The 288,358-nt window shown below is 42.6% G+C and overlaps 1 protein-coding gene, 2 long non-coding RNA genes and 1 pseudogene across 3 annotated transcripts; 3 read left to right on the top strand and 1 right to left on the bottom strand.

Moving 5' to 3' along the window:
- Positions 1-66,291: 66,291 nt before the first annotated feature.
- LOC132654539 (uncharacterized) lies at positions 66,292-73,236 on the bottom strand. The gene is made up of 3 exons (XR_009592166.1): positions 73,098-73,236; positions 71,495-71,759; positions 66,292-67,143 (listed from the first exon to the last, which is right to left on the bottom strand). It is a non-coding gene; the product is annotated as an uncharacterized LOC132654539 (long non-coding RNA).
- A 5,315-nt stretch (positions 73,237-78,551) lies between these two features.
- Positions 78,552-78,901, top strand: LOC132654880 (small ribosomal subunit protein eS27-like; annotated as a pseudogene).
- A 7,334-nt stretch (positions 78,902-86,235) lies between these two features.
- Positions 86,236-249,590, top strand: Zswim6 (zinc finger SWIM-type containing 6). The gene is made up of 14 exons (XM_021632755.2): positions 86,236-87,059; positions 187,646-188,002; positions 201,519-201,667; positions 204,452-204,602; positions 226,050-226,229; positions 230,135-230,311; positions 230,582-230,728; positions 233,918-234,064; positions 235,495-235,755; positions 240,307-240,442; positions 243,157-243,314; positions 243,931-244,094; positions 245,627-245,708; positions 246,934-249,590. The coding sequence occupies exons 1-14, from the start codon at positions 86,267-86,269 to the stop codon at positions 247,794-247,796; spliced, it is 3,765 nt and encodes a 1,254-aa protein (XP_021488430.2). The 5' UTR covers positions 86,236-86,266; the 3' UTR covers positions 247,797-249,590.
- Positions 212,658-219,425, top strand: LOC132654717 (uncharacterized). Its single transcript, XR_009592408.1, has 2 exons — positions 212,658-218,740; positions 219,257-219,425. It is a non-coding gene; the product is annotated as an uncharacterized LOC132654717 (long non-coding RNA).
- Positions 249,591-288,358: the final 38,768 nt, after the last annotated feature.

Below are 288,358 nucleotides of genomic sequence, written 5' to 3'. Positions count from 1 at the left end.
AGGAATGGATTTGTCCAGCCATCTTTGACCAACTATTCCTGGCCCAGTGGGTAACATCCCATGCCCCTCTTTGCAGAAAAACTCTGGACTCTGCACCACTCAGTTCCTGTCTGACTTGGCTTTGTCCCGCTGTTGTCTTGCAGCAAATGTACACATTAGATGACAGGTGATCATTCTCGGCTTTATTTTCAGCAGTTGGCCCCCAGATTCTCAGAAACGCCTTTCATAGTCTGACCCGGCTCCTGAGATCCTCCCAACACTGTTCTCCTCCATGAGCCTCTTTCCCTCGCACATGTGGCCTGCTTTGGGGTTGGGGGTCTACAGATGACGTGACCTCCGAGACAACAGCACAATGAAGTAAAAGCCTAGTCTGAGAGGGGAAGCAGGTGTCTGTGCTGAAAGTCCTCACTGCTGCTAGGTTTCCTGGCTGTGTGCATGGCCCTAGTGGCATGGTATGCCGGACCTGAAAAGCTCAGGACAGCAGGACTGGATAGAAGGCACTTGCTACAGAGACATAAGAGACCAGGAGCTATGGACTAAATGCTTTTATCCCTCTTATCAAATTCATGCCCTGATTCCCCCATGTGTTAGCATTCGGAAGTGGGTTCTTTGGGAGAGAATTAGCATTAGGGGAGGTCATGAGCGTGGGACTTCCTGTGGGATTAGGGCTCTTCTAAGAAGAGGAAGAGTCTGTCTCTATCTTCCTTTGTGCATTCACCAAGGAAATGCCATTAGAAGGCATAGCAGGGAGTCAGCCATCTGCAAACCAAATACAATCTTTCCATAGATACCATTTCTACCAACCGTGACCTTGCCCATCCCAACCTCAAGACCTGTGAGAAAATGTCTCTTGTGGTACTTTGTGAGGGCAGCTGAAGCTGACCGAGACACTGAGGGAGGGCCAGAGAGGGCTCATCAAGTAAATGTGCTTGACACACAAGTCTGGTGAGCTGAGCTCAGCCTCTGGAACCCATAGGAAAGGGGGTAGGGGCGGACTGACTGCAGTTGCCTTCTGACTCCCACATGCATGCTAAGATTATTGTCCACAAACATACATGCACAGAAACACGTCTCTACACAGGTAATAAACACTAGGGGAAATGATCCTGTCAAAAGCATGAGAGAAAAGATTACACAAAAGAGAAAGGAAGAAAAGAAGAAAGAAAGAAAGAAAGAAAGAAAGAAAGAAAGAAAGAAAGAAAGAAAGAAAGAAAGAAAGATGCTTGAGATTCATAATGCTTCCTGCTCCATCCCTTGTCCCCAACACCACTTCTTGCTATAACCTTGAAGAGCTGTCACTCATTTCAGCACATCGTTGGATCTGCTATCCATTGCTCAGCTTCAGAATGCTTGCCTAAGCCCCCGGTGCTGACAGCCTTATTTTGTCCTGCCCCTTTGCTGGTGTTCCAGCAGGGCCCGGGGCCCACGACACCCCATCAATGTTTGCTGGCTGGCTAGAAGCGCACTCCATAGAGCGGTGGTTTTCAAAGATGTTATCAGGACCCCTTGTGCCAGTGTGTGCCTCTTCAAGTTCAGGTCTTTAATTCTACCATGTACTTAATAAACTGGAATTTCTGGGAATAGGACAGCATCATCTGTATTGAGGCGGTAAAAGGGCAACTGTAAGTTATTTGGCATTTTGACATTTCTTCCATAGGGAGATGAGCCGGTTTCTCCCCCTTGAAACTGACTTACGGCTTCTCTGATCAATAGAGTGGCTCATGCCTGTTCCAGGCCGCACTTTGGCCTAGAAGTCCTGATCCACCAGACCAATGTGAAGAGACCATGAATGGAGACAGCAGATGCTGAGTCAGCTCCTCGGCTGCCCTTCCAACCTGCCAGGCACAGGGCGCAGCTCCCTCAGGACCAACTAGTGGATGAGAGGGTAGAAGAACCACTCAGCAGAACTGTGCCAGAATTCCCAAGCCACAAAATTAAGAACTGCCACTAAAACACTGTTATTTTGGGGTCATTTGTTAGCCACAATAATACGAAGCTACTGCCATTTTTAAAAATTAATTAATTTTCTCATTTTTATTTTATATGTATAGGTCTTTCACCTGTGTGTATGTATGTGGACCACATGGGTGCCTGGTTCCTGCAGAGGCCAGAACAGGGGTTGGAGACTTTGGAACTGGAGTGACAGATGGTTGTCAGCCTCCATGTGGGTGCTGGGAATCGAACCTGGGAGCTCTAGAAGAGCAGACAGAACTCTTAACCACAGAGTCATTCCTCCAGCCCCTCCACAGATTTCTCCAGATTGTGCCTACGTTACTGTAACAAGAGTCAGTGCTGAAAGGGATCTGACATTTAATGAGTAAACTTTTAGATTAAAGGACAGAAAATATAATTTATGTTGTACAGTGTTGTCTACACATCCCAGAGGAAGGAAAATATGGTAAAACAAAATCTCATCATTTACGTTATTGGTTCTGATTTTATTGGACAGCCGTCTGGTTCTGTTCATAACACAAACAAGAGAGGGCCTCCAGCTTCCCTGAACTCCTCTAGACAATCCAATTGCCACAGACAGTGTTAATAAACACTGTCACCCTAGTGGAATAAAATTCAGCTTTGGATTTAAAATGAGCGAGTCCTGACAGCATTTGGTTTGGACCTGTTTCCATAGTCTATGCTTCCAGAGCCAAAACTAAGATGATTTTTTTTTTTCTGGTTCATCTCTTGGGAGTATATTTTAAGACTAAGCTTGTGGGTTTCTTTCAGGTTTCATAATGAAACCTTTAGGCTTGTCAATCACATGACTGACCCCCTGCTTTTGCCATCACTTTGGATTAAAACCCCAGGACCCTACAAACCCCCTCAGGGATTAGGGATTTTGTTTGGTTTGGTTTGGTTTCTCAACAAAGCAGTTTGAACAAATCTGTAAAATTTTTACAGACTCAGCAGAGATCTGTGTGAAAGTAAGCGTCTTCTTTGGCTGAGTCGGCTCGGCTTCGGTGGGTTTGGATGGGCCCAGGGCTTAAAAATGGAACTCAAAGCATGAGACCATGCGAGCCAGAAGGATTTTCCAAAATGAGTTTAACTAAACTGAAACTGCTGGGATTTGTGGCCGCTCTGTACAGACAAGTAAATACACCCCTTCCAAGCCAACCTCTGACTTGCCATCAGACAGCCATCTGCTGTCTCCTGACCAGGCTGGGCTGGGCTGCCTTTTAAAGCACAGCTCCAGCCTCGCAGGATGCCCATGAGGGGTAGAGGAGTGTTTCCCAAAATGTCGTAATCCCAATCTGGCAAGGAATCCATCTCACCGCTTATTTTAATATTGCTCATCAGGTTAACAGTGTCGGTGGTATTCACTAAGGGATAACTCAAAGACAGGCATCTGCTTCCTGTACGACAGAAGTCCTCGATGGCCGGCCAGTCCATGGCAGCCTGGAGTCAGTATCTCTTGAGGCTCTGGGGGCAGATGCGAGTTCCCAGGCAGCCCCTTCAGCATCAGGAGTTCTGGGTGGAAGCCCAGGAATCTTTATTTTTAATGAGTTTCTCAGACGATAGTATACATCCAAGTTTAGGAAACACTTTGGTGTTTAAAAATGTGACACTTCTACTTTTGGAGGAGCTGGAAAACGGGAGCTGACTGGGTCTCTCCTGCTGTTTGGAGTCACTGAAAAGTCGGGCAGGATGATTCTTGGACCACAGAGGTCAGGCAGCTCAGGGCGGTGACCCTGAGATCAGATGAGCTGAACCCACAGGCTTCGATGGCACCCCTGGGGTTTCCAGGCTGCAGTAGAGAGAAGGGACCTTTGGTAAGCTCCGCGATCTAGGAGATAAAGCTAGGAGGAGAGAAGGTTCCAGGGGACCAAGATTAGATGAAAATCACAGGGCAGGTGCCAACAGGGAGATCGGGCCACAACTCAACTCAAGCGCGGCAAAATCAGTTTGTAGAGACAGATCGTAAGAAAGTGTTGTTACTCTATTAAGTATCACAGACAAGAACTTCCCGGCTAGGGAACTCATAACTGATTCTCCTTCCAGGGGGGTGTTAGGCAACTCTGCAGAAGGTGAGAGACGATGGAGGCTCTACTGCAAACTGAGCAAATAGAAGAGTGGGATTCCCACACACGCCCCTTTGTCTTGAGAGAAACAGGCACCAGCATCTTGCAATATGCAGTAAGGACCATGGTACATTTCTGTGGAGTCTTCCTGTCTCTGAGAACCAGAAAGAGGACCGACAAGGTGAGAGTAGGTGTAGGGAGACGTTTTTCCTTACATGGTTATTGTTTGTTTGTGATTACTGGGGAATGATCTTAGCCCTTGAACTTGGTGAGCCTCCCAAGTATCTGGAATTACAGTTCCAATTTCTTTATGCATTTTTACTCTTAAAAGTCTTACAATGTTCGTGCATTTGCTTTTTTAATAAAAAAGCTAGTTAAAATATAATATTAAAATAAATGAATCACCTTAAGGGTTGCTTTAAATATTTAATCAAATTTTATTTGATTTTCACAAACTTATAGCACTATAGGGAGAGGTCTACAATGGGGAGCAATTGCTATAATCTACACTTGTGCAAGACCTTATTGTGCGTGTCACAATTTAGCTTTATCTTTTACCTGTCCGGCACAGAACACGACACAAAAGCAACAGTGAATTGCACTGTTATTGCGATACAACTTGCTTGAAACATAAGGTATTCGAATATGAATTTCATTTTTTTATTGGGGGAGTGTCTGGCGTGGTCGCCCACAATGCTCCATCAATTATAGGCCTACATATACATCCCTGAAGTCACTGAAGTTTACAAAATTATTCTGGTGGGACCTTCCAATGGCCAAATTGTAAGATAAAAGCTAAGCACCTCCTAAGGATGTCTCCATCAACAGCGGCCTACATACACACACAACAGTGGTCCTATAAGATTATAAAGAAGCCAACAAGGACCTATCACCTAAGTGATGCCACAGCAGCTTTAATGTTGTAGCACAGGGCATCACTCATTGAACTACACATCAAGGCAGGGCCTTTATGGCAACGCTGGCCTAAAGAAACCTACCTGCTGGTTGTTCTACTATTACATTACACAGGAAATTATATACAATGCATGCTACTTACTAACAATAAACAACTCTTCCTGCATAAGTCTTTGCTGTACTATGCTTTTATTATTATTATATTATTATTATTATTATTATTATTTATTCTAGGGTGTGTTCCTTCTTTTTAGAAAAATAAATAAATAAAGAAGCTTACAGTTAAAGCAGCCTGCTGGGTTACATGGTGGCAGCCTCAAACATTTGAGAACGTCTTTGTCTCCTGTGCTCGATTTAACATCGTGTGGATGGCTCATCACATCTCTAAGAGCGACATATCCCTGTGCATAGATCACTCAGCCTGGGTGTGGACAGGGTGTTTCACCTAGGTTTGTCTTAGTACACAATGTTCGCACAAGAACAAAGTGAGCTGGCGATGTGTTTCTCAGGAAATCCCCAGGGTTCGTCGCAGCGTGACTGTTTTGAAGGTGCTCATCTTCCCTATCTGTAGGTAGACCAAGAAAAACTCAAGAGAAGCGTATGCGTGGGACAGCCGCGCCCCTACTGTAAGAAGCAATGAGACAAAGTTCAGACCGGAAAGGATTCTGGACCACGCTTGCCTTTGGTCTTTTTGGTGTTGGGGTTTAGGGGGAGTGAGTTCTCTGATTTATCTAGAATATTGCTGGTGCAGACAACAGCCTTCCTTAAAGGAAGAAGAGATCCCCAAAGAATAGATTTAACCCAGGAACTGAAGTCAAAGAGTATGTACGTGTCTGGGTGCCTAAAGAACCAAGGGCCAATTTCTACACTTCCAAGCTGCTGCAAGCCATTACGATTTCTCTGCTGCCACATTCCCATCTGTGCTGATTTCTTTTGTTAACTTGACACAAACCAGAGTCACCTAGGAAGATAGAACTTCAGTGGAAGCATTATCTCTATTAGATCGGCCCATAGGCATGTGTGTGGGGCCCTTTCTTGATTAATGATTGCTGTGGAGGACCCATTACGCCCCTGGGCAGGGGATCCTGGGTTGGATAAGAAAGCAAGCTGAACAAACTAGCAAGCAGTGCTCATCCTCCACCCTCCATCTCTGCTTCAGGTCCTGCCTCCAGTTTTCTGCCTTGTGTGTCCCTCAAGTGATGAGCTGTAAGCCAAAAGCCAAATAAACCTTTTCCTTCCCAAGTTGTGTTTGGCCATAGTCTTACTACAGAAATAGAGAGCTGACCAGGACCCCACTCCTAGACAAAAATGGCCAGTTCCTTGTCTCCTAAGTTCGCTTTCAAAAAGAGGAGAAAAATAAAGAGATGCTTGTATTCCATCACTACACACATGGTAAAAACACAAGAAACTAACTGCCTATGCACATCCCCACATCAGTGGATAGGTAGATGAAAACAGACTTCTTGACACATAGGCCTTTCTATTGTTCTAACATTGCACCACATAAATGCAGCCACCTATCCCTAGAATGCTATTTAAAATATTTCTCAGGGAATATCTCATTCCAGTCACATCTTTACATAACAAAACAGGCCAGGGTTGAACGGATGGAAACAGAGTGGCAGAAAGTGAGTCAAAGCCGGAGGAAGCTGCACTCCAAACCACACCTGGCTCCTCTAGTCAGCAACTGAGATGAAAAGAGATGTCTATAAACTGCCTGATTTGAGTTCCTTCCCACGCCATTTTCCACGGCTCATGTCAGGCGAACACATGGATTCTTAGAACATTTCAGTGAATAAGGGCACAGTTAGGCCCTTTGTAGATTTTGCTTTGGGAAATATTTGGGCCCCCCACCTGTGTTCATGTTAAGAAAACGGAAGCAGAGGCTGCAGTGGCTGCTCTTGCAGGGAACCTGAGTTTAGTTCTCAGCACCCACATGGAAGTTCAGAAACCATCTGTAACTCTACTTTCAAGGCATCTGACGCCCTCTTCCGACCTCTGCAGGCAGGCACCAGGCTCATGCACAGCACATAGACATAAATGCAGGCGAATACTTAGACATGTAAGATACACCTTTTAAAAGAAAGCAAACAGAGTGAATCTGAGGATCCTTTCTTTAAAAGAAAACAGTGTGTGTGTGTGTGTGTGTGTGTGTGTGTGTGCGTGTGGGTGGACAGAGGAGGGGACAAGGTGAAAAAGGGTTGGATCTTTTCCAGTGTAAATATTACAGGTTTCATTGTTTTTAATCAGCTTTTTTTGGTGAAATATTGCTGACTGTATTTAGAAGTTGATAGCATAATTCAGGTTCCTCTGGGCAGTGTGGATTTTCTTGGTTGAAATGCCTCCTCCCCACCCCAGAATAGTAGAAAGACTGGATAATTTAATATTGGACATTCCCTTTTGGGGAATAATTTTAGCATGACCATATGTCTTCTCATTTTGTCCTTCTATCGTCTCTCAGGAGTGTCTAGGCATTGACAGTGCAGAAGCAAAACAAACACAAAGAGACACACTTGAGGTGTGTGTGTGTGTGTGTGTGTGTGTGTGTGTGTGTTTAAAATCACTCTGGTGATTCCTCAGTCACTGGGCCATGGTAATTATCCAGGAAGGTGTTTGAAGATATGCTCCATTGAAAGAGTGATAACAACCTTCAGAAATGGCTTAATCCCCAGGAACTAAAACCAGTCTGATGGTGCCTGCACACGATGGAAACAAATAGTCACTGAAATGAGAGCCACAGAAGAGCGCCCGAGGGGTGCTTGCCAGCAGTTGGCAGTGTCAGGAGAGCTGGGGTCCAGGCAGCACCCTGCCCCAAGGCACTCATGGAGAGTTGATGTCTTTCTCTGGCTTGCATGGCACACTGGCCCGCATCCCAAGAGCCCTTGGCTCCTGGGAGCCTGGAAATCAGAGTCGGTTGTTGTATTTGTTTGCTCTTCCAGTTCTTTACCTTTTCCCTGCACCGAGGAGTTACGCAGCTGACTTTATTTACATCAGGCAGCTGTGGAGGTTAAAGTTAACTCCAATGGAGAGCCTTGTAATTTACTTGAGAAGTGCGGTGACTCTTTAAGCACACTCACTTCCTAAGTATTCGGCAAAACACATGATTCAGGGAGCCTCTTGTCTCCGAAAGCTGATTAAATTATATACATTATCAAGACATTTATCTCAGAGCTACTAAGAAAAAGCATGCCACCCCCCCCCCATACACACACTCTCTGACATCCTCTCCAGTCAAGAGGGCCTGAGGAGCGGCACCAGTGACACCCCCGTGACCTGGAGGCTGGTTCAGAAAAGGTCGTGATGCTGCTTCTGGGTTCTCCTGGAGATGAAGCCTGAAGGGGGAGGAAGTTAGGACTGGTCCACAGCCAGCTAAGCTGCCAGCCACTACAACTCTACCTACGGGCAGCCGGTAGAGCCCAGCATGGAGGGACCCACGGCCCGTTTGAGGCGATAGTGGCAGCCTTCACCCCCAACCCCCAACACCTGGATGGAGAACCACGTGACCACGCAGCATAATTACTGAATTCTTGCCCATAAAAGCATTTTATTTTTAAACATCAAAATATTTGCTTTTGGTTTGCTCCATTAATCTTTGGGATCATATGCTCTACAGCATCAACGAGGCAAGATCTTTCTCTTCTCTGACCTTCGGGTGGGTCCAGCTGTTGACTTTCGCTTTGAGGCCTTGAGGCTGCGGTGGTTTTTACCCATCTCTCCTTAGAGTTCAGTCTTTTCATAGTCCACATGTGGGCCTCAGACACACACAGAAAGACCTCCGCATGCACAGCCACATCTTCCAGACCATCGCCTGCCTGTTTTACTTTCTAGATCACTTGACTTGACTCTTGCTATTGAGTTGAGAAAACTTGAGCTCAGAGGTAGAATGGTTCCTGCCCGAGGTCACAGGGCTAAGCTGAAGTAAACCCAGTTCTTCTGAGGCCAGGTTTCACCGTCCGGTTCCCCCACTCACTTACTTAAATTTTCCCCTGATCTCTGACTTAGGACGCGAGAAGATACTAGCAGAAAACCCCTGGGTGCAGCACCTCTTTTGGGCCTCTAGGGGTGCCCAGAACACACCTACTAGCTGCCTCCCTCACTTAAGGGGTGGGGAGGAGGGAGAGCCAGAGGACCCCGCCTACTCCCTGTCTCCTTCCCGCAAGGCTCGCATTCTGAAGCATGCTAATTATGGTCAGAGTACGGGCGGGGCGGGGATTCCTGAACGTGCTGGGAAAATGCCAGGCTCTCCTCTCACGATTCGGTGGTGGACACCTCTCAGCAAAAAGAAAAAAAAAAAAAAAAAAGAAGTATTTTAAAATGACATATTGTGTTTTTTGGAACAGGGCTGCTTCTCAGAAAAGAGGATTGATTGGAACAAGGAGGAGAGAGTCTCTGTTAGGACTAAGGCTGGCTAAACGTTGGGAGAGTGTGTCTGTGTGCTTTATCTGCCACTCAATGGCCTAGGCAGGCTGTCATTAATCCATTCTCCACCGCCCACTGCCCCACAGTTGCCCCAATTTTTTTTTTTTTCTAAGCCCTACAGCATTGTCATTTCATGTGTCTGGCAAGGGAATTAGAGCCAAAGAATAGGAAGACCACCTCCCCCACCGCTTGGTAACACTGTATTTCCATCGCCTTCAGCTATCTTGCCAACAATCAAGTAAGGCTCCCTCCTCCGTCACCACCTACTCTCACTCTCCTACCCTGAAGAGGAGAGGATAATTGTGAGTCTTTACGAGAGGTTTGGTTCGATCTGTACTGTTGGTTCTGCAGATACGCTGGGTGTGTGTGTGTGTGTGTGACTACTCATGTCCTGTGCCATATGCCACTCTGCTGGCTGGCATGCGGTGAGAAGCCTGAAAAGCAAAGACGAGGAATGGATATGCCTCCTGCTTTTGAAGCACAGACTTTGATAATAATAATCACAGGGCAAGAATTTTAGAGGAAAAAAAAATCACATAATTACAGCTGTGCTAATCCTGCCTGGGTTTCCTTGTGCTGTGCACAATTTGCCTCTCAAAAAAAAAAAAGCGCTAGCAGCAGATTAAATGGAACTGCTCAGACTCAGAAAGCTGTGCCCGACAGGACAGAGGCCTGAATGTATTGGACGCATTCTGGAAAGGTCTGCTGCAAGGTGAATTTTTGCAAATCTAGCTATATTTTAAATAATGTTAAGGTGCTTTTGACTTAAACTGCTCCCATTTTGTAAAGCAAATAATAATTTTATAATGTAAACAGTTACTCCCTTATTTGTTGTGCAAGTTTGGGATTCTGTGACTACATCTTTTTTTTACAATAACAAAATATCTCTGTAGTTAAGAGTAGGAAAATAATAATGTAAAGTTATAAAATATAAGCTAAAAAATGTAGGAATTTAGATCCTTTTTAAAGGGAACCTTTCTCTGAGATGGGTGGGGCTTTGTGCCAATCCCACAGTTAAACTGTATAACATCATAGGTTAAGTACACAGGAGGCAATCTTCTCTGAGACAGTCTAACATCATGTAGCAGATACTGAATTTGATTGTGTAAAGAAATAGATGCATGCTTATATATGTATGCATAGCCTTTTTGTTTGTTTGTTTGTTTCAAGACAGGGTTTCTCTTTGTAGTCTTGGCTGTCACTTTGTAGACCAGACTAGCCTTGAACTCACAGAGATCTGCCTGCTTCTGCCTCCCAGAGTGCTGGGATTACGGGCCAGCATGCATAGCCTTTTTGTTTGTTTGTTTGGTTTTTTTTTTTTTTTGTTTTGTTTTTAGACTAACGAAAACACAAGGAACACAAGACACTATGAACAGGAAAGTCATTCAAATACAGATTAGCTGCTGTCGTGAAATATTATACCGTTAGGACGGACAGCGCAGCAACTGAAGAATTATACTGAGATGCCAGTGTGTACCTGCCGCAAAGGCGGCAGTTGGAAAGCTGGACCGGTTCTGATTTGTGAATGTGGACTCGGAAACAAGCTCACTGCTAGTATGACTGGCAGCTACAAAACACCGTCCCTGTGGCTTTTGCTGGGCGCTGTTGATAGGTTGGGTGCCGCTGGCCAATCTTCACGTTCCCAGGAGACTGATTCGCTTTCCTCAGCACAGTATGAACCTGAATCGTTTACTTACAAAAGACACCAGTGGTTTTTATGGACTTAAATTAAAAAAAAAAAAGTGTGTCGTTTAGTAAATAGATATTAAGGTTTTGTTTTCCTCAGATTTCTTTCTTTTTTTTTTCTCCTAGAAATATCACTCACTGGATTGTATTGCTACTTTGCTGCTTCTGCTGGTGCCTGGGAAAATCCTAGTGCTGACCGGGCATTCTTTCCATCATTGGCCTGTAGTCTCCACCCCGCTCAGCAGTGTTTGTTAAAGGGTGACTGCAAGAATTACTTGTCGACTCAAATGGAGATGAACCGTTGTTTACGCAGGGGAGTGAGAAGGAGAGAGGGAAGGAGAATAAGTGCAGATGCCCAAGGGTGAGTGGAAGCGAGGGGATGGCTCAGTAGTTAATGGTCCTGTCTGCTCAATTCCCGGCAACCACACGGTGACCCACAACCATCTATTCTGGGATCTGATGCTCTCTTCTGGCCTGCAGGTGTACATGCAGATAGAGCACTGCTATACGTAAAAATAAATAAATAAATCTTTAGAAGATAAACAAAAAGAAGCAATGCTAAAGACTCATTTGGCTACCAACTTTACAGTTTTCCCATCTAAAGCACAGAATTCTGGGGGCAAGAACACTTAGCAGTAGTCTCATCATCCCATTTCAGTGCTGTTGAGGTGGGGGTCTATTTCCTTCCAGGTTTGTTTGCTTTCAAGTTAGTACCCTTTTAAATATGAAATACAGCAAACACAGGAAACAATACAACAAATGATATAATAGGACTCCTAATTGCTTCAATGTAGCAAATGACATACCCTGGTGTGTCCCTCCTTAATTCTGACTAAGGTACCAAAAGTTGATTTTAAATGTGTCATTGAGTTTATAGGAATATATAAAAGATCAGAAGCAAAAAATACGAAGAGAGGAATTTTGAGAGGTAAAAGTGTTGTGACTGGTTTTCTTCATGGAGGCATGGGTACACCCTGTTGACAATGATCTCATCTTCACTCCAGTATATATATACAAAAATGGACAAGAAGCCATGCCCAAATCTCCACCAAGGTGAAGAAGATTAAGAGGAAGAGTAACAGGTAAGGCTAGGACCTCAAAAGGCAATAACATCAGGGTAAAGAAAACCTTAGCTACATCCCTACCCACAGATAGAGATAATGTAGACACTCATTTATCTTGACTACAGTGCTGAGGTAGAAGTTGGGGAGATTTTTCTCCCAAAAATTTTATAACCACAAACCTACACAGCAGCTTTTGACCCAAAATTTATAAGTCTCTGTGAAGACCAAAAACCCTCAAGCTAAAAGAAAAAAAAAATGAGTTGGTTTCAAGTTATAGTTGCTACAACAAATGTGGTCATCTCTTGAGAAAACCACTTCAATCATGCCTAAAATTTTCCCTAAATCAGCAGGGTGTGGTGGGCCACACCATTAGTATCCCAGCTTTTGGGGGGCAGAGGTAGGCAGATCTCTGAGAGTTTGATGCAGCCTGGTCATAATAGTGAATTCCAAGACAGCCAGCGTTATGTAGAGACTCTGTCTTGAAAAGAAAGAAAATGTTTTGTTTTGTTTTATAAAATCATCAAAAATTACGACTTGATCATGAAGCCTTTCAGAGCACACAAGCAGCCAGGACACCAATGGGGATAGCCAGGAGACAAAACAAAAGAAGAAAGCCCCCAAATGACATAAGATACTGTCAGTCACACACATCACAAGGACATCTGATTGACAATAAAGCATCGATGGAGAAGATTAAAATTATCCAAAGAAAAAAGACTAAAAGCAATGATCATTCAAATCTGAAAGATAAGGAGAATACCTGAAACTTTTAAATAATGTCATAATTAAAACAAGAACCCAAACGGGTCGGCTAAATAGATTGAGCAGAGAAACAAACCAAAACAAAACAAGGTAGAAGAAATTTATTCATAAGACTTGTAAGGACAGAAAGCCAAGGTTCTTAGAGGTTATAAGATCTTTTATAGAATTAAGGATTTTTAGAGAAAAGTGTCCAACTTCAAAAACAGTCAGGAATGGTTTCTTTTTAAATTGAGGAGTAGGCTGGGGGAAGGGGGGTTATTTGGAAAGTTTGCTTACTATGTAAGCTTGAGGACTTGAGCATGGCTCCCTGGCTCTGGGTAGAGCCAAGCATGGCAGCACCCATGTAGATCCCCAGTGTGGGTACATTGTGAATGGAGGCTGGAGACAGGCAGGGCCCTAGCACTCCCTGGCCAGTCAGCCTAGCCCAGACACGAGCTCCAGGTTCAGACATCCTCTCTCAAAAAATAAGACGGAAGGTAGCTGACATCACATCTACCGTGACTTCCACATGTAAAGCATACACTCCTGTGCAGTGATAACAAAAACTAATGCAAGAGTGACTGGATGAGTTAAGCAAAAAGCTGAGAATTATTTTTAAGCCTGTCTAGCAGAGTGACTGCTTGTCCTTTGCTGTATGATTGTAGTGCTAACGTCCTTTCAACTTTCACACACTTTCAGAGCTTAATGCACGCATGTAGCTGAGGCCTAGAAGGAGGAATTGCCAAGGACCTCACCCTGAATCCCTGAGTTTGCTACGGCTTTTTTTTATGGTTCTGTATAATTAGTTGCATTTAGCAAAAGGGAATAACAGTGTCTTCTGGGTCTGCGCATCATACATTTTAAAACGTGCAAATACGCCCATTCAGAGCGTTTTGAAAAGCGTTTTCCAGTATCAGATCTTATAAAAATAAGATCTTATAAAAATCTAATGGAGGCTTCTCTTTTTCTCTCTCTTGGAAGAACAGAGCCAGGTCCCATGGCATCTGGTCGGTCTGAGATGTTTCAGGGATTTATGAATCACAAGCTTGTCACTGCATGGTCATCCCAATCAAAAGCCGCCTGTACTCTTCCCAGACACTGAGGTCGAGCAAACAGGTCACATGTCACATTGTCACTTCTACGCTCACCTTCTCTTTCTAGAACCCCACTTCATGAAAATTCGGAGCTAGAGTCTCACGCCATTCTGCAGCACATGATCCATACTCACAGCAAAAGCCTTCCTTTTTAAAACTTGGCTTGAAGAGCGAGGAGGAAGAGAGAGAGGATGGGCTCGGCTTAAGAACCAGAACAAGACAGGGGGCCACCACAAGTTCACCAGCCTGAGAGACTGCCTTGAGGCCCGCCTCGAGGTCCTCAGAAAAGCAAGGTCATGGGCCTTGTCCACTGGAGTTCCCGATAATAAGCGGAAAAATATGCAAACCAGTGAGTTCACATAGCAGTTCAGACATTCTTGGGGCATTACTGAGAATTATTTTGAAAGCATACAATCAGATTATTGAGGGGCTGGTCTGTGAGCCAGCCATGGCAAAGGCTCTGGGAAAATGGGAGTCTTTCCTAAACCTTGTGGTGGCCAGGGTTATGGGGAGATGCTTGACTCTCCGAAATGGGGCATCTGTGTGTCCTCTGGCCCACTGTGTGGGCAGCTCAGGCTTTCCTGCTTGCCTGTGCGACCACTGCCACTGAGGCTACAATCTCCCAAGGTCACACACTCTGGATCCTGGAAACAGACGGCTGCTTTTCAGGGCCTAGTGCTAAGACCCAGCAAAGGCAAAGCAGCTGTCCTAAAAGGTGTGGGAGAAACAGAGCCTGAGAGACGCCAGGTGGCACCATGGGAGAATATAAGGTTTTAGGAAAAAAAAATAAAATAAAATAACATTCTAAGAGCTACATAAATAAAAGTTAATACTATTTCTATATAATAGCATGGCTTAGTGGCTCCACGAACTGCAAGCACTGAGCCATGGCTAAGCTGTTCCTTAAAAATAGAACCAATCCTACCATCTTTTCTCAGGGCTCCCAATCCATAATTCAGCCTTGTGGAAAGGCAACTAGACTGCCGTGTGGCGGGCAAATAGAGCCAGGCGTTTCTTTCTTAACCTTGGTTGTTTCCAGATAAGAAGCGAGAGAAAAGCAAATATCGCCCAACTAATATGCATCGCTCTCCGAGTTTGCGTGGTAGCCTCCCGAACGGAATGCACTAGGTAGTGGTATCCTGTCTTCTGGAAAGGAAATAGTGGTTCAAAGGGGTGGCCACGGGGGCTGCTGACGAGTTCCCCCGTGACTCCTGTGACTAGTGGCCTCCAGAGGCTGCGGGAAGTCGTTCCCTGGGATCTCATTCTGAACTCAGAAGCAGCCAGTTGCTGCGGCCACCCTGGGTGCTGCTGTCCTTTCCCTGGTTCTGCTGCCAGTGTTTTCTGAGAGCTTCGGTGTGCCCGGGGAACGGGGTGTTTGGTTTCCCTCTCACCTGCCGTACCCTCTCGTTCACAGCTGGACAGAGCAGCAATTGCCCCAGGATCAGGGTGATTGCAACCTGGCAGAGGTGAGCACGCCTCAGCACTTTCCATGTAGATGCTATCTGACCCACCTTCCCGGTGGCCCTGCAGGCATGTGGTCTGGCCTCTGTCCATCTAGAAGAAAAAGGCACTGAGTTGTCCTGTGCACCCTAGGACTAGGTAAGGCCTTGGGTGTTTCAACTGTTTTGCCAGGATGGTTTTGGTCCATTAAAAGGAATTGACCGGAGTTCGGGAGGCACGTGCTGGCTATTGCCGAATGCTGGGTGCAAATATCAGATGTTCCTGATTGTTATGAAAAGATATTCTCCATGGAGACATCGAGTGATATGTAACTGTCTTTTGGGAGGTCTGTCACAAACAGTGTTAGCGCTCATTTTGTAGAAAACTGGGGCTCCTAGAGATGAAACAGCTTGCTGCAGATACAGTGGCATCAAATGGCAGCCAACATTTTGTCCCCAGGTCTTGGTGGCTCTGGGGCAGCTTGGGAGGTGCCAGCACCCCGCTCAGTCCTCACAGGCTGAAGGGACAGCGTGAAGGTTTGAGCAACACGGTTGGCCCTGGATCAGCATGCGGAGCTCCTTCAGCTCCCGGAGGCATGGGCTGAGGCAGAAGAGTGACAGAGGAAAGGCAGCATCGGTTATAGGAGAGCTTGTCCAGGCCCGGGCAGCTCGTCCAGGCCCCAGGCAGCCCTTCTGCTAACAGGGAGGTCAGTCCAAACTCTGAGACGTTTTCAGTGTCCCCAGTGTGGCAAAACATCAGGCCAGGGTGCAGAGGGACTCACAAAACTGAGCACGGTAGGCACCCCTGTAATTCTAGCAAAGAAGACAGGGGATCAGAAGTTCAAGGTCAGCCTCTGCTTTATGGGGAGGGGGGATTGGGAAAAGTCTTAAAAAATAAAAGATAAAAGGAAGGAAGGAGTGGGAAAACATATGTAAGGACAGGGAAGCAGGGGGCTGGGACAGAGCCCCAGCTGCCAAAACTCGCCGTCAGCCGAGGCTGTTCTGGAAAGGCCTGGTACCAGGCAGAATTTGTGATTTGTGAAGGGATGCTACATGCCAATACAGAGCACCTACATTTTAACCTTTGTCCTACAAGTTTTAGAAGAACAAAAACCCCCAGTGACCATCTCAGTAGAACAAAGAAGTGCAAGCATAATCAAAGCAATCATTTGAAAAATGATTAATATGCCTTTATTGTAGTTAGATTTGCTCTGGGGTAATGCAAAGACTGGATGATAATAACATTTCTGTAAATTGGTTGTAAGGGGAGGGTTAAGCTGTTGTCTCAGGTTAATTATGATCTAGTCCCATAATTTCACAGCTGGTAAATCAACCTGCAATGGCATTTATCTGAGTACTTCCTTTAGTCCAGGTCTTGGGTCTGGGAACTTGTGGTCCCAAGCAGAGCTGCTCCATAGCAGACGTGGTCATAGGAACTGTCCAAATCCAATACTTACTCCAGCCTCCTGAAAGGGAAAAGTGGATTGGAATTAGCATCAGCCTTACTAATAAGCACCCGGGAAATAATCAGCCACTGTCCCTGAGGCTACATTTCTCATGCAATGTCCTTGTTCTGGGCATGTGACTAATTGCCAAGCCCTGATAAAGCAGTGTGTGTTCAACGTAAATTATACAGTGGATGCCAGGCTGACGCTCCAGCCTGATAGTGCTGGAACAGGTATTTCCAGCTTCGCAAGGTCAAACCTAGAGCTTAACGATGCTTGTGCCAGTCTATAGCTGAGCCTCTGTTTAAACTGCAGGAGCCTGTCTCCCCCAGAGTACCATAAAACTACAAACTGCAAGTTATTGTCTGCTTATTCCCATTGCTTTTAGGTAAGTGAATCAATAAACGCTTCAGAGACTCACCCTGGCCCTGTCTTGTCATTTTCCAAAGGACAGAATCTTCCTCAGCAGCTCATCTGATCATTCTCATAGGCAAGTTCTCCTTTAAATGCAGCCAGTTTGTTCTATTTTCTTTTCTCTTAGGTGTTCAGAAGTAGTGAAGATATCTTCATGGTATCCTCGTGGTAAAACCTCCCAAGAATTTGAGAATCTAGTTCATGGCCTGGCAAGATGGCTCAACAGATAAAGGTCCTGAGCGCCAAGCCTCGTCACCTTTGTTCAGTCTACAGAACCTACACGCTGGAAGAAAAGAGCCAGGGATCTCACAGATTGTCCTCTGACCTCCAACTGCATATTGTGGCAATGTGGCTCCTCCTGAAACACACACACACACACACACACACGTGCATACATGCATGCGTGCATATACACAGGCATGCACACACAGGGACATACTGCAAAGTAATACAATATAATAAAAAAAAATTTAGACCCCAAGTTCATTCATAAGGTTTTCTCTGTCGTAAGATAAATTCTTTTTTTTTTTAAACCTTTATTGCCACTCAATTTTTTTCTGATAGAAGATACTTGGCTTCCCTCTGCTTCTTTTTCATTATTAATTAATTAATTGATTGATTTTTTTTTTGCATTTATTTTATTTCACATGTATGAGTGTTCTGCATATATACTGTCTTGGATCAGATGGTTGTGAACCTCCGTGTGGGTGTTGGGAATTGAACCCAGGTCCTCTGGGAGGTTAATAAGCACTCTTAACCACTGAACCAACTCTACAGGCCCCTCCTCATCCTTGTTGGGGGTGGTGGGTGTAATATTACATGCAACCAGGGATTGTCTGTCATGCTCAAAGTCCGCAGGCAGGTGGCTTCTGTCCCAGTGCACGATCAAGATTCCTCTGCAGCCTTTGGTAGAGACAGCCCATTTGCGCTGCAATAGCTCCTGACGCCCCATGCAACATCATAACCAGTTTCCTCTCGTGAGTCTCTCTGTAGTACGAGAAAAGCCTTTTGCCAAAGCTCTAGTACCTTACTGGCTGGGAATGGGCCATGAGCCAGGAAAGTAATTGCCAAGGTTGGCTAGACCTATCACCCATTCTGTCCTCATGCCAGAGTGTTAAGGGAAGTAATCCTAGGCACATGCTCCAAATAAAATGAGGACTCCGCATAAAGTGAGGAGGAACAGCGCTGGCTCGTTAGGCGGGCAGTCAGCAGTGTTTGCCCTAACTGAGCCGATAAACACCGGGTCGTTCTTAGCATGGTCCAAAGTATTAGCAAAATAGATACCGACTGACAGCCCACAAAGTGGCAAGGGGTGTGAGGACTAGTATGCCCATGGGGAGGGGAACAAGCCACGTTCCTTGACCTGTGGAGCTAGCCATCGTGCTTGCGAGAAGGCCCATTCAATGTCAAAGTCGTACAGTGAGTGATAAGAGTAGGCATGGCAGTGTGCTCTGCAAACACAAAGACCGAACCCTTGGCTCAACAGAAGGACTATGACGCCTAGGGAGAGGCCAAGCGGACAGGCAATAAATCCCAGGAGGGAGTTAGGTTAAGAAAACAAGGCTTGGGAGGAGCTATGGAGCATGCTTCTTGTGGTTTTCCAACCGTTGCGTGGTGTCCTGTGTTTTACTATTATAGCTTGTAGGAAGCTAATGAAATAGAAAGTCCTTTTTAAGCCTTGAGGGTTAGTGTGAGCTTCAAGGGTCACTTCCCATGAGTTCATTTGTTCATGTTTTGTGTCTGGATAAAATCCATTTTATGATCAGTGAATTCCGCATTTGAACAAGGGAGGCCACTCATGGAGAAGAATGTCTGCAGGAGGGAAATGAATGCAGCTCTGACCGTCATGATGTCATCGGCTCTGGAAGGGGCTTGTTTTTAAGTACTGGGAGAAAACACCAGTGATTTAAGGCAGAGGAAGAATCAGTGAGGGTTGAGTGAAGGTCTTCAAAGATGCAGTTTTTATTAGTTGTCCTTTTGGTGTGCCCAAGACAGTATATCGAGAGCTGCTTATGCGGACTGGCTGTTTAAGTGAGAAGGATTTTCTTGTGTATTTGCTGTCTCTTCCTCAGAAGAGACCCAGAAAATGAGCTGTCTGCTCTCCTACCTCTTTCTGATTTCAATTTTTCACCCAATTTACAGGTGTCTCCCCTTTTCCACGAGGGATCCTCAGTGGATACTGGAAGCTGCCGGTAGTACCAAACCCCACATCTGCTGCGGGCCTCTTTGCTATGGTAGGATTTTGTTTATAAACTGGGCCCAGTAAGAGATCAGTAGTAGTTTGCTGCAGTCCTTGACAACTTGAGCATATGAGTTCTTCCTTATTCCGAGTGTTTATCGTTTCACTTAAAGGGCACACTTCATGGCTTCTCCTTGGCCTACCTACACCACCAGCATCAACTTCGGAGGCAACCATTAAGTAAAACAAGAGTCACTTGGACGAAAGGCTTCACTATGGCAACAGTGACCCTGATAACAGAGAGGACTACCATCTAAAATAACCCCCAAAGGCTGTGCTGAGGGCTCGGTCTCAGTCCAGCAGCGTTCAGAGGTGAGGCCTGCTGGGAAGCGACTGGATAATGAGGACTCTGACCTTATTTACAGATGTGTAGCTCAGTGAGCTTAGAGGTGATGGAAGCGGGCAGAAGGAGCCTACTTGGGGAATAAGCATTGTCAATAGTGTATTTTGTTCCTAGCCCCTCTGTTCCTCTCTCCCTCCTGATTCTTTAAAATCTCAAGCCATAGTACATAAAGCCAAGGGCAGGGCCAAGCACGTGTTTTCTGTGTGCATATGGATGGAGGTACACACAAGGAGCTGTGTCTTCTAGAACTCCCTCAGAAGCCATTCTAGTCGTTACGATGCTTAGCTTTGGGGGAAAGGATCACGGGTCGGATATGGAAGACTCGCTTTGATTGTTAACATCTCTTCGCAGTTGGAGTACATGTTTTAAAACATGGTTTTTAAAAGCATAGGTTACTTCTTTGTGATTTGGTGGGAAAAACAATTACGTGCAATATCAGAGAAGGCGGCTTTGGTACAGAGTACGTCAATGACTTGGAAAAGTGGGGTGTGGGGATGGATGGGGATCCTCTGTCACCAAGGCTGAGGATCTGGGTCCAATCTCTGGGATCCATACTGCTAGATGAGGGACTTCTGAAAGTTGTCCTCTGACATTCAGAGTATACTGTGCCATGCACCCCCACACACAAATAAACAAACAAACAAACAATAAATAAATAAATAAATAAAGACTTTTAAAAATGTTTTTAAAGCCTGGAAGAAATTTTAGCTGACCTAACAATGTGGCCATCTTCCAGACAGACATGAGGGGTTAAAACTGTGGTAACTTTAACTTTCTCTGCATTATTTAGCTTTGTGCAATGGTAGTAAATGACCAAAAAGAAAGAAAACAATTTTTTTTTCAAACTGGAAAGAAAAGTGGCAGGAAAAAAAAATGACCATCCAGTTCTATTCCCATTTGCATGAATCCTTCCATCTAGCGTATGCAAGAAAGAGGGCTTGGCTCCTTCTCTCATCTTGTTCCTGTAAGCTTCCTCTCACCTCATTCCCTTTTAAGTCCCACCTGCACGGAAGCCTTTGTAGCCACAGGTGAGACTGAGAAATCTCACCTTGGATCCAATTTATCTACCCTAGCCTTACCCAACTAGAATAACTGGAAATAAAAACCCAAAACAGGATGTTCAAACAAGACTCTCAAAACTAGCCTAACCTGTAAATGAAATCATATTTTACTACACCTGGGATCTGTGCGAAGAGCTGGAAGCCAGCTAAACAAGGACCTATGCCCTCTCCTCCCAGAGACCACTTGTGGAGTTTCCCTACTCTTTGATCCTTTTTTGTTTTTCTCATCTGCTCCTCATGTCTGTTGCCCTCACTGGGGAGGCTGCAAGCTGTGGGGGCAGGAGTGCTATGGAAATGAAGGATGATTAATCAATCTGTAAGCCCTGGAGGGTAAGGCTTGTATCATGGGTTTGTTATGAATATTGCCTAGAAAATTAGGAGAACCCCAGATGTTCATTAACCCTAATATGCTCTGATATTATTTGGGAAATACTATGACAGCCCAACCCAGCGATTGCTCTTTTCACCGCAGGATTTCAAAGATCACTTAAAGATCACTTTAAGTCTTACATGTGACTGTAAGATAATGGGTGCGAATTACATTGGGCAACTAATGTCATCTATGTTGCCTACTTCCAGCACCTCCCCCAGCTTCCTTCAATAATAAGGAAAAGGGGTTGTGTCCCAGTGGGGGAGTGTTTGCCTAGCATGCATGAGGCCTGAGGTCCAATCCCCAACCCCACAAAAAGGGAAGGAGGGTAAATTTTTGTGACAGGTGAGAGACAGCATTTACATGAGAAAATGTTTCCCAGCTCAAGGGCTTCCCAGTGCCAAATGAGATCGTTGGCAAGAAAGAAAAAATCTCAGTTTAAAGTACAAACCACATTTCTGCTTGGTTCAGGGAAACTGGAGGACATTTGTGCCTGGGTGTGTAAAGGAAGTAGAAAAAGCAGAAGCTGTGAAAGGCCAGGCTGCTATATCCTATGAGCAGTTCTCCTTGGCCATTTGTTTGAATGTCATCATAGGCTATCCCACCCAAACCCAGACCCACAGACCAGAGAAGGTGTCCTCAGTACACTGAAAAAAGTTTTAAGGTAGGCTGCTGCTGTTACTAGCTGACAGTGTGTTAAGTTCTAAGTCCCATACCTCAGAGAGGGTTTTATTTGAAAATAAGGCCTTTACAGATGACATAAACAAGTTAAAATGAGGTGTTTAGGGTAGGTCCTAATTCCATCTGCCTGGTGAGTTTACGAGAGAGGAACTGAGACATAGAGGCAGACACAGGGAGGAGGCCTTGTGGAGATGGGACCTAGATCAGAGCTTGTCCAAGCCAGGAGGGCCTGAGGCAAGCAGGAGCTGGAAAGGTTGGAAACAGGTCTTTCGGCAGCCTTTGGAGTGCAGCTTGGCAGACCTCCCCTGTGGATCAAGCTCTTGTTCTATGAAGTAAGCAGGCACCCAGTTTGTGACACTTTGTTATGAGTGCTCAAGGAAGTTGAGGCACTGAAATCTAGCAATGGCCAGAAAATAGAGAGTAAATCTCTGCTTATTCTAGTGTGTGGCCTTTGCATGTCAAAATAATAGAAGTTCGTGGCTTCTTGGTTATGACAAAGATTTCGTTTGTTTGTCTTCTTTCCTCCTCCTCCTCCTCCTCCTTCTCCTCCTCCTCCTCCTCCTCTTCTTTTTCTTCTTCTGTTTTCTTTTCTTTCTTTTTCCCCCCTGAGAACACAGGGCCTGTAGGTAGTTGCCCTCCTATAGAAAGTTGAGCACCTACTAAATCCTTCAGTCTGTAACAAGGCAGAAGCCAGGCGGGAGCCCTGACAGGTTAGACACTAGGTTGTGCCAGAGCTAAAATAAACACAGTGGCCTGTGTGTCCAGGACTCCAGAGTTCTAACCAGCTGGTGACAAAGTCAGTGGCAGGGTCTTCAACTGGGCTGGAGAGTCCTGCGCCCGAGGGGTGGGGGTTGGGGGCGGCGGACAGGACAACAGGCTGAGGTGGGAATCAAAGGCTACACCAACAGAACTGGTAGAAGCCAAGCCAGCCCCCACTTAGCCATGATATTTGTTGTTGCTGCTCCCATCCCCCGCTAGGAAACAGAAAAGAATCTGTAGGAAGGCCAAGCATCGCTGGTGATCATGATCCCAGCTGAGAGGCCAGAAGGTGGCCTGGAAGCCCCGTGCCAGGAAGGGCTTCCTGCTGTCTGCAGGGGTGGGGAGGTGAGGGGTGCACAGCTCTCACAACCCCGACCTTGCTTTGTGCTGAATGAGACAAAGGCCTGGGGCCTGGGCTTTTGTTGTCATTCTTTCCACAGGGCCTGAGACCCAGCTCTGCTCCTTTTTGTCTAAAGTGGGGCCGGCCAGGCAGAAGAAGGGGAGGGGAACTGACCTCATGCATGGACCTCGAAAACTGTTGCAAACTTGATTCCCCTTGTTTTAAGCTCCTCCTTCCGTGTATCTTCCTTTGTCAACGAGGGTGCGTGAGAAGAGCACCCATTTATTGTCATTTTGAAGAATTTGAACAGCTAAGGTGTTTTCCCTGAGGCTCAGTTTCAAAAATCAACAAATGGGGGACACCCGGCCTGAAAAGGGAGAAGGGGGGTCAGCTGTGCCATCGGTCGCCAGCAGCACGCCAAAGTGGCAGGAAAGTGCCCCTCGGTCCCCATGCCACCCCCCCCACACACACACAATGCCTCAGAAGCTGTCCAACCCATAACCCACCCCACGCTACCCACACCCCCCAACCTGGGAGGACCAGGCAGAAAGGCCTCAGTGTTTGGTATCTCACTGTGACAGAAAGGCTTGTTCACCCCACCGGCTTTTAGAAGCTTAGAATGGTGCCTCACCCCATTTCACATTGTTAACTCTCACGGATTTTTTTCCCCCTCTCTGGGACAATCGGAGTGGCAGCGAGGTGGGTCTGAAGAGCCAGAACCAGAGGTAGTTACAAACGTATTTGGTCTAGGTAAGAGGCAAGCCCGTGAGCAGCGGGAAGTTTCTTGGGAGGTTCCGGGCACCCTTCCACTCTGCATAGTAATGGGGTGATTCGGGGTCAAGAGGAAACAGCAGGTTACACTGTCCTCCAGGCCGAGTGGAGCTGGGAGGAGGCTGATCAGAGAGGCTCCGGGCTTTAAGACTGCCCGAGATGTCTGGCAATGCTGACAGGGTGACTTCTAAAGAACAGGGTCGCCAAGCCCTTGCTGTGATGTCCTCCTTCCTTCCCCTGTGTGGCGCTACCTTGTTTGCTGGGATGGGAGCGGTTCTTGGCTCCAGGCTCAGGAACAGGGAAGACATTGGCGTAAGTGAGTGCCCTTTCAGGCCCCCTGTTACCGCTTCCATCCTTTCAGCCTGATCTCTCTACTGCAGTGTTTCTTCAGCAGGCTCAGGGAGAGGATGTTTGGTCAAAGGGCATCAAGATGGGAACAGGAGAAGAGGAAATGAGGGGCCAAAGATAAAGAAATCAGAGCGAAGGAGAAGGGAATAAATAGAAACAGAGCCGATGAATAACACCAGGTATGTAGCAGACAGGGAGAGGCATGAAAAAGGAGCGAGACAGAGAGGTTGTCTTACAGAAAGGAACAATTCAAAAATAGGAAAATGTGAGAAACCCCAAAACAAACAAACTCAGGCCTGTACAGGAGAGCAAAGAAGCCACTGGAAGTAAGAAACAGACTGCTAAACAGGAAGGAGTCTGAATGAGAAATGCCTGCAAGGAAAGGAGGAACAGAGGGCCCTTTGTGGCCAGTTTGTAGATTAGAGAGAAATGGCAGAACAGAGAGGAGCCAAGAGTGTTTATTCTTTGCACTTGAACAACAAATTCATTATTTTTGATCACGGGAGAACCGACTCTGAGAGTACCAAGTCTTTTGGACTATCAGCCTGTCTCTCCCTTCTTTCCATCCCTTGGGACTTTTTAAAGCATAAGGAAACCCACAACCAGGAACACCAAATCTCCATCTCCATTGTTTTCATAGAATGTTTATTTTGTAGAAGGCCTTCCACTCTTACAGTTCAGGCTGGGTTACCTGTCCCTGCCAGTAAATAAACTCAGGCTTCGTATTCTCCGTATTCTCTGTATTCTCCGGTGATACCTCTTTGAGGTGTTTATCGCTCGCTTGAAAATATGGATTAAAAAGGGAAAGAATTATCTGTATGACTCACACTTCAGAAGTCTTTCTTACCATTAATAAGTTAAAGGTTGCCTTGTAAGTTTAAATAATTTAACAAATGGAGTAATAAAAAAATGTAAGCAAAGCATATACGGGCAAATTCCACACATACCCAGGAGAAGTAGAGATTAGTTATCTTATTACTGCAAATTGCTGTTACTAAACATTATGATAAATTACCCCAAAAGATGGCTCTTTGCCCCTTCCTGTAATTTCAAGTTGTTAATATTATTCACACATGGCTATGTCTCTCCTTATATGCCTCTCTTGCCCTGTCTCTCTAATGAGGAAATAAAAGGGGAGAATGCAGCAGATAAATGTACCAGCCGTGGCTGAAGCAAATGAAAAAAGATATCAGAAACAAATAACATTATCAGCTTTTACCTCCATAATAAGCTCTTATTTATTTAGACCCTATTAATTTGGAATTTATAATAACTTGATTGGGATCTGGGCAGAAATTTTCCTTCATTTAGCAAACGCTGTGTGGCTGAGGAGCACAGAAGAATAATGTAAATGAGATTATAAGGGGAATGCTTGAAATACATCTTGGAGCACTTCAGGCAACCCCTTATATATGAATAATTAATATAAGAATACATATTATTCCTATCCAGTAATTATCTGGTAATTCAGCAGGAATTTGTTAGGTTGCCCTGCAGAGTAAGGGAGGGTAGGCCTGCCAGGAAAGAGCTCTATGACCATCGGCAAGGCACTTAACTTTATCAGCCCTTATTTTTCTTACCTGTGAAAATAGATTGATAATACCAATTCTGCTTAGTTTGAGGGCTTGTAACAAGCACAAAATGAAAGAGTGGGTGGGAAGCCATTTTGAAATCTCCACCTAAGGAACTAGGGGAAAAAAATCTACATATTATGAGTCTAAATTCCATACCTCCAAGCCAAGTATGGTGGTAATGCATATAACTCTAACACTTGGGAGACTGGAGCGAGATGATCTGGGCCAAAACCAACACCCTGTTTCAAGAGCAATGACACAGAACCGAAATTTTGTGTTTTCTAGTAATTCAACATGACCTTTCTTCCATACAATTTCAGTGAAAGAAAATCGCCTCACAAATTTGTGTGTGTGTGTGTGTGTGTGTGTGTGTGTGTGTGAACAGAACCTTAAAGTCATTGTTTGTGGTGCAGGATCATAGAATATATTTAGGATGGTACAACTGAAAAAAGTTATTGTGCACAGACAAAAGCGTTCAATGCTGGAGCCTCATAGTTTGGTTCAAATGCATGAGCCTCCACATAGATTGTTAATGATCCCTGGGGCCATTTCTGTATAATAGTAAAATTGTGAATTTCAAAAGATTTGTTTCAAATATGAAGACTAAAAGAGAAAATGTGCATCGCACGATGCCTAGCACACGATGGGCTCTCTGGTCGAGGCTGGGGCGTGTAGAGCGGTCGCAGACAGGATGGGCATCTCAAACTGTGGATTCTCAGCAAGAGGAGACACACGGCATATGCATTAAAGAACTATCAAGGCTTCTCGCTTCAAGTCTATGTCTCCTATTACGATTTGGCTCTCAAAATATTAAACCAAATAGAGAGCGCAGATATTTTACACACACCAACCTATGCTGCTCTGGGAGAAATACATGTTGCAAAGAATTGTAATGACATTCTATCGGTTCATGGGCATCTTCTGCCTTTCACGTTCCAGTGTTCATCAGAAGGAGCTTAATTGTTATGCATGTGCTGAGCATGCAGAAGAGGACTTAAGAGGAACTATGACTTGCTACCAGATCTTCAAGGGTCTTCATGGGCTAGAGAGAGTGCTGTGGGTATGTGGGAAACCATACCCATAGGACTTGCCTTCATCACACAGCACACCCGTTAAAAAGTGGGCTCGGCAGAATGGTTCTGTAATCTCAACACTGGGGAGACAGAGACAGGGGCATTCCCAGGATCTGCTGCCTGCCTAGCCAAATTGGTGAGGTTCAGGTTCAGTAAGAGACATCGAATCGGAACATAAGGGGGAGAGCAACGGAGGAAGAAGCCAGACACAACCTGTCACGGCTACATGCATACCACCCCCAACACACACACGTAATTCTTGTTTGTGCTTCGCTCAGGTGCAAAATATGTGTCAGACTCTTTCAGGAAGGAAGGAAGGCAGAAAGGAGGGGGAAGAAAGAAAGGAAGAGGATGAAAGGAAGGAAGAGGAAGGAAGGAAGGAAGAGGAAGAAAGAAAGAAAGAGGGAGGAAGGAAGGAAGGAATAAGAAGAAAGAAAGAAAGAGGGAGGAAGGAAGGAAGGAATAAGAAGAAAGAAAGAAAGAAAGAAAGAAAGAGAAAGAAAGAAAGAAAGAAAGAAAGAAAGAAAGAAAGAAAGAAAGAAAGAACGAGGGAGAAAGGAAGGAAGGAAGAGGAAGGGAGGAAGGGAGGAAGGGAGGAAGGGAGGAAGGAAGGAAGGAAGGGAGGAAGGGAGGAATGGCAAGCAGTTGAGGGCCAGTGAGATAGTTCTGTGAGCAAAGCTCTTTCTGTGTGAGCCTGATGCCTGGACTCTGATCCCTGAAGCCCAAGTAAAGGTAGAAGGAGAGATCTAACTCCACAAAGTTGTCCTCTGACCTCCATGCATGCATGTGCCCCTCACACACTTTACACATGTTCTCATGCATGTGCACACACACACACACACACACACATACACTGTGCACGCACACTTTGTACACTTACATATACGCACGGTGTGTACACGTTTGTACACAAATATTGTTATGGACACATTGGACGTACATGCATTGTACACGCACACCGTGCACACACATGAGCATACACACTTCGCACACACTGTGTACATGCGCATTGTACACACATAAGCACACACATTGTGCGCACACAAAGGGGCAATTGAACTTTCTATAATAAAGAGGAAAAAAAATTAGGCTTCCGAGTGAGGCGTGCTGGAGGTGCCAACACACACAGAAGCCGTTACAAAAGTGTCGTTCTGCTTGGGAGCACCGCAGGGCCAAGGACCTCAGAGCACTCTGAGGCCAAGGACTCCTCAGAGTGTGGGAAGCAGTGTGAGTGACGTGGGTCCTGGCATTATTATCCCCTGACCCTATAATGTTTTATTACTTTTATTTACATGTGTGGAAGCACGGATAAGACACATATAAATTAGGTACTAACATGAAGTCGTACATCTGGGAAATCACGGAGGGGGGGCAGGGGGAGCGGAGGAGAGATTAGAATCCAGGCCATTTAGCCTCTTTCATAGCGTATCCTCACAAGACTCTTCAACAGCCTCCATCTTAGGTTGCGTTTTCCTTACTTCGAAGATGAGCACCGAGACTCAGAAAGATCAAGTAATTTGGCTGTGGCACTCAGTTCGAAAGCAGCAGAGCCAGGTTCCCTGATGGAGACTGTCTCCAAACAAGGTAAATATCTTTTCCCCTTTTCTTCTAAAGACATGACCTTGGTAGGATCACATGGCAGCAAAGCCCAAAAGTACAAGGGGCATAAACAGGGACAGCTGGGAGAGGAGAGGGGAACCGTGGAACAAGTTACCTGCTAGAGGACTGTCTGTGACCTTTGACCCAGGCCAGCCAGAAACAGCATTTTCTCCCTGGAGTCACCTTCTTTAGTTGCCATAATTGTGAGGACCATTCCCACAGAAGTTTAATGTACATTGTAATTTCTCAAAGTTATGATATGAATTCTCTCTAGCCTGGATATTGCATTCTTTTTTTTCTTCCCCTTTTCATTTCTGACTGGTCACAACCCCCGAAAGAGTGAATCGAACAGCAGCAGCACAGCAGCAGGGCTATCACCACCAGCTACTGCTGCTGCTGTTACTGCAACACACACACACACACACACACACACACACACACACACACAGGCAAGAACTTTCAAGAAGCATATTCCTTCACACACGAATATTATGGACCATGACTCTTGGGTGGTGGGTAATGTAGTTGTACCTTTCATTTATGCTTGAATGGGTAAGTCTGTTTTTTTTTCTCTGTGTTTTGCTATTTATAAATTATTATGATTCATTCTTTCTGTATTCCAAGTATAACATATATATGTGTGTGTGTGTGTATTATGTATACATACACATATGGTACTTTCAATAGTCATTAACTTGAGGCCATTTCAATTAGCTACTTTGTTAGGAAGTAAAAACCGTGGCTGGCCGGGTCAGTTCTGTTGTCTGTGAAAGAAGCTCTCAGGCTCCACTCTCTCCTGACATAGCTGCTGTAAAGACTACAGTGACATAGGAACTTGGGACTGTGGCGCGTGTTGGGTTAAGACCACCCGGGCCCCTTTCCTGAACATTCACACCGCTTCTAGAATATTCCCATCTACTCCTTTAGCTGACCTTAGCTTTGGTGCCTGCACATGAGTCCAGACTCCCGCGCTAACTGACCAGACACCAACCATGTATTTTATGTGTCCCCGGGTACCTCAACCTCAGCGTGCCCAAAGCCTGCCAGTCCCCCACACTCTCTTTCAGTGGATAGCTTCATTGTCCACCAAGCTCACCAAGCCAGACCTGGGATTCATCCTCTCATCTTCTCCTTGCCTTGCTTTCATATAGCTGACCTGCTTGACATTTGAATCTACCTCCTCAGCTGCTCTCCTACTTCCAGCCACCATTTTCTCTGTCACTTCTCCAGCCCTGAGCCCTGGGCTTCCAGCCTTTCTCCTCAGCCAGTTCTCCCCACTTCTCCAATCCAGTTGTCAGGATAAATTCCAGATACCACAATGTGCTCATGAAATCTCACATGCCCTGTCTCAAGATACAGGCCTTAGTGTTTACATTTTTAACACCATATTTTCTTTCTTTCCCTCTGTCCTCGCTGTCTGCAAGTGTCACTTCTGCGTGGCTTCTACCCATCATTCAAGTCACAACTTAATCTCACTTTCTTCTGTACCTCAGGCGTGATCAACGCCTGCTCCACATACCCCGCCTGCCGCTAGATGTTCTCCTCACAGCCTGGAGAACCTGACTTTTATCTCCACAGCCATTGCCCTGTAATGAACAGCATCACCACCTTTGTGGGATCATTCCGGGAAAGCTTTTGCTAAGGTGACTCCAAAGAAGGACTGCAATCCCAGCTGTCTTGTTAGAGCACCCCTTGTGTATTTGATACATTTTAAATTTTAAAGAATGTTGCAATGGTAAGTGCCTGTATCTTCTTTATTGTTATTTATTTATCTTCTTTTGGGGACAGACTGGCCTTGAACTCTCAAGTTGTAGCTCAAGTGATACTCCAAGTAGCTAAGATTGTAGATGCTATCCAGCTAATGGAGACCTGGGATTTTTGTGCTAGAGATGGAACTCAGAGTCTTACACATGCTAAGAACTGAGTGACACTGTGATCCTTGTGTCTCTAAAACTCTGTGTGTGTGTCTTTACTCATGAATGTGTGTAAGAAAATAGTTTTGTCGAATTGAACTTTGTGACCCGGTAGTTTGAACTGGTAATGTGTTCTTTTTCATTCTTTCCTTTAATCAATTAATTAGCTGATTACATGCACCATGTACATGTCTGGCACCTGGAGAGGTGAGGAGAAGGTGTTGGCTCCCCTGGAACTGGACAGTTCCAGACAGTTATGACTGTGGGTGCTAGGACTTAAACCCCAGACCTCTGGAAGAATCATCAGTGGTCTTAAGTGCTGAGCCGTCTCCAGCCCTTCTTCTTTTCCTTAATTTTTACTGCTTGTAAGTTTGTTATGTAGTATTTATGTACATGGTCCTGTGGGTGTGTACGCATTCACGTGCAGATGCTTACGTGTGTGCACGCATTTGGAGTCCCACGAAGTCGGGTGTCTTCCTCAATTGTTCTCCACATTATTTATTATTATTATCTCTTACTGCAGCTGGAGCTTACAGATTCAACTGGCTCATGAGCTCCAGAGATCCATTTGCCTTCACCTCCCCAGAACTGGGAGTGGAGTGAGAATTTCGGTTTCTTTAATAACCCAGTTATACCGCTGGGTGAAGTGGCACATGCCTATGATCCCAGCCTGTAATCCACTTGGGGAAGCAGAGGCAGGCGGATCTCTGTGGGTTTGGAGCCAGCCTGGTCTACAAAGCGAGTCCAGGACAGCCAAAGGTACACAGAGAAACCCTTTCTCGAAAACCAAAACCAAAACCAAAAACCCAATTCTATTATGTGGATATGTTTTTGTTTTACTCCCAGGTGTGGGATTTGGGGCTGCTTCAGATTGTCCACAGCTGCTTCTCAGCACGTGACTATGATTGGCCTCATGTTCTCGTGCAGGGATGTGGTTTTGCCAGCTGTAGATAGTTTCTTCGAGTGGGTGATGTTTGGAATTCTGGGAACTTTCAGAGAGAATTCATGCCAGAGCTCCACGGAACCCAACACCCAAATCAGCAGGAAGTAGGCTGACCTTCAGTCCCGGTCCCTTCTCTATTCTTTCTCCTTCCTCCTCAAGATCCATTTTCCTATAGTGGTTATTTTAAAGCCAACTCTGCATCTCACACTTTCTCTTTGGAAATGCTTGCAGAATGTTTGTAGGTGGATTTTAGGAGCAGCCCAGGTCCTTTAGAAGACCTCCAAGGCTGTGCACGCTCCTGGTCCTACTTTCCCCAGCCCCATCCTGCCCTGCCTCCCATCCTTGCCTCCAGACTCACTGACCTTTCAATTCTTCAGACTTGGGAGCTTCCCTCCAGCCCAGGCCTTTGCACAAGCCGCTTCCTCTGCCCGGAACACGCCAACTCATCCTTCCTGTCTGGACTACAGCCTCACCACTTCCTCCGGGAGTCTGTGCCCAGCTACCCTAACTAGGCCAAACCTCTCTGGGGCACCAAGTACCTCATGGCAGGACTCAGGGTTAAGATCCTACATACACTTGTGAGCGACTAGTTTACTGTCCCTCACTGCCACAATGAAATGGATACCCATGAAGGCAGAGCCCTTGTCTGTTTGGGATACACACTCCCCAGCCTTCACAGCCCAGCCCAGTGCCCAGTATATAACACAGTAGGTACTCAGTACACAGTAGGTACTCAGTTAATAGCATTGCAACAGGAGGTTGACAATCCAAGGCAGTGTCCTCGCTATTTTCAGGCTACACTCCTGTGAAGCTTGAAGACACAGGAACCATCTGGGTGCATAGGTCCTGTTTGCCTGGCCCACTTTCTAGTGCCTTCCATTTATTATGGTATTTCATTCCAAGGTGGATGTTTTGTTTTTTTTTTCAGGAAAAAAAAATTTATTATGGCCGTGTCATGTAGCTCTGCCTCTGGGTTGGAGACCACCTTGAATCAGAGCAACTATGCCCATCTCCATGAGGCCGACACCAAATCAAGCCTATTAACAGTCTCTCCTAGAAAGAAGGGAGGCCCACAAAGCTCCTCGGCTCACGGGGGTTCTGAACACCTTCTGTGGGGAAACAACACCTCTCTACTATGGCAGCCGGCAAACAGCACAGGGAAGACCACAGCGGTCCAGTTTTTCTTATGCGGCCAGTGTCACAGGGAGACTTCTTTAGGGGTGTAACTGCTGGTGTGTTGCCCACGGATTTCCAGGTCCTGTGGCTGCCTCAGAATCACCCATGCTCTTGTAAATAACCCCACAGAAACTCACTGCTCCCCCAGGCTTGACGTGGGCATAATGTTTCCTTTGCTTGTCAATGACCTTTCTGTTCGTTATTTTAAATTATCCCAGAAAAAAAAGCCACAGAGTAGATGGCATTATAGAATAATTTTTGGATGTGGGTTCTGGCTTTTGTTTGCTGGTTTCATGATCCCAAGAGAGGACAAGATGACAGGGATAAAGTTACAAGGGAAAAACTTCTACCCAGTCAAATCCAAAAGGGATTCCTTGGCCATCGGATCAGCTTGTTTCCTGGTAGTTCTGCTTCAAATTGAAGAAAGTTCACATGAGGAGCTGCAGCACAAGTACCAGGCAAAGGACAGAAGAAACGTGGGGACACAGCCACCCCAGGCCCATTCTTCTCAGCTTTCGGGAGAAAGCACTCAAAGTGAAAGTAGGTAAATGAAGGAAACTTTCTTTTAAAGAAAATCTCCTAGTATGTGTGAACACACCAGAGGAACCGGCAAAGAAGGAACGTCAGTTCAAAGGACTGCTGCCACCTTAACCAACTCCATTCTTTCATGAAGAAGGCCACTGGGGGCTGGTGAACCTGAGGTTTTGTGGAGGTCACCAAGGAGGGAGCTGGGGACAAGGAACAGCTCTATTAAGTGACAGTCCCTCTGAGCTGCTCCCCACCTTTTAGGCCCTCACTTCATCTTTACATATCTGTGGGAAGTAGATTTCACTACCCCCATTTTCAAGATAAAGACATGAACACTCAGAAAGGCCTGGCACAAAGAGGGAAAAATTGTTCAGTGGAAACCTGCTGCAGCTGACACGGCCAGGTAGCTTGGCCCAGCCAGGTCTTGTACAAGCTGACATTGTACCGGAGAGCACTTATCTGCAGAGCGGCCATGTGCCCTGGCTTGCCACAGTCCGATTTGGTTTATACCTATTGCCCCAGTGTCATTATTATCAGACACCTCATTTCTCTCTCAAAAGCATTCCAACTGAGATAATGAGTTTATTGTATGGCTGTTTGACTGTCATAAAACGGGGGTATTACTATTACCAAGGTCACTGACATGGGGTCACGAGAAATGAGTGAGGCTTTGCACATAAAATTCATGACATCCGGCATGCAGTCAGCATTCAAGGCGAGTTGGATGTTGCTGCTAGAGTCGAAAAGCGCCTGAGCAGGGGGCAGCAAGGAGTGAGCCGTGCCATCTCACTTGACAGTCCACCATTGTCTCTGGGAATGATGCCCCCGGACTTGTGCCCTGCCAGCCTTTGTGCCTTCAGACTGAGCCAGTGTGGGAGCAGCAGCCACTTTAGATTAAAGCCATATGGGGTCACTAGGCCGAGGCTCCCACCTCTGCACCAATCAAATCTACCACCTGCTCCTCCTGTCACACAGCTCAGAAGGAATCTTTTTTTTCTCTCTGACTGGAAGGTCTAGAGCCCAGATTGCTTTAAAGGGGGGGGGAGGAGGGAGAAAAGTCAAACCCACAGAATCCTTCAGAGGACCAGCAGGGCCCTGCCCTGGGCCCAGGCTAATTAAGTGAGTGACTTAAGGGAGCTGCCTCGTCTTCAAGATTAAGAGGTGGGTGTGAATATTTTCCTCTGGCCCTGGTAAATGTTCTTGATGACAGTCATAAAAATGCTAAGCTCTGCTGCCTCTTACTGGAATGAAGGCTGTCGAAAACTCCCCATTCCCTAAAGAAGCTAATTGTTGACGCTCGCACACCCAAACAGGTGTGCTTCAGATTGCCTTCTCTAATGCTTTTTCACTGGGAAGATAAATTTAAACGTTGCTTTGAGCTAATCAGTGATTGCTTCTGTGTTCATCCAAATTTATATCTTTCATTCTGTGCGCTAGAGGACACCCTGCCGTCAAAGTCCATAGATTTAGATGAGATTTTTTTTTTTTTAATTCTTTGTCCTCTTCTATGAATTCAGTACTTTGTCTGTAATTTATGTAAGGTGTCGGGGAGACGACTCAGTGAGTAAACTGCCTAGTGTGCCGAGCCTGAGAACCTGAGTTCAGATCCCTCATATACCTGCAAGCACACAAGTGGATATGAAACACAAATGTGTACTTCTCTTATTATTGAAAGTGCTTAGTTAAAACCCCTGTGAGAATGACTGGACTGAGGAATCTCTAGATGCTCTGTAGAGTCAGGCATGGTACGTCATAAACAACAAGTGCTCTGTATTTGTCAACAAGGTAAATTAATAACCCAACCTCGATCACAGACAAAATAGTTTTGTTTGTCTCTAGGCATTTGGGTTCAGGGACCCCTCAAATATCTGGATTTTTCTGTGTCGGTATCTGTTTTTACTTTGTTCTTTCTGCCTAGGATTTCCTCTATTTCGTCTTTTTCTTTGGCAATCTCAACGTTTGCTCAAGTTTCTCATCAAATGCCATTTTTCCCATATAACCCAACTTGTTATGTCTAAAAAGATATGGAATTTCTCTGAAAGGAGCTAGTAAACACTGCATCCGGTTTTCTAAGTCTTCCCTTGTTCTGGCTCTCATTCACCTGATAGTGGTCGTTTTTACTATGACTAGTCGCCTAGTTACAAACTCACCAGGAGTTTTGAAAATGATTTTTCAAACAAGTTGGGTATGCTCAATTTATGAGTATGGATGAGTAATGCGGGTTTTTAATTTAATACTTCAAAACATGGGGTTTCAGAAACTACAAGCTGTCCTCTTGGACTCTCATCTATGAATGGAGAATCATCAGTGAAATCAGCGATAAGCCTGTTAGGGTCTTGTCTGAGGTCGTGTGCCTGGAGAAGAGCATATCGTGTATGCTGTGACAGACATTGACTCATAATGTAGCACTTGCCAGTTCATCCTAGAGTGGGAAGTATCCTGGTTGACAATGGTTAACTATCTCTTCACCCTTCCCACCTCCTCCCTTTCAGTCCCCATTTCTAAGCATCGGAGTTGTGGTTCAATGGCTTCTGTGTGGATAATATGAAAATGGGGTGCCCAGCCAATCTTGATGAGCAAACTGTGTCTGTAAATCATTATGCCTAAGCAAAGCCCCAAACTCTGCTGCTGTTCAATGTACAGCTTCATATGGTGGGGGGGGGGGAATATCATCAAACAGCTGGCATTTTATACTGCACATTGTCAAGCAGTGAAAAATTGTCATCCTTAGAAATGACTGACAGTTTCTGTGCCTCATTTCTGCTGCAGTGAGCTGGGTAAAATGGGGAAAAATCATCTTCAGTCTTCTTATGCATTCCTTGCTGAAAACATGTGACAGGACTATACGTTTTCACGGGAAATTGATGGGGGAGCAGGTGCTTCACAAGTTCTGGAAGTCTTTGAAAAGAGTCCCAATTAACAGAATGTGGCTAACACCTCAAAAATAAAGTCAACGAACATTGCAGTGGGAAAGAATGCTGCTTGGAGCACTGGGCGGTTGGCTGATTGCCTGGGGAGAGAGGTGGCAACAGCTTGCCAGCTGGCTGAGCACACACCTAAAAAGGATGCGGTCAGCTTACACCTTGGCAAACTATGATTCTGATGGAAATCGTAGAGGTCAGCAGACAGGCGCTCTCCCTGGTAAGGCATGTAAGCTCAGGTCACTGCTTTTATATGAAGAATGTGTCTACATGGCCAGGAGTGTTAGGGCTAAGTCAGTACTCTGCTCCAGAGTCCATGACTGAAGCTGATAGGCATATTCTGGAATGGAGGCACCCGATGTAATTAAAGATGGCACGTCATGCCATCTAAAGCCAATGAAGACAGTCCTGCCACTGAGGCAAACCAATTGGCTCACCGACAGACACACTTCTGCCCATGATGATAACTCAACAACCATGTTTTTAAGGCTGGGCTCCAGTTACTGCTGCCCTGTCTGCTGCTGCTTACTAGTTGTCAGCCTTGAATGGCTGTTGTCTCGTAGGTCTGAGCAGTATCCTTGCAATGGCTGCTTAGTGCTTTTCTTCTCTCATTCATCTATCTATCTAGCCACAAAAATACTGCAAATAAGTTAAATAACAGTGGAAGAAATACGACATACAGAAACATCTTTTCCATCCCTAGAATCAAAAATGTTAATGGCAGCCGTTGCATCTTTCAGACAAGAAACACAAAACTATCCTCGATAGTTATTTGATGCCTTCATACACTTCCCATGGCAATGAAGAAAACAATACCATCTTTCCTGGGGCAAAGTGTGTGTGTGTGTGTGTGTGTGTGTGTGTGTGTGTGTGTAAATATATACCTGCAGAAACTCATCTCAGGGGAACTCTCAGTTTATAAAGAGGATTCTTGAGCAAAATGAACAGACTAACCATTAAAAACAATATAACGTTCACCAAATGAAAGAAAATATATCTATACTATTATGCAGTCCTTAAATTAGTTAACATATGGTCATAGTTTTTAAATGTATGTATATAGGTAAATACATGCTCACACTTACACATATAAATGGTTTCATCTGAGTTGTGCCTTTTCAAAGTTGTTATCATTTGAAAAGATTGAGGTTAGCTTTCTGGTAATAAAAATGAAGGCTTTGTTCAAACATGCTTAAAAGCACAAATTTAAGGACATTGATATAAAGAATAGAAGAATAGACTTGAGTATTTAGAATGGATGTTTTACTAAAGCTTGCATATTTGACATATGAGCATATTTGATAATGAGTTCATTGATTTTGCTTTGCCCGAAATCAGCCTGGGTTAGGCCTGGTTTAGGCCTTTAGACTTAAACATTAGTGAGTTTGAAATATCACTTTACATATTTTTATCCACTAACAAGGAGGTTGGATTAGGTGAAACGCATCAGGAGTTCTTCACCTAGAGTACATTATAAGCCTATCTAGGCAACAAATGATTTATATCTTAATTCAATACTGGGAGCTCATTATTAGTCTAGAGTACAATTTCCAGAATATGGAAGAGGAGAAATTGATGAAGGATATGAAAAGAGTAGTTGAGGGTAAAAACTATAAAGAATTTTTAAAGTTCTCAATGTTATAAAAATCAGTTGGTGTAGAATAGTTTAAAATTGCAAAAGTTAAATATAGTAAATCAAATTAGCATTAATATTTTGTGAATATGTGCTTGTGAAAAGAGGAACTAAATGACTAGCTAACTGCCTTTTTAATAAGACTATTGGTAATAGAATCAATTATGGTTCATTATTAACCATATTAACAGAAAATTAGGCTTTCCTAGCTATTCCAAATATGCAGCATTTTAATAGAACAAGGTCCCTTGTCAACCTATGTATAATGTAAAGCCTTATAAACCAGTTCCTTTGCATGAACTAAACTAGATTAGATGATCAATTAATGGTTAAAATGTTATTATGTCTCTTTTTAATATTTCTTGTCAAAAACTTAAATATTCTTGATTCAACTTGTGCTTCTATGTGTGTAATATAATTTGGCCGTAATTGGTTTCATTTCGATTTTCTTTACATTTGGGGTTCTTATTATCTTTTCTCTCATCCACGGGGAATGCCAAGTACCAATTTTTGCTGTTTAGCAAGTCAGCAAGGAGCCTCCTACTGAGTGCTTTAATTATGGTTAATTGAATATTGTAAATGGTTTTCGGGGCCGCCATCTTGGCAGTCCACACAGCAGCCTTCTCTGCAGAGGTTGAAGCAGGAAGAATCCCTTCTGCTCCTTCCCACAGAGTTACCTAGACAATTGTCAAGAGCGGTGAACGCCCGTACAAACCAGCCTCTTTTTGTCCACAGACGTTCCACCACATGCTTGCTTTGCATGGTGTTTAGAACGTGGCAACTATTCAGTGGGTGTTGGACAATACCTGTCCTTTAAAGGATTCGGGCCGGAGGAGCCTATCCAGTTTTTGTCAGATGCTCACCCCCATCCCGGCAGGGCGCATCATCCAGCACAGCCTTGTCTGCTTCTCTTTGATAGAGCTTTCTCACTGTTGTGGATCAGAACCCGTGTTCCGAGGGCTTTTTTTTTTTTTTCTTCTGCTACATCAACAAAAGAAACAAATATCCATATAAAATCAAGAGCCTCAGAAGATCTAAGGATATCAGAAATGGTACCAGGAAAGCAGAAAAATCGCTGAGCCAGCCTTCCTGTGGGCTTTGTGCCTTGCCATGCACCATAAACAAGAAATGAGGAATTTATGATTTTAGTTATATAAAATGTTGCCTTCTTAATGATTGTTTCCTGCTCCAGTCAAATAAGTCTTGATTATCATTATGAACTCAAGATCAAAAGGAGCCTTGGAAAATAATCTAGTTTCTCCTTATCTGTTAAGGCTGTCCACAGGACGAAACATCAAGAAGAGACCCCGTCCCTGTTGAGGGACAGGCTTCCACAGGTGTGCCTTGTGACCTATCCTACTGTAAACGGAATTTTCTTCAGGGACTTTTCTATTCTGTGATGCTGCTTGCTATTAAATTTGGGGGTCTTAGATTAAAAGAAACAAATTCAAGGCTCACTCTCTTAGTTTCCACCCACTGCTACAACAAACTATATACCTTAGGCGAAGTAATTTATAACCAAGAGAGAATTATGGCAACCAGTTCTCAAGTACAGAGAAACAGTATCTGGTAAGGCATCCTTCTCTCCTTCAAAGAGGATGTTTTCTTGAACACCCTCTCAGGGCACAAGAGGCAAACGGGATCTTGGAGCATCCTCCATAATAGTACTAATAACATTGGTGAGAACTCTGCTCTTGTGACCAAAGCACCCCCTAAAGAAGCTACTTTGTGATGCTATCACATCTGGGAACATACATATCTGCGAGATACAAGTAGACCATAGCACTTACCTTTAGTGATCTTCCAAGGCTGGATGGTAATATACTAAATATGCAAATTTGCTCCTGTCTCTTTTTCCTTCCCATTCTTTTTTTTAACTTTGTTTGCCAGTACTTTACCAACTATTTGATCATCATATATTGAATATAGACAAGTACATCTCTTCAAATCTTTTGTAATAAGGTTTGCATCAGAGTGAATTAGTGATTATAAAAAAAATTGTTAAAAATGAAACAAACAAAAAGAACATGATCTTAAGCCATAGTCTGAATGTACCTTTGCTGGTTGTCATTGTTTAACAGAGACAGGAAGCAGAGCATATCAACACCCCAGCCCTTTCTGATGAGAAGTGCCTTAACCATATGACTTTACCTCCTACCTCACATTTGTTTTTATGAATTAGACCAGGGGTGGACAACTGACCAAGGATCAGCCATTACATTAACCAGACCATAGTCCCTGTTGTAACTTAACCCAAAAAGGTGAAGTGAACCAATCAGAATTTAAACTTCAATGATAATCTGCTGAGGGTATGTACCAGGAAGGCTGGGAGATCTGAAATAGAGATTCTTTATTAATGGGGATTTGAGAAGTCACCGTGCCGTGTGCAACCTGATTATGAGCGAGCAGCCATTTGGAAGCCAAGGAAATAGTTAAGAGAGAGAAGAGGAAGAGCCAGCTGAAAGAGCAGCCACACTCGGAGCTGCCTCTGGTCCTGTGTGCCTGCCTCTGCCTCCCCCAACTCACACAGATGCTCCGGGAACATCTTCCTGTTTTCCACAGTGACCTAACAAAGACTGTTTGCAACCAATATGGCCAACAGGTGCCAAAGCCTCTTCATTTTGTTCTGTTCTCGCTTACCTGTGACGTTTTTATTTGGCCACTTGGGAATTTCTTTTTCTCCAATAAGATTTAAATTGCTTTCATCTTATAGAAATATATTCTGGAGTAGAAGTCTAGTAGAAATCAAGAAGAAAGTAGAAAGAGGTAATTACTGCTCTTCACTTGTGTCTGATTCAGCAGTTCTCAACCTGTGGGTCACAACCCTTTTTGGGGAGGGTCACGTATCAGATATCCTGCATGTCAGATATTTACATTATGATTCACAAAAGTAGAAAAATTACAGTTATAAAATAGCAACAAAATAATTTTATGGTTGGAGGTCACCGAAAATGAGGAACTGTATTAAAGGGTCACAGGATTAGGAAGGTTGAGAACCACTATAGTATATATTTTAATTCCCAAGGCCAGAGTGTAGCTTACTATTGGAACACTTGCCTAGCAGAGATGTCTGATACCCATTCAACACACACACACACACACACACACACACACACACACACGCACACAGAGTCTAGTTTTATATCAATTTAATACAAGCTAGACTTGATTTGTTTGGGAACAGGGAACCTCAACTGAGAAAGTGCTCCCACCAGATTGACTTTGGGGCACGCGTGTGGGCATTTTCTTGATTGACGGTTGCGGACGGAGGGCCCAACTCTCTGAGAGTGGTACCTCCTAAGCTGGCGGTCCTGGGTGCTTTTAGAAAGCAGGCTGAGCAAGCCGTGCATGCGGAACAAACCGGTAAGGAGCACTCCTTCATGGCCTCTGCATCAGTTCCTGCCTTGACTTTCCTCAGTGATGGAGTGTTGGCTAGAAGTGTGAGATGAGGCAATCCCCTTTCTCCCCAAGTTGCTTTATGTCATGGCATTGTATCACAGCAGTAGTAAGCACTCTTGAATACACATACCCCTAAGTATCTATGGAAAGAGAGTCTATAATTCCCTTCAAGAGCTTTTTAAACATCCCCACAGAGACTCATCTCTGATGAAACCCCTGGTAATTGCACATACTGTATTCCCCTCTTCTACTTCTCCAGGTAGAATATCTAACTTTTGATGTCTCCCTGAGACATTCCTCCGGGTCTACTGAAATAGAAGCCTGGGGTAAGCGACTTCCTTCTGTGGGCCTCAGCTTGTTATGCTGGATAATGATGTGTTTGTCTGAGGAAGGAGGAGATTTCAAATGTTTATAAGCGGGAGGAGGCCCATTTTCTTGCTACAGCCTTAACTAGAGGTAGGTGAAGAGCGAAGAGAAAAGACTCAAAACATTCGGGCATCACACTTTCTACAAGGAAAAACACAGGTCCTGCCACAGTAGTGTTTCTTAGGTCAGCTCTCCTCCTCCATTTATCAGAGCTGTCTTTAGATTTAAACATACGCAAGTAGTTAAATGCCCAGAGACAGGTGCCAGTCCTGCGTGTTCATTACAGTTGTGTCTTTTGGAGGTCTAGAATGCCGGCTACAGAAAGCCCGGGACTTTTAAGAAGTCGTGTATTTTTCAATGTCTGGTTTCTTCTGTGGTCATCTTAATTGCAAAATTGACTACACAGCAAATCAAATCAACTGTGCATAATCCAATTCCGCCATCAACTGAAAATATCAAGAGTTTCCCCTCTGAATACAGGCGGCTGCCGGTGTGCCAAGAAACATAATTCTGAGTCACGGTCTGCTACACATGGGCTGCGGGTAATTCCCAGTCGTGGTGGCTGGATTCGCCACATTGTGTTTCATGGCGGGGTCAGCTTATTCTTAATGTTGTAAGTAGTTAACACCTACTGTATACAGGAGCCAGCTGTTGCCATCTCCATCCCTTTCCACCTCTCACCTAAGCTGCTTCGTGGTGTCCGCATCTAAAAGCAGCGTGCGTGTGGCACCACTGTGGGTCCCACCATGCCTTCATTCTGCCGAGGTGGAATAGTCTCTCCTTTTCCGTGTGCCTTTCAAAATCCAGCGTTAATGTCCCCTCTCTTCTGAATTCTTCTCTACTCTTCCCAGCCCTCCTTGGTGTTCAGTTCTGGATTTTTAGACCTTATCCATACAGAGCAGCTTACCTCTTTATTACTCTACAAATATTTTTCTTTAGCTGCGGGCCTGCGCCTGCGAGAGCCTATGTGCACCACGCCCCTGCATGTGTCCGTGGAGGCCAGAGGGCATCAGATTCCTTAGAGTGGGGGGGGGGGTTAATAGGTGGTTGTCACCTGATGTGGGTATGTGGGTGCTGGGAGTCAAACCAGGCTCCTCTGTCAGAGCAGCAAGCACTGGACCACTGAGCCACCTCTCCGGCGCTTACCTCTTCATTGTTAAGGTAAGCTTTCCTACCCTGCAGTCAGCCTCCCTGCCAGTCAGATCGCATGCTTTGGGATGGAACTGGAATCATGGCTTTTTACCACGACTTTACATTTTACACATTTTGCACAAGCACATCTGTTTACACATGCACGTGCAGAGCGGGGATCTATTTCAGTTCTGTTTTCTTAGCGTGTAGAAAATCGGGAGAAGACACGATCACCGCTTCTACTGTATAAAATGCTAGAGAGAGCAGAAACTTTTCAGTCATTCTAGAGAAAGAGTCCTCATTTCCCCAGGAGCTGTATGGCAGGAAGGCAGCCCGAGGCCGGGGGGGGGGGGGGGGGGGGAAGGGTCCCCTGAGAGGGGGGAAGGGCAGCCTGAGGGGGAGGGCCGCCTTCCTTAACTTGTTCTGCAAGATGCTCCAACAGGGCTACATCCATATACAAGGATCTGAGCCTGTGCCAAAGCGAGACCCACATGATCATTACCCCTCAGCCGGTGGACGGCCCACCTCAGAATTAGCTGTTGGTAGCAAGATGGTGTCACTAACCCTGCCCTCCTACCTAAGGGGAGGAAAAGTGGATCATGAGCAGAAAGGAGTCTGTAAAGATCTGAGTCGCTGATGTCACTAGATGAGTCTTCTTTTCAAGCTCTGCATAATCTGAATGTGACCGACGCAGAATTACTTGCACGGCTGCCGTTGAGTGGCTCCACGGATTTTGACAATTAAGATTTCCGAGGTATTTGCTCACAACCAAGGAGGCCAGAGCGTATAAGGCGAGCCCTATTAAGACTGGCTAATTTCCCTGAAGCCCCAGGACTGCAAATTAGGTTGCTGCCACCAGGGCTTTCGCTTGACTCAACGGTTCTCCAAGTGCTCTCTCTGCTCAGGCAAAAACGTTTAGCACACAATGCTGTCAATACCTTCAAATGAGATAATGAGTGTGAACAGGCTTGGTAAGTGTCCCCCTCGCTGCAGGGAGCCGAAGGCTGATAGGGCTGATACAGACAATTTCAGTTTGATCCAGCCTCAAGGACACCAGGGGAGAGAATTACCCAAGACCTTAGCTTGTCCTGTAGGGTGTGTGTGTGTGTGAGTGTGTGTGTGTGTGTGTGTGTGCCCGTGAATGGGCCCAAGCCCAAGTTTTTACACACGCTAGATAAGCCCCATACAACTGAGGTGTATCCCCAGATGGTTTTCCTCCGGGCAGCAGGAGACTTCTTGCATAGAGAAAGAGCAGCCAGCCTCGAAAATCGCCTAACCCACAAGTGGGATGAACAGAGCAGAGCGAAGGAGGAAGGCCGGGTAAGGAGCCCCATCCTGGAAGGAGCAGAGCTAAATGACAAAGCTGTAGGCTCAGGCCTCCTGAGGGGCATCAGAGACACAGGCTAGAGAAACGCGGCTCTTACCGGCTGAGCCACTGCTGTCGGATCTGGTGGAGCAATCCTTTGAAGGCCTTCGGCATCAGTAGCCCTGAGGCACGTCTCCGGTTCAGACAGCACAGTTCAGAACAGCTTGCCTGCCTCCACACGCCTAGAGCACACACAGAGGAAGAACTAAAGAAATGAAGTCAGAAGCCTAGGATTAATGTTTCCGACGCAGAGGCACAGGAGCCGGCTCCTGAGAGCCACATAGTAATGTCAGGTTGGACCATATGTTGCTGGGAGGCACCACAGAACAGGCAAACAAGATGGGGCTGGTGAGAAGAGCCGGTGGGTAAACACACTTGCTGTCAAGGCTGAGGACCCGAGTTCAATTCCTGCCACCCCCATGGTGGAGAGGAAAACCAGTTCCTGACACTTGTTCTCCGACTTACACACGCACACAATTAAAATAAGATTAAAAATCAGTGTTGTTGGGTTTTCTCTTCCTGGAAAGGCACCATTGCCTACCAACCACCTCAGCCCTGTGAGTTTTTTTGAGTTATCCAACTCTCAGCTGATAGCGAAGGTGAGAGTGAAGTGACCTCATGGGAACTCTCTGTGAATTATAAAGGTTCTTCAGGTGGTGGTTCTTAGGAGTTGAAGTGAAAATGTTAAGTGTTAAGTTTCGATGTCTATTAAAATTAAACCATGCAGTGGCCACCCTTAAAGGCAAGCATTAAGGACAAGACTTCAGAAAGCACCCACGAAGGAAGCTCTGTGTTTACGCAAGCCAAATTTCTTACTGGACCGTCTCTAACCCCCAAACCTTTCTTCACAGTGAAGTGAGTTCATTGTCACCTGGGCTAAAACGTCGAGAGAGAGAGAGAGAGAGAGAGAGAGAGAGAGAGAGAGAGAGAGCTGGCTTACTCCAGCTAGTTTAACCCGGAGTAGCGTCTTACCCCAGCACATCAGATGTTGGAACACGGGGGCAAAGGGTGGTCACCTGTCCAGAGCTCCAGCACCCTGCCTGAGCCGGGCTTTTATTCGGTCCTGTGTCATTCTCACCGCAGGCCCAGTTTAGAAGACGAATGACGTTTATTTGACTCAGGTCTGTGCTCTTTGCTCAGTTGTCTTGTGCTGGGAGCCATAACCCCAGGGTATCCCATGATGCTGCCTCCTCTCCAGATCCTGGGAGACCCAACCCCTTCCCAGGCATGTCACAGAATATCGCCATCAGCTTCAGACCTCACCCCCTTACACCACTCCATCCAGTGGGACAGAAAAATTCTCACCAGCATCTCCAACATAGCTTCTGCACTCTGGGAGTCGCCATCTCTCACGGCTCCCATTCATGTCACATGGTCATTTCACTTGGGGAAATGCATTAGGTGATGGACTTAGCAATATGTGCCCCAATAGAGGGTGGGAGACACTTCTACACAAATTGCACATGGAGAATGAGGATGGGATAAATGTCCCATGGAAAAGCTAGTACCTACTGGCACTGGAAGAGATGGGCAGATAATGGGTGGTAACAAAACAGTTTACCATATGGCACAACAACAAAAGTGCTGGAGTGGAAACTGGTCCACCTGGCCATGAGCTCCTCCACTAACTGGTGTTTGAAGGGTAGACCGTCCCTTGCATAGTTTCTGCCTCAGTATCCTTTTAGGGAGAGTGGAAAATTGGGATTTCAGGATTTTAGTGTCCGTTTCGCTCTGAATGTTGGGTGTATGAACATATCCTCTCTGTCTTCAGGGCTAACAATTCCACCCTCCCCACCCCCAGGTTTTCTCTCCAAGTGAAAGACAACTTACCGTGGCTTTGTTTCTAACGTTGAAAACCTTCCAACATCAGCAAGGGTTTGAAATATTCCACTGCTCCTATTATGTCATATTCTTTAACTAGCCAACTTTCCCCACAGTTTACAACTTCTGTCAGACCCCGGGAAGATTTGCTTTTAGATTTTTCCCTATGAACAAAACAAGTCATAAAACTAGATTTATATTATGGTTTCCTTACAGTTGCATTTCATCCCAAGTTTCTTAAATCAAGGAATTGACTAACATAATGGCCGAATGAATAAAACACGGCAGCAATGAATGACTGCCTTTAGCAAACCGAGAGGAGCCTTATTATTTAAATATTCCTGGGCATATTAACTGGAGCAAAAGGCTCGGAATCAAAAATGAGAGAAATAGGCGGCCAAGCAAAAAAAAAAATGCCACCAAGCTGTAAATAAAATATGAAACTGGCTCAGAAAGGAAGCCTTACTGTGAAGTCAAACACTGATGTATGGTCCATAATTGTGGGGTGTTTGTAAAAGGTGACATGACACCTGTCAATTATCCACAGCAGCCAGGAGATGTAGATTACATGAATAATTCAGTAACCCAGTGCCCTTTGTTGCTAAGCTGTCTAAGCCCAGATCCATAAAGTAACTACTGATATGAAAGAGAAAAGGATGTTTCAGTTGCAAGGACCTTATGTTTGTTACATGCAGGGATGTTTTCAAGGCAGTTTCTTCATACAGCCGAGTTCCAGTTTTGTACTAGTGGTTGAATAATTAACAGATGAGCCGTTCTCATGTGTGACAAAAGCAGGGACTCTAAAAACTTTATATACACTACGAGAAATCTGCAGGATCATAAATATATTATTATGTATCTCAACCGTCTTACCTTCCCAAATAGCATGTGCTCTTTTAAAAAAGAATATTTTAGGGCTGGCTGTGATGGTATGTGCCTGACATCCCGTCACTCAAGAGACAGAGGCAAAAGGATCAAGAGTTCAAGGTCACCTGGGCTGATGGTGAACCTGCTTCAAAACACAAACAAAAATAATCGTTAGCAGTGTAAAATTATGGGGTATAAGTGATATCAATACCTGGGCATAATAGGTAATGACCACATAAAATACTCGAAAAGGGCCAAGTCTGGGTTTTTATTTTAGATTCATGGAATTGAAGGATATTACATTTGGAAGGTCACTTAGTGGTGGTTTGCAGAAGCCAGTGAAAAAAGGCTAACAGCATAGCTCAATGCAGAGCATTAGCTTGCTTGGCTTATGCAGTCCCATCCCTAGAAGCACAAGGAAAGACAAAACCAGACACAAAGTATCTTTTCTAGAAGGCAGCAGAATCCTGTAAGAAAACCTTCACCGGACATCCAAGCAAGGGGGCGGGGGGGGGGGGGCGGGGGGAAGGAAGCTGTCTTCATTAATTTTAGGGGTAGTGGTTACAGTTATAACTAGAGCCAACCCATTTAGTAATCCCCGCTCTGTAACATACTCTTCACCTTTCCCAAGCGTCTTCATGATGCACCCATTTTAAAGATGAGGCAAAACGGGGCTCCTGAGAGATGAAGTGACTAGCTGAAGCCTCAGAACCAGGCAGTGTTGAAGCTGGAGCTGGAAGGCAGCCTCAGACTCTCACCCAAAACATGTACGCATGCACAACTGTTAGGACATCCTGACTGCTGAGCCACACGAGCATCTAGGACTTAGAGAAATACCAGTTCTCTAGCTCTTGGGACCTGACAGAGAGAGCTAGAGGAATGGAGATCGCTGATTATTTCATGTGTGACTGGAACCAAAAGCCTCTTCTCTTTCCGTCTCCTCCGCAGCCATGTTAGGCACCTGTTAGGCCAGGGTCAGAGGTCATAGTTCAGGCAGAAGGTGAGGCCTTGGAATGCGTAGGAGACCAGGCAGGGAGTCGCAGGGAGCTAGATGGGACGTGTCCTCTAAGCCCTCTGCTTCCCTGGGCTACTGTGAGAGAAGCCTTGCTGGAGACAGCCGCAGAGGTGGCAGATCCGAGTGCGAGTGCGTGCCCAGCTGACACCCTGGGGACAATTTTCCTGCCTCCACAAAGGTTGTTGGTTCTCTGTAGCTTCCTTCCAGCAGAGAAAGGGAGCAAAAACCTGGCTCCATCTCAGAACTTAAACACAGAAAAGAATGCTTCATTGCTCTGTGCAGCCACCCCATTTTCCAGAGGCCCGTGACTTCCTTTCTCAGTGGAGGATTATTTCGAGGAGAGCTCTGACCCTCTTTAGGATGAGCTTTTATCCACTGCAGAGTGTTGGCACAGCTTTCTCTGACACTTGCCACCTTCCTCTAAGCTGGTAGTTTACAGCAGTTTGGTTTTCAGGCGGCTAACCTATGAGGATGCACAGTGGAAAGGAGACTGCCCTCACTGCAGATTGCAGGGCAACTAAACCTTGAGATTCCTGGGTCGATGTCTTTGCTATCAGTTATCCCGTGTGGAATGGACATATTGTGAATTCTGCATAGAGATAACATTGTGTTTTGGGGTTTATTGCAAAGAGAAAAGATCTAAAGCTCTCTGTTTTGGTTCTGGCGGTCTCAACTAAAGGAAAGCAAGAGCGGGCATCTTGAAGTTAGGGCTGCTTTGAGACCATTTCTCTCAGTCCATATGTCACACGATCCCTTTGACTGCAAAGCTGGGAGTTTCTTCCAACAAATGGAGGTAGTTATTAAATGAGCCAATGATGGTCTAAACTAATTAATGCCATTCTAATAATGCTTAAATGTCTCTCAAGAGAAACCTGGAAAGCTCTTTCATAGAAAGAAACTGGAGGAGCGTGAGCTTCAAATGGGAGTCTTGGTAACTGGATTTACCTTCCTGAACCACAGGTTCATTGATTGGGATTTGAGTTTCACAATGAGCAAAACAGGATCTGTCTATGGGAGGAAGCCCATGACTAGGCAGTCTCCTTGCCTGCCTAGCACAGCCCTTGTCCAGTTGGGTTACAGCCTGGAGTTCCAAGAAAACTGTGATGGAACAAAGTTGGCTTAAGCATGAGGTCCTTAAGCATGTGCATATGATGTAAGAGCTGGAGGTGAAGCGAATGCTTAGGCAGGGGAGGAGAAATGCCCCAAGCACGATGAATGGTTAGGCTGCTGCTTAGGACCATCACGCTGAGACAATAAAAACAAAACACTCAGTTAATGTGCTGGGTGGTTTTATGCCAATTTGATACAAGCTAACGTCATCTGAGAGGAGGGAACATCAATTAGGAAAATGCCCCCAGAATATTGGTCTGTAGGCAGGCCTGTAGGGCATTTTCTTAATTAGTGATTGATGAGGGAGGGCCAAGCCCATTGTGGGTGGGGCCAATCCTGGCCTAGTGGTCCTGGGTTCTATAAGGAAGCAGGCTGAGCAAGCCACGAGGAGCAAGACAGTAAGCAGCACCCATCCATGCCTTTGCATTAGCTCCTGCCTCCAGGTTTCGGCCCTGCTCGAGTTCCTGTCCTGACTTGCTTCAGTGAGGAACAGTAATACGGAAGTGTAAGCCAAATAAACCCTTTCCTCCCCAGCTTGATTTTTGGCCATGGTGTGTAATCACAGCAATGGAAACCCTGACTAAGACAATTAACTTTCAATTTCAGGTAAAAGGCAAAGAATTTGTTTAACCATACCTACATGCTGTGTGATAGTTGGCGTTTGGTGACAGTAAGAAAGCATTAAAGTTTTTACAGCATCTCTGTGCATGCTTGCAGTGACCTTTTGATCCTGTGAGACTCTCAACAAAGTCTTGGTACCGACCCACACATGCTAGCATGTTAGTTTCCTGATGCATGTCACAGCTGCTCATGTCAGGCCTGACTGGGTTCCTCTTCTGCCTCCAGTGCTGGGTGAGGTGGTGCCTGTGGCTCCTGTGGGAGGCTGGCCAGAAGCTGACATGAAGGGGCTTCAGGAAGAGTGGGGTCTGTGGCTGAGATCATTACTTTAGATCTGAGGTGTCTCAGCTTGAAGCTCTGCTACTTACTAGAGCAGGTTATCCAAAGGCTCCAGGTCTTAGTTGACTAATTAAAAAAAAAAAAAAAAAAAAATGGAGACAACAAAATTTACTCGATACTTAGGATGTCTTTTTAGAATAATTCCTGGGACAGCCAAAATACCTGCTGTAGATGAGAACCCACGGGAGCCTGGCAGACTCGTGTGCCTTACACACCGGCAACCGCACTGCCAGATTTTGATCAGTGCTTAAAATACATACGTTCTCCCCATTGACAAGGCTAGGCGTGGTCATCACCTCGTTTGTTCGGTTGCTCTTCTGCACTGATAAGAATCATGTTCTCTTTTAACCATGTTCTTTCAGACGATCAGGAGGAAAAGGTCTTCCACTCCAAACGTGTGGTTCCTCCTCAGGAGCAGCTGGGTTGCCTGACCTTCTGACCCCCCCTTTTCAGCCAGCCATGTCTGCCACCTAGTCCCCATGGTCCACACAGCTGGACGTTGTTGTTAGACGTCAGAGTCCTCCTGTGTGCATTCACAATGTAGCGAAACCAACTTCTACTTGTTAAGGGGAGGCTGGGAAGTCCACTATAGCTCCATGTCTTACTGGGCCCACGACAGACTTCATGTGTGTGTGGTATGTGTGTGTGTGTGTGTGTGTGTGTGTGTGTGTGTGTGTTTAATGGAGAAGGAGGCCTGAGAAAGCAAATGTGCCTAAGGCCGATCAAAGCCTTAATGTGGCCCCGATTTTGAAAGAATGAGTAAATAAATGGGTAAATACATAATGATTTTTTAAAAAGTGCTTTTCCGATGACAAAGTGCCGTGAAAAATGTGGCTCATTATTGAAAGCTGACAACTTTATTGCTGTTGTACAGTTCTCCAACTCTGTAGGACATTATAGTCTGAAGGGCTTACGTTATTTTTACAAATGGAAATCTATATATTTTTGGCCATGTTCATATTTGTTCTTCTTTTGAAATAGAACCTTCCAGTGGCTTTACCTGTAAAACTATGTTTGTGTGGCTGGGAAGGGTGCAACAAAAACACAGAACATAAGAGCTTCACAAAATCGAAAAAGTATACCATTATCACATGAACATAAACCTGTCGTATGAAAAGCTGGGTTCCCATAGAAGCTGTACCAAAGCGATCATTGTGGATTTTTTGGCTTAACTTTCACATCTTATCATTGACACCCTGCAACCTGGACTTTCTGGAAATGACCTCACACTGACCCAATGCTCTCCAGCACTGCCTCCTCGGGTTAACAAACAAATTCAGTTTCTCTCTTGGAAGGTCCTGATGCTGGGGACACTCTGGCTCTGAACACTTTCTGGGGTTCATGACCATGTTCTGATACAGCTCTCACTTGAAGAATGTTCCAGGAGCATCCTTCCCTCACTTCTTGAAAGAGCCCAAGCAAACACATAAACAGTCTTCGTAGTCTGAATTCCTTAGCTGAATTCCTTTAAGAAGGTCTTGATTTTTTTCCTTTTCTTTCCCATGTATGTTTTCTATTAACCAGGCCAGATTCGTTTTACAATAGTGAGATGCAGAGCTTGTAGAGCCCTGAGCTTCTGCTCCAGCCTATGTATTGACTCTCTTAGTTGGTTTCTATGACTGCGATAAAAAAACATGACCAAAAGCAACTGGAGAGGAAAGGGTTTATTTCCACATCACAACCTATCATCAAAGGAAATCAGTGCAGGAACTGAAGGCAGGAACTTTGGGGTAGGACGTGAAGCAGAGGCCATGGAGGAACACTGCATACTGGCTTGCTTTCCATGGTTTGCTCAACCTCCTTCTTTGTAGACCCCAGGGCTACCTGCCCGCGGACAGAACCACAGTGGGCTAGATCCTTCCACAGCAATAATTAATCAAGACAATATCACCACAGACTTGCCTGCAGGCCAGTCTTACCAAGGCACTTTCTCAATTAAGATTCTCCTTAAACTAAATACGACGTGATTTGTAAAGATTGCATACGACTATCAGGGAAGCCATAATTGTTCTTCTTATAAAATCAAGACAAAAAACTGTAATGGAGAAACCTGCCACGAGGGTCCATCCTGTTTGGTTTCATCCATTGCACATGTGAATTAGGCCTCTCCGTGGCTTGGCTTTCACCTGTACAGAAGGCAGAGAAGAATGCTTGTGCGCAGACTCGTGGCAGGATACCAGAAACAGCCAAAGAGCAGAGAGCAAGAGAAAGAAGCTTTCCCGCAGCAGGGACTGCCAACTCGTGTGTGCACCCTGGCCAGCGCAGTTCTAAGCAGAAAGATGGATGGTGATGGACACCCATTGGAGAACAGTCCTATGTGCTGGGCGCTTCACTGGGTGAGTAGATGTGTATTAACCGCTTTAGTCTTATGATACCCCAATAGGGAGGACTCATTTTATTACTCTCATTTGTAAGCAAAATTAGCCAGGCAGGGAGGAGCTCAGTGTTGTGGCCTAAATCACCCACAAACAGCATATATAAACGGAACCCCAAAACCCAGGGCTTTGGTGCCTAACATAGTGTGCTTAACAATGCTAAGAGGTAAGGACTCTCTATGTGCCTGCTTAACTTGCAGAGAACATTAGACTCAGATGGGACTAAAGAGTGTTCTCAGGACTCTTGAGTTGGTAAACATCAGAGCAGAGAACTTTCTCCCAGCATTTGGCTCCTGAACCAACACATTAACTCATTTCAGCACTTGGGCCTCCATGTTCTCTGGGTGCCTCCAGCCTGTCTTCTGATATAATTGTGAGAGGCTTGGGGCCTGGAGAGAGAGAGAGATGAAAAGAGAGAGAAAGAGATCAGTGGACAAAGAAGTTTCTGTGAAAATGAGGATCTGAGTTTGTGTTCCCAGCGACGTGTAGAATGCCAGGTTTTGTCTCTGAGCATCTGCAACCTCGGTTGTGGTTCCTTCCTAGGGGAGGAAGAGATAGGAGAACTGCCAGAGCTTACTGGACAGCCAGTTTAGCTGAAATCTCCAGGTTCATTGAAGAAACCCTGGCTCAAATAACAACAACAACAACAACAATAATGTAAGAGCATTCATGAAGAGGAAAGCAACTGAAGAAGACATGCTGTTACTGACCTCTGGACTAGAGTGTATGCCTGAACACACATCCCTGCAAGCATGTGTGTACCCCATAAATATGTTCATGTGTATACACCCATACATACATGGGGGACTGGGGAAAGAGAAAAGGGAAGGAGGGAGGGAGGGTCAGGGAGTGAGAGAGAGGGAGGGATGGATGTGGAGCAGAGAAGTGGCATCTGAAATGAAGGAAAGGTTCCAAGCCTGTGATCTGTGGAGTCGATGGATACAGCTTTCCAAGATACAGGAGAGAAGACAATCAGAAATTAGGTAAGGCAAAGAAACTGAGCACAGGCAGGGGAGGGGGTGCTGAAAGGAGAAAGAAGAGCAAAGGAAGCTGTTCCAGGAAGCCCCAGCTTCTGGAAGGCCAGTGAAGGGTGGTGGGTGACGAACAGCTCATGGCATGCCCAGGTCCGCCTGCTGTTGGCACAGATGATCACAGGCAGGCCCTTTCTCCACTCGGGTGACACAACACACATGTGAGGATTGTAAGACAGGGCCCCGAGGGCTATGTTCACAATGAAAACATTGTTCAAGCCCTTTACACATGACTCAGGGTGCATTGTATGTCTGACTGAAAGAAAAAAAAAGATGAGCTTCATCTACAAGTACTGACCTGTTGGCCAAGTTGAAAGTGGTGCACGGTTACATAAGAACTACAAATACCTGGGGAGCAAGCACCTTGTACGGGGCAGGCTGAACTCCTGGAGGCAAAGTGCCAGCGTCTCCGTTGCCAGCCGAGAATGGCTGTGGTTGGACTGGGTGTTTGGTTTTGTTTTTACTCTAGATTTTTGGCAGTGAGTCTTGAATGCCAAGTGGGGCCCCTGAACCCTGCCTGACACTGGCCTGTGTTCTATAACGTTATTCCTGTTTTTCTCTGTTTGAAAAAGTCTGGATAACAAATCCGGGGGAAAGGAAAGAGTAATTAAAATGTGTTCTGTTTGAAACACTGGAGTGCTAAGCCTGCAGAGCAATCAATGTGCAAAACAAACAAACAAACAAAGCAAAACAAACAAACAAAGCAAAACAAACAAGGAAAAACCCCAAACCCCGATCTAAATATAGGTTCAAGTCTTGGCTCCATCATGCTTTAGCTGTGGGTTCCCTGATAATTGCTCAATGTTCCTGAGCCTTAAATTTTGTTTCATCTGTAAAATGGGCGCAACAACATTACACACCCCAAAGAGTTCATGTGACAACATGTGAGCCATTTACAAGAAATAGCTTGGCTTCACACCCAGGGCTCGGAGCCTAGCAGGTGTTAGCAAGTATTTCCCTTATGCTGAGGGCAATGGCCTCCCCAGTTGCCTCCAGGAATGCTTAGATGGAAATGAACGTCAGCAAGCTAGCTCTTTGAACAGCACCCATTCCCCGCTGTGCACAGTGTGATGCGTGAAAACAACACTGGACATGGTTGGAAGAGCTCGGGGAAGGTTAAACCCCATTCACTGGGCCTTCCTTTCTAGCCCCATACTCCCTTCATTCCGCTTTCTGCCGGAAACAGAAAGGCTGAGACCCTGCCTCAGTGGGTGGTGGGAGTAAGTCCTATTTCCTGAGGCTGGAGATCTTACCGCTGACCCAGAGAGGAAAAGAAAGTTTGTGACACTCTCCTGTTATCTCCCACTTAGGAGGCTGAGGAGGAAGGTCAAGAGTTCAAAGCCAGCTTAGGTTACATGGCAAGGCTCAGCCTCAAAAGAAGAAAATACGAAGATGAGAAAAGGAAAAGAAAATAAAGAAATGACGGAATATACACACCTACGCAGAGACCGTATCCCAGATACGCTAGAGAAAAATGGGGCAAACTCCTCTATTGGTTTGACCTGAGTACTATGAGCATATTTTTAATATTAAAAATAATTAAAATTTAAAAATAGTGTTAAAATTGTAGACAGTCTGGAGGAAAACATAACTGATTCAATTCTAACTTAAAAGTATTACTATTAGCATTTTAACTTATAGTTTCCTGTTTTATTTTTGGTATGTGCACATCAAGTAAAAAATATGTATGTGTTTTTACAAAATACAACCAAACATGCATGCTGTCTTACAACTTCCCTCTCTCGACAATCTCTTGTTTATATTTTTCCACATCATTAAAGTTTCCTCCATAATCTACAGCTTGATTTTAATGACTGCTTGTTTTTTCTACACTATACAGAGCCAAACTTCTATTGTTGAACATTTTGGCTGATCCTGGTCCCCCTATTGTAAGTATTGACAGGCTTTTGGAGAATAATGAAAGGCTCAAATGTTTGGCTTGCTCTCTCTCTTTGGGTAGAGTCCGCTGTTGAGTCTTTTCTTCCTCTTTGTATCCTTTAGCTTTTGGGTGGAGGCCCAGAGATCTCCACAAGGGGTAGTGTGTGTTTAAGAAACTCAGCTAAAGAAACAAACTGATCGCAAAGAGCTCTGAGCTCGCAGTGCTGGGAAAATGCTGAACGTTGTAACATTGTAATTGGCCTAAAGCTGCTCCCGTGAGCGATGCCATCTCCCTTGGCCTCCAGAGTCCTGGGGGGGCCGGGGAGGAGGGTTGTAACTTTTCGCATCCAGCTGATGACAGATAACTATTCAGCACTTTGACAGTTAGGTGCAAGCCTCAGTATATTTCCTCAAGCCTTTTCAAGCGCTCTTTGCATAGGCTCACCGGGTCATCCTTGCAGATGAAAAGCCAAGCAGGATGACGCCAGGATTCGTCTAAAAAACGATGGCCTCTTGGACGAGACTGAAGCGTCCTCCCGAGCCAGGCTGTGGGTCAGTGTTGACTCAGGAAGGAATGCCACTGATGAGCCACGGGCATGCCAGAGAATTGCGCAGTACATGCCAGCGAGTAACCTCATACGATAATCAAGCACGAGCCAATCTGTGGCCGCTTTGCGTAACAGCGTATTTAGATTTGGGGCTTAGCTTTCAGGGCTTGAGTTTCACGTTTTGCCCGAGCATACTCCCAGCCTCCTGGGGCCTCTCCTGGGTGCCCTGTCTCTGCTTGCAAACTGGGAGAGCAGATCTTCTAAGAGCCAGGGCTTGGCTCTCCCCCACAGGTAACACAGAGCTCGGCCAGGGTTCAGCTGTCTCTCCTTGTTTGGCTGAACCTCTTTCCGGCCTGTGCTCTCCACACATCCTGATTCTTGCTGATGGGTCAGCAATGTAGCCTGTTGTGATTCTTAACACACAGCCTTGGCGTTTTTCGTGACCTTGGATGTACCTTAACAATGAGATTTGTTGACTGGCAGCTGCTAATATAACAAATTCTGTGTAGTCACGGCTCTGAATTAACTGGAAAAGCAGCACTGAAGTAACAAGTATGTGGGCTGCTGAGTTTCTGAAAGGACAAAGAAGAGGCTTACAATATTAATGCCCCTAACTCCTCTACCCGGCCTTTCCTCTGCAGATATCATCAAGCCCTGGCTCTGTAGATTTATTGAGGCTCTTCAGATTGGTGGTACCAGCTGCTTTCCTGTGAATAATGGCTGCAGAATGACTGCCAAGGTCTGGGTTCTCTTTGAGTTTGAGGTCAAAGACCAGGGTGGTTCCACTCACCTCATCTGCAATGTCTCCAAGGTTATGGGTGTTTGTGTGCTCAAGATGACAATAAACACGGGTATTCAAAGAGCATTAACTGTCGTGACAATGGCAAGCTAATGACTACTGAAGAGTCTTCCAGTGAAATTTGCTTTCAGACCCTAAAACAAAAGAAAGTGTTCCCTTATGGTAGGACCCAATGATGAACAAGGACTCTGCTCTTCCACGGGGGGAAAAAGGGTTGAAAACACAGAGATAGAGATAGATAGAGAGAGAGAGAGAGAGAGAGAGAGAGAGAAGGAGGGAGAGGGAGAGTGCTGACACAGACCGTTTTCAGCTTTTGGAACCTTAAAGCCCATCACGAGTGACACATCTCCTCCTCCAATAAGGTCACGCCTCCTAATCCTTCCCAAACAGTTCCACCAATTGGGACCAGGCATTCAAATACACGGGTCTAGGGGGGCCATTCACATTCACACCACCACAGGCGAGCATGCAGCTTGGTGCCTAACATTTGCATTGAGCATCCATTCCCTGGCACTACGGGGTGAGGAAAAAAATCTTTAACTCAACATCCCAGAGAAAGAAGCTGAAATTTCAGGCCAGCGAGATGTCTCCGTGGGTAAAGATGGTTGCTGCCAAGTTCATGACCCAAGTTGTGTCCTCAGGGCTCACGTGGTCAAAGAAGAGAATCAACTCCTGCAAGTTTTCCCTCTGACTTCCGCACATAGGCCATGGTGACTACACACACATACTAATTTAATTAAATACTATAAAAATACTTTAAAGCAGATGAAAAAATTGTGCATTAATGGTCAGATGTCACAGATGTTTTTTAAGTTTTCCACAGCACATGTGGAAAAAGAATTAATGTCTCTCGTCACCATCTGTTAAAGGTCACCACTAGCTCAAGGGGAGTTTGGGAGCCCAGTGTGGAGTAATCCCAGCACTCAGGAAGACAGAGGCAGGCTGATTCCTGTGGGTTCGAGACCAGCCTGGTCTACAAAGCAAGTCCAGGACAGCCAAAGTAACAGCCTGTCTGAAAAAAAAAAAAAAAAAAAAGCAAAAACAAAAAAGAAGAGCTTAGGGTCAAGATTTGAAAACCTTATAGAATGTGCTAAGAAAAATAAAACTCCTCCCCTTCTTAGAAATAAAAAGAGCCCCTCAATCACTAAGTACAGATAAATCTGGGCTGGTGAGATCCTTACCATGGCTCTAATGTTAGCCAGGGATGAGGGGAGAAAGTCTCCAACCTAAGGGGCTATCAGTTCTTACTGGGCCACTGGATAGAGGTGAAAGCCTAAACTGTCTTTGAGGTGACAATTCTTTCAAAGTAAAATATGAACTACTTGTAGCTTGTAAGTACAAGGGTAAAGTACATGTCTTCTCAGCATTTCATTGGTAGTTTTAATCTTCCAGGAACCTCAACAAGTTCATTCTATAGCACCTGTGTACAAAGACATAAACTGTGGCCTCTGGTGATAATAAGGAAAACAGAAATGTGGGAAGCTCTCTGCATAGCTCATTTTGGAGATCAGTCACCTCAACACTTCCAAATTATAGTTTGGGATGGTCTAAGAGGTTGGGGTGAATAGGGGAAAGGGATGATGGGAGGTGAATTTAATTATCTAATTGTCAATTATCCCTCTCTTGAATTGGCTGCCTTCTGTCTGAGTGACGACGAGGATCCCTGTGCTTCCATATTTCATCTGTGTAGTGGGGAGAGTAAGAACGTTAACCCCGGGAAAGCCGAGGCTAGTAATAAGGCCTGGTTATGTGTGTAGGGCACTGTTCGGCACACTGTCAGTGCTCTCTTAATGAAACACCCCCCCTTCTTTATTAATGTGCGTGGATGCTTTGCCTGCATGCATGTTTGTGCACCACATTCATCGGTGCCCATCAGGTGGTGAGGTGCCATGTGGGTGCTGGGAATTGAACCCAGGTCCCCTGGAAGAACAACTAATGCTCTTAACCGCTGAGCCATCTCTCCAGTCCTCACAACCCTTCTTAATTATAGAATTGGCATAGAGAGGCATTCTTCACAAGGTTCTGGTGTGAATGGAACTAACTGCAAATCCTCACTCTGCTTTTCCATTGATTACTCCTTCCTCCCAGGCTCACTATCTTCCTCCTAGGCTCACTATCTCCCTCTATCTCCCCTAAGCCACAGATAATTTATCATATCAGTCCCTGAGGCATTTGTGTTTAAACAAGGATCAAAGCTGTGGGCCAAAGTGTCACTTTTTTGAAATGTCCATAGGTAGGGGTAGAAGGGTGTTTCCTAGACCCTTTAAATCACCCCACCCCCATATATGATTGCTTCCTCCAAATATCAATGACACAGTCAGGCAGACAGTCACTTGCACTGTCACAAGCTGAGGTCCTGTCATCGCAAATATTGCAATCTAAAAGAGAAAACTTCGATTTAGAGTGATAGGGAAAGAAATAATGAACACCCAACAATAAGAGTTGAGCAATTCCCCTGCCCCAAGGTACTAAGGAATGTGACCTGATCTTTGTCTTCATAGTTTAATGGTGGTGGTAGAACACACATCAGATGGCGATAAGAAATGTGTGTGAAAGGAAGACAGAAGACAACCTGAGAACAGGGATCTTGCTCAAGCACTTAAAAGCCTTGGTTTTGAAAGAGCTAGTCGGCTACTGCCTGGAGGTTTGGGTAAGCACATGGGAAAGCAACAGGGACCAGCCCTCTCTGCCTGGATGATGACCCCAAGGCTGAAGCAAAGAGGGAAATAGGAGCCTGAGGATCAATAACTTGTTACTAACATCCATTTGACATCATCCTTACATTTTCATCGAACTTTTCCCTTCCACATTAGATACCTCAATTCATGGGTGGTCTGTCATGCCACTTCCTAAGTCCTCCCTACTTTACTCTTGGTGGAGGGCCGGGCTACTGGATCTTATTTCTAAAGGAGAGGATGAGATTAAAACCAGAAAGGCCTTGTGATAGACTTTAAGAGTTGCTCTATCTATCTCTGTGCACATCTCTGTTTGCCCTTCTGTTTCCATCTCTCTCTGTCTCTCTCTCTCCCCTGTGTCTCAAAGTAGTAGTACGCTTTCCCCAGGCTGGTTTTTCTAGCTTGGAGCTTGTTTATTGGCGGTGGTAATGATGATGATGACTGATGATGATGATGATGATCAAGAAGAAAAAGAAAATGATGATGATGCCGGTGTATGTGTAGACATGGGTGCAACACACATTCAAATGGAAGTCTTTTCATAAGTCAGTGTAGTTGTGCAAACGCAGCCCATTGATGTCAACAAATAGAGACCAGATGTAAATAACTGACTCAAATATAACCTGGAATAACTTGCCTGCATTAAAGCAAACTCTCCTCACCACCCCATTACATCATAGGAATTCCTTCCATTTGGAAATAAGCAGCAGGGAAGCGGTGGGCATGGTACCACTGTTAAGATGATTTAAGCAGTCTTAAATGACAGCAGTCGTAGGATCGCTCGGACTACACAAATATTGCCTTGGAAACAACTGGAGTAATTTCATAGTACTGTGAAATTAGATGTGAGTCCCTAACAATCATTAGGTACCTCCAATCTCAGGAACGGGCACAACGGGTAAAAAATCAATTACAGCAGAAAACGACTGCACATGAAAGCCAATGCGTCTGTGACTCATAGCTGGGTGCTCCCAAGGGAACGTGGTTCTTTACAACTTGTTGACTTGGGTGTCAATAAAACTGGTGATGTTCTAGGATGCTCCCTGGGGCACTGGGTGTTAACTCTTAGGCACAGACACGCAGGCAGTTGTTGAGTGAGGTGTGTGCAGAACACTAGAAGGTAGCAGGTTGCTACTCTCTGTAGAATATGAAGTTACAGTTGAGTCAAAGAAAACAAATAATGTGAATTAGCTCACAGGAAGTCTTAATAGGTCTTAATACCTTCCAAGTGTCTTCCTTGGCTGTCATTTCCCAGAATGCTATTGCCTTGTGAAGGGCTAACCACGAGGCTAAAAGAGTCTTCAGTTGTGTAGTGGGACAGATTTTCTACTGTTAAAAGAATCCATGGTTTTATTTTATTTTATTTTTTCGAGACAGTGTTTCTCTATGTAGTCTTGGCTGTCCTGAGCTCACTTTGTAGACCAAGCTGGCCTCGAACTCACAGAGATCCACTTGTCTCTGCCTCCCTGAGTGCTGTGATTACAGGTGTGTAAAAACTCCCTTCTCCATTTACTTTTGCATATTCAGGACTGTGAGTCTTGTGAATCTTCAGAGGCAGCTGAGAAGAAGAAGAAAATAGGACCCAATGATTATAATGCTTGTCTAGCATTTATGTGGCTCTACGTTCAATACCCAACAAAACAAATGAAAAGAAAAAAAAATTATAATGGAAAAAAAAAGAGCTAGCCCTGAATTAAAAATAAATAAATAAATAAAAGCTAGGAAGGACAGAATTCTAGAGAAGAATTTGAGGAAAATATTATGGATTACTCTCTGGAGCATAAATAGAAGACAGCATGTTCCTAGAAGGTACTCTGCCAACAGCGGTGGAATGTGTGTGAAGCTCCCTCCATGAGCTTCTCCAGGGCCTCCTTGTTATTAACAGGAAGTTCTTCCTAAAGCCAACCTCAATTCCTTCTCCAGCACTGCTGGCTCGTTCCCGGACTTCCTGCTCTGAAATGAAACAGGCGAGAATCTAATACCTCTTTATTAAGTTTGGACCTATTAAGTTTAACCTCAATCTTCTGTGTAACCCCAATTTTCTAATCTTTCTAATCTAATCTTTTCTATTCTTAAAAAAAAATTAAAAGGAAAATTTACAAAGGTCTCTAGGTGTCAATCTGGAGTCACAAACTTTTAGAAATAACTTACACATTAGTATATGGATGGAGACATGCGGAGATAAACACTTGCAGTGTATTGCTTCAGATGGAAGTCCCTGTGTCCTGGCTGTGTGGTAAGCTTTTCTCTTTTCTCAGGAGTCTGGAAGGAGGTGATAGCTCCTGCGACGGGCTAATAAGAAGCTCCTTTGTACTGATTAAACGTCCATATTCTTGCTGAAATGGCCGACAAGAGCGGGATAAAGCCATAAGGAAGCTTGTAGCAATTTTAGAAACCTACCTCTACCACCGAACTCTATTTGTGTGCTTGGAGCTATTATTAGCAAAACAATGACTGGAAAATGTACCTGGGAGAAAATTAAAAAGAAATAGCCTTTTTTTTTTTTTAAGAGAAAAATTCCTTTTTTTTTTTTTTAAAGATTTTTTTTTTTTAAAATATGTACACAGTGTTCAGCCTGCAGGCCAGAAGAGGGAACCAGATCTCATTATAGGTGGTTATGAGCTACCATGTGGTTGCTGGGAATTGAACTCAGGACCTCTGAAAGGTCAGCCAGTGCTCTTAACCTCTGAGCCATCTCTCCAGCCTGAAAAATTCCTTTTGGAAACTTTTTGTTTCAAGACTCTCCTCATGGGGAGAAGCAGAAAGCTCCATGGTAGCAAGATGCTCCATCCCCTGGGTACCTGGGGAAACAAAGTCAACGGAGAGAGTGAGCCCCATGGACCTGCCTGTTGGCTTCTGTGTAAGTGACAACGGCTGTATTAGTCAGGGTTTTCTAAAGAAACAGAACTTACAGAATTCGTTCATTCTAACACACACATACACACACACACACACACACACACACATACACACATGTATTTACATATTGACTTCCCGGATGTAGTCTGGGTTGTCAACAATGGCTGTCTTGCAATGGAAAGACCGAGAACCTGTCGGTAGCTTGGTCCCTGAGGCTAGATGTCTCAGCAGTCCTAATCTGGTGCCGGAGACCCAGGGAATTCCTGAAGTCCAGGTTGGAATTTGAAGAAGTAGGTTCTAATGCCGGTGAAGGAATGCCTCAACTACAGGACAGACGGACTTGCCAGTGAGAGTGTGGGGAAGCAGGCAAAAAGAGAAAGCTTCCTTATTTCATACCCTGTATGTGGGCTGTCCTTAGAAGGTGTGCCTGGATTTAGGGTGGGTCTCCCGCTTCAACTGTCAGATGAAGAAAACCTATCCTGGACATGACTAGCAGCTTGAGTTTTAGCTCATTCCAGATGCTGTCAGCCTGACAGCCAAGATGAGTTATTACAATGGCCAAGGCAGACCACAAGCTTAGGACCCTCTGCGGGGGACAAGGGCATTTAGCAAATCAGCAGATCCCTAAGTCACCCACTAACACTGGTGTATAAGTAGGTGCCTAGGGAGCTGAATCTGTACCCAAGAGGAAGGGGTGCTTCAAGAAAAGTGTTCTCCTGCCTGAACTTCCAAGACTCTGTGACTGCACCTGGTTCCTTCTTGTCATCCTTCCCTTTACCTGGACTTTTTTTACAATTCAGTTTTCAGCTAGGCCTTATGGTATAGGCCTAAAATCCCAAGTGCTTGGAAGACAGAATGAGCAGGTAGCAAGTTCAAGTACCGCTTAGGCTGTGGAGTGAGTTCAGGATGAGCCTGTGCAACTTGACAAGAGCATGTCTCAAAATAAAGTTTGTTTGTTTGTTTTAAGAAGCAAAGAACATACATAGCTCAGTGGTAGAGCACTTACTAAGTCTGTATGAGGTCTTGGGTTCAATCCCTAGGGCTGGGCACATAAAAAGTCGTCTCCTTTGCCCATCAAAATCTAGTTTTTCAAAGGCCTTAGCTCAGTGCATGTTGAGCTCATATCAGAGACTAGCAGAAAGAACAGCTGGGCATGGCGGCATATGCCTGTAACCCCATTACTCTAGAGGCAGAGGCAGAGAGACTGCCACAAGTTTGAGGCCCAAGTGGTCTGTCTACACAGCAAGTTCCAGGCCAGCAGGGTTACATAGTCTCACAAAAACACAAGTACACCAAACAAAACAACAAAAACATCAAGCGACAGAAAGGATTCTGGCTATGTTGGCCACTATAGTAGCTACATGTCACGTGTGGTCCCTGAACATTTGAAACTTAGCAGGCTGAAGTCTGAAATACACACCGACCTTCAAAAACTTACAATAAAAAAAAAGAAACATGTCATTAATCATCTTTTTTTCATTTTCACTACATGAAACAAAAATATTTTAGATAGATTGGGCTAAATAAAATAACTTTATTATAATTTACGCTATAACATGAATAAACTTTGAAACATTGTGCAAAGTGAAGGAAAACAGACACAGAAGGCCATGCCTAGTATCACTCTATTTTTATGAAGTGGCCAATGGGCAAATTCACAGAGACTGAAGGCAGATTAGTGATAGAGGGGGTTTGGGAAGAAAGGAGTAAGTACCAGTTTTACAGATTATTTTATTCATACTCTCTCTCTCCTTTTGAGACAATGCGTTGTTTACCCTGTGCTGTTCTCCAGCCCAGCATATTTGTTGCATATATCTGTGATAAACTAAATTATACATTTTAATTGGTGAATTATATGGTACGGGACTTCTTTTTCCCTAAATGTGGGTGCAAAACAGTGATTTTGCCTGTTAAAAAATATGTCCATTAGAAAAATTTAAATCATGTAAGTGTCTGACATCGTGTGTCTACCAGACCTGGTTGGCTAAACAGGACCAAAGATGGAGAAGCTTGGGAAAACACAGCCAAGGATGGCTAAAGTCAAGACCAGGCCAGAGGAACAGCTGGAAATGTTTGCCTTCTGTGTTGATCAACAAGGGATGGAGGGCTGAGGATTTTGAGCATAAGTGACCAACTGTCAGCAAGAATACTGATTACAGACAGGAATTTATGCCTCTGAGCAAATAAGGGGGTTCTGTCTTCAGCCATCCTCTGGGAGAATTCTTACTAGTCCAACTAATGCAAGGTTGGGGAGTGTGGTCTGCCTTCCACAGGTGGCTGCCTCAGGGCCTCAGGGCCTAGCACAGGCCTCTGGAGCTGAGAGGATCCATATCTTGATCCACCTATGGCATGTGCATACCTGTAAACCAGCCTTGGTGAGCTGCTCCCCATAAACCAGGAAGCTTGTCCTTGTCCTGGGGGATGGAAACTTCCTCAAGAATTACTGGCCACAGGAGCTTGTCCGGCCTACTTACAAAGTGCTATAACAAAACCATAGCATTAGTCAGAGCCTTGAGCAAGACAGAAGCCTTGGGTTCCCCTTTTGACATCGTCTCTACTCTTTTAAAATTTTTATTTTATTCATTTTTCATTGTGGTCTTGATCTGTAGCCCAGGCTGGCCTGGAACTGGCCATATTGGTCTAGAACTTGCAACCCTCCTCTTGCCTCAGCTTCCAAGGTTCTTTGATTACAGATGTGAACCACTACACCTGTCTCCTTCTTGTCATCTTTCTCTTCACATTTCTTTCCAATTCAGTTCTCAGCCAGGCCTTACAACACAGGCCTGAAGTCTCAAGTACCAGGAAGGCTGAGGGAGAATGATAGCAAGTTCAAGTCCTGCTTAGGCTACAGAATGGGACAAGCTTATGCAACCTGGTAAGACCTTGTCTCAAAATAAAGTTATTTTTTAAAAAAGGAGCCAGGAACATAGCTCAGTGGTAAAGCACTTACTTAGTGTATCTGGCGCCTTGGGTTCAATCCCCAGGGTGGGAAAAATAAAAATAAAAAGTTGTCCCCTCGGCCTACCAAAACCCAGTCTTTCAAAGCATATGTCAGTGGATGCTGAATGAGGAAGCTATATTTAGGGTCCCTCAAAGAAAGACCAATGGCTTGTCTCTGGAGGTCAGAGGGGCCAATAGATTGGAGCCTAGGCTAAGAGAATTAGTCACATGAGCTGTGAGCACTTGCCTAGGACGAGGAGGGGGTCAACATCCTACAAGGGAGAAGAGACAGTCAAACACAGTGTGCTTGCCAGTCATGGCTCACATCTCAGAAACACACAGTGAGCATTTGACATTTTACCCCCACTGTAGTGCTTTCCCCGGGGTGTTTTCCCAGTGTAGTAAAACATTCATTTTTCTCTTGACTGACCATGTACTAGATTCCAGCAGACAGAGTAGGTGGCAGGAACCCAGAAAATGAATTCATGAACTGGAGGGTATTGTTTTGCCCTGGTGCAGAATCAGAAGAAAGGTACCTGTGATCAGGCCAGGCAAGGGGACATGGATGAGACCTTTGGTAGGAGCCCTGAAGGGCAGGGGCCACAGGGACTCATCTCTTTGTCTCTACCTTGGGAATATTTGGTGTATGAATAGATAGTCTAGATAGCTGTGGTATCTAGTAGACATTTTGTTAACATTTATGTGTCCAATGATTTAGTGATTTGAGTGGTAGCTGATGAAGAGGATCTTGACAGATTTCATTTTCATAATAGAGAAATAAATTTGGGTAGGGTGAACCCCCAAATAGGGTAATAGTACCTTGTATACTGGGTTTTGTTAACACACACACACACACACACACACACGCACACACACACCCATCTTGTATAGTAAACAATACTTAGATAGCTATGCTGCGTAAGGAGTAAGGGTGGAAGAGAGAAAAGCTTCAGTCATTGAACCACTCTCTCAATTGTTCTTATAAAAAGCAAACCACTTTGGGATAGACAGGTGATTCCATGACGATGTCATCATGGCCCTCTGAATAAATACTGCACTCTCCAGCTCTCCTAATGATACCACATGGGGCAGTTTGCATATGGTCAGTAGGTTGACCTCTCTCCATTCTGACCTTCTGAGTCAGGCACCTCAAGATGATGAAAAGCTCACTCAAAAGCTTCTTGGATGTTACAACTTGAAGACCCAACTCCTTCCTGCATCCACACTGTTCTCTGAAGGCTGAAACCAGAACACCACGTAAGAAGGAGAGAAGAGAATTGAACTCTTCCCAAGTCATTCTTTCCCTCTGCTGTAGTTTGGATCTAGAATCTCCAAGGCCCGTATAGTAAAGGCTTAACCTTAACCTACACCTGTTATTGGCAGGTGATGGACATGTCAAGAGGTAGGGGTTAGTGACTAGCCTGATCTTTGGAGCACAGACCTTGGAAGGAAATCATTGGGGCCACAGCCTTTTGGCTTCTGCTTTTTGTTCTATTGTGGTCATGAAGTGAGCATATTCTGCCAGGTGCCACCACCACCATGAGCTGCCTTGTCACAAGCCCAGAGGCAGGGTGACAAAACCATGACTGAAACCTTGACAATCATGAGCCAAGACAAATCATTTCACTCTATAATTTTATTATCTCAGGCACTTGTTACAATAACTGAAAGCTAACACACCCATTTAAGGCAAGCCTTCTGTGTGGTTTGAAAACCAAAATGGCAGCCTCCTGTCTGAGTCTGAGTCTCTTTTCCTTTGCCAAACACTATTGATGGGACTCTTAATTGCTCAGAAGTAAGGAACTTCAATATTAACTCCAGCTTTACAATATCAGCTATCCAAAAAGCCTACAAGATCAAAGAATTGCTCTGTGCAGCAAGACGTTGAATGTGATTGAAATTCATTGATTGTGGGCAGTGGAGGGGCTGGAGTGTGGTATAGACAGAGAAGCAGTTATCTCTAGAGAAGAACCTCGCTGAATGAATGAACTGCCCTTTTGTGTTTGGCAGTTAGCAATCCATATTTTTAAGGCATTTAAAAAATCTGGATGGAGAAAGAAAGAGTTTCTACTTCCATATAATTCTAAAATAAAGTTGACAGGGCTCATCTGGACAATTAGAGGGCAGGGAAGCTCAAAGAAAGCAAAGATGTGCTATTTTCAGATCTAAGTGAGATCGCTGAAATGTCTGTGTAGTTCTTTTACGTGGCTGGCTGTGTGGCACACCAGCAAATGAGGTGGACATGATGCCAGCAGCATGAGCTAAAAAGCATGGCTCTCTGGAGAAAATAGCCTCTGATGATGTCATGGCTTGCGGGGGGATGGCCAGGTGCAGCTGGGTGGGAACCCTTGGCATCAGGGTCCCTGTAGCGTGTCCAAGTCCTCAGTATCCTCAAGTGGTTATTCAAGTCATTCTTGCTCATGCCATCAGGACTCTGACTCAGGCCTCTGACCAGCTGAAAGGAAATGATGTGGCGAACATATCCACAGTCTAGTTAAATGCTGGAAGCAGAAAAGAAAATCTATTTAAAACATATCATTCTTACAACAACTGTGTAAGATTTTAAAAGCATGTTTAGCATTCCAAGTATTTTCCCTTCTGAGTCTTTAGAGATTGGCTCTTTGAGTGACATTTTGTTTATGTAACATTTAATCAAAGGAGATTTGGACCCTGCAAGCTTCAGAACAACAGACTCAGTAGCACTGACTCTTCGCGTTTAGTCTGAAGAGAAAAACTTCAGCCATACGGGGAGGCTGGTGTCTGTAATGTGTTCTGATCAGCTGGCCTAACTTTACAGGACTAATAAAAGGGGAGAATTTTCCTGTGCTTCAGTCTTTTATGAATTATAAATAACCATTCACTTTGGAAGATAGCACATCATAAAAATGTTTTCCACAAATATGCACAGATCCATTTTAAGACCCAAGGAAAAAAGATGTTCAGAAGTCTCAGATGTACTCAGTTTTGATTTCATGGGGAAACATGTTCTTTTACCATATGGAGGCTTTTAAGGGGGCCTTCAGCTGGGCTCAATAATAACACCCCAGTGGCTAAATAAGGGATTTCTTTCCTTCTAACATTATTTCTCTGTTATTAAAGGTGGAAAAACCTTCCACAAATAGCATACTATTAGAGTGCTTTAGGGGGTACCTTGGGAGCCAAGGTTATGTGTCTGCTCCAGAAATACTGTCTGTAATTATCATTCCTCAGTGGCTCTGAGGATGCAGTCTTGAGGTTTTCATTAATTTCTTGGTTCTGCAAAGTCTGGGGTGAGTGCCTGCTCTTGATATTCAACATTCTGCAGTAGGAGTTTTGTGTTGCTGTTTTTTAAGGTCACAGGTCCTTTCCTCTGTCTTCCCTCTTTTCATAGTAACCATTTCTGGATGCTTTTGTCCACGCAGATAAAAAGACCAGGTTTGAAAGAAAAGAAGTCAGATAGGAGAGTCTTCCCATCCCAGCCTTTGTCTTCTCTATAATCTGCTAACAATATAGCATTAGGAAACGGAGCATTCAGCCCTAACAAATGACTGGAGAGGGTCCGCGGGTCACAAAAGCACATTGATTTCCCTTCCAAGCACTTCATTGTGAGGGTCTTTTAAAATGCACCCACCTGAAAGAATTTTACAGTGAACGACGGTATGACTACCGTCTCTTGGAGTTGCTACCATTAAAACTTTCCTGTTCTTCGGGCCGGAGAGAGGGCTCAGTGATTAAAAGCATCAGCTGTTCTTCCAGAGGACCCAGGTTCAATTCCCAGCTTCCACATAATGCCTCACCACAGTCAGTAACTCCAGTTCTAGGGTGTTCTGATGCCCTCTTCTAGCTTCTGGGGGCACCTGGGATGCACAGACAATATCCATACCTATACAGAAGCGCGCGCGCGCGCGCACACACACACACACACACACACACACACGGATCTTCTTCATTAGATTACCTTACGTTTCTGTTTACTTAAAAGTAAATTGTGGACTGGAGATGTACTTCAGTGGCGTAATACTTGCCTAGGATGCATGAGTCCTTACACGTATTTTAAAAAATGTAGAGCTGAGTGTGATGTGATAGAGAATTTGGCAAGTGTGTATAATGGCCTGGGTTCAATCCCCAACACTGAGAAGAAAAAAAAAAGTCATGAGCATCAGTCCACCTCAGTCTCTGCCTCAAACATTGGTTCAACATTTATGCTTTACCTTTGATGTGAAATGCTGAAATGTGGGAGTTACAACTTGGGAAAATATTCACCTGTGTATTAAACCCTTATTAAGATACAGAATATTGCTGGGCGGGCTAGCCTGGTCTACAGAGTGAGTTCCAGGACAGCCAAGGCTACACAGAGAAACCCTGTCTCGAAAACCCAAACAACAGCAATAAAAAAAGAAACTGAGCATTTTCATCACCCCAAAGGGCTTTCACACACCCCTCTCCCGTCAGCGGATATCACTGTTCATTGTCTTGTGATTTGCTCACAACTGTCGTGTGTAAGAGCAGCTCCCTCGTTTGTGCTGCTGAGGACCACTCCACTGCAAGACTGTTCTCCAACCAGTCTAGCTGTATTCTCTTGACAGGTGCCTAAGAGTTCTCCAGTTCTGTTGGTTAGGACTAAAGCTGCCAATCTTTTGGTAGCCATGGAGAATACCTACTGTGTTATTGCTGGATCACAGCTGGCATATGCTTCATTTTGATAGAAACTTAACATTTTTCTAAGGTGAATATACTACTTTACATTCCTAATAATGATATACTAGAGTTCCAAATGCTTTTTTTTTTTTAAATTATCATTGCGTAGTATCATTAGTGGTTTTGCTTTGTTTTTATGTGGGGTTTTATTTTTTTTTGGCTTTGTTTTGTTGGTTTTTTGTTTGTTTGTTTGTTTTTGTTTTCCCAGACATGGTTCCTCTGTGTAGCCTTGACTGCCTTGGACTTGCTTTGTAGACCAGGCTAACCTTGAACTCACAGAGATCTGCCTGCCTCTGTGTCCTGTGATTAAAGGTGTGCACCACTGTGCCTGGCTCATTCTCTTTTTTAACATGTAGGTTAAAGTTGGCTTTTCTGGCTTTGTGAACTTTACCAGAAAAGTCTTCTGGCCAGCTTTCATGGATCTCCTTTGTGAGGTATCTGTTTAAATCTTTTGTTTATTCAAAACTTTTTGTCTTTATTATTAAGTCAGAGGGATTTTTATTTCTTTGTTTTGAGATGGGTTCTTACTAGTGCATGAACAAGTCATGCCTTGAACCTGCAGTGTTCTTCCTGCCTTGGCCTCCTAAGGCAGGGATTACATACTCATGCTACCATGCCCGACACTAGAATCTCTCTACTGATCCTGGACATCGGTCTTCTGTCCAGGTTGTCCTATAATTTTTTTCTCCCATTCCATGGCATATCTATTCATTTTTAAGTGATCCCCTTTGCTGATTGGTTTCAGTATATATTTTTAAAAGATATCTGATGTATCTAATTTTTCTTTAGTGGTTATTGTTGTCAGTAACCCAATCAGAGCACTTGGATTTTATTACATGTTATCTCTACAATCTGCAGGTTCCAGAAAATTTAAAGGTGTACTAGGTCTGTTGTAATAAGTGTTTTGCCTAAAGAAACATCTCAGGAGTATCTTGGAGAATAAAGCCAGCTAGATGTCCCTTTTGCTCTGTTTTCTGATTTCTAAGCCTTCTGTCTGATGGCTGCAAAGAGTCAACACTGACAAGCAATGTTGTCATATACTCAAACCACGAAGCTTATGGACATACTGAAATAAATTCAAAGAGAATAAGGGTGATGGGATGGGATTGAACATGGGAATAGTCTCCTATGAGAAAATCAGGACTTAGAGCAATGGAGGCTAGTTGCAGGGATGTAACAATTCTTTTGGCCCGTTCTTAGATTGCATACCAAAACCTTTCCCAAGATTTTGCTGCTCTGTTTGTCCATGAAGTTGATCTCTCCCTGCTTTGTTTGGACTAGAGGGACACCCAATACAGACATGATATTTTGAAAACTAAATCACATCTCTTTACCCAGTGTCCTTGTAGCCTGACCTACTTTCTCTCCAGTGCTCTCGGGGCGGGGGGCAGAGGGGAGTGCAAGCTGATTGTGGACTTTTCACTATTCACACTCACTGGAATAGCTTTCTCTATCATTCTGTCTTTTCTTAGCCACCTCCCTGTGCTTCTTCAGCTGTGGGTTAACCTGGGCCATTGACTCCCGCCTTTCTGTACTTTTTAACCCTGAAAGGTCTCCTTGATTATTAGAAGCTGTTGGCTCAGGAAAGGAAAGGATTGACATTTATATGGATAAATTTTACTGTTTGGTTGCAGGCTGAAATTTGCTATCAAGTTTTTGTAGATTTCTATAGGTCAATGAATGATTTTCATTGGAAATTATTTTAAGGTAGGAAATGTGAAGAAAGAACCAATTCTAAAAGCCCTGGGCAGTTCTAACTCTAAGGAATCCTATGCAGTGACTCTGCATGCCAGGAAAGGACGTGAGGTGACAGTGACTTTAATAGCCTGCCTTCTAGGTTTAGCTGTTTCTAGTGTGGATGAGAGGTGAGTGCTAATTTTTGTAGATCTATTCCAGAAGGTAAATGGTAGGGCCAGGATGGTTCTGTGTTAGAAATGTCACACAGGAGCCCGGCATGGTGGTGCACATTCTTAACCCCCTCACTTGGAAAGTGGAGGCAGGAGAATCTAAAATTCAAAGTCATCCCTGGCTAAATCAAGGCCAATCTGGGCTCTGTTAGATCATGTCCGAAAATAATTAAACCAAAGTAGAATAAAACAAAAATAAATATCAGACAAGATGTCATCCATGCCTTTTGAAATAAAGATAATGGTTCTAAGTAATTAATAGACAAACCTGAGCGAAGTAATCACAGAAGGAGGATGACTGGATCAGGTCACATGGCCACAGAACAAATGACGCGTGCTGTTCAAGGATATGCTCTTCACTCCCTAAGTCGCGGCCTGTTTTAGTTCCTTTTCTATTGCTGTGATCAAATACCAAGTTGGAGGCAACCAAAGTCGAGTTTGTTTGGGCTTACAGTTCTAGAAGGGTAAGAGTCCTTCGCTATCACAGCGGGAGAGTGTGGGAGTACGCAGACATGACAGCCAAAGGTCCACATCTCAAATTTCAAGGAACAAGTAGAGAGAGAGAACTGAGAATGGCAAACGGCTTCTGAAACCTCAAAGGCCCCCAGCTGACATCCTCTTCCAGCAAAGCCACACCTCCCGATCCTACCCAAACTGGACCACAAACTGGGGGACCAAGTCTTTGAATGCCTGAGACCATGGAAAGACTATCGTTTAAACCACCACAGGGCTAATGGCACAATACCTGCACTTGACATCACACCCAAACAGAGAATAACTCGATACCCTGTTTCGTCCCCTTCAGAGTAGTACTTCCTGTTATTGACAATGCCTCCATTACGGACGGCCCTGGAGGATCCCAGGAGGACGTGTGCCAGCTACAACAGGGCATCGAGTGGGTACCACAGCTCTGTTAGCTGTTTACCTCTTCAGGCAGTTCCGGTGCTGGCCCCCACCCCCAAACACACACAGAGTCATGTTCTGCCTATGGATAAACTTTCTACAGCAGAAGGGGAGTGGGCCACTGCCTAGCCCTGGAACCTTTTATTTTTTATTTTTCCCCATATTTTTGAATTATTCCTAAATGTATCTGAAGCAATACTGCAGAACTCTGCAAAATCCTTTCTGCCTGCAGCTAAGCTCAAGCCTGTGAGCCTGGCTGTGGGGTCTGCTGGGAGAAGCAGAGCCTGGGCTGGCTAGGGTAGTGAATAATAGTGTGAGAAACAACAGAAAACACATTCTGGCACATGCTCCCCACCCCATTACTCTCTCCTTCCCTCCTTCCCAGTGCTGTTCTTGAGTGGTGATGGCTCCAACATTCTAAGGCACAGGTGACAGCCAAGTGAGAGGCTTGCCAAGGAAGACTTAGACTTACTATGACTGAATAAAAACTGGCAATAAAAAAAAAATAAATAAAAACGCTCCAGCCCAGCCGTGCATAGCAGTGGCACACACCTGTAATCCCAGCACTCAGGGAGGCAGAGACAGGTGGATCTCTGTGAGTTTGAGGCCAGCCTGGTCTACAAAGCAAGTCCAGGACAGCCAAGGCTACACAGAGAAACCCTGTCTTAAAAGAAAAAAAAAAAAAAAAAAAGCTCTGGCTTGGTGACCATGCTGATAATTGATAATAGAATGAGAAAGCTTGATGTACTTTAGCTCTGTTCTGACACAGCACCTGAGTTCAGCGGGACTATCTGTTAAGAGACATAAGCTTTGGGAAGGAAGGCTCAAGCCGTGGCCATGGTCAAGGGCTCTCTTAATGATCCTTCTTACTTGTACCCCATCTATCTGAATCTTCCACTATCTAAAATCAGGCCAGGTCTAAATTTCCTTTCAAGCTGATTATTGTCTCTCATTAATTTCATAATTACCACGAAGGTCTCAACACGCCGTCAGGGGCACAATGGTTCTTTTGGTGGTGGCCCTTGTCGCTGTTCTTAAGTGAATGAATTCATAAGGCTTGTGGGCTCTTTCAGCTTGGCTTTGTAGTGCAAGGTCCGTGAATGTTCGGTTGACAATACAAGTGTGCCTCTCTCATTTCCTGTTTTTAAGCGCTGAGCTTAATTTATTTGAAAGGGTGGAATATTTCAAATTACAACTCAGCAGTTTTACTAAGGAAGGCTGTAAAACACAATGAGCAAGGAGTTTTACTTCCTCCTTACCAAAGGTACTCCCCTCTTTTGAAATCTTGATAGCCTCCAATCAGTGGGAATGACTTTAACTCATACTGGAACGTTTTGAGAAGCTGCTAGGCTGTGGCTGGAGCTGTGGAGGGCTGCACACTATAATTCCAGACGCCTTATTAGTACACGGACTTTGTCTGGCTCTGCTGATATTGTTCTATCTTGTTAAGCTCCCCCTCCCCCCAGGCACAGCTTTCGGATTGGCTAAGGTATACAGTTGCTTGACCAATCAACTGAAACCTTTCTCCTGCCACCCTAGCAACACCTGACAATGGTCATTGACAAATGTTTAAGAGGAAACCCCTGACAAAGCCAAACAGCTCTTGAAAGTGGGCCCTGCCAAGGGCAAACAAGGTTACCCTTACCTACAGGACACTTGGTGTGGCCGGGGGAGTCAGTGGTTTGCGTCAGATTGCTCCCAGCTTAACCAAACCTCCACACCCACGAGGGTGTTTTCAGTGGTTGGAGATTCTGATGCCCTGGTTATGTCCTGTCCCTGATGCTGATTTGCTTTGAAGGGCAAGGAAAGAGGTAGTTTTCATGAGGGTTGAAGGACACCTGGCTGTATCCTCAATGGCACCTTTACCAGCCTTCTAGCTACTCCATAGCTCTTGTTCCACAGCTTCACTTCGAACCCTTGACGGTGTGCAGCTGACTGGTGGCCTCCCCTGCAGGCCTGTTGGTGCAACTCCTGTCAGGGTGCTATGGAGCTCAGTGGCTTACCCCGCTCCGTGAGGCTTGAGGACTGAGGGACCTGAAGGCAGACCCAGCAGATGCTGGGTGGAGTGTTGAAATGAGACTCCGAAAGGGAACCTGCCAGAGACACGCGCAGATGGTTCACAGGCAAACACGTGTTCCCTCAGGAGACATGGCAGCTGTGTCTACATGACACCAGAGTCCCCTTAAGTGGTCACTCCAGTCAGTCTAGCCACTTTGAAAACGTATTCAAATCCTGGTTGGAAAAATCCATTGTTCATCCACTAGTTGCTAATGAAGCGGAGAATGCCTAAACCATCCAGTGCATAATCTAAGCCAGTTTTGTATGATTACCCATATTACCCATTTGTACCGCAACACAGATAGACCTGAGAGATCAAATGCAGACATCTTTACCTCGGAGACCTAAAGGGCACACACAGCCACTTAGAGAGACAAAAGTAGACAAGAAGAGAGCTGGGTGTGTATGTTTGTAGTGTTGGGGCAGGGAAGCCTTTCGGGAGCACCAGAGAGTTGAAGAGTGTGAGATCCAAGGTGGCATTAGTTTTTGTTGTCATCTCTTCCTGTCAGCACCACCCTCCAGGGCCCGCCCTGATGCTAGTTTTCCATAGAGGGTTGGCACTATGTCAACTTAAGGAATCCCTGGGGAGTAGAAACTGATAATGACTTCCAGTCTAAGGCCTTCAAGGGATATTGATATTTTTCAATGGGGATTTACAGAAGCTAAAAGAATCAAATCTCTGGTGGGTGGATTGTAAATTAGGGAATGCCTTTAGTCGGGAGAACTTGGCTCTGTTCAAATATACTTCAGGTAGAGGTCTCTTATGGGTATTCTTTTAGAAAAATATTCATTTATTTATCTTATGTCTATGTGTAGCTGAGGGTATACTACAGACATACAAGAGTCCACAGAGGTGAGAAAAGGATATTGGACCCCGTGGAATAGAAATATAGGTAGTTGTGGGATGCCATGTGGGTGCTGGGAACTGAACCTGGGTCTTCTACAAAAGCAGTTAAAGTGCTTCTTAACTGCTGAGCCATCCCCTTTTGAAGTTATTCTTCAGGCTAGAATTATAGGCAAGAAAAAGTATTTGATTTGCAACGAAGAATAATTTATTAGGTGGGCATTGCACAGAGGGATCTCTTTACATATAGAGGGAGGGGCCGGCAGGCTAAATTTCCATGCAGAAACTAACTAATAGCTAGATTTAGAATCTTCAGTACCTGTTTCAGAGAACGTTTGAACTTCCCGGTAATATAAGATGAAGACCTTTTTACTATTGTATATTATAACACGGGAAAACAACAACAAGACCCAACAGCTTATATTGCCACCTGCATGCAATAAGGCATATCTTACAAGGCCAGAGAGAAACTATGTCATTACACAAATATGTAGAAATGTGGCTATTAGCTTTTTTTTGGGGGGGGGGGCATCTTTTCTATTTGTTCAAGTTTACAATAGATTCAAGAAAGGATTTAACACCAGGTGTTATTTTTTATTTTTGCCCTGGAGGTGGAGATATTTCATCTACCTGTAAAATAGAACCAGAAAAAAATTAACTTGAATGTGTGTAGACTCTTTCTTTTACAGCCCAGTTTCCCAAGATAACAAAAGGGACTCACGAAGGGCCGCGAAAGTGCCGAGAGGAAAAGGGAAAGGTTTCCCTCGGCACTTACAGTCCATGGGCATGGCAGCTACTTGAATACCACTTGTGGGTCAAACCGAGAGCCAGCATCTGAGAGGGTAAGATGATCTTGAGAGAACAGTTTCTTAAAGGCATGGTGGCACACGCCTTTAATCCCAGTACTCAGGAGGCAGATTCAGGCGGATCTCTGTGAGTTCAAGGCCAGCCTGGTCTGCAAAGTGAGTTGCCAGACAGCCAAGGCTATGCAGAGAAACTCCGTCTCAAAAAAATAAAAAAACAAAAAAAGGAGAACGGTTTGGAGATAGAGGGTTCCTGGTCAGAGCAATGCACAGCACATAGTAGGCACAGAAATATCTTTTGACAAGGCAGCATTGCCTCTGAATCACTCTCTTGAAATCAAAGGTGGCAAAATCTAGAACCCTGATAGAGCAGATAAATCCCCTCTCCCATACTCAAAACTTGTTTCCTATTTCTATGGTAACAAAAAGACTTAAAATTGCCCAAACTTGAGAGACAGTTCAGACGAAAGCCAGGGGGAAAAATTAACAAAAGACAAATGCTACAAGCAGCATGTATGACAGTGTGGTAAAGTTTTTGACATTTGTTTGGGGAGATTGTCTTCTTATTTCTCTGCTTGGAATGATGTGATGATTTCCAGAATGTAGCAGTAACAGCTTCGCACCACTCTGCTCAATGTTCACGGAGTAGATTTATTCTTTCCCTGAAAGGAGAAGAAAAGAGCGACCCATGAGCCTTGGCAGCGAGCGAGTGTCTGTAAGCCCTTGGAAATTGCTCTCCTGGCACACACCTTCATGTTAACTGCAGGGAGAGGAGGTTAGCTTCGCTGAAGTGCCTTTGCCTTCTCCCTTCTTCGGGGTTAGCAAATATTTATTGAGCACCTACTATTTTCCCACATAATCTGCCCTATATACAAAGTAATTGAAAAATGGTAACGCTGATAAAGACCTCGTACACGTAACTACTGGAGCGTGTAATAGGCAGAACTGACCTAGAAAGTGGCAAGGCTTTCCTACGGAAGTGTGAGAAGCTGAGCCTAGCAGAACTGCCATGGCTTCCGGGGGCCCGTGGAAGGAGAATGTCCAGGCAGTGGGAACACTTGGGCAAAGGGCCCCCTGGAGGAAATGAGTTGTTGGAGGAACTGAAAGCAGGTCTGGGCAGCCTGCTTTGGCAGAGGCCCAGGCTGTGAAGGGAATGAACTTGGGGCAAGGCTAGTTGGAGAGGTGGGTGGGGCTAGGTCATTCCTGCAGCACAGACAGGGGTCATGCAGAGTGGGATGCTTAGGGATTTGGTCTCCAGCCCTTGACACACTCTGGGAAGCTAAGGCTGTCACAGGAATGCACGGTGAACTCTGCTTGTGTGCAATCTAGCAACAGCAGCTTCTGGAACACCTGAAACCTGTCAGAACATTGCTATAGATTCCAGAAGAGAGCCATCAAATTCTAGCATGAGAGTCTCATGAAATACATTAAACTAAACTATGTTCGATGCATATTATTTTATGTGTGACAACTCAGTAGGTACCTCGGATTCATCATGACTTTTATACATTAACTGCTCAGGAGCCGTGGTTTGGCCATTTAATAACATTCATTCTATCTGGGAACCAGCTGGGATCCAGGAAGTCTTCAAGAAGTCAAAATACATGAGAGCAAGGGAACTTGAATTCTACTAGGTAGGCCTGGTGCTTTCTAAGGCCATAACAGAGTGGGAGCAATGATTCAGGAAGAAAAGGATTGTGATGAGGAGGTATAGGGCACATAATGAAAATGAATAGCGAACAGCACTTCTGTAAAGGCAGAGTGAAAAACCAAGACTAGAAAAAAAAAAAGGACATAAATTTGGGGGTTAGAGAAATGGCTCAGAGGTAGAGCATTTGCTACTTTTGCAATGTACCCAGGCTCAGGTCCTAGCATCCACATTTATGGTCTATAAGTAAAGTTCTAGGGGATCCAAAGGTCTTCCAGCCTCCTGGGACATGAAGCATGCCTGTGATGCATAAACATATAGGCAGGCAAAAACTAGACTACTGTGTAACAGTTTCCTCCAATATTGAAACATTCCATTCTGCAGGGATGCTCTTCATGGTCAAACTAGCTTCAGGAAATCCCTGAAACTGAGCAGATGCAGTAGGCCCCTCCCCACTAGAGTAAAGTATGAAAGCTGAGAATTCTAAGCTTCAAAGAAGACGAAAGCCAAGGTAAGCTGCAAAGTCGATTCTGAGACCAGACCGTCTTGTCTGGAAGAAGTGGAAACCAGCTGAGCTGCCTGGAAGAGGTTTAGACTGAGTCACTAGGAAAAGACACTCTTCAACATGTTGAGCTTCCTGTAGGCCAAGCAGTATGTTTCAGGTTGAGCTGTCACCTGTGCTGGAGTGGGAGTTTGGTGATATAGCTATTTTCGAGTCATTTCCGCTCGTGTAAGTAACCCTTCACCCACATTTAGGTCAGTAACCCCAATAAAACCTGTTAGTTCACCAAGTTGGACTTTGGTGGTGTCTGTACTTTGATCTGTCATGGCCTCCCTATTTGGAATGAATAGATGTGTGTGTTGTGTCTCCTCAGGAATAAAATTGTCACACAACACCCTCATAAACAAAATAAAAAAAATTAGGGAGAGATGGAGAATTGATACAAAAATACCTTAATAGAGCTTAAATAGTCTTACTGTGTTTATAAGTCCTTATAATGGACTGGTGAGGTCAAGAAAGTGTGTCATTGTTTAGAACTGTCACCTTTCTGCTTGAAGGTGACAACCTTCCTATAAGAACGTGCCTCTCACAAAGGATCTCCTTTATCCCTCTCCGGAAGAGAAGAGGAAACACAAGAAAAAGCACTGAGCCCCAATTCCTGCTTTACGGATGGGAAATGCCCAGGGTGCTGTAAAATCGCTGTGGTCTTTAGCCAGGTGCTAATGGTAGTCTTGTGTGTTGGCTGCTCCACTGTTCTCTGTCAGCCCACAGCGAGGAAGCAAGGCTGACAGAAGGATGCTCCTTCAGGAGGAAGCAACACTGAAAGATGCGCGAAAGCCATCCCAATAAACACATTTTTTGTTTTGGAGGGGGGAGAAAGAAAGAAAAAAGAGATGTCTAGTCTGTGTAGTTGAACATCCTAAGAGTTTCAGTACTAAAGCAGATCTTGTGTTCCAGGAAGTTGTCTGCTCAGGACAGCTCTCTTGAAGCTTTTGTATATTGTGTAGTCTAGAGGTGCGAGTGAGGACCGATTCAACTTTACACGTCACCCGATTCTGTGTTTGAACAGTTACTGGAAGGGACACTTTTCATGTCTGAATCTTCATGATGCTATTTCTGACAGGAATTGACTCCCCAAATACCAAAAAACACGATGGTAGATAACACGCCCTTAGTAAATCCATTTTAAAGTTTGGTATAGGCATTTTAAAATGATTTTTTATGTCTGTCTTAAATGGAAATACTCTTTTACATAGTCATAAAGTACCCCCAAGAGATACCTGATCCTCTAAATTCTACATCCTTATATCGTATTGATAGGAACAAAAACTAACGGAATATTATTTGATCATTTTGGAAAATGTGTTATGTGCTTGCAAGATGACTTTTGGTTATATTATTATTATTAATTTTGAGACAGGGTCTCACTATGTAGCTCTGGCTGGCTTCAAACTCACTGTGTAGACCAGGCTGGCTTTGAACTCGCAGAGATGCACCTCTGCCTTCTGATTTCTGGGATTAAAGGTGTACACCAATATTTCCTACACTTTTTGTTTTTCTTTCTGAGCCACGGTCTCATGCTGGCCTGGGACTTGCTATGTAGACAGGCCGGTCTTGAACTCACAAACATCCTCTTTCCTCTCCCTCAATGCTGAGATTAGAGGTATGCGCCACTACTCCTGGCACTAGATGATTTTGGAATGAGCAGTTGTTTTTGTTTGTTTGTTTGTTTTGTTTTCTTTTAACTGATTTTTTGTTATTTTTTTATTTGAGACAGGGTTTCTCTGTGTAGGCTTGGCTGTCCTGGACTCACTTTGTAGACCAGGCTGGCCCTGAACTCACAGAGACCCACCTGCCTCTGCCTCCCCGAGTGCTGGGATCACAGGTGTGCGCCACCTCACCCAGCGTTTTAGCTATCATTTTAACCAGCATTTTCATTATCATTTTTTTCTGGTTTTGGGCGTCTTGCCTGCATCTATGTGTCCCACCTGCTTACAGGGCCCTTGGAGGTCAGATCTTCATCTGGTCTTCTGGATGAAGACCAGTCATAGATGGTTGTGAACCACCAAGTGGGTTCTGGGAATTGAACCCAGGCGCCCTGGAACAGCAGCCAGTCAGCACTCCTAACTGCTGGGCCATCCCTCCAGCCACATGAAATATTATTTTTTACAAACATGTCCATCATACATGTGGGAGGTTTTGGCTCCATACTGCAATACTTAAAATGTCCTAAATATGCCTTGTATCCTACCACATATTAGAGATGAAAAAGAGTATATTGACAGAAATTGGGGTCACTAATTCCTTAAGCTGTCATTCTTTTGTGGTGCCTTTACAATCTTTAAAAGTGGGTGCTTTGTTTTTTCTGGTTGACCCGGGCAAACACTGAAGTAAATACTTTTATCCATTTACAAAGTGTTAAAACTAACGATGATCTTAAAACACTTAAGGAAAAGTACATTTTAAAAGGCAAAAGAGCCTGGTGTGGTGGTGTAGGCCTTTAATTCCAGCACTCGGGAGGTAGAGGTAAGAGGATCTCTGTGAGTTCGAGGCCAGCTTGGTCTACAGAGTGGGTTCCAGGACAGCCAGGGCTCTGTTACACAGAGAAACCAACCCTGCCTTGAAAAACTGGTAATAAATAAATAAATAAACAAACAAACAAACAAATAAATAAATAAGGCAAAAGAAGATTGAAGGCTGCAACTGTATACAACATTTCTGTTTTGGTTACCATTAGGCTTTAAGGCCCCTGGAAGGTCTCACAAACATTTCAGTTCTGAGACGTTTCTCCACAGAAGAGCTTCTCCCTTGCACTTTGAATTGGAAGAGTAGGACAGTAACAGCCTGGCACACGTTCACAAGACTTGGATTGCACACACACCGTGTTCACACCAAGGTTCCAACTTAACCATCAACGCGCGTAGATTACCCGCTAAGGAAGGCAAATTGCAGCCCCTCCGGAGAGCCGACAGAGTTAACCGTCAAAATTTCAAAAAAATATGAAACTTGTACGGGAACTGCTGGCTTGAGTCTTTGGAATATGTTGGGCTGAGATGTCCTGGTTTTCAGAATTCCGGAAACCAAAGTTTCCCATTGTAAAAGAACACTTCTTTAGTACAGAAAGTGCTTGCTCGGTAATTGGACGCCGTTCTCACGACAGATTTCAGGAGGATCCACCTTGAGGGATGAAATGGCATGGGTGAGTGAGTGGCAAGGGAATGTGACATGTTTCCAGACTTTTCCTGTCCTGAGGAATTCATGGCATGGACTAAAACGGTCAGTTCTAAGCCTCACCCCAGCTTTGCAGAGAACGAAATTCTGGAGGAGTGCTGAGAGAAGTCTGTACTCCTAAGTGGTGCTTGGGGTGGTTCTTAGGAACGGGCACCTTTGAGACATGCTGAACAAGGCAAGGAGTTCTGGCGTTTGAACTCAAATTTGATTCTTTGTTTGACTGGATCAAACAATTTTTGGCAACCTTCTTTCTACCTCAGTTTTCTTATTTGATTCTTACGTAAAGTTGCTGGGGCATGAACTGAGGTATCTGTAAAAGTCCCAGCACTGTGTCTGTGAGCACTCTCAAAAAACATATTAAGACACTAGTGGCTAGGTTCTTCAGAATTTAAGAAAGAAGAAAGAATTTTCAAAATTTCCCTTCTTCAAAGTGGAGCAATCGTCCTAGACTGGCTGGTGTAGACTGGCTGGCTCTTTGTCACTCTGTGCCCACTTCTTCTCTTGCCCAAGAGTTTATTCGCTAGAAATGACTGGTCAGGAAGACTCTTTTGGCATGTGTCCCTGTTCCAGGCATGTTTTATTGATGAAGTGTCATCTCTAAGACCCCATTTTTCATCCCTTTTATCCACACAACATGGAGTTATGTCATTCCTTTGGAGGGGAGATTAATGCTTGGTTCAGAGGTAACTGCTATTTGAGGCTTTTATTCCCTTCTAAACAATTGAGTTATATTCCATGGAACATATTGACTTTCATTATAATATGAAAAAAAAATCCCACTATGAAAAGTTGCATGGAAATGAGCATAGCTTTGTGTCTGTCTTCAAATGACTCAAAGTTCCTTAGATCTAATCCAATTTCCATGTCTTGGAATCTTCCTACTAATGGCAAATTATTGTCTTCATTAGCTGAGATGACTAGTAATAATGATGAGGCAATGTGGTTTTCTTTTCCTGCAGTCCTAAGTACTGGGACTGTGTGAAGTTCTTACTGCCAAAGGATAACCTTCGAAACCCATGTGGGGAGCTTGTCATGTGTTAACTTTGGATTCTCCCTGTCCAAAGGTATGCACCTTAGGGGTTGCAGCAAAATTAGTTCTTTAAGAATTTGATAAACTGATATTGAAATAAATCCAAAGATTTCAGCTCTTTGAGGAAAATGCATCCTGGATAGCCCAAGCTGGCCTTGCATGCCTCATCCTCCTGCCTCTGCTTCCTGGAGATTACAGGCTTTTTTTTTTTTTTCTTCCCAGAAGTGAGAGGAGCCTTTCTAGCTCTCAGGCTGGGACTCCACTTCCTTTCTTAAGAGTCCCGTGTCTTCCTGTGTGCCTGCTATCCATCCAGCCACACTTCCATGGGCCAGGTGCTGGTTATGGTGCCCGGGAATGGCTGGGGGGTTTCTTCCTTCCTTGAGCTCACCAGTTTAGCTCCTGAGAGGACTACTTATTAAGTCAACTGGGGAGCCTAGCTCCTGACCTCACTGGCGGACGTGAGGTTCTGCGCTGCGTGATGTGGTGAGTCACTGCATAAGGGAAGGCGTAGCCTTTCAGCACTCTGGTTCCCTACCATTGCCTAATGGTAGACACTGGACATGGCTCTAACCCTAAGTTGGTCCCTGGGGTAGAGGCCTGGGAGGAAAGGGAAATTCTAAGTAATTTTTGTAATGCTTTATGCAAATAGCAGGAACGTAACTATCATAAATCCTCAAAACAGAGAAGCTGCACGAAGACCAGCTGAAGATGGCATACCATCACTGGGTTCATGGGTGTCGCCTACTGTGGGGCGGCGCCTCGGTGCAGCAGGGGAAGGGGCTTTCAGAGGCTCTGGGGAAGGAGACATAATCCCAACCCCTCAGAGGACTTCTGCCCTGTCAAGAAAGAGAAGACAGCAAGTAGCTCAAAACAGCGGGATGCTTGGCAGGATGGTCTAAGTGACAGATTCGGAGTAGTAAGGTGCTCAGAGGGAGGTCACACACCAAGGTGGGTTTTTTTCCAGAGGAAGTGGCGGTTAAGCGAGTCCTTGAAGGAAGGGTAGGAATTTAACAAATTCCAAGAAAAGGGAGAGATTTCAGGCCTCAGGAATGTCTTCAGCAAATGTTGGGGGTAGGCAAGTCCTGTTGGGACATAACAGCATTCTTGTTGGGGAACTGGGAAAAATTTTTTTCTTTTGGGTTTTAGTAGAAGACAAGGTTGGAAAGTCGGATTTGGTCAAGACAGATGAGAGTTTGGACTTTTCCCCGGTAGGCAGCACAGAGCCATTTAAAGGGACTTGAGCAGGAGGGTGATATCAGCAGAAGTGTACTTTGGGAAGCAAGGCAGCTGGGCGGAGGAGGACTTGTAGGAGGAAAGGCTCCACAGACATGCCAGCCAGCAACGAGGCTCTCGTACAGTGAAGAGGAAGAAAAAGCTGAGTGTGAGCAGCAAGAAGGGCTGGGACAGCCAAATCTGCAAGAATAACTGGGGGTGTCGCATCAAAGAGGCTGCTGAAGAGGACTTACAGCCTGGGGACTCTGGATAGGTTGCTGCTGGGAGAAAGAAAAAAAAAGTCAGAGGAAGGAGGACCTGGACTCCGGGGAAAGGCAGTCCTTTGAGGCGTTCTGGCGGTGAGTACAGTGAGCTGGACACACGGAGAGATGACCCATTTTCGGGGTTGAATGAAGGGGTGCAATCAAAGGATGACCATAATGGGCTATAGGATGGAGTGGTAGGTTAAAGTTTGGAGGAAGAGAAATAAAAAATACGAGGTTAGAGGAAGATGACTAGAAGACACAGAAGGGACAAGGTGCCAGAGAAACCCCAAAATGAGGGGAACCGTTTCAAAGTCAGAGGGGACAGAGAGTGTCTGGGACCCCGGGGAGATCACATTGGGTTAGACTGGGCCAGTGGACCTGAGCTTTTCTTTGAATTAGAAAATGAAGGTGAATTGCCCCAGGACTAGGGGTACAGTCCAGCCCTAGAACGTCAGGCTGGAGGGCCTGCTTTCCACTCCCAGCAAAAAGTAGACACAAAGCGACTGGAGCCCTCTTGGGAAGGTCCATGCCTTAGGTCCAGTCTCTTTAGTTTATCGTAATTTCAAATTCTTTAAATGCGAGCCCTCCAAAGGTATGGATTTTCCTGTAATGGAAGTTAATCCCTTCCATTAACACCACATCTGACCCTGAGTGAGTCATTTGTTCTGTCTGAGGATACTAGTTTTGTCATCTTTAACTTTCCAGTTCAGAGATCTGTGCACACGCGTGAAACATGCTGGGCGGTCTATACTCCACAAGCCTTGTCATGACTTTTTTTGAGGACAAATCGGCATAGAGCTCATCCTACTTTTCTGCTCCAATAGCCTAAGTTTTCAAGTCGCCTAAAAAATAATTGTAAAAAGATCTAGATATTAACCAACCGAAGAAAAGAGACTTCCTCTTCCACTTGCCCATAAATGTCTTCCAGTTTTCTGCCCAGCCGAGGAGGTGCCTAGAAAAACACTCGGTGGATATACAAAAACATGTCACCAAAATTTTCCTAACAAGCAGCTATGGAAAGTCTGCCTGCGTCCCGTCTCCAGGGACTTCTAGCCTGGGGCTCCTGATGCCCGACACGGACCTCGTCCAATGTCTCAGGCGGCCTCGGCTTTGAGTGGGCAATTTTCTTTACGACGACGACGCGCGCAGTAGCTTTAAATTCAGTCCAGGCAGGGCGGCAGCGGGGAGAAGCCAAAACGCGAAAGTGTCAGAGGAGCTCGGGCTTATCTCCAACAATAGGACAGTATCTCTAACCCTGTTTACAGTGGAAACAGAAGGTGGAGCAAGAAGTCGGGGTGTCTAACGCGGTCGTCCAGCCTGCGGCTCGGCCGAGCTCTAACCAAGCTCCGCAGAGTGCGAACAACAATGTCCGCAGAGTTCCCGGTTCAGACGGGGACTCGCTCCTCCGCCTCCGCGGGCGCCCCGCGGGCCTGCAGCGGGAGGTAGCGCCGGCCGGGCGCCGCCGGTGCTGCGGGGAGCGCGCGTCCCGAGCGCCGAGGACTCCGGGTCCCGGCCCCGCCGCACGCTCCGGAGCGCCCGCGGCCGCTGTCCGCCACCGGGCGGCCGCGAGCGAGCGACCACCGCCGCCACAACGGCCTCGCGAGCGAGAGTTTGCGCGACCCGCCGCCCGCGTGTGCGCCCCAACCGGAGCGGCCCGACCCCCGGGTCCGCCCCGGGTGGCCGAGGACGGCGGCTGGGGCTCGGGGGTGCACCCGGGGCGGGGCGGCCGGCCCGGGACCCGCGGGGGGCAGCGCCCCAGCGCCCCGCGGCTCCTCGCGGGGGACGGCCGCGCCCCTTCCCCGGCCGGGTCGGCGGAAAGTGAAGTGGAGAAGCCGGCGGCTGGGCTCCCCCCACTGCCCCGGCGCCGCCGCAGCCTCGGCCGCGGGCGGGGGAAGTTGGCCCCGCCGGCCTGGGAGGAGAGCGGGCGGCCTGGGCCGCGCCTCCCCCGCCTTCCTCCGGGCCGCGTCCCCGGGGCTTCACGCAGCATTTCTTTGTTTTGAAAGCGCCTCCTCCGCCCAGAGGCTTTTCCCCGCGGGGCCGGCTGGCGGGGGGGTGGGGCACCGAGCAGCCGGTCCGCCTTCCATTTAGCGCGGACCCCTCCTCCCCTCCCCTCCCCGCCCCGCGGCGACCCACGAGGCGCGTCCCCACTCCGCGGACATCAAAAGGCGGCGGGGCGCTGGAGGGCTAAGTTGAGTAGACGCGGGGCGGGGGGGGGCGCAGAGACCCCCCCCCACCCTCCGCCTGGCCGGCGGCCCGCCCCCTCCCCCCCCGCGGGAACCCCGCCTGAGCCCCGCCCCCTCCCCCCGTCCCCCCCCCCCCCCCCCGCGTCACAGCAGCCTGACATTCTCACAGCCCACCCGGCACCCAACCCGAGCGCCCCGCCGCCCCCGTGGCCACGGAGCGCTCTATTTATGTTTCAGCCCAGTGATTTGCATAGGCCCCGCCCCATCCCCTCGGCTCTCCCTATCGGTGCTCCTCCTCGGCGCCGTCGTCACGGCCTAGGCCACACCTCCCGTGCCCCTACAAGGAGCGGCGGGCCCTAGATGGCAGCGTGGCGTCGCCACGGCGTGTGCGTGTCGCGCTTCCTTGTGCCGTTTATAGGGTCCCGGCACTTCCGCTGTCGGGTTAGAAGCGGCGCGGTCATGGCGGAGCGCGGACAGCAGCCTCCTCCCGCGAAACGGCTCTGCTGCCGGCCGGGCGGCGGCGGCGGCGGCGGCGGCGGTGGCGGGGGCAGCAGCGGCGGCGGCGGCGGCGGCGGCGCGGGTGGCGGCTACAGTTCTGCCTGCCGGCCCGGCCCGCGGGCGGGCGGTGCGGCGGCGGCGGCGTGCGGGGGCGGCGCGGCGCTGGGGCTGCTGCCGCCGGGCAAGACCCAGAGCCCCGAGTCTCTGCTGGACATCGCGGCGCGCAGGGTGGCGGAGAAGTGGCCGTTCCAGCGCGTGGAGGAGCGCTTCGAGCGCATCCCGGAGCCGGTGCAGCGCCGCATCGTCTACTGGTCCTTTCCCCGCAGTGAGCGGGAGATCTGCATGTACTCGTCCTTCAACACCGGCGGCGGCTCCGCGGGCGGCCCCGGCGACGACAGCGGCGGCCCCGGCGGCACGGGCGGCGGCGCGGGTGGCGGCGGCGGCGGCGGCGGCGGCGGCTCCTCATCCTCGCCGGCTGCCACCTCAGCCGCCGCCGCCGCCGCCGCTGCCGCCGCCGCCGCCGCCGCCGCGGGCACCGGGACCCCGTCGGTGGGGGCGGCCGGCGCTGCGGACGGTGGCGATGAGACGCGGCTGCCCTTCCGCCGGGGCATCGCGCTGCTGGAGGGTGGCTGCGTAGACAACGTCCTGCAAGTCGGTGAGTCACGGGGGCCGCCGCGGGCCGTCGGTCCTTGTCTCTGTCCTCCCGTCCCTCGGGGGGTGGGGGGGGCAGGGAAGGGTCCCCTCGCTACTTCCCTTCCCCCCCGCACCCGGGCCACCCCGGGCCCGGCGCGCGGTGCAGCGGGCGACTCGGACGGTGCCCGGAGCGGAGCGCCCATTTCCTCCCGCCGGTCCCCGCCCCCGTCTCCCCGGACGGGCCAGCGCGAGTGGGAAATGAATCAGCAGGACGCGCCCCTCGGTGGCGGGGCGGTGGGTGTCGGCGTCCCCGCCGGCCGTCCCGTGGGCTGAGCGCCGGCGTGCGGGGCGGGCGGGCGTGGACAAAGGCGCGGGCGGCCGCGGGGCTCGGGCTGGGGCGTGCGGCGCGGGGGAGGGGGCGCGGGCCGCAGACAATGCCGGCCGGGGCGCTCGCTCGCTCGCTCTCCTGCTCGCTCTCTCGCTCGGCGCTGCCCGGCTCGCGTCCTTTCTTCTCGGCGCCGCTCCGCGCCCCGCGGTCCGAGAAGGACGGTGCCGGGAGGGGGGGGGGAGCGCGTCCCCACCGCGCCGCCCCGCTCGGGGCTCCGACGGCCGCGGGGTCCCGCGGACCCCGGCTCCCCGAGGTGTCTGAGGCGAGCCCCGCGCCGCCCGCGCCCGGCTCTCCGAGCACCCCCGCCGGCGAGTGGCGGCGGGCCGGGCCGCTGAGGGGCGCCGCGCGCCCGCGCTCCTCACCCCGGGAGGGCATCCTTCCCGTCGCCCGGCGCCGGCCTGCGCCTGGGGTCGGGGCGCGGCGGGGAGGGAGAGCCGGGCAGCCCCGTCCGACGCCGAGCCCCGCGCCCGGCGGCTGCGTCCCGGGGCCCCCTCGCCGCTGCCCGCCCCGCACCGCCCGGCACTTTGTTCTCCTCTCGGGCTTATTTGTGCCCCTTTCAATTTTCTGTCACCCCCCGAAAAGGGGAAAGCAAACAAAAGAGCCTCTTTATTTCTTTTCAGGGCTTGTAAAGTAGAAGATATTTGACAAAGGCGAGAGAAGGACTTGTGATTTAAAGCCGCACAGCCCTCCTTTCTCTGACAGACCAGGAGAGTTTTCTCAGATCCCTCTGCCTCCACAGCGCTTTTCTTTCTCTTCTGTCTAGATATCTTTTCCAGTCATAGATATGGGAATGGTTGAGCTGGACCGGAGGGAACAATGCTGCCGAACAGCCTCCCTGTCCCCATATTTTTTCCTCCCGAGTGATGAAGGCATATTTTATAACCCCCTCCCACCTCGGTCGAGTTGCAATTGTAGGGATGAACCCCGACTCAAATGAATGGGAATAGATAGATTTGAAAGACTGACTGACTCTCTCTCTCTCTCTCTCTCCCCATCTCTCTCATTTTTAACTTGCTCTCTCCTCTCTGTAGTCCGATCTTTTTGTCCTTTTCTCAGGGAGTGGAGTGGGGCTCTGGATAGTGGCCCCGACACAGAAGATTTGTTTTAATCCTGTTTAGTTAATTTGAATTCTAATGTAATCTGAAAACGTGATTTTCTGCATGGTCATTTATTTCCAAAGACAGCCGTCAGTGGTGCTCAGCACCCTTTCCTTCTGTCTGAGAGGGGGGTTGGTTTTTGAGGCTATCCATCTCCCCCTCCTTCTTCCCTTTAACATCTAATTAACATTCTTTCAAGTTACATCTTTTTCCCCCCTTCTCCTCTCTGCTTGCCGGTGTGAAACCGACTGAAGCACATCTACGGTTTCTGAGTATAACTAACTGGAGTCTGAATTTTTATGGCTTGGCTGGCAACATTGCGTCGTGGCCCCCTCCCCGCCCCTTCCCCTTGCTGGGTTTGACTCTGCTTGCGAGCAATGTGGAATGACAGGAGAGCACATAGGGAGGGTTCTTGGCTGATTGCATTTAGGCCAGGAATTCACTGTGAAAATAAAGCCAAGGGGCGATAAATAAAAGATGCAATCTTCTCCAGGAGACAGACACACAGCGTGGGCTTTGCCGGCTTTCATCAGTGGAAGAGGCCAGGGTGAACAGTTAGTTGTAAAAGAAAATAATAACTTTTTTAATGGTCCCGAAAGGGGAAGGCGGCCAGGCCACTTGAATACAATTGGCTTCGGTCAATGTGAAGTGGCGTGCCTCTCCAGTTCAGTTTGAAGACTTGACCACCACTGCTTTGAAAATGCTCACATACGTACTGAACAAACGCTGTACAAACTGCGGGAAACGGTTTTTTTCTTCTTCTCTGAGTACTGCCCCGTTTCTGTAACGTCCAAGTTGTCTTACTTGTGCCACTCAGCCTTCCGAGATGGAGCTGCTAAATAAATGCACTGTGAGAAAGAAAACTTAGAATCAGGTTTTGTCCACCCTTGATGAGGAGTGGGGAAGCCAGCTAGATTAAGTATCTAATTTAGGGTCAAGTGGTGGGTTGGAGTCAGTATGCTTTAAGAAGCTTGTAATTGTGATTTGCTGTAGAATCACTCCCCCCCCCCCAAAAAAAAAATCAAAGCCAAATCTGAGATGGAAAAGAACAACTCAAGTTTGTACAGGAAATGTTCATGAATGCTAGTCACAATAGGGAAACTAGTTGTTGGACTTTATCTTACATTTGTTAGTGTTGAAGCTTGTCCAAAGATTGAGGAGTAGAGAATTGGGTTTGTTAGAAACGACGCTTGCTGGGCAGATTTTCAACAAAACACGAAGCCTTTTGGTACTGGCAAATGATATTTAATTATTAGATATGTTATATTTAATAATTGGTCATCTGGTTATAGGAAAGTTTTATGGAAATCTATTTACTTATTGGTATTAAGTTAGGATGCTTTTTTGCTAAGAAGGCTGTCTGTTGGTATATAGTCCTGATCTCAGTTAAGCAATTACTTCACAGTTTCCCCCAGGTTTTTGTCTGAACCTCTTGTATATGATCTAAAAGCAAAGGCAAAGACAGATTAATTGGGAAAAAAAATTTAAAAAAATATTCCGATGGGTTAAAAACATCATAAACTAAGCAAAATCTCCAACTGGAACAAATATTTATGGCATGTTTGACCAAAGGTAGGCTGGAAATTCCTAAGGAAATTCAGTAGGGAATGTTGGCATCGTAGTTCAGAAGCAAAGAGACCAAGTGGTTACCAAGCACCCTATCTTTTTTCTTACACAGAGAAACTCAAGTACACATGAGGCACTGTTCTTCTTCAGCTACGTTGCTGAAGTCAGAAGGAGAAGGAGAGAGTGATGAGTGCCCAAAGCTGGCTAGGATGGCGGGGGAGGGTCCTGCCGAGCCCCCGGCTTGGTGCAGCCCTCTGTCCACTTCTGGGAGGGCATCTTACAGATGCCATGATACAGGTGCATGGGAGTGGTGTGCATGGGAGCGCCCACTGCGTGGAGTCTGCAGCAGTGAGAAGCTGGACTCACTCCTAATTTCTGCCAGCCAGATAGGATTTGGTCAGGAAGTGCTGAGTGGAATACTATGCAACTATGAAAAAAAAATCAAGCAGTTGATGTATTTTAACAAAGAAAGGTGATGGCACATGGCTTTAATCTCCATACTTAAGGCAGGGGGATCTCTAAGTTCAAGCGTACCCTGTTCTACATAGTGAGTTCCAAGCCAGCCAGGGCTACACATTGAGATCATGTTTCAAACAAACAAAACAGAAACAAATAACTCCCTCCACATAGGATGCTTCACTTGTTTAAAACAACAAAAGTGTAAAAAGTACAGCAAGGCCATGTAAGTAGCAGCAAACTGGAGAAGTGAGTTAAGTGAACTGGCAAGGTTTTAGAGGATTTATTTCTCTCAAAAACAACTGCATATATTTTCAGAATTAAAGATGATTAAAGTTTACCTTTGAGTTATAATGTGTTTTCATGTGTGTGTGAAAATGATGTTCTTTGTGAAGGAGTGGGATGTGTTTTTTGTTTTTTTTGTTTGTTTGTTTTTTTTTTTTTTTAGTTTATTTTGTTTGAAATTATTTAGAAGACGTGTTTAAGCACAGCCAGAATCTTTTATGTGAGGAGGAAGGCATTAAGTTTTAATAGCAGTTGCCATTTCTTTCTTTGGTAGTTGCTTTTGAGAGAGAAAAATACTGCTTGAATTTTATTAACACATAAATTCATATATTCTTTTTTTTTCTTTTTTGTTTGGGGTTGGAAGTCAAGGCAGTAAAGTACAAGGAGATTATATATTGGAATTAAAATGAATAAAATTTTTAGTTAGATAATTTATTGGCCTTTACTATAGAGTATTATTATTTTCTTTATTGACCAAACATGACTATATAAAGATGAGACTCTAAATTTTCTCTCAGAGTTGAGTGTAGTTTAGACTGGCTAGAGTATGTTTTATTGCACCCACTTTAAAGGGTAAAATAAGAGGGAACAGTTTTGTATATAGGACTGTATTCTAATTTATCATTGCTTTTCAGGGGGATTAAACGCAAGGACCTGTGAGGCAGATGCTCCGCCACTGAGCCACACTCCCAGCCCAGTGTCTGCCTTTTGACAAATGAAAACGTTACATGTAGAAAAGGAGAAGCTTTGGAAGCATTTGCATGTTTGTGTGTGTGACTTGAGAAGTTTGTTTGCAGCTTTTCAGTACCTGGTAGGGGAGGGGTGCTTGGCGCTCAGTGGCTCTTCATTCCCTGACAGTTGGTATTGGCCTAAAGAAGAAATCCGCTGTCCAGTGCCTACAGCACTATTTTATTTTGTATCCAGACATTGATCCAGCAAAAAGGCTCAGGCGGTCACTGAGCTCTGCCAGTAAACTGCCTGCTGAACAAGCATGAGGATGTGAATTTGGACCTGAGTACCCCTATAGAAAGTGTCCACTTATAACCCCGCGCTCAAGAGGGCAGAGGCAGGTGGATCTCTGGAGCTCGCTCACTGGACAGCCAGCCGAGCTATGTTGCTGAGCTCCAGGTTCAGTAATAGACCTTATTAAAAAAAAAAGAAAAAGATATGGAGAGTGGTTGAGACACACACTCACTGTTGAACGCTGGCCACCATCCACAGGTGCACTCACATGCACACACATTCACACCAAGAGTATACACACCACATGGGTGTGTACATGTGCACACACAGATACTTCATCAATAATGGAAGATGGAATTGCAGGCTTGTGGTAAGCCATCATTTCAATTTTTGCTTCAGCCTTGCAGTTTGGTTTGTTTTCTATGTTAGGGGTGAACTAAGCGTCTCTTTGGTGCTAGGTAAGTGTTCAACCATAGAGCCACATCTGCAGCCCGGGTCTTGTATTTCTTTGCTGGATAGTTGTGTTATGAGTACACGCTTGGACTGCAGAGGCTGGCTCCTTTTTCCCTTTTGTGTTAAATTTAATTTCTTTGGAAAATGCTAGGCTTCGATGCTGTTCTTTTGGAAACATCACGATGCCTGTGAGCCATGACCTTTAATGGAAGAGGATTACTGCAATTAATCAAACATTGGAGGTTCTTACTTTCTTAAGTATGTCCTTGTTGATTTTTAAGATGCTCATTTTGTCGTTGCTAGTCACTTCTGTCTTTCTCCTAGCTTTTCATGTTTCATAAGGAAAAATGCAGGGCCAGCATCTCTCTTGTACTCACACTCATGTTTAGCATTTAGCTAAGAATGTGTGATTTCTGCTAGTAATATGTTCAGGGAATAGGAGAGGATGGCTTTTAAGAAATCAATCTCTTTTAAAAGTTACATGTTTGGCTCTTTACTATTTCTGTTTTTGTGTTAGACTGTACATTTTCATCAGTGAATCAAAATGAATTTGGTATCTCAAAGAAGCCTGCTTACACGTACATGTGATAAACAAACTCACTTGTGTTAGGGACTCTGATACGGGAGTATTAAACTCCAGCTGCTACTGACTCACACTGTTATATTGAGGACATAGAACCTAGAAGAGGAAGTAAAATTATTAGGAAATGTGATTGTCTTAGAAATAAAGGAAATGGCACCCCAGTCTGCTGTCTGTCTGCCTTTCTTTCTTCCTTTCTTTCTTTCTTTCTTTCTTTCTTTCTTTCTTTCTTTCTTTCTTTCTTTCTTTCTCTCTTTCTCTTTCTTTCTCTTTCTCTCTCTCTCTCTCTCTCTCTCAGGGCACAAAATCATTTTCCATTACCTTTTAAATTACCATTGTATAATTAAAAAAGATTTTGCTCAGTAAAAAGCCTAATTTATATCTCCCTTGCTTCATTCATTTTTGACTGTACATGTGTGCAAATTACTATATATTTGAAAACATGAGTTCCTCCGACATTTGAAGCAAACAGGATGATTTTGTCTCCTGAGAAATTAATATCAAATGATAATTTGGAGAAAATGTTATATTATCTTGATTTATTAAGCACTTCTATTTCTCTGTCTAGCTAGATTCTCAAAAAAAAAAGTTGGTTCGAATTTTTTTTTTAAACCGCCTAGGTATGTCTTACTCAATGTCCTATGTACTGGTGAGAATGTGTTTGTATACATGTTTTCATTTTTTAAAAAATAGGATTCTTTCTTTCTCTCTCTCTTTTTCCCCACATAAGAAAGAGCTACAGTAACCTTTGGAGAGAAAGCAGTGTGAAGTCTGATATCATTTTAAATTTTGAACTAATAGAAACGTGGACTTTTTAACAAATAGTAGATGGCTGGCAGATGTTTTCTGTCTGAAATGCTTGCCTTTCCTTTGCTCCTTCCTTCCTTTTGACAGCATCACACATAGTGGCCTTGATCTCAAGATTGTCCTGCCCTTCTATTACAGGTGTGTAGTCCCATGCGTGGCCTGTTTCTGTGGAACTACTAAGTGAGCCAGAAGATCAGACAGGCTCTAGCATTGCCACCTCAAGAATAATCCAGTGATTTGTGCTGTGTACAGATACATTCCTCCATACCAAAAGCTATTTTTAGGAAGAAAACACATTACAGTGTAGTCTACCATTGTGGAGGCTTTTAGAAATAGGTAGATGCCATTAATTTCAACTTCTTGATTTTCATTTTACTTAGTGTGTGTGTGTGTGTGTGTGTTTGAGAGTCTTCTGTAGCCCAGGCTGGACAGGAACTCACAATGTATGTAGTCTGGGATGGCCTGGAGTTCTCAGCTTTCTACCCCAACCTTTCAGATGGGATTATCCTTTTGAACCGCCCTGCCCCACTTTCCTCAGTTTTCTGATAAAATGAGGAGGCCCAGATGCTTTGAGAAACTGTCCAGATCGAGTCATAAGTTGCGGATAAAAAACACTGTCTGGTTTCTACAGCTTGTGCTGTAGAAGGCTAGTGAGCTGCCTTCTCATCAGTAAAGGGTACATTCAAAGCCCTTCAGGATATGCCCATACATACCTTTTTTTTTTTTTTTTTTTTTTTTTTGTAGTGGTGTTGAGCTTTAAAAAAATTTTTCCTATGGTTTGGGGCAGTTCTTTGTTGAACCAGTTTGCTAGGATTCCTGATAAGTTCTATTGTAACATTGGTAACAGTAGTAAAAGCTGAATTTATGAAGCCATTAGCCATGCACTAGATATTCTCCTTATTCTTTGTTTGGTTAAGACAGGATTTTTCTGTGTAGCTCTGGCTGTCTTGAAACTTGCTCTGTAGACCAGGCAGGTCTCTAACTCAAAGATCTGCCTGCATCTGCTTCCCTAGTGCTGGGATTAAAGGTGTGCACCACCCCCTCGCTTTCCTTACTCATTTTTTACTTCTTTACAACAAAGATAAGTAGGCACTATCACTCTTACTTTAAGATGAGCAACTGAATGTGTAAGAGAAAAAGGAGCAGTGGATTTTCTGAGGCTGCACAGACCATGATGGGCAGGACCAGAGACAGCCTGGCCAGTGCTCTGAGCCTGAGCGGTCCTGCGTGTAATAGTGTATTGTCTCTTGATTCTAGATTACCCTCAAGCTTACAGTCACTTGCTGCTTTTTCGAGTGGCCTTTATGGGGAGAGCTGAAGGTCACTGCTAACTGTAACTTGGATTCTAATGTCTGTTGTAGCCAAGTCACTCCTCCTTCCCCCAAACCCTGCCTACCACCAAACTATGCCTACGGCGAAACCGGTCTTTTACGGTTGCTTTCTACTGGATTTCAGCTTTGGAGGATGGTTGTGTTGGGTGGCTGATCACCTTCCAGGAGAAGCTGAACTTCTGAAAGGAGTAACGTGAAGACGGAGTCGCTGAGTGCGCTCAGTACACGCACACTCCTCGCGGCGCTTCTTAGTGTGGGATAGCAGCCGACTTTGGGTGAGCTGATTTCATAGTTTCGTCTGTGCAGCTGTTATGCCCAGATGTTAATTGGTAGGCCACAGCAGAACTTTTCAGTACTTTTAAACTCTTAAAACCCAATAAGTCGATCAGATAAATTGGAAGCTCATTAAGTGAATTAATGTGCTTTAAAACTCAGGTGACTAGCTGCCTGGTCTTGCCTTATTTAACAGTCTACTTACTTGAAGTATTTTCATTGTTAATTAATATCAGGCCTTTACTGTCAGTAGATACTGTACAGGAAATATTCCTAAGAAGATAGTATAAAAATGAACCCTTGAGTGGGTTTTAAATTCCTTTTTTAAAAGGTTTATTTATTTATTTATTTATTTTATATGTGTGCATGTTTGCGTGCATATATGGGCATCTCATGAATGCAGAAGTCTTCAGAGGCCAGAAGAAAACAGAGAATTCCCTGGAATTGGAGTTACAGGTGGGTGTGAGCTGCAATCTGGATGCTGGGAACTAAATCCAGGTCCTCTGTAAGCGCTTGTTTTCAGTTTTATTTAATTTTTATGTAGTAAGTGATTTGCTTGTATGTTATGTATGTGTACCACATGTATGTAATTCCCACAGAAGCCGTAAGAGGGCATTTGATCTGCTGCAGTGGGGTTCCAGGCAGCTGCAGGCCACAGTGTGGCTGCTCCTAACCACTGGGCTAGCTCTCATCCCTGCAGTAAGCACTCTTGACTGCTAATCTATCTTGTTAGCCTCTTGTGTTTTTGATTCTTTACATCAGTACAGTTTAGACTTCTCCTCGTGTCTTTATATGTGAACAACAGGTGTTTTATTCATAATTTAGGTACAAAAGACATTGGACAGATTGAAGGCTGCACTACTTTCAGGGACCTTTGTACTCATTTCGTTAACTAGCTTCTCTCTTCCTACTTATTCATTTTTGTTTGTTTGTTTGTTTGTTTTTGTTGTTTTGAAGACATGGCTTCTCTGTTGGCTGTTCCCAAACTCACTTTGTAGACCAGGCTGGCCTCGAACTCATAGAGATTCACTTTGGCTGCACCTCCCATGTACTTGGATTAAAGGTGTGCTTCACCACACTAGGCTTATTAACTGGTCTTTAAAAAGAAATGCTCATGTCTTTCTAAATACCTGTTGTAAAGTAAATCCTGATAGTAGAAACTTGTTTGACTGTTTTATACAAGCAAACTTTTCAAGTTTCTTAGCTCTGTTCCTGAGGATTGTTTTTTAAAATAACATCCTTCAAGTTCATTTATATTTCGGATATATATTACAGTTCTTTCCTCTTTCCGTTCCTAAATATATCAGTTGTGTAACTTTATTCTTGACGAAACTTCAACCCAGCAACCCAGGCAGTCTTACTGAGATGTGGCATGTGCCTTGTTTGGACCGTGGCGAAGCTGGACCCTGGACTGACCAACAGAGGCTTTGGCATAGTGGAGCTGCAACTGAGGCCCAGGGCATGCAGCCTCTGTGCCTGGCTTGCCTCGAAGTTTGTTTCCTTCCTTTCCCCTTCCCCCTTCTGTCCACATCCCCTCCCCTCTGCTGTCCTCCTCTTTTCCTCTCTTGGGATGTCTTGTGTGAGGTAGTTTGGGAGGCTACCGCAAAGGAAAGCCGGGAGGAGAGGTTAGGTGTGCCTATGCAGTTTCTTTTCAGCCCCTGCCAGTGTCCCCCCACTAACTACCTCTCATGATTTAGGGAAATAAGCAGAGCTCAGAAGGACCTGTGTGTTTCAGCTGCTGCTTAGCTGGTGTTTTTAGCCTGGCCCTGCAGCAGGCTGGCACTAGGCCATGATGGCATAGGGCCAGTACTTTGTGGGACTGGTGGCCAATGTCGGAAACCTAATTTTTTTATCAGTCTAACTAAGTTTGAGATATACTCTGTTCTACAATGCTGTGTTTGCTTGTACTTTCAAAAAAATACAATGTGATACTTTTTTTAAAAAAAAAAGTTTAAAAATAGTTATCATAAATAAATTTTGAGACGTGTGCTATAGAGATTATTTTAGAGAGAAGATTTAAAAACTCTTATCAGGTCAGACATATATTTATCACAGTAATTTCGGCTTTGTGGTGGCACCAAGAGGTGCAAAGTTTACATGGTTCATTAATATGCCTCAGCATTTTTAAAATTGCTACTGTTGTTGAAGTTGTGGTGTCTGGGTTGAATTATATAATTATAGGTGTCATCAGACCAAAAAAAAAAAAAAAAGAAAAAAGAAAAAGAAAAAACCCCCAGCACTTCTTTAAGCTGTTCCCTCTGCTTGGCACATGTGTGGGTTTACGTTTATTCTTTAGGGAGCAGCAAGGTTTGGCCTGGAGGATGGAGACAGGGGTCTAGATTCCACCCACTCTTTGGCTGGTATCATGAAGCTCATACTTGTAAACTGAGCCTTAAACTTTAGGATGCACCTGGGATTTGAGGACCCTCGTGACCAACTGTGGCACTGAGAATGGAAATGAGGGCTTCTTTTTGAGTGATTGTTGGGAAGAAGCAAAGAGTGTCACAGTGTGAAATAGAAGGGACTTCTGTACGGAGGACAATACTTAGGGTTTTTGCAGTGGAGTATAGATACTTGAGCATGCTAGGGCTGGGCTTTAGATGGCACCATGGCTGCCATAGAAACAGTGGTGGTTGGGCCCATGTTCTCTAGAACATGGTACAGTGTAAGGCTAATGCCAGTGCACTGACCTGACATGCCTTCCTAGGACAGTACAAAGTAAAGATATAAAATCAAATTGATTTCTTCTTTGTCTTAAGGTAGTTAAGTAAATTCACTTTTTATGAAAAGAAGAAAGTTGAAGCTGAATGACTTAGTGAAAAGTGGATGTTTCAGAGATGATATTACGTTTTTATAGTTTGGTTTTGTTTCCTTTCTGGGGTAGTCTTGCTCTGTTGCTCAGGCTGGCCTTGAAGTCATGGCCTCATGCCTTTGCCCCCTCAGTGTTGATGGTGTAGGCATGCGCTGCCACATTCAGCCCTGCATTCTCAGACAGTAAAGCAGAGATGCTGTAAGAAAATGAGAATTATCTTTCAGCCAGGGTCTGTCAGAGAAACGCCGAATGGCCCGGAATTGGCTACCACCCTGCTTCTTTTCCCCAAGTATTGGGTTTGTAGGTGAGCACCACTATGCCTGGCATTTTGGAAAAGAGCAAGGTGGGCACTTTGGTGGTTTTGATCTGAGTATTTTCTTTCCTTTATGACGAGGGCAAACATTTGGTCACATTAGAATGTCTTGGGGAGGGAAGAGCAAGTGCACTAATGTATGCCACAGCATACAGTGTTCTCATGTCGCATCTCTCTGCAACTAGAGGCTGTGTTGGTTCTGCAGATGGAAGGTTATCTTGAGTGTAGCCTGGAGAGTGACCAGCTGACATCAAGGGGTGTCTGCAGAGGTGTGTTCATGAAGTTTAATGTGATTTACAGAAAATTACAGCCTATTGAATGGTAGTTGGTAAGTGACAATTCTTTGTATTCTTAACTTAATTCAGATTTATTAGCTGAGTCATGTGGTGTGAGCCCAGCCTTGAGAAGCTTGATTAAAACAGGCCTGGTAGAGGTTAGACCAGAGGGCCTTAGACTCCTTGTGGCTGAGTGTTTGAATGATGTTCTTCCTTGGAACTTGTCAGAGCAGTTCCTTTGCAATTTCCATGGATCTCTCTTAGCAATGTATTCAAAACGCATTTTGTTTAAGCTATTTCACAAATAACAGGGAACTCCAAAAACCTGGATAATATTATAGTTTGTTTTTAGTAAGGATGCTACAGTGGGAGGAAAAAAAAACCAACCTGTTCATCTAACAATAAAAAATTTCAAGTGGACTTAAAAGCTATTTTACAGATTTTAGTTTCACTCAGTGTTTTCATGTTCTTTATAAAGTACTTTCATCTTTCTTTTCAGTGATGGAGATTGACCCCAGAGCCCTGAGATACAAAGTTAGGCTAGCTCTCTACCATTGGCTTCTTCATGCTCTTTACTATAACAATTTTATTTTCAGTCTTTTAGGTATTTTTTTAGGAAGTTAGTGGCAGAGCTAGTAGTGACTGAGTGTCTTCAAAGTGCTAATTAGGTCTGGGTTTGTGTTATAACTTACTGCTTAGCAGTGGCTTATCTTTTATTTCGACGTCATGAAACTTGAGTAGTGTTATGCCTGTCTAAGATCTATTTTAAAGTTTTCGTTTCGTCTCAAATTCCTTATTTTATATGTATGTTTTGGATGCATATGTCTGTACCACATGTGTACCTGCTGCCAGAGAGCATTGCATCCCCCTGGGGCTTCGGTCACAGATGGTTGTGAGTTGCCATTTGGTGCTGGAAATCGAACCCAGGTCTTCTGGAGGAGAAGCCCAGTGCTTTTAACCGCTGAGCCATTCCTCCAGCCTCCCTCCCTGCCTCCCTCCCTCCCTCCCCCAAAACTTAATTTTTTGGCACAAGCATATGGTTTGTATTTTCTACCCCCATGGTGTGTGCGTCTTCCTCCCTCCTCTCTCTCTGGTTGTGTGTGTGTGTGTATGTGTGTATGTGTGTCTCTCCTGGGGCTAGGTGATAGTGATGAGTAAGGTCGAGAAGCACAAAACATCCAAGTGAACCTGGCTGGGCATAGCGGGCCCTTCCCAGCTTCCACACATTTATACTTTATTGGGCTGCCTTTTAATGTTGTGTACAACCTTATTTTTAGAGCTGGGGATGATGGCGTATACCTCTAATCTCAGCCTTCGGGAGACCAAGGCAGGCAGACTTTGGTGAGTTCTGTCTGGGCCGCCCTGGCCTTACAGAGTGAGAGTCTGTCTGAAACAATGATAGACAGACAGAATCCAGGAATCTGAAAGTAATTTTAGATTTAGTAATTTTTAGCCCCTTTAGATACCCAAGGCAGGGCATCTTCTAACTCAGACTGTGTGTGAGTAAAAGCTTGACATGAAGTGGTCTACCTTACGATGTGACAGTCTACATTTTGCTAATTTAGCAATATCTGCCGCTGCATTTCTACAGGCTAATTGCCCTTTAATCCATTACAGTTGTGAAACAATTTATTTCAACTTTCCCTTTTAACAATTGAGATTTGAGTTTTGAACCCAACTCCATTAAGCGATATTAAACACATCTAAAACATGAAATGTCTTGTATTTTTGAAAATTTTTAAAAATGTGCTTCACTATGTAGTTCAGGCTGACCTCAAACCCAGTACTCTTGCCTCAGTCTTCCCAGTGCTGGGATTGCAGGTGTGCCCCTCCACTGCTGTGTGCAGCACTCATTTTTGCTGGAAAGTTCACCTTTGTACTGACTTTTTAGACATTCTAGTCGTGCACAGTCTGGGAGGTTATGTAGGTACAGTGGATTTTGTATGTAGGTACTGAGACTGAAAAGTAATCTCTGTCCAGTGAAGGTAAGTGGCCTTGTAAGATTTTTCAGTTATTGAAGAGCTCAACCAAACTTGAAAACTCAGCCATGGAATTCATTTTTAATGTGAAAGCTGCAGAAAATGAATGGCAGTCTTGAGAGAAATCAGTATGCCTAATCTTATCTAAGATTGCAGATTTCTGTGCATCTTTGATGAGGGGAGCATCAGTTAGCTAATCAAATGGACTGAAAGGCAGAGTGCTAACAAATGTAAAAATATTCCACCACATGTGGTTCTGAGGTCGTTTGAGTTTGCCTTTGTACAAAATTCTTTTTAAGAATGAAGATGAATCTGGTCGTTTTGGGGGAAAAAACACACTGGTAAAATTTAAATCCAGGACATCAACTATTGATAGTATCATCAGTGTGTGAATAGTAGACATCAAAATGTCATCTAAATGAATGATCAATGATATACCAGTCCTATGGTATGTGTGACACCTTCCTCTTAAGTTTTTATTTCTATTTAGTTTCCTGAGTTTGTGACTTCGTCTTTGAAAGTCTTTTCTGTAAGAATATTAGTACTGGACAGAAGGTTGGGTTTTAGTACTGGACTGTTGTATAAAGTGTCATTTTTCTTGTAGTTGGAGAGGCCTTTTCTTTTAGCACTGACTCAAAAGCTGGTCTGAAAGCAGTTCATTTATTGGATGGTTACAATGTTGAGTAGGAAACCCTGGGGCATTTTCCTTCAGAACAGTAGGTTGCCCAGGGAAATTCTTGGCATATATACCTTTGTGGAATTACGAGAGCCCTCACCGCTTTACTTGATATTTCACTTTAAAAAAGACTGTACCCAAGTAGCAGGAGAACTGAGTTTTAGAAGAGCCACAATGTGCAACCGAGTTCTCCTCATCCCTCAAAGAAATCCCAAACAAAGTTGGAAAACTAAACTTGGTCTTTTGATAACTCCTTCTCAGTGATTACTTGAAAAAGCATACACTACTTCAAAGCATCCATTAGATAGTGTATGTTTTGAAGATATGTTGCCTAGTTTAACAGGAATAGTTTGTTAAACTTACCTGTAATGTACTGATGACTTTCCCTTGAGGGATTTTTAAGACTTAGTTTTGCAGTAAAAGAGGATTCACCAAAGGAGCCTCTTGAACCAGAATCTAGGTACTCCCAAGGCCTGGCTCATGTCAGGGTTGGTTATCTAGAAAAGGAGTGGTCACCAGTTCCATTTTCCCAGCCTGTCTGGGTTGTGCTCTTTTCCTGGACTGCTTTTGCTCTGCCAGAAATTTGTTTTTGTTTTGTTTTTTAATGTCCTTGCCTTGGGAAGCTATGGTGATCAAACCTGGGCTCCTACCTCCACATTCTTTTCTAGCTGTATAAGGTTAATGCATTTTCCCCTTGTGTGATCTGTTAATGGTTTTTCTGAACTACTTTATACCACAAAGCTCTTTAAAACTTGATGCTCTCTCTCTATTTGTGATTATTCATGATTATGTAAGAGCAGACCTTATATATTCATGAGTGCTAGTCAGTAAAAATCTTTGAACAGGTGGAGATCAGCTCTTAGATTCTGTATGTATCATAGCCAGTAGGATGCTGTGTGTACCCACTTCTTTTTGTGGCCTCCCTTTGCTCATAGGACCCAACTCATTCACAGCTGTGCAGGTTGCCGCGTGGCCCACCCCGATCCTCATTTGCCTCTTGCATAAATGCTTTCCTCGTCCTTTAGTGTGTCCAAGATGCTCTGCCACCTAGGATGTCCATCTTTGCATAGTCGTGCCTCGTTTGAATTTGGCAAAACAAAACAACAGAACAAAATTCTTTCCTTTGCAACCTTAATCCCTTTTTTGTTTGTTTGTTTTGTTTGTTTGTTTGGTTCCTCCCCTCCCATTTTCCCTGTTAGATTGTAAGGTCCATGAGTGAAAAAAATGTGTATATCTATGTTTGTATGCATTTCTAGTCCTGTCTCCTAGGACAGCTGCACTTAGTTAGAATTCAATAAAAATTTGTTGATTCAGTGAAAGAAGCTTTGTTTTGCCCTAAAACTATTTTTCTGAGTCTCCAGAAGGAGGCACTGCCTCATCTGTCCTTAGCCCACACCTGTCACATGAAGAACATGACAGTTGAAAAGTGTTTCCTTATTTTATGTTTGTAGTCTCTTGGAGCTACTCCCAGATTCCCCAGAAGGTGTATTTGCATCCCCTGTTGTTAGACTTTCCTAGAATATGAGAGCTTCGAGATCTTTGCATATAGTTAGTACCTTATCAAGCTTAGGTGCATTGAATGAGGATTTGCGTTATAAGGGCTGAGAAATTGGCACATTTGGAAAAATCGAATAGTCCTAAGTGTCCAGGCTTACAAGGAATGGGAGGTACATGGCTGGATCTTTCATTTGCTCAAGCAGCAGAGGTCACTTTCTCGTTCCTCCAGTTCTGATGAATGGATACTCTTGGTCAGAGGTAGCGCTGGCTTGGGATAGTGGCCTGTGCAGGGGCCGGTGTGGGCCACTTCCAGTCTGTGTGGAGTGGCGTTCTTACCTGTACTTAGGCTTTTCCTTTTCAGTCTCTCTCCTCCGACTCCCAATCATTTTAATCTTTTCCCCTCACTAATCAAGCAGAAAAGTAGCAGGCTAGAAGGATGGATGTAAGAAATACTAGCCAAGCATCTGCTGTATAAAGTTCTTTCTGGCCTATTAGAAGTAGTCTTGGAAAAACAATCTTTTTGTAGTGTTTTATCGGTGGTCAGGATTGGGTCAGCTTTTATTTGAAGTTTATATAAATCTATCCACCTTTGGAATGCCAGGTCTGTTTCCAGCATGGTTGCTGTGTTCGTACCCACTTGAGAAGAAGGCACTTTATTCTGCGGTTGAGATCCCCAGTATCTTAGGCAACAGCCCCCGGCCAGTCTGTGGTGGAGCTGCACTCCCAGGAGTCCGAAGTGTCAGGTGGAATCCTCTCCAGCATTATTCTCTAATGCTTATCGTCTTACAGGTGCTTGAATAGTGTCTCCTGACTTCTGAATTTGCTGTGACAGCCATCTTTACACAAAGTAGTGATTAAACAACCCATCCATGATGTAGTACCTTCTTACTCTTTGGAGTTTAGCTGAAGAGATCTTCTGTTCTTTGTTAGGCTTAACAAAAAATACTTTCAGTTACAGTGCTGACATTATGAATTTGGCTTGAAAAAGTCCCATTTCTTTGAGCAGAGCTTCGTTTTCAGGAGGAGATGTGGCAGCGTGTCTGGAGGAGATGCTTCAAGAAGCTCAGTGTACCAAGCCTTGGTGCTCACAGCTGTGTTACAGGAAAGCTGCTCTGGGTGCTGTAGGCTGTGAGCAGTTCTCGCTGAGTGATGTGCAGTGCTCTGGTCACTCTCTTGTTGTCAGATTACAGCCTAAAGGTGGACCAAACTCACACCGTCTCAGGATTTCTCTCTCCCTTGTTTTTTAGCAAACATCTTTGTGGTCAGAAGAGAAAAGATTAGTTGGGTCTTTCTGGGTAGCATCCAGGGTCTCAGCTTCTGTGTTTTTACCCTATCTTCTCAAATTGATCCAACTTTTTGCTGCATAGCTGGGTTTATTTGCAGCTTTCGGTGTGGTCTAGTTACAAGTTAAAAGCTTAGGGAGTCTATATAACTTGTCATAATTTTAGCACTTTTTACTGTTTTTGATGATCTGATTTACACAAGCACCATATAAAATTCCACCTGTGCTGTACAGTTGCTGGAACATTGAGTGAGCTCTGCTTTTTATGACCAAGTTGTGGGATGAGTAATTACTCTCTAGAGTGAATGGCTCAAAATGAAATAACTGTGTGCTTAAGGTGTGATGTGGCAGCAGATCATTTAGACCTCAGAGGCATGTAATTATCTCCTACCCTGACACATACACACGAGCACATTTATGCTTATGGCAAGAGTTTCATTTGCAGAAGAAAGCCCGCTTTCTGTTAAGTGAAAGAACAGCCTATTATTTTTGAGGGATTCAGGAATTGTTTTGTTTACAGGCACCGTCTCACTCACCCTCCATTTCTTTAGGGCATAATTTGAACTATACATCAGTGGATTGTGTAGTAAAGAGGTATACGCTGGATTGTAGATATTAAGGGTAGTTTAGGGGTTTGCCCAAAGCACCACGCCTCTCATTTTCTCAGCTGCTTCTTACACTAACTTTGATCTATGCTCCTCCATTCTTAGACTCTGTTTTGATCATCAGTTATGTTTATTAAAGGTAACACCTGTTTTTTTTTTTTTTTTTTTTTTTTTTTACTGTAAGTAAAATACTTTGTTAGGCTAATTAGATTTGAAGTTTTATATATTGTCTGGTCTCATGGATCATGAAGTAGTAAAGATGCTAGTACTTTAAATTGATTTGTCCTTTCTCCTTTTAATTCAGTATTAAAGTACTACTTGAATCACATGAAAATGTGATTTTTTTAAATGAAAATTTCTCCTAGCTTCTCGGCTGTGTTTACTGTGCTGTTATTGAGTGGTATAACTTACTCAGGTGGCTACCTTCCCTTCCAAAGGACCGGATCCTTGTCTTGGAGATTGAGGTTGGTAGTTAGGACCTAGTTACAGTTAACTCCTTGTTCACAAGCCCAGGGGATGAGAATTCCTTACCCAGGGAGCCACAGAAACCTGTAGTGGCTGCTGACTCCTCCCCTGGGCTAGTGGAGCAGAGATGGGACTTGGCCTTGGGACTTTGGTGTGAAATAGCAGTGATGGTAGCTTGCTTGTTTACAGCGTGATCCTCCTGAGAGGAGTTAAAGAAATACAGTGTTAGGCTACAGAGGTCAAAATGTTACCCGAGTTTAATTTTTTAAGCAGTCTAGAAGCATTAAGACTTCAAATTCTTAAAATTATAGTTCACAAATATTTATGGAAAAAGTACTAAGTTGCTACACCATTGTGCCGGTTATCAAAGCCTTCAAGAAAGAGACAAGAATTTCTGTGGTATCTATAGCCACTATTGAGCATTGGCATGTGTAGTCACTGGCCTGTGCCACTATGAAGAGTGGCATGTGGCAGGCTAGAATTCAGATAGTACGCATATGTACTAGATTTTCAAGACAGCGGAAAATTAAATATATTATGACTAATTAATTGAAACAATATTTTGTATTAAATATATTATTTCACATTTTAAACTTTAAAATAATATTGCTAACAGAAAAAGTTACACATGTGGCTCATATCTTTACTTAAATAGACTTTTTGATCTGATAATAAGCACTTTATTTGTTAGCAATTTAATACCTTATAATGATTCCTTAAACTTGGATCCAAGATGTTGAGTCTTCATTTATTTTCCTTTCAGGTTGAGAAAATGTTTTCTATCTTAAATTTCTAAGACAGATGAACTATATGAAGGGTGGTCACTATTGGCCAAGTGCTTGCTGGTAATCTGGGCTTAAATATTACTTTTTATTTTCATAAAACATTCAATGAGTCGGTTGAGATTTTTATTTCTAGGCAGAATATATAGTAAGTGCTAAAGTAATATTTAAAGCTCATTCCTTTAACATATACTGGGATTTATGGTAATTAAAGGAGGCTGCCTTTCCATCCTGCCTACCTCCCTCTCTTTCTTCCTCCTCTCTTCACCTCCTCCTGTTCTTTGTCTTTGCTTGAAGACAGATAAGTGGATTTCCCCCGAATTTAAAAGTGTGTTTGGCGTCTGGTTAGACACAGCAGTGAGGGAGGGGCAGACCAGCAGATGGTTCCTCCTTATAGTAGTTTTCATTGTGGTCCCCAGACGAACAGGTCCATCACTGCCTGGGAGTTGGTTAGAGATGTGAGTAGACTGCCACATAATTACTGACAAGCCAGGATCTAGCACCTCTGGATCCTAATGTCTTCCAGGGAATTTGAATATTAACATCACCTTTGGCTCCATACATACTGTTCAGAGTCCACACAGAGAAAGAGAAGGCCAAATAAAATGATGAGCCACCTAAAGATTCACAGTTGGGTGATATCGTGTCCAAGAGGTAGGACTGTGACCCAGGAGCCTGAGGAATAAATAGTGTGCGCCTTGGTAGACTTGGTGTAGACACTTGGTAGACTTGGTAGATCAGCAGTCTTCAGATACAGGGTCGCAGAGACCAGGATCTGTGCGTACAAAGATTTGGAAGTGACACATCTAGTCATTGCACTTTAAAATGAAATGGTATTTTAATTTAAATATTTAGGAGGTATTTTTAATATAATAAATCTTGTATATAATAGTCTTAATGGAGAACACACGTTTATGAAAACCAAAATGTCTTTTTGAAATGATTTTACTGCAGCCAGGTACATTTTTTCAGGGACTTGTGACTATAGAAGATGTCTCATGTTTTGACGGACCTTCCTTTCTCTGTTGGGAACCTATTTTGACTCCTGCCAGTTGAGGGGTTACCAAGCTGCCTCTGGTTGTTAGTGACATCCTATGGCAGATTCAGGAAACACTGTCATTCCTCCTTCGACAGCTTTCTTTCACTTCCTAGCTTAAGCAGCTTGAATAACATGAACTATTAATAGTTATACTTTACAAGTGATCAAAGGTACTTTTAAAATTCATTTTACTATAGTAATCTCCAAAGATGTGTTAGTGGGGCCCAGTCACAGATGGCTCCGGGCCTACCTTTAGTCCTTAGCTTCTGTGCCTGTGGGTACCACTTGAAACAGGAATCAAAGGTCTTTTTCCTCCTCAACCTCCAGTTTCCTGTTACTGTTCTTATGGACAAAACTAAACTAAAAGATAGATCACAGAGGAGTTTGGAATATGTAGTTAAGAGAATTTCAGCTCAACTGCCATTTTGTTTTTGTATATGTGGAAACAGGCGTGGGGAGAGGCGATGGTGCTCTGAATTCAGGCAGTTGTTTTGGGACAGAGTTGGAATGTGAATTCAGGCAGTGTGACTGCAGTGTTCACCCTCAGCTCCTCCTTAGATTACGCTTCTGTATCTCATGACAGGTTTTTCTCCCTATTGCTAAGCACTTCAAATGAGTGGCTATTTCTAGTGATTTTTGCCTATTTAACACTTACTTTTGATTTCTCTGGAACGACTCTGTAGGTCATCATTGACTATGTAGCCAGTACATGGGACTGTTTTAGCTTCTGTTTCTCTTTAGTCCTCCCCTGGCTTTAATGCCCAGGCCTGTTCAGGCCTTCCAGCCTTGACCACAGTAGTGCTGCACGTGGCTATGTTTCCTTCCTCTTATGGAAGTTCTTGCCTTTCTTCCTGTCTCCCTTTCTTTAAAGCTTTGCTGTCTCTTGGATTGAGTTGAAATTTAGTAAAAGATCCTTTTAATGTTCTTTTTTTTATATTAAATAAAGACTAATAAAAAACAGCAAGCATACATTCTTGTGGTGTTTTCCTGACATATAGGTGAGGAGTCAGCAGGTTTTCCTTGGACAAGGGGGAAGAGAGGACAGGAACTTGAAGAGGACTCACTCCCTTTCCAGCGCTCAGCACCCTCCAGCTCTGTGTTGAGTGCTTTAAATGTGACAGTGCTCTGGGTGCCACCGTGCTGGTTGCTCAGACTTTAGCAAGAAGAACTTAACTGCGTGATGAGGTTCCACTCTACAATTGGCCACATCTACTGGCTTGGGCCTACTGGATAGCAATGGGAAGGCTCCTGTGGTGGTGCATAGTGCTTATGGCATGTTCTAGAAGGCTTGTTTATTTCAGTTTATTTACTTTACCGACGAAGGGTGCCCCCTCCCTCATCTCCTCACAGTCCCCCTTTTCCCTCCTTTCCTCTTCCCCTCTTCCTTTTCCCATAGAAAAAAGAAGCCCCGTATCTCACGTAATCAGGTCACCCACCCCACAGTAGAGAGTCAGCCCCTGACACTATCATTGGTGCTCTGCTATGCTTGCAGACAGGAACCCAACTTGACTGTCTGGGAGGCTCCAGCCAGCAGATCAGCACAGATGCTGGGACTTGTAACCAAACATGGGGCAGAGCCCCAGGGGTCCTGTGGAAGTGCTGAGGGGAGAGGTGGAAGGACAGGAACCTCAAGAGAAGACCAAAAGAGACAACTAGCCCAGTCCCATGCGGTTTTACAGAGTCTGAGACATCAACTAAAGAGCAGGCGTGGTCTGGACTTAGGTCCCCTGTACACATGTATCTGATGGGCTGCTTATTCTTCATGTGGGTCTCCTGATGAGTTAGGCTGGAGTGGGCTGGTTCTAACCTGGACTCTGTTGCCTGCTTTTGGATCATTTCCCCCTGGCAGTGCTGCCTTGCCTGGCCTCTGAGGATATGCTGAGTCCTGATGTGACTAGAAGGCTTGTTTTTGTTTTGTTTTTTAATTTTTATTTTTTCTTTCTATTTTTTATTTTAATTTTTTTAATTTTATTTTAATTTTTATTTTAATTAATTGCACTTTATTCACTTTGTATCCCCCCCCCGTGGCCTTCTCCCTCCTCCTCTCCCAATCCCATCCTCCCTTCCCCTTCTCCACACATGCTCCCCCCCAAGTCCACTGATAGGGGAGGTCCTTGTTCCCATTACTATGGAACCCACTTGGACACTGAACTGCCGTGGTTTTAAAAGCCCCAGTTCATGTTCAGTTTGCCACATGGCTTTGGGCTTGTGCAGGAATGCATGGTGGTGCAGACTCACTTAAAGTCAGATTAAACAGACAAAACGAAAGCAAGCTGGAAAAGACTGGGTCCTACAATCCCTGGAGCATAGATGCTGCCCCAAGCGTTTGTCAGTGGGGTCACCTTCTAACTGTTCTCCAGCTACCAGGTAGGCCAGCCCTCGGAAGCAAGCTTTAACGTGGGGATCTGCAGGACACTTACTGAAGCAGCAGCCTCCCCGTGATGATCTTCCTCCTGCTTCAAGGCTGCTGATCTTGTATTTAAGTCTGCTCAGGCCTAGCCATCATTTCAGGCCATTTTTAGACAGTCTTCCTTCAAAGCGAGAATCTACATCATAACACAGTACATACATGCATGTTGCTATTAATAGGAAAAGCCTTATAAGAAAAAAACTTACTCCTTAACACGTGCCACGCTTGCTTACGTTCTTCATAATACTTGCTGAGTTCCATTAGAAAATGCTTTCTGTGACCAACACCATTGATTTTTGACCTCTGAGTGAATCATGACTGAATCACTGTTGGTAAGACACTGTTCTTAAGCCAGTGTAGTAGTTTTACAGATTCCTTAGGTTATGGGGAGCTGCCTGTGCACTTTTTCAGAGACTGTAAATATTTGAGGCAAACAAATAATTACAGTGTAAAAGAAGGAATGGAACAGTTCTTTGTCCTGCATCAGGAAGCCAAACATTCCTGGGTTGTATTCTTGTCTTCCAGGTCACTGTTAATCTAGGCCTTCTACAAATTATGTTTTTACCTTTTTTCTGTGTGAGGAAGAGCTGACTGTATTTTTAAATTTTCTGAAAGTACAAAAGCATATATAAATAGAATAGTCAAATGGAGTTACTAATAACTTTAAAAGATAATACAGTGAGATTAATATTCTCAGGTGCAAAATATATCCATTTTCCATATATTTTTTTCTTCTGAATGCTGAATTTTTAGATGAGCAAGTTTATTCTAGTGAGGCTTGAGGAAATCTTGTTTTAACATGCTGTAGAAATTTATAACTGACCCAAATGACCTAATGGTTAATTGACTTGTAGTGGTTGGAGAGAAAACCAAGATAGCAGGATGGGCCTAAAAATGCTCAGTGTGGGCCAGGCATGATGCTTTCGCACTGGTATAACCCTAGTAATTTCCAGCCTGAGGCACATGATCATGAGTTTGAGGCCAGCCTGAAATCCATAGCTCTTGCTGTATCCACCCAGACAAAAGGAAAAGCAGGGGAAACAAGTCCACTAATAATGAGTGGTCTAAGACACTCTTGAAGGAAGCTAAACTATGCTTAAATATTATTAAAAGGACAAAGAGTTTTGCCATTAACTCTAGAGGTTAGGACCTTGGTATAGCCTGTACAGCGTAGTTTCTACTTTATGTCAAAGATTTATATTCTGAAAATAATGTGACCCCTTTAGATTAGAAGGTAATGTAATGATCAAAATTACATTTGGTGTTTTATGTATGTTCACTCTTGAGTATTAATTTGTATCAGTTGGGAATCATGAAATTTGTGCTCTGTGGGTCAAATCTGGCTTGCCACCTGTTTTTGTATAGCCTGAAAACTAAGAATGGTTCTTAACTTTAAACTGTGTTGCAACATTCCCTGCTCGTTGGTTTGCTTAACAGGCTGCTTAACAAAATACTGAGTATATTATGAGCAATAGAAGTCTGTCCCTCCAGTTTGGAGGTCAGGAAGGGCCTCCTTGGAAGGGTCAGGGTCTGTGTGCCTCCAGGTCTGGAGCCTGGTGAGGGGCGATTTTAGCAGATGGTACCTCCTTGTGAACTTATATGGTTGTGGATGTGGTGAGGGGTCTTTCTTGTGTTTTATTGATAAAGGACATGAGTCCCACTGTGCAGTTGTACTATGGAAGCCCTCAGTCTCCTGACACCATCACATTGGTGATGAGCTTTAACATGAATTTGGGGTCACATAGCATTCGTACTGCAGCACTTTATAAATTAGCTGTGGCTGCTTCCATGCCAGCGTAATTGAGTAGTTGTCAGAGGCTCCACTGCCCGTAAAACCTTAATTACTTACTTCTGGGCCCCATACAGAAAAGCCTGCTAACCCTTGGCATATACCATTTGTATTTCATCATCATCAGCGATCTTGATTATGTATTAAAGTAGGAATGTAAAATGTTGTGGTCACAAAGCTAGATAATAAAAATAATTTGAAAGTTAAAAACATGAAATTTGCTTTTCTCTTGTGTAGTTTGTAGACTATATATGTATATATATCATCTTGGATGACAAGTGGGTAACTTGCCAACTTTTCAAAAATGGTTAGGATTGATATGGTTTCTATACTGAGTAAACACTCTAAAGATTGTCCAGATTTTACGGTTTTTCATCTGTTTCTCTGTGGTCTTCATTTCTCTCTCTGTGTTGTGTGCTCTTACTGTAATCCAGTCAGTGAATCCCTGTCTTCATGGTAAGCAGTGTGATCATGTTCACTTCTAGCAATTAGTGGTTTTCAGTACTGAAGTTTGTCTAATGGGCTCATCCCTAAAAGGTTGGAGTTGGTTCCCTTTGCTGATTTGCCAAAAAAGAACATGCAGTTAGCACAGGGTGAACGACCTATAAAAGTGTTCTATCAGATCTCCACATTTGTCCAGAAGTACAGCTGTTGTGTCTCGGATGAGGACATCTGCCAATATCCTAGTTCCCTTTCTGTACAGTAAGCACCCCAACCCTCACACCTGCCTTGTGCGAGGTGTCACCTTTAGCCAGTTCTGGCTCCGTGAATCAGGGAGGCCTGCTTTTGTTCTGTCGGTTGTTGAGATCTAGTGCTGTCAGTCCACAGTCGCCTTCTCACCCTTCCTCTGTCTATCTGGTTTGAAAAAACGCCAGAGTCGTGCTACGCTAGTGAGTTCCAGCAAGACCAGGTTATCTGTAGGATTTTTTTCATATCTTTCTATCTAGATCTTCTGTATTCTTAAAATCCTATAAAGAATCCATGTAAGCAGAGAACTTTGAAAAGTAAAGATTAAACATGATAGTCACATTGAAGGTTTTTTTTTTTTTTTTTTTTGTTACTGAAGAGTGCTCAGAATCCTCTGAGAACCTGGTATGCTCTTTGTCAGAAAGTCCAGCTGTGTGCATTTCAAGTTTATAGCATATTTGAAAGCTCAGTAAGGAGAAGGGGGACCAGTGGCTGAGTAGGGCTTGATTAAGTGACAGCGTGAGAGTGGAAAACATTAAACAGTGTGTGTGTGTGGGGGGGGGGAAGACCTAGGAACTCATTGAGAGCAGTTTGAGGACACTTGGTAGAGGGCCAAAGCCCCAAATCTGTCACTGTCCCTGAGGAGTCGCTGCTGCTGCTGACTGTGATCACTGAACTCTGTGGAAATCACTCAGTTGCTGCTTTCTAAGCATTGTGTTTGCTCCTCACAGCCATTCCATGATGATATGGACACTGTGCTCATATTTATTTATTTATTTATTTATCTATCTATCTATCTATTTATTTATTTATTTATTTATTTATTTATTAAGTGTTTTGTGGCCCTGTTGAGGGCTTCACCGGGGCTTGAAACATATTCTACCAAAGAGCGGCTCCCCCTTCCTTTGAAGCAGGGACACGTTAGGGTAACCAGTTTGACCTTAACTGAGAGTGCTTCAGCCTCTTAGAGCAGCTGGGATGACAGGCATGTGCACAGTGTTTGACACAGAATGCTTATGTGTCCTTTTTGGTATTGTTGAGAAAAGTAAGATTATTTTCCCAAAGTCGATCATTCAGCTGTGGAGTTAGGTTTGATTCCTGATCAATTCTAGAGTACATACTTTTTCTGGTACCTCTGATCCCTTCAAAAGAACAGATGGAGAACAGAGGCTGTGGAGTGTAGTGGATGGACATTCTGGTGTCAGATCCCAGTGCCGTTTCTGATTGGCTGACAGATGTCTAGTGCTCTTGTCCCCACAGATAAGAGGTAAAGTTGTTTGTACCAAGGCCACCAGACTGTTGTGAGGAGTCAGTGAGATTTTGTGTGTAAATAGCCTCATGCCCAGCAGCACATAGGAAGAACTCCGTTCTGTTTTTATATAAAATATAATGCCGAGTCACTCATAACAGACATACCAGCAATTTTCCATATTCTAAGAAAATACTTTTGTATGAGTTGCAGGGATTGAAATTCAGGTGATCAGGTTTGCATAGCAAGCACCTCTACCTACTAAGACATCTAGCCAGCCTGGAATTTTCAACCTTAAAATGTAATGTCATTAGATAAAGAATCATTGTTAATTTTAACCTAAGTGTCTGTGCTACTCACGTGAGAGCTCTTAAGGGCAGACAACATGGCATCTTCACTCACATACACTTGAAGAGGTATACAGTGGAAGAAGCTAATGTCTTGTTAGTCACAATAATCACCAACTGCCACTCAAGTAAGCACACATACAGGCTTGTACAAATTCAAAGATACCTTTGTACGATAGTCAAAATAGTTCTGAGAGCTATTAATTAGATTTCAAACTTGCACTCAAGTCACCTAAACTCAAGTCCCTGAACATTTCAGTCAGATCGAGCCAGTGAGTATACCAATATGATATACTTATTTATTGTAAAGGTTTTATCAATATTTAGTTGTATACAATAGAGGTTAACACGGTGCTCGCTTACCGGAACATATAAAGGGTGTATTTGACTTTGAACCTAGTGTTCCAACTAGCTAATTCTGCAACAGTAACTTGACTTTCACTTACCAGTGCTTAAAGATAATTTTGATTGAACTAAATCCCATGAAAGATAAGTTCTCTCAGAGAATGAAGTGCTTAGCTCACCAAGATCCAGCATTTGTTATTAAGGTTACTGGTGTTTGTGTTTTAGAACAAGAGGCAGAAGCACACAGTCTAAACCCAACCCAATGAGGTGCGATTGCATCACTAAAACCTGTGTGTGCTGACTTCATAGTATGAAAGGCATCACAGGTGAAATACTGCTCAATGAATAAAATACATGGAGACTTTCGCTGTAGCTTTTAATCCTACTTCACATACACAGACGCATATGCACACATCACCTCACATGTAACAAGCCTTTTTATGTGTAACATTACCATCACAAAAGTAGTGCTGAGTAAGCTTAAGTGAATTACCGAAGTTCATACAGCCACCTAATGCCAGGGCAGAAACTACACTGGAAGTGAAAACACTGATTTGCTTACCCTCCTCCCATGCCAGACCTCCAACAAGGAGCTGACCACCTTGCACCTCAGTCAGGAGACATGGTCAAACGAGCCTCATCTGATGACATCCCAGGCTGGGGCCTCTCTGGCTAGCAGTAAGAGCAGTTTCAGCCACTGAAACACAAGGCAAGGTGATTGTCCACAGGACTCCTGCTAAGCCAAAATCTTTTGAAAAAGAATTTACTTACAAGTGGAGGGGCAAACATCATAAAAGAGAACCACAGGAGAGAACGGAGTATGCACATTGTCCTCTCTCTCTCTCTCTCTCTCTCTCTCTCTCTCTCTCTCTATCTCTCTCACACACAGCATGGCTGGTGCCTGTACCCAAAATAATGGTAAATACAATAAAAGTCAAATTTCTTGGGTATAGATTGTCAGACACTTCTCCCCTCAGAAAGGACTGGAGAGTGGAGGCTATAGATAAATAGGAAAAGGATACCCCAACTTAAAACTTGAATGGATTTCTAGTTCTATTCAAAAGGAAATGAATTTTGAGGTAAATTCTAAGGCCCCCGCTTCCAATCACGGAAATATGTTTCCCAAGTAATGATGGTGAAGCCTGACTGTGTGGAATGGGAGATGTCCCTTGTTAGTTAGCACCAGTACTTTGATTTTTGTGGAAGGTTTCAAAGGACATGCAATTTTCTGTTCTTCTTTATGGCCTGAACATAACTGATCTAGTCTGTTTTTGTATTTTAAGCTTGTGAACTCTTATTTTGAAAATTGTATTAAACTAATAAAACTAAAGAAATCACCTTCAAAGACATTTGCAAGCTAGTAGGAAAAAAGTCATCTTCTATCATTGTTATCTGACCATAGTCACTACTGTACCATTTTTTTTTCTGGTTGTATTTTTCTGTGTGTTACAGGGTTTTATTATCTGTACCTGTTATATTTAGCTGTTGGTTTAGAACCAGATTAAGAACATTTTTCCTTAGGTTATACTTGCTATAGTTATTTTAATGACTAACAAACTGTGGCTTTATCGTAGCTTATTTGAATGTTGTATTGCTTTGCACATTTAGCTGTCTTTCAAGTTTTCTCTTTAATGCCAGTGGCGGTGTTCATCTCAGTAGGTACCTCCCTTCACTGTGCCCATCTTGTGATGTTTGCTCTTAGGTTTCTAGAGTGGGAAATGGGGCTAAAGGCATGTTAGAAATTTTTATGGTACTCTGTATGCATTGCCAAATTACCTACTAGTTTCTGAGCTTACTAGTACACTGTTTTGTTTCATATTTTTTTGCCACATTAATAGCAAAAGTAAGTTGTTATTTTACCTTGAAAATTTAGGGGTATTCAGGAAGCTAGACATTTGTACATTTTACACATTTTCTGTTTCATGGATTTGTTCCTACCCTACTTCCCACTGGTTGTTAAAGGTTTGTAGGGGCCCACAACAGTACTGAGAGTCACAGCTGTACTGAGCAAGAGCTGCTCAGACATGGGTGGCCTGAGTCCTCACCTCTGCTCTGCTTCTGGGGGCAAGACTGTGCGTTGATCTGCAGGTGCTGTCGCCTTGCCGGATTTTAGGACATTGGGAAGATTTTACTTTGAGTGGTTCAGGAATCCCCATCCCTTATATCCAGATTTATATAGACTTCCCTGCCTATCTTGGATTTTATTTTTGTTTTAGTTTTTTGAGGTTCATAAATAGCCACAAAGACTGGCCTGAACTGATCTTTCTGCCTCAGTCTCCAAAGTACTGAGGTAACAGTTATGAGCCCCCCTCCCCCCTCAACTGGCTCCTAGAGTTTATCACTTGGTTCTGTATTTCTTTTAGTTTATAAAACTCTCTTCTCTTTACACTACTTAGATGTTTCATTTGTATTTTAAACTCTTAGAATTGATCATGGTCCCAGCCTTCTGTGTTTATTACGAAGGTATACAAACATTCCTCAGAAATGAAAATTCCACATTTGAGTTTTAAAGTTGATATTTGAAGCTCAACCAGAAGTTTAGAAGCTTGTTGCATGATGGTGTCTAAGTAATTTGTGGACACCTTTACCAGTACCTTTTATTTTAAAAGAAAACAAACAGTTCAGAATTAGAAATATTAGCTAGTACTTAGCATGATGATTGTTAACTCTTGGGTAATTATTAGCAGTTGTGTCTGTTTAGCAAAGTTGTGCAGATGTTTATCTCTTTTAGATGAGTTTTCTATAGGAATCTGTATATCAGGGTCACGTGGTGTAGAGTGTCGGGGGAGCAATTAGGAGGGCAGTCTGTTCAGCCTTTTGCCTCAAGACAAGACCATTAGGTGTGCTGTGTATGATCCTCAAGGGCTGTAAATAACCAAGCCATTCGTGGAGTCATCACTTTTTTATTTCGAGGTATGTCTGAAACCTTTACTTCATAGACAGATCACAGGAAGCTTACACACTGGAAGCACACATTATTCTCTGATTATGTTGAGAAAAGTGTATTTCAGAATTTACAGGCTAGTGAATGAACACTGGCCACATGAACTTTAAATTCCATACACTATTTTGATGTGAGTGCCCTAAAAATTCCCTCGTGGGTTAAACCTGAGCAGATCTTCTAAATGAATTCCCCTGTGTCTGCTGAAGAGGTAGTTTTCTTAGTTTATGAAGTCACTGAAGGATGGTTGCGCTTTCTTACCACTACCGTAAGACCATCCTTAGAACCAAACAGTGTCCCTTTTGCTTTCAGTATTCTAGGGCATTGTTGAAAGAATGATTATTTTTATCTTTCTGTTGTTGTGCATAAATAACATAAATTTTTAAATGACAAAAATCTCTTAGATTAGTCAGTCTTATTTTGGGCTGGGGCTCAAGAGTAGAACATATGCTTAACACATGCGGTCCAAACCCCAGTATTGACAGTTTAAAAAAAAAGTCCTTGTTTGACCCCAAGTCTTTCTATTCCATTATTTTTTCTCAATATTCAGTTTTTATTTTTGTATTTAAGTTACTGAATTATCACATTCACCTCATACCTTCCACTGTGTGTTCCTCTACTCTGCTGAGCCTAGATATAGCCCACTGTTGCTGAAAGTAGTGTGACCTCAGTTATCTTTTCTTTTTCTCATTCATCTTTCTGTGAGAAGCTGACAGGGCTCAGCATAGACCACTGTATTACATGACCACTCTAGTAACACAGTCTTTCCTTGGTTTTTATACACCCAGGCTCTTCTGGTTTTCATCTTACTGCCTGGCAACACCAGCCTTCTCAGTAAGGCTCCCACTTGGATATACTTTCCTGGGCCCATTTCAATTCTCATCTACTCTCAAGAAATCATGTGCCAGATTCAAATGTTTACTTTCCTCAGCAACAGACTCTCAGAGCCCAACACTGTTCACTGTGGATCTTTACTTATATAGCACATTTCTGATCCATCCTTAACTGTTTCTTCCAGATCTGTCTTTCCCTGCTTGCTCCCCAGTTCTGTAAATGCCACCACTATCCACTGAGCTATTCAAGCCATAAACTTATCATTACCTTACCTTTTCTAATTTCCCCATCCCCAATATCTTTTTGGTGAATTCTTTCTTTGATATCAGGCTTGCTGCCATCCGAGTTCAATGCTGATAGCGGATTCATTGTAGAGTCTTTTATTGCTCTGTCCTTGCTGTTCTGTAGTTAATTGTCCTCTCTGCTGGACCAAGTCTTCTTAAAAGCATTTATGATTATTACATCCTTTCTCTGTCTAAGATCATTTACTGATTTTTTTTACCATTTCTGACACCAAACTCTATAATTCTCACTGCTGCCTACAGGCCTTTCACAAGCTGGCCTTGCCTGCTTTAATTTTATTTCATGTTGCCCTGTTCCCTGTAACAGGTGCTGTGTTTCTATTCTGAAATTAAGATTATTTTAGTATTAAAATACTATAATATAGAAGAAATCATTGTTTTGATGTTGTTTGATGCAAAGAAATCTCATGACCAGAAAGCAAGTTGAGAAGGAAAGGGTTTATCATCCAAGGAAGTCAGGGCGGGAACTCAAACAGGACAGGAACATGGAGGCAGGAGATGATGCAGAGGCCATAGAAGAGTGTTGCTTACCGGCTTGCTCCAAATGGCTTTCTCGCCTTGCTTTCTTATAAACCCAGAACCACCAACCCAAGGATGTCACCATCCACAATGAACTGGGCCCTTCTCCATTGATTACTAATTGAGAAAATGCATTACAGCTGGTTCTTAAGGAGGCAGTGTCTCAATTGAGGGACCTTTCTCTCTGATGACTCAAGCTTGTGGTCAGGTTGACATAAAACAAGCCAGTATATTGCTGAAATTCCCCTGTCCTTTTTTTAAGGAAGGATAAGTTTATTTTGGCTTAACTAAAAATCATGTATTTTACTTTTTAACATTATAATTACATAATTTCCCCCTTTCCTTTTCTTCCTTTCCTCCGGTCACAGTTGTTTATATCTTTCCCTGATGTCTTTCAAATTCATTATCCTTTTCATTAATTGTTGTTATGTACATATATGTATCTCTCTATATGTATATATTCCTAAATATATCAATACAACCTACTCAGTCTGTATGCTATTTGTATGTGTATTTTCAGGGCTGACTTTTTGGTATTAGAAAACCAATGAGTGTGTTTGCTCTTCCCTGGGGAAGGCAATTTCTCAGGCTCTTAACATTTTTTAGTTGCCTGTAATTCTTTGTGTGGGCCTCTTTCATTTCAGCATGTCTATTATTGATGTCCTTGTTCAGCTCTTGTTTAGGCAGTCATTGATAATACTTTATGGGTGTGGTTTCGGACATTCCTAGGAGACATAGTGTCACAGCAAACTCCTTGATCCTCTGGCCCTTACCGTCTTTCTGCCCCCTCTTCAGCAGAGGTAAGCCTGAGCCTTAGGTGTGGGTGTTGTATTGTTATATCTGTCAGAACTGGGCTTAACAGGCTGGCATTTCGATTGTTTATGGTTTTCTGTAATGGTCTTCTTGTGTTGGAAAGAGAAGCTTCCTTGACGAGGAGTGAGGACTAGCTCCACTTACCTGTGCATATAAGGACAAATAATGAGAAGATAGTTTGAGCTTGTTCTGGTTTAGTAAAGTGGTGGTTGTAGATTCTCCTTCAAGATCCATGACTTCGCTAGCGCTGAGTAGTTGGCTAGGTTTCCATACCAGGCATGATTTCCTTCTTGTTGAGCAGGCTTTAAGTCTAATTAGAGAGCTGTTCATTACTGCCGAAGCATGTGAGCCACTGCAATACCTTTAGGGTTAACGTGTCATACTAGTCATCGTGGTTCATAGACGTCATCGCTATCTAAGACTGTTGGTTGGTTGCTTCCCTCCTTGCATGACATCTCTGGTACCTTAAGAACTCGTCCTCAGGAAGGAAGCTTTCCTCTTAGTTCTAGCTCAGGGGCCTTTGCGTCCCTTTTCTAGAGTGTACCTGGTCTTTACTAATAGGGCCTTACCTGCTATCTCTGGGGCAGCCAAGGGCAGTAACAATAGCCTGTAATGTTGGGCCATCCCTTGGACAGTTTTGACCAGCAACTAAAAGAGGGCTTCTCGTACCTGGTGTCGGGGTTTGGTTATATGCCCTTTGGCTTTTGGAGGGAGCATTGTCAGTCCAGATGAAAAAACTGTTGAAATATTCCTCTTTATAAAAATGACTATTCTTCAGGCAAGCTCAGTGGCAGAGTGCTTGCCTAGCAATGCAAGGCTTGTCTCCAGCCACTGACAAAATGCTTAAAAATTATTAAATTTTTATGTTTTCACACATATGTGGTTAGCTGAGTTCATATACATTCAAATATGACTATTCTTGTGAAAGTATTGATATGGAAATATAAATGCAAAATACTATTTCTTTTTTTTCTTTTTACTCCATCATTTTTTGTTTGCTTCCATTTTTCATGACAATTAAGGATGCTATGATGCATCCTGGTTAAGTGTAGCAACCACCCCACATCAGAGAAAATCATCACAGAAAACCACAACTGGACACACAGCAGAGATCAACAGATCGTGGGGAGCCCAGCTGCAGCGGATGCATCTGCACCAGAGCTTCTGCATCCATGTCACAGCAGACATGGGGTAGGAGGAAGGAAAACTGCACGGTTCAGGAGAGCAGGAGGTCTTTTAGAAGTGGCTGTGTTAAACAAGATCGGAACAATGGCAATGCCAGTGTACATGTTAACACGGAGAGGGGTTTATGTTGCAGGATCCCCATACTTAAAGAACTACAGGAAACTAATTTCTGCTAGAAAGAATATTGGCTTCTCCCAGGGATGAGCTCTCTTATCTGTTTTTCAGTGCAGAGTGGTCAGTTTTAAAACCACATACACACAAACAACAAAAATGGGCTCAGTAGGTGGTATTTATATGTTTGCAAATACATACATATATGTACGTGTATTTAACAATAATAACCAAAGAAGAAGAAGAGGAAGAGGAGGAGGAGGAGGAAGAGGAGGAGAAGAAGAAGAGGAGAAGATACCAGCTTAAGTAGAAGGAACATGCAAGAGGTAGGAAGGAGAGTACTTGGAAAGAAAGGGAGGGGGAATATAATGAAATTCTATTTCAGGAAAAAAATTACTTTCCTTACTAAAAAAATATGCTAAACATTTAATAATTCTGTATAAGAATATTGGAATAAAGAGGACGTGATTTTTCCAATGTGCAGTGTCTTTAGAATGTAAAATTAGGTAGCAGTCTATAAAGCAAACCACAACAATGGAACTGATTTGTAGAAGACTGGATTGTTCAGGACATACTTAGATCATCTATGTTGGCCTTTATGGTGCGTAGCTACTACCATGGCAAGAAGGCAGTTTACAGTAGTTTCCTATTTCTGTTTTATCTGTGGCTAAACTCAGATTTTGCCAGCACTTTTGACATTTGTACATATTTCATTTAGCTTTTGCAGTGTAGAAAATGAGTTAATGCCAAATGCTACTATTACCTTTGAGGACCACCATCATCTTGTAACTGGAGACATTAAGATGCAACAGGAGTACTTTAGTTAAGGCATGAATCATTCATTACATTTGTCATTTGACCAACAAAATTGTCAGGTATTAATTAGGGTTGTTTCTTAAAGGTAATATCACCCTAACATTGCAAATTGGAAGTAGCCCCAATAAAAAAAATGCTGTTAGGTGTTTGACAAATTGATACCAAATTCATACAGAAAAGCACATATAATAGGAACTTCATGAAAAAAGAGAAATGGTCTAGCTTTACAAGATGGCAGCCAGTATGCCGCAATAATGCACTTGGGGGGACCATAATGCATATGGAATGAACCTGTAAGACTGGAAGGCGTGTGGAAGCCCAGAAGAGGAACAGCATCTGGGCTGTCTGGTAAATAAGGCGTTAGGGTGGCTAGGTAGACATGTGGAGAAAAAAATCATACCTTATGATGATGGATTTTAAATGAGTCAGACATGAAGGAGCTCTAAAACAGTGAATTATCTTCTGTAATATAGAAGGAGGTTTTCCCTTTCTTTATGTAATATCTTGAAGCAGTAGAAAAGATTTACAAATTACACAGTGAAAATAAACATTCCCGAGTATTAAAACTGTCACAAGCAAAGTCTAAAGACAAATTGAAAAAAAATGTACAAGTTTTTGGAGATTATGGCCAGATTTATTTAACTTATGAGCAGTTGTGAGCCACAATAAAAATAATTTTTAAAAATTAACAAAATAGAAGTTAACAGTGTATTTTCAATTTATTCAACTGCAATTTCCAGGCTAGACCTTGTGAAGGGAATTCTATTCTGAGAGCTGTATTTTGGATTTCTGCAGTATGCTTTATTGCCTGTCTAAACAGCTGCCCAGAAGTGTACTGTTACCTTAAAATTGTAGCTGTTTACCCACGGCTAAGCAATCCGTTGCCTTTTACAGCTTCTTTTTCCAAAGGGTCTTTTGGCTAGTTTGAGTTGATAACTGTATGAAGACAAAGAATTTAAGACCACTAAAAAGTAAAGTTGTTTTCACAGCACACAGCTCTTTCAGGGACTGTTTTATTCCCATTGTTTCTTGTGAGGGAGCCTTTGGGGAGGAACTTGCTCTTTATGCAGTCTCCAGTGAGAAGCAGAACAAAGCAGAACGAACCTTCTGGTACGGCACCTTCCCGAGAAAGCCAACACAGTCCTCTGCAGTGCTGTCTGCCCTGGCTGTACACTGTGAAAATACGCTCATCTGCACTGATATTGTTAGCATGCCCTCGTCCCCAGGGCAGGTTCATTATTTCTTCTTCAGAAGAAACTTAAGAGTGTGAGAACATTTGGAAAAGGACTGTTAGCAATGCAAATGCCAGGTTGCCTCTGATAGACAGTAAACAAAACTTTATGCTTGTGAGCATGACAAATGCAAGAGGAGAAAAAGCCTTTGCCTATTCTGCATGACTCTCAGTAGCCCCGGAACTATTGTTCTGTGTTTATTACTCTATCACACTAAATCTTCTACCCCTGATGGTTATTCTAACTATTAGCATGTGTAAATTGGCTTTCTCACTGGATTTTAATCTGTTTTCTGAAAATAGCTGTAATTTAACATTTACTATTATTATTTCTACAATATCATGACAAAGCTTGAGTGTGTTATACTAGAGTGAACAGCCAGAGTCCCATCTTTGTGTCAGGTCATTGTAGATGGAGGAAATACTGAACCAGGTAGGAATGGCACATAGTAGGTACTAAAGAAGTATTTGTTAAGCCTGGAGAGGTGATTCGACTGCTAAGAACGTTTGGGGCTTTTGCAGAGGACCGGGATAAAGGACCCAGCACCTGTGTTCGACTGGTCACAACTGTGACTCTAGCTTCATGGATTTTATGTTTCTGGGACCCATGGGTACCCATATGTATATGAATGCCTGTACCCAGATACACAGATTAAAGTAAAGCTTAAAAGACTTATCTGTGTGTTAAAAAATGCTGACTAGAGCAGGGAGACTATGCTTTTGAACAGTGACCACTAAGTCTTCAGGGGTGATTTGCTCCATTTGACTTTTGTGTTACTTGATTTCCAAACCTAGTGTAGAATTGTTACTGTAAGCATAGATGCATTCATGTATTCACAAACACTCACTGTTCCTTAAGGCATGTGATATATTTATTTGTAGAATGAGTCATTCTAGATTTAATTGTTCACATTTTTTTATTTATTGTATGCATGTGTGTGGGTGTACACATGCTATTACATGTGTGAAGATCAAAGGACAATTTGCAGGAATTAATTCTCTCCTTTCACCATTTGTATCCTGGGGATTAAACTCAGGGCTATCAGGCTTGGCAGCACACACAGTTGTCCACACCCATCTTTGCCCATCCTAGAACTTAATTATAAAGAACATTATTGTGAATTTTTTCATAAAGAGAAAAACCATCTGTACCCCTCCCCCCTTTTAATGTAGTACTTACTCAAGGCAAGGAACATTTGTCCTGGACAATGAAGTAAAAGAAAGTACCTAACAGATGCAGGCCAGAGTTTTGTCTTAAAGCAAGGGACTGGCTCTCTGTGCTGCAGCTTAGCAAGCAGTTGCCAGTACAACTGTCCTCTTTTACCATTTCCACCTTTTGGTTTCAGTTAGCAGGGCTGGGGCAGTAGGGTGGTAGGTGTGGTGGGTAGTGGGAGGTATTGCATGAAATATTGAGAAGTAGGCTGGGCTGATGGCTTAGTAGGTAAAGGGATGTGTTGTGAAGGCTGAGAACATAACAGGCTTGATGGATGCTGTGTGTCTGTAATTCAGTACTCCCAACAGCAAGATGAAAGTGGACAGGAGGACGGGCCAGAAGGCTCTGTGCACAGAGCAGCAGAAGACACAAGAGACCCTGCCTCAAGCATGTCAGACTTGTGAAAAGTTGTCTTCTGGCTTTCATATGCATTCAACACACATGTGCGTACACACACAATAAATAGATAAATAAATAGTCTTAGAGAAAGAATCATACTTTAAATAACTGATGTTTTATAATTGTTCTATTTTATTGCTGCTAATCTCTCAGTGTACCTAATCTATGTAAAGCTTTATAGAGGGAGGTTTGTGTGTGAGAGAGAGACAGAGACAGAGCACATTCTATGTAAGGATCATGGTATGAGGTATCCTTAAGAGGTAGGGTGTCTTAGGAAGAATCCCTTGAGCAGATAAGGGGCGCTGCTGTAATTTTGCTTCATTGTTTTGGTTTGTGACATGTGGCTCCTTTGCTAGGGAGAACATGTAGACTGTTGCCTCCCTGCTACCTGAGTGACACTTGCCCCTGTTGTGTTGGGAAGCCGTATCCTGTTGCAGCCATGAGCAGGGCAATTTCCTCTTTAGTAACTAAGGCATTCATGCAGTGTGATGAATGGACCCCTCCACCACAGTGCATTCACTACCTAGAAGTTTACTGGTTTACTTAACAGTTGCTATACTAGTAAAGGTCCACCTGCTGAAGGTTGTGTTCTTTGTGGAGGGGTAGATAGTGTCTGATACAGATACGTGAGGAAGTAAGACTGGAATGCAGACCAGAGCTGGTTCTTTCCACATGCCTGCCACCAAGGACTAAGTGGCACCGTCCTCATCTGATGGAGAGTTGTGCCTGGTACTAGCTGGTTTTGAGTGCTGTCTCATGTTTATTCTTTCTCTTTCCACGTGTCTTTTGGTGAGACCAGAATTACACTTCGACATTTCAGAGTGGAAAGTAGCAATTCTTTTCATTTCACTATGTCTGTTCTCAAAGAACTTAGAATTCCCTGTTTGTAATTTGATGTTCCCTTCAGTTTAGAGCCACATGGAAGAAATCAGTTACAAAATTCACTGGACTTTAATAATGCCAGTAGTTCTCTATTAAAAAAAAAAAACAATTAGGAAAAGAAAAGTTACGCATTCGGCTGTTAAGAGCGCCTTAGGTAAGAAGGAACAAAGATGATTGGTGCCTGGATGTGTGGGTGCATGGTAGGAAATTACAGGAGATGATTTGCAATGGATTGACAGCAGGAAACAGGATAAACTTAGTTTTAAATAGTATGTTAGTTCCACTTTCAGACAACATTCTTAGTATGGTTTTCTTTAACCTTGAGACATTTTTCCAGGTGAAGTTTCTCTGGTTTCAAAGCTGTATATTCAGTTCTTAACATGAAGGTGGTATGACAAAGCAAGTTCAAAGTGCCCCAACACAGAGAATTGTAAGTTTGTTTAGTATCTTACACAAGTTATGTTCAATTTAAAGTGAATCTGTCCTGTTTGCATTTTCAGTTACCCTGTATTGTGTTGCTTTTTATGATTTCCTTTCAAGTGTCAGGCACGGTCATAAAATAACTTTGTATAGACAACAAAGAGACTAGGCAGCTGACAGGCAGCCCCCCTTAATCTGGTTAAGGATCTGGGCATTCAGAGGTGGGAGGATAATGGAAGGCCAGTGATGGAGAACGGAGGGTGGAAGGTGGAATGGCCACTTTTGCTGCTCACCCAGCTGCTGGAGATGCCGTTGAGGTCTTGTTTTGAGTGGGTGAGGACCTGGAGAGGTTGATGACTCCAGCATAAAAATACTATTTTAACCTTTCTTGTTTTAATTGAAATGCTGGGAACTTTTTGTCATATGCTAAAGCCTTTTTCCATTTGTTTAAGTTATAAGACAAGCAAGAAAGTGTTTAGTCAGTGTTTCTGCTAAGGAAAACATTTGTTTCTGCCAGGTTAAAGTGTTCTTTTGTCAAAACAGAGTCTCTGACATTTCTGATAAGAGGTCTTACAATCTGAGTAAAAGTGCTGAGGACACGCACATAGTGGACCGTGTCCATAGCCCTGTGAATCAGGACAGAGAGGAAAGAATCAGGGAAAGTACCACTAACACTTTGATTAAGCCCTTGGCCAGTGGCTTTTGTGGCACATACCTGAGTCTCAGTTTATGGGATTAGAAGGGTTAGAAAATGCTGTTTGCTAGGTTATCAATTTATTTTTTAATTTGTGGATGTGCATGCGTGTGTGAGTGTGCTTTCCAGTGCACACGTGTGTGTGCATGAGAGGGACAGGGAGACTGGGTATGCAGGTGTCTGGAGGCCAGAAAGGGATGTTGGATCCCCTGGAACTGGAGTTAAAGGTAGTTGTGAGCCACCCACTACAGTGCTAGGAACTGCGCTCAGGTCCTATACAAGAGGAGTAAGTGAACCAACTCTCCAGTCTCCTAAAATACTGTGTTTCTCCCTCCCTCTCTCTCCCCCTCTTCCCTCCCTCCCTCCCTCCCTCCTTCCTCCTTCCTTCCTTCCTTCCTTCCCCCTAGGATGAAATAAATGAAGTGCTGATGAAATGACCTTGATTTTAGATTGAGTATTGGGATTTTTTTTGAGTGCCCAAAATGTCTTTTATGCAATTTAGATTCATGGGAACTTCTGTAAATGGCTTTCGTTTTGTATTTTTAACAACCAATCTCTTCAACTTAGAAATCTTAGGAAGAAACATTTGTTGGCCAGTGATTGGACTGTATGGCTTGGTTTAGCTGTTTTACCTCCTCAGGTGTATTGCATATTCTTCTTCAAAGGACAAAAACACCACTGTTGGGCACAGTTAATTTGTTCAAGAAAGCAAATTTTCTATGATTTGCATTTTTAGAGACATTCTGTGTTTTTAAAGGAGTTCTCCAAAAAGGAGGACATGCTCAGATGGAGTGTGTCTGAAGCCACCTGTATATGACTGTAATTAAAGGGTAATACTTCACAGCAGCAATGTGATGAGAATAATGAAAGACACTTGAAAGAACACTTGCTTTGTAGTTCCACTGGCCTGGGTTTGAATTCTCATTCTAGTCTTTTAACTCCTTTGTGACCCAGGAGAAGTTATGTAACTCCCTTAGGTCTCAGTTACTGTAATTGAGATAATATATGCCTGGAATTTAGGTCAATGCATAGACACCATCAGTGTTAATGTTCTTCCCCTCATGTTTCATGATGGGAGTGCTTTTTTTACAGCACATGCTGTCTCACAGGTAGGCTCCTCCATTGAAAATACACCCGAGGCTGTCTTTTTGGGAGCCTCTGTCAACCCAAGGACACAGAATCCTGGTAGACACGTCTGGGTTTTAAGGACCAATGACCTAGAGCTATGTCGTTTGAGTATAGGCAAATATCCTGGACTGTGGTGCCTGATTGGATGTGCTTCACGGCTAGCTTTGGGCCAGGAGGTTTTAGTAAGGTTCTTGGATAGGCTCAGGGAGAGCCTTCCTCACAGCCACACCACTCAGAGGGCACTGTTGCCGGCAGTTGAACATGGCTGAAAGTCTAGTCTGCGTTTGTTCGTACGTTTGTTTGTACATTGCATACTAATTAGGAGCATACTTTAATGTTTTGAAGTTGTGAAAAGCTCGCCTGCCATCATTCTAAATTGATGCCTATCTCCCTCTGGCAGTGAGCCCCTTGGTTTATCCCTGATGCCTCAGTGAACGTTTTTCTTTCGGCTTCTTGGTGATTTTCCTTTGCCATTGTGCCTTGGCAGGTCTCCCTTCTCTGTTTAAACAAGGATAAAAAATACTTCCTTTAGCTGAGCTATGGCAATGCTGCACAGGCTGGTGATTGCAGAGCCTTTCTGAGCAGGTGTGGAGCAATGAATAGCCCTTTTAATTTCATTTTTTAAAATTTACATTTTTTTTTAACCTCTTCTGCAACAAATGGTGGAACTCCATGTCCACACTCTTTTCAGGTCATAGTTAATGGTTTTTCCATACTTCCCAGCTGCTTACCATGCGCACAGCTGACAAAACCAGAAGAGCCTTTCCAGTAAGGTGAGCTGAGCTGGCGTTTGAGTAGGACAAAGGGCTTTAGTAGAATTAGGGCTTTAACAAAACGAACAAATGTAAAGGCAGCTGGAAACTCGAGTGTTGCTAATCAGGAGTATGTTTCAGGATCCGGAACTTTCCAAAACATGGGTGTACTTAAGAAAAGGGATCCCACAAGTAGTGGGTTAATAGATTCTCTTATGCTAAAAACCCCTCTGTGTTGGTTTACAAAAAAGGGTTTTCATACCTTTAAACCATTCACTTTCTCAAGGAACATTTCTGGCTTTTGTTTTATTTTCGAGGCACTTTGCCCTTGCTCTCCTGCCAAATGCCCTCTGCCCAGCTCACTCATTTATGACAGGTTCCTTTCTTACTTGCTACATCAGATTCTTTTCAAAGGAGCATTTGGCTTGTTGAGTTCAAAGGGGGTTTGTTCCGATTCTTGTAAGTTTATTTCTCTGCAGTTGGTTGCCTATATCTGAAAGCAGCTTTCTGGAGAGGATTGGCCATCTGCTTTCAGGAAAAATCTACTTTCCTCAAGTCAACAAATGGATAATACCAGTAACGAGACACAGCAAATGGTAGTGCCCCGTCAAGCAGCTAGGGCATGTTTCCCTAGTGACATGACAGTCCGTTGTTGGTCCAGTCTGTGTTCTCATCTGCATCTCAGGCTAGAGATAGATGTAATTATTTGAGAGAAAATAATAGGATATTTTAAGTACAGGAAATAGGGAACAAACAAAATAGCTTTCCTGTTAAAAGTTACTTTGTAGGACAGTGCCGCTTGGAGCTAATTTAGTGGTTAGCAGCAGTCTGTAGTCTAGAATTGTAAGGCAGAAAAGCACTTAACACAGTAAATGCTCTTACAAATGTGTTTAAAATTAGTTAGAATCGATGACATGTCAAAGCCACCCTTTAAAAAGCAAAGTAACCCACAGACGCACCTCTTCCTTTGCCTCTTGAAAGCTAGAAGTCTTCATACTTGGAACCTTGCTTGTTATGGTTAAGTCTTGGAGCTAGACTACCCGATTACCTGAGTGCCTCTTAAGCCGCAGGGATTATTGGGATTCACGCTGTCTTCTGCAGCCAGGGCTCATTGGGAATGAGGAAGAGGTGAAGTGCCCATGACAGACCTGGAAGACGAGGAGAGTGTTGAGAGTTAATAATATAAAAAGCCACATAATGCCCTGAGGGCTTTATTTAAATTACTTTTTAAAAATTTCCAGCAACTCTTTAGGATAAGGAAACTGAGGCAGTAAGCATTAATTGAGTTGTCTGGTAGCTTTAAAAAGTTAGTGGCCTTAACATTTTTGTTGTTTAGTGACTGTGGTGCTCTAAGTGGATGCGTGTCTTCCTTTGTCACTGAGGAAAACTTTGTGTTTGCTACTAGAAAACCTTCAAATGAAAACACATATTCCTTGTTTATGTGGAAGTTAGGCATTCCTGTGAAATGTGATCATTTGGCAAAAACGCAGAAATTCAGAACTTGTTTCTTCAGTCATCATTTGAATCACTTTATGTGCACTTCTTTGTTACTTACATGGTCTCACAATGCATTTTGGCATACTTCAACCCATGATCCCAAACACACTCCAGAAGAAGAACTAAGAAGGGATTAAACAATGGTGATTTAAAAAGGTGGAAGTCTGCACCTGTCACTGTAAGCTTGGTGTGTACTTGACTCTTAACTGACTCACATGGGTATCTCTGCCTAGTGGGGCTCTCTTTTCAGGAAGGCTGGTCCTCACAAGTACACTTGTTTCTTGGTGTCGCATGGATATACTTCATTTTGGAGCTTTGAGGGCTTTCTGTCTTTGACAGAGTGAGTCTAGGGAAGTGCAAATATCGTCAGGGATTCCGGGAGCAATTGCATGTGGAAACTGCATCACATGGAGAAACAAAGGTACCATATAAAAAGTCTAGGGATACACACTTCACACAGATTTAAATCCGTTTGTCTGTCTCCTCTTTGTCTGTTGTTGGTCCTTCTGTGCAACTGTCAGTGTTGTCAGTAGAGGTTATAGCAGGCCATAGATCTATCACGATGTGATGGGCTGAGAATAATTTTATAACCTTCTCCTGCTTATTCACTAGCTTCAGTGTACAGAAAGGGTGCACCAATAGTTTGTGCTGTAGGAACAAAGAAAGCAAGTCCTTTGGCTGGTTTGGGGAATTTCTATGAGAAAAGGCTGTTTATCTCTTTTCCTGAGGGGCACCTGCAGCATAATGCACAGTGGAGTTTTTCTTCCTCCCTGACTTACTTGCTACAGAGTTTGCTTTCTGCTTCCTCTTCTTCTTGCGCCACCTTTACTTGACTCTCAGCTTACCTTTCTGGATCCAGGCTCCTACTTAACTCCGAGACATCCCACCTTCTTAAAGTGTCCTCCCAAGCTAGTCTGCTGCTGATAGGAGAATGCTATTTGTTTTCCAGCCTGTTGGCCCTATTTATTTTGAGCTTTCTTATGTATTTTGACTTAAGAATTTTATTATACATTATATATTATAGTTTCTTTATCCTTTATACATTTTATAAAGAGAGAAATCACTAGAATCCAGAAACAATTTGACTGATATTCTGCTTTTTCACTTATTTTTTCCTTTCCTTTCTTTATTCCTTTCCCTTTTTCCATTCCTTTTCCCTTTCCCTTTCCTTTCTTTTTCCCTTTTCTTTTTCCCTTTTCCTTTTTCCATTCCTTTTTCTTTTCCGTTCCTTTCTTCTTTCCTTTCCTTTCTTCCACCCACAAGCACAGATGCTCACACACACTCTGAAGCACCTGGCCTTCTCCAGTGTTCACTTATTTTCTAAGTGAAACATGTGCGTTCTTTTTTCTTGTACTCCTTCCCATCACAAATTTGTCTCTTGCTTTGGAGACAGCCCAGAAGTGATGCAGCTTAATTGAACAGTTAGTGGGTAGGTAGCAATTTCAAAACTTGTCTTTTCAAACCTGGAGCCAAGACTTCCTTTTTATTCTATAGAGATACCTCAGCAGTACACGTATTTCCTCTTTAGGATTATCTTTTCCTCTATTTTGGTCTTTATAGCAGAATATCATACACCGGGCAAATTACAAACAATATACGTTTATTTAACTCATGATTCTGGTGGCTGAAATATTCAGTACTGAGGTGAATTTGATAATAGTCTTTATGCCTTTTCTAACATGCAGAAATTTTAGCAGAAGGCCAGGTGAACATCTGTGAGGCAGAGAGAAAGATCACTCCCAGGACATTAATATGGTCAGAAGCAGAACCCTCATGATCTAGTCTTCTCTTAGGAGCCCCACTGCCTAGTACTGCCACACTAGCCATTAAATTGCAACTTAAGTTTGGGAGGGAAACCTTCAAACCACAGTACTTTTCTTTGTTAGTTTTTCTTTGTATTTTAACATCTAACAGTGAAGGAATGCTTCACAAGAAGCTGTTCAGAACAATATATAAGGTGTTTCTCCACATAATTGTTCTATCCGTCACTATTTTCTAGTGTGGTTGTTAGGGTTAGGGTAAGCTATAGCTGTCTGCTGATCTCTTTTGTAAGAGTAGACGGAGAACAATGTATAGTAGCCCACACTATATATACTTGTCTGTTTGTCCACAAAATGGTATGTAAGACAGATGTATTCTTTAAATTTTTTCTGACCATAAGAGAAAATTTTCCATAGGAAATTCAGATGCTATAGGGAATTGTAAAGGAGAGATCACAGTTAATTTTGGTAGTATAGGAATAATTGCTGTTGTATACACATATGCCAAAGCACTTAGACACATGTTGCTTAGGATATAATGTAAGTGAAGGCCTATGTCTTGCCAAACTGTTTACCAGCTTTTATTCTTTACTCACACCATGGCTTTTTTTTTCCCGTTTGTCAGTGAATGTGATCTTTAAAATGGCTGAGTTGGTTCCATTTTATATAGCCATCATAACCTGTTTCTCAGCACCCTTTAAAGATGCTTAGCTTGCAATTCTTCACTGTTCTGAACAACTCTATAGTAAACATTGACTTATGTGTCCTGCTCCTTTATGTTTTGCTACAAATTTCCATAGAAATTGCTTATGTAATTTTATTTTACATATAATTGTATTTTAAATATGGTAGTAGACCTAAATATGTACATTTATATAATCAACATTCCAGGAAACTCAGAACTGTGTCATTAGGTCAAGTGCACTGATCATCCAGATACACAGGACAAGATGTTTCAGCTCGATGCACTGAAGGGTGCTGTGTGGACTTTCAGTCTCTTCTTTTTGTATTGTCTCCTTTCTCAAATGTGATGCCTTAAATCTGCAGAGGGCTTGGAAAACAACTACCTTTATTATGTATAATATACAAAATAAAAGCAAGGTATATTATATATAATATACAAAATAAAAACACTATATTAAGGCTGTGAAATATTCCATTACAGGTGGAATAGGAAAGTTGTTAATTAAGTTTGGTCAAAGAAACACTTATTTTGGTTTGGGGACTACTGTGTGGACACTGCTAGATTGTTACTGTTATTACATAGTAGCAGCTTGCTTGTGAATATGGGGTCAAGGCCATGAAGACTGACAAAAGGCAGACTTGTACTGCCTCCTTTAGGTTGTGGCCTCTCAACTCAAGACATAAGTGTTGGTTCAGTGCTGGCTCTTCCTATCTATCAGTCATCTACCTACCTACCTACCTGCCTACCTACCTACCTACCTACGCACTTTGCACCGTAATAGTTTTCCCCATTACTCTCTCTTCATCCCTTTGCCCTCCCACTGAACTCCTCCCTCGTTCTGTTTTCATGTGTTTTTATTTGTCTGTGGCCTACTGCACTTAATTACGGTCGCCTGCATGATCGTAGGATACAGGGGGTTACTCACTTTTTGGCATGCTCTTGGGTTACCAGAGCCATCGGTGTCTTTCCTACAGGGCTAGGAGTGAGGAGTCAGCTAAGTGCTGATTACTAGGATCTTTTTTTATTTTCTTTTTCTTTGTTTGCTTTTCTTTCTTTTTTTATTCTTTATTAATTACACATTATTCACTTTGTAATCCCCCCTGTGGTTCCCTCCCTCCTCTCATCCCAATCCCTCCTTTCCTCCACCCTCTGCATGCATGCCCCTCCCCAAGTCCACTGATAGGGGAGGTCTTCTTTTCCTTCCTTCTGATCCTAGTCAATTAGGTCTCATCAGGAGTGGCTGCATTGTCTTCTTCTGTGGCCTGATAATGCTGCTTCCCCATCAGGGAGAGGTAATTAAAGAACAGGCCAATCAGTTCATGTCAGAGACAGTCCCTGTTCCTATTACAGTGGAACCCACTTGGATACTGAACTGCCATGGGCTACATCTGTGCAGGGGTCTTAGGTTATCTCCATGCATAGTTCTTGGTAAAAAAAAAACAAGGAAATCATGAAATTTGCAGGTAAATGGTGGGATCTGGAAAAGATCATCCTGAGTGAGCTATCCTAGAAGCAGAAAGATGCACATGGTATATACTCACTCATATAGACATATAATATAGGATAAACCTACTAAAATCTGTACACCCTAAAGAAACTAATCAAGAGGGAGGACTCTTGCTAAAATGCTTAATTCCTATCCAGAAAGGCAAAGAGGATGGACATCAGAAGAAGGAGAAAAGAGGGAACAAGTCGGGAGCCTGACACAGAGGACCTCTGAAAGGCTCTGCCCTGCAGACTATCAATTGCAGATGCTGAGACTTATGGGCAACCTTTGGGCAGAGTTCAGGGAATCTTAGGAAAAAAGTGGGAAACAGTGAGATCTGGAGAGGACAGGAACTCCACAAGGAGAGCAACAGAACCAAAAAATCTGAGCACAGGGGTCTTTCCTGAGGTTGCTAGGATCTTAACAGTCCCTCCATAAGAAGAGTTCCCTGTCCTGATGGGTGTTTTTTGGTCCTTCATTGTTGACTATTTGATCTGTGCCAATGTTCCCCTCGCCTGATGGGTATCATTGGCCCTATGTTGTTGACTATTTGATTTGTGCCAGTGCTCACTGAGTCCTGGGAGTACAAATCTGATTCACAATCTTTTCTCCCATGTTTTTGGAGTTCAGTGGAGTGAAAGCAAACAGTGACTTCAAAAACCATTAGGATTATTGGCAACACATTGTGAAGGAAGAATTATCTGTTCATTATTCCTGAAGATCTGTAAAGGAGTCCAAAATAGAGGAAGAGTTGTTCTCATAGTGGCAAATAAGAGGAGTTGGTTGGATATGTATCTTTAAGAAGAAGAGACAACTGGCTAGACAACATGGATTGGAAAGAGATTTTAGGCAGTAAGTCTTGTACAGTGTGGGTATGTGCAAATTACTTTTCTAAGCAGGATCACTCCACACAGCTTCTGTAGATGGTATGTGTATCAGTGTTGGAAGAGGGCACAGGCAGGAGACAGTGTGGGAAGGCAGGCTGTGGTGAGTCTTTGTGCTATCATGAGCAGTTAGTCTTGATCAGTCTGAGGGTAGTAGAATGCCATCAGAGGGCTTTAGTTAGTCTGCCTTGATTTATGGGCTTGGTCAAGATGATCCAGTGAAATCCTGTGCTCACTTGAGGAAATGGTACAATCCTATTTTTGAGTTAGGGAATATACTAAGTATTAATACCAGAGGGCATTTGTTTCTCATGGGATTTATCCCATCAGCAGGTGCTATATCAGGACCTGAACAGTGAGTGTAAAGAAGCCCAAATTTAGGGAGCACCATTCCCACAGACTGTAGCTGCTCCGTGCTGAGGAGTCTTTCCTGGGTGTCTGGCAGAGGGATTACAGGTGTAGGAGGCAGTATAGAGAATCTCCTTGCACAGACATGCCCAAGATGGGGCAGACAGCAGCATGCTATGTAAGGGCCATCTTTGTAGCAGCAGGAGGCCACTTGCTGTGCATTTGTCCCACCCGTTCATACCTGTGCTGAGTGTGTCAGTGCCATCGTTAAATACTGAGTTAAGCACTATTGGAGGTGTGATAAAAATCAGTGGTTTAATTGATGAAATGAGCACAGGGTGTTTGCTTAGTAAATACTAATTTGTTTTCTTAAAACCTGACTTCAAAACAGAATGGATTTTAAAAGCTGAAAACACTTGGTTCAAAATTGTGTTTCTTGGTGATGTGTCAGGGGTGATTGTGATTTCAAATCCTTAGTTTATAAATTATTTTATTCATTTGGCCTTTTAAGAAAAGTGTTGTAAATAAAAGAGAGCATTCCATAGACTGTACTGGTAATTGGATACTAAAGTGTTGTAAGATAATGTATTGCTCTATTACATTGTTCAGATGATTGCTTTTCTCAGGGAGAGTGGGCTGTTGATTTTGAATGTCTACATTCATATTTTTTTGAGGGGTTGATTTAAGACACCCTAACTTGGTATATTTCTTGGAAATTAAAGGGTCTGAAATGTTGTGTTTCTTGCACATTTAACAAACTAGAACCCGAACTACAACGTGTCATTTGTAGGCAGAGTCATCTTGGGCAGGGTGGAGCAGAGGTTTGGCTCCCTTGTCTCGTGTAACTCTCTTGTGCCTCGGGTGCACAGTTACCCTTCAGCTTACAGTGGCCTTGTGTCCCTCAGAACCCCGTGGCTAAATGCATTTAGTATCCAACCTGCTTAGCAACCCAGGACCCCGTGGAATGGCTGCTCTTTATTCTGGTGGCTTTGTGGTCCTGTGATCTGTAGCTACTTCCAGAGGTGTGGTGGCGCATACCTCTAGCCCAAGGAAAGATAAAAACAGGTGGTACGGTTTCCACTGAGTGGCTGCTACTTTCACCCCATTGTAAAGCCAGGGCATAGTTATGTGGAGCGCTCTTCAAAGGGGAGGACAGTGTGTGACTTAATTTGGTCACTTTTCTCTTCCTTACTTGAGAAATTATCCCAGCAACACTTAACTTCCTTGACCTTACTAGTTTCTTTTGAGAATTGGATGTTTTCATCCAAATGTCAGCAAAACCTTTTATTTAGCTTGTAAAATGTTATGCAAATGCCAGTGATGGTATCAGAAAATTTTCTCAGTGATACAGTATAATGTTTAAATTGGCATGGTTTAAGCAAGTTTAAAAATGAAAGAGGGAAAACTAGATTACAAGTAAACTAAATATTTTGAAACGTGATGTTTAAGAGACAAGGGAGGACTTAAACGAATTATCTTTTAATTTTAATTTTGTCTGCATAATTTTTACTAAATTGTGGAACTGGAAAAATCTCTTAGGAATATTGTAAACATAATACCAGTGAATTTGCTTGTCTTCATGGAGTTTTAAAAAATGTTTTCAATATACAAACTACAGAACTGCATCTCGGGGAGGCTGGTTGTTACTCAGGACTGTCTCTAGTGAAGAGTAAAGGAGGCTGTGAATTAAAACCAGTGTCTTGGAGCTGTATTGTGGAGTCTGCCTGAGGTTTTGTTTTTTTCTTTTTGTTTTTGTTTGTTTGTTTGTTGTTTTTGTTTATTTGTTTGTTTGTTGTTGTTTTTATTACATAAAAGAAACAGGCTATTCGCTTTTGGATATTGATTTGTATGCAGTATGAAAACATTATATTATTTAAAAATGTATCCCCTTCCAGAAGAAGCCTACCTCTGTTGTAACACAGCTTCAGCAACATAGAGAAAATGGATTTGTAGACAAGTAACCAAAATAATTTTTTAGATACTTTAGATTTATTGCTAGCAAATTTGATCTTAATCAAGTTTACCCTGACTATTCTATTAGGGTGTCAGGAAGTGTCCTGGGTATTGGCAGTCATGACTATAATCCTTCATTCCTGGAGGAAAATGACAGTTTTCTTGGTCTATGGGTATTGCAGGCTCCTTCAGGAACAGTAACATGTGGTTCCTCAGTGACAGCTAAGCTATTTTTAGGTGGCTTCTGAAGGGGACACAGGCTATTCACCTGTTTAATTCACTAACATTTATGGTCCAAATGTACTTTATTTACATTGAAGGAAAACTGAAGGAGTTGGAGCGCAAAAAGAAAATTAACCATTATTGTTATCAGTGTGCCAGGCAGCTTCTGCTGCCATTGAAGCTCTGATCCCAAAGCAGCAGCTCTTTGTACAGCTTGGGAGTGAACTTGGATTCCATTCCCTTGTGGTTCCGGTTGTTGACTGGGGCCTTACTGCGTCAGACTTCTTGAGCAACCAGTGAGGCCACGCTGTACAGTGGTTGAGGTTTTAGAGCTTGCAGCTTTAGATATGGATTGGAATTCTGACAGAGAGTACCTTTTGAACTTGCCAAGTGAATGATTCTCTCAGGGCCTTGTTTCTTTCCTCTGAAAACTTTCAGTTAAGATGGCTTTCTTCATGATGAAAGCAACCATTGTGTGATATCATTTCTTAGACTGTCCTCTGAGTTCAGAGGACAGACTGATTCTGTGAGCTAGTGCTGCTGGAGAGTGTGTCGTGAGACAAGGGCAGGTGACTAAGTTTAAGGCTGAGTTGTCAGGTGCTGCATTGTAAAAGCACACAGGAAGACTAATATTTGAAAATAGTTTGAAGATGGACATTGTGGTGTGCATATCTGTAATCTCAACAATCTCTGAGGGCAGAGGCAAGGAGGGGTGTGACCACAAGTTCAAAGATAGCATGATCCAGTATTGTGAGGCTCTGTCTCAACAATAAAAATGTATTTTTATTAAACAAGTTGAGTTTGTGTGGTATATTGGATTGAGAAATTTATTGTCTCATGCTAGGTTCTCTTACATATGAAAATCTACTTTGCCAGTGAACACATCTCTCTCTCTCTCTCTCTCTCTCTCTCTCTCTCTCTCGACGGGGAACAATATGATCTTTGCGTTTCCAGACCTCGTCCCTTACTGAGTTGCAGGGCTTTGAAGCATGTACTTCGTGGCTGAGGGCCATCTCTGGTTGCAAAGCTCTTAGAGCCGACTTCTAAGAGAAACTTGGATAGTGTCAGCATGCCTTAAGGGATGGTGTTCTGTGGGCAATTTCGGCACCCTTGCATATTACACAAAGAACTGAAAAACAAAACCTCTTGACCCTCATAAGGTGTTTGGTTTCCCTGACTTCTCCCCGCATCTGAACAAACTCTTGGGAAGAACATGTGTCCTTTCTCTCTGAGGACTGAAGGGGCATGAAATGTAGGGTACACAGGGGGAGTCCAGAAACCTGGCCTCTTATGCCAGCGTGCTCTTTCACGATGATGTGTCTAAACATGACAGGTCCCCGGGACAGCTCAGTGTGTGCCCTGCCCTCAGTGTCTACAGGTGGTCTCCGGATTTACAGAGCCTCCGTGTTGGCAACAGCTTTGTGTGACCTCGGCATGTAGGTATTGTGCTGCACGGCTTCATTTCCCTGTTGGTGTTTTTGCTTCTGCTGGAGATGAGATCTCCTTGGTTTTAAGAATTTTTGTTTTAAGCAGTTTACTAGCCTTTCGTGTCTGGGCTTCTTGCCGCTTCGTGGGCCTCAGTCTGTCTATTACTGATCTTATGTGATGCATCATCAGGCTCTGAATAAGGATTATATTTGCTCATATCCTGGCTCTGCTTCCACAGCTTTGCTTATGCTCCTTTGACATGATTTCAGGCTCCATGTAATCATGCTTGCTTTCACCAGCTACTCCAATTTCTCGCTGTCACTTTTAAAATGTGACCCTCAGAAAACCATACAGAACCCTACATGGGACACAGTGAATGCAGGGCTCACTAAGAATGAATGCCTCCAAGCTGTAATTTCCTCTCAGAGCCCAAGTGTTATTTTTAAACAGACAGCATCTCTGTGTAGCTTCTTCAGTGTTACCTTATATATGAGTTGCTCATGAGCAGGGCCTCCTGTTACAGATGAGCAGTCCATGTTTTAAGCCTCTAAAGAGTATTTCATATTCATCTTCCTCTTTGTAGGTTATATTATATCTGTCACCTGTTCTGATCTGTTCTGGGTGGCATTCAAGTCCTTCTGGTGGGCACTCGTCATTCTTTTTTTTTTAATAATATTTTTATTCTATGATAATTTCATATATATAAACAATGCACCTTAATCATAGGTACCCCAAACTCCCTCCAGGAACCCCAGCGTCTACCTTCCACTCCTGTGGGTACCCCAACATATCCCTCTCACCCCTTTATGTTAACTCCTTTTTGTTGTTAACTCACCGAATCCAGTTTGTGCTGCCGGTTGGAGCATTGGTTAATCATGGCTGCAGAGAGTTGATGGGCGCAACAGCCTTGTCATGTCCAGAGACAGCAGGTCACAGCAATTCCCCCGTCCTCCGGCTCTTATATTTGTTCAGCCCCTCTTCCACAGTGTCTCAGAGCCTTAGGGATGGGTTAAATACACATGTCTCATTTAGGTCTGAGCATTCGGTACATGCATTGACCAGTTATGAGTGCATTAATTGCTGATACTGTGGGGCGGAGCTCTGACCAACACTGGGGGCAGCACGCATCTGTGCTACTTCCTCATTCTTGCTGGTTACGGCCGGCCGTGAGTTGATCCAGGTGGTAAATGGGAATGCTTACAGGGGCACAGTCAAACAGGCTTTGGCAGACAGTTGGAGTCTGTACTGTTCTGGTGGGAACATGACAGTCACTCTAGGCTCTGTTACCCATGGATGTTTAATGAGTTGATATATCAGTTGTCTTGGTTTGAAGCTTTTAACTTAGTTTTCTGATGAATGTATTGTCTTGTATCTTGTAGATTCTATGTTAGTTTTGATTTCTGGCTATATTAACTGCCGATATGAGGTTCACCCTCATTGCCATTTGCCTCATCTATTTAGTTTTTGTTGGTGATTTCTACCCTCTTTTTTTTTTTTTTCTTTTTCTTATTCTTTGTATCCAGCCTCCATGATTTCTAGACCCAGAGTGCCTAATACTAAGTGTTTAAGAGGGGCCTTGCTGGACCAACTAAAGAGGAAATCTTGAAAATTAAGACAATTTCCAATCTTTCCCCACAGGAACCACTACAAGCACATACCAAGATTTTTCAGAAGACTAACTTGGGCAGTATGAATATTTTCTGGGATTCAGCTTCACAAAGTGGCATGTACGAAGAAGGCCTCTCAAAGTATTTTGAGTATGTTCTATGTTGAGAGAGTGAGTGATGAGATGGGTGTGAATTCTGAGTAGACTTGAGCTAGAAAGCACCTGGTAAAAATGTGTATGTGAGAGGGTAAAGCTGTGTCAGAAACACTGCTGTAGGAGCTGGCACTGCAGCTAGAGCTTGCCACGCCCGTACAGCCTGCACTCGCAATAGGAGTCCTTTGCATGTACCAGCAGAAGTACATTCAGACTACCATTGCTCATCTGGCACACTAAGCTGAGCATTTTATTAATTGGTAGGTTGAGTCCCATTTTCCCCTGTTGCTTCTCATGTTCTCCCTCTTCTTTTGAGGGTGTGTTGTGTGCTTAAGCATTCAGAGTACCCCTCCTCCTCTCGTATTCTGTCCTCACCCTATCTCTGTGTGTGAGTGTTTGTGTGTGCATGCGCCTACGTGCTGAAGCATCCACAGAGTACCTCGCCCCCTCTAGTATTCTGTCCTCTCCCTTCTTTGTGTGCATGTGTGTATGTGCATGTATATGTGCGTGTGCGTGTGCACATGCTTAAGCACGCATCCATACAGAATACCCGTCTCCTCACCCTACTGCAGTGGTGTACTCATGAGAGTTATTTTCCAGATGAATCCATAAATGTTTAAATTTTAATAGATTTTTAGTTGCAATAGATTTTTAAAAATATAGCAGGATTTGGCTATATTATTATTAAAACTGAAATTTTACTTGACTTAGATTTGTCTCATAGCATACAAAACTTTTATCATTTGAAAAATAAACTTATTAGGGATTTTACAACAAGAATTATAGTATTTTATTTTCACTTTTTTTCCACTGAAAAAATACAGGAAATATCCACCCAGAGGCTCTTCAAATGAAGGTGTTTTAAATGAGGCCTCACCTCCAGACAAGAACAAGATACTGTGTAGTTTCTGGCCTTTCATACTCTCAGGGTAGAGATAGAGATTAGGATTCTGCTTTGTTACGTACATAATGTCTTATACCTTAAAGGTTAAGTATCTCGTTGAATCTAATGTAGGCTCTCAGTTATTATTCCTATAGTAACCATTACTGAGTCTCTAGTGAAGATCTAGCATATGTGTTGTAGGATATAATGTATAATTTATATTTTAATGTACGCACAATTGAGCTTTACATCTAATTGAGAAAATATCTGTCAGTAGTGATTTGCACTTATGTTGTGATGTAGCCTCTGCAGATAATAGAAACCAACAAATGAAACAAAAATCTCTGCTTTTATGATGCACATGTAGGTAGTGTGGGGGGAAATGCATGTATGTAACTCTGACTTCATGATAAAATTAAGGGAGTAAATGATGCATTGCACTAGCAATCACAGTGTGATGTTTGCAGATCTTGTAACTTGCCAAGTTTATACATTTGACTTAGAATAAACAAAAATTTCAGACTTAACTGACAACATGTCTTTGATATCTTTCTTGGGTTTGTAACTCTTTCTAGAACTTGAATAATTTTGAAACAATTTTGAAACTATCAGCAGGAATTTTAAAAACTTGAGAGATCATTTGAGATTGGATAATTCTCTGCGCACAGCTTTCATACTATTCAAATCTAGATGGAGATCAGGGGCATCCAGAGTCCTTTTAGGTTGCTAAAACCACAGTGTTTTAAGAATAAAACTAGAATGTAAAAAATGGCATGCAACTTGTAAACTGTATGAGCTGTGATGAGTTCTTTCCTGTGATACAGAGCAGAGGGTCACTGTGAAATGAACATTCGAATCCACATGAAGGTAGCGCCGTAGCCTTTCATAGACCACGCTGTGAGTGTGCTCCCAGAGCAAATTGTGAGAGTGCTCCGTGTTGTGCTTTATCTCTTGCATGCCAGCCTCGTCACACAGAGATCAGGGAGAAAGCCAGTAAGAGGAACACTCCTCAGTGTTAGGAATAGACTTGGAAAGAAAATCTTGTGCATAAAGTCAGAAGTGAAAACAGTCATGCAAACTAGATTCTGGTGTTGTAAAAACTCACACATGCTTAGGTTCTTTGCATGGGAATTGAAAGCTTTTTTTGGCCAGTGTAGATTTTTCTCATAATGCTCAGTTCTTAGTTTCCAATCTTGTGAGCCTCTGGATAATTGATATTGTCAGCAAGGAAATTAAATTATGTAGAATTTCAGCCCCTGAAGTATAGTTTTGTGTATCTTTCCCTGGATAGCCTTACTGTAGTCTTGTCTACTGGGAGGTGAATTAGGTGAACTCTTCCTGTTCTCTTTAACAGCTACTCTGGGAGATTTTAAAAGTGTTTGGTTTGGTTTTTAATGCCACAGAAAAATTTTGTGTCCCTGTTGAGGCAGATGGAAAACTTGGAAGTGCCTTCATAGTGCTTCTAGATCTACTCTGTGGCTACTACCTCACAGAAAGGAATGCTTGCCTATTTTCTCTTTGTGGTTCAGATTTATTGGTGGTCAGCAAGTCTTACTGTAAAGGGCAGCAGATGGCCTCTTGTTAGTGCTGTTTTCTTCAGTAGCTACTTGTGTGTGTGTGTGTGTGTGTGTGTGTGTGTGTGTGAGAGAGAGAGAGAGAGAGAGAGAGAGAGAGAGAGAGAGAGAGAAGGAGGATGGAGAGGGAGGAGAGAGATCATGAGGCCGAAGAGGAAGGAGAGGGAAAAAAATGAATGAATGAATCTTGGACAGAAGAGGGAAGGCTTTTTACTACCTCCTTTAGGTAAACTAGCTTCCTTCATGGCTCTGTCCTGTGTCTTTTCCCAACCTTATCTAAGCATATCACTCAACTGGGAAGGGTTACCTCTTGCCCAAATAGATCCCAGGACCCTGTCCTCAATTGTAGTGTTTCAGTTAGTCTGAGTCCTAAGATTTTAATTAATGTTTGCCTTATGCAGGTGATTTGAGAACTATGAGTTAGGTTATTCATCCTAAACTTTGGAGCTTGATCTTAAGTCAGAGGAGCTAAAACCAGTAGCTAACATGGTGAAAAGTTCTGTGACTGACAGTACCGTAGGTACCAGGGATCCTGGAAATGACAGCCATTGTTCTGAGAGAGCATTTCAACCTTGATAGTATTCACCATGTTGTGGTTGGTTTCTGTAATCTATTCATGATGTGTTAGCTTTTGTGTTTATATTTATTATAATTCGTAATTGATGGGAACCTATGCTTTAGGGTATATAAACTACCCCCCAACGAGAGAGTTAATAAAAAAATAAGTAAAATAAGTAAAGCTCTGTATTCTTGTTTATAACTGTCATCCAGTACACTTTCCCCTCAGTTACTTGTGTCTTTGCACTAATGGAAACAATGTTAACACATGCATGTCATTTCTCTTTAACATTTTATACTACCTAAGGGCAGGAGGCAAGGGATGGCCAAGGAGGGGGCATCTCGGCTGACACTTTATAAGATGGGAGAGGCCTATTTCAGTTCAGAGACTGGTGTTTTCCATTAAGGGGAGAACAGTGTAAGTAGAGGAACGTGAGAGCAAAGTCAAAACCATGTTCAGAAACAGCAGGCCTCCATGCCAATGGGACACAGTATAGGTTAGGAAGCAAAAGAACAGGGCTGATTGAGCTTCAAACTTACTTCTGTTGGGACTTTATTCGCTGTGTCATAGTTTATAGGAAAAAGTGTTTAGTGCCTAAAAGTACTTTGTAAATATAATGAAAGTGCTACCTCTTGCTTAACAATTAAAGTTGAACTATGGTTCAAAACCTTAAAATGCATATTGTAGGTTATTTATATCACATTGTAGGTTATTTATATTACATTGTAGGTTATTCATATCAGACAAGGAAACTACTTTCAGTGATTTTTCTCTTGACATTTGTGCTCCTATGAGGTCTGGTCATATGAGACTGCTGTGAAACATGAGTGATATATATATATATGATATAAATGCACTAATGAATTAATATAATGAGTTCATGTGAATGAACTGTAAATGGTAGTCATTCAGGGGACAGCCTGAGAGTCTTCAGGCCTTTCTGCATCTGCATGTGTCTGAGGCTTCTTGCTTTGGCAGAATTCCTTCTTCCCATCCCTACCTCCCTTTTCTTATCTCAACACTTTGAATCGCAGGCCTGAAGATGTGTCATTGTGGGGTACTGTTCTCAGCAACCAACTGATATTGCCTGTAGTGGCTTTTAACATCTGCTTAAAGTTCAAAATACATACGTACTTACTAGCGTGTATACTTAGGATATCTACTTGTTTGTCAATATGATGTTTTATGTAAATGTAAAACTAGAAGTTTCAGAGAGACCTACCATAGTAATTCCTAAAAGATTTCAAAAGAAGGGTGAAACTTAGTTGAAAATTACTATTTTCAGAAGCAAAACTTGGGCAGTTTAGTTAGGCAGAGGGGAGCATGTGTGCTTAATTAACTTCCTTCTTCAGCAGTGTTAAAATTCTATCAAACGTGATTTGGTGAGAATATATTACAGATGCATGGGAGACTGAGTTGCAAGCCCTGTTTGAATTTGGACCCAGAAAAGAAGGGGTTAAAGGTGTATGCAGTTAAGAAAGGGTTAAGGGCATTATGCAAGCTGTTAAGTAAAAAGGAAGTGCATTACAGAATGCTGAGCTCAGGAGTCTGGCTGCCAGCCAAGCCTTTGCTTCCCTCACTACAGCTGAGGGCTTTCGAAGCTTCCCACCGCTGAGTTTGTCTGAACTGTTTAGGAATGCGGCCTCGGTCGCCAGCTGACGTCAGCGCCACCAGTTCAGCCCAGGGCCAGAGCCCTATTCAGACTTTGCTTGCTGGAGTGGGCGGGTCTGGGTGGGGCGGGACCTTTATGTGACTGACAGCGAGTGGGTGGGGTCGCATTGTGAGCCAGGGAGGGCTTTGGAAGCCTTGGGAAAGCAGGTTTGGTATTGTTAGTCCTGTTGGTAATGCTACTTTGCAGTAAGGGCAACAGCTTTTTTTTCCTAAGTCAGAATTCTGTAGTGCTTATGTTTGAGAACTTTAAACGAAACCAAAACATACTTACATATTAACTCGGACATTTCAAGGTGTTTCTTTTTTTCCCTCTCTCTATTTTTTGAGAAAGGGAGAGATTATAACATTTTTTGCTGACTTTTTGTATGAGGGAACGGAAAGATGATGTTTTGCTGGGTAGTTAAGTCCTCGACTTTTGTTATTAAAATCTATTTTCATTTTTGACTTGGCATGGGAAAGAAATCTAAAGCTCTCATGCTGTTTTGTAAAGCAGAGATCAGAAAGTAAGGAAATTATGTGGAAAAGAGCCAAATTTGAATATATCTATATGAAAAGTACCCTGGGCACAATAGCTCTGGGTTATTGAGGCTGGCATTTTAGCTTTTGAAGAAAAATGTTGGCTTTAACCTCAGTGGCATCTTATGCTTAGAGCTGTTTTTCTCCTAGCCAGTCCGTTTTCTGTGATGGTTAACTTCATTGGTCAGCACATTTGTTTTTTTTTTTTATTTAATTAGATCATTAGTAATAGCTAAGAGTTGGTTAGTCTTTTGGTTGGCAGTTAATGTGAGTCAGAATCATGAATGAACTTGTTAGCTATTTTGTCGAACAGGTTATCTTTAGGTTGTGGGAGGTGAGGCTAATGGCCATGGGACAGTACTGGTCTAAAAACTGTGAAAAGAGATCACTGACCTTCCTGGAAAACTTAAATTATTCGTCTAGGTCAACAAAGAAAGGCTGTTTTGGCTGGCTACTGAAGTTACCTCACACAGCTCATTTTAACCGACTGCCTGTGAGTAACTTAACTGTTTCAGGAACCCCTGATTGATAAAAGTATTAAGACATTTTTGTGTGATCTTGAGCATTACGTTAGGCAGCATGGATTTCACCCATCCTGTTAGTCATCAGGGTTTTACTTACGTGAAGGAAGCCCATAGGCTAAGAAGAAATTCAACACAAAAACTTGGACCTTGTTTTTGGCAAAGGCAACATGCTCATTCATAAATTTCCTAAGGGCTTAAGTGCTCAGAATTAAACTGACAGAATTTAAGGGTGTTCTGAGTTTTTATAATAGTATTGTAATAACTGGTGCATTTTCTTTTCAAAGCGTGTGAGTGTGTGTGTGTGTGTGTTTGTTTTACAGCAAAATTTAGAATAAAAACACTGACTTGTATGTAGTATGTAACACATGAGAATTGTGATTGGCCATATGAGTTTATGGACCCCTTTCTCTACTGCATAAAGATCACAGTTAAAAGTGATAGTTGCTTAAAACCTGTCCTTCGGTATCTGTGTTTGGATCAGCCGAAATTATGATAATGTGAGTATGCTACATTCTGTCCCAAAAGGAATAGTTAGGCCTTTAAAATTTTTCTTTTCAAACAACTGAGAACATGAGGACAAAAGCCTTCATAAAATATTTACCAGTGAGAGGTAATGAGAGCCTAAGTTATTCAAGATAACTTTATCAGGGGTTGGAATACCAGCAATCCGATTTTACTGTGAAAGCAAAATCACAGATCATTATCTAAGTCTGTTTGTCTTACAGGTAGGTTGGATATATGAAGTATGGTGGTCCTAGGAATCACTGAAGACAAAAGAGGCCAGATGGAGATACAATGTCTGCACAAGAGACTGCAGAACAAAGGGCATTCATAGGATGCTCACGTAATACAAATTCTACAAAGGAATTCAGAGGAAGGATGCAAAGGTTTAGTAAGTTCTCATAGTGTTGTTTTCCTCCTAATTTACTGAGACCTGTTCAAAACGATGAGTCATGTCCAAAAGCCCTTGGAATTTTCCTACTGTGTTATTTGTCAGGGTTTTCTAGAGGGACAGGGTCAGTTGACTGAATATGTTATTGCAGAAGGGCTTATTAGATAGGCCTATAGCATGAGTGCTTAGTAATCCAAGTGTTTATCTGCACAGTGGAAAAGCTGCGAACCTGGTAGCTGTATAGTCCATGAGGCTAGGTAGCTAAGCAGTCCCAGTCTAGTACTGAAGGCTTGGAGGATTTCTGGAGAGTCCCTAGATTCTGTTGTCATTGAAGGATGGCAGAAGCAGTGACCGATGTAATAGAGTAGATATGTGTACCAGCAAGGGCAGAGAGGCGCAGAAGCACTCGTTTCCCCCATAGACCTCTTTATGTCTAGGCTGCGTGGGAAAGGTCTCCCCTCAGGTAATCCTTCTGACAGGTACTGTACAGACCCACCCAGAGCTGGTGTGCTTCTTAGTTGATCTAGATCCAACCAAGTTGACATCTAAGATGATCACACAAACTGTTGAAGTTTCTCTTAATGGCGCTTCATCACTTCTCTCTGAAAACCATGAGGCTTCTTGAATCTTTTAATAGGAATGTTAGAAATTCCAGTAGTAGAAATTCCAGGAACCCTTCCATCAGATAGCCTGCCGCTTTTGATCTTCCTCCTCGCTGATTATGTGCCTGTCAGAGCATATACAACTCTGATTCCTAGAGGTGTGATAGTGTTCTTTTCAGGGATTCTCTCAGAAGTGATGAGTGATTAGCAGATGAGGTGTTTTTTTTTTTTCAGGCAAGTGATTAGTACCTCATTGCTCATGAGATATGAATCATGCGTTTGATTCTTGTAGTTCCGTCCCTTCACGAGTGATCTAGTGAAGCTTTTCCAGGCAGGCTCCACACCGTAGCCAGCTGCCTTGTCAGCTGTTGGACGTGTATATATGTATATGCCCTTGACAGGTCTGGCTTTTTTTGTGTGTGTGCTGGGGTGTGAACGCAGGGCCTCTTGACTTATTCAGCAAGCATCCTTACCTTTACTGAACCATCTCTTCAGCTTGTATTTCTTTACCTATTTGCTTTTTTAATTTCTATTTTGAGGCAGGATCTCACTATAACATATAGTCCCAGGCTGGTCTCAAAATGAAGTCTTCATGCCTTGCTTCCTAAGTGTTGGGGTTATAGGCATGTGCCAACATGCTCAGCTAGGACTTTGATTTTGAAATACTATAACTGCATAGATGTCTTTTCTAAGCATAAACTACTGGTATACATTTTGGAGAATGGGTTGACTGAAGTAGAACGAATGTAATTGGCTTTGCTACCTAAGTTACTATGTCCATGTATAAGTGCATGTATGTATATGTAAAGAAGGAGATCGAGTAATTACAATTAGGAAGCTCCAATAAAGACCTGAAATGATGAGAATATCACAAAATGGTAGTTTTAGAATTAGAATAATTTAAGCACCCTATCAATATACAAATGAGTAAGCTGAGGAAGTACAAAGTTGTCACCTTTGCAGCTTCAAATATCTAATAGGTGAAAAATTAGAACCAAGACTGGATTTTCGATCATGTCCAATCCTGTTGTTAGCACTGGTGAGGTGCTTTAAAGGTGGACTATTCTAAAGTAATAGGAAATGATACCTGCTTTTGTTTGTGGAATTCAGCAGAATTCACAAAGGGTTCAGAAAGGCTCAATAATTTTAACCCAAAGATGAATTTTCTGTAAAACCCTATCATTTTTATTTAAGTGAAATCTAGTACCTTACCAGGTAAACGAAGGGAGAAGACAGAAACATGTCATATCGGGATATGGTGTGTCCCTACATGCTGCTGTAGGGACAGAGAAGGCATGGCTTTCAAGGAGCTTCCTTGACTTCTTGAAAGCACACATACAGCGTTGACTCGTTCACTAAGAGCAGCGTGCTTCCCACATCTCTCAGCCTGGGTTCATGACTTATTGGCAGGTCTTCCCAGACAGACTGAATTTTCTACCAAGAAAGCCACTGTGGCCTGTGGGATGGAATTAACTTTACCCTTTGCATTGATACGGTTAGCAACAGGTCTTGGCATCTGCAGTCACTCATTGGGTTTAGCTGTCCAGAGGCATTTACAAAGATCCCAAGATAATTCTGCTGTTATCTTGCTGATTGTGTTACTGTTGATGCTATCACATCCATTCCAGTTCCATGAATGTACTGAGTAAACCAGTGCTGTGCCGGGGCTCACTACTAAGCTGATGTTCATTTATATTTGTGTATCGCAGATCACAGATATTGCAACATTTAGATGTTAAGATTAAGTTTTGCTTCTAGGCTTCCAAGTTAGAATTACATTACCCAGCAAAATATGCATGCTTAGGTACCTTTCACTATTTCAGTTTAAACTAATTCAGTTAAAGAACATTAAACATCCGGTTCCTTGATTTTGCAGTTCAGGTCCCTGATTGAGTAGCTCAGGTGTGGGACATTTCATCATTGAAGAAATGTCTGCTAGACAAGACTCACCTAGAATCACACATTCCTTTTCCATCCATGCAGGTCTCTCTAATAGACTTTTGTCTGGACAGATATGCCTCTTAAGATAGTAATAGTGTGTAGCCCTTCACCTTCTGGTTGCATTAATTATACAAAAGAGAGCGAGCAATGGATAATGACTCAATCTAGGCCTGTGTTAGATGGATAGCTAGGTTAGAGATAGCTATATTTTGTTAATGAAAGAGCCTGGAGATTACACTTAGTAGGTCTGGGTTGAGGCCTGACTCTGCCACTTACACTAAGTATAGACGAGTTTATTCTTTGTCTTTCAATTTTGTAAGAGAGGTTGATGTGCCAATTGAGTTGGAAAATGCTTGCCCTCTAGCTTCTATCTATCACCTCCCTACTAACCTTTCGTGTGTGTGTGTGTGTGTGTGTGTGTGTGTGTGTGTGTGTATATAGCCTTGGCTATCCTGGAACTCCCAGAGATCCACCTGCCTCTCCCTTCTGAATTCTGCGGTTAAAGATGTGCACCAACATAGTCCAGCCTGAAAATGCTTTATGAACTATATTGTGGCCTTTGTAGAAATTACTGGCACCAAGATTTTTAATCTGTAGCGGTAACTTTAAAATTACTTCAGCGTTTCTTGGACGGTATCATCCTGTACAAGTAGTTAAACAGAATTGGAAAATACTAAGCAAAAATGGTAGCGTACTTTGGAGATTAGTCAAATAACAATATGAGATTGAGTTATAGATTGGTTGAAGCCTTAGCTGCTTAGGTTACTTCTGAAATTTTTAATAATATAATAGGCTTATCTTTTATTCCTTGCGCAGTAATTGATACATTTAGCCACTATGGAAAGAAAGATCACCCACACAGTGTAACTTCAAACTCTTCTATAATAGGGTTTCTAGGACTTTTCCCAAAATCAGTAGCTTTTTTTTCTGGTCTGACTTGGGACTCATTAAGTAGTGGTCACAGAGTTTACATTTGTGCTAGATATTTCTTTGAGATGAACAGAAACCAGTGGCTGAGGCAGCCTATAGTTGACGGGGAGTCTCCAACAAGGGGCCTGCTATAGTTCAGACTGTACTATCCAGATGGTAAGTTTCACTTCATGTAGTTCAGCCTTTCATTCCACAGTCAGTGGATGGTTTTCTGTATTCAGAACTGCATAAGTAAGCCTTGTGCCCAGAATCATGAAACAAAAGCAAAAGTGTTGGAAGCAAAGCATTTCACATGTTTAAAAATTAAGCATTTTGTTTCCATGAACAGTTTTAGGACTGGTAGGGTGTGTGTGTGTGTGTGTCTGTTAATAGATTTCTTATCCACTCCCTTTAAAAGGAGTGTCCCTTTGAAAACACTGTCCCTCTATGACAGTGTTAATGGCCAGGCAGGTTTTGAAGGTGCCAGGGTGCCTGTGAGTGATGTTCTTGAAAGACAAGGATTGCTAAGAGGAATAGGGATTAGAACTTACTCTGCAATCTCCAATGACACATATTGGGGTAGAAGATAGGATGAGACAGACTTTAGCTTTCTAAAATGAAAGGACCTGCTGAAGTATTTGAGCTAAGGTTTGCTGAGCACTTAACTGTCAATCGCTTCATTCCAGTTAAAGTACAAGGAAGGGTGCTTTATTAGCTTTAAAAAAAAAAAAACTAACTTCTGAGAATTGTTGTGGTTTTTATTGAGAACTTGCGGCAACACCAGGAGAAAACACAACAGAAGAGACTGTCTCCTTAGGCGAGTGACAGAAGAAGCCAGGGCTGAGAGGCACCAAGTTTGTGCTTTCTCTTAGTGGTTTCTCAGGATGCTGCAGCCATCACTCCTGGTCTGGTGCCTACCAGTCAGTAGCCCGTCCATGTAGGAGGGTCACTGTTATTGGGGAGACAGTGTAATATTGTGGCTTAAGAATCCGGGTTCTCAGTGTTGGAGAGGTGGCCCAGGAGTTAGGAGCCCATTGTACACCGGCAGAGGACCTGGGACTGGTTCCTACCACCCATGTTTGATGGGTTACAACCATCTGTGACTTCAGTTCCAGGAGATCTAACACCTCTGGCTACTGCATGCATCTGTAGCTGGGTGCATGTTACCCTCTCTCCCAAGATAGGTTGCAATAACAACAGTAATGGTAGAATTTGTCTTATTTTACACTATTATTTAGTGTAGACACATTATTATTTAGGTGGCAAAACATCGAGGGCTGTGCGTGCATGCGTGCGTGTGTGTATGTGTCAGGATTATACTTAACTTTCTTTCTTTTTTTTAGATTCATTTGTGGTGGAGCACAGCATGAGGACAATTTGCAAGAGTTGTTGCTCCCCTTCCACCATGTGGGTTCCAGGTGTTGAACCCAGGTTGACAGGCTTGGAAACAGGTGCCTTTACCTACGGAGCTGTCTCAGCATCTCTAGATATTTTTAAAGTTGTAATCATTGCAAGCTTACAGAAGTTGTGAGGGTGAAGATACTGTGGACATTTTACTCATAACAACATTGACTTTGCTCCATCACTTAGTAACTTGCTTTTGCCCCAGATGAGCACACAGCAAACACATTTAAACATACAAAACATTTTAAAAATTCACCAGAAAGTGTATTCTCTATGAATTTTCTGCATTAATAGAACAGTTGTCATCGTCAGTACATAGACATGGTTTTAAACAAAACAAAACATGGACAGGTTTTAAACAATCCACTGCCTTAATCTAGTATTGTCAGTTGATCCAGTCATACTCTTTTACCCTCAGTACAGGATCTGGTTTAGGTCAGGCATTGCATTTGGTTCTCATGTCTCTTTAACTTCCTTTATTTTGGAGTATTTTCATACTTTCACCTTTTGTGACACCATTTTAGAGTGCTTACCCTTTTTTAAATGGAATGTTCCTTACTCCTATTTTCTTATGGTTAGGTTGAGGTTATATTTTCTTTATGTATTCTATATCAGTGTTACATTCTTTCCAAGGTATCACAGTTGAATAAGAAGTCTATCTGCCCCTTGATTGAAGTGCTAATTATGATCATTAGTCAAAAATGTTTTCCAGTCACTTCACTAATTAGCTATTATTTTTTTCTCTTGGAACTAATAAGCAATCTATGGGGGGATATTTGAGCCCACAGAAATCTTGCTTATCAGAATTTCCCTCCAGACTTGGCCTCTATTGGGGATGCATGCCCAATATCATTTATACTAAAATGGTTGCAAAATGATTAAACTGACTACTTTGGGGATTTGTTTTATATGTATTCTACTGTGTTTATTTTTGACACATCAAACATTGAGTTTTATTAAGGTTTTTATAAGTTCTTAAACATATTTAAATGACTTTAGCCCCATTTATAAGAGAGATTTTAAAGTACCCAACCCTTTGAGAATTCCTTACCTAATAGGTGGCTTCTTTTGTTCCTGTATAACATGATGCTGGCTCTCTGACACATTACCTGCTGGATTTCAGCACTCATTGTGAGTGTTCAGGGTGGAGACCCTGGAGGACTTTATGTCTGCAGTGAGCAGCACCTAAGGGGGCTATCGTTTATTCAGAGTTGTCTTTTTAGTTACAGAGAAGACACTTGTTTTGACTCAAGTGTTAAGAAATGTCATGTCTGTCTTCCCCCCAAACAAAACACAACAAACAAACAAACCAATTAAAAAAAAAACAAAAAATGGACTCTAAGCCATGGCAATGAGTGCTGCTGTTGAGGTAAGTCACGTGGCCTTATTTGTTTTTTCTAATTGGTCTTCTGGTGACTTTTTTTTCCTTTCTTTTTGAGATAGGTTCTACTTCTGTGGCCCTGACTGGGCTATAAGTTTCAGTGACCCTTTTGCCTTCCCACTGCTGGGATAATGAACATGTTGAAGCATGCATGGCTTTGTTTTGGGTAGTTTGGCTTTTTGTTTGTTCTGCTTTATTTTTTTAAATTATAAAAATGGAAGTAACATTTGAAAGGCTAGAACATGGTCACATTTCATTGGATATGTTCATATTGTATCTGTTCTCACTTTTAGTGTTTGTTGTCTTTTGGTTTTTGTTTTTATTTGTTGTTGTTGTTTTTTCTATCGTTTCTGGCATTCTGGGCAGCTCTGTGCTTTAAACTATGCCAAAACTTCATCATGAAGATGAAAAAAGGAAACATTGTCAATAGCTTACTATAGTCCATTTCAGAAATCTCAGTAATTCAGAGAAAAATGCACTTCAAATTCATGGGTCACTACATCTTTATTATGTTGTTTTCAGATATTAGGAAAATCTCAGCTAAATACTTGGTGTATGAGTAGGATGACCAGATGTGGCCGCTGTTTGAAGTTGAATTTCTGACATACTTACTGAGTGCCTACACATTTGTGGAGACTTTCCCCCAGAGCCTTTGTTGCAGAGAACATGATGGGCTTCTTGCATTTGACCAGTTTCACGTGACTGTGTTGTAATAGATTTTTACTGGGGGGCTCAATTGTTGAAACTTGGAGTTGTCTAGTTTAGTTTTGCTTTTTTTTTTTTTTTAAACAGATAGTGACAACTGTGGGTGGGTGGGTACACTTAGAAAATATAATCAGGAAAAGAGAAAAGAAGCAGGAAGATAGATGAGTCAAGGATCTCAGGACCCCAGTCTTCCTATAGAATGTAGTTTAATCTCTGAGAGAACAGATATTAGTATTTCTCTTGTTTTACAGACAGTGCTAGAGTTGAGCACAGGATGCTGGGCCAGAGAGCCCATTTATCTAAGATGGGGGAATGAGGCCTAATGTAGAGGACAGCCTTGGAAATAGAATTAAAGGCAAAAGGTAAGAAAGAATTTGGGGAAGACTTTGTTAGGTCTGCTGTATCCATGAGAGGAGAAATGAAGGCTGATGGTCTAGAAATGGTACATTTTTTTGGCAGGTGATAAAGTCAGCCATGTCCCGTTAAAGCGTGAGGTATTTAGAGTAAGATGCTTGGTGAATCCAAATTAGGTATTGTCTATTAGAAGTTACTGGCAAAGTCTTGATTGAGGAGGCCAAAAGAAAATGAAGGAATGACGGTACAGCTGTGCATATGGGTTTAATAATGGCAGTGATCTGTGTGTCTCTGTGGGAAGTGGGGGAGATAGAGACTTAGTGTTTAGGGAACGGAAGCCTTAAGGTACCAGGGCTTGAGGTTAGTCCAGGTCTAGAAATCTTGCTTGCTCTGCTCCGCTGGGCGCTAATCACTTTACCACTTGTGTGGCTGACGACATGCAGTGGCGTAGATCTGTAGGAAGGGCAAGCAGATTTCAGGATCATGTGGGTACTTGCAAGCTCAGTGGAAGGTGTCCAGGCATTGTGAGCATGAGGGGGCATCATGCCAGCGTGACACTTAAGAAGCCAAGTCACAGCTGTACTGCCATAGCGTTGGATACTATAGAGATGGTAAGGAGGGTGAGGCCCAAGAGGAGGCTCTGTACTCTGAAATCCTGAGAGGATCCTGATCATGGGTACTTAAGACAAAAAAAGTGGATTGCAAGGTGATTGAGCAGTGAGGAGTGGAGGTGGGAAATGGCTCGAGAAAACTGCAGAATTAAGGCATGATTTTAGGTACTGACTGAAATGAACATGTTTTTTGGAGTTTATTGCTTAATCATAATCAACACACACTAAATTTATGGTGTAACATAATATTCTAATACATGTATACTCCATAATGTTCAAATTGGAGTAAGCATATCTGTCTTCAAATATGAAACCTTAGAGTGACATATGAATAAGACAAGACAGTACCTGACTTTCTGTGCCTAGTTTAATGTATGGTGTCATAATGGTGCCCAGTTGCTTTCCTGTTGTTGCACACGACAGGATTTCATTCTTCTTTAAACAGAAGAGTAGCACTTTACTGTGTGTATGTGCCATTTCTTCTTTCTCTCTTCCCTATGATGGACACTTTGGTTTTTTACATTTCCTGGCTCTTGTGAAGTGGTGCAGCACCATGTGAAAGCACATGCCTCTTTAACCTGCTGATTTCATTTGGAGCTTAGTTTGAATTAATAGTAATGTTTTATAATTTTCCTTGTTGCAAAAATTTTCTCAATATTTTGAGCCATTAGGAAGATTTTCAGTCTCTATTATATGTTATTTGTATGTCTGTGTGGTGTGTATGCATGTTCACACATGTTTGGGGTACACAGGCATGTGTGTACATGTGGTACAGAGCTTGGAGGCTTATGTGCAGTGCCTTTCTCTACTACTCTCCACCTTATGTATTGGGACAGCATTTCTAGTTAACCCAGAGGCCACCCAGTCTGCTAGTCTAGCCATCTGCCTTGCTCTGAGGTCTTCCTCCCACATGGTAGATTACAGGTGGGCTACCACTCCTGCCAGGCATTTACATAGCAGGAGCCTGAACTTCAGTCTCCTGCTTCTGTGGGAGCATTTCTGCCCATGAGCTGTCTCCCCAGCACCTACTCTCACTTTTAGGTGTATATTTAATCTTATTAAGTCTTCAGTTTTTCAAATTTTTTATTTATTATTTTGAGGGCCACATTGTATTGTCCCGGCTATCCTGGAACTCACTATGTAGCCCAGGCTGTCCATGGCAGTTCTCCTGAGTCAGACTCTTAGTGTTAGGAGCACAGGTCTGAGCCATCATGCCTGCTTATTTTCTTAATATAGGTGGTATTTGTGTTATTTCCAGTATATATGTGTAAAGTGAAAATGACTTTCCTAAAATGTACAATAACTTCTGTCATCGTGATAATTCCAGTATAACTGGAGTATTTGCTAATTTGAATTAATATTTATATAGTAGAATGTTACAGTTGCTAATGATGGCATGCAGTTAAAAATAGAGGAGCATAGAACTCTTGTGAAAATAGAGAGGAATTTAAGGAAAACATGCTATGTTTGAATCAGGGTAGTACTAAATAAACTGGGAGTTTATCCTGTGTGACTATTCCTGATGTTTGGGCAGTGGTCTTGGATGAGAGGGAAGAACCTTATTTGGTGCTTTTGGTGATATATCAGACACCATGTTATAATAAGTAAATAGACTCCATCTCTTTGGTTCAGACTTGACCCCTGCAGTTGGCCTCTTAGATCTTCTGTTTGAAAATGAGGCTGCATTAAGGCGTGACATATGTTGCATGAAGCCAATGTTGAATTTGTCTGAGAAAGTGTAGTGTGTGTGTGTGTGTTTTTTTTTTTTCCAGGGGCTTGGCTAAGAGAGTAGTGAATTTTCTCTTCTGTCTTTTATGAGCTACATTAGCCATTCACAGAACAGAAGCAAACAGCCATTTTTAAAATTTATGTCTTCAAATGTTAATTTGATGCTTTGAGGCATAAATGACCTTTCTAGCCAGCCCAGAGTTGTCAAACAAAGGACTGATAGGAACAAGCTGCTGTTTGTTGTAATACAACAGGTTGGTTTCCCAGAGAATCTCAAAACAATTTTGCTTCACTTTTCCCCCAAAACATTAAACTTTGCCCCGTGCTCAGCTTGAATTTAGGAAGAACTCAAATTGAGTGGAAACCTGGACTACCTATACAGAAAACAATAGTTTAATTCATATGGGAGCAAACAAGATGGTTAAAGTGTAAGAAAAACGGAAGACGGAACAAAAGCAGAGTGAAGCCTTGTACACAGGGCTTGACTAGAACCACAGCAGCCGTAATAAAGACTGACATGCTTAGGAACTGTGTGAGTCTTGACTTACCGTTCCTGAGTACTCACCGGGACTGTTGAAGTCAGCTGTCACGGTGCTGTGGGGTCGTCATTGACCTGCCTTTGCATCACACCTTACTAACCTTGACCTCTAATGCTTAGTCTGACCACCTCAAGCTTTGTCCTGTCAGATGTGAACAACACCGCTTCCATTAATCTCAGTAAGTGTGGTGTGAAATTACCCTTAGCTTGTTCTAGAGTAGTCCACTTGGAAATAGCAACATCCTACTATACTTTAACCTTCAAATAAGCCAACGATTTTTTACCACCATCCTGCATTTATAAATTGAATTGTAACCATATTCACCCCTATTATCTTCTCATACCACTCTACTCTTCCAGACCCCTTTCCTCCCAGCCGCTTCTACTTTGGTCTTGTGTGTGTGTGTGTGTGTGTGTGTGTGTGTGTGTATGTATGTATGTGTATGTGTAGGTAGCCACAACTGCTTTGTGTTCTTGATTGTAATGCCCATGTTATACCCAGAAGGCTGTGTTTCACAGCCCTCATTCCCTCCCTCTCGCTTTTACATTCTTTCTGCCCCCTCTTCCATGATGTTTCCTGGGCCTTGGTGGGTAGCTATAGGGCTGGGCAGTCAGCAACCACTTACTTTCGCTACTATGACCAGTTAAAAGTGAGTCACTGCACTGCAGAAGGAGACTTCTCTGGCCAAGACAGAAAACCTCATTAGTACTGACCATTTTTTTTTCTTTTCCCCTGAAGTTGACTGCTTCACTAGAATGCAACATATGCTTAGTTTTGATGGCTTGTTTACCTTTTTTTTAATTCTTAGAAATTGTGCAAAAGGAAGAAAGAAAAGGAATACATTTTGGTCAAAGCAAAGATGATGACTAACATAGATAAGCTTAAAAATCCCCCTATTCTGAAATGCTGTTGCTTTTAAGTCTTATTAGAGTAATTTTTAATAACAAAAGATTTCTGTATAGTTCCTTGAGCCTTATTGTCTTTTATTCTCCCTCTCAAGCATAGAAAAATATATACTTGCATTTGGAGATTAGATTTGTTTCTTAGGGAAGATGCCATTTGAAAAGTTTGGTAGTTCTCATTAGGCAAAGGCTTTCTGTTTAGAAGAAAGCATGCAATATGGTGTTTAGTGTTTTCTCTCCCCGTTTTCTCTCCCTCTGTTCCTCCCTCCTCCCCCTCTCTCTTCTCTCTGCTAGGAGATTCATGTTGATTTGGAGTAGTAGCCTAGTAGCATGTGTACCTGGAGGAAGGTCTGTATGAAGATATTTGCCAACTAGCCTCATGGTTTAGGCTGAGCCCTGAGACCCAGCAAGTTAAAGGAAAGAACTGACTTCAGCATGTTGATCATTGACACCTACAGCCATGCTGTGGAGCATGCACACTTCCACAGAGACATGCTCAATAAATACATACATGTAAAAAACAATTTCCTAAGTAGTAGCTCAATCTTCTTAACCACACAGATAGTTTTATGGAAATGTTTTTGGGGAAAAAAAAAGTCAAAAAGGCCAGTGTTTAGAAAATTAACAATAAAATTTACAGAATGCTGTTAGCTCTTATCATAATTACGAAATACAAGTTGAGTTTTTAATCTTTGATATACTGTTCATACTTGATGGACATTTTATATTTTCTTCAAATACTTGGAACTTATATTTCCATATGTGTTGTCCTGAGTATATTTGCAACTCCTGGACTCCAGTCTTTGGATGAATGACTTTGTGAAGACTTAAATTGCATACTAGGAGACACCATTGTCCTGGGCAAAGTTCATCAAATCGTCGTCAGATCTTAGACAAATCACTTGACTTCTGTGGACATACTGTCATTTGATAAATGATTGAGCATATGGAGATGTTTCAGATATAACTTACATTCTTGTTAATTTTGTCTTTAAGAAGGAGGAGGCCTAGTAATAGAATTCATTTTAAATATATATTCAAAATACTATATTTCCCAGAAGAATTTTCACACAGCCAAATGAATTGATCTAAAGTTTTTGACCACAGCTGCTACAGAAATGTGTGCCCAGCCACTGTTTTGGTAAACACAGACTAGTAACCAGATGGTAGTAATGCTTTAAAAACTTGGGCTTTATGGGCTGAGAACCATCCAAATGGAATATTCAGTGTTTTGCCTAGGTACCTTAGATTTAGTATACACTAAATGGGTTTGAGTGTGTTTTTATTACTGTAGTGGCTACAAGGAACAAATAATATTATGTAGAATATAAACAATTCTTACTAAGCTTTCAGTTGATTTCTTCTGATATGCCAAACTGCTGTCAGTCTGTGCTCATAAACAGATGTTTCTTTGCTTTAAAGCAGAATCACTATTCCAAACCTAGTTATGCATATTTAAACAACTGTTAGGAATTGTTTTAAATTCAGGATTGATTAGATGGGAAATGGATTTATGGTATTTTCTAAGGTTGTTAATTTGCGGTGGTGATGGTGGCTCTAAATAACAAGGAAGTTAATTTTTATTTTTTGAAATTTGATTAAAGGTGGTATGTCATCAGTTAAAATTACTATTCTGTGTAAGCCAGACACAATTAAATGTTTTCTTTTGTAAGAAAAAAAAAATGCTGTTCTATAGGTAAGAAGAAATATCTGGAGTTTGGTTTGTAGTTTGGTGATTTCAGTTTTGGTTTGTAGTTTTGGCCTGGTAACTGTCTAGTGTGAGTGACTTATTTTCCTGGGGAGAGTCTACATGTTCTCACCGCAAATAAGGAGCTCATGACAGACCAAAGTACAGATACCACCAAAGTCCTATCTGGTGAACCGGTGGGCTTTATTGGGGATACTTAGCAGAGGACTGAAGGACAGCTGCATCTCCAAAGCCTAACCCAGCACTGGTGACAGCACACAGAAGCTAGGAACCTGGAGCACACTGCACAGCCTGCAGGGAGTTCAGCAGGTTGAAAATTGTCTTTTCTAAGTGACTCAGTTGGTCTAAACCTCTTCCTGGCAGCTTATCTTGTCTGAGAAGCCTCTCTTTTTAGCTTGGTTTGTCTGAGACTATCTCAGTAGTCTTTGTTGAGGAGGAATCTTGATTTCCCTTCTCCCCTTCTGGGAGGAAGGGGACAAACAAATAAATAGAAACAAACAAATAAATAGAAAAGAAAAGGTTAAAGGTTTGACAGGCAAATTTTTTAGTTGTACTGAAAGTGCCAGAAGGTAGAGATCGTTCCATGGTTCCTTTTCTCTGGAATCAAGCTAATGTGTTCTATAAAAACCTGCAGCTTGTCTGTCTTCTCAATCTCTGTTGATCTGCAGTCTAAAGTATTCCTGATGATTTTAATTATATCAGCCCAAACATGTTTCTGCTGCGTATCACCTACTGTTTAGTTTGCTTGCTGACTCAGAACCACTCTTATATTTGACCCTTTTCCTCCACCTGAGAGATCAAGGAGGCCACATGAGTACGGGCATTTGAGTTGAGGCACGCATACTCCCAATTATATTAGCTGGAAGAAAGCCCTGCTAAAATCAAGAAAAGTGTTCTACAGCATAGAGTGGAAGTACAGACTGTGCCAGCACCGAAGGGTTACCAGGGAGCTTTAAGAGGTGGTGTGTGGTGGTTGTGATGAACACCTATTTGTTGATCTGTTTCCTTGTAGTACTGGCACCTAAACTTCTACATCTAAGAGAAAATAGGGTAACTTTTTAAAAGTTTGTAGGATCCATAAATATAGGACTTGTGAGTAAAAGACAAATGCCAGTTATTTACTGCAGTGCCCAAGATGGCTAATGATACATATCACATCACATCACTCTATACAGGAAACAAACCCTAGTAACCTTAGAACTAAAGGCAGTATCTGATAATAAATGTCGATGGGGACTAGGAAAGTGATTCACTTGGTAAAGTTCTTGCGATGCAAGCAGGAAAACTCAAGTTTGATCCCCAGCATTCGTCTAATAGTTGTGTGTGGTGGCATGTGTCTGAATCTTAGCACTTGGCAACTGAGAAATTGGCAGATCCCTGTTGCTTGCTGACCAGCCAGCAGAATTGGTAAGCTCTAGGTACATTGGGAGACCCTATCTCATAAAATGAGGGGAGCTATTGAGAAACGTACTTCTTGTTGTTCTTTGGTCTGTACGTGCATATACACATCCACTAATGCGCAATGCACACATGTATAAACATACACAGAGTAAAAATTCTAAATAAAAAATATGAAGTCAGAAAAGCGAACTTACTGACACAATGTAATTATACAGCATCAACAGTTATGGTTAAGCTGTCCCAGATCATTCTCCCAATATGGCAATTTTAATCCTGTTAACACTGGTACTAACTCACTGTTTCCCATTAACATACTAGCATTTAAATCTTAGTGATGTCATCCAGAATGGTTCTTTTTTGCCTTGTAGTGGAACTAGGCCTAGAATTCACAATCCCTCTGCTTTACCCTTTTGATTGTGTGCTAACACATGCGATCAACTTAATTTTTTTGGTTGTGGTAGGGTGCTTCATTAGGTTGTGCAGGCTGGACTCAAACTCATTTGCCTGGGCAGTTCTCCTGCTTCATAGTCTCCAGTTTATAAGCTTAGCCAAGGAGGATCTTCATTATTGAACAGTGTGTCTCCTGCTGAGTATGAAGTGTAATTTGTATCATGAGGACCACACAAACTTAAACGATGTCTTAACATATTATTCTTCACACAGACATTCTGGTCTGTGCCTCTTCCCCACCCTGGCGCTTATTCAGTGACATGGGTTTCACAGGTCACAGGGGAATGGCATCCTCTAAGTGTAAGGATTGCCGTGTACTCTGTAGAGATAGGACTTTTAACACAAGGGTTTAGATTTCCTGAAAAAAGAACAGTTTTAAGGTTCTAGGCTGATCAGCATCTCTTGAAAAGTCAACACCCATTGATTGGGCTTTAATTCCTCCCATCATAGTAGCCAAGTGTGAAAAGTGTATTCAGAAGTGAGGAATCTAGAAAGCAAAGTAAACTGCATCAGTGGCTTCAAATTGGACAGGTTTCATTATGTGACTTTGAGTCATGATTTTTTTTTTTGAAGGTCATTCATTTATGCCCCCTTTCACAGATACCATCAACAAAAGAGAGTGAAAGTCCTACATTTTTTTACAAGAGAATAATGAGATTACTACTACCTCGGAGTATATAGGTATGAGAACAAACAGGCAATGACCAGCACATAACTCTGTGCATTATGCGGAGACTAATATGCACATATTATTAAGATAGCAGATGCACTGGTACTAAGTTGACATAAAATAGCACTCTTTCTCTGCAGGTCTTCGTTCCAGCCAGCACTCTGTCACATGTAGTAAATAGCCAATTTCAAGCCTATGGTCCATAGGAGAGTGACTGGGAATTGGGAGGGGGGAGGCATTTCAGCTGCCAGGGCAGCAGGATGTGCTTATTAATAAAGAATCATTCTATAACTCTTGGTAAAGTCATAGTGGTGGTTGCATTTTTTGTTTTGTGTTTAAAATAAGGAATCATTAATACTGTTAGACAACTAAGAGTCTGGCATATGTATTGCAATAGAGAAAGGCAAAATTTGACAGCTGCACTGAGCTCAAGAACATTTGAGAAAATGTGTAGTAAAACCATCCTGTGTTATACAGAAAGAACAACTTGTTAGATGTGGGCCTGGAAGAACGTAATTAGCTAACTGAAAGAGGGCTCACTCCTTTTTTTTACATTGTTCTCCATTTGTGTGGAAAGACAAGTCATTTGTGTTCTCCTGCTTCATGGAGAAGCATGTGCCATTGGGATTTCTCTTTGTCCATAATTCATTCATCTGTCCACCCAGTTAGTATTTGCTGTTATCTGTTACGTACTATGATGTTCTGGGAGCTCCAAATGAATAAAATCAAAAGGAAAGACCTTTTTAAACATGGAAGACTAGGGACTTGAAAATAAAAACGACTTCCTGTGATACACACAGCCCGTACAGTTCATACAGCATATGTGTACAATAGAAGAGGTGGGAATGGGATTGCATTGTGCTTGCTGCTGTTACTCCATGTTATGTGGCTCACCTAAGTTGCTCAGAGCGTTTTCTCTGCTGTTTGGTAATGTTTTACTTCTCCACCACTGAACTGTTTATTGTTTATCCAGTGAACTGTTGGGAGACATTTGAGTTGGTTCTAGTCTGGTGCTCTCATTGGGAATGGTGCTAAAGCATTATGGTTGTATTTTGGTCTGTGTATGCACACATTTAATATTTATCTAGGGATGAGATTCAGGGCTCATAGGTAGAATATATAGCATTAACTTAACTAGATATGGAGAAACTTTTTCTAAGTCATTGCTCTAATTTAAAAAGTAATGGCAGCTTATCTAATGTTTGTTTGATTTTTTTTTTGAGTCATGTATTTTTCTAAAAGATTCTGCTTTTTTCATGAGGATGTGGCAGGAATACTTCATGTCAGCAATATCGAGTTTAAATGCCCATCTGCCTTGGACTCCTGTCATTACTGTGTTAAATAGTAGTTCACAAGTCAGGAAGCATGGGAAAAAAGGAGAGGTGTCTAAGGCTAGAAGCTATGCCTCCGTTTTGTTTATTGCTGGGGAATAAATGAAAGGAGAAAAAGCTGCCATATACTAAGGATACAAAAAGCTAAGTGGCATTTAACATGTTGCACTCACATTTGGAAGTGTAATTCTATTTTAATCTCCTTCCTAATGGAAGAAGAAAGATGACTGATTTAGTAGGGTAATCTTGTTTGAAAATTGACAACTCTTTGGCACAAGGCCCAGATTTCTTTTCAGATTTTTCAGAAAATAAAAAAAAAAAACAATCATTTATATGCTGTTCACTGGTATAAAAAAAATAAAAATAAAAAAGAAGAAAAAGATTTGAGCTTAGGGTGAGAACATTATGGCACTAAGAGAGGAAATAGGAGGTAATGGGTAGTTCACCCTCTCTGACATCCCCAGGCAGGAGAAAGTTTGTCATGGGTGTTACAGTCACCAGCATAATGTTTACTGTGTGGAGGACATTCAGCTTCCTCTTTCTTGGCCAAGTTCGTAAGAAATGAGAAGGACATAAGCTGCTTTTAAAGATAGCTTTCCCCTGTGGATCTCAGCATTTAAAGGGTACTTGAAGTTACCTTTGCCATCGAAAACGTGCCTCAGCAAGTATGTTCAGAGTATTCAGACCTAAGCTATGTTGGGTGAGTGAATGAGAATTTTTTTATTGTGTTCAGTTCAACTTCAGTGACCGTTTAATGCGTGTCAGCCGTGTGCCTGGTCCTGGTAGGTACTAAGGATACAAAGATGAATGAGCAAGCTTACTGTCCACTGAAACAGGCAGGCGTATAAACAATTCACCATAGTGTTTGTGCTAACAGTGATAAGAAGACTGTGAAAAAAAACACGCTTTGGTGCACAGAAGAGAATAAATACTTTTGTGTGTGTAGGGGGCAGTGAAGTCCCAGGTAACAGAGGCCTTCCAGCTGTGTTGAAGGATGGGCTTGAGAGATCAGATCGTGGACCGGACTAGGACTCACAAAGAGGGCCATATTTGGCAGAGGAATGAAGAGAAAGGTCAAGGCCATGGATAGAAATTGAAATTGAGTAAAGCTTGCTTTGACTGGTATTAAAGTAATCTGAGAAAACTCATAACACCAATAGGACTAGATAATAGCTGGTGTAGACAGGGTCTTGTGACATTCTGTGTTTGCAATGCCATCTGCAGAGCAGCACACCAGGAACTTACTAAATCCCAACCTCTAACACAGGTCCCTGGAGATGCCTGGAGCATCTTTTGTTTCATTTTCCCTTCGTAAAGCCTGAGAGGGGTGAAATGGGTATTATTACTGAATCAATAAGTCCGGGGGGGGGGGTAGTTTAACACATGTTGATAAGCTTATGGATGCCTTTCTTTGAATGAGGAATGTTTGAGCTTCATAACCATTTGATTGTTGTTGCTAAATATTTCCAGGACTCCCAAATGGCAAGCAAACCGTACTCTTGACCACTTCCAAGGGAGCAGAATGCAGTGTAAAGCCTGGGGCAGGGCAAAACTCCCATTCCTGGGAGAAATGATGCAGCAGGGAGGAACTCCAGGACCAATTGCTGTTGGCCATTTTGGGAAGACTTGAGTAGCTGAGTGTATTTCTTAAGGCTATCTGTAATTTTATTTACTGAATTGAAGTTTGTTTATTTAAGGATAATGTGGTTCCAAGAAGTCTGTTTCTAGGCTCTGTAGTTTGAAGCTCCTGTTACTCTTAGTGTGCCCTGCTTCCTGTAGGCTGACCATCTATAGGCAAATGCAGTGTGTCTCGTTTTAGATCAATAAGGCCAGCTTTGGCTTATGAGTGATTGAGGCTGCTTACAACTGCACATCAGAAGCTCTTTGTGTTGATTCCCATTTAGAGCGAACCTGAGCTTTCTTAGTCCTTTCAGAAAGGAAGTTGGCATTGTGGCAGGAATGTCTTAGATTAGGAAGTCAGGGTATAAACATTGAAGTAATTTACACTGACATTCTGCATTGTTAAGGTAGACTCCAGACTGAGTTTTGCTTAAAAAAAATTGTTCCTTTTATTTCAGGAGATCTGTGCAAACTTCTGAAGCTCCTAAAACTTGTTACTATGTGCCTTCTCTGGTGGCCTCAGTTCTTCAGTGTTATTATACTATTACTATGGTTCTTTCTATCAAAACTCAAGGAATTACCTTAGCACAGTGATTCCAGTCCCGCTCAGCCTTTGTTCTAAGTTCCCCACTGCTTTTACTAATTCCTTTTTGTATTTGATGATCCAAATTAGGATTCCATATTGTGTATAGTTGACATGTTTCCTTGACCTCTTCCATTCTGATCGTTAGGCAGACTTTATTTGTCTTTGATGCCTTGGTGTGTGTGTGTGTGTGTGTGTGTGTGTGTGTGTGTGTGTGTGTAATAGAGGTCAACTTTGTGTGTTAGTCTTTTTTTGTTTGAGGCAAGGTACCTTACTGACCTAGAACTTGGCTCTGTAGGCCAGGCCAGATAGCCCTCTAGTTTCCAGGGATCTGCCTACCTGTGTTTACGAGCTTTACCATCCCTGGGATTGCTTGTACATGCTTTATTGCCCAGCTATTTAGGTGGGTTTTGGAATCCCAATTCAGTTCCTCACAGTTGAGAGGCAACTCTGACCTTCACTTACTATGAGTATTGATGAGGTGCTTGGAAGGTGCTCTCTCAATTTGAGTTTTCTAATCTTTCATATTGGATTGGGCCACATTTGTTTTAAAGCATACAATAGAAATCAGGTTCTCATAGTAACCGTTATGTTGGGGTGTAGATGATACTAACCAGACTTCTTGTTATGTCAGTTATATTGATGCCAGGTTTTTCTATCTTAGATTTACTACATTTTGCCTTTCTTATTTTAAAGTCTTTTAAAGGTTATAACATAACATTATGAAGTATATGTATCTTGTGTAGTGACTAACTCTTAGCTAAATGGTAGGTATTGCCTCGTATTGTTTTGTACTGAAAATACTGTACATCTGCTTTCTTAGTAATTTTTAAGAATATTTATGCTTCTTCAATAGAAGCCAGCCACACCCAAGTAAAGGGAGAAGTTAAGGTCTACCTACAAGTGAGAGGATTTCCAAAGCCTTTATGGATGTGTGCTGATATCAATAGTTGTCCACAAATATTTGGAGAGGAAATATTTTGAAGTTAGGCACAAGTTAGTCATTTTTATTTCAGTTTCTTGCCTGTAGCAGTTACTGCTTCAGTTTCCTTGTGACTTATCTTCCCTCCCCTCAAGCTCCTTTAGTCTAGTAATTGGAAATTTTTTGTAAGGAACACATGTCTACTCTCCCCTGTTTACTCATTCTGTTTACTCATTGACTTAGGTCAGTATGGACCCATAGGTTACTTAATTCTTTGATTTGGAATCTAATATTGTTGCTGTCTATTTTACTTCTCATATAGTTGTAGCTTGGTAATTGGAGGCCTTCCCACATTCTTACAGTTTCCTAAAGTTTTTTAAAATAATCTCATTTCTGTTATTAGGCTCTCCATTTTCTTTGTTCCAGACCTTTCTCTAAGAAACTTCGGTCTCTTTTCTTGAAAAATAATCTTTAGAAGATGAGATTTGGGTGTTGTCTTGTTTTATATGATGGTATTTGTCATGAAGGAAAAAATGAAGGGTAACTTCTCTTATATATCTTCAAAGTCATTTTTTCTGCTGTCTGAAAACAAGAGATTTACATGGTGGCAGATTTTTCTCAACACAGACAGTAGCAGTTAATTAGACATGTTACTGCTTTCCTTTTGAGATCATTGCATTTTTGTGAAAACTTGAAAAGCAGTTGTTTTCCCTATTGTGGACATAATTGATAACAGTGAAGTAAGGACAAAGGAGAGGGTCCCTGAAACCTCCAGACTAAATTCACCAATCACTCCTAGCTAGGTGTTAGCCTCAACTCATAGAATAAAATCTTAGGTCTTTAATTCACTGTTTCGCTTTATTTACACACAGCTCTAAAAATGTTGGCTCGCTTCTAAGTGTCTAAAAGATTAAGGCAGTGCTTTGGAAGAACCAGAGGGCCTCAGCAGTAAGGGCGCACAGTACACGTGACTTCCGTGAGGAAGGAGAAAGCAGAGACAGGCACTTGTCCCAGACGTGACCCAGGGCTTCAGCTGAGTGAGGCTATGGTGACATTGCTCAGAAGACATAGGAGAATATATTTTCCAATAGTGACAGCCTGAGTAAACAAGTAAAACAAGTAAAAAAATTAGACTTTTTTTTTTCTTGCACTCATCCTGCCTGTTTCTCCCTTGCCTTTTCTTCCAAATCCTCCTATATACCCCTGTTGCTCTCTTTCAAATTTGTGGCCTCTGGCCTCTTTTTTTCATAAAGATGTATTACATGTACATGTGATTACACACACACATTCCTAAATGTAACATATTCAATCTCTATAATGTTATTTGAATGTGTGTTCTCAAGGTTGATTATTTGGTTCTGAATAATCAGTTGATGTGTTCTTCGCCAGGGAAGATTATTAGTTCTATCTCTTTCGGCATTCCTTAGTTGTCAGTAATTGCTTGTGTAGCATTGAGGCCTCCTGGGCTTTCCCCCATCCATTCTGGCATGCCTGTTGTTGTCTTTGATCAACTCATGTTTAGGCGGTCATGTTGGTTGATGCTTATGGGTGTTGCTTGTGATTTTACTAGGAGACATTATAATCTTACAGCAAACTCTGTGATCTTCTGGCCCTTATAGTCTTCCTGCCCTATCTGCAAAGTTCCCTGAGCCTTGGGTGCAGGAGTGTCCAATAGAAGTCCATTGGGAATGAGCCTTAAAAGTCTACATTTTGATTGGTGTACTTTTCTGAAATGATCCCCTTCTGTAGCAAAGAGAAGTTTCTTTGAGGGGTGAGGTCTACACTTATCTGTGGGTATAAGGGCAAAAACTTAGGATGTAGTTAGGATTGTGCTGATTTACTAAAGTGACAGTTGTATGTTCTCCTTCAAGACTTCACTGGGACTGAGTAGTTGTCTAGGTATTTACACCAGGCACAGTCTCCCTCTTGTTGATCGGAAGGTGCAATCAGAGAGTTGTTGGGTATAACCAAAGTATGTTTGCCACTACTGTATCCTTAGAGGGATTGTGATTTGGTCCAGAAAACTGGAAAAAGGGGTATTCTTTAGGGGCAGGGAGGTAAATACAAAAGGAAGAGGTAGGAAGATCAAGAGGAATAGCAGGGTATAAGTGATCTGATGGGGGAAGGAGGAAAGGAGGAACTCTTTAGGGATGATAGAGGGAAGTAAATACAGGAGAGTGGAGAATAATGTCTGAAAAAGTCATAAGAATCATCCTATTATTTATGGAAATAAAAACCTATAACACATGTAGTGCTGTGTATAAGTATATATACATACTTTACATGAACCTTTGACCAACTGGGCTGACTGCACTCTTCAAGAGATAAAGACTACCTAACAAAAACCCTGATAGCAGACATGAGAACATCCTCTTGAGTTATTAGTCAGGGCTGCCCAAGAGATTCCCCAAACATACAGTGTATTGCTGTTGTTCAGGGCTGTCCCTGAGGTAAAAGTAAGTCCCTACTGCACTTCAGAGACAGGGCACAGAGGCCTGTGAGCTGGAGCTGGCATGAATGCCTCCTTTAGGACTAGCTTTATGAAATAGGTGCCATGCTACTTCCAAAGAAGGGAAGCAGACAATAGTCCTGCCCACCAACGTCCTCGAAGCACCAGTAAACCTCAAGCTACTGCTTCAGCCTCACAAGTTAGGGGCATGTTAGTGTGTGCCAGAAGTTTCATCAATGTGGTGAAATTAAAATACTGTTTGAGGAGCAAACTTTTTTTTTTCCAGTTATTCAGGCTAAAACATTGGCTTTTCAGAATTACTAAGAGACAGAGTTTGTGAGCACAGAATACTGCTGTTTAAAGTCATGTTCATGAAAATAGGATCTGCATTTAATCTGACTTATACAAGCATGGTTTGTTCTTTAGGGATGAACCTTTTGCTTCTAGTTTCACTCTTAAAATTTATATAGTTAGTATACTGTCTTCGTTAGACCACAATATTCATTTTCACTGAAACTCTACATGTATCAGAGGTGTTCTCAAAACAAATGTGAATATAATGTTCACATAATAGTTTAGAAAAATAGCAGTTTGTTGCAGGAGAATCATTGATAAGAATGAATGCAAATTCCTTTTTTTTCTTCTTTACCTAGAAGTATTTTAAGGCTAATATTTCCGTTGTCTGGATAAATTTTACAGTTTGACATGTAAACATTTTTGATAAACCCACACTTGCCTCTGCAGTCCACCACAGAAAGGAACAGTGTGGAGGACTGCCATTGCTCCGAGTCACCAACAAGCCTATGTTTGCAGTTGTTGGGGGAGGCATCTGCAGCAAGAGCCGTCACCTGAGTGTTTTCTAATGAGCCCTCCACCATGCATGTGTAAAGGGAACTCTGATGGTGGAGAGAGGGATAAGGCAAAGAGAAGGCCCAGACACGAGACATGCTTTGCTTTGTGGAATTGGCACTGTTGGGAATTTAAAGAGAAACATTAGGAGAGGGGAGAAAGAGAAGCAGTGCCCTGGCAAAAGACAGGGCCCTGAGTGTCTCTTGTTTCTGCTCTTCTAGGATACATTATCCTAAAGCAGGGACTTAGCCTTCTGCTGGAGATGAGAGCTTTTATGATTCTGCCTCCCTCCATACCTTAGACAAGGCAGATCAGTTTTTCCAAGTAAAAGGTTCATACTCTCACTGTTGAGCTAAGGCATTTGGTGAGAAATATATTAGCCTTGGCCTTGTTTCTTAAAAATTATGGAACCTGCAGGTAAGTTTTTGTTTTTAGCTCAGATTTTGGCTATATATCAGTGCGTTTAAATGTTAGGCAATTAAAGCCACTTTTTAAAATAGCAATTTTAATTGACTAAATTACTTTTTCACAAGAACTTCAACAAGTACTTTTTGACTCTTGGTTTGTTTGGTTTTTTTTTGTAGTTATTTTTTTCTGCACTTAGTCAGCATTTTATTTTAGTTTTATGGTGAAATAGGACAGTGATTAGTCATACACATTACAGCAGTTACTTCTGTGACTTTTTTCTCTTTACGTCCCATTAGAAATGTCTCCTAGAATTCTCTTTTCATCATCCGATGCCCTCCTGTAGATTCTCAACAGTGGGTAATGTAGTCTCGGTGAGCTGGTGTAGTTGTCTTGCTGACAGAACACCTAAGAAAATCCCCAGAAAGGAGCACAGATTTATTCGCCTTCTGGTTCCATCTACACTTACTTGGTTGTTTGGTTATGGCCCTGTGTTGAGGCAGTAACACCATGATGGGGAACAAGTGGAAAAACAAAGAAGGGAGGGAGGATGGGGAGGGGAGAGGCAGATGAGGGGCTGTGGTTAATTATACCCTTCAAGAGCATGTCCTCCTCACTGCTTCCTCCACTCAGGTCTCCACCTCTTAAGGCTTCTGGTACCCCCTACCCTATAGTTCATTAAGCTCTGGGTCACTAAGTGGATTCATTCATTCATGAAGGCAGTCTTCCTGATTCACTCACCTCCCACCTCACTTCTGAAGTCTACTCCTTTTGGAACCCAGTCTTCCACATGAGGTTTTAGGGGATATTAAAATCCAAAGCATTAGAGCTGGGGTAAGTATATTTACCTCTGCCAGGCAGGAAATTGGATAGGTGTTCATGTGGGCGTTGGGTGACATGGAAATAAACCAGATATCATTTTCAAATTTAAAAAAAATAATAATAAAAACAAGAAAAGTAGCGTGAGTCAAAAGCCTGGGTTTTGACCATGTGTTCTGAATGAATGTATAATTTCAATGGTTTTTACTGTTTTAGAATCTGAAAATTTTATAATTTGAGTCTTTAAGAACTCCACAAGGTTGCCTTTACCCTTAATAATGGAACTGCAGAAATTTATACATATTTTGGGAGAGGGACATTTATTGCTCTTTATCACATACTCCATTATCTATGACCTCATTGCTACCTTCCTTCCCCAGTGAGGATGGTAATCCCTTTAAGTTTTCTTTTGCAGGCATGAAAATAAAGCCAACGATATGAAGTTCAGTAGCTAATTATAACAGGGCTAGGATTAAACTGGTCTCTTTTTAGGTCAGTGCTCCTGTTCATTGTATTAGCATTTCTTAGACACAGATTTTGATGGGAAATGTAAACCACAATGTACATAACAGATACTTAATAAGCACTCTTTCAGATTTGAAACTATTTGCATTTAACATTTCTTGTTAAAAGTAGACAGTAGTTCTTACCTAAAATTCCATTCACTTTGCCCAACAGTTGCCCATCAGGCTCAGCATCTGCTTTGATAGTCTGAAGGGCAGAGGCTTTCAGAGGCCCTCTGTGGTAGGTTCCTAGGTTGTTTCCTGTTTTCTTCTTCTTCTGATGTCCATCCTCTTTGCCTTTCCGGATGGGGATTGGACATTTTATTTAGGGTCCTCTCTCTTGCTTAGTTTCTTTAGATGCACAGGTTTTAGTGAGTTTGTCCTATGTTGTATGTCTATATGAGTGAGTATATACCATGTGTATCTTTTTGCTTCTGGGACAACTCACTCAGCATGATCCTTTCCAGATCCCACCATTTACCTGCAAATTTCATGATTTCCTTATTTTTCATTGCTGAGTAATATTCCATTGTGTAGATGTACCACAATTTCTGCATCCATTCTTCAGTTGAGGGGCATCTGGGTGGGAGATAGTAAGAGCTGGAGAGGACAGGGTCTCCACAAGGAGAGCAACAGAACAAGAAAATTTGAACACAGGGAACTTCCCAGAGACTCATACTCCAACCAAGGACTATTCATGGAGATAACCCAGAACCCCTGCACAGATGTAGCCCAGGGCAGTTCAGAGTCCAATTGGGTTACATAGTAATGTGAAGAGGGACTGCCTCTGACATAATCTGATTGGCCTGCTCTTTGATCACCTCCCTCTGGGGGGGAGCAGCCTTACCAGGCCATAGTAGAGGACAATGCAGCCACTTTTGATGTGAACTGACAGATTAAGATCAGAAAGGAGAGGAGAACCTCCCCTATTAGTGGACTTGGGGAGTGGCATACAAGCAGAGGGAGGAGGGAGGGTGGGATTGGGAGGGGAGGAGGGAGGGGCTTATGGGGGGATGCAGAATGAATAAAGTGTAATTGATGAAAAATTAAAAAAAAAATCTAAGCAGCACAATTCTTGTAGGAAAAATTCTGACTCTTTATTAAGCGAAATAAAAAATAACCATAATAAAATAAAAAAAAGAAAAATAAAGTAGACAGTAGTAAAAATTCTGCCATTAACTTTTTCTTAAAAGTATAGCAACATGAAATTATTATTCGTGAGTACCTTTCTTTACATAGTATTGATCTGATTTTGAAAAGAAAGTTGTGGTTAGATCTTAGACCAATGGCTGAATTTTTCTGAATTATTAGGCGTATACACCAGTATACTCTCCTATGCTAAAATAGGATATATCTATTCAGTTACATAACAAACACTAGGTTTCCAGAAGAAATAAAAGCAAGTTGTTATTTATAGTAATGGCCTACAATAGTGTTCGTAGTGGTGACATTTAAGATTGTGAAACAGTTGCACTAAGGGATCTTTTCCATAAATTATTTTAATTCCTGCTAACTATTCCATCACATGATACTTCCTTCATGAGGCTTCTAAATAATTTGCTTTAAGATTTTCCTTTTTAGTTCCCTACAGTGGAACAATATAGTTGCTCATTTAACTGCTTTTCATTTAAGTGTAGTTAAGTTGAAATTTTGGAGTTAGACAGGAGGCTCAGCAGCTAAGGGTAACTACTCTTCCCAGATCAGGGGCTTCACCGCCGTCTTGCCCCTGGATATGACATGCACATTCCCAGAGAGACAAACACACACATAAACATTTAATTCATTTGTTCGTTTGTGTAGTAAGTACTGATTGTGTGTGATATGGCAGGGGCTACTTCAGCTGCTTCATTTGTTTGTTTCTGAGACAGCTGGGGCTGGCTTCACTTTCACTCTGTAGGGGAAGATGACCTTTCCTCTTCCTGCCTGCACCTCTCAAGTCTGGGGCTGTAGCTGCTTTTAAGTGCCACTTGGATCTTGAGTAACTGACCATAGTCAGGACTGTGACTCTCCTTATGTGAAATAAACTCTGATGCAACATCTTAGACTTTAAAAAAACCCTCCCACAAAGTCACAGTTGAGCCACAAACTGAGCTCTAACATTTGGCTTTTAAGGATTTGGATATAAAATACTGTAAACACTTTTCTTGACTGTTGTGGATAAAGAGTTTACAAAATTCATTGATATTTCTTAACTGGGACAATGCTACATGAACTCTTGTCTAATTGTGCAAATAATAATAACATTGATGTGCTTTGTCATTGCAATGGCAATAACAGTCAGTTTTCAACAAGACTTACCTTTCCCGGTATTAATTGGTTCCTTCACAGTAGAAGGGGATATTGATGAGGCATATCTAGCACTTAAAGACCCATGTCCTGGGCTTGGGTTAGGGCTTGAACTTTTGGGGAAAAGTCCTAAATCTTGCAATTGGCTCATGTGGGTTTATGATTTCTGAACTCTCAGCTGAGCCCAGAGTTCTCCATTGTAAACTGCTTTCATGTTCATAGGTGCAGCTGCTCTAGATCTGTTACTGCTATCCTTCTGTAGAGATGTAGCAGACAGTGTAGAATAGGAATCTCTTTGCGGTGTAAGTCTTTGGCTACGTTAACATCGCAGTGTGCTTCCTGAATTTCTAAGGGAGTGAGACCATGTGACAGGTCAGTCCAAGCCTGCTGGACCTTGGAGATGCCTTTCTCCTCAACACACCGAGCAGAGTGTAGGAAATAGAGGTCTGTACTAAAAGATATTTCTGAATTCTGCTTCCTTTCAACTTCTTAGCTGTCATGTGGTCCAGTAATCTAATGACGCCTTAGACCTGGAACCTTTATATTGTCTACGAATGCAAGTCCTTCAGAACATGGGTCTTTTACCAAAAGGTGGATTCTGGATGTGGCTGTGAAGTAGTATGGCCAAGCATGCTCATGTTTGAGTGAGAGTTAAGAGAAAAAATGCAGCTTGTTAGGTATGCAGGTGGTCAAGATGATCCGTGGTTTCATTCCATTTTCAGTGGAATTTTAAAAGAATGCTACTGTATTATTTATTTAGCATTTTGTGTATTTTTGGTAAATAGTACTCATGCCACCTGATTTTGGTCAGCCACCTTGAACACAATTAAAAAAAATAAAATACCATGCCTTAATTGGGACTGCCTAAAAAAATAAGTAAAAATTATTTAGGTAAAAACCAATGTTTACTTGATTTTGTATTTTCTTTCAAGGTTTAAAAATTACCAGCAACACATATGTGATCGCAGCTATTGTAGAATTTATCCTTTGTCCCCTTCTTTGAGCAAAAATTGTCAAGTCATTTAAGATGACCATTAGAATTAGGGCCAGTCAGAGGTCTTGTGCCATTTGTGTGACGTCTGCCTGTTGTGGATGCCACCATTTCTGCTGCGTACCTCTGTAATGTACAGAAATTGTCTTAATATGTGTTTCTCATTGTGAGAAGAGGGGACAAGAAATAGGTAAATCAATTGTTAAAATTAGATGACAGCAGAAATTACAATTAGGAGCTTTCTCCTTCTTTGCCTCCTTTGCCTTAGATCCGTGTAGTCTGCCTTCTCTGGGCCATTGCTAACCTGTAAGGTAAGCCTCACTAGTGCTAAGGAGAGCTTTTGAAAGTTGGTGAAACTTGATGATGACCAGCATTGTAGCTGTCCTTTTCAGGCTCCCAAAGCATCTTCTGGAAATCATTTATATGTCAAATTCTTCGATCAGAAATATCATGAACATGTTTATGATTATAGTCAAAGCAATTTTTTCCTTATAAATGATACATGTGCAGAAGTTCTGCTGTACCAGCTGGAAGAGGGAAACTAAAAAGCAGTTACACATTGTAGGATGGACTGCCTCCATAATTTTATCTATATACTGAACAGATCTGTTTCTGCCTCTTTTTTACTGCTCACACCCAAGGAATAACTGTGTCCACCTCACTGGACTTGGAGACACACACAGAGCAGAGCCAGTTGCTTCCTGGCTGGACTTCTGCAGTCAGGCACAGATACTAATTCGCAGTGCTGCAGAAGCTGCTGTTCTCTCTGCCTGGGATGAGGAGGAGCTCTGGTTTGTCAGGACAAAACTGCCAAGACTGCAAAGCTATGGTGACTGATGACAACCCTGAGTCTCAACTGTAGCATCTCTCTCTCTTTCTCTCTCTCTCTTTCTCTCTCTCTCTTTTTACTAGTCTGTTACTCAGTTATGGGATAAATTTGAACTGTAAAAGTAATTCCATTCCTCATGAAAAGTCCCAAGATTAGGGATAAAAGGGCACTTTATATTTTAGTAGAAATACCTTGAAAGAAAAAAGTAACACACCTGCTGAAGTTGAACGCTGTTTGGAGTCAAAAGCAAGCCTTAAGTCCCTTTTCTCTTTGGGGCAGGTCACATTGTAAGATTGTGCTCTAAAAATGGGAAAAGGAAAAATAAGCTGGCTCCATTAATTGGAGTTTGAGAAGGAAAGCGGTAAGTCACTGCAGTATGTGTGTTCTTGGGAGCCTGGCGTTTCTAGCAGCAAGTGTGTTCCCTGGCACAAGCTGGGATTTCAGTGCACAAGTTGAAAATGCCAGGCTTCCCGGAGCACGTGGCACTGTTTTACAGTAACGATGGTAGCTGGCGTTCACAAGAGGACTCGTGTGCCTTACATACATGCCAGCTCTCATTTCACCCTTATAGCAAAGCACATACTGCTATTAGCTTTTTTTTTTTTTTTTTTTTTTACAGATGAAAGCCACTTCAACCAAGTGACCTTGTAAGGGTCCCTGAGGTGAGGCATCAGAGCTTGAAGGACTGCTGGTCCTGTTTAGAAGCTGTTTCTTCCAAAACGCGGCTCCACCCGAGCAATTGCACAGCTTCTTCTCTGCCTTTCTCATGTGGTGGAGACTTCGCCTTAGGCAAAAAATGTGTTTCTAGGAGTTGCTGGTATTTTTTCATTAATTGAATTGTTTCTAATACATAAAACCCCTCCAATTACAGGGCATCCCATGGGCATTGTAAAACAATCTCTTTGCAAAAATATAGACTCTGATTAATAATGGTTTAATTTTTTCATATTTTGATTTATATTTAATGAAAGTCTTATTTAAGGTGGCATGACAAAAAGTATTCAATTATACTGATAACATGTTACTGAAATCCCCCTCCCCATACTATCTCACACCTGACAAAGTGGAGGAAACATTTGGTTACATAGTAAGTTACAAATTGTATATATTTTAAAAAATACTTTTTGGTGCTGAGTGGTTCTCCAGTGGCTTTACCACCGAGCCACAAGCCCAGCCCCCATAAAAACTCCTTGTATAAAGAAGTATGTATTCTTCTTTTGTCCCATTTGCTGTGTTTACTCCAGTATTTTGAAGAGAAGAGCCTTGTTTGGGTTGTAATTGGAATCATCCAGGTCAGTGGTTCTGGTTCCCAGCCCAGGAGCAGTGAGCACCCTTGGTTGTGGACCGGAGACTTGGAATGTGTGGGCCTGGTCATCATAACTTCTCCACGTGATCCACATGCACTCCAATTGAGGACCACCAGTCTGTAGATTTCACACGCCCAGAATTTCTTCGAGGTCTCTCCTGAGCAGTCCCTTCTGTCAGTACCTTCTCTGAGAAGGTCTTCTATGATGTGGAGACCATAGACCTCTGCTGTGTCCAAGCTTCAAGTTTAAGTTGGTGTATAAAAAAATGGCTGGAATCTTAAAATAGTCTTAAGTTAATTTAAAGTATCCTGGACTGGAGGCCAACACATTTGAGCTTTTTAGTAATGTGAGGCATATTGCTTAGAAGACCCCATAACTTCTTTCATTTGATATTTTGTCCAAGGCCTATCCTGTTTTTAGAGCTATGCTGGATCCTTGAAATGAAAACATGGTACGGTTTCCAAGAGTCCTGAACCTTAGTAATGTTTATGTATGAGGATCTGCATCTGTGAGTCTTCTCTCTGCTTTTAAGATCATTTGTTGGTGCAGAAGGGTTGTGTTTATGGAAGCTTGTCATTTAGATTACAGAAACTCCTTTTTTTTTTTTTTTTTTTTCTTTTAATTCTTAAGGGGTCTGCTTCATCTAAAGCAGTGGTGAGAAACCTTCCTAATGCTGGGACTCTTAAATATAGTTCCTCATGTTGTGGTGACCCCCAACCATAAAATTACTTTCCTTACTACCTCATAACTTGACTTTTGCTACTGTTATGAATTGTAAAGTAAATATAGGATATGTAACTCCCTGGAAAGGGTCATTTCACCCCCAAAGGGGGTTGTGACCCACAGGTTGAGAATTACTGATGTAAAATATGCTGATCCACTATATCTCAGAGTTTTCAAATAGCCCATCGAAAAAGGATTCTTATGCTTGCACTTTGTTCTGATTATGAAACTGATAAATGGGGTTGGAAGCTGGGGTAGGTCCAAACTATGGGCCTCGTGCTGAGGTTGAAGTTAGGCCAGAACTTTGAGAAGTGAATCTGGCTTGCATCCTTTACTCCCAGCTTTGAGGCCACATTCTCCCTTGCTTGGTAAACAGAACTGTCTCCTCTATTTCCCCTCTACTACTGCTGCTGAAGGAAACAGTCAAGCATTTCTGAGAGCTGCAAGCAAAACAGGAAACAAACAGGTTAGGGTCTTCTGTGACCTGCCCGGTTAGCCTCTGGGTCCTGGGAGGCAGGACAAAGGTGTGCAGATGTGCAAATATGTGCTGTTTGGGCAACAAAGGCACTAATAAACTTCATCTGCACTTCAGACGTTGGAGACCCAGGGGAGAGGCCTGAGGGAGTCAAAAAGGCAGGGGTAATGAAAGGCATGGGCCTGTGAGGCCTCTGCAGGTGTGCTGGAACTTGAGGGGAAGGACTGCTTGGCTGCCCCTCTTTAGAAGGGCAAAAGGCCAGAACTGGCTTGCTTGTATTAGAAAAGGCTGGCATCAGAGGAGAGATCACATTTACATTGCTAAGCACCTTGCAGAGTGGAAATTCTGACTCCCATTTGATCATTAGAGCCCCCTCCTGGCTGTTCAGCTTCTGCTGAGCAGTGGTTGTTGCCCCTCAAATACACCCCTGAAAAAGTACTTGGTAAGAGGTAGGGTCGTGGTTCCATACAGCAGGGTTTAGCTGACACAGGCTGATGCAGTTTCTTAGTTCTGTTTTGCCTCTGCACTTCTCTGCTTAAACTCCTGCCTCCTCTTAATGCCTGTTACAAATAGCCAAATTGGTGTGTTTCTTCTCTTTAAAGAAAGAGTTTTAAGTAACTAATGCCACTCCTGGCTAACACATAGGCATTCTGATTAACTGGATCTTTGTATGAAATGGTATAAGAATTCACATTAGTGAGGAAGCAAAACCAATAATGTGCAGAATGCTGCTGAGAACGCTTGGCTGGAGCAGTCCAGGGCATGCACTGTAAATTTTTATGTTGTTGATATGGTGTGCTGTGCCTCACAGTCTGGCTTTTGCATTAATTTTCCATTGTCTTTCTCAAATATTAATGAAGTGTACAAGTGAGTCTGTTTCAGATAGCCATTCTTAAGTTGGATCTAAAATAAAACTTTTCCTCTAAAAAATAATTTTTCAAAAGGATGGAAACTACTTCATTAGCAATTACCAGCAAGGTCTCCTAATGCCTTTCTATAAGCTGTTTAAGCTTAGTATTAGAAATTAGGGCTAGAGGATTTAATTAGGCAGCTCACAGGATGCAGTCTCTTTAATTTAGGATTTTCCTTTGAGAAAATTATGTGGCTAAAGAAGGAATATGATGTTTTAGATAAGTTGGCTGTAAAATTGCATTTATTGTCTCCATCTTGGGCCCCATAGTGTCTGTGCTGCTGATCTGGGGAAATGTGCATGAGTTGAATTGAAACATTTTGTTTTCACACTGATCACTGCAGTGTAAGTTACTGGATTGTGTATGATAGTTTTGAGTAGTAAAGGTTTACTGTTAGGTTTGCAGGGTAAGGATTACCTCATCTTTTTTTTTTTTTACCAGTCATGAATCAATACTAGTATGACACATTTAGCCACACTAATATGCTTGGTAACAAATAGAGACACTATTGTGAGAGCGTTACACACTAACACTTGTGCACTCTTAGACCTAGCTTTTAAGAAGACAGAAAAACCCCTCTCCCAACCCTGGCCACCCTTTCAGCCAAAACATTGCATTGCCTTACTTCCTGCCTTTAATTTCCCTAGGGGTTCTTTTTATTTAGAAAAGGGTGAAAGATGTATTTGTGTAAGCACTACACCACTGCTTCTGTTCAAGTCTCTTAACAAAGAATATGTTACTTGAGCACTTCATGCACAGGGCTCATATTTCTCTGAAAAGAATGTGCCGTGAAAGGAATGGTTTCAGGCCTGAGTGTTTATTGCATGCATGCCAATTTATTCTAGCTTAGAAATTTTCTAATGCTTTGAGTTTGTAACCGTTTTTCAGTTAGTTGAGCATATACAGTCTGATGCTCAAAAGAGGGCCATCCTTTAGAGCTTACTGGTGTGTTCTGAAACAGCTATCCTTTCTTGGTGTCATGGGTGTCCCTTTTAAAATCAACTCAATACTTATCCTTACTCATGAAAACAGACATTTTTCAAGAAAAGCTTAATTTTTATTGTCAGTGAAGAATTAGAGTTTTCTTTTAAGGAAACTTCATCTTTTGTTAAGACTTCATATAGATGAACACATTGAATGTGTTCATGTGTGAAAATTTTGTCCCTTCCGTGTTTCTCTGCTGAGTATAGTGTTAGGTCTGTCACTTTAAAATCCAGATGCAAATAATATTGTGCAAAGTACGGTTGAACTGTTTCTATAGAGCATTACAACAATTTTAGAGCTTTTGGCTCTGTTATGAAAAATTCCTAGTGCTTTTGCATATTGGCATTATAACTATTGGCACTTACTTTGTGTCCAGTGTTTGTTTGTTTGTTTGTTTGTTTGTTTGTTTGTTTTGCCAACTGAGTAGAAGCTAGGGTCATCTGAGAAGAGGGAACTTCAACTGAGAAAAAGCCTTCATAAGATTGGCCTGTAGGCAAGCCTGTGGGGCATTTTCTTGGCTGATGGTTGCTTTGGAAAGGTCCTGCTCACTGTGGGCCGTACCACCCCTTGGACTGGTGGTCACAAATTGTGTATAAGAAAACAAACTGAACAAGCCAATAGGCAGGTGTTCTCCTATGGTCTCTGCTTCAGTTTCTGCCCCAGACCCCTGCCTCGAGTTCCCGCCCTGCCTCCCTGTAAGAGTAGGGAAGCTTGAGCCAAGAGTAAGGAAGATGAAGAACCCCTTTCCTCCTCAAGCTGTGTTTGCTCATGGTGTTCTATTCCAACAATAGACACTGTATTTCAAGTTAAAACTATTAATAATTGTAGTACGTGTTTATTCAATAATAGTAAGTTTATGTTGATAGAAATCTTTGTTTTTTTAAAAAAAAACTCTTGTAAGTCTCAAAAAAATATTTTACTGAAATGAGTGACATAATTTATGTTTGTGCAAATCTCTCTAGTGTTTGCCCTTAGGAAAATCCAGCTCTTTTCTTTATCTGTCTCTGTTAACAGGAGCCCACATCATGTCAGTCTCTTGAATGCACTCAGGAGAGACACAGTGTAAAAGGTCACTAGTGTCTAGGTATAATTATGAAAGATTTCATTATCATGGTGGCTCTGACAGGCACTTGAGAATGCCAGGGGTGGGGGTGAGGGTGGGGTTAGTATCACATTAAAAATCACCATATTACAACATTTACAAACTTATGGTTACTTTAAAAAAGCTCTGCATAATGGTTTTTTGTTTGTGTTTGTTTCTCTGCATGTGAAATTAACACACTGTTTAATAAGAAGGGGGAAGAGCTGAGATGAACCAAGATATAAGTGACTTAAGTTTTTCAGTTTGTTCCCAAATAACAATGATTCTTCTAGTGTTTTTCCTAGCCACTTGCCTCAAAAGACCTTTGTGATTTCTCTTTATTTTTCAAGCCACCCCATGAGAGCAGCCTCCTCCTCCATAATTCCAGTAGCTTAGAAAAAGAAAGTCTTCTGGATGAAGGGAAAGCATCCACGCCCCTCTGTTTCTCCAGCTGGGATGGGAAGGAAAGGGAAATAAAATTTAATGAGCACTTTTACTATGTGCCAGGTGCTTTACACATGTTATTTCATTTTACTCCCCCAAACAACCTTGCAACACATGTTTCTAGCCACGTACTTGCACAAATAAAGTGAGACTCAAAAGGGCTGAATAATACAGCCAAGGCAGACAGCATTTAAGGAGCAGAACCCGAGTGGGCCAAAGTCTGTATTCCTGGCCTGCAGTGTGCTCCCTGAGTCCTGCTCTTCATGATGAACTTCCTAGTACATTACATCTTGCAGAGGCAAACAAACATTCCTAAGGTGTTTTTTAAATTTTCATGCATATATATCATTATACTTAGTCCTTAACCGCTTCGCTCACAGCTATCCTCCCACTCTCTTCTTGCTGGCCTCCATCTGCCCCTAAAACAAGTGTCCCTTGCTCTCAGATCAGATCTCTTTGGTTACTGTCAGTTTCTTCATTTCCTCCCTTAATATTGCTTAGACACATACACACACACACACACACACACACACACACAATTCTGTATGTATGAGTCAAAACACATACATACAGCTTCTTTCTGAAGCTTTTACTTCATTTACAAATGATCTCCAGTTCCATCTATCCATTTTTTTTTCTGCAAATGCCTTTGTTTGTTTGTTTATTGTTTTTTTAAGACAGGGTTTCTCTGTGTAGCCTTGGTTCTTCTGGAACTCACTCTGTAGACCAGGCTGGCTTCGAACTCAGAGATTCACCTGCTTCTGCCTCCCAAGTGCTGGGATTAAAGGTGTTCACCACCTCCAGGCTGATGTTATTTTATTCTTTAATGGCTAAATAAAATTCAATTCTGTATTTTTACCAACTTTTTCTTTTGCCATTTACCTGTTGATGGACTTGAGGTCAGTTCTTCTTGTCATTTCTATTGTGAATATCACAGAAATAAACATGAGTGTGCAGGTGTCTGTTGTGCTGTGTTGACTTTGGGTATGACCCCAGGAATAGTCTAACTGGGCCATATGGTACTTTGTCTTTGACTTTTGAGGAGCCTTCATACTCTGTCCTGAGGGGCTGCACCAGTTTACATTTCCGCCAGCCATGCACAGAGGTTGCTTTTTCCCACATCTGCCAGCATTTGTTCTGTGTTTTCTTGATGACAGTAATTCTGACTGGGATGAGATATGGGTATTTAAAGCAGTTTCTCTAATCGTATTTCTCTGATGGTTAATGGTGTTTAACACTTGTTCAGTTATTATCATTCATATTCTTTTTTGAGAACTGTCATTTCAGTTCATTAGCCCATTATCAACTGTATTTTTGTTTAGTTTTTGTAGTTCCATAAATATCCTAGCTGTTAATTCCTTGCCTCATGACAGGAAAATTTCCCTATTTCACAAGCTGTTCCTTTCTCACTGGTGGTCACTTCCTCAGCAGAAGTGCTTTAGTTTTGTGTAATCCCATTTGTTATTCCCTAGGATTATTTCTTCTCTGTTGCTTGTCTTAAAGCATTTTCCTCTGGCACTTTCCAAGATTTAGGTCTAAGAACTAAGGTCACCTGTGACTTGCATGACTTTGGACTTTGCCCGAGGAGATGTGTAAAGTGAAGAGAGAATGAAGAAAGGGCAGCCACACATACAACACGTACGGAAGAGCTGAGGCTGGATGGGCCACTCCCTCTGACGGACATGCACCAGCAGTCCATAACTCACAGCATGTGGTGATGTGTACTGCTGTGCAGGGAGGCGAGTTTATTGCATATGGCTGCCGAAGGCTGTGAGTTTATATACATCAAGGTAGGAGGTGGCTTATGTAAAGTAATGTCAGGAGGAGCTTTCTGTGGGGAAGCAGTTTCCGGTAGTACTCATCAGAAAAAGGAAGCTAGGGTTGATATTTTCTCCATCACTGGTTTAAGTAAAGGTCAATCTTCTACAACATTGTGCTTGGACTAGAGGAAGGCTTTGCCCTTTCTCTGCACCTGACCCATGGAAGGCTTTGCCATCCCCATGCTTCTCTGTCCTTGCCCCGACAGAGTTAATGTGAGCAAAGCACATTCACCCAGGCTTCATCCGCTCCCCACAGGAACCTTCAATCCACATTGTGTTGATTGTCAGAGAAGTGGAGTAGTTTCATTATTTGTTGTGTGAGTATCTAGTGTGCCAAGTGCCGTTGGTTAGAGAGGCTGGCTTTTTTCTTGATGTATATTGTTGACATTTAACCCAAATCAGATGACTGTGTGAGCTGATTTCTAGATCTTCTACTCCATTTGTCCATGCATCTTTTTCTAGTGTCATACAGTTTTTGTTACTTGGCTCAGTAGTATGACCTGAAGTCTTCAGCTGAAGTAAAAATACTATAAGAGCTGGGCTGGGGTGGCTCACGCTTTTAATCCAGCGCTTGGAGGCAGAGGCAGGCAGATCTCTGAATTCCAGGCCAGAGTTCTAGGACAGCTAAAGAAAAACCTTGAAAAACAGAGAAATCTTGCCTTGAAAAAGAAAATAAAAAACCAAACCAAAACAACAAAAATAACCAACCGACAAACTATTAGAAAGAAAACCCAGGGAAACAAAGTGGATAAAAGAGAATGATGAGGGGAAGAAGGAAAAAGATTACAATGCTGAAAAATAACACGCAAAATTAGATGAACGAGTGAAGGGAAATAAAAGTACGAACAATAAAAAAAGTACGAACAAAATCTTAAGTTGCATGTTTAGCATACAATGAAGTGAAAATAATACTAAAAGTACAATAAAAAAAGAGAGGAAGTGTTGGAGTTGCTTCTTTCTTGAAAATTGGAGATTTACATATGTATGTGGTGTGAGTTCAATTTGCTGTCTGTGTACAGTGTGAGGGGTCCATTTGTCAGATGTGTGTGGCATGAGGAGTGTCGCTTGCTAGGTGTGTGAAGCATGAAGAAGGGTCTGACCTGAGAAGTTTTTGTCTTTCGTAGCTTTATGCTGGTGCAGAGAGAGTATAAGACACACCTGCCACTTTTTTTCCCCTCTCTACTAAGGGTCTTGGCTTTTTCAAATGTGGACTAGGCATGTTCCCCCACCCACTCATTGTGGTTATGCTAGTTAGCTTTTCTTTTCCACTGTTGCTGTTTGAATGTAGAATTTTGTCAGTTTTGTTCTTTTTCTCTGATCTTTTGTCTGCTCGTTTCAGTCTCTTAGTGATGCCTTACATTGTGTTTTCTGTTTCCTCCCTGTACCCTGTAATTTCTTCACGTTTAGTTATTTGAAAATATTTCACAGATAGTACAGGATTACCCTCCTTTCTCTACTCAAGGCTTGTTCTAAAGCAGAGTCATTGTGGTTGGTCTGAGCTGCAGGAGAACAAAATCTGTTCTTAGAAGTTGTCTTGTTTCAGTTCACTCAGCACCTAAGTGATACCCACAGAGGAGAAATGGAGGGTGAGGATGTCTTCAGCCCTCTTGGTGTGGTGGAGGGACACGTGGCTTTCTTTTCTAACACTGCTCCTGAAATGAGCAGGAGGGATGTCTCCCTGTGTCCTGGGCTCCGTTGGGTAGGGTGGCAGGGCCTGAGCCAACCAACATTAGATTATTACCCTTTAGAAGTGTTTCCATTAGAGAAGGCTGGGAATTTTAAAGGAATTTGAGGACTTAAAAGATGATGTTAAAATTAGGGGGCTGGGGAGAACATTTATGAAATACCATACCTGTGATGAGCTCTTAATGAAATTTTGTGACGTTTTGTATTTTGTGAACTCATAGCTTTTGGATTACGTTGTTTTGGAGGTTAAATTATTTTAAAGTTGACTTAAAAATGTGAATAGAAGAATAATCAGTTTCCTGTGGCAGTTGGATAATACAGGACACTGACAGTGCCACATGGATTCAGTATGCCCCTTTCTAACTTGTAGTGTGCAACTTACATGAAAAAGATTGTTTTTGTACTGGCTGTTTGCACACTTCATCAGTTTTCTTAAGGACCTTTTTTCTTTAATAATAGAGTACCTATTTTATTACCTTGTTGATGCTTGATTATGCTGATGAGTGTGTGTGTGTGTGTGTGTGTGTGCGCGCGCCCCTTACACTTGGTGCTGAAGATTGATCTCAGGGCCTGGAACATGCTAGGAATGTTCTATCCCCCCAGCCCTCAGTCTGTTTACTGCCCAGTCTTGCTCTTTTGATCCCTCAGTCATGGGCTTTGCCCCTGTTGGAATTCTGCAATATCATTTTGATGGAGGGACAAAGTCTCATGTGGTGGACAAGAAGAAAGGTGATTATGTTAAGTGGGAAGATATGCATTTTATACATGGTCAATTTACAACTCTACATGCTGTGGTATCTTGGCTTCCATACATGCAAATATGTGACATGTAGAAACAATCTTAATATGGTTGAGGCCTTCCTTCTGATTCACACCTTTATTTATTTTTGTCTTATTTCTGCCCATCCATACATTTTTTTATTATTACATATAGTTTATCTGGTATGTACTGATGAAGGCAAGATTAATTTTTTTTTTATTTTTGACATTTTTCTCAGGTGACTTGGGTTTATGTATTAATTTTTAATGGGTAAAAACATAAGAATGAAGAGAAAATTTTCTATGTACCATTTCTCTAATTAATTGTGCCTTTTTTCCTTAGAGAAGTCTTGATTAGAGGGATAGAGGTTTAAACTAGAATGTCTGTTTTTAAGTGGATTATATTTATGGGGAAAAACCCAAATAACTATTATATGACAATTTTCAAACTTTACTATTGTGAAACAATAATTTGTGTTTATGGAATACCCTTTTAAAAATTGTTTTATTTGGTTAAAAAAATCGTTACATTTATCTTGTCAAAATGAAATTACCTCCCTCCAGGAAGTTTCTGTTCTTTGGCGTAGTGGTCTGAGTGACTCAAGTGGGGCCCTGACGGCCTATTATTAATTGTTGGTGGTGTCTGCCAGTCACTTCCAAGACACATGCAGCACTTCTCCAGTTTCCATGTGGTCTGTGAAGGGGAACCAGAAGGCCAAGAGATGAGGGAGGGCTTCATTATTTAGCACTCAAGTTTCTGTCAAGCATTTGAAATCATGATGTAAATCTGAGCCCTTTAAGCTCCCAAAGGGATCTCCTTCAGGTTTATCCCTCATCAATGAATGTGGCTTTTGGGGTAAGTGGCTGGCCAAATGGATGTTTATCCCTTGCCTCTCCTCATCCCCCCCAAACTTCAGGGTAGCTTTCCTATGCATTTAGGGAAAAGTATAGGTTTGTTTACCAGCCAAGTAGTAACAAATACAGTGGTTGTTGGAGGCATTTGCAGTTGGCTAGCTAGAACTCTCCAAGGGCAAATGGCCTGCTCAGTGGGTCAGGCATTGTACTTCTGGATCATTGTAAGCAGTGTCCAGCTGGCCATTGTTGATGGAACACATAGAAGATCCCTGTCTGGTTCTAACCTGAAGGTGCATTGCCTCCAATGCCTCTTTCTTATTGGTGATATCGCATTGTGTGGGGGGGTTTACATGTATCTAAGCTTTCCTCTCTGCTAGGTTAAGATGTCACCACAAGAGTTACTCAGAGTGATACATGAACAGCTTCTGTAGGGTTTACAGCTCTCCCTGTAGTTGCTGTTAATGGATACTGCGATTGGGGGAGGGGGACATATATATGTGTATGTGTACACACACATATATTTATCTACATATACATGTATGATGGAAAAGTAGTACATTAAGAAGTTTCTGTGAAAAGGACCTCCTCTCCCTTTGCAGTGTTGATTGGTAGCTTCATGCAGACTAGAACAAATGAGAAGGGAGGGGACAGTTTGGCTGAGAATAAAAGCTCAGTAAGCCAGGTGACTTATACTTTAAATTTTACACATATGAGAGGGAGGACCACAGTGTTCCTCTGATCTGGACCTTGGTCGTGAATCTCACCGGTACAGTAATGATGCTGTGAAGTAACTGCTTTCTGTAGGTGTGATCAAGATGCACTTCAATCAGTGTTTTAATTTTGCTTTGCCAGGTACCCAGGTGCCATTGATTAACATTTGTCTTTTCAGCCCTGTTAGAAAAATTGGTGGTATTATTAGCTTGAATATTTCCACTTGTTTTTTCTTCTCTGTGCTGTCCAGAGCCACCTGTTTATATGAGTTAGGACTTGCCATAGCATCTGAGTGCAGAAGCTGAATTCTCTCTTTCTTGTCACCTAGGTTTCCACTTGAGCGGCACAGTGACAGAACCTGCAATACAATCGGAGCCAGAAACCGTTTGCAACGTGGCCATCAGCTTTGATCGTTGCAAGATTACCTCAGTGACCTGCAGCTGTGGAAACAAGGACATATTTTATTGTGCCCATGTTGTGGCACTGTCTTTATACCGCATTCGCAAGCCAGATCAGGTCAAACTGCATCTTCCCATTTCAGAGACTCTCTTTCAGATGAACAGAGACCAGCTACAGAAGTTTGTTCAGTATTTGATCACAGTGCACCACACAGAAGTCTTGCCAACTGCTCAGAAGTTAGCAGATGAAATTCTTTCCCAGAATTCAGAAATCAACCAAGTTCACGGTGAGTATGACAGATGATGTAATTTTTCTCTAGATTTTTTTATTTATCTGTTCAATTATGCATAAAATGAATTAAGTGTGAAAATTAGGTCATCGATAATGCTCTTTGATAGAGAGTAACTTAGTTTTATATCCTACAACATTTCTTTTGAAGTATTTTGTGCTAGAAGGCCAGCTCTTTGGGGGAAAGCTAGGAAATGGGGTCTCGTTAGGTGTGGCTCAGGCTTGCCTTGAACTCAAACTTGTCCTTCCTCAGCCTCCTGCCTCTGCCTCCACCCTCCCTGGTATTACATGCATGCCATAGCACATCTGACAGTAGCAACCCTGTTATGCTCAGAAAAATCTCTTGTGTCTTATACTTCATCTGGTTTAGTAACATTTTTATTTAATATTAGATATTAGTTTTACAAAACACTTGTCGTTTAATTTATACCTTTTAGCAAATGAATATGCACATATTTTAATTTTTCACTTAACATTTACTTTCTAGTGCAGGAAAATTTTTTGTGAGGTACCTCATAAAAGAAAGTAAACTTAGAAAGATATTACAACTGATTTAGAGTTTGTTATATGTAATGTAGAGTTAAAACCAAAACAGTTTTTCTTTTAACTCAAAGAATATGTGGAACAGTTCAGAAATATATCCACGAACATTTTTTTCCTTACAATATACTAATAAATTATAAATAATACTAGCCTGAGGAGATGGCTTAGCCCCTAAAAGTGCTAGCCTTGCAAGCAAGAAGACTTAAATTGTACTCCCAGAATCCATGTTTAAAAAGCCAAGCATGATAGCACACTTGTAATCAGTGTGCTGGGGAGGCAAAGGCAGGAGGATCTTTGGGGCTTGCTGTTTAGCCTGCCTTGTCTACTCACCAAGTTTCAGGTCAGTGAGAGAGACTGCCTCAAAAACAAACATACACACACAAACAAACAAAAAACCCTGGTTCCTAGCACCTGAGGAATAACAACTGTGGTTTCCATGGGTATGGCACATTTAGAAATAAGTAAGTAATTAAAAATACATTGAGGAAAGTATCACAGTCTTGGCTAAAGGACTTGATATTAAGTTTATTTTATTATATAATATAAATTTATATGATATATTATTTTGAGGTATAGAACAAGTCATCCAACCTTATTCCTTTAGTTTTCTCAGTCGTTAGCTCATAGCACAGGTAGAGATGTTTATGGAAAACAGTGTTACATCATTTAAAACTGACATGCCACTCTCTCTATAAAGTCTGCATATAGTCAACAAGCACATCAAACCAGCACCTAGGCCAAGCAGAAGGCAGTCTGAGCTGCCCCGCTCCCACGGGTTCCCCCTGATTTGTTCTGTAATCACTCCTTGGGAGGTGGAAGCATTCTTTCATTATTAAATGCTATCTTAGCTTGATCTGTGTTTAAACTCTATATATCATACAATATGATTTCTTTACATCTTACTTAAATTCTTAATAGTAGAATTTGTCCTTGTTTCATGTGTAATTCATTTGTTGTCATTTATCAGACGTTTTCCTGTTCATGCAGGGAAATACAGTATGATCCACAATACATATAAATGTAAATTCAAAAAATAAAAGGCAAAATAATTTTAATACCATTTTCTGATTCATCTAATATTGGTTCAACAAAATATTTATATAGTTTATATTTTTTAGATCACTATCACCCTCATTTTCAGATTTTTGCTATTTTATAAGTAAAATTCAGTATATTTCTCTCAATAAATCCATAAGATTTGATACTGTTGTGATATGTTGTAAAATAACAAGCAATTTCAATAGCTCAAAATGTTAAGTTTATGTGTCATGATGCTGTAAATAGTGCGTGTGTGCACGCGTGCACTGGTGTGTGTGTGTGTGTGTGTATGTGAGCTGGCAAGATATTTCTTCTCAATTAATTTGGTGCCTGTCTTTATCCTTACAACACCCCAAATCACACGAGATTCACCTCCAAGTCTGTAGCCATGTGTGGCTGGTGATACCAGACAGCATTGCATTACTGTGTAGTATTCTGGGTGTGAGAATGCCACTATTTATTTTCCATTCCACTGTTGATGGGCCTTGTTTACAGTAGAGCTGTTATGAACATTTTCTCAGAAATCTTCTGGTACTGTATAATACATGGTTTTATGTTAGAGGCAAATTCATGCAGTCACGTTTCTTGCGGTGCTCCCCATGTCAGGCTCCGCTTTGTTGAGAAGCTGATGTGAGGGGTGTGGAGCTCCTCGCTTGGAAGCGGCCACCCCTGTTAAATAGCAGGAGCATTAACAACTGCTGCAGAAGCGCCTCCGGCCCACAGACGGCACTGGCACTCAAGAGCTGCTCAAGTAGGCTTCTCCCTACTTACTCACCTCTTGCTGCCTTGTGAAAATTCACACCAGCCAACAGTCATCACAGAGATTTCTCGGGGAGCAGTGGTTCTCAGCGTGTGGGTCGCAGCCCCTTGGGATCTCGTATCAGATATTACAATTCATAACTGTAGCAAAATTACAGTTATGAAGTAGCAATGAAATAATTTTATGGTTGGGGCCACCACAACATGAGGAACCATTAAAGAGTTGCAGCATTAGGAATGTTAAGAACCACTGATTTAGGGCTTCATAAAGTTTTCAGCGGACATTGACAAATAGGAAGTAGTTCTTTTTTCTGTTTTATTTTTTCTTAGTTCAAATAGCCCATTAAAGTCACTTTGTTCTCTGAATTTTATAGTTTAACTGAAGGTCCTATTAATAATTACGTATTTTACTTACATATTTATATTCTAATTATATATGCATTTGTCTTGCTTTGAAGGTTAACAGGTCCCAAAGTTTCTTATCTAAAAGATTTTTTTTAGTCCATTACTATGTTGAAATTGTATTCCTAATAAAATAATGTAAACTGTGATTGCTTGCAGGACTGCGTTCACATGACATTTGTTTCAGAATTTCTGATATCAAAGCAGCAGTGTTTAAGAGGGAACTATGATGAGCACTGCAGGCTAGCATGGAGTCTGATTTTCAGAGCTTGTGTATGAGAACTGCTACCTGAGAGCCGAGAACCTGAGTGGTGGTCACTACCAGCCTTCTCGCTACTAATTTCTTGTTGGATTTAGGCCTGGAAGTGGGCCATTTAGAGAAGCTGTGTACTGCCTTCCACTCTGGTATGATAGTGGTCCACAGGGGTGGGAAACAGGCCCTGGCCTAAGTTCCTGGGAGGGCCTGACTTGAACTGTTAGATTGATGACGTGGCAGAGGGTGCGACTAAACGTGCTGCAGTTGTCTGACCGTGTGTCCGCACCTGCCTTCAAACGTCTGCATAAAAATTCTTTCTTTGAAATTAAATCCATTTTCTTGTGTGATTTGGGCTGTATTTTTTTTTTTTTCATTTGAGAAAAATAACTTGAACACGAATTTAGGGGTGACCTAATTTTTCTCTAAAGAGAAGTACTGCTTTTAACTAAGAGATAAATAGGGCTAGCATAGGATTTTGACTTAATGATTTTAGTCAGCTGCATGATGACATAGTTTAGCCTATCTGCATTTTTTTGAAAGAAAAGTATGCTTCAACTCATAATTAACTGCAAACATTTTTGTTATAGTCTTTCCCATTTCCTTCTGAATTTACTTAATAATTCTTTTTTATTTTTTATTATTTATTACAATTAATTCACTTTGTATCCTGGCCATAGCCCCTCTTCTGCTGTCTTCTCCCAGTTCCACCAGCCTCTCTCTTCTCTCCTAAAATTCTTTTTTTTTTTATAATTATTTTTGAAAATACTTTTATCTTGAGGAATTAAACATTTTGTCTTATTCCTGTTATTTCTTACTTGAATTGCAAGTGTGCAGTCGGGTGGAGCTTCATCCAGCCACGCCCAGCGCAGGCAGTGTGAACACAGATGGAGTGTGGGTGCTATGTGTCAAATAGTAGTACTTGCCCGGTCTTTTTCATTTCATTGTGTTTCATACACTTTCCTACATGGCTTTATGATAAAAATTAATCATTGTATGCTCAAAGTGGCTGCGTGGTATTTAATGTTAATATCCTACGAAGGAGATTGTGGTTGTGTAGTTTTTTGATTTTTTTTTTTTTTAAAAACTGTTTGCTTTTATCTTTCTGTCCTAATACAGCTTTCTACCTTTGTTGTTTTTTAAACTAGAGAGTAGTGTCTTTTCTAAGTACTTACCAGTAGATGAACTGAGTTTCTAGTGCCACCGCCACTCTCTTATCTTACCTGTGTGACCTCGTGCTTCCCTGGCTTTGTTTCCTATTAAAGGAGATGCACTAGTCAGATGTGATGGTGTGTGCTGTAATCTCCGTTCTCGAGGGAAGCAGAAGCCCAACTACAGCTTTGAGGCCAGCCTGGTTTGTGTGTGTAGCAACACCCCATCTCAAAGCACACCCACAAAGAAGATGGCATTCTAAATTGGCAGATTGTGGCATAGGAAAGAATATTGAACTTGAACACTTAACACACCAGGATTGTTGCTGACATTGTTGCCTCATGGGTGGAGCACATTTTTCTCTTGTACTTAAAATGTTCATCCTCCTCTATGATAGCTTTAGAAAAGAAATGATGATATAGACATAATAATAATGATAATAATAATAATAATAATAATAATAATAATATATTCTGCCGTATCTTGTTGGGACAGTCATACCATAGTTTGAGAAGAGGACGAAGGCTTGGCAAAATGGTTCCTCGGCTAGAGGTCTTGCCGCCAAGCCTGACTGCCTGGGTGTAATCCCTGGAACCTCCGTAGGTGGAAAGAGAACTGATTCCCACAGGCTGTAGTCTGACCTCCAACATGCATCAAGTCCCCTCCTGCATAGTAAATCAAGAATAGTAATGAAAATGAAAAAAAGTTAGAGGTAGTCTTTGCTTTCCTCAGACTCTCTGACATCCAATTCCCCCTCTCCCCCCACTTCATGTTTTTTTTTTTTTTTTTTTTTAATTACTGACCACCCCGAGAGGTACCTTGTACTGGACAAACTACAACAAAGGAACAGGTTACAGGGAAACTGCTACTGACCTTGACCTTGAGTGAAAGGAGGTCATTTAGTGACCCTTTCAAGCCCAGGTTCTGGGCCAGTTTCCCAAAGTAGGCCAGTGCTCTTGTATGTGCCCCATTACCATCTCAGTCCGTGCAGTACCAAGGACATTCACTATGTCACCTAAGGGTCGACATGACATCTAATAGCCCATTCAGCTGACACATCTGCAGACGCCCAGAAGACAGCGAGGATCTATGCTTAAAGTCTAAGCTCCTGTTGGTTCTCCCAGGTGTGCTTTTGATACTATTGCATTTCTTTTTAAAAATAATTTTATTATTATTTTTATTTATTTTTTAAACTTTTTTATTTTTATTATTAGTTACATTTTATTAACTCTGTATCCCAGCTGTATCCCGATCCCTCATTCCCTCCCAATCCCACCCTTTCTCCCTCATCTCCTCCCTGCCTTTTTCCAAGTCCACTGATATGGGAGGGCCTCCTCCCCTTTCATCTGACCCTGTTTTATCAGGTATCTTCAGGACTGGCTGCAAAGTCCTCCTCTGTGGCCTAGCAGGGCTGCTCCTCCCTTGGTGGAGCGGGGGGGGGGGGGGTGTCAAAGAGCCAGCCATTGAGTTCCTGTCAGAAATAGTCCCTGTTCCCCTTTCTAGGAAAACCCACTTGGTCACTGATCTGCCACGGGCTACATCAGAGCAGGGGTTCTAGGTTATATCCATACATGGTCCTTGGTTGGAGAAACAGTCTCATATAAGACCCTTGTGCCCAGATATATTTGATCCTTGTGGAGCTCCTGTCCTCTCAATGTCATACTAATCCCCCATCTTTCATATGATTCCTTGCACTCTGCTGACGGTTAAATAGATTTTTTTTATACAATATTTTTATCATGGTTTGTTTTTATAAAACTAAGACTGTAAATCCATCTTGCCTGTCTTTCTTTAATTTAGCCTTTAAATACTACTTTGTCTTAGTTGTTTTATGTGTCAATCTGTGTAAGCCGCCGTGTTACTACCAAACAAGTCTACACACATGTTCCCTTTTCATTTAACTGTAAACATGGAAACTCATGCCCTATGTATGTGGTACCATTCCTATGAACACAAATGTAGTAAGTACCTCTTCATTTTTTAATTAATTAATTACAATTTATTTACTGTATCCCAGCTTGCAGCCTTCTCCCTCTTCCCCCCCAATGCCCCTGCCCTAGTCCACTGATAGGGGAGGTCCTCCTCCCCTTCTATCTGACCCTAGCCTATTAGGTCTCATCAGAACTGGCTGCATTGTCTGGGGGAGGTAATCAAAGAGCTAGCCACTGAGTTCATGTCAGAGACAGCCCCTGCTCCCCTTCATTTTAAAAACAATCTCTTTTTTAAAATTCTGTCTTGTTCTTAGTAGGAAATTGATGATTTATTCTGTAAACACGTTTCAAATCCACAGGTGAGTGAGAGTTGGCATCACCTGATGCAGACTGCATATCACAATTGTCTTCCGTTTGTTTCCCCGTAGGAGGTCATGTTCATCGTAATTGGACCTGCTTTAGCAAATAGCCTTTAAGAGCATCCTACGGTGGTATGAGCATCCTAGGGGGGTTATTTGATTAATACTAAGCTGTCTTTATTGTGGAGCACTCTACTGTTGGCTTTGGCACAGTCAGTGTATGATCTACATACTGGTGGTCAAAATAATTAATAAATATGTTGCACAGCAGAGAAAGTTGTTCTAACTACGTGCTCTCAAAAAGACAGTAAAGTGAAACCTAAAGAAAGCTCTTAAGAGTGGATTTTGAAAAAAATCATAGTAGTCACAGAAATATATGTGGATAAAAAGATAAGTCCTCATTGGTTCCTGCTTCTAGAACCAGTGTCCCAGCAAAGCACCCCCCAGCAGACAAAATTGTCTATGCCCTATGAAATAGTTTTTCTTCATGAACACACACACACACACACACACACACACATATATATATATATACATGTGAACATACAATTTGAAATGCAGTTTTAAGAGAAAAAATAAAACCAGTTAAAAACTGCATGTATTGTTTCCTTTTGGGGGAGGGAGACAGGCCAAATAGGTACAACTATCCTCCTTAGTTTCAGTGTTGTAAATTGTGCACTAGTCCCTGGAATGCAAACGTTTAATCATTCCCCTCGTGGGTGAACTGAAAGGAGTGTTCTCCAGCTTCCCTACGTAGAAGTGTTGCTGTGAGGACCGTCACGTGGTATGTGAGTTCATTAGCTCTGACCAGTCTCCTTCTCTGTTCTCTCTCCTTTAGGTGACCCGTTGGCTAGATAAGCTGGTTGTTCTCATCGCCCACAAATGGCTTTCTTATGCCTCCCTCTGTAGCCTGTTCAGTATATAATAAGAGTTTTTGTCTTTGCAGTCTGAATTATCTGAGTTAGAGTCCAGCTTCTGGCCCCCAGTGCTTTCAAGCCTAGTTATGGGCAGGTGATCTTATTAGGCCTCAGTTTTCTCATTCATACAAGGTGAACAGTACTAAGTACCTATTCCATAAGATGGGGAAAGTTAAGAGAGTAACAATACCAAATCCTTTTATCACCGACACTGTTCTGTGAAAGTTGAGCCGCATCTGTAGGCCATAGGGGTCAGTAGTAATAACAGAGGAAACTATTTGTAGACTGTTTTGTCTGTCCATTGTTTTCTTTGTTTGTTGTTTGTTGTTTTTTGGGGGGTAGGGGAGACAGTGCAACCACACCAAGCTCACAAGCCAGCATTTTAAAGCATAATTTAAAATAAGCAGAGCAGACTACTGCTAGATCTTGCAAGTATAATAGTAAAGTCCTTTCTAATAAAGCTCAGGAGTTTGATATAAAAACAAAACCTAACCCAGGAGCAGAAAGACACACATGGTATATACTCACTTATATAGTCCTATAAGATAGGATAAATATACTAAAATATGTGCACCTAAAGAAGATAAACTAGAAAGGACCTAGGGGTAAGATGATCAGTCCTCACTTAGAAAGACAAATGGGATGGAAATGGAAAGTAGGAGAAAACAAGAAACAGGGCAGGAGCCTACCACAGAGGGCATCTGAAAGACTCTACCTAGCAGTGTATCAAAGCAGATGCTGAGATTCATAACCAAACCTTTGGTAGAGTGCAGGGAATCATATGATAAAAGGGGAAGTTAGTATGACCGAGAGAGGACAGAAGCTCTACAAGGACATAATATATCAGGGCACGGGGGTCCTCTATGAGACTGTTTTTTCAACCAAGGACCATGTATGGATATAACCTAGAACCCCTGCTCAGATGTAGCCCATGGTAGCTCAATATCCAAGTGGGTACCCTAGTAAGGGGAACAGAAAGTATTTCTGACATGAATTCAATGACTGGCTCCTTTACCTCCCCCCACCCCCCTGAGGGAGGAACAGCCTTGCTAGGCTGCAGAGGAGGACATTGCAGCCAGTCCTGAAGATACCTGATAAGCTAGGGTCAGATAGAAGGGGAGGAGCACCTCCCCTTGCAGTGGGCTTGGAAAGGGACAGGGAGGAGATGAGGGAGGGAGGGTGGGATTGGGAAGGAATGAGGAAGGGGGCTAGGGCTGGGATACAAAATAAATAACCTGTGATTAATATTTAAAAAAATAAAAATTAATATAAAAAAACACATTTGTAAAAAAGAAAACCTGAGAACTTGGCATAAATATTTATATTTGTGTACCAAGTAATTGTTTGCACATTTTATCAAATAAATAATGGAAAATGACTTACCTGTGACTATGCAGCTTTTTGTGCTCTTTATATGCTGCATTTTTAATGAGATTTGGAAAATGTACACATGCCTTATTGCTTTTTACCCATAAAAGAAACATGAATATACTTCTGAAGACTGAAGCAAATTAAATGATAATAAGAGATGAGCAGTGGTCAGAGGAGAGGGACACGGTAAAGGAGGGGCTGGAAACTGGTAGTTCTGTTTGAGCGCCCCCTAGACACTTCCACTGGCACGTGCGCATGCTGCTCGTTTACTTCCTTGGCATTTAGCTGAAGGAAGGTAGTTGGCTAGAGCAGAGGTGGGCATGGGTCAGGCCTTCCTCTGCCATTGGCCCCCACGGCTGAGAAAGCAGACTGCCCTCTCTGCAACTTCTGAAGGAGCCACCGTGTCCTCTCCCGGGAGTGGACTGCATGGACTGTAGAGGAGCTGAGAAAGGGTTTTGCTGTTTGAACTACAACAAAAATTACAAACAGAAAGAAAAAGCATTAGCCAGGCACCATCTTAAAATGAGAATTAAGAATGAAATTTAAATACTTTTCTAAAGAACATGTCTATTCAGTATACATTATCATATTTTTAAACAGTGTTCTTGTTTTCTTTCTGCTATAAAAAATTGTTTCTGAGTCTTGAGACACTGAACTTTGCTGTTTTGCCCTTTTCTCCTTAGAGATAATGGTGATGTCATGGTGTTGCCTTCAGTTGGTAAGACAGGCATACCCACTGACTTAGTGTTTTCTAGCATAAACAGTAGGCACTAAAACTGCATGATAGCCTTCTTCCATAACTCCCCCAAAAGAGCCTAAGTAATTACTTCAGTAGTATAGGTATCTGCTGCCTGCATTCTGTACAATAGAGGAAATTCGATGATTTTGACAAAGAAAAACATCACTTCTAAGTATAAACAGCTAAAAGTGTTACCTGGGGGACAGTGAAATGGTTCAGTTGGTAAGACACAAGCCAAGTCTGATGACCTGGCTTTGAGCCCCAGAACTCAGATGACGCAAAGAGAGAACATTACTTGCACATGCATGTACACACTAAATAAATATAGAAAAATGAATGCCTGCAATAATAGTTTTATGGAAGCAGTTGGTCACAGTGGAGTCAGAGAAGAGAAAGAATTTCCTTCTCATCCTGCATTAGGATTCAAAACTCTGTGGGCCAAACACAGCAGAAAGGAATGGTGACTCAGTTTAAAGTGCAGAATGAGGGGATGTTATCTAACCCTGAGAAGAGATGGCATCTCCAGTATGAGACACTCATTTCATTAAGCTTCCTAAAAAGTCTTCCTTCGCAGTGGGAAGAGGTGCTTGTGTGGTACCTCGGGACCCTGAGTACTTCTGTATTGTTAAGGTCCACAACATGCCAAGACACTTAACATTCTTTCCAACAACAGAATTCTTGTTCTTCCTTCTTCGCTAGTTTAAAGAGAAAAATCCAATTCAGTAGGTCTGAAGTGGTGCCAAGGTATCCAGTATGCCCTAGAATTTTTGATAGGTTTTAATTTAGAGAAGGGTTTTGTTGTTACGAACCCGAACCAAGTTAAGTAGTAGGCCTAGACTTGGCCATGGTTCTTCCGGTCCATGAATTCTCCTTTACTTCCTTGGTGTCACATTCCTAAGGTGGAAGTTGAATCAGACTCACATGTATCTGTCGGAGAACAGTAGACAAGTAACTGTCTCACTGGCTTTACCCTCAGCAGATAGTTTTCCTTTCCCTGAAGGCTTGAAACGGAAAAACTGAACTTTAATAATAGAATACCCACAGTGATTGACTGTACATTGCAAATATTATAACACTTACAAGTAAGAACAGAAAACACAATAGCTCTCAAAGCATTTAATGTATGGATGTAGTGATTCTGGTTTTTGCCTAAGTTAGGGTATTTAATAAAAAAATATATAACTATATGAACTATATTTCTCTTTGTATTTTCTTTTCAAAGTTAAATGCTTTGTCTTTGATTACAGGTGACTATTAATAAGTTCAAATAGATTCTGCAGCTCTTACATTTTTATATGATACCAAGTCAAACACTCCAAAGTGTACAATGAAGACATATTGGGGTTTAAGTAGTTAAACCCCAGATTTAAAGTTTGTTTTTAAATATTTATTTGTTCTTGAACTAGCTAGCTAGTTTACCGCAGAGTTGTAACCCCGTTTCAGTATTAAAGCTCAATACCTGCATTTATACTTTGGGTGGGGATAAATACCATTCTGGGAAAGTCTTTCCAGCTCTTGTAAGAGGCCCCTGTTTCCCACTGCCTTCGCTGCTCTTCCTCTAGCATTCACATGAGGGCATTTGCTATCCTGGGGCCTTCCTAAGCCTGCACTGCCCTCTCCACATGCCTGTATCGCATGCATCTCTCACATGCTCATCTTCAAGTCCTCCTGTCTGTGTTACCTTCCTTAGACAGTTTGTGTAAGGGATAATGTATAAAGTCTCTTAAAAAGCTTCACTGTCAACATGAACTGAGTGAGTTCGTGTATGTTTTTCTTCTCATTGTTTTCATTCGACATTTTTAGATGTAGTTCCATTGTAGCATGTGAAGACTATCCCCATTCATTTTTGTGGCTGCATAATTAATATTTCATGGTAAGAATGTTTCAATTGATGCATATCGGGATGAAGAGTATTCCATTCTTCTACTTCAGGTAATGTCCCCATGCATTCCCATTTGTTGTCCCTAGGGAAGGGAAACTGAGCTCCTCAGCTGTACAGCCTCAGAGGCTTTGTCTGTCCAGGATTGTGCTGCTCTGCCCTGAGCCTCTTCTCTTGGGTTGAGTGGACTTTTATTTTTCCTGTATACCATGCTTCTTCCTGTCTAAGGACTCTTCGAGAGTTCTTTTTAGTCCCTCATGCGACCTTATCCCTCTTTTCCCTGCATTTAGATGACTTCCAGTTAGCTTCTAATCTGCTTAAGGCAGATCTCAGCTCATTGCCATTTCCTGAACGTATTTTATTCTAGCAATCCACTCCCAGTTCTGGTGTCAACTCTGACTTCTTTAAAGAACTGTCACCATTCAGCACTTTGTATTTATTATTATGGCACTGATTTTTTGCTTACTCAAAACCATGCTTTCCAAATAGTATGTTACAATTCAACTGGTATAGAATTAGTGTAAAGGATTATAACAAGTCATTTAAAAAAAAAAACCAAAAAAAAAAAAAAAAAAAAAACAGAGAAGCAAATATCAGGCCATTTCATTTATGCTAAGGGTGTTTTTTCCAGTCAGACTTTTCAGTTTAATCTATGTGATCATATAAGCACGTGAATGCATAAGCATGTTAGGTATGGTATAAATTGTATTTATTATTGTAGGTACTAGCTAAAAACAATAGGCTTTAAGTTAGTTAAGAACAAGAATTCTGTGTGTTCTGAATACCATTATATTGCCATTTCTTGCCAAGAAGCAGGTTGACAAAGTTGACACCGTGGATGTATTGACTGACTGAAAGAATAAATGTCACTTTTTAGGGTGGCTCTTGTTCCACTTTGGCCTTCTCCTAGGGTTAAGCAAACCTAGTTTATTTATTCCTTCGTTCATTCTTTCCTTTGTTCGTCCTTCCTTCCTTCCTTCCTTCCTTCCTTCCTTCCTTCCTTCCTTCCTCCCTCCCTCCCTCCCTCCCTCCCTCCCTCCCTCCCTCCCTCCCTTCCTTCCTTCCTTCTCCGTTCTTCCTTCTTCCTTCCTTCCTTTCTCTTTCGTTTTGGTTTTCCATACAGGGTTTCTCTGTGTAGCCTTGGCCGGTCTGGAATTGTTTTGAGGACCAGGCTAGCCTTGAACTCACAGAGATCTGCCTGCCTCTGCCTCCCTGAGTGCTGGGATTAAAGGCCCGCTCCCCCCGCCCACAGGCCCAGCTCAGACCCAGTTTCTAAGAAGACGTTATTGATTATCTCCTTGGCCAGTTAATTTTGTATTTGATCATTAAATGACAAAAGACATAGAATCATATCTATAAACTGTCTAAAGGATCATAAGGATATGAGACATCAGGAGTGAAATGTTCTTATTTATAATCTTATTTCGTATAGATCTTAGACTTTAAAATGTCATTTTATTTTCTTAACAAATAATGAAGTTTATCTGGGGAACTTTTACATTTCTAAGGTAGCCTTCAATTAGTGGGTTTCTTACATAGCTGTTATCTTTTGTGTGTACTTCAGCACTAAAATATTTATGCAGCTTGGCAAGGTAATACTACAACCTGGGTTAGCACAACAGCTGCACTGCCTACTCCCGTGTGTCTTGATTTCCCTTTTTAATCTTTGTTTTCTGCAAGTAAAGACTTGCGTCAGCGTGTTGTTTGTACGGTAGCAGGTAACGGGGAAGCTTCTTGAGTTCTCTTAGGAGAGTGAAGGGCTCTACTGGGATGACCTGTTCCCTGTTTTCTGGGTGTCTTTGAGACATTTTTCAAGTATGTCCTATGTAGTCTTTCCTACACCATGCCTGAACAGAAAGACATTTTTGTGACGCTTTAGTTCTTTAGAAAACTTGTAAACTTTTTAGAAGCAGAGAGGCTCTGCTCCTCTAAAAGGGAAGTACTTGAGTTCTATAGCAGTCTGCATTTGACCAAGCATAGAGAGAGTAAGGAAAGTCTTTGAAATCAAAAGTGGTTCACATTTATTTCAGTCATAAATTGGTGTGTGTAATTAAAACTGAGATTAACTTTAAAAGTGTCTAGCCAAAAACAGAATCAGAATTATTTTCAAACTTTTTATCAGAGTCTCCAAGTACAGTTTTAATGCAGCAGATGCTCCCTTGTCTTTCTAGGTGCTCCTGATCCTACAGCAGGTGCTAGTATCGATGATGAAAACTGCTGGCACCTGGATGAAGAACAGGTGCAGGAACAGGTTAAACTGTTCCTTTCCCAGGGAGGCTACCATGGATCAGGGAAGCAGCTTAACTTGCTCTTTGCAAAGGTATGGTTGTCAGTTTTGAAGACATATTCCAGATAAAGGATATATGATTACTGTGTGAGATCCTGTATGAAATAAGATGAAGAGTAAGCTAATGAACCAGTGAGGAAGTTGCATTATAATACAAACGTTAACTTGTTTACGTGAATTTCCGAAGCACAGGGGGTCATTTTTTGCCTCTCATCCTTACTATAAAGTGATGATAATTTGTTACAGTTAAGAAAGAAAGAAAGAAAAACTTCTTTCTATAGCAAAACAAAGTAAGTGGTTTTAATATTACTTGACATCCTTAAGTGTTTCTTTTTCTAGTTAGTTTTCCCCAAGGGAGCATAACCTTAAGCATAACATTTCTTTTACACATAAAGCTTAATAATTTCAGTGATACTAAATGTTTAGTTTCGAAAGTGTGAATTAGTTTCATAGACTTCAAAGTTCTAATCTAAGTGTATGAACTAAAAACTTTAGAAAATTATTTTTCAGTTTTCTCATTTATAAAACCGATATATCTCTTCATTGTTTTGATAGTAGTATTAAAAAAATGGTGTTGTGCTTATTTCAAATACTAAAAACCTATGGCCTAAAAAATACCTGTTATCTTTAACACAAGCTCTCTGTGATCAGAAGCATTGCAGAGCATTTGGTACCATAAAATCATTTCTAAATACTGAATAAAATGCTTTTTAAAAGTAATACCGGGGCTAGTGAGATGGCTTGGTGAGTACTGTGCTTCGTGCACCAGCATGCGGACTCCAGAGAGTTTAGAATCCCAGAGCCCACCTAAAAGCTCGGTGTGGTGGTTTGCCTGTAATCTGAGCCTTGGGGAGTGCAGTCTAACCAGCCAGCCAATTGGTAAGCCGTAGGTTCAGTTATAGACTTTGCCTCAAAACTAAAAAATAAAGTGCAAAATGATAGAGGAGCCCTACACCAGCCTCTGGCTTCTACTCTATGAGTGCACATGTGCTTGGTAACCTACACATAGACACATAGCCTCCTGTGCCCCCCCCAACACACACACAACCCAGTGCTAAGCCACTGTATTCCCTTGAAAGTATAGTCATTATTGTAGATAACGTATTAAAATTATTTTTAAGGGAACAGTTAACTTTATTAATTGATCTTTTTGTTAAACAGCTTCTAGTGTTCACAAAAATTCAAAGTTGGGGGTTTATGTTCTATGTTCATTTATTTTTAGTTCAGAAAGTTAAACATGAATTCTGTTATTGAATATGGCCAGAAACTAGTTTGTTCTGTTAAAAGCTTTATCTTAGAGGCTATGTTATAGGCTATATGTAAATTGTAATCTTTACAAGAGTTTGTTTATAATGTAGTGCATTTAAATTTGTAGAGACTTTATACATGATTTAATTATTTCTTGGTGCACAATTACTTCAAATGTATCATTCAGATATCTAAAAAATATGAGCGGTATACAAAGATGTACTTTAGATGATTACTAATACAGTTTGGCTTTATGTGCTTAGTGCTTAATAGTTAGTTAGTTAGTTCATTACTGTTGCCAAATACTTAGAAATGTGTCAAAGAAACAAATCAAATCCATTAGATTTTCAGACATAGAGGAAACATTTCACATGTTTCATGGCCAGAGAGCACCTGTGGCCCAGTGGAAACAATGTAACTATGTCTTTTAACCCAGTCTGCAGTTGTTACTTTTGTTTCTATGTGTTGTGTATGTATTACATAGGCATGTGAAGTAATAAAGCATCTAATTGTGAAAAGGTATTCTATGCTGTTTTTATTTAGTCTTAATGCAAATATGGGCTGTGATTCCAGCTGTTGTTTTTGTTCATTGGACAGTTGCTTACTTTCTCTGAGTCTTGGTTTTAGAGATATGAGGGTTTTAATTCTGGAGTTTAAGTTGATGACTTGTATGATAGATGATTTCTGTCTCAAGAAACTATTATACTGTCAGATCAATTTACAAGAGTCCTAAACCATTTTCAATGGAGTGCCTTAGGTTCCACTACTCTGGTAGCAAGCCTAGTCAATAGAGTCAGGAGTATGCCAAACTCTGTGCTCTTTGTGAAATTGTGTGTGTGTGTGTCTGTCTGTCTGTGTCTGTTTTTGCTGTATTTTGTTGTATTTTTCTGTATTCCAGCAAAGATATGCCACCAAGACCCTATGAATAAACGACACTTTGCTAAAAACAGTTTTCATGAATTTGCCAGGTTCAGTTACCTTTCTGTGTTCTGTTAAAGCATGAATTAACTAGTCATCTTTTTTGTTGATTATAGTCTGACTACAATCTGGATTTGGTTTAGATAACAAGCATGCACAGAGGGAAACCTTAAAAACTTACGCAAGGTGCGAGAGCACATGCTTGTAATCTCAGCAGTCAAGAGGCTGGAGCAGGAGGGTCATGAGTAAGATTGAGCTGCATATCAAGACCCTGTATCATAAGACTAAACACACACACACACACATATCCTGTGCATTTTTGCCTACATGTGAAACGTGGCATAATTGTTTATCTTAATCAAATGTTTAAAACTTACCAAAATATTTGAAATTGAAAAGTTCTAAAAACTTCATTATTGAATGTGGATTCTAAAGCATAGTTTTATAATAATGGGTGCTGCATTTTTTTTTTCATTACATTGCAGTTTAGGATGTAGAATGGTTTATCACACTTTTGTATGCCTAAGAGGAGTTGTAGGCTTCTCTCATGCACACACACAAACACATACCCAAGAAATAAAAGGTTGTCTTGTGCTGTTGTTATTTATTGTTTATACATTCTAACAGGTTTTGTTTTCTTTCCCCCACTAGGTACGGGAGATGTTAAAGATGAGAGACTCCAATGGGGCCCGTATGCTGACCTTGATCACAGAGCAGTTCATGGCTGACCCTCGCCTATCACTCTGGAGGCAGCAAGGCACTGCGATGACTGACAAATATAGGCAGCTCTGGGATGAGCTTGGTAAATGAGTTTCCTGTCAAACTACATTGAGCTGTGTATAGCTAAGACAGTTGGATATTGAAGACCACATAAGCCTGTGCCTGTGGGCTTTGGGTAGATGAGTAGGAAAAGCAGGGACTCAGACCAGTGTTGGAAGAAGGCAGCTGTGGTGGGGTTTGGGGAGTTGTCTGATCTTGAGTGAAGCCAGCACAGGAATCTCCTTTTAAATACTTAAAAGATTCTATGTATTTAGAATACGTGGTTTCCATTGTAGGACTAGTTACTCGCTATATCTTCTCAACTTTTGAGTCTGCCTTCCTTTCAGATACTTTATTTTCTGCTGACCCAGATCTAGGCCAAGAATTATTCTTGAGAATGGAAAAAAAATGGCAAACTCTAAAATTGATTGTCTAAAATCTGTAGTGATTAACGATGTAATATAGCAGGTGGTTGAAAAACTGAGACTCCTTTGTTGTGTGCTGCGGATGAGTGTCCTTACCGAATGCGCATTGCTGCAGAAATTTTAAAAAATGTCATATTAGTTTTATAAGGGGAAAATGCTTGCTGCATATGTGGTGCTGGTGAAATTCCTGTTGACTAGTGGTGACCCACTGCTTGCTGCTACTTGATCCCAGGCCTAGAGTAGCTCAAGAGCAGCAATTGTCTGGGATGGCCCTGCATGATCATAATGGAAGGCACTTTTAAAATACTGTTTGAAGATGAGGAAACTGAACCTCAGGGAGAGTTCTGTAAGTTGGTGAAATAGAGTCATTAGGATTATACAACAAGCTACTAAAACAAAAAACAAAAACAAAAAAACTGATGTCCGTGTTTCTTTCCTGCTGTTTAGAAGGGTGTTTCTTGAGGAACCTGGTTGCTGGTGGAAACTCTGCTTGGTTTATTTCTGTACAAGTACATCTGCTAATTTGCCAAATGTGAAGATGTATCTGTGGTTGGTTTTCTCTATTTTTTTTTTTTTTGAAGTGTATCGTATCTGATACTTCACTTGGTCCCCTGAAATATTGATAGTAGCTTTTCCCTTGGCCAAATTTAAATCAGTCTGTAAACACAGCAAATAGCTTCCATGTGTTGCATGAGGTCTGAGGGCACGGTGTGGTATTGAAGAACACAAGGGTAATGAATGCATGGTTTCAGTAAACATTTTTACAGAAAACTGAATGAGTTAGATTTCTAAATAAAGCCTTTTAGCTTGTGGATCTATAGTACATGATGAATTCACTAGTTGGTTCATAAAGGTTAAAAGGGACTAGCATTAAAAACCAATAATGTAGGAGATCATGTAGGGGAAAATATTGGATCTGTATTAAATTTATAAAATTTTAAGCTGTGTTGCTTAGAAATGTGAAAGTATAAATAGCAGTTAGGAAAAAACAAAACAAAACAGGTACCACTTAAATATTTTTGTTACCAAAAAAGAAAAAATACAAATGATAATGTTGAATTAAGTTTACAGTGTTCACAATTAAGTGTGATCTGTAATCACACTTCACCTGTCCAAGTTGGTTTTGAAAAATGTGTGTCAAGACCTTCAGTAGAAATAGGACGTCTCACTTCGTTGAAATATCTTGTGAGCTGAATCTACTCATATTCTCTGACAGGGCTGCTTTATTAAGACCCAGGCTTAACTCAAGATGTTTGATTTCAGACAAGGATCAATAACACTGCTACAAATATATATACATATATTTATACATATATATATACATATATATACACACTCACATGCATACATCCACTAACACTCTCCCACCTCCTCCCACTGCCCCACCTTGAAGTCATTGCTAGACTAGTGAAATACGCCTATGTACTCTGGTGCCAAGTAGAGGTCACTTGCCATTTTAATGGATCTAAGTTTTGTGAGGAATCCCCTACAGAAGTCATAGTAGCTATCACGTCTTAATATCTGTTCACAAAAAACTAACTTGAAGTTCCTTCTAGACTACAAAGGAAAGGCTTTGCTTCTTAATAAAATGGGGGAATTTGACTTTGTGCCCCTACCCAGGGCTCACGTTGCTTCAAGGCTCTGCTTTGGAATTAAATGCTGAGCACTGCCAGATGCCAGACATGGAGAAGAGGCTGAGTGTTGTCGGCAAATGGGATCTGCAAGTTAATTGGTGTTTTCTGCAGGCTTCTGGCTGTGAAATGAAATTGGAAGCCCTTTAGCCACATGGATAATACAGGACCTGAATACAAATGTCACATGTCACCATCAGGACCCACTGTGAGACAATAGTGTTCCCACTCCAACATTGCACCATTACAGATCATTTAAATATGGGGATTACATTTAAACTAAAAGCCCCATTTGCCTTTTACTGCAATTTAAATGTCCTCTTAGCAAAAGCTAAGTGACAAATTAAATGAAAAAAGTGCCCACATTTTTAAAGCTGTAATGCAAAACAACCTTTTATTGCTTCTCATGTGCCACGAATGAATCATTATACTTGTCAACCCTAAACCAAGCCATAATTGGAGCAGCTACTGTTATCAAAGTGGGGCCGCTCTGTGACAGCTTAATAAAGCCGAAACTGTTAAATTAAATCTCAGATGCTTAACTCCTTAGCACCAGTGGATTCGATGGGCCCATGTCTGGCAGTGGCCAGTGCACCAGGAGAGAAAAAATATTCCTGGCATGAAAGCTTCCGTGGGATAAAAGTGTGCAAGTACTCTAGCCAAGTAACTCTGCTTCTTGGCAAAGGATTCAGAGCCATCAGGTTGTCAGCCAGAAGATGACAGAATCTTCTTCAGAAGACCAGATAGCCCTCTTCCCAAGATTTCTTACTTTCTGGTTATATGTGGGTTATGAAATTTCACACTGTTGATGCTTCAAAAATAGTTGAAAACACCACATTCTTTTTTTTTTTTTTACTTTTCTTTTTTCTTTTATTTTTATTTTTGTATTAATTACAGCTTATTCACTTTGAATTCCAGCTTTAGCCCCATCTCTCATTCCCTTCCAATCCCTCATCTCCTCTCATGCCCCTCTTAAAGTCTGATAGGGGAGGCCCTCCTCCCCTTCCGTCTCACCCTAGCTTATCAGGTCTCATAGAAATATGCAAAGTTGTTTTCCAAAGCCCATTTCTCCTGTTCTCTAGCTCACAAAGAGGCCACTTATTCCCAGGACTTCCTTTCTGACACAAGTGCCCGTTGATACTCACTTGGTTTGAGTTAACTTGTGAGTTACTCCATGATTTTCATGATGTGGGATGAAGTAGACACAGATGCATCCTGTTAAGACCTTGCTTATTGCGCCTCATTTGCAGATGCATTTATCTTGTGCAGGGGTCAGCTTTTCAAATAGTAATTTTTCTCCCTGTGTGAAATTCATTTTCCCAAAGACATGGCAGTGTTCTGAAGATGAGTAATTTTCTATTGTAAGCTGCTAGTAAAGAAGTCTGTGTTACAGTCTTAAGACAGAAAAGAAAGGCCCGTGGCAATGGTGGAGAGGTGGCACATTTGATCAAGGCCATGCATTTGGCAATCAGTCAAACACATAGACTTTATTAGTGACACACACATTTCCTGGAAAGCAAATCCTAGAAATACTATGTGGCTTAAAAGAGCAGCCCAGTGCTAACTTGTGGCACGCACACCTACTGTTAGCCGCAAGAGCTGACTGTTCACCGTGCTTAATTACCATGCAAGTCTTTAGGGATGGGGGGATAGTGTAACCTCTCATAGGCTTTAGTGGGTCTCTTTCTTTAAATGTTTTATAAGACTATAATTTTACTTTGCATCATAAAGCTATAGGTTGTGGCTGCCAGTCTATTAACACCTAATTAAAGTGGATGTCATTAGAAGAAACAGTTAAATGCAGTTTAATTACAGTTTTGTCACAGGGAAAATTGTTAAAATTTTTCATTTTCAAGTGTACAATACCTTTCCCCCACATTTGAAACACTTTTCACTTGGAGGAAAATCATAAGCTTTGCTGTCTAGTATGTGAACCTTTCTCATAGAAAGAAGATGGGCTACAAGGGCAGAACAAGCCCATACTGAGTTTGAGTTCGTGTATTTCATAAGAACAAGGTGGCTCTTGTCGTCCTCTTCACATCTTTTTTTTTCCACATAGTCTCTTTTCTTTATTTTTAAAGATTTATTTGTTATTTATACAGTGTTCTGTCTGCATATACAGCTGCATGCCAGAAAAAGGAACTGATGGTTGTAAGCCACCATGTGGTTGCTGGGAATAGAACTCAGGTCCTCTAGAAGAGCAGCCAGTGTCTTAACCTTTGAGCCATCTCTCCAGCCCCCACATATTTTCTTGAAACATTCATTTTGGAGGATGCTAATGAATGTTTATCAGATATTAAAGATATCCTGGTCAACTATGCTTGGAGATACAGGGGTATCCCAGCAGGCAGAAAAGCCAGGTTCTCAGTCACCAGACCATTTTTTGCACACAAGATGTCAGATGGAAGGAAGAGCCTGCTCCGGGGACGCACTTCTTTGTGAGTACAAATAGTCAGAGTTAAATGTTTCTAATTCCCACTTGAAGAATAAGGCAACAACTACCATGTTCCAGATTGAGGTGTGAGGCTAACTGGTGGCATTATAGACCCAGGGCACTTGGAATCAGGGTAGATCTGTAATCCTCAGGAGAACTTAATCCACCAACTGGAGCCACATTTATGACCTGCTCCTTGAACGCAGGCTGCTTTCTCGTTTGTACCCAGTGCCACGGTTCCGTATCTACCTTGTTATTCTTGAAGTCACACATTCAGATACATATCCTCCTAATTTAGTTGCTCGTTGTTCATAGCCAGAAATAAAAATCTAAACCCTCTGTTCTGGGGAACGCCATCTTACATCTCTGAACGCAGCAGCCTTCATAACTGCCACCCTCAGTTTCTATGCCAAATTCAAACTTTGGCTCAGCATATATTGAAGTCAGTTATGGTTAAAAACTGATTGAGGAGTACACTGCTTTGCATCGAAAGCTTGAGAGCATTAGGCTGTGGAGCAAACAACAGTCCCAGAACACCCTTGCAGAAGAAGGATGTCAGCACAGATTGGGCAACCTCCACACAGCTGTCAGAGCAGAACTCGAGTCTACTGAACTGCTCATCAGGGCTTACTTGTCATCTATCAGCCTGTCTTCCCCTGGGCACAGGAAGAACACAGTTTCACTAATGCTGCTGGCACCTCCTTCCCCCTCTTTCCAGAAGCTGTATTTCAGTTGCCAGAAAACATTATATCCAGAAGAGCAGAAGCACTAGGTCTAGATTTTAATGTTAGCAATGGTTCTCATAGTAAGGAGGGAGTCGAGACTTGCAGGCATTTGGAGATACATAAATTAAAAGTTGTACTGAGTCAGGAAGCCATTGTTGGTAGAGACTGACCTGAGTGTGGTTTAAGGTATCGATGGGAAAGATTTCCAGGAGAGAAGTAGTGCTAATCTTCCAGGAAGGAGAATCAGTATGGACCAAGACCAGGGGTAGGCTCCGTGGAAAAGGTAGTAGTCACTCTAAAAACTTATCTATAAGGTCTGCAGTCCAGCTTTGTTCACTGGTGCTTAGCCTAAGCAAGGAGGAGAGGGAGGGCATCAGCTTGTTTTTATTTTTTTTTCAGTTTCTCATTTGGACCCAGCTACTACAGTCATCCACACTTAATTTTTAAGCACTAAACTCAGCAGTTTCTTGCATGTGTTACAGTACTTAATCCTTAAAATAATACTGTGATGTAGGTAGAATTTTTAGTGCTAATTTTACAAACAAGGAAAAGGAAGTATAAGAAGGCCATAGATAGCATTTGCCTAGACAACATTGACAGTTACTCCTAAAATATTGTTAGATGTCAGATATTTACCAGGAATTTACACTTTGCAGACTTTGCGGCCATAAGTCTTTGAGAGCAGCAGTGGTGACTTACTAAGCTGATCACAAACGCAGATAGAACAACCTTACAGTTGAGGTCCAGTGACATTTTGATCGTATTCTTCAGTCTCCTTTGGTAAACAGTTGCTGAAGACCTTTTGCTCAATGTCTGTCCTGTCCTATACCTGGCCCTCATGGGAGTCCTGGAGTTGGCGACCCTGCTTGATCTCATGCAGTCTGTAGGTTCTGTGAGTTCTGCTCTTGAACCATCCTGCCTGGGGCAGACTGTGCACCTATCTCGGCCTCCTTTTCTTCCTGTAGTATAATCTTGAGCTCTTTCTGGATGCTAGTCTCTGTGCACGTGTGGATCTGAAGGGTGTGTCTCCCTACAGCACTGTTCTCAGAACATGCGGTTGTTGCTTGCTCCTCCTATAGGGCCTGAGTAGTCATGTGACTCTGTTCTCTGGCCATAGGCCTGTTGAATTCTCTTGCTGCAGGGTTCGGAGGAGGGAGATTTTCTCTGCCTCACAGAGTAATTTGTAGTTTAAATCAAAAGTTGGAAAGGAAAGAATATATTCTTTTTAGTGAGCAAACCTATGGTAAATATTTCCCATGTAATTATCTGAACTGTCTTTCTTTTGACTGTCATTTCTAAGGTTTAATTATCCATTTAATACCCCATGTAGGAAAGAGGAAAACTGTAAATATGTATTAATAGGAAGTAATAGGCTCTCAGGATTAAATGAGGTCATTAAAGGTCAGTTGGTTTCATTACAGAACAAATTGCAGATACATAAAAGTACTGTAGTCTAAGTTATGTACATGTATAATTAAATCATTTATAGCAAATTTAGATAGTTTAAAATAATTTCACTTTTGTGCATTTATAAACCCTTTTCTAAGTATAGACTGTGGCAATCTGGCCAGAAGTTAAGATAATGGTTTGTTGAAGTGAAACGAGGTATGCATACTGTCTAACATTATTTATACCAAGAATGGACTCTTTACTTTGTTTAATGCGCAGTTCATTTATAATATACATTCTTCCTACATTAGTGCCTGGTAGGAATCTCAGAGTTGGTATTCGATATCCTCCTTTTCCCTTTAAAGCAACTTCTAGAAAAGTTCTATCCTCACTTTCTTCTTCTTTATAAGAGTTATTACTATTCTTTCCCCCAAGAAACAGCCACTGAGGAGGGGAAATAGAGTCAAAGATGCCTCTGCTGGGCTGTGGACTAGGCAGTATTGTCACAGTGTAGGATGTAGAGTTGGTGGTTCTCAACCCTCTGCTGGGCTGTGGACTAGGCAGTATTATCATGGTATAGGATATAGAGTCAGTGGTTCTCAAATCTCTGCTGACAGTACTATCATGGTGTAGTATATAGAGCAGTGATTCTCAGCGATCCTAACGCTGAGAGACCCTTTAATACAGTTTCTCATGTTGTGACTCCAAACCATAAAATTTATTCCTTTGCCACTTCAGAATTGTAATTTTACTACCGTTATGAATCATAACATAAATATTTTTGGACATAGACGTCTAGTAACAGGTTGAGAACCACTGATAACAGGAATGGTGAGTGTAAAGAAAGAAAGACTGTGGAGCAGTTCTTTTCTTGATGTAGCAGCACACAGAGATAATTAAGGCCCAAGAAGCCCCATCTTAAGCTATTTGGGATTTGCAAGGGCTTTACAGAGAAACAGGCATGCCAGGAGCTTAAAAAAAGCAGGAGCATCAGAAGGCAGGCCAAAAGCAGCTACCAGGGTGAGTCTCGGTGTGTGTGCTGGCACAGGGCAAGGCATATCAAGATGCCATTGTTGCACTAAGTGGTAGGTCTGCAAGGATGGGGAGACCAAGGTATGGACTATGCTTGCCTTCCTTGGGAGGTTTCAGCCACTGTCCAGCAAAGTCCTAGGGGTAGAAGTAGGAGAGGAAGGATTTAAGGTAGGAAGCAGGTCCCACCGAGGTATAGCACTGTGACTTGCCTTGTTAGATGCCACGCTTTTAGGAGCAGTTCTGTACAATAAAGAGTTCTAAGATTATAGATTTATATTTGATAATCACTATCTTCAATGGTGATTTCTTAAAATAGCCACTCTTCTTGAGATATAGCAAAGAATAACTTTAATTTACACAGGTAACTTTCTCATATAATTTGGTGGCAGAAAGAATGCTAAATAATTTACAGCAAGTGAATTTTTTTTTTTTTTTTTTTTTTTTTTTTTTGGTGAGGCTACTACAGGCTTGTCTGATAATTTTGTAACATTTTAATGACTTTCTTTAGAATTCCAGAATTAAAATTTAAAAAGTGCCACCTGAGTAAGTGACTGCTGCTTTTCTCATGAGTTTATTAGAGTGAGTTGATAGCCCCACTGGGGGCTGTGTCTTTTCCTTTGACCTAGTGATAAAGCAACCAGGGAGGGCGGGAGGGTCTGAAATGTGAGTACGTCACTGGGCTTTCTCTTGCAGAGGTAACCTTTGAAGGATAAAGGTAAATCTGGTTTTGATCCATGACACTTACCCTTTGTTGAGTCCCTTCATTCTGGAGTATATTGGTAAATTTCAAATTTTTTATCAGCACACCTGGAGAAGAATGTACAAAGCATTCATAGAATGGGAATCAGAACAGATACCTTGAAATGGCTTAGATTGGGAACACACCTTGGATAAGCAAGACAGTTAGGTCCTAGTTGAAACTGGGAGAAAAATCATGCTAGGAGAAATGTTTTGACTTTGCTGCTAAGAGAACAGAAATCTCTCACATGTCACCAGCATGCTTAGCATATATAGTCCTGCTGGTGAGCAGGTCCATCACACACACACCATGATTTTTCATGGTTGTATAGCCAAATAATATAAAAGGCATTTTTAAAAGTATTAAACTTCTTAATATATTTAATATTAATAGTCTTCTTGTCATTGCTGTCTTTATTAAGATCTAATTTCCTGGCCATCTTTTTTTTAATCCCTATTGTTTTTAATTATACCATCTTTTCCCCTTCTGTTCATATAACTAGAACATTGAAATTAATACATGTTGTTAGCAATTCTTCCTGTAAAAATGAAAACGTATCTGGTATATAGTTGATGCTCAAGAAACATTTGTGAAGATAAAAGTAAATGAATAATTGATGCACAATGCCATCTACATTTTTGGAGGCCTTAAGGAGCACATAATTTTTTTTTTTAATAGTAAGTGCTTGGGAAACATTAATCTTCACTGTGTCATCAATTTTCTGTTGTCCCACATTTTGTTTTATCTAGCCTTCTCTGCCCAGGATAGTCATGGGTGCTCAGGTGTGCATGCATACACATGCACATCCTGAAGTGCAAACAGTTTAGAGTACAGAAGGGCACTGATTCCCCCTTGCCATCCATGCTGCAGGTAATCTATTGCATTAATCACGCAGCCTGTGGGAAATGCTTGGGGAGTGATTATACTATCATATACAATACAATCAGCATGAAGCACTTGTCAAGACCAATACATCAAAGTTTAATTCAGTAATAGAATGAATTAGAGCAAAATGAAACGTTCTGCTCTCTAGGAGCCCATCACCCACCATAAGTTCTTTTTGCACTACACAGAAAAGTCAGTGCATTCTGAAATTGTTTATGAACAAATTGACTTTCCAATGAGACAATTACAAGAACCTTCTTTCTTTGGTATCGCACACAAGTGTAGGACTAAAGTGTTTACTTGACCATCCATACTCTAGAATGATCAGCACTGGCAAGTTTGCTCACTTTTTAGTACAGCTTTTGATAGATCTCTATCCCAATCGGTTCTCAATACCCAGTAAAAGTAAGATGATTTTTACCAGTAGTTCAGAGGTATATACACTTCACCATAAATCTGGGTAACTGCTTTGCCAGAGGAAGAGCAGACAGATTAACAGGAACCTACTTTTGTGTCCTGCAGGCACCGTGTACTATAGTTGTGTCTGTGTACTGCAGTTGGGGAGCTCCCAGCCCTTACAGGCCACTGAATGAATAAATGAGAAATAAAAGGTGGCCTACGACAACTGTAGAAGCATTATGTCATGTGAAGTGTGCTGCAGAAACAATCTGAGGATTGATCTCATACATTTCATACATTAAAATGAATTAAGTCTCTATTATAAGAAGTTGCTTGCCAACCGAGTCTTTTCAGAAATAGGTTTATATGCAGTTGGATTTGTGACTGTTGAATGAACCATGGAACTGTTTATGAAGATGACTCAGTCATATAGCCAGTGCAGGGCACATGAAAACGTTTTTGCAGGTTCCTGAGTTCACATTCCTTTACTTCACCTATTGACTGGGTATCCTGTGCCTTTCTCTCTCCTTCTCTCTGATTTCTTTCTGTCCTCCTTTTCCTTACTTCCTCCCTTGAAAAGGAGGGGGGTGTTGAGGGTGTGGGAGAGCTGCTGCTGTGAATCTCCTACAGAGTGAGGCTCCTAATGAGGGCAAGCCCAAAGCACTGACAGATCAGATGCAGTGGGAAAGCTTGTTTATTAGATAATGAGCATGATCCAGGATGTCAGTTAACTCCTTTTAACTATTTTGCTTCTTGACAATAAAAAAGAAACATTAAGTTGTGCCCCCTCTCCCCCCGGGAACCTGGTTATGTGATAACTAAGCACATGCCATTTAATAGGAATTTGGCCACGTGTAACCCGGGCAGTCTTAAAACTTGTTTCACTATATCCCTCAGGTCTGATCTTGAAATTTTTCCAGAAATGTTTTAATAAATTAAAAGCTAGCATATCAAATTTAAAGAAGGATGTTTTGCCAGTTAAACTTACTTTTTAAACATGGGGTGACTGATATATTAAAACTTAATTATGCTGATAATAACACTGTCATAATTAGGGTCACGGTTTTCATGTGGTCTGACCCAAGAAGTTTTGTGGCTATAGTTTTGATAGCACAACTAATTATGCCAGTGATCTCCTATTTGTGACTGCAATTAGGTATTTCATGGCCTCCAAATAAATATGATTAGATAATTTGATCATGCATGAAATTTATACTATTATAATAGCTTCTGAGAACAAAAATAAATACTGTGAATTATTTCATAATCATTGAACCCTTGGAAATACTAGAAGTGATTGCTCTACTTTGCCCACTATTACTTGGAAAGGCTTTACTTGGTGCTGTTGTGTAGACATTGAACTTTACATCTAATAGCACTCATTTTTATGAGTGTAGAACAAGGGAAATGAACCTTAGACTTTTACTGTCTCTGTTAGAGACTGTAATGTTTGTCTTACTCCTCTGCCCTGCACTTATTTGGCCCTTTTCCCTGTTGTCATGCACACTATTAGCTTCCTGGAGATTAGGGAGAAGAGCAGCATTTATAAATGATCCAAAGATATTCATTCAGAAGATGAATAGCTTTATTTTAATTAATCTATCTCCTCCCCCCCCCAAAGCAACACCCCACAGAAATCTGTGGCTTTTAATCACTGAATTTATTTGATATTAACAGCAACAACAAAATACAAGGAAAAGGAACTGTGTGTGGAGTTAGGAAAAGCAAGAATCTGCAGCTCGTTTATTTGCTCACAATTCATAGTGCCGTATCCAGCAATACACTCCACGAGGTAGAAAGAGTACCCAGTCATATGCATTACCCCAGAAATGCTGATGTAGATTTAACTCTAACAGAGCTGACCATAGTGTTTCCAGACAAAACAGAATTCATTTGACTTGAATAATGAGTCTTAGAGTCCTATGTTTAGCTTTTGTTTGCCTATCTACTATTTTAATAACACTGAAATTACTTGTTTTCTGTGCCTGTCAGTTCTGAAAAAATTCAGTTCTGTGTTGTTTAATTGGGCTTTATTTAGATGGACCTGGTACTTGTTGGTTGTTCTCTCATCTATATTTTCTGAGTATATAAGAACACAGTTAAAGGGAGAGGGTGAGGGATAGGACTAGAGAGATGGCTTATCAGTTTAGAGCACTAGCTGCTCTTGCCAAGGACCCAGGCTTGATTGCTAGCACCCACACAAAAGACCACAGCCACCTATAATGCCTAAAGAAACTGATACCCTCTTCTCATCTCCACAGGGACCAGTCATACACACACACACACACACCCCACAAACATAAAAACATGCAGGCAAAACAACATTGATACAATAAAAATAAATAAACAAAATTTTTAAAAAAGAACAGTTAAATAAAGTTTAGGTTGTTAGCTGTAAGGATTTCAGGATATTCATAATTTTAGTTAATAAAATATTTATACTTCTAAAATACAAAGGATGAAATGATTCTGTTAGAAGACTAAAATCATTAGCCTTAGAATTTGCATAAATCCAAACTTGAACCTTTTAGGTGCATAGCTGAATTAAGGTTAAATCACTATCGTATTTAACGTTTGGGGGGAACATGAACCTTGGACAAGATTCTTATTCTTCCCTTTAGTAGGATCATTTCTTCAAACTTTAGTTTCTTTGTCTACAAGTAGTGCTTTTTGTTTGTTGTAAGGTAATGTGATAATTGTATAAATATTTAAAACAAGGTTAATGTGTTATTTAAAGCAGGGTTAATGTGAGGTAAAGATTCAGTAAAATGACAGCAATTATTGTCAGGTAAGCAAGTATAGATGCCGTTCAATCTTAGAAATGTTAGTTGAATTAGATGCAACAATCTTTGTACCCTGAAGATACACATTTAAAAACGTTAAATGTAGAATCTAATTAGAAACCCAACATGTGTAGCTTGGTATTGTTAGGATTTTCCTTGAAGGGATAAAAATTTGCATACAAAGCAGCATGTAATGATAACCCAGTATGTGTGGGTACCTTCTATTTTGTTAAGTTTATATAATGACTTCTTGTTGTTTGGCTTACAGCTCTTTCATCTGTTGAATGATTTATTTGAATTTGATTATTTGAGCTAATAGTACTCACATGTGCAAGAATTGTTCTTGGTTGTTCTTTCATTCATCCTATGTTTTGTAGGGTGTTTAAGTAGTGTCTCTGGGCCTTATTTTATATGATCAAAATAATACCTCATATGGCCAGATGCCTCCTAGAAGAACATAGTCTCAGCCCTGGTTGAGAGCCACTCTTCTGAATGTTGGGTCACATTTTAGAAAGTGACAAAAATAGCGGTAAGAAAGGCTAATGTCTGTGACAGATAGATTCAGGAATAGGTATTTGTTATCCTTAAAATTCTACTATAATATACTATTAAACCTTTTCATAAATATATTTGTTAAATTTCATAAATAAATTTGTTATAATTATGTATAAATGTTATCAGTAGGGTAAATAGTAATGAGTGCAATGGATCAGAAGCAGACAAGTTTGTCTTTCCACAGTGAGCTGCTGTTTTAGATTCTGGTGGCAGGGCAGTTGAGCTGTGAGAGGAAGGTGAGGCTAAGGGTCTGGAGGATCCCAAATAACAAATGGGTGAACAGAATTCATGGGTGGTAGGTCCAACAGCAGTGCAAGTCGGCTAAATGCATAGTCAGGAGTTCTCTACCTCACTGTACCTTGAGGCTCACACCAAGTCATCACATGATAGACTGCACATCTGTATTGATCACTTCCTTATAGGGTCCAAGTGAGGTTACACCCTTTCCTTAGTGATGTATATTTGATGAGTTCCTGGTCCTAGTTTTCTTAATAGGATTTCAACACACCTTTATACACCTATAGTACCAATTCACCCTGATGTATAGGGCAGGTACCCTTTATACTCCTAGGAATTCATTGATCAGTCTTTGCCAGTGGGTGACACCAGACGAATGGGGGCCATTCATTGTCTATCCAATTGAAGAGGTTTTTTTCTGTCTTCAAAATGGAGCCAAAGCTGCATGTAAAACGGAATTTCTCAATTTGAGGCACAGACTGAAAAAAACAGGTTTCCACAACTTGGGGAGACTTAGAGCAGGGTACGATCTCAGCAATAATAAAAAAGAAAGTCTTATAAGTTTAATAGTTGGTTAGCTGCCTAGAGAATTTTGTATTTCAGGCAAAATCATAGGTAGGGTTTACAAAAAAATAAAAGCACTAAAATTACCATATTTAAAAACAGATGCTCATCTATGGCAAATAAATGGCCAATAACTTACTTTTCCATTTTATAATCCAGCAAGTTTTTAAGTACTTGGCAATTGTGATGAACTAAAATTGGCCACAGGCATCAGTATTTCCTTTCTTGAGTCTGGGCAAATTTTATCAGTTGTGGCAGGTTGTGGGTCAAGACCTTAATAAGAGTCTGGCAGTGTCCGCTTCTGTGTCTTGGAAGAATGTTCGTGGAGTTCTGTGTGAAGTGTGGCTGTCTAACACCATGTGAAGTCTACAGTTGGCAGAAACGTAAGTGTAAAACAGCCCCTCTGAATCAGGTAGAAATTAGTGTCCCTATTTTCTCAGTTAGGAAAATGGTACCACAGACGTGCAGGGGACTTGATCAGAGTCAGATGGCTGCTTATCCCTTTGAAACAAGAGCTTTTTGATGAAAAATTATTTGTTGTTGACAATGTAAACAATGAAGATATGAGATGGGGTATTGATAATCCACATGTCTGAATGTTTTATAGAAAGAGCTGCTAGGTACAACTAATTCTTGTCACCCACTTTAGTGAAGGTAGATCCTGCTTCACTAGTATTCTGTTGTTGGCAGAATACAGAAGAAATCAAAAAGACTTTCAGGGTAACTTATGTTGTGTTCTGCACGCTTCTCCAACTGGTTGTAGTGAGATACGGAATTTGAGTGGGATTAAGTCCACTAAGTAGGCAGAACTGTTTCCCTCAGGTGGAAAGTATTTGTACTTTTCCTTGTGAAGAAATTTGCCTCCCTAGTCTTGGATTATTTTCCTTGATGTTTTTCAGCTAAATCACTGGGTGAAGCAGCAAATGCAAATGACAAGTAAGGTGAGGCTATATGATCTCAAAGCCTGTCCCTCATGATGCACTTCCTGAGTGGCACCACCTGCCACCATGCCTGCCTTTTACTACTCTGAAACTGTATGAAAGCCAAAATAAACTCTTTCTTCTTCAAGTTACTGTGGTCATGGTGTTTTATCCTAGCTCCAGAAAAGCAACCAAAACAACCACCTAGCATACTTTCACTCTTCCCTTCTGCCCTGTCTAATCTTCACAGTCTCAACACAGTCTAAACGTCCAAAGTCTCTTCTGAGACTCAAGGTAAACTATAACCCCCTAAATTTTTTAAGAAAACCAATTCCATACTTCCAACATAAATAATAGCACAGAAAATTCATTAACATTCCAAAATGGGGTAGTTGGGAGCATACTTAGGAAATACTGAACCAAAACAAAACCAAAGCCCATCAGGGCAAACACCAGTTCCTGTAAGTCTGTGTCTAATGTCTGAGACTTTCATTTCAAAGGACTTAGATGGCGCTGTCACGCAAGCATTGCTGTCTGCAATACATGTTCCTTGGGCTGGCTCCATTCCATGCATGAAGCTCTCCTTGGCAGATGTCTTGTGACTTACATCCCCAGCATCTTGGGATCTCCAGTACAATCTGGGCTTTACTTAAACAGCTTCATTCAGTGCCCTCTTTTTAGCCTCTTGCCCTCTTTAGGGCCTTTATTTAGGAACTCTTGCATATATTGCCTAGCCTCAGTGGCTCTTTCTTCCATAGTTTTCTTTGTCGCTAAACACAGTACCACAGGGACAACACTGTCATGTCTGGCTGCCAGCTTGGAATGGTCCCTGGACTCCCTTTATTCCATCATCTATAGATTTTTTGCTCAGTTGCTTTCTCTGAGCAAAAGGTATCTTAGGCTCTCTTGTAGAAGCTGGAAGCTTAGCTGAGTGTGGGCTTGCTCAGGGAACACCCCTGCCTTTGTTCCAGTGCAGAGCAAGGACTTCCTTTATGGTGTTAATTTCCTTAGCAATTGCATCCTGTCTTTAAGCACATGCCTTGGCTTTAACACTGAGCCCCCAATGCCCTTTCTCTCCCCAGACTTTACCTATGCATATCTTTCTGCATTGCTTGTTCCTGTTCACTGTAGGCTTGCGTAAGGGAAATGAGTAACAACAATGCCACAGACTCAACATTATGCAGTCACCAAAGAATTAATCCATTGCTTTTTAATGTGGCCTAAGGCAAGTTCTCAGGACCTGGGCAGAAGACATCCATATTCTTCACCAACAATATATCACATGAATGGCCACTAACCCCCTTGGTCATGTTATTTACCATCTGAAACCTCTTGAACTGCACCTGCATAGTCTACGTTACTCTCAGCACTACGTTTTATAGATTCTCAGTGGAATTTCCTGCCTTTAAGCTCTGGCTCTAACCAATTTTCTTGACCAAAGTTCTGGTCTTGTACATTTAAAACAAAACAAACCAACAAAATATGGTCAGGTTCTTTACAACAGCTCTCTGACACCAGCATCTATACTACTCACTTTCCTGTTGCTATAATAAAACGACATGAGCCAGAGCGATGTATAAAAGGAAAAACTGGGGTATGCTTCTAGAGAGACAAGAGTCCATATAATAGCAACTGGTAGGCGTGGTGGTAGAAGCAGGAAGCTGAAATCTCACATCTTAAAACACAAGTACAAGGCAGAAAGTGTGAACTGGAAGTAGGGTGTGGATATCTAATCAAAGCCCACCCCTAGTGAGCATTTCCTGAGGCAAGGCTATACTACCTAAACCTCCCAAACAGGGAAGCCAGCTGGGACTCCTGTTGAAATGCCTGAATGTATAGGGAATGTTTCTAGCTCAAATCACCACAGTGGTAGAAGAAGCTAGAGCTGAAATGTGGCATTTCAGATAAGTCTGAATCTGGGTAATATACCATGGATTTGATACTGGCATTATTTACTTTGAGCTATTGAACCTGGGAAATCAATGGAAATATATGGAGCTTATTTTCAGTGTAATTCGTAACAAGCAAACATTGTAACAACAACAACAAAAAAAAAAAAAAATAGAAGTTCCCTATTGTGTGTGCAGGGCCTTGGAAATACTGACTTCTTCCCGAATGTCACCACTTTTCCACTGAATCCTTGAAAGAGTGACCATTTCAGAGAAACCATAGAGTAGGGTTTAATCACCAGATTACCCCTATAGCTCCAGATACACACTGGAGGGAAAGGAGATAAATGCGTGGAGTAGGACCCTGAATTAATAAAATTTGGAGAATGACTTACTTAATTTTGTTAATTTGGTTATTAAGGCTAATCATAGCCTTCGTAGTCATGACTAAGATAAAAGACCATATCTATTATGGCACTAAACTTGAATCTAGAGTTAAGAACACCCATTTGGGATGAAACCTCTCTTTAGGCGAGCAACAAAAGGATGTAATCAAATTTTAAAAAGACTTAGCTTTTTGACAAAAAAAAAATTCCTTCTGAAAAAAATGGAAGTTTTCTAATTAGGGAAATGAAAGTATAAAAATTGAAGGCAAATTTTATAAATTTCTCTTTTCCTCAAGTAATATAGAAATCCTTGTTGCAGTGAGCCAAGAATGCTTAGGCTCTTGTTTTAAGTAAGGGCTCCCAGCCTCTCTGTTTTGGATTTTTGTCATGACTACAATCTAAAGATTGTAACCACCAGCTTCACATGTTGACATTTTTAACTCTGAAGGTACTGTGAGGCTGCACCTTTGTGAGGTGATTAGAACATGAGATCTCATTGATGGAATTACTGCCTTTTGAAAGAGGCCTGGCCGAGAGGTGTGCAGTGTAAGGATGCCTCAGGAAGGCTCCGTCCATTAGGAAGGGGCAATCCTTCCGGAAGGTCCCGTCACTGGATGCTGAAGTTGCTGACGCATGATCCTGCACTTTGGCCTCTTGTTCTCCCGGCCATGATGTGTAATTATAGCAACCAGATTGATTTAAGACATTCAAATGGTAATAGTAATAATTGTGGAGAGAATTATAGTGATGAGTTGGTAGGATATGGTTGCAGGGTTTTAAAGAATATACCTTGCAGCATGTAGGGGGCACCCAGTAAATGGCAACTTGCTTGGTTTCCTTCCTTCTGTGCAAGGAACCAGACTCAGGGCCATGTGCCACAAATGTTAACCATTCTATACTATGAAACATACATGTGAACGCTATAGAAACATTAAAGTATCTTCACTAGCCAGAGTGTGTTTGCAACTGTGTAGTATAGCTGTGGCTTGCTTTGTTGTTTCATATGGATGCACCACAGTTGATTCATTCACTAGTTAAAGAGCATGCTGATTGTTTTCAGTCTTTTTTTTTTTTTTTTTTTTTTTTTTTTTTATGGGACAATGTGTAGGAATGAGTCCTGGATCCTTTGGTAAACATGTCTTGCAGGTGGCTGCCCACTGCTTTGCACTCCTCACAGCAGTTCACGAGGGTTCTGGTAGTTCTGACTCTGCCTCCTTGCCTGCAGTTGTTACCAACTTTTTTCTTTCTTGACTGGAGCCATTATAATATGAGTAATTATCTCAGTGTGATTATAACTTACATTTTCCCAGTTATTAATAATGTTGAGCATGTTTGTTTTTCTGCAGACTGCCCAGTCTTTATTTCTTTTTTCATGAATTATCTTTCTACTGTTTCTTACACTTATCTAAAAACACTTTACAGATTACGTGAGTGGAACTTTTCTGTCTGCCACTGGTCCTCACTATGGCTAACCTTCCTCTTCACCAGGGCTCTACACACCAGTGGTATATTTGTTCAACTGATGAACTTATGTTTACACATTTTTACTCAAAGCTTATGGTTTTTCAGGAGAGTTGACACTAAGTGTTGTATGCTTCCTTGGTTTGGATGAGTGCATCGTACATATGCCTGCCTTTGAAGTCTTGTAGTTTCACGCTCTCAGACATTTTCTGTCCTCTTCCCATCTCTATGCCTTTCTTTACCCTGATGTCCTGGGCAGTTTTCCCCCATCTCCATTAGTTTGCCCTTTATAGATGACCCCTGGCTAGAAGTATATAGTGTGGAGGCTTTTCAGATTGCATTCTTTAACTCAGTATTTACTTAAATTCCTATGTCTCTTTACATCCTACTTGTTTGTTTTGCTCATTCTGTTGGTTTGTACAATTTTCCTGATGACTGTTCAGAGGGCTTAATGGACTTGTTACGCTCATTGTCACATGCACGTGTGTGTACATGTATGTATATACATACATAGAATGTTCTATGTTCAAAACCTACCAGTTAAAAGGGATAATCAAACCAGGTTAAAAGCTAAGGACAATACTATCTATGCTGTACGTAAAATATGACAATAAACATAAAAGAATTAGAAGACTGTGCCAAAATAAAGCTGGAGAAACCTCACTGCAGACTTGAGTCAGACATTACATGATGATAAATGTTCTCCCTAAAGACACTCGTCTAAGCTGTATTTAACTAGGCTTTAACAATAAGTAAAAATAGAACTGAAAGGAAAACCAGAAGTGTTTCAGCTTATTTGTAGTCTTCAGTAAATCCCTCTCAATAGTTGACAAAACACGTGGACAGAAAATGAGCAAATACCTTAACACTTATCAACAAAGTAAAATAAATGAAAGCAGACCACATACCTAAAATTCAAATTTGAGACCACAAAGCTTCCAGTAAAATATCTTGAGTTAGGCAAAAATACTATCTAGAGTACCAAAGCCATGATCTGTGAAAGACACGCTGATGAAATGGGCTCCACCCAAATTAAAACTTCCTTTACAAAGTCAAGAGCTTGACAGGAAATGATGGACTGGAGAAGGAATCCTTTTACGTGCACGTGGTGCGTGTGTTTATTTGACAGTGCTGGCAGTTTAACCCATGGCCTCATGCATGTAAAGCAAGTATACATCTCTAGTGCTAAACCACTGTGTCTCTAATTCTACAATCTTGCTCATGTTATTTGACATCTTTTGAGTTTTCACAGATTTGACATATTTTCCGGATTCGCTGTAAGCCAAGATTTTAGAATCTAGACATTTTGAATATTGTAAGAGTCAGAGTTCTATGAAAATTCCCTAGAGATTGAAAACACCAACCAAGGTGATGGGACTGTAACTTGTCCCAAAAACTTTGGGTGAGGACTCCAGTGTCACCGGTCAGAGCCTCGGCTGTCCCGGCTTCTTCAGTCTTGTGTCCATGCCGTGATGAGGTCTCAGGTATCCCTTCTCACCATCCCTGAGCTGGGTTTTCTCTTTTTACAGTATTCACTAGGGGAAAGTCAACTTTCAGGTTTATCATGCATGTGCCCTTACAGAGTTCCTTGTGTGAAGTCATTAATCTTTTGACAAATCCAGGAGAAGGAAACAGTAGGTGAGGAGGTGATGGAAAATAACAGAAGTATGGGTCACTTACTGTCTTACTTCCCCTCTCCAGCTCACTGTTTATTTCTCAGAGTCCTTGGGTTGCTGCCTTTCATTTGTCCAGAGGTCTTAGGTTGTAATAGTTGCGAGGAAGAGAGGCCATTGGTGAGCTCACTGCATCTTGGCTTACAATAATTTGTTTTTGACTGGCATTTGAAAATTTAAAAATGTAGATTGTAGATATCTGTGGCTTAGACAAGTTGAAGCTGCTTTTAAAAATTTTGCGTATTTTATTTTTACAGTTTTAAGTTTGTAAGCTATTTTATATTTACAGTATCAGATGCACTAAATAAGAAAAACTGTTAAGCAACTCTTTTGGGTAAAGAAAGCAGTGTCTATCTCATTCATTTCTACCGTTCTTACCCAGCTGACAGAGATTAATTGAAACACAGACAATCCATATGTACCTTCTTAGAGAAAACATACTGTGAATGTTTGAGGGATTGGTATTCTCTTATTTAGAAATTAATATTTTAAAATTTATGAAGTATTTGTGTTAACTACACTTTTAAACTATGCAGAAGAATCAAAGTCACCATTATCATATTCAAATTATGAGTTATTCCTTTTTTCTTAAATTCATTTTTACTTTTCTTCCGAAAAACTAGTGAAAATTTTATTAGTATGTCTTTTAACATTTAATGATCATTTGAAGATTGGTACCTGTTAGATTGCTTAGGAAAGTGTGCTTAATGGAAGTTATTTTCATTTTGTTTGATTATCTCTGAGACAGTATTTCACTGGTCTAGAACCACAAGCTCCTTTAAGACTTGTGAATCTCTTGCTTTAGCCTCCCAAGTCACAGCTGTATTTATTTATTAAAAAAAAAAGGATGAATTTTACTGACTTCTAAGGCTAAACTTTTATTTCATTTACATATGTATTTATGTGTATATGAGAATGTGCACACATGTGCACATAATTATGGCTAATTATTAATAAACAGTGTTTGAAATTCTTGTAAAGAGGCTAGAAACCTGTATCCATAGTATACTTTTATCATTTTATTATGAAAAGATAATCTTTGAAAGTAAGCTTAATTTGGGGGAAAAATGATATAAAATAGTATATTGCAGTACCAAATTGAATCCTGTGATTGTTTATGTTACTGACTGTTATATGTAAAGCATAATACAAATAAGAAGGTGATTACAGTTAGAACTTATGAAATACATACCTTTATTTATAACAGCTCCTTGTTCTTCAGCTCAAACTCATGCTGTATGTTGTCATATTAGAAGAATGGACAAACTCATGTCCATCTTGAAGTGATTCAAAATTTTTCTTTAGCTGCTAGCTATGAACTTTTTATATTTTTAAATTTACTTCTTTGTCCTCTTTAAATCAGGTGCTCTGTGGATGTGTATAGTTTTAAACCCCCACTGTAAGCTGGAACAGAAGGCTGGTTGGCTAAAACAACTGAAGAAATGGAACAGTGTTGATGTCTGTCCATGGGAAGATGGAAATCATGGCAGTGAATTACCCAACCTAACCAATGCTCTGCCTCAGGGTGCAAATGCCAACCAAGGTGAGCCCATGTGGCATCCTGTCCATTCTCACCTGCTTCTCTGTGCACATGTTTGCAATGCTAAAAGATCATGGATACAGGGGCTTAATGAAGGATAATACATCTTTCCTCTGAATGTGTGCATGTGTTTTAATTGGGAACATTGTGTGTGTTTTAAAATAATACACGGTGCAGACAGATAATGATATTTTTATATGTAGTGTGGGTTAAAATAATCTACTAATGGTTTAGTTTCAATTTTACTTTTTAATTAAAAATGTAGAGTAGTGACAGTACTATGCTACTGTGTAAAACAGTGTTGAGAGACTCGAGGAAGGTACGCATTTCTGGCTTTATGTTAAGTTCATATTTGCACTATTGTGTACTTCATTTCTTAGATTTAGAGTATAGCAAGGAGGTATGAAACTGAGGGACTCGTTGGCAATGTGTTATGGAAATTCTTTATTGTGAAAGACTGTGTAATGTATTTGGTCTCACCCATAGTAGGTGAATAGTGCCCTTCAGTCTCTGAGACAACCAAAAAATGCTTCCACATTTCCAGAATGATCCATTATTTTATCCTGCTGTTTTTTGGTTTCTCTTTCATCCTTTAAAGAACAAACTACTCCTTGGCTTCATTTCTTCTGTGAGACACTAAGTTTTCTGGTCTTTTTCACAATCACATTCTTAACTTTGTTAAGTTCTTGGACAAATCTACTACCTTTCACTAACACGGACCAGTATTCTTTGCATGACTTTATGCTGTGTGGGGGATTTGAACGCGATTTAAATCAGAAAAGTTGGGTTGGAATTAACATTGGAAAGATCCAGAATCAGACATTCTTTGCTGGCCACAGAATAGTTGATATTCCTTTAAAAAATGCCATGCAGTGTAGCGATTTCAAGTGTGATATTAACAGGGTATTCACTCTTTACAAAGGAAGCCCACAGGGACTTGTCCAATAAAAAAGAATTTTTAGGTCCTAGGAAGATGATTGTCAGACTCTGTTTTAACTGGAGCTACTTGCCTTGGGAATTCAGTATTTGAAGTCCATTCTGTCTATATCATGCTCATGATGATGTTATTTAATAATTAAATGTATCCCTCAGATCTCCAATTTTTTCAAAGTTGTCAAGTGTAATTGGTCAACATTTATTCTTTTCATTGCTAGGGAAAGGTTCTTTGATGTCTACATAGGCAATATCTTTAATCTTCTGTTTTTATAATTGGAGGTTTTTCAGAGTTTTGGTTGCTGCTACTTTGATAGCCTACATTTTGCATTTTGATTTCTATGCATGATGTTACTTTGGTTTAATATGAAAATTCTGTAGGCTTTGGAACCTGGATGGAGGCTGGAGAGGCGGCTTAATGGTTACGAACACCTGCTGCTCTTTCCGAGAACCTGGGCTCAGTTCCCAGCATCCACGTGGTAGCTCACAGCCATCTGTAACTCCAGTTCTGTGGGATCTAATGTTCTCTTCTGGCCTCTGTGAATAGCAGCCTGTGTATGGTACACAGACACATGAGGAAGGAAAACACCAATACACGTTTAAAGAAGAAGAAATGATTCAGACTCACAGGGCACCACAGTTGTGTCCCTTACAGCTTGACCTCAGCAGTGGAAAGGCAGGAAAGGCAGGAAAGGCAGATCCATCCTCCAAAGGTAGAGCTGTGGCTACTGTGCCTAAAGGGTGTGTGCTTTTAGTCAGTCACTCACAGCCTTTCCTGAGGGCTTGTGAGAAGAGCCAACTCCTCCAGAGGGCGGTGGTTATCATACCCACAGAGGTTGTAGTTACCATACCTAGGACTCATCCACAGTGTAGAGCAGAGCCTGGGGGCTAAGGAAACAAGCCCAGAAGCCAAGACATCACACTGAGCTCACTGTGCTTCTGGGACTGATGCATTTCACAGCGTGCGTTAGAGTGCACAAGGAGGGCTTCTGAAGCCCACTGTCTCTGGCGTGAATGGTTAGGCTTAATGAACAGCATCTGAATCCTACTCTTTTGGGAGGACTTTTAAAAATTATAGAGTGAAAGTCACTTTCTTTTTTGTTGGCGTTTTTGTTTGTTTTTTTTTTTTTAGTAAGAATTCTTCACCTTTTACTTTCCCAAATTTATTGCTATAGACACTTTATTTTATTGTTTATTTAGTCATTGTATTTTATTTGCTTATTTATTTATTTTGTGTCTCATGTGATAGGTCCTCATGGTCCTTTAAATACAATTTCATGAGAGTTTAGCCTTTTTGTGACTATTGGTTCTGTTGGTATCTTAGAGCAAGCCAATGTTAAAAGCTGTGTGTGTTCTCTACTTCTCTCTGCTGCCATGAAACACAGGAAACGTTCAGTTTCTTTTTCTAGTGAAACTACATTACATGCTTGTATTAGTGTCACAGAGAGAGCCGAGTCAGTACTTGGAACCCTTAACTCACTGTTTTACAGATGCATAATAGCAAGTTGTTGTTTAAATGCCCATCCATATGATACCAGCAAGGATCCTACTCAGGAGTCTCAGCAGACCTTCACCTGCTCCTTTCCATCTGTCATCTGTGCACCTCAGTATGTCTTCCCTCTAGATAGGGAGAACTAAGATGATATGTGACCACCCTGAAGTAATGTCTTTGTAGACTTGCCAACAGCCATTACAAATGGCAGCATTAGCTGTGTTTTATAGTAAGGGGTATATTTGAATCTTGGCAACACCTGGCCATGGGATTGTGACAAGTTACAGTGTTTGTGTTGCTGCTGTGTTCCTCCAGCAGGACAGAGAGCCCAGGGAGATGTGTTCTCCAGGGTGCTCTTCTCAGCTCAGTCGTGTTTGCTCTTTGTGGTTTGCTTTCTGTCTGCTCAGACAGAAGTTCAGAGACAGGAAGATAAAGCCTTGCCGTAAAGGAAGCTCCACGTTTTAGTTGGATCTCAGAGAACAGTGAAGGGGGCTAGAATTGAGCACAGTTAGGGGTATGGATGAAATTGTTCACTGCTCTGTGATTCAGTGGGGACTGGCACCACGATTGAAGGTACGTGTGGAGCTGGGGCCCAAGGGTTGGGAGTGCCTGTAGTCTTAGGAATTGAATAAGCCGAGGAGCTCAGGTGAGAACATCCTTTATTCCGCAAACATTTCTTTTCTTCGTCAGGTCCTGAACCCTGAACCCCCTTCGGACTGTATGCTTCTGCTCTCTTGTGATGCCCCAGCATGCAGTATGCTGGGGACATCACACCAGTCATGGAACCTGCCCAGGAGTCAGGAGACAGCCTGTAGGGGCAAGGTAAGTGCGCTGGTTTGTTTTGTAGCTATGTTGTGTGGCTTTGTGAAATGTTAAACATATGCATTTATGCCCTTTGGGATATAAAGTGGCATTTAATCATTATATCCCAAGAAGCATAATAGTTTTAATTGTGCAAAACCGCACAATATAGTTAAAAAATACAACCAAAAGCACAACCCTTATGCATATTTTTAAGGCTGACTGCATCTTCCTGAAAGGTTCCATGGCTGGTGTCGCATCTCTTGCATAGTGCTTGTGAGAGCTGTTGATCCCATCAGGGGCAGCCCAACACAGCACCTCAGAAGTGGGGAGCAGTGAGTTTTCCAACGATCTTTTTTTTTTTTTTTTTAAGCCGAGTGCCTCTTTTGAGTATATTTGGCATGGAGACTAGACTTGACAATTCTTTTTTGCAGGATGCCTTTAACCATAGCTTTAAGGCTGCAGAATGTTTGTATTTAATACAACAAGTGGCTGGGAACTCTTTAGGCTCACTGCCTTCTAGCACTTAGAATGTGAGAATATTCATTCACCCTTCTGCTTAGGGGGTGCAGGACAGTGTGTGTGGGTGTGTTCATGAACATCTGGCCACAGAAAGGTATGATTGATTTATTCACATATGAATAATAGCTGACAACGGCTTTCTGAATTATGGAAAAAACAGATTCATCGAACAGGCCACACCGGACAGTGTTCACAAGAGCCATTGAGGCATGTGATCTCCACTGGCAGGATAGCCACTTGCAGCACATTATCAGCAGTGACCTGTACACCAACTACTGTTACCATGACAACACTGAAAACTCCCTCTTTGACTCCCGAGGGTGGCCCCTCTGGCATGGTAAGTGGCCAAACCGGAAAGATATTTCCATGACTTACTTCTTTGTTTAGTTCTATAGCATTATTGGCGTGGGAGGTAGAGAACTGTAGCATTCAATAGGACATGGATGAATGCTTGGCAAGGGAACTAAAATTCTCATTCAGATCCAAGTTCAGAAATGGTTTTCTCTATCTTCTTATGGCATTTGGGGAGAAACATCTTACTCTAGTAGCCTGCTTTTATGGCAGTATTTGATGGTGCCAACTTTACCCCTCTGGGTTTCTATTGTAGAACATGTTCCTACAGCCTGTGCAAGAGTGGATGCATTGCGTTCTCATGGGTACCCCAGAGAAGCACTGAGACTAGCAATAGCTATTGTGAACACATTACGACGACAACAGCAGAAACAGCTGGAAATGTTCCGGACTCAAAAAAAAGGTGATTGTGGAAGAGGTTGTGTCTTGGAATGGGATTGTTGGTGAGGGTAAAATTGGTTTATGTTCTGCTAGAAGAGTTGGATTTTTGAAAGCACAGCTATAGAAATGGCATTACTCACCACTCTTAAATGTTTGATAATGTACTCATGTGTTATGCAGACATATGTAAAATCAAACACCCACATAAGGAAGGTAAAGGCAAAGGAAAATAATTTGAGAACATATTTGCAGAAATAAAATCTAAGTTGTTTTGGCTGAAAGTTGAAAGAAAAAATTTCCTACATAATTCTTTAAGGGGACTTATTTTTTGAATAGCTGATGGTATATCTGGATCATCTAAAATGGAAGCCAGATACTTTCTTTTGTGCTTGAGTGTTTTAGTTCTAATGCTAAGAACTCTAGAATGACTGCCCAAACCCAAATCCCAGCAGTAGTTCCCAGTTGGGCACCCCTTAGTTGATGACTGTGTTCTCAGTCATTAAGGTTTCTCTTCTGCAGAGCAGGTCTCAACAGAAAGTCTGTCTCTGAACTAGAAAGTCTAAAACAAGGCCTGGCACTTTATAGCTTTATCTCCTTAATGATTTGTGTTTAAGGATATGTTATTTACTGAAAGTGATGAGAATTCCCATTTTGGTTGGTTGGTTGGTTGGTTGGCTGCTTGGCTGCTTGGCTGCTTGGTTGCTTGGTTTTTCAAGATCTGCTAAACACATTTGATGAGCTATCAGATGACAGGACACATTTTAACTTGTCTTTATCTCGGTTTAGTAATCTTCTAATTTTGAATAAGTACCATAAATAGTAATGACAAAGGCTGTTCCTAGGTTCTTAGCTTGCTATCTATGCATCAGATAGTAAGATGCATCTGCTTTTTTTCTGGTTGTGTACTCTTTGTTCTTTCTGTAGGCAACGTTTCTTGGGAAAACTTGATTTTTCTCGAACTTTTAAAAAATTACGAACAGTTTTAGTTACTGTTGACTTTTGCTCTTAGTTGTGTTTTTACTTTTTGATACTTAGATACCCACTTTGAGTACAAATAAATACTGAAAAGTTGTTGGAATAAGCTGGAAGCTGGAGCATGTGCTGGCTGTAACTTTTAATTTTCTCTCTGTTGGAACTATTAGGAGTATGGATTGGCATTGTCAGTCACAGTGGAAATAATTCCAGAGTTACAGTTTGAACCACAGAAAGGAACATGCAGGTGGGACTGGAATATAAATTGCCTCAATGTGCAACAACTTTGCTCATTCTCCCAGAATGCATTGCTCTGCCCTCTAGAAAGCTTTTCTAAAATCTACTTTCTCTAAACACACAGATTGTCCCTAGCCCAGGGAATTTGCTTCTGAATTGTGTAAAGGATAGCCTTTGAGCTAAAAGGATGTACAGTGCTTGGTGTAGAAAGAACTGACTCATGATGGTCATATCTGAATTTTTTTTTTTTTTAGAAACCATGTAAATTTTTCTGAGAAATGTTAGTTTTTGAACTCAGTTTTGTAGAAATGTTTTATTTAAGAGAGTGTAAAATGTTGAAGTCAGTTAGAATTCGTGTTAGGTTGAACTGCGGCAGTCGCCTTGGAGTCATTTGTGGTGGAGCTCAGGCCTGGACCATCTCAGACACGTTTCCCTGTCATCCTGCACGTGATGACACTTGTTTCAGGTGGTTCTGAGTGTTGCTGGAACTGTGTTATCTGCACCGGTATCTGCCCCTGATTTATTGTTTGTCCTACTATTGAAGACTGAGGTTTTAGTAGCTGCTGTCAAGGTGTTGGACCGAGGTTAGTGAATTATAGTGCCAGTATTTCAGTAACCTCTAGAGTGACTTGTCAGCTTTGTGATTCTAGAAGAAAATAACCTCTCCCTGTCTTTAAAAGTGTGTTTCTTTAAAATCTGTCTCCTGGCTTTTGATTTGTTTGTCTACACACACAGTTTCTTTAACCATATACAATTTTTGTAAGCAAACAAAACAGAGTTGGCTATGGCAAAGAGTGATGCCTGTACTTCTCTTCTTATGCTTGCTATGCATATGAAAGTCAGTGGCAGAAACCAAGGACTTTCGGAGGACTCTAGAACCCAACTTAAATAAACAGTCATTAAAAAGGCGGGGGGGGGGGGAGGAGTGCTAGAGAGATGGCTCAGTGGTTAAGAGCACTACCTGCTCTTCCAAAGGACCTGGGTTCAATTCCCAGCACCCACATGGCAGCTCACAACTATCTGTAATGCCAATTCCAAGGGATCTGAAATATTTACACTAATGCACATTAAATACATACATACATACATACATACATACATACAAACAAATAAAAAAATAAGCATTCATGTACTTTTCTTATGTGCTTAGAATTAATAATGTAAAATCAAAAGACTTCCAAAGAAATAATAAATTCATAGTGGCTGGCTATAAGTCAGTTTGTTAATGCATTTTTCAGATAAGTAGATTTTATTATATTTTGTTTTAAAAAGGAGATACTACTGTTTCATTATTTTGGCAAGCAGCTTTAAATAGCATTTTATATTAGATTATACCTTAAAACATTTGCAAGGTTTTTCCTCGGCACTCTTAACATGAAAGAGCTAACATTCTGTGAAAAAAGTAAAAAAAAAATTCATTTTTGTCAAAAATCTCCATCTAACTTGTGCTATAGTTTGTTCTTGGCAGAGTTCAACTCTTAATGCCTCTTATTTCACAGCAGGTTGCTGTGATGTGATGGGGGTGATTAAATGATGTGGGGTTTCAAGTCAAACCCAGGATGCCACTTCTCTCATTTTTCATTGAGATGACCCAGTGAATGCCAGCACACTGGCAATGTAAAGATACAGTCTTGTTGGCCCAACTGATGAGTCCAGACTTTCTTAGCAAAGTTGGAGGACGGTTAGCTTCTTAGGGGAAAGCACAGGATTCCCTGTCTCTACAATTCGACAGTCCCATGACTATTAGCACATGATGTTGGGCACATGAGTTAAACGTGGAAACCATTTCTACTAACTGTTTGGAGTTTACAACTCAGAACAGCCCACAGGGTGGAGATTATAAGTGCCTTATAGTTGATTTTGTTTTTTGAACTAAAGAGGCTTTCCATCTGAACTAATTACTAATTTTTCAGAATGCTGCCATTAAATCACATCTGTATTACCCTTTCTGCTCTTTCTTCATCTCCCTTCTCCTCATTTCTCAAATCCTTTTTTTGAACAGAGCTACCCCATAAAAGCATAACCTCAATAACCAACCTGGAAGGCTGGGTTGGACACCCTCTAGACCCAGTGGGCACACTCTTCAGTAGCCTCATGGAAGCTTGCCACACTGAGGATGAAACCTTCCCTGGGTTCTCAGACTTTCCAGGTAAAGCCATTCACACTGGTTTTTCTTTACAGTACATATATTTTAAGTGGTCTACTTATTTTTACTTTCTGTGCACTGGTGTTTTGCCTGCATGTGTATCTGTATGATGGTGTCAGATTCCCTGGAAGTGGGGTTACATACAGTTGTGAGCCGCCTTGTAGGTGCTGGGAAATGAACTCAGGACCTTTGGAAGAGCGGTCAGTGCTCTTAACAGCTGAGCCATCTCTCCATCCCCTAGGATGTTTTATGAAGCCATGCAGTATCTGTGGGTTAGTGAGAGCTAGTAGGTAGGCCCTTGTGTCTCAGGTGGGCTTCCCAGAAAACTCTTCAGAATAAACATCTGACAGTATTTGTTAGTGACCTGAACAATACTCTCCTCTGTCACCTGCTCCTTCGGTGAGAATTTAATAACATTTATGACTTGTTCTACCTTGATTATGACTAAAAATGCAGCAAAGCATTCAGAACTAGAATATTTAGTTGCTTTTCAACTTTTTCTTTGTGTGAAAAGTGACTTAAATATGTTAAGTCTAATTTAAAGGAACTGATAAATATTTTTCAAGTGTTTGACACCATACATTTCGATAAAAGTCACGATTTGAGATTTCTCTTTGGTCTTTTGGGAATTCAGAATCATCTCTCAGAAGGTTTCCTAAGGCAGAGGTGAGGAAGAGTAAGGACCACCCTTTGTTAGTCCTGTGATGAGACAAAGCAGGTTGATGGTTTTGTCTCTCTCAGCATTGTCCTTAGTGGTTGCCTTCCAAGTTCTGTTGGGAAGGTGACAGGAGTGAGTCCACAGTCACATTCCCTGAATGAATGGCTGAAGTTACAATTTCAATTTGAGCCTCCTGAACAGAGACGAGAGAATGCTTCTCTGGTGTTGACTGACCTTGGGTAACAGCAGGACTCCGAGGTTGAGTTACATATACTGTATTCTGTACTGATTTTGCTGAAAATTTTAGAATTATAGTAAAAGTATGAAAACTTTTTTCATGCCAATCTTAAAAATGGACCATTATAGTCATGTAATTTTTTAAAGTTAACTTTTTATTCTTATCATATATTGATTATACAATATAATGAGTCTTATAACTTTGGTAGCATGTAATTTTACTTTTGTCTAATTAAAATCTTTTTTTACTCTTTACGATCCTTAGTACCATATTTTCTTATATCTGTATTTTTCTCTGGGATCTCATTTTTAATGCCAAAGAAAGCCTAACTATTATTAATCCCATAAAACATGCACATTTTATCATCCATGGTCACTGTTTAAAATATACTAGAAAGCTGTGCATCTTAATGTAGACATTGGGTGTTCTGACCTTCTCAGAGTTAAGTTACTTCATTCACTGTACTGATCAGAACGTAAAATCTGTGCCTGTCCGTATCAGATGTAGCTTCAGTATACCCTTTACGGCATTTTATAGAAAGTGTGGGGCAGTGCAAGTCCCTGGAGTCACACCATATGCCTGCACACAAGTTCCTAGAAGAGGGGGAATCCTATGTGACGCTGGCTGTGGAAGTTGCCCTGATAGGGCTGGGGCAGCAGCGGATCATGCCCGACGGGCTGTACACACAAGAGAAAGTTTGCCGGAACGAGGAGCAACTCATTTCTAAGCTTCAGGAAATCGAATTGGATGACACACTGGTGAAAATTTTTCGCAAGCAAGCAGTCTTCCTGTTAGAAGGTAACGTGACAAAGGGTCTTGTTTATGTCCTGATCTTTGCTCTGTGAAGAGCACCATGTGGATGCACTGGATATGGTAGTATGTAATCACAGAGCATCTGAGACATGCTCACTAAGAAACCTATCAGCTGACTTAAATACAGAAGTTTAAGGTTTTATCATGTGATTTAGGTTGTATAGGATAGCTTGTTTGAAATCAGCCCCATTTAATGTCACTTGCTTTGTAATGGGCTATTTTTATTTAGGCTGTGTGGCTCTTGTGATAAATGCAGTGTTGATATTTAGTGAGATATGATTGGTACCCTTGTTTCTATTTGCTTGATCAACTAAATAATAAAGGGGAAATGGACCTGCATTCCTGTAGATTTGTTGGCTCTTACAGACAACATCTGGCCCCTTAGTGTCATGCGCAATTGGCCAGTGAAGAACTGAAAGCTGCAGGAGTGCTTTCCCCCGTTTTGTAATAATGTCATGTTACTCATTATGCATAGGTTCACCAAGGAAAGGGCTTCATAGACTATAAGAAGCAAAGGCAATTGTTCTTGATTTTTTTTTAACTAGGTCTATGTTTAAAGGCCCTAGACTTATATTTTGGCAGGCACTGTTATTAAGATATTTTCTCAGAAAGGTAAGTGTGATTAGTATAATGTAGTGTGTGCAAATTTAATTGTCTTATTAATAGAAATTGCTTTTCTTTGAGATGTGTGCTGTGATCATGGATTTTTCTGTGATTGCCTGCCTGGTTGAATGTTGACACTTTATATCATGGACTGCAACACAATTTAGAGAAAATACTATTTTAAAACCTCTTTAGTTTGTCTAAAATTAAAGATCTATTTGAGAGATAATATTTTTTCAAGTATATTATACATTTATTCATTTTAAAAAGGGACATGTCCTTAAAGTAAGCCTAAATATGATTATTCACTTTGAGGGGGTAAGTCCCATTTTAAATTTTGAAGTAGTCTACTGTAGTTTCTCATTGTTGACTGTTAGTTATTATTATGTAAAGATTAAAGGCCTGTCCTGGCTATTTTCAATACTAATCCTGATTACTTAACTACTTTTTATTTTTTAGTTTTCTTCCATATAATCCCTTTTGGTATATAAGCAACATCATTGGCCACAAGGATCTTTTCAGTGTGGTCAGGATTTATCCTGACTTTTGATTGCTATTACATTGAAATTCTGGAGGAGGACATGCAATTTTTCAAACTTGATAGTTAGTGTGTGGTATCTTTATCATTTACCTTTTGTCTTTTAACTATGTCTCTCTGTGTTCATTATTGATGTTTATTTATTTTTTACTCTCAAGTTTTCAATTAGTTGATGTTCATCCAACTTTTGTTTATTATAAGAGCTCTGTCTAAGGAGGTGCAGTGGCCCTCTGGAGCCCAGGAGTAGCCTGAACAGGACTGGAGCAGTCACAAGGAGGCTGTGGCTGTTTCTATACATATTAAAGATAACTCTGTTAGTGAGTTGACTACGTGAGCTCATAGAGTTCTTCATGCATTTATGCTCCTTATAGGAGTCAGGAATTTCCTAGCAGACCCACGCACCTGAGAAGAGTAATTACTGTATTGTTGCTAAGTGTGATGCTCTCCTGGCTATGGTACTGGTGGCTTAGAAATTTAAGAACTTTGTGCCAATGTCAGGGTTTTGTTATTTAGTACACTTGAATTCAGGGATTATAGTCATTATTAATCAAAAGTAATTTGCAATGCCTGACTTAGTATTTTACTTGTGGAACACGCATTCTGACTCTGAGTAATAAAAAGATGATGTGGTGAACCTTTGGAAGGGAATCGATAAAGACTGAGGATTAAGGGTAGTCTGCAGTGTAGATTGCTATAATTTGACCTGAAGTTCGTGGACCTGGAAGTTTCAGTCACCTGGCTGCTGTACCAACATGTGAGAGACAGATGAGATAGGCAGTGGGTGTTTATTTCCCACAAGGTTTTGGAAATTGATAAGAGACTGGAATACAAGACTAAGGTGTTGGCCAGTTCTGCTTCTCAACAGGGCTGTGTTCCTGGTGTGAAGAGCTCTGTCCTTACTTGACAGATGAAGCTATTTGGCATACTTTTCCCCCTTCTTATAAAAATTAGTTCTTGGAGAATGTCGAGTCCTCTTTCTCCTCCTTCAACTCCTCCCAGATCTCTGCCCTACTTCGTTACCCACCAAGCTTCGTGTCCTCAAGTCTGTGCTGCTCATATATACGCTTGAATGCACAGCCTTCCACTGGAGCATGGTAAACCTACCAGGAGCCATACCCTGAAAGACTCTCCTTTTCCTGGCAGCTACGAATTGCTAATAGCCTTTTACCTAGGGGTAGGACTTCACAGAGCTGTTCTCTTCCCCTACCCCATGCTGGAATTATATCTGGCTTGAACTTACCAAGTTCCTATGCATGCTGTCATAGCTGCTGTGAGTTCTTAGGCAAAACTGCACTGCTGTGTCCAGAAAACCATGTAGTCATCATTGCCTTTGGCTCTCAGTCTTTCTGTCCCCTCTTCCACAGTGGCCCCTAATTCTTGAGAAGAAGGGAGTGTGATATAGGTGTCCTATTTAGGCTTGATCATTTCAGTCCTTTATTCTCTCCACTTTAACCCATCTGGTCTCTGTTGACCACCATCTACTTCAGAAAGAATCTTCTGTGGTGAGGGCTGAACGATACACTAATCTATGATTGTGATGATAAATCATTAAGAGTCAATTAATATTAGGCAAATCATTCAGCAGAGTAACAGTTGTAGGTTCTCCTCTGAGGGCTATGACTTGTGTAGGCACAGGTTCTTAGACTCAGGTTTGCATTTCAGCTTGTGGAGCAGGCCTTAAATATAATCAGTAGTGGCTGTTTACTCCCATGATATTTGTACCACCGTTACACCAGTGGGTGGGCATATTTTGCTAAGCTAGTCATTATTGAGGCTTGAAGAGTTCATAGCTGAGTAAAAAGGCACTAATCCTGTTTTTTTCAGTGTCCTGCTCTTGACCTCATTTAAGTGTAATTCTTTCATAGAGTCTGTGTCTCAAAATATGTTCACTGGAGTAGGGGCTTTACTTCATGAGTTTGGAGATTCATATACATTTAGTTCATCACAGTAACTTCAATAATATGACTTTGTGAACAAAGGGCACACATGTAACACTATCTACTATTCACAAGTACTATTTAAACATTTTCAGATGTCTTACAAAGATTAGTAGATTTAGCAAAATTGGAAATTTGTCATCGATTTTGGTTTGTTAAGATTAAAATATGAGAGCCGGACACAGTGGCACACACCTGCAATCCTAGCACTCGGGGAGGCAAAGGCAGGCGGATCTGTTTGAGTTTGAGGCCAGCCTGGTCTACCAAGTAAGTCCAGGACAGCCAAGGCCACACAAAGAAACCCTGTCTCAAAAAAGAAAAAAAAAATTACAATGTGAAGTATCTATGATTTTTAAAAATATTTAGTGAATAACTTAAAAATACTAGCCTGAAATTTTTATTATGAAATGACTTAGCTTATTCTAGAATGACCTAAAATGTATCGTGCTCCTACCCAAAACTGAGTTCAGTAAACTTGTCTCACTGTTTCTTCTGAACTGCATTTCTTGCATTCTAAATTCTTTTCCAGACAGGTTTTTCTCATGGAAAACAAACGTATTGTGTCCTCTGAGCAGTCGTGTCATGGTTCATAATTCTAGAAATCATGAAACAAATGTTACCCAAAGGTGACATGGAAACCAATTTATTAAGCACTTTACAGTAACTAAACCTCAGAGCACCTAAGTGCTGAGTGTCAGAACTAACCACTGTGGTTTCCTTTCAAAGCTCACGTTTGTACTTCCTCTGAGAAAAGCATTTGGGGAGCACACGCGGGACCAGAGCTGCCACCGCACCTGTCAGAATTTACTAAGAAATGAGTTTTGACAGTTTAAATGTGATTTTGCTTTCAAAATTGGCCTGCTGGAGCTCAGAAGAGTACATTTTCATTATTGTAATGTTTTTCTTTGGCTTACAGTGAATACCAAATGGGTAACTTCTCGTTAATCACTTTATGGAATTACCATTTCTGCTTATTAGAAACAGTAGTGTAGAAACAGAGTCTGTGCTGAGGGCTCAGCATCCTCCCGCTTGTGAAACTGAGCTCTTTGCTGGACCTGGCATGTCTGTGTTGGTCAAGACACAGGTCCCATAGTCTTCTTGCATTTCCACATCTGGCTACTCAGTTAACACGTACTGAGAAAGACCTTTCTCCATTCTGCAAGGAGTGTGCTTCAGAGGCCCTCTCTATGGGAGGTACTTGTGTTGAGTGTGGCTCTGCCTCTTGGTTCTGTGGTTCTTATTTTAGCAGTGGAACACTTGGGGAACTGTTGATGACGTGAAACCTATATTGGGTAATGTGCCCTCAGGAGCCTTTTGACTTAAGAATTATTTTTTCCTTTCAACTGTTACTTAGTTCAAATTCTTTACTCATTTAGCTGTAAAGAATTTTAAATACAGTTCTTAAGAAGTGTTAGTTTGTTCTTTTAGAACGTAAACTGTGTATCTTCTCTTCCACAGCTGGACCATACAGTGGTTTAGGTGAAATAATCCATCGGGAGAGTGTTCCAATGCACACATTTGCCAAGTATCTCTTCACCTCTCTCCTACCTCATGATGCTGAACTGGCATACAGAATTGCACTGAGAGCAATGCGGTATGTACCCACAGCCCACCCCAGCAGAAGCAATCTCAGTCCCTGCTGAGAGAAATGGCCATTAGCTGACCTCATATTCAGCCATGTTTCTTACGGGCATCAGACGAGCTAAAGACACTATTTATTTGCTTCCTGGATTGCTGTGAGGCACTCTGCTGTATTTTGATTTCGCTATAAAGTAAAAGGAGAATCCTTTCTTAACTGCTGTTCAACTATGGCCATCATAGCCTTTCCTCTTAATGGTAGAATTTGGAAATAAAATCACAACTTCAGAACAGTTTAATCACAGGATGACAGTTGAATGCTTCCTGAATAATCAGTTGTTTTAAAAAAGAAAATTTTTGAACATGGGTAAATAATAAATACCCTACAGTGAGTATGCTAATTGAGGAAAACCTTCATACTTGTGACCCCACATTGCAGCACCAGTACAGGAAGGCCTGCATTACTAGGACATCAGTGCACCGCTGGAGGCCAGATGGGCTGTGTCTGTGGTAAAGGAGTCCATGTTAGGCATCTCAGGATCTGTCACTCTAGTCCACCGCCCCCATCTCCCTAGTAGTTTGGGTCATGGTGGTAAAAATGACCTCTGCCATCTCAGTTGTTTATTCTTACTTCCCTTTGAAAAGTTAATTCACCAAATAATTGCTCTTATTACAAATTTATCCAAGGGTGATACTTACTGATATGCTCCTAATAGCCCGTTTTTAAATCTTATGTGCAACCTGTCCAACCTGAAGAGCCTGATGGGGACATCTGCCACTCTTAAAGCTTTAGCCTTTTCCCTTTTGCTTTTTGAAACAAATAAATCACTCTTATGTTCTTAATGGAAAGTTCAGATTACATGTTATAATAATAGACTAAAGACAAGCCCTGGATAGATCTAAAAGCTTGAGTATGTTTGATCCTATAAGAAGAAATTTTTCATCCTTGTCTGTAATTGATATAAGGTTGGCACATGAATCCTTGCCTAAAAATTACCAGTGTCCCCAAAGTTACTCTTACATCTATCTTGTATTTGTGTAAGTTCCATGTGCTAATCATTTGTACCATTGTATTTGTGCAGGGTTAGGGTAGTCTGTGTGTGTGTGTGTGTGTACACACCTGTGTGGTAATGTTCAGGGGTGGTATGTAATTTCACATACACTTTTGACCACGGGAAGGAGACATCAATGATTTATTAGATAAACCTTTTAATATTCTGCGGATCTTTAAGTTGCCAAAAAGTAAATCAGTAACTAACATGAGCAGTAGTTTCCACCATAAATTGCTTCATACCATTCGGTCTATATTTTAGCGTACACTTTCATAAGTGGACCTTAAATCCCCATTTTTAGAAGCTGAACTAGAAGCCTTCTGGGGGACATAATGTTCACCTGTATACTTTGTCTAATCCTAAGAATTCCACTGGAAAGGAACTTAATGTTACGATGCCACAAGGCACTGTTGCTGCTACCACTGTAAAGCTAAAGGGTGAAGTTGCATCATGCTCCTGTGTGGTCCTGGCCCATGTGAAGGATCTGCTCTCCTGAGGAATGCCTGGAATACTAGCAAGGGGCTACTAGCAGGGTACTGCCTTCTGCTCTCTCTTACCTACTCCTAGCACCCTACCTAGCAGGCCTTCCATGCATGGGCCGTAGGTAAAGCACTGGAGCACTTCATGATAGCCAGGAAGTATGGAAGGAGGGAGGAGATGTAGCTGTGTGCTGGCTTCTTAGCCCTGGAAGAAAAGGTTGGAGGGTGGGCAGCTTCCGTACTTAACCTTCTCATCTTCCAGGGCTGTTGACTACGTTCCTCTCGAGCAACTCCAACAAGTGTCTGGCAGGGAGACAGGCATTCTTGAATCTTTTCAGAAGCTGAATATAACATCCTTGCTGAAATTCTTACTTCTTCATCCTCTACCTCACCACATGTTCTAATGCTAACACCTCTTTGATCCTAGATAAAAACAGTGAGTGAGCCATTTCGATCCTATGAGCAGACCTGGGGCCAGCATCATTCTCTGACTCTTACTCTCAGGGTCCCTAACTCTTGGTCCTTAATACTAGTGGGCTGAAGAAAGCCCATGTGTTGATGACTCTTACGGCATTATTTCAGTTAGAGCTACTCTGCTGATTTCTTTGGTACATGCTATTAGAAGAAATCACTAATATGATTTGTTTTCAAGAACTGTTTATTGTCAATATAGACTGAAGTCAGAAATCATACTAAATTCATATTTGGTTCTGTTCAGCCTCTGGTTGATAGAACATAGGCTAACTTCAAATTCCAGAGGTCATAGGAATGACTTCTGTTAGAACTTACAAATGTATAAAAAGGAGGCCATTTTGTTTCCCTTCCCTTTGTGTTTTAACAAGTTAAGATTTGTATTTACCATTGTATTTACCACTGTCTATTGCATTATCAGTCTTAAATATCCATTTTACTCTTTTTTTTTTTTTTAATGAGTAATTAAAAAATAGTACATGGAGATCAAAACTCATGTTTCAGAATTCTTGGGTCTGGATTTCCCTGAATATCATGCACTTTTTGTCAGTGCTGCTCAGGAATGAAAGAAAATGCTGTACAGTCCTCCCCACACCCCAAACTCAAGCCCCAGACAGCATCCGTCTCCATAGCGTCTACCCAAGATGCTTGCTTCTTCTGGCCGGACGCTATGGCCAGGGTAATGGACAGTAATGACTGACTGACCCTTCTTTGCCTTCTCGTTACAGGTTACTAGTATTGGAATCTACTGCTCCGACAGGAGACCTCACCCGCCCCCACCACATTGCATCAGTTGTTCCCAACCGATACCCTCGTTGGTTCACTTTAAGCCACATCGAATCCCAGCAGTGTGAGCTGGCGTCCACCATGCTAACTGCAGCCAAAGGTAATTTAATTTCTGAAAACCACATCATTTTATTAGTTAACACTGTCCTTTCTTTTCATTCAGAAACCCTTTTTTATTATTGTTTTTAAAATCAAATTTTCTACAGTAGAACTATTATCAAATAAGTTTCAAAGGATTTTTTTAAAGATAATAACTTTATGTTTTAGTCCTGAGGCAAATGGGTGCTACTCATTTGAGCCTGGCATTATCTTTATTGACCTATAGCATTAAATCATTGAGGTTTAGAAATAGAGCAAAAGAGTTGACTAGTTTTATTGTCCTTGAAATATTCACTCCAGTACATAAACAGAAGATAGCAGAGCTGTTTGCTGTCCTGTGTGAATTGGTTCCCACTTACATGTGCTTTGAGTCACTGATTGTGTGTAGGCCGGTCTTTATATGAAGCTGAGATTCATAGACTCTGTGGTGGTTATGGGACACTTAGTCATAACATCTGTGCCAGCTGTGAGCATAGATTAAATGAACATGTGCTTTTTGTTTGTGTCCTTTTGTCCTTGGTATGTGCCTCTATGTGTAGTTCCATGGCTTTTCCCTATTTCCGTTGCTTCACCTACATTTGACTCAGTTTGATTTGTTTTTCCCTTGTTCATTGCAGGCGATGTTCGGAGGCTGGAAACAGTATTAGAATCCATCCAGAAAAACATCCACTCCTCATCACACATCTTCAAGCTTGCCCAAGATGCATTTAAAATAGCAACTCTTATGGACAGTTTGCCAGACATCACTCTGTTGAAAGTGTCTCTGGAATTGGGCCTGCAGGTACTACCGGTTCTTCTTGTGGTGCCGCGGTCTAAGCAGCCCTCATAGGGCTGTCTTCACTCTGATTCTCAGTGGTACTAGAGCCCACGTGTGTTGCACATTCAGACAACACTACCATTCAGAGCTCTGGTTACTTCCAGATCAGCCAGAATTAGTCTGCACTGTAGCAGCCACACCGATGGAATCCTTATATGTGTTCCTCAACTTTAAAGACGTGTTTTTCTTACTGATAGCTTCCTGTTTCTCCTGTGGAGAGTAAGTGGAGAAATACAGAGACTTGCATGAAGCTAGCACAGGCAGTAAGGATTCAGTTGTAAGGGTTGACTTTTTTAGAGGCAGTGTGAATTTTTATTGACGTTTGCATCAGAGTTCTGTCTTCTTTTTACAACAAGGAAACTGGGTGAGGGCAGGGCCATCAGCTTGGTTCCGGTCACAGGCTGCTGCAGAACACAGCAGTGGGGACATTTGAAGTCATCTCCCAGGTGATGTTCCGTTCCTCACACATCCTGCACAGGACACTGTTCATACCAGGAACCAAAGCCTCTTTTGACTTTCTTCATCAAACCTGTGCTAACATTTGTGTTCTCGCTCATTAAAAAGGAGTTATACCCTACCTAAAGCATGGGCATTAGAAGGCCCTCATTAGATTATTGACTTGTTTTCTAAGTCATCGATCCTTGCTTTCAGTGATCTATTAATAATGTTTAGTGCAGTGGAAAATGCACGTGCCACTACAGCGTGAGGTGCTGTGTAAGCAAAGATGCAGAGACTGCTTTTAAATATGGTTTAGAATTTATTTTCTTAAACATAAATTCTTGTTATTTAGTTTATTTTGTTACAAATTGCCTTATTCTTGAGGGTGTGATGTAGAAAGAAACATTAATGTGATTCTGCTGCATTTTGGGGATTCTGGTTAAATGGTAGATTAGTGAAACCTCACCCCTTGCCTCATTTTTTATAGAACCCAAGAAGCCCATGTGCGCTCTCTCAGGCTTTGAAGTGCTAGGTACTGGATATTTTTACGAACATGAAGAGGTGGATAAGTTAATCTTAGAAAGTTATAATAGAATGTAGGAAGGTGAGAAATCAGCTGTGATACCAAAGATGGTTTCTTTCTGTAGATCTGAGGTGACCATCGTAGTCAGACATTGAAGGAATGACCAGAGTACATCTTTACCCACATGTCTTTTATTATTATTATTAGTTCATAAGAGACCTCAGAACAAAGTCCTAGGATACTAATGCTGGGAAGGAGAATCACACAAGAAAAGACATTCGGTGTCTTCCCTGGGACGCCACATGTGACTGCTGAACCCACCAGAAGTAGTGAGCGGGCTTTCTAGCTCCCAGAGCAGAACAAGGCCAGCAGGGGAGGCCAAGGCCAGCTCACACAGATGTGGAGGTCTTCACTCCCACTCAGGAGCTCTCTGGCCCTAGAATCTACCTAGTAGTTTATACTGTGGGATGAATTTGATTTTTTCCGTATTGACATGCAATTATCTTTAAAACATTTTGCTACCCTGCCCTCATAGGTGATGAGAATGACACTGTCAACCCTCAACTGGCGACGGCGAGAGATGGTGCGGTGGCTGGTGACATGTGCTACTGAAGTTGGTAGGTAATGTTTGGAGGAAAAGCCTTACTAAGGGTGCTTGTGGTAGGATTTTACCTCACAGTATGAGAACCCCTGCCCTTCTAGCACACACAGGGTTCTCTTCTCTGCTCAGACCCCATCCGTAAGTTACATAGCTCTCAGCTCTCACGCAGACGGCTCTAGGCTCGCATTTGCATGGAGGGGCCAGTGAGTGAGCACTTCCTCCCGGTTCCTGCACCACCTCAGTCCTCGGAGGCTTCTCTTCATCCAAGCGGCAGGGAGAGGATGATGAGCTGGTGTGATCTGCATGGGCTTTGGCGTGTGTGAGAAATTGTGGCTGGCCATGAGAGAGTCCTCAGAGTGTTCATCAGCTGTGATTTATAGGGCCCTTGAAGCAGGACTTAAAAAACTGCCCTGTCACAGATGACAGAGGCGGCTGTTGAAACTGCAGCTGGCTAAACTTTCCTCCTATTTACATCACAAAAGGAAGCACACCTCTTACTGGGAAGACACTGCCCTGAGTGCCTAGACACTGGCAGGGGATACTGCAAAGTATTCTTACTATTCTTTCACTCACGTGCAACATGTTATTTTGACAATTGTGAATTTGATCTCAGCATAAAAATTATTTTGAGATTATTAAAGTGCTGTGTTGCTGAAACAATGTAAAGGTAACAGGGCTTTTAGAACTGCCCACACCCTGCCGCCGTAGCAGGGTGGACACCTACTTTGCGCAGGTAAGATCTTTGTAAAGCCTTCGTTTGCAGGTCATTTCCAGCACCTGTGGCATCTGCAGGTCCGCTTGTACTCACTCTTTTTCTCTTGATTGTGGGTGATGTTTTCTTAATTGAAGGCCTTAAAGTTTTGTCACATCACATGTATTAAGTCCCTTTTTGTGTGGAGTTTGCCTCCCTTTTTTTTGAGGGGGGACTTCCAATTCTGTGGTGCATAACTGACAAGTGGCCCCACTGAACGAGTACTCATTAGTAAAAAAAAAAACAGTGTCTGAAATGGCAGGCAGTGCAGTGCAAATACCAGGCACCAAGAGGATTGCTTCTTTATTATAAGTTCATGTTCCTTTCAGGCATTCCACAGAATAACAATGCGTGTAACCTTCTCAGGGTTTCTGGCCTAGCTCATGTTGTGTGATGGGTAACAATGCAAGTGTCAGTTCTGAAAGTGCAAACAAAGCCTTTATCCAGACTTCCTGTTGGTAGTAAGAGGATTTGTTTACGTTCCTTGCAGGTGTTTATGCCCTGGACAGCATCATGCAGAGCTGGTTTACACTCTTTACTCCCACTGAGGCCACAAGTATTGTTGCGACTACTGTGATGTCCAACAGCACCATAGTCCGCCTCCACCTGGACTGCCACCAGCAGGAAAAGCTGGCCAGCAGTGCCCGGACACTGGCATTGCAGTGCGCCATGAAGGACCCGCAGAACTGCGCCCTCTCTGCACTGACCCTCTGTGAAAAGGATCACATAGCTTTTGAGACGGCGTACCAAATTGTCCTCGATGCTGCTACCACCGGCATGAGCTACACGCAGCTCTTTACAATAGCGCGGTACATGGAGCACCGTGGGTACCCCATGCGGGCCTACAAGCTGGCCACACTGGCCATGACCCACCTCAACCTGAGCTACAATCAGGACACACACCCTGCCATTAATGACGTTCTGTGGGCCTGTGCGCTTAGTCACTCCCTTGGTAAGAATGAGCTTGCAGCTATAATACCTCTGGTGGTCAAGAGTGTCAAGTGTGCAACGGTACTGTCAGACATTTTGCGCAGATGCACTCTGACCACTCCTGGCATGGTGGGACTTCATGGAAGGAGGAACTCTGGCAAGCTCATGTCACTGGACAAGGCCCCGTTGAGGCAACTCTTGGATGCCACGATTGGGGCCTATATCAACACAACGCACTCACGACTCACACACATCAGTCCACGGCACTATAGTGAGTTTATAGAGTTCCTCAGCAAGGCCCGAGAGACCTTCCTCATGGCACATGATGGACACATTCAGTTTACACAGTTCATTGACAACCTGAAACAAATCTACAAAGGCAAAAAGAAACTGATGATGTTGGTTCGGGAGAGGTTTGGTTGATAGAACTTGTATGGCTGGGGTGGGGCGGGGGGAGGGATGGTTTGTTTTTACTTGAGCCTGCCTTTGTACCCTTTTTAACTTAAAGAACAGAGCCACACGGTATTCCATGTGTATAGTTATATTGCGTTTGCAGACTATAAATTGTCACGTTGTGAAAGTTTGTGTGTTTTTTTAAGTTTTTCCCTTTTTCTTTCTTTTGTTTTTAACTTTTTTTTATTGGTTTGTGTGAGAGAGGTTGAAAAGGTTTGGTTTACACTGAGTATATGTTGTCAAGTGGCAGAAGTCCACATAGCTCTCCTGTTTTCTGTATACGTTCACAGCCTCAAAAAAAATAATTGAAATGGCTTTAAAAACCAAACAAAACACCTCCATCCTGTGATAAGTACCTCGAATGGATTCAGCTTTACTCCTTTGTAACTCATCTTCACCTTTTCAGCATACTTAACCAACCAACAAAACGAAATACTAATAGTAAAAAGGCTGACCCACGTGGCTTTGCAGTGCTGTTCGTCCAGAAGCATGGCACACGATGCTTGTGCATGTGGAAACTTAGCGACTGTCAACATACATTCTCAGGGATTTATCCAAAAAAATTAAAAAAAAAAGAATGAGAGCATTTATTGTACTGTATATATATTATAGTATATGTCTGAATATTGAAAATATAACATTAACTAATTTATAAAAAATATTCTATGTAATGCAAAATACTTGAAGCTGCAGTAGCTTGGTTTTAAACAAAAACAAAAAATGGAGAGAAATCTATCAGAAGGACTAAAAGTGCGCCTTGCTTCGGGGTTGGCTCGGGCAGTGAACTCCATGCTGGGCATCTGTGCAGAGCCACCCTCCGACTGAGTAGTTGGACAGACCTATCAGGAAGATTCTGTACGTATATATATCTATACAGCTTCTGTATAGATATATATATGCACACACAGACACCAACAACCACTACACCACACATGCTTGTAACAGGCACTCGAATAAAGAGGGACAATACACAGCCAGAGCAGCAAGCCTTAGCATTAAGAAAATACAGTATGCCAGAACTGGGGTTCGTGCCTCCTAGCCTAGGAAACTTAAAATAGCCTTTTGACACAAAACGCAAAATGTTTTCCAAAACAATTGACATGATACATTACGCCTTTGCAGTGAGCTAATAAGCTAACGTTTGTGCACAGATAACATTATATATATTATATATCTATTCTGCATAGGTATTTTGACTTTGTGCAGGACAGAAAGTTGTGTAGGTATGACTGTTCTACTTTTCAGTTCTCTCTTTTTTTAATATATTTTATTTTCTCTAGAATTACTCAAACAAAAGCAGCCTTCTATCTTGCCTTGTCTTAATGCTTTAAAATAACCAAACTGGAGATCTAACTACCAAACTGTCCATTATATTATTAAAATACCAACCTTGGTTACAGTGTAGTGTCTTTACTTTAGCTGATGGTTCTGTAACCTTGTGCTTTTTAAAGCAACTTTATGTTTTGGTGCAAAAGTTGTCCCGTGTCTCTTGTTCCCTCCATTAGAGAACATGCTAGAGGTATGTTTGTAGGTATTTTTGTTTAGAAGAACTATTTCATGCGCTCCATTTTATTTATTATAATAGGTAAAAAGAAAAAAAAAGGTTGTACTTCATCACTCATGTAAACATGCTCATGAAGTTGAAAGTAATTAAGATTTGATACACTGATATCAATTTATTTATGTAACTAAATCACTGTTTTATAAACTTGTTAATGATCAACAATTTTTGTTTTGATTAAAATTAGTTTTTTTGAAAGTTGATTCTGCCTCCTTTCTCGTATATCTCTTGCTTTATACTGGAACTGGGTAATTATTAGCTAGGATTTACTGCGTCTAAGTATTTAATAACAATTCTACTCCTCCACCAAATATTTATGCACTGTATTACAGACTCTTTCTTAGGTCCTAGAGATGCATTCAATGGTGAACAGAACTGGAGCCTGGAAATTACTGCCTGCTTGGTGTAGAAGATGACCTCAAAGACAAAAATGAGGCAGTACCTGAATCATTTTCAGCTATACAGTTCATCATCTCTCCCTGACCAGTAACTATAATTTAAGGTGCTAATAAATGCTAAGGTTGTGGGGTTTTTGAGTGTGTGTGGTTTTAAAGGAAAGTACATAACTAGGTAAATTCCGTACATTCAGCACTACACTGCCTCCATCAAAGATCTGTGTACAGAAAGATAGTATGTATATGCATGCATTTTAAAATACCACAAAACATACCACTAAGTATTCACAGTTCAGTGCAGTATTTTAACATTCTGTAACAGATCACCAGAAGTTTCTCAGCTTGCAGAATGGAACAAACAACAGCTCCTTCCCTCAGTGCGTGATAAATACCAGTCTACTCTATTGTTGGGAATTAGCTGCTTGGGATGCCCCCTCTAAGTGAATCTATGTAGTTGTGTGTCTTCTCGCAACTGACCTATTTCTTTCAGCACAGTGTTCTCAGGTTCACCCGTGTTGAAGTGTGCGCCAGAATTGCCCACTTTGCAAGCTGCGCTCCATCTCCTCACAGAGATCTACCACATTGTTTACTCATCCACCAGTGGACATTTGGGGTGCTGCTACTACTTAGCTGTTGTAAACAATGCTGCTTTTAACTAGGGAGGTATTTCTTGGAAAGATTTTTTATTAAGTGGATGTGGATACATACCCAGAAACAGCATTAACAAAACGGGGTGGGATTTTGTTGTTGTTGTTGTTGTGAGGATCTCCAATTTTCAGAATACATTCCCTTTTAAATTATTTTTAGTTTCTTAATATCTGTTCCTGAAGGAAGATTGCAAACGTCATTAAGTTAAGCCAGTAGGTAGAACTGAAAGTAAATGAATCTATGGTGACGTCAGATGTCCAAATATTGCCCAGTAGAAATAAAACCTATGCAGTGGTACAGACTTGCCTCTTTTTGTAAGCTTATTCATAGTTTTGTAGTTAATCTTGATGAGGGTAAATACAAGTTTTTGTAAATAATAGAACATTCCATAATGAAGTAGACTGCCAAGAGGGAGCTGTGGTATCAACGGAAGAAGATATATGCTTTCTAGTTGCCAAGTGACTGTACTTCCTGGTGAAAACTAGTCTTGTTTTTATGGACCATCTTTACAGGGAGTGCTTAGGATGGTCACGAAACTTTTAGGTGAGTGATGGAGAAGCCAGTTCTGTACCTCCAGCCCCTCAGTTCTTTGGTATCAGCAGTCCAGCAGACAAACCAATTTACTTTTCCCATCTCTAGTGGTCTGGTGATAGAGAAGACATTCTGAGACTAAATTTGAATAACAAGAAGGAGAAATAGAAGTAACAGATTTAGATCGTCCAGAGGCAAAAGAGTTGACTCCTAATGGGAGCTTTTATTTCTTACCTTCTTTGAGGATGAGAGCTTATTTGAGGATGATAGTTTGGGGGTGATAACCATCAAATACTAGTTGTCAACTGAATAAAAACTGAGACAAATATAGTCATGGTGTTACAATAGTACAACAAAATAACAGAATTGAGTTTTTTTATTCTCAAATATTTTTTTCACTTTTTTAAATTTTTATTAATTACAGTTTATTCACTTTGTATTCCCCCCTGTACCTCCCTCCTTCTTCCCCTCCCAATCCCACCCTCCCTCTTCCCCACCCATCCCCCTCTCCCAGTCCACTGAAAAGGGAGGTCCTCCTCCCCTTCCCTCTGATCCAAGTCTATCATGTCTTCATCAGAAGTGGCTGCATTGTCTTCCTCTGTGGCCTGGTAAGGCTGCTCCCCTCCCCTGGGGGGGGAGGGGAGGTGATCAAAGAGCAGGCCAATCAGTTCATGTCAGAGACAGTCCCTGTCCCCATTCCTATGGAGGCCACTTGGATACTGAACTGCCTGAGGCTACCTCTATGCAGGGATCCAGGCCATCTCCATGAGTGGTCCTTGGCTGGGGTAGCCGTTGAGTAAGGTATCCCAGAAACAGAAAGACAACACAGGGTATATACTCACTCATAAATGGATACTAGACATATAATATAGGATAAACATACTAAAATATGCACACCTAAGGAGGCTAATCAGGAAGGAGGACTCTGGCTAAGATGCTCAATCTCCATTCAGAAAGGCAAAGATGATGGACATTGGAGGAGGGAGAAAACAGGGAACAGGATAGGAGCCTACCACAGAGGGCCTCTGAAAGGCTCTACCCTGCAGGGTATCGAGGCAGATGCTGAGACTCATAGCCAAACTTTGGGCAGAGAGCAGGGAATCTTATGAAAGAAGAGGGAGATATTAAGACCTGGAGAGGACAGGAGCTCCACAAGGACAGTGACAGATCCTAAAAGTCTGGAACAGGGGTCTTTTTTGAGGTTTTTTGTTTTTGTTTTTGTTGTTGTTGTTGTTTTTAATATTGCTGAAAACCTTAAAAGGGAAATAAATGGTCAGAAGATGGAAAAATAGAAGGACAAATGATGTAAGTAACCTGATATGCTTTAGTAAGAGATGTGTAACCAGGTACAAATATTCACCAATATGGACAAGTTCAATGTAGTTCAGGCAAAAAAAGGAAATGTATTTGGGAAGAATGGTCCATTCAGTAAACGCTGTAGTGTAGGAGAGGCAAGCTTGAGATACAGGATTAATGCAGGGCATGACTCCTGCAGAAGGAGATAGGCAAACAGTTCACTGGTGGCAAATGTCACAAAGGAAGGGGAAAGGTAGATGGCCCAGGAAGACCTGATGTGAGACGTGGACAGATTCATTGAGGGAAATGAGGGAGCAGGGAGCTGGCCAGGGAGAGATATGAGGCACCGTGTTCCATGTGGTGGAATTGTGGAAGGTTCTAGAATATCAGCAAAGTTACTTACGGGGCAGATCAGGGTGAGCGCTGAGGTGAGCATGGAGAAAGGCAGAAGGCAGGCCTAAGTGGTGGAGATGTTCTTATTCCTAGAGGGGCTTCTAAGTCACAGCAAAGTTTTTCTCCTTGCCAGTTCCATAGTGAAGAGGTCATGATCTGGTGAAGAGGGCGAGAAGCCCTTTGCTGGCTGCTGTGTGGTCAGGTGCACAAGTAAGAAGCAGGGAGATGAATTAGGCTGTGGTAGACAAACCATTTGAGTTAGGACACATTGGGCTCAGTGGAGACACTGACCAGCAGCTAGAGTCTGCGTGGCAGAAAGTAGAACCACGTTCTGGTTTTAAACGTGGTATGTTCCAAAGAAAAACATCAGAAATGACTCCGTAGAATCAATCTTCAGCTACTGGGAAAGGTTCAATTAACTGAAATAGAGAATATGCCAGGGAGCAAGTTTCAGGAGAACAGGCATTCGGTGGCACACACCTTAAAATCTGGTGCCAGTAAGACCAAATGTGTAGCTGTGCCAGCAGGTAGTTTGGGATGAAGCTCAGAGTGAGAAAGCTTCTTCAAGGCTTGTTTTTAAGTGTTTTATAGGTGAAGATGATTTGATCCAAAATAAAACCCTAAAACATGTTATTTGCCTAATTGAACTGTTACTATGACATTAGCCCACCCCCAACGGGGTCTCCTGGTGTTGACCAGTAAATTGTAGTTTCTGTCTTGCACTGGGCCCTCTGAGCTTATCAGAGTCTACACTTGACTTGAGTCTTAACTTGATTTTTCCATATGTGGAAAACATGTTTATGATCATCATCACATCTTCTGGTTAATTCCAACATTTTGGAAAAAGCCAAGAGGCTTTGTTATGGCAGGTAAAAGGGAGCTATTTACTGGGAGGTGTGAATCCCAGAAAGCCTGTCCGCTGCTGTGAAAATCCTTTGTGTCTTCTGTACCTACAGCAACCGGAGCCTTAGGAACCTTAGGAGTTGCTTGATTTCTCTGTGCTGTCATTTGGCACGGATTTCACAGTGTCTACATTTTGAAGAATATTAGTTGCTTAAAAATCAACTAAAGCTCTAGGCCCTGTTCCTCTGTGCTTTCCCCCACCCGTCTATCTACCTCCTTTACCTCCAACTTCCTATTGTGAATTTTCAAACTTACGGGAAGGTTGAAAGAGTAACAAAAGGAAAGCTGCAGTTTCCTAACTGTTGGTGTGAGCTGCTGTGAGCTTCAGTGACCCACATTTACAGCTCAGGCCTGGGCTCCAGACCCTGTCTGTGTGAAAGCCTAGGCCCTGCTGAGAGCCATGACCGCTGTGTGGGGCACCAAGGTCCAAAGTGACAAAGAGCAAAACTCCCTCTTCTCAGAGCCAAACTGGAGAGCCTTCCTATTGGAAGTAGGAGGAACTATGAAGAAGGGAAGGAAAACAAAACAAAACAAAACACTTCTTTTACAAAAATAAATTGCCTTACATAGATAAGTATTAAAATTCAATGAAGAGGGGTTAAAACAGGAAAACCTCAGATCCACAGATGAATCCTGTCTTGAAGAGTGAAGTCACAGGCTTATTTGGAGAAATTTGCTTTTCCTCCATGCAAGACTTTTCAGTGGGTCACTGCCTTGTAAACATGTTCTTTTGAGAAATACACAATGTCAAGCACATGAAATCTCTAGAACAGTTGGATCATTGCTTCTGCTTTAGAATAAACAGTGCACTGCCCGGGTCCACAGACACCAAAGAGATGGGCAGGGTTAGTATAGTATGTATGGATCCTGCCATAGTTTCGATTACCATCACTGTCATGATAAGCACCCTTTCATGTTTACCATATACAGACCCTGTTCATACACGTCACGTTGGTGAATGCATTTGCTCAGTCTTGTATGTGTAATTATTACCATCCCAAGTTTACCCATGAAGAGACAAGAACACAGGTTACCCAGAGTCACACTGTACCAGAGAGCAAACAGCAACAAGCCCTGGCAACTGTCTCCAATCCAAAGTCACTCCTGAGTGGTTCATGCTCTGTTGCTTCTCGTGGAATTACATTTATTGATCATGTACTGTGCCATAGAACTGTGGAGCCCAAATATATTACATAGTTCCAGCCCTCAAGAGAACTCGCTAAGATGAACTTAAAAATGGGTGAGCAAGATGACAGCTACCCCAAGTTTTCAAATTTTTGCAGAATGGAGTTATGTGATGTGACATTTTACCATTTTCCAAGCCATACCCTCCCCCGACTTTTCTCTCTCACCCCTCCTCTGTGGTGTGTGTGTGTGTGTGTGTGTGTGTGTGTGTGTTTGTGTTTGTGTTTGTGTAATCATACCAGCTCACCTAACATTCCAAAGTGAACCCTAGGCACCACCATGTTTTCCTTTGCTAAATCCTAATTGACTAGTCTGGATTTAACCACCACATCTGCATCTTAGCCAGTGGTTAGCAAAAATTGGGGTGAGGGAAAGAGCAAGCCCATTAATTTTCACATTAGCAAGATATATCTAATCCCCTTAGTATTTGCATTGCCTCATCCATCGGGGATTTTAAGAGTGTGGTCCATGAACTACCTGCATTAGAACTATCAGAAGGACAGTCAGACACACTAATGCCTGCTGCACAACCCAGACTGAGTTATTAGCAAGGGACCATTTTGCATCCAACATTTACTCATGTTACATAATGGGTAGCTGAACTACAAGATGGCTTGGAAAAGTAGCTGTGTGGGGTGGCCTCTGGGCAAGACCAGATCCCAGCCCTGAGCAGGGCGCCCAGCCACCTGCTCTGTACCTGTTTCCGCTGGGAACTCCTCCTCCCACCAGAGAAGCAACATCTGAAAGGGAAGGGAGCAGGCTTCTGCAGAGGCTGCAAGTATTCATGAGAGAATGGCTGCAGGCTGGACCCAGGCAGGTTTTCTCCTGAAGGAAAATATGAGTGGAACCCAAAACATTCAGCAAAAGTTCCCTTGAAACATCTTGGGCGGTGTGGCTTCCTGGAAAAATACATACTGGCCTGAACACACAGCATCTAAACACACACACACACACACACACACACACCACAAGCATTCAGAAAGTCTGCAAACTTGCAAGGCAGGAGCCTCCCTAGAAATGGCACTGCCAAGCCCCCGAGCAGCCCCGCCCAGTCTGGCTCACAGCTGAATTGCATCTGCAGCCCCCACTTTAAGCTATTCTACCATGCCTGATGATCAAACGCCTCTTTGTTTTGTCTTTTCCATGTCATGCCTCAAACCCTCCCATCTCCTCACTGGCAGCCAAACAAAGTCACTGAGGATCCATATTGGGGACCAGTAAATTTAATTTGTGGGTGAAATTCCCTAGATCAATTTTGATTGCTGTCACTCTAGGAGATCTGGGGGTCTCAGGACCAATGATGATGCTTGAGGACCGTTTCTTGAAACTGCCTAGCAGAGAATTTACGTTCAAAGTCTATTTGCCCGTCAGGTCCAAATGGATTTTCTCTTGCCTAGTGACGCAGGGGAGAAGGAGGTGGAGGAAGGAAGTGGGTTTCTGTCTTCACGACCTTCTCCTGTGCCTCTGTTTGAAGTTTCTTTGTCAGACATGTTGTTTATAAAGAAGTGACTTTGAGGCAGAGATTTTCTTTCTCTGAAGCCCTTCCGGGACACACCCAGAACTTTCGGAGAAGAAGTGGATATCTGCATTTGCAAGGCAGGTCCTCATATTGGGTCCAAGTGGTTCTGTACCTGCTACGGGTGAGTTGGATAATGAAGTGGCCTGCTTGGGTACAGTAAAGAAGAGCAGGCTCGAATGCCATTGTCTTCTCTTTCAGCATGTGCATATGAATGTGGGGCTAAAAGCTGTGGTGGGAGGCTAGATGTCAACCATACGTGTCATCCCTTGGGTGTTGTGTGTACCAACCTTGTTTTTGTGCTGGTCTGGAGCTCAAAGACTAGCCAGTGAGTCAACCTGGGAGTCTGTCTGTGTCCTCCTTCCCAATGCTGCAGTTATAAGCAAACAAAACATAACTCTTTTGCCTGGGTCCCAGGGATCAAACCCAGATCCTCATGGGTCCACAGTAAGTCCTTTATCGACTGAGCCATCTCCCTAACTACCTATCTTTTGTTTTCATTAAGTAGACATTTATACAGGGACCAGAGGGGTTTGCTGAGACTGAAGCATCAACCAAGGACCATGTGTGAACTGGACCTAGGCCCCCTACAAAGATGTAGCAGATGGGCAGCTTAGGCCTCATGTGGGTCCTCTAGTAAGGGAAGTGGGGACTGCATTGGACATGGACTCACTTGTTAACTTTTTGACCACTTTGCCCTGGCTGGACTGCCTTGACAGGCCACGGTGAAGAGGATACATTCAGTCCTGATGCAACTTGATGACCTGGGGTGGATGGGAAAGGGAGCTCCCGAGAGAGAAAGGGTGGGGCCGGGAAGGGAGGAGGGAAGGGGATACAAGGATGTAAAGTGAATAAAATAAATGAGAAAAAAGGGAGGCTTTTATACATTTCTAATCTGATTGTTCCCGCTGGTGCTTCTGGCCCTGACAGTGAGGGAAACATACACTTTCAACTAGGAGTCACGGTGCCTGGCTTGACTCTTCCATTAAAGCAGGAATGCTTCTCTTTGCATGCGTGACGTCCACAAGCCCTTTAAGGCGGCAGTAAAAACGTGTTACTTCAACTTGAATGGGATGGGAATCTCAGAATGAGTAGGTGGAACCAGGACACTGGGAGCTTTGCCCCGCAGGAAAGGTGGCGTTACCAGTGATGGGTCTCTTGGTTGCCTTCTAAGTCCTCTGAGACCTCACTTGCCAGTGGGGTTGTAACATGGGGTCTGAGCTCTCATGAATACTTCTTTGAACAGGTATCACTGGGGCTCTGCCCTCTCACAAACCAAGCAAGCCAGGCTTGTCAACAAAAGCAAAGAAGAAACGTAGGAGCAGTGGCTGGGGTCAGAGCTTAGGGATGGAGGGATGCTTAGTGGCACAAGGCCCTGGGTTTGCTCCTTAGCTACACCCACCCAAGAATAAACAAACTCTCAGTGGTATATGCTTGTAATCCTAGCACTTAGGAAGCTAAAGCAGAAGAATATAAGGCTACTCTGGGCAATAAAGCAAGACATTGTTGGGTGGGGGGTGAAGACAGAGAGAGAAAGAAAGGAAAGAGGAAGGGAAGGAAGGAGAGAGATGGGGAGAAAGAAAAAGGAGGGGAGGGAGGCAGGGAAAGAGGGAAGGAGGAGACAAGAAGAGAAGAAAAAAGAGAGAAATGTAGGGCAGGGGTGGTCTGCCATTTGATATCAGCAATTGACAGATATCTAAAAATAAATGAGGCTCACAATATTTGAATGGGCTAACACACTGAAGAAGATGAGGAGGAGAGTGTTCATACAGTACCTAATTGGTTAACTGCTGATTTCTGAAATAACACAGTGCTAAGATCACACAGATTTTGCCGTTGTCTGAAACTCAGGCTGGCCTGGCCCAGGGTTATCGCTTGCAAAAGGCTGGTCCAGGGAAGCTAGTCTCATTGAAAGGGAACAATCAAGCAGGGAGTGGTGATCAAAAAAGGAATCAGCCCAGGGTCTATTCAAATGTGTTACAAGAAACATGTGAAAGAAATGCTAAGAAAAAGAAATGGTTAAAAAAGAAAAACGCAGGCCTCAGAAAAATGTGGTCAAGTAGATAAAAGCCTTGATCCTATTTAAAAAAAAAAAAATGAATTCAAACAATGTGGCACCCCAATCTGAAAGCTCAGAGCAGAGAATTAAAAGCTGAAGGAAAAGCAGCTATTATCAGCATTATTCACTCCTTTGTCAGTTCGCAAACAGACCTTAACATGTGTCCAACGTGATTCAGAGCAATTTCCTGTCTTAACTCACCCATCCTTCCAACAGCCTGAGGTGAGTGTGTGCTCTCCCTTCGCTCGCTTAACGATGAAGAACCCAACGTCAAATAACTTAACCGGAAGTGCATTCCAGCAACCACGACTCGGGAGTCCTTGCTTCTAACCACTCAGTGACATTGGCAAGGGGCTGGGAGAACCCGCAGAACAGCCATAGCTCACAAGGGAATAAGCCCACAAGGGAATAACTACCGCAGAAAAGACAGGCATGGCAGGAAGGAAAGGGTGGAAAAGCAGTGGAATGAATTGGAAATGAAGACGAGTTTGGCAACAAAGAGGCGAAAATACTAGCCAGAGATGTCAGTCCAGTATCTCCAAACACTCTTCCTATAGAAAACCTGCAAACTGAGAATAAAGGCCCGGGTTCCATGTGGGTGTTTACAGAATAGATTCTTACCATGCCCACGGAGAGCTTATCTCCTCAGAGCACAGCAGAGCACCTAGTCTGCACAGATGAAGAGAATCCCAAAGGCATCTATGTAAGGACAAAGTCGAGTTCACATTAAACTTCATGGTGATAACACATTGGAATCACAAAAAAGACAAGGTAGGGGATCTAAGAATGTCCTACCCAGACAGCAAGTGAACTAGAGACTCAGCAGAGGGGCTGAGATGGCTCAGTAGTTAAGACATGTACTGTTACAGAGGACCTAAGTTCAGGTCCCAGTAACCATACAAGAAACTCACTACTGCAGGGAAGCCCAGCTCCATGAGGTCCAGAGCCCTCCTCTGGCTTTCACTGACATGGCTGTCATGCATACAAACACGTGAACAAACACACACACACATAATTAAAAATAACACAACAACAACAACACAAAAGCAGGTAATAAGCTTTTTCAAATACTCCAGGAGAAGCATTGCTGACCACTTTGTGAAGCAGCTACAGGGTTTTTTGGGTCAAAGAAGAAATTTCGGCTAGAGAAATGCTGGTGAGCACTGAATCATTCAGCTGTGACCTAAAGGCTGATTGGTGAGTGTGGTGTCCCTTCTCAGTCCAGAAACAACATTCTGTGAGGACCAGATTCTGGAAAAGAGACAGAAGGTAAGCAGCATGTGGTGGCTTGGACAAGAATGGCCGTCATAGGCTGTTAGATCCAAATGCTTAGTCACTAGTGAGCGGCACCATTTGAATGGATTAGGAGGTAGGACCTTGTTGAAGCAGGTGTGGTCCTGTTGGATGAATTGTGTCACTGGGTGTGAGCTTTGATGCTTTAAGAGCTCAGACCGACCCGATGGCTTTCTCTTTTCCCCGATGCCCGCGGAGCCGGATGTAGAACTGTCGGCTTCTCCCGCACCACGTCTGCCTGCATGCCACTGACTTCCTGCCATGACAATAATGGACTAAACCTCTGAAGCTGTAAGCATTCTCCAATGAAAGGCTCTCTTTTGTAAGAGTTGCGGTGGTTGTGATGTCTCTTCACAGCAACAGAACAGAGACTAAGACACAACAGTTTTCATCTATTTTAGAACTGGAAGTCAAGGCTGGGTAAAGACAGATGAATGCAATAATAAAAGTACATTGAATTGCAAGAAACTGGGTAGTTGTTGAGTAACTGTAAGATGTGCTGGTAAGCAGAGAATGAGCAAATCATATGTGTGTGTATGTACATTAGCATTTAATGGGTGAGAGGATTATACGTGTAATAGGCTTATAGATGCATAGATTATCTCTTGAAAGCTACATGAACATTTTCAAACGATCTTTCCCTATGGAGAAGAGATCTGTTTGGTTATGGTACAAAGCTAGGAGGGAGAGTTTCACTTTTATCTTTGGAATCTTCAACCGTTATGCCCTTCCTACACAAACTAATAATGGGTTGTTGTTTGTTTGTTTGTTTGTTTTTAGGATTTATTATTTATATAACTTTCTGTCCTGCATGTGTGCCTGTGCACCAGAACACCAGAAGAGGGCACCAGATCTCACTATAGATGGTTATGAGCCACCATGTGGTTGCTGGGAATTGAACTCAGGACCTTGGGAAGTACAGTCAGTGCTCTTAACCTCTGATCAATGGTTATTTTTAACCCAGGCTTTGATACATGTTCACAAGCCTCTGGTCTACACTGGGTTTTGTCCTTTTAACCTCCTTTCCGAGTCACTGTGTTTCCTGGCATATTTGGTTCAGCTCTGAGTTCACATTGCTTAACTCCAGGTGATCGAGTTGAGCCCACCTGAAGAAGCAAATGCCACCTTCTTGCCACAAGCCTCTTGCCAGGGCCCCTGCACTCACATGGAGACCTCTGCTGGCCTCACAGATGAATCTGCACAACTGGAGAGAAAGACACTTGTCCCAAGAAGGCTAGGGAAATTGATGTGGACCAAGGAGGGGTTTGAGAAAAGTAGCTGACTTTTTTATCCTCTCTTACAGAAAACCTGTAACCTCCTGAGGCAGACCACTATGCACAAAAGAGCTGAGCTATGGGCAAAATGGCCTCTTTCTTTACTATTGAATCCAATGACTCAATGGAATCCTCAGACTGCGGCAACAGGAGAAGAGTTGGTGATGAATTGTTCCAAACCACTGGATTTCTATGCATCTCACAGAATCCTGGGCTTCCTGAATGGGCTGATGGAAGACCTGTTGCCCAGTGAGGTCAAAAACTGGCTGCTCACGGCTGGGTGATTAGTTGCCTCTTAAATCTGTAGGTACACACAGGATGCATCCCTGTATCTGACGTCGACTCCCTCTTCGTGGCAGGCGACGCTCCCAGCATCTTCCTGAAGGCTCTCTGGGAATAGCGTTTTATCTGGCTGCCAGCCAGACTGGAAACTGCTTCGGTTCTGTGGTGTGAAGTCAGACAGCTGTGTCAGCAAGGGAGGGACGGCAGTCTTCAAGCCTGCAACGTTGTCCTCGCTGTCTGAACCTCATGGTCTCCGGGAGCCACAGCTGTGCAAAGTGCCCGGCTTTCCCCACCCTTCACTGAGGCATAGTAGGATAAACGCTGTATTTGAAATTTTATGGCCAATCTCCTGACAGCTTTTGAGACTGGGGTTTGAAGTTTAAAGAAGTTTTAGCCTTGTACCTGAGTCCAAATCTACACAGTCTGTTCAGCTGGGTCACCATCCCATTCACCCTGCACTGAAAGCCTTTCGGGAGCTTATCATTGACCACACCTCTCCGTCCTTGTCTCTAAGCTTACTGCCATTCTTGAATCTTAAGCGGGCCGGCTGAACTGGAAAGCAGGAGCACATTTCACTCTTCTTTCCCTCTCTCTCTTTCAGAGTCAAAACAAGTGAGAAAAGACACTGTAGAGGAAAAGACCCCAGCACTGTGGGCGGATCGCAGATTTTGTGAACCACATCCCCTTTGCCCTCTAGGGCCTGGAAAACAGTGCTCAGGGGGCACTGAGAAAGGAAATCTTTGCAAATGGTTGGGATAGATGAAATATTTGATGCTGTGGATGATGTAAGCAAGACCACCTCTTTTCCCCCAGCTTCGTGGCTTAGATTCTTTGCCTTAGATTCTTTGCTTAGATTCTAGGGCTGGGGAGATGGCTCAGGGAACAAAGCATCTGCTTTGTAGATGTGTAGATAGCAGTTGGGACCTTTGGTGTCCACATCCATAACGGTGAGACTAAGATCACCACAGCACTTGAAGAGGAGATTCGGGAGGATCCTGAATAAGATGGCTGGCTAGGCTAGCAGTATCGGTGAGCTCCTGACTCAACTGAGGGATTCTGCCTCAAAAGATAAGGTAGAGTGCCATCAAGGAAGACCCTCTGATCTCAGGCTCAGGCTTCTACACGCATGTGCACACACATGACGTACACCAGTACACATGTGACCCCATATACATGCAAACGTTCATACCTGCACATAGACCCTACACAAAAAGATAAAATATATGTTAATAATAACGTAATACATCTCTATAGATTCAGGTGGCTCATTAGGACATGAAGCAATCTTTAAAGGGACTGCCTTTATTTAGACCTCTGAGGGGCTGGCTTTGAAAGGACCCCACCTCCAGCCTCGTTTTTGACACTCCCCAACCTCTGCTGTTGGAGCCGATATAACCTCCTTATTTGCCCTGAATTGCTGAGCAAGGTTTAATGAGGGCACAGAATAACTGGGTGTAGTGTCACCCAGGTCTGTAGCACAAGGTTGCTACTCATGGTAGCTCTTAATTTGCTTTTTCTTTAAGACGGTGTCTGGGATAGTGATGACCTTTGTACTGGCTTGGTTGGGATGGATTGTGTGGATTCCTGGGTTGGAGGGAGCTTCCTGTCAGTTGTGTTTATCAGGAATGGCTCATGGGATGTCATAGCGCTCCTGAGCCCCTGGAGAGCTGTCCATGACCACACTCCTCTCACGGTTGGGCTTGGAGAACCATACCTGCTCTAGTCTTTACTCAGAAAAGCTGGCACTGAATACCTCACAGAACCCAGAGGTTTATCTCACCTGGATCCGGGGAAGCCAAAGACAGAGGTTTCAGTATGCTTGATGTCTGGTGATGGCTGCAGCTCTTGGCTTCCGAGATGGCCCCTCAGTGGGTCCGCTTTAGAGGGAAGAATGCAACATCCTCCCACAACAGATGGCAGAATGGCTACAAGGCTCCCTAGGTCAAACCCTTTTTACGAGGGGACTAATCTATGTCTGAGGGAGGAGCTTTCATGTCCTAGTCACTTTTTGAAGGCCCCGTGTCTTACTATTATCAGAGCGGGAACTGCTGAAGTTTGGAAAGGACGTGGACCATCTGGAGAGTATTGCTCTGCACTGCAGCATCAAGTGATGTGCTGTACTGGCCCAGCTCCCACGCCTGCTTCTCTACCAGAGGAAGCATGGCAGGAGGGAGGTCTGAGAGTTGGGGAACCCCAGATCTTATACTGAAGACATGAACCCGCCTATGCTTAAGGAAGTTACTGCAATGTGATAGCAAGTGTGTGCCACCAGCTGAGCTCTGGAAGATGATCCCGCACCAAAGTACAAGGTGGACCTCTTCACACTCTGACCTAAATTCTCCTTTTGATGGTCTTGAAATTCCTCTTTGACAGCACCTCCCTGGTTTACAGGTATAGAGAACCCAGAGGATACTTATTTAAACACAGCCATGGTGCCAAAACCATACCTGACTCAGAGACCATGATTGCGCGCTAGTAGCAGGTGGAGCCAGACCTTTGCATGAAATCTAAGAGGCAACCGTTACAGGCCTTGGGAGACTGGGGTATGTAATGAATTACTAGGTCCTCAGATAGTTCTTAGAGGCGATGAAGGCTAAACTAATTAAATCAATAAATAACAAGAGGATACCGGGGTCTTCTCAGGCCCTAGAAACATCCACTTCACAATGGCACAGTCAGCCTATCAATGCATTTGATGACGGAGGGGGCATGCATCCCACTTTGCGGTGGGACCCAGAGATGGCCACCGGGAGAAAGAAACGGCAGCGTGGCCTCTCTGAGCAGTGGGGTGAATGCCTTGGAGCTGGTGACAACAGAATCCATGACCTTGAAAAAAAAAAAACTGTCACTTCGACTTCCTCTCTTAAGCCACCATCACGGAGAAGGGTCACTGGATAACGAAAAAAAAGGTTGGCAGTGTACGTGGGAGGTCTGATTTTGACTGTGGGCCTTTGGGAGACTGGGCTACCAGGAGTGTGCCCTGACTCCTTACACCTGGCCACTGGCTCTTTCTGTCTCCCACACAAGGCCTTTGGAGGGGAGCCATAAGCATGACGAGCCAGTAGGCAAGCAGGCACAAAGCTGGTTGCTGAGGAAATATGCTTCTTGGGTTTGTGTTTAAGCTAGAACACTCAATGAAAACCTCTCACGTGCCTGCACAGGTCTTTGCCATTCCCATATTGTTTCTTATTTACGCTCCGCTTGTTTCACACCTCTCACTTAAAGAAATGTAAGGAAGAAGGATCCGGATTCAGATATGTGACATCAGCTCTCCACAGCTAGACTGTGGGTCACAATGAGAGCCTGGTTTTGCCTCTCAGCTGAGCACACTAACGCAGGTCTGTCAGAGCTGCAGTTTGGGCCCCTCTTCTGTGTCCTTGACTTCCTAGACCTCTGCATCAGGTGACTGTGGCCTACAGACTTTCTACCCTGTCAGACAATCCCCCGAGCATTCAGCTGGCCTGTTCCTGCTGTGGGGACAAAGTGGCCCTAGGCACTGTTCTCAAAGCACCCAGAAGGGATAGGCTCCGGAAGGATAGGTGGCTGCATCTTCTCTGCCCTAAGGCAAGGAATTCATTTGTGAAGGCTCAGTGTCTTAGTTAAAGTTTCTATCGCTGCGAAGAGACACCATGACCACAGCAACTCTTATAACGGGGAACGTTTAATTGAGGAGGGCTTACCGTTTCAGAGGTTTAGTCTGTTATTGCCATGGTGGGAAGCATGGAGGCTCCCGGGCAGACATGGTGCTGCAGAAGGAGCTGAGAGTTCTCCAGCTGGATCCACAGGCAGCAGGAGAGGACTGTGAGCCACTGGGCCTGAGCTTGACCGTCTGAGACCTCAGAGCCCACCTCCTAGTGATGCACTTCCTGCAAAAAAGCCACACCTACTCCGATGAGGCCACAGTGTCACTCCCTATGGGCCAAGCATTCAAACACAGTCTCTGGCTGCTGTTCCTATTGAAAGCACCACACTCAGCTTCCTTGGGAAGCACAGACATTTGTGACCATTCACAGAACTGGAGCCCGCCTGAACTTAGAATCCTGTAAGAGAAGGTCTCACTTCCTTGTCCCATCTCTTCTATTACTCACCTTCTTGTGACCCTTCTGGCCCTTTCAAGATCTGACAGGAAGGAGCTATGCACGGACAAGTACACAGACTGCAGCCTATGTGATTGTGTAAGAGGTCAGGGCCTACAGGGACACCTGAGGTAGGCTTCTGTGGGTTCTTTGATGCTTCCTGGGGCTTCCCATTTTCAGCAACTCTTTGTGGGCAATGCGTCTCCAGTGGGTTTTCATCACAGGGTCCACAAAGCCAGCTGTTTGGTCGCCCCCGCTCCCCCACCGTTCATGTGCTGTCTGCATTCTGGGCACTTTGGGGTCCAGTACTACGACCTCCAGCGTAGCCGTGCCTCCAGCTTATTCACCTTGTGTTTCTGAGTCAGGAGCCTATCTCTGCAGCCTAAGTCAAGGGGACACAGAGCAACCTCTTGGGAGACCCACCATGTTTAGGGAATCCCAGGCTGTGCCAAGACAGGAAGAGTTCTGCTTAGCAGATGGCTAGCCAAGCCTGTCCTGTCACCCATGAACTTTCCAAGCCTTACTCCAGCTAGTACCTGCTTCCTGGGTGACTTCATTCTCTCCTAGAGGCCTCATTTTCCTGTTACGATCTCAGTGCTGAGGTTGAGGCAAAGGGAAAACTGAATTGCTTCCAAATCCACTTAGACCAGGCTGCACTGTCCAGAGAACTGATTTGGGCTGCCTTAATGTAGGTACTGAAGTGGAAAATTAGAAGCTGGGGCTTGTCTTTGCTCTCTTACATGCTCAAGGCTGGGATCTTGGAACCAGTTTTGTCTATACTGCTAACTGGCTGAGCATTCTGGGGAAAGCCACCCATGCCCCTGGGATCACAGGGGCTTCTCTTATAAAATGGAGTCAGTCTTTACCTCTTAGGGCTTGTCTAGCTAGAAATAACAGATTAGAAGCTCAGTGCTTAAAGGCTCTGTTACATAGCTGTCACTGTGTGACTATGGGGTCTAGGGACCACATGGACAAATGCTCATGATTGGTGCCCATAGAAAGAAAGAGAATGTCTTCAAACAGTAAAAAGTTCTTTCTCCTATAATGACTTTAGTAACTTACCAAGACTTGCCATAGGAACTTACCATTAGGAAGGTCTAATTCAGCTGTGAATCCTAACAAAAACCCCAATGCCCTGAGCAAGATCTACCCACCTGTACAATAGTGGCACAATTGGCTTGAGGATAACCACCTACCCTTTGATTGGATTTGAGGTCTGCTTCACTGAAAAAAAAAAAAAATCCATGCCTGGTATTGCTGTTTATAATTGTAGTAAACAACCACTGTCTCAGGAGGCTTAAGGCTTGAGCAGGCTGGCTAAATTGACAGAGCATCAAACTGTCCTCTAAATACACATGTTTCCACACATAAACAAAAAACAATTCTCAGCCTTAATAAGAGGAGTTTCTCTTTACGGTGAATGACAGTGAATACAAAGACTCTTGGATGTGTGAGATACAGAAGATAGGGTGAAGGGCTGAGACGCGCCATCTGTACTAGTTTTGTCGTGTTGCTGTGTATGATAAAAACGTCACGACTTACATCAGTGTACGGAAGACTATGGTTCTGAGGGAGAGTCTCTAATGGTGGGAGAGGCATGGCAGCAGGCCGTCAGAGCAGGAAACAGAGAGAACACACCTTCAGGCAAACTGAAAATGGGTCAAGGCCATCAACTCTCAAAGACCAGGCCCAGTAATAGACTTCCTCCTAAAGGGTCCCTAGCCACCCAAAGAGTATTGGCAATCAGAGACCAAATGTTCAAACAGGAGAGCTATGGGGACATCTTCCATACAGGGGCATTCAAACAATCACACCATTGTTGGTATAATGTTCTTTTGGAATGTATACGATTTACCCTTGTTCATTCAAATGCTGATTTCTCTCCCCCACTATCTGGTTTCAATCCAGACATTGCACTGTGATGCTTATTCTAAGCATTACCCATCTCAAGTTTGTGTAAACATGCCACCATTTGTTTTCTATTTTGTCAGTTAAACAACCAACCTGTACAATGGAGAATATTGAATATTGGGATATCCTTGCCAAGAGGGGAGGTGAAGGAAGTGAGTGGGAGAGAGGAGAAGGGAGAATCCACAGGAGAGAACCACATGGAGAAATGAACCAGACTTAAGATATCACTAAAAGCAAGTATAATGGGTGAATCTGAATGGTAGGAAACTATGTGGGCTTGGAGGTTTAGGATGGAGTAACTATTGCCCAGCACTGTGCTCTAGGTTAATTAAATAAATCCTAGTCTCTGTGTGGTGATTTGGTCATACAGCTGTTTAGGAATAACCACCAGCTTAACTAAAAGATGTATCAATAGTAAATATTAATAAACAACAACACATCATCCTCTGGACTCCATACAATCATTGCGAAAATGAGCCCACAACTGTTTGGTTCCAGGCATCCCTAGGTCCCTATCTGCTGCAGGGCATGGTTGGCATACCCTGGCCTCTACCCTGAATTCCCTAGCCCAGGGGTGGGCCTTCCCCTCTCCCAGAAGTCCTTCACTATATAATCCAGACATTATGGTTTCTCTCTATCTCTCTCTCCTCTCTCTGTATCTCTCCTCCTCTTCTCTTTCTTCTCTCTCTCTCCTGCATGGTTACTGAGAGCTGCATCCAATAAACCTGCATTTTTATATAACAAAATCTTGCCATTAGCTCATTCCACTATTTCAATCAACATCTTTGATTACTTGTTCTGGGTGGGAACAAGACAGGCTCTGATAGCAAACAACCATGGGGAAACAGGGCTTCACGAGGCCAGACTATAGGTCACTGCTAACCTATTGACTATAGGTAGTTGGTGGGAACATGATGAGAGGTAGACATTGTCTCCAATTGTGCAACTACCCTTGAACCTACCAGGCTCTAATGGTTAGCTCCAAACCCAGGCTCACTCACACAGCCTTGTTAAACTCCATGGATCACAAAACAAAACAAAACAAAAAGGACATGAAAAAGACTTGCAGGGAGACAGGGGTAAATAGAGGTAGTTGGGGGATAAGAGAGGGTGGAAATAGGAGAGTTGTCAGTATGTATTGTATGCATATGTGAGACCATCAACAAACTAGTGAAACAATTTTTTAAGAAGAATTAAAAAATAACAGCAACCTTGTAGTGTGTCAGGAAGGGAGCCCATCCCAACCCCATTAGAACTTTCAGGCTGAGGCTGAGGACCTCAGCTCAGATGCTCTTGAGGGTCTTGTCCTAGGTAGAATCATCTTAATACACCGATGACTTGGGTGAATGGTGCATGGTCCTGGATACAGTGCTAGACTCATACAGGGTCAGCCCGAGTAGTACCCTGGCCAAAACAGAGCACCTTGGGCTTTTTGTTTGTTTGCTTGTTTTTGTTTTTTGTTATTTTGGGTTTTGTTGTTGTGTTTTGGTTTTGTTTGTTTTGTGCTTTTTAATTTTTAAATTAAAAAAAAAATTTTTTTTGTACTGCGCTACATGCTGAAGATACCTGGCTCCAGGTAATGATCACCTAACTACCGCCCAGTGGGCTCTCAGTTCTCTTATCTTCCCCTTTGGGAAGGCAACTCCAGAAAGGCCCCCCTCGTCATCTGCTGGTTGGTCTCCCTCCACAGCCTTCACAGCTCTCCATGAAGATCAGAGCCCTGAGGACAATAGCCCTTCAGATGCCATGTATTTTCCCAGTAGCTCGTGGTGAGCTGTGGAAACGAAGGGTGTTTAGTATGTATCTCAGATGTCACACTCCACTCATGGCCCATCTGCAGGCTACTTGTTGACCCTGCTTGGGAAGTTAGAAGGCTGCTGGGAGCATTCTTGTAGACTTTATCCAATGACTCCTAAGCTCTGGGTGGTAGAGTCACATGGCAATGCTTGAGCACTCCTAACACGAGGATGTTTCCAGAAGTTGCAGAGGCACGTGCGTTGGTGGAGGATGCTGGGGTGTAGGCAAACGCAGCAGATTTCCCAGACAGCATAAGCAGGACCCGGGGAAGCCAGTATTTACACATAGTTCTGCTGATACTTTAACCACTGAATAAGACTTAGGCTTGGAGACTGGGAGGCTCATCTCCAGATCAGAAAAGAATTTAGGTAGAGGCAGCCCCATTCCCAAAACAAAACAAAAACACCTGTACAGAAGAGCGTAGTGAGGGGTGGGAAAAAGCAGGCCTCAGGCCACAGACACACTGTGAGTTTTCTCTGGCTTCTCCAGTTTTGTGTGCCTTGACTTCTGGTAAGGACATGGTGAAACTCTGACATTCATTGCCCTCCCAACTGGCTCTCTGTCCTCCTTTCCAGAGGCTCCCCCACTTCCACCAGCCAGCTCTGCCTTCAGCAAATTGCATTCATTCAAATGATGGCTCTCAGAAGGATGCCAAGCCTAGTAGAAATCCCTCAAGGATTTGAACCTATACTTTCCCCGGAGCAGAAGTATTTCAACCCTGAGGCTCTGGTCATTGAGCCAAAGTCCCCCGGGGGACAGAATGCAAATGCTATACTTTAAAAGTCTGGGATAGAGAAAAGGTGTCATAGACTCCCTCTCTCCACTGAGAGTGCCAGCAGCCTCTTCTTCTAGCCTTCAGCTGCAGCCGGCTCAGGCTGCAGAAGACAAAACCAGCTTGGAGCTCAGTCCTTTGCATTTCCCCTTCAGCCAGCACCCACTAGGTGTAGGAAACGTAACTATCCTCACAGCCAGCAACAAAAAAAAAAAAAAAAGCTGTAGGCCAATCTAGGTGGTACTATAGAAAATCAGGGTTCAGGCTTTATCACACACCTGGCCTTATGCTAATGGGTTTAAATAGTCTTATTTTAGTTCTGTGCAGGCAACCATACGTTTTAAGAACAATTGCCACATACTCATTAGTGCGCTTTTGTGGAGCACATGTACCTGGGTTACGGAGCAAAACCTCAGTGAGGATGTAAAAGGGTCCAGCTCCACCTGCTTGCCCTGGCACTGGGAACTGGGATCCTAATGACAGACGCTGGGTGTTGACGCTGGAGGGCAGTTCTGTAATAAATCCCACTGAGGCCTCCCAAGACTCGAGTGCATTCTGGAGAGGATGAATCTGATGCTTCTTGAGGTAAATCTTGTAATTTCTACTTACCGAAACGTTGGCACCTGGTGCCCTAGTTACCTGCCCTCTCAGGCTCATGGGGGACTCCTGTCTGTTCTCAGAAACGTGGTGGCAAGTGCTATTTTGAGCGGACCTTCTTATGCCCGTGGTGACAGCCACACAGGTTCTTTTCAGCTTTTCCTCGAGTCTGAGATTTAAGGCTCCCTGGGGAATACCATGGAAGCATAACTGTCCCAACCAGTGATAGACCAAAGCTAGAAGTAAAAGAGCCAGCAGTTGTCTTTTCTGGTAAATCTAGTTTGAATATAACCGAGGGAATTGAACAATCCAGAATACCCAGAAATACCCAGTTATGGGCCATCTTAAGAGAAGGCCCAGAGAAGGTGGACTTCTAGGCTTGTCCAGCCTCCCACCCCCACCAATGTCCATGTTTCTTCCCTTGAGATACAGAGGAGCAAAATGGGAGGACATTGCCCTAAGGTAATCTTTCAGTGGTTATACCAGATAGGGGGTAATGGGTTGAGTTATGTACTGTGCTCACATACTGTCCAGGCTAAAATTATTTTCCTCCTCCTCTTCTTTTCTTCTCTTCTTCATCTTCTTTGACAAGGTGTCTCTGGCTCTCCTGGAACTTTCTCTGTAGACCAAGCTGGCCTCAAACTCAGAGATCTGCCTGTCTCTGCCTCCCAAGTGCTGGGATTAAAGGCCTGTGACACATCTGGTTCAGGCTAAAATTCTTATATATAAAAATCCTCAACCTTCAAGGTTCCACAATGTGACCTCACTTGGAAGTGGGACCATTGCAGATGTAATTAGTTAAGATGATCTCCTTAGGGGGAATCCAATTCAAGTTGACTGGAATCCTTATGAAAAGGGGGGGGCAGTTTGGAAATAGTCATGCATGTGAGGAAGACACCATGTGAAATTGGAAGAAAGGGAACCCCAAAGATTGCCAGCAAGCCACAGGGCATGGGGCAAACCCTCACTTTCCTCAGAAGCCCTGCCAATACTGTGACTCAAGACCTCTAGCCTCCAGAACTATGGGAAGCCTAGCAAACTTAACACCGTACCATCCAGATCAGCCTTTGGGACCTTATGAAATGTTCTTTCCAGAGCCAGTTCCAAGATGGATTAGAATCCTTGCTGATGATCCTGTTGTGAAAATGATACCAGGGACAGTAGTTCTATTTAATTTATTTTCTTGTTTGTTTGTTTGTTTGAGCATTTATTAACCTGGCCCATTTAAGTGCTTAAAGTATCATAGAAAAAGACCATTCTCATGGTACTAACTACATTTTAAGACACAAGGGACAACAAAGAAAATGTGTGCATAACTGATGATAACCAGGCTGTCATAGGTATCGTGGGGAAAGTGAAACCTGACAGGGAATAAGGACAGATATGTGGGCATGGGGGTAATTATAGGAGAAAGCTCTGGAAGGGAGCAACATTGCAGTCATCCCTGAATGAGGGGAAACAGTGTCACAGGTTCTTTGGAGAAACACGTTTTCCAGATACAGAGCACAAGTAGGTCTGGCGCATACCTGCCATGAAGGTGGGCCCACTGGAGGCTAGAGCACTGGAGCAGAGGCATGAGAAGGAAGAGGACACAGCCTCTGTCTTCTACAGAAGCCACAACCCTGGTCTTCTGCTGTCCTGGCCACCGTAGACAAACCTGAGGTGAGGAAGGGGCTGAGAAGAACACTTCCGGAATTGAATTACACTGTGATGGCCCTGAGTACAGGTCACACCTGTCAACGGCTTCCGGAGATGCTCAGAAAATGGATTCTCTGCTAGACAGTCAAGAAGTCAGTGTGATTCTAATATCACCAGACAAAGGGCCCCCAAGTCCTCCTGCTCAGCCAGGAAGCCATTTTGTATGTGTGTCTCTCTTCCCCTTGGAAGACACATAGGGTCCTCACTTCTACCGCATGCCAACATTAACACATTCAGGGATTAATACAGCTGACTTCTGGTGTCATAATCTAGTAACAGCAGAAGAGAGATTGCTGTTTCATTCCTTGGTAACTGTTGGCGGTCTTACTCAGTGACTTTGATGGCTTTCCCCAAAAACAGGAGGGCCTGGAGAGAGGGAAGGGAGGGTAGAATGTGACTCTGGCATGACTCTACTTCCCTTGTGTGCTCAGAGCAGAGAGCACACAGTGTAGGTGCAGCAAAAGCCTCCAGAACTGGTCATGGTGTATGTGTGTGCGTGTGTGACTGGACGTTGTCAGCACCTTGTTTTGCTAAGTGTAGAAGGAAAAGGAATCTGTCCATAATAAACCAAACCTGCTGGTCAAATACTTTTTTAGCTGCCTATATGTGGCATCACAAAGGATGCCATAGCCAGTGAAGGAAGAGGTGCCTGAGTCCTTGTTTCCAAAGCCTTCAGTCCCATCGTGTGCTCTAAGACCCTGTATGCATACACATTTGGGTCAAAAGGACAATTAGCAAGCAATTAGAAGCAGAGAACAAGCTCAAAAGTTTAGGTCAACTTCTCACTTTTTCAGGGTAGAAAGGTCTGGTTCCAGGGCTTTGGGGTTCAGGTCTGAGGAGGAAGAAGGAGAGGATGAAGGTGCCCGGGCAGCCCGAATCTGATCTCGTAGCTCGGCCTCCTCATGGATTCTGGTGCCCTGGCTCTTAATGGCATGGTGAAGCTCTAAAAGGGAGGAGCTGGGGTGTGTGGTTTGAGCTGCTGAGTCAGAACACCCCCTGGCGACCTCCCACTTGGCCTTTTTTCCACAACTGCTTTTGTCTGCAGCATGAGCCCATTTTGTCTATTTGCCTCCTAACAGACTGTAGAACTCCCAGGCTGCCTGATGCACAGTCATGCATAAAACGTGTGCTATGGCACACACAAACACACACACCACACACACACACACACACACACACACAGAGAGAGAGAGAGAGAGAGAGAGAGAGAGAGAGAGAGAAACAGAGAGAGAGACTTTTCAATGCTTTGTGCTAAGGGACAAAAAAAGAAACAAAGTTAGCTTTCCAGCCTTCCATCCCCCTCCAAACTGTCCCTAGAATGGGCGGACACAGCCTTCCTTTGTGCTGTCTGCCAAGGGCTCAGCATGCCATGTGTGGCTGCTGTTGTTCTGACCCCTCTGGTTAAGGGGGAGCCTGCCCTCCCTCAAACCTAGGAATCTGGCTCATTTCCTGTATCTTCTATTTCACTGGACATGTGGCGCCCAGTTCCTGTAAGCAGCATGACGCAAGCCTAGTGGCTGGGGATGTGTTGGCTCAGGCAAACCTACGTACCTTCTGCTGAACTACAGGGCACACTCCCTCTCTCGGCCCCTCGTGTCTGGAGCCGCCTGAGGTAGGGGTGGGGCGTCTTACCTTTGAGCGTCTTGGAGGATGGACACCAAGGATGGAGTGGGGGAGCTTGGTGAGGTCCACAAACCAAGTAGGGCTCCTCGGCAGTGAGATGTACACGTTCCTCGGGGACCCTCAACTTTACAAAGTCGGATGATTAAACAAGAAGAAAGCTAAAGGACATTTAAGGTCACGGGGGTCTTTGAAGACTACTTGCCTGGGCCTTGATTTTCAATGTAGTGAGGCTTCCCCAGGCAAGAGACTCCTGCTCTGCAGAGCCTGCTTGTCAAGGTACGCCCGAGGTACATTTGATCTTGGATAAGCACTTTCAATCAATAAAGTACAGGGTCAGTTCCGTTTCCCAGGGGTCTTGTGTTTGACAAGGGCATGATGAGGTGATACAACAAGGTGAGGCTGCCTAAATCTTAAGTCAAAAGTTGTGAAGGGAAAGCCTCTTGACGTTCTTATTTCCTGTGTAAAAGCAAAAATCTATTATCTATGAATGTGGTTCAGTAAGCAGATACAAAGCACCTTGCATTAGCTGAAATATAAGTGCAGCTGTTGTGAGGTTGGTGTGAAATAACCTTGGCAAAAGGCATTTCTCTGTGTGTGTTGACAAGCCCTGCTGGGGAGGAAGCTGACCCCCTCGCAGCCGGACGTGAGCCGCCTTTCTCTTCTCACTTCCATGCCGGCTAACACATCTGGCTGGCTAGCACATCTGCATTTCAGGTGGAGAGAAGTAGGGTAAAGAAGGAGAGAATGAGAATCTGAGCTCCATGCTCCATTTGGCCAGAACTCAAGGTCAAAACCAGAGCTAGCATCAGAGAGGGTAGGAAATGTAGCTTTTGCCAGGTAGCCCTGTGCCTGGCTTGCAAGGGGGCTATTGAGGGGACAGTTCACAGTTTTTTGTCTTGCGTGCTCAATGTGTATGATGTTAGGTAGGTGCTGTGCCAAGAGAAACCAGGTGGGGTCCATTCACAACAGATCCATTGAACTCAAGAGAACTACAGTCTTGCATACATATAATATCAAATACACAGGGGAAACTTTGAAAAGGGCACTTGAAGAACAGAAGAAAGGAAGTCCCGGCTGACATGAAAGTGTTGGAATTTGATCTGGACCTGGAAGTGGTGGAGGAAGGCCAAACCCAGGCAGTGGGACTAAACTGAGGCCCTGGTATACAGGATAGAGCCAGAGACAAGTGGCAAGACAGTGGGAGCTGAAGCTGGGTAGAGAGTAGGTTTAGAGACAGTTACCTAGACCACTCTGGCTCTGGAGGCCTCCTCCAAATGTCTAGTCAGCACTTCCAGGGATAACAATCCCTGTGAAAGGGGTGTAGTCTTCGGGTGGGATTATGAGTTCATGCGAGCATGTGTGTCATCTGTACCGACACACATGGTGAGGGATGGAAGCGTGCCAAGGCAATGTCACAGTAAAGAAATCACTAAAAGATCCTCCTTAGCCACACAAGGGAGAGTGAACCCAGCCTGGGCTACAGGAGACCTTGATTCAAATAAAACCAAATGAAATAAACCCCTGCAGGGCTGTGAGAATGGAGATTTAAAGGAGGCAGGGTTTGTTCAAATAAAGAGACAGCTACTTCTCAGGGAAGGAAGACAAAGAGAAAAAAGCCCTCTTGGGCCACACTTCACTTTCTCTGAGGAAGTCAAGCTGCTTTGTTCACAGAGGCAAGGCCACAGGCACCGCTGCCCACCCATCCCTGAGCCCCGACCTGACGCTGTACCTTCATGGACACCCATGTTCAGTTAGTCTCCATGATTCCTGGCCACATTTCAGAGGAAACCACACCCCTAACAGTGTTTCGCAGACACATCTTGAATTCTTTGGAGCCATCTGTTCACCTCCCACACATTTATTCAAAAGAACTTCGTCTAGCCACGACATATATTCACGTGGTTCAAAGTTTCAAAAACACGAAAGACAGCACAGTAGAGACACTCACCGACACGCCCCACGTCTGACTGGCCCCTTCATATACCCACAGCCGTAATCACTTTTATTAGCAATGTGTGTCTAGCTTCACACCCCTTTCTCTGTAATTAAAAAAAAAAAAATGTGTAGGAATGCTTTGCCTACACGTATATGCGTACATCACGCACATGCCTGACGCCCACGGAGGCCAGAAGAGGCCACAGTTCCTGGAACTGGGATGAGAGACAGATGTGAGCTGCCACGTGGGTGCTAGAAACTGGACCCAGGTCCTCTGACAGTACCACCTGTGCTCTCAACCGTTCAACATCTCTCCAGCTCCACTCTCTGTAATTTAGATTTACAATATGAAAGCTGCTTCATTTGCCTGAACTCTCTAAAAGCAGAAGTATTGGACCAGGACAAAAACCAAAACCAAGTTCTCAGCACAAAGGAGATGCATTTGCCCCAGAGGGACAAAGGACAGGGAAGAAGAGACAAAGACAGGAGATACAGGATGAGAGAAAAGGGAAAAGGGACAAGGGAGAGAGAAAGGGGTATTTGTCATGCAGTGGGACAAAGGACTCTCTGGATAGAGGAGACAGACAAGGCCCATAGGGAAATGGGGATTTATAAAGGAAGAGCGAGAAACCCCATGTTGGGATGAGGTGTTTAATTTTATTTGGGTGTCTTAATTGCGTGAGTCAAAGAGGGCTTTGATTGATGGACTTCAATACTCTGATAGATGGACCTTGGTGGCCATCTTTAGGAATGTAATCTAATGGTTTTTAGCAAGACAGAGGAATCAGGGAAAGGGGCAAGAGTCACGCTCTCCATGCTTGAGCTGACCAGAGGCCCTTTGATCTCTCATGTTCATTGTGCTCCTTCTGTTTGCTCTGCTGCCTTGCTCCAGTCTTTGGTGTCTGGTCTCTTCTCTCTACAATCTTACCATGTTTACTTGACCACTCCTCCGGCATGCCTGTGTGCACATACTCACACAGACTCACAGACACATGCTCACACACAGCTGCCTACCCATGTCCAAAGACCACACTGCTTCCAGAGTGAGCGTCATCAAATACAGCCTTGGCAAAATCTCACTGTGACCAGAGGATGTTGCCAGAGCCAGGCCGACCCAGAGTACGAGCATTAAACTCAGCCCAGAACCAATTTCTGCTACTTGTAACCTCAAACAGGTTTTTCCTGACACACTCGAATTTTTACTCATCCCTCTGCCTTGGATTGCTTGCCGTCCCCTTCTTTCATTCATGGATCCAGATCAAACTCTGGCTCTTTCTTGTCAATGGGGATTTCCTCTTTTCTGTGTTCCAGTGCCCTTTCCAAAGTCTGTTCTGCACATTTGTTATAATATGTTCTACATCACAAATTGATTAACAGCAAGATGGAAGAGGTGTTTGATCTCTAATAGGGTGCTTTTATTTTAAAATAAAAGAAAAATCCCAGGGTGAGTTCCTTTGGCTGAGATGAGGGGCTTCTCATTTGGGTGATTGATACTCCTTCCAGTACAGGACTCACTCACAGCCAGGAAGCTTGGACCAGCCCAGGGAAGTGCTAGGCCCTTATTTCATTTCCTTTCTTTCTTTCTTTCTTTCTTTCTTTCTTTCTTTCTTTCTTTCTTTCTTTCTTTCTTTCTTTCTGCCAAGGCTCTTCAAGCCAAACACCTCTTTCTGATTTCTCACTTGATATGGCCAGGTTGAGTGTTTGGAATTGGCCATGGAAGGAGCATTCATAGCACAGCAATTGGTATAAATTCATCTATTATCCTACCCACACAAGGCCAGATGTTAGACATCTGTTAGCACACTGCTGTGGACATTGACACAGACTAGTTCTGTTTGTTGAGACTTGCCTGGGTCTTGGAGGGCTCTTTCATTCAGCTACATACCTTGGTCTTCCTTCTACCCAGGGTCCCTTTTGTTGTCACATGTGTTGGTCACTACCTCACAAAGCCTTCCCATAGAGTTTTCTGTATTATCGTACTTTTGTAGCATGCATCAATGTCCTTTTTGATTTCTACCCTGAACTTTTATATCCCTAAAACTAGCCATATCTTCCTGGGATTATTCAGTTTTTACCCACAGACTTCATACATGACAAAGTATAAGTATTTGGTTAATACATGGGGCAAGTGAAGATTTCTAATTGAGACTTCGGAGTTGAAGACAAATGACACATGGAGATATTTACCAAAGGTAGATACGTAAAGTCATGTCTTTGAAGGATAGTACCAGAGGAATACAGCAGGAGAAGGGGGAAAGGAATGCTCAGAGTAGACAGCAGATCTGAAGAAAGAGACAGGGTGTACGAAGAAGCTAGCACGGCTAGAGAAATCACACAGAGTGGGAGGTAAGTTAGTGAGTGGTCAGAAATAGTAAAACTCACATACTATAGGAAAAAAGATGATTTAGACAGACGCAGATGGTTTATATTTAGAAATGGAACTTTAGAATCCATTAATGAGATACTTGAAAACAGAGTCAGAAGGCTGGTCAAGGGGGATGCCAGATAATCATATGTTCATTGAGTTAGTGGTTAGCATGCACTGTTTGTTTGAGAACTCACCAAAGAAAGATAAGGAAGAAAGGAGGATAACGAAAATGTTTATGAAGATAGGGGACCTGTCCTACCTTCAAGTGGGTGGGCCTCCTAGGGTTTCTTTGTGCTATGTGGTGTTAATTTCTTCTCTTCTGCATTTACCACTTTCATGAAGTTTGTCTGACTTATAATTTTGTAAACAAACTTTTATTAACTACTGCCTCTACTCTTTGTAATTATTTATAACACAGCAATTCTAATTTTGTAATTTTTTTTTCCTGTGGGAGTTCATCCATCCATCATTCTTGTATTTACCCACCTGTCTATCTATCAATCTTCCCATACAATAAATATTTATTTGGCTACAATTTAGGCCTAGACACTCTACTTTAGGAGTTACTTGTAGAGAACCAAGATGGCTTTTAGGAATTTTTAGTCTCATTACAGTGATTAGAACACATTGGCTGCTTTCTTTGTTCTTTTCTAGTTTCATTTTTGGAAGTTGTAGCCACCTGTTAACATTTGAAATTTCCTGATATTGGTCTTGACTCCAAGGATAAATAGGAAGCAGTCAGCCTCAAGCTTATTCAACTCATCAGAAGCCAGGCTCCACTGAACAATTGTCCAAAACCAAGCCCGAGAAGGAAACAGGCTGTGTGGTTTAGAAGCTCCCACAAGAGCTGTGCATTATTCATGCCTTGTCCTTTGCAGTCAAAGACACAGGCTGCCCTCTAACATCTCCGAGGAAGTTCACGATTTATTGGAGTCACCAGAAGAAATATAAAGCTAAATAGTAATCTAACCTCTCTGGGGGGGGGAGTCTTGCTTTTGCATTTTACATAATATTAGAACCTCAGCAAATAGTTTCCCTGAGATAAAAACTTTTGCAAACATTCCACTGGAATGTTTAAGAAGTGAAACCATTTATGTTTTGTTGTTGTTGTTTTAATATCAGGAGACTTGAGTCTTCTTTTTAGAGATCAAATTTTGAAAAATTCTCCAATGAAAAGAAATGGGAAGACTGTGTGGTGCAAGCATCAAATACAAGCCCTTCTAGCTCCAATCTTAGAGACCATAGGCAGGTTTGAACTCTTCCCATTTCATCCTTCCTGGCTCATCAAAGCAAGGCTTAGCACTTGATTTTGCGGTTCTTCAGGAACAGAAGGAAAGATATATATCAAACTTCCAGTGTCTCTTAGGGATCATACTTGTATAATTTAAGAACCAATTTTGTTACAGATAATAGAGAAATCAACTGCAAGAGACTTAAGTTACTGAGCTGGACTTCATTTTTCTCAAATAATGAGAAGTTTATAGAGGTCAACAGCCCAGGGTGGCACAGCCACTCCATGGCACAGTCAGTTCCTCTGTGTCTTTCTGTCCCATCATTCTTTATGAGCAGTCCTGAGCTTTCCTGTTCTAGAAGCTTCCTAGAAGCAGGTCGGCTTCTAGGCAAGAATAATGTGGATGCCAAAGTCTTTCCCTGGAGAGGTTTTTATCCTTCTACTGAGACGGGGACATGCTTTTGAGAGCTTCTACTGGCACCTTCTTAACCACAAAGTGGTTGTTCCTACCTGGAAGGTGACCAAAGAACCCAAGGGCACTATTGGATTTTCAGATGCATTAAAGGTAAAGAAAAGTGGTCCCAGGATTAGATGTCTAGTAAGCCACTCTACATTACCTGCTGCAACATTCTGAAAATGATCCTGAAATTATTTTCAAAGACAAGGAGACATATTACACAGTGCTGTGGTTTTTGTTTGTTTGAATAACAAATTAATAAAACAGATTAATAACTAAACCCCAACAGTTATGTTCTGCATATTATGGTATCTCAATAGGACTTTTCATAATGTTTGATTAAGAAGCATGATTCTGGGGTAGGGGTTTAGCTCAATGGCAGAGAACTTGCCTCACTCATAAGCGGCCCAGAGTCTGAGGCCTGACACCGAAGGAATAAAAGAGAGGTGTGATGCTTCGTGAAATAGCAAAGCAACTGCAATGCCAAGAGGGAGAGAAGAGGACGGTGGGAAGGGGAAAGGGAGGAAACTATTGTTTTCCTGAGAACACGAAACAGCTTCTGCCTTCAGTGCCTCCAAGTGATAGAGTCTGGGCTGAGGGAGGAATGGAAGTGCCACTCCAGTTGGGAACCATAAACTAACGGGGAGTTGTCCTCAAAGTTGACATCAACGCAAGTCCCTCTGGAAGCTGTCTGTATGTTCGCGATGACACTGTGTCATGAACGTGGAATGTCCAGTGTGGTTGCCAAGACAACATGTTGCCCTGCTCCAAATACTTCTGTACCCCTTGCAAGCCAGTCTACTTAGCTGTCTTGGGTGATGGGTGTGAAGGATTCTGTGACAACTTACAATTTCACACTCTCCACTCTCTTCCTCTGGGCATGTATGGTGGTGGTGGTAAGCATTGCTGTGTGTGTATGTCTGTGTGGAAGCTACGCAGGACATCAGCTGGCTTCTCCTATTCCCTTCTGCCTTGTTGCCCTGAGATAGGATCTCTCACCCAAAAGCTTGCCATTTCTGTGAGGCTGCCTGGTGAGTAAGCTCAGGAGCCACCAGCCTCAGGAGTCAATCTTGGGTCCTCATACTTTTAGAGAAAGCATTCTGACTCACCAATGCACCTCCCCAGCTTCTCATGACCTCTACTTTTGTTTAGGGAGTTAATTTAAGACTTTACATAAGGGATATGGTGATTAAAATATTAGTTTTATTTTTCTGCCACACGTAGCCAGATCTGCCCTCCTGCCTCCCTACTCTTCGAACTGTGAAGCTGGAGATAGGTAGAGCTCTGAGCATCCCTTGAAAAATAGGCTTTCAGAGCTATACAATCAATTGTCTTATGTTTTTCTTATTCAAAAAGAACTTCCAGAGATAATGTTGGCTAGCACACACACATAGAGAGAAAGAAAGATAAAGACAGACAGACAGAGAGACTCAGTCAGGCCCAGGAGACTGACTCACAAGGAGAACAAAACATCAGGATTGGTGGCACTGGGCATGAGCTACAGGATAAAGCAAGTAAAGAGAGAAATCTAAGACAACCAACATTCTTGTTTGCTTGTCCATCTTACAAAGTCCTGAGAATAATGGGTCCAAGAAGATAAACAAATAAACAAGAAAAGGTTGAGTGGCTTAAAGTTTCCTGCAGCTGTGCCCATGGGCATCCTCTCTGAGGAAGCAAAGGAAATCAGTATTTGCAGAAGCCGTATGATTTAATATTCCTGATAACGCTAGGAGGTGAGAACAATCTACTGAAGAAGGTGAGGCTCAGAGAGGTTGCCCTCTGCCAGGTGTTGCACAGCTGTGGAGGCAGAGGTCAGGTGTGAACCTTGACTTGTGAGACCATAGCATCCTAAACTCTCCTTCAAGATAAATTTTCATTTAGAGTCCCACTCTCTGGCCCTATATGAAGCCCCTTGGCTTGTGTTAGCAAGCAGTCTCTGGGACAACCTTTGGAGAGAAAGACGGTGGGTTACTCTTAGCACCTACCCCCCTCCCCAGAGCAAAGGCACATGTTGGCAGCTTCTTCAGGAGAAAACAGTGTAATGCTGACCAAAATGGCTGCAGAGTTCAGCAAAATCACTTCACTAGTTCCATCTGGAAGCTCTTCAGAGGCATAATTTCATCCCAGCCAAATGTAATTAGGAATTTGATTTGATTAAAAAACAAATCGAAGGAGAGAAATGAGGTTTCTCCTCCTCCCCTCCCTTTCTTCCCAAATAGGGCTCTCTCTTGAGAGACCTTGTGCACGTGACCTTAAGGGTCAGCTTCCCCCTGCCCCTGGCCCACCATCCTAAAGAACCAACGCCCCAGGAGGAGAATGAGGGAGAGGTACACAATACCAGCAAGAGAATGCTGAGGATTTTTTAAATCCTGATTTTGCTTCAAGATCCTAGAAAAGCGCAGCAGCTGTATGCCCTCCGCGGGAATGAGATGTCCACTTAATTAAAGCACCAGAAGGCAGTGGGCAAGAGATTCCCAGGACAAAGGCTGGGCGAGGCTGGGGTACTTACCTCACCAGGGCTTTTGTCAAACAGCAGCGGTGAGCAGGGAAGCAGCTCTGGCCTCCTGGGAGCATGGGTGTCTCAGCCAACTTTGGTGAAAAAGAAAAGGAGAAAAGTAGGAGGAGGGGAGAGGATCCATGACACACGATATTATTGGCCATGACCCAAATAATCTGCCTCTGACCTACTCCATCTTATCTCCAAGGCTCTAATGAGAACTGTGCAGTACGCTTTCGATAAAGGGCAATTCAAAATGAGAACACAGAGGTCAAACACTGCAGGAGTGGCTGTTGGTTTCTGCCTAGATGCACCGCCTTGTGAGTCCCTGGTTTGGGGAAATATTCCTTCATTTTCTCAATCTATTTCGCCCCTTCTCAAGAGAAGCCTTGAGTGTGCATGAAAGTGCCTAGCAGGAACTGGAGAGCAGTGCTCAGTGTTCCTGTATGGACTAATTAAGTTGAAAATTACTAAAAAGAACTGGAGACAAGGAAAGTGCTGGAACTCACGATTGGCAAAGGGATGGTACTTCAGATGTGGGATGTCTAGACTGGTCCTATGGTGTGGACCTCATGCCTGTGCCCAACAGCACCTCATGAAGCAATGTCTGCTTCCACTGCATCGACTCTAGAGGATCCCCCTTTGATTCTCATGTTTGTTGACTCATGAGGCGAAGAGGCTGCCGTAGAACTGGGCACCACACGTTTACTCAAAACAGGCAAGAGTGGAAATGGTGGCTCCATTCATTTTTGTTTCATCTTACCAGAAAAGCAAAAATTTCCCTTGAAGCCCCAGAAAACTCTATTTTCTTGGCCAAAATTATCATGAAGTTACCAGGGAAGTACAAAGAGACTGGAAATGTAAGGGTTGGGAAACATTACTAAATCTAATTACAATTGAAGTTCATAAGAGAGACAGAGGAAATGGCTACCACGTAGGCAGAGAACAGGGCCTCCTGGGAGGTGCTTTGAACTGCAGACTGTTAGCAGTCTAGTAAAGAAAACTGAAACTACTGTAGGTAAACCAAACAGAAGAAATTTAATGCAGCAATTTATTATCAGGCTGGGAAGTGTCATGAAGGCTAAAGAAAAAGGAAGAAGGGGAGAGGATGTAGGGGAGGGGAGGGAAGGAAAGAGGGAAGAAAAAGAAAGGAAGATGAATTTATTCAGACATTAGGGACTATAAGAAATCTACCCCTGGGCTACAGTTATATAGGAAAATATTATAACCCCCAATTCAAGGTTGCTATATTCCTGGAGAGTTGGTGTTTAGGCTGCCATCAAGATTTAAGAAGCCAGAATTCTGTGCTGTCATGGACGAAGACTCATACTCTGACATGACTGCTATAAATGTATCATAAGCATTAAGGTGCCCAGCATACCCAGAAGCCCAGAACAGCTCCTTACAGCTTCCATGATGCCCCCTTCCTTCTTCCGGTCCCCACCATTGTTGGAATCTAACTGGCAGCCAGCTGCTGTGGTATTGACCTGGGGGCTGTTATACTGACTTCCAGCCCCTCTATAAGCCATCCTCCAGACAGCATGGAAGGCTAGAATGGTACAAGAGAAATTATGGCCCAGGATGGTCCCCTGGAAAGGAAGGAGTTAATTCCACTGGGCTTGTGAGATGGCCTGGCTGATGCTTTGTCTTCTGTCTACATTAACTGGTCAAAGAAATGGAGAGATGGCTGACAAGGAAAACTCAACTTCAAACCAGTGGGGGATCCAGAAATTCTTTTAATTGTATGTCCAGAGAGCTAGATTCTAGATCAAAGTTTCTGCCATTTATTTCTGTTTTAGAAGACAAATAAGTTTGAACAATTGGATAGATATTTTAAAAAATCCATGTGATGTCAGGTTTCTGGTTTGATATTAATATTGAAAGTATTGAGAAAAGACCTCTACTGAAGATAGTTCAGGCCAGAAGATCCCTATCTGTGATTTAATTCTGTTACAGAATTAGTCTCCCAATGCTTTTTTATTTTGGCATATGTGTATATGTGTATTTGTGTGCATTCACATGTGTGCAGGTACCCATCAGGGAGGTATGCATGCACAAACCTGTGGAGGTCATAGGGCATCCTCAGGCAGCATTCCTCAGGCTCTGTCTATCTTCTGTTTCTAAGGGCAGAATCTCCCAATATTCTGGATCTTGCCAGCTAGCAAGTCCCAGGACCTATCCATCATCTCTGCCTCCCTAGTGCTGGCATTAAAAACACATGCCACTGTGCTTGGCTTTTTAAATGTGGGTCCTGGAGACCGACTCAGGTCCTCATGTTTGCAAAAGGCAAGTGCCTTACCAACCGAGCCAGCCCCTTAGCCTAAGTCTCACATCTTTTTCCCTAGTGGGTTTATTTAGGTCACTAAGAAGAAAGCACAGCAAGCTAGCCCTGGTCACTGTTTCTCTCCATGGCCTCTGTGTCCTGTTGTTTAATTGCAAGACCTTTCACAGTGTAGCGATAGACAATTGTCCGGAAGAGGCATTTGCAGACATTTTGGCTGGGGAATGTTGGCTCCCGGGACCATGAAGAACATTTCGTACTAAGGTCACATGTGAACAGCACCTTTCACACGGGAGCGTGGAAGGAGAACCTGGGATTTGAAATCTTCACCTATAAGCAGAATCAGGATGTAGATGAAGAACCTTGGGTAGGCAAACCCATGGGCTCCTGGGAGACATCACTGCTTCTTAGTCTCACTTAAAACCTCACCTGGAAAATAAAAAAGCTCATGCACAGAGCCAAAGTACAAAGCTGCCTGAGATAAGAGCCCATAATTGGCTGAAATGAGGGCCAGGAGTTGTGTTTTGGGACAGAACAAAAGGGGCAGGGCAATAACCCATGACATTAACAATGAGCCTTTATATTTGTGGAGCAGTTCTGGGCTTATGAGATCTGTTTGTATAATCTTTTCAGTCTCTTGTGCTCTGCATTCCACTTGCTGCAGAAGTTAGGTGTTCTGGTGATCCACTCACTGCTATGCAGCAAGCTTGTCCAAGGTCAAAGCTTGACCATGTAGAATGGCACAATTCCATGGCTGGCATGGGATGCTGGCTGTTGTTGGGGAGCTCTGCCAGGATGCTTGTCCTAATGTCTGCAGGTGGCCTTCCATGTGCCTTGGGATTCTCAGAACCTGGTACTATGCTGAGAGGAGAGGAGAGGAGAGGAGGGGAGGGGAGGGGAGGGGAGGGGAGAGGGAGAGAGAAAGAGAGAGGGAGAGGGAGAGGAGAGGAGAGGTAAGTGGAGGAACTGGGAGGGGAGGGGAGGAGAGACACATACAGAGAAAAACAGACAGCAACACAGAGAAACACATGTCCCTACATGGAGAGAGATAGTGACACAGAGAGAGACAGAGACACAGAGAGAATGAATATTTCAAACATGGGAAGTTTAAGACTGAATATACTTTGTACATGGCAGATAATTTTTTTTTAGTCTATTGACCACAGAGGTTGGAAGTAGGGCAGAGGGGAGGGGAGGGGAGGGGGGAGCCCCTTCTCAAATCTTGAAATGTTTCTTTAGCATTGAGTGTTCCGGGAGACTCCTGAGCCCTGCTTGGCATGAAGAATGTGTCACCTTAAATATTAGACCCAAGGGAACCTCAGAGCACACTGTATCACAGTGAGCAGAGAATGGGATACACATTTGCCTCAAGTTCCATGGCTAAGTCAGAGATGGGATAGGTCTAGACCTAACCTCCCTGAGCCACACCCAACCGACTGCCCCTTTGATGAGAGTCCTGTCTGTCCCATGCTTTCTACTCTTTCTTGCTGGCCACTGCCAAGGTGCTTGAAGCAGAAGAGTGTGGCCAAGGATGAGTTAAAACAAAACAAAGTAACAGCTAATGAACTCAACCAAACCTGAAGCTCTTCTTCGTTATCTTTGGGAAGGGCAAGGGGTACAGGGGCTGGACATCTGCAAGTGCTAATGAGCCCAGTCTGGGTCCCCAAATCACCAGCCAAGCCACTCTCTGTCAGCACCCTGGTTGCAGCTCATTAAAGGAGTGAGGATGGGTGCTGTCATTTAAAACCTGGAGGCAGGCCTTTGTTTAGCTTGACTCTTGTCCTTGGGGCCTATAGCCACCCAAGACTCACAGCATTGGAACTGGTGAGCGGTGAGCAGCCTGGGGGTGGGTGGTAGAGGGAAGCTCCTAGCTGTTTGGCTGTTTGTCTCCCCTCACTCAGCACTTTCCACCTCATTCCTTCCCTTTCCCTTGGGGTATCTTAGTTGTTTCTCCCTCCTCTCCCCCTCTCACCCCAATGCCAAGATCTGATTGTATCAGTCAGGGTCTTGGGAGAGACAGAGCCTATGGTTTCTTCATAAATATAGAAAGAGGTAGAGGGATTGGCTTATGCAATTGTTGAGGCTTGCAAGCCTGGTGATCTGCAGGGTGAGTCAGCACACTGGAAACCCAGGACAGCTGTTGTTTCAGCTACAATTGAATGGCAGGAAAAATTCCCCCAAACTCACAAGAGGGCCAGCCCTCTGTTTTCTTCAGACCCCAAGTCACTTTTTTTTTTTAAGGTCCTTCACACTGAGGACTAAGCTTTATTCAGTCTTAGTCTCATATAGAAACATCTCCAGAGACACACCCAAAAATATATGGCTGAGTATCAGGGAAGCTGAGGCTAGTCATTATTTACAATAAACTATCACAACAGACACTGTCTGCTGCTAGGGGTGGCCACAGGGTGTAGAAATGTTGCCATGAAACACAGCAAGATAATTGTGTCCCTCAGTTGGTTGATAAAGACATGAAATCTGAGGCAAGGACAGGCCCTCTTTCCAATCATTTTCTTTTACCACATTTACCACAGAATATCCCATCTTCACCTCCCAACCTCCTGTTGGTTGCCTTTTCTATATTTTCCACTCTAGCTTCTATCTACACACATCTCCTGGGCCTTCTCTGCCACTCCTTGCCTGCTGTGAACTGCTGATTTTGTCCTCTGGTTTCATAGCTCTGGGCCATTGCATGTGCTGTCTTCTCTGCCTGGGACACTCTTAGCTTCATCCGGTGCTTGGAAACCTCTATTAGCTAAAATATTGTTAAATAAGTTAATTCAAAAACACGGAGAACTATGTTTGGTGCCTGCACTGTCCAAATGGTTGATATCACCAGCAGAGGCATTCAGATTTGTATCAACTTATTTATTTGGCCAGCCAATGAATATTTTAAGGCTCTGGAGTAAGAGCTGATATACAAGAAACCAAACTAGGTCTGTGGGGTATGAATTTCAAGAGGAGATGCATACAGAGATCCAAGTAAAAGACAAATACACAAAAGAGGATAAAACTGTGACAGCCCTTAAAAGGGAGCAGTTAGCAATCAGTGCAGCAGGATGGCCCTCCTTTGGTTGAGAATTGGGAATGACCTGATGAATACATTTATCTGAGGCCAGACAGATGGCAAGAAAGGCCCATGTCCTTAAAGCTCAGGGGTAGATGGTGAACGAATGAAAAGCAGAGCAGAGGCTGTGAGTCTAGAGAGAGCTTGGGGGGACTGGAGGACTGAAAGGAAGGCAGGAAGGGCTGGAGGGAATAGGGGTGGGAGGAGTAATGGAGCAGGGAAAGGACCAGGCAGAGTGGAGAGCCAGGCTTGGAGATGCTGCCCCTGACATCCTAGATGCACGGTTCTTGCTCACATCGGGTACCAGCCTGGCTTTTCAGCTGCCCGAGGAAGGCTGGGTGGTGTACCCCAGAAGCAGAGTGGGCTTGGTGCCTGGATGGCACTCTGGAAGGTTTGCCGAAACAGTTATTGCAGCCTGGGACTCATGAAACAATGGACCCCTTGAGGACAGGAACCCTATCTATTTCTTCATCCCTGCATCACCTACTCCCATCCCAAACAGAGTAGCTACTCCTCACCAGCAGAAAATTTTGCTTTATTTTGCTCCCCAGTGGCCTTAGGAACTGAGCTGGGAGCAGAACTGTGGACCATTAAATGTCGTCGGTTTTGATCAGCCCATAGTGAGTGTTAGGCTTAAGCTTTACCTCTTGAAGCAAACATGGCAGAGCTGAACAGGAGTGAAGGCCTAGGGCACAAGGGATTGCAAAGTTGTCAATAGTTAACAAAAGTTATGCACACGCTGGGTGCAGCGATGCACACCTGTAATCCCAGCACTCAGGGAAGCGGAGGCAGTCAGACCTCTGTGAGTTCTAGGCCAGGTCTACAAAGTGAGTCCAGGACAGTCAAGGCTACACAGAGAAACCCTGTCTTAAAAAAATAAAAATAA

This window comes from Meriones unguiculatus, chromosome 6 (genome assembly GCF_030254825.1).
Source record: "Meriones unguiculatus strain TT.TT164.6M chromosome 6, Bangor_MerUng_6.1, whole genome shotgun sequence".
Classification (NCBI taxonomy): domain Eukaryota; kingdom Metazoa; phylum Chordata; class Mammalia; order Rodentia; family Muridae; genus Meriones; species Meriones unguiculatus.
The sequence above is the reverse complement of the archived record's forward strand: the minus strand, read 5'-3'. Positions and strand labels throughout refer to the sequence as shown.

What these genes read in the sequence shown, in the direction of transcription:
- Zswim6 (XM_021632755.2), top strand. Translation starts at nt 86,267, where the DNA reads ATGGCAGCGTGGCGTCGCCACGGCGTGTGCGTGTCGCGCTTCCTTGTG. An exon ending in GCAGCTCTGGGATGAGCTTG is followed by an intron (nt 204,603 to 226,049) that starts GTAAATGAGTTT and finishes TCTTTAAATCAG; the next exon opens with GTGCTCTGTGGATGTGTATA. An exon ending in GACATGTGCTACTGAAGTTG is followed by an intron (nt 245,709 to 246,933) that starts GTAGGTAATGTT and finishes CGTTCCTTGCAG; the next exon opens with GTGTTTATGCCCTGGACAGC.